Source organism: Emydura macquarii, unplaced genomic scaffold (assembly GCF_026122565.2).
Source record: "Emydura macquarii macquarii isolate MOO-44397 ecotype Brisbane River unplaced genomic scaffold, CSIRO-AGI_Emac_v2 contig_1253, whole genome shotgun sequence".
NCBI classification, from domain to species: Eukaryota; Metazoa; Chordata; order Testudines; family Chelidae; genus Emydura; species Emydura macquarii.
The window spans coordinates 84,559,856-84,776,303 of record NW_027131390.1 but is presented as its reverse complement, the minus strand read 5'-3'; the positions used below and the strand labels follow the sequence as shown (position 1 = coordinate 84,776,303).

At 39.6% G+C, this 216,448-nt stretch overlaps 1 protein-coding gene across 3 annotated transcripts; it reads left to right on the top strand.

The window, feature by feature from the left end:
- The first annotated feature begins 12,090 nt into the window (after window positions 1-12,090).
- Window positions 12,091-172,152, top strand: KCNJ3 (potassium inwardly rectifying channel subfamily J member 3). 3 transcript variants are annotated; one of them, XM_067549427.1, is made up of 3 exons: window positions 12,091-13,105; window positions 26,531-26,747; window positions 163,580-172,152. In XM_067549427.1, exons 1-3 carry the CDS (start codon window positions 12,419-12,421, stop codon window positions 164,164-164,166), a joined length of 1,491 nt encoding a protein of 496 aa, XP_067405528.1. In that variant the 5' UTR covers window positions 12,091-12,418; the 3' UTR covers window positions 164,167-172,152. The 3 variants fall into 3 exon arrangements, with proteins under 3 accessions (XP_067405528.1, XP_067405530.1, XP_067405529.1); XM_067549429.1 differs by lacking the exon at window positions 163,580-172,152 and adding an exon at window positions 49,380-51,638; XM_067549428.1 differs by lacking the exon at window positions 163,580-172,152 and adding an exon at window positions 27,559-31,634.
- Window positions 172,153-216,448: the final 44,296 nt, after the last annotated feature.

Below are 216,448 nucleotides of genomic sequence, written 5' to 3'. Positions count from 1 at the left end.
TACCGCTATTTATCACGGCTTTCCATTTAATCTAGAAGAAATTATATGCAAAGTAGTGTGTCTGATTTGTAAAGAAACTACTTTGAAATGTATTCATGGAGTTTTTAAGGTAATGGTTTGCATGTGCATGTGCTATTTTTACACTTGGCCTATCACAGGCCTAAAAAGCACCTCAAAATGTTATTTCTAGTTGTTCTTTATATTAGCACGTCATCTGGAAGGATGGCACTCGATCTTTGGGACTTGCCATAATGATGATTTATGTTCACTCTAATATCTTTTTAAATACTAACATTATTAAATTTATTATCCTGTATTTTGTGTCATGTTTGCATCTATGAGGTGACATCCTGGTCCCACTGAAGTCAGTGGGAATTTTGCCATTTACTTCAATAGGAGCTGGATTTCACCAATGGTGTTCTATGCTCTCATATTCTTCCTCATAGACATAAGAAATTCAGTTAAAAAAACATGATTTAGAGCCAAAGCCAAACCAAAGTGATGATTATACAGGTAACTTGTACAATATTATAAATATATTTAGAAGACTATTTTGAGTTGCTACTAGATTTTATAAATTACACTGACAAAATACTGTGAATGTTTTATTATGTATTACAGTGGTATCACATGTCTTTTCCTGTCTAGGGACCTCATCCAAACCCTACTGAGTAAATAGAAAGACTCTCATTTACCTCTGTGTGCTTTGTATCAGGCCCAAAATCCTGATCTGTCATTGGATATGTGAAGACAGGCCCTTGTGTCCAAGTAGAACCCATTGAAATCAATAGGACTCTGCTTGCATGGACCTGATTACAGGTTTGAGGTCCCAATTTTGTATTATATTTGTCTGCATTACCAAGGAATATTCCAAGAGGTGCTCACATAGAGAACTATGGACAAAAACAAAATATTTCTGATTTTGGTGATTTTAAGGCGAGACAGGACCATTGTGATAATCTAGTCTGACCTCCTGCATAACAAATATCATTGGATATTACCCAGTAACTCCTGCATCTAGTCTAACCATTTGTTGTTGAACTAGAATATACCTTTTAGAAAGACATCCAGGCTTAATTAGCAGAAGCTCTAACTCAGGCAACTCAAAGTTTCAGGGCTCTTTTATGGGTTTTTGTGTATGAAATTGTTATAAAGACTTTTTGATAGTTCATGGTGGTTCCTGTTGTGGAATAGTCTGCCCTGCATCCTAAGATGTTAGTTTTTGGAATATTCTACAGCCTCAATTTTAATTCAAATGAGAAAACCACTTCATGCATCATGAGTGACTGCATGACAATGGGATTACTTTACACTGCCAGAATGCAACACTATGCTCCCAATTCCCTAGTACAATGGGTCTGCTTGTGCCACTGCCAAATAGGGATTTCCATGGTGTAGGTTTTGGTTTTGTGGCAGGTGGTTAGTCATCTGTCTCCTGAAATCTGAATTTCATTCATTTATATGCAGGAACTGTGTACAGCATCAGCAGAATTTAAGAGCTCAAGAATAAGGATATGTCTAAACTAGGAACGTGTGGACTCTTACTACAACTAAAGGGTATTTTCTGTCACTGTAGTAAAGCCATTTCCTCCAATTCTTCCTTCGATCTAGGTGTATCTAGAGTGGGAAGTGAGGTCAACCTAACTACATTGCACAGGATATGAAATTTTTTACAGACCTGAGTGGTGTAGCTAGATCAACCTACTTTTTAGGTATAGACCAGGCCTAAGATCCCAAGTAAGTGGACTCCAAAGTAGTGTTCTGTCTCTCAGTTTATAGCATCATAGACTTCCCAGGAACTTCCACGAATTGCAGAGTTCCTGGCTGGAAAAAGAGAATTCTTTTGCAGGGTATTGCTAATAGCAAAATATTCCTTTTTATTGAGCTTATCTGAATGCTAATGGAAGTTCTTCTACATTTATGGGTTTAAATCACAGCTCTCATTCTTATGATATGCTTGCCTTTCTGCATGTAGTAGAATAGATACACACTTTCATCAAACCATTTATTGCCACCTGGAACAATGGAAAGGAGCTCAAAAAAATGAAGGAATACTGTTATAGGTGAGAAAATTGCTATGGTACCTCTTTCAGCACTTTTAATCCTGCTAAGTAGGCTCTCCTTAGTATAAATGCAGTTGATATAATAATCAAAAGCAGAATGGCAATGAAATAAATTTATTTCCAAAGACATATGACATGAGAGGTTGGAGTGAGCAGCATAGGGAATGAGGGAATGTTGAAAAGAGGGACAAGAAATATCAGGACCTGAGTGAAGACTGGACAGGAGAGAGGAACAGTGACCAAAGGATGAACTGTCCAAAGATCTGATTCTGGCTTCTGTCCACAAATAGGCCCACTGATTTGGGCCCTAGAAGGAGCAAATGTAATTGTCTTCCTCAAGAATTTAGGCAAATGATGGTACCATCGATTGCCCTGGCTGCAACATTTCCTTGACAAAAGTAATCAACAAGTTGGTTCTGAACAGACTCCAGGTGTAACTGACATCTTTCAGTACACCAGATCCTTCGCATTCAGGCTTCAGGCTGTGATATAAATGTGGATATGGCACCATTGGATAAACTCATAGCAACTTAAAGAAAACATCAATGATGATTCTGATATACATATTGTCTTTGACACAACCAATGATGAGATCTGCTGTTGACACAGATAGGAGACTTGGCAGAGTTGCATGGAATTGCATATAATTCATTCATTCTTCTCAGACAGATCTCCAAGGAGTGCAATGGGCACTCACAACTCAGTCTTGTCCCACTTCTGGTTTATTGTATGTCTTATACCATTAGTGAGCTCACGAGAAGCAACAGGCTTTGATGTTGGCAATATGTTAATGACATGCAACTTTACATCTCTTTCACATCTAGTGCAAATAGGATAATTAGCTGTCCCAATGTTTGGGAGGTATAAAAGCATGGATGAAAAGCAGTTGGATCAAATTCAACTGGAAAAAGAAAGCTATGATGCTGACTGGAAGAAAAAAGCACTTTGAGGAAGTTGCTGAAGCTATGACCTCACCTCCTCCTGATGGTTTTTTGTACTCCAGTTGCAAGGTGGCATGTGATCTCTGGATTCTCTTGGAATCCTAGATGTCCAAACGAGAGCAGTGGCATCAAATGCCATTTTCTATCTCTGGCTAACTGGAAAACTATGCCCTTTCCTATTGGAAGCCCTAGCAAAAGTAACTCTTGCTTTCTTCACCCCCAAATTAGACTTCTGCAATGCTCTCTACCTGTTAAATACACAAAAGCCTGCCTTCTAGACAAGTGTGCTGAGATCATATTATGTCCTGCCCTGGATCCTGATCCAAATCTTTAAAGCCCTAAGGGACTGCCTTTCACTCCATTACACACTGCAACAGCTACCTTCCACAGTGACAGTAGAGCTGCTAGAACCCAGTGTGAAATTGGCAGGGTCCGGGGCAGGGAATGTTGATGTAGGAGGGACCCTGTCTTCAGAATTCCCTGCTGCTGCTGATCAGAATAAGTGGAAGCCTCTCTGTGCAGGCCTTCAGATGGACAATTAAATTAAGTACATAGATTATAGAAGAGTAAATAGAGTATATAGAAGAAAATGGAATAATGAGGGAGAGGTGGATAGGTGGAGTATAATCATTTTGCTTTCCAGGGACTGAATGTAATAAGTTGGAGGACACTGCCAAGATCTGTGTCAAGCTAAGTCTTATCAAACATCTTTATTAATCATCTGAGAGGGAGTAAACAGCATGTTAAGGAAATCTGCAGATGATACTGTGACCCTAGGACAGCCACCTGAGAATGCCAAGGTCAGGGCAGGCTGTAAAAGGAGAGCAGATTCTCCCAGCACTGGTGGGTGGCACTGAAGCCAGACTTCCCAACTAGCCACAAACTGTGCTTCTGCTTCGCCCAAACAGGTTATCAAGAAGCCAGTCCACTAATATGCCCAGCCCCCTTTACTGCATTCCAGTACTCTACTTTACTGCGTTCTGGCTCCCGATCAGCCACTAGGTCCAGTAAAGAGACCAGTTATTTAAACTCTATGCTCTTTACTAAAAAGGTTCCTCTTGACCCCAAAGGGTCAGCCACAGTACCAGATCAATATAAGTTTGCATCTTACCCAAAATACCACACTGCCAGCCAATCCTTTAGTAACTAAAACTAAAGGTTTATTATAAAACAAAGGAAACAAACTATGAGAAATGTTAAAGGATCAAAGCAAATCAGATACATACAAATAATTGAAAGTCCATATACATCAAGTCTCTGGGAGAACTGTGGAGTTGCAGGCTTGTAAAGTTCCTCTGGTATACATCCAGTATCTGGCTGGGTCTTAGTCCTTCGGTTCAGTTGCAAGTGAATTGATTCAGAGGTAGGTATGTGTCTGTAGCTGAACAGGAACAAAAGACAAAATGGTTTCCCAGGCCACCACCTTATATACCGCCTGGCCCTGGCCATGCTGTCTTGTGGAATTTTACAGGCACCAAAATGGAGTTCAGAGTCACATGAGCAAGTCCTGGTGACTCCTCACGTATGTCACTAGTTCCTTCCCTGGGCCCCTTGCATCTGTGAAAGTTTCGATGGGCCATTAAGCGGGCTATTGTTCTGCCGCCATCCTGTCTGGGGTGTATCTTATGCAGCACAGTCTGAAACACAGATACATCAAATATGTCCATAGCTTCCATTACATATATAACACATGAACACAAGTATTACCATTTTACTTAGCCCTTTACAGCCTTTGTGACAGTACCTGACATGGCATGTCTTACATGAATTATTACGATTTTTGACACACTGATGTTAACCAATATGACAAATGCCGCCCCCCCCTCTCCCCCCCCCAATCCAGCCAGCATGACAGATACTAAATTGGGAGGCACTGCAAATTCTACTGAGGATAGAAGAAAAAAATACAAAAGACCCTAACATTATGTCTACACTGCAATAAAGCACCAGCGGTTTGTCTGGTTTGGGCTGTGAGGCTATAAAATTTGCAGGGTAGATGTCTGGGCTTGAGCTGAAGCCCAGGCTCTGGGACCCTCACCCATCATGAGATCCCAGAGCCTGGGGTCCAGCCTGAGCCTGAACATCTACACCGCAATTTTATAGCCCAAGCCCCATGAGCCCAAGTCAGCTGACACAGGCCAGTCATAGGCATTTTATTGCAGTGCGGACGTACCCTCTGAAATTAAAAATGTGGGTAGAAAATGACCCAGTACAATTCATTTTGAAAAATGCGAATTAATATTAAATCAAGGGAAATAATCCAAAACACACAGACTCAGCAGCAGGGAGACTTCTATGAAACAATAATGCTAAAAGCGATCTATGAATGATAGCAGAGAGAAAATTAGGTATTAATGTGCATTATGACAGGGCAGCAAAAAGATCACTGAAATTTTGTGCTGCACCCCCAGTAGTCATTATGTTATGGAGCAGATAGACTTTCTCCATAAAGCTCTGCTATTACATTCACTTGTCGGTGCCTTATTCCCAGAATATTGGAGGGAGAATAGAGAAGGGACAAATTAAATTGGTCCAGAGGATCTTTAGAGGTATACAATTATTATTTTTTTCTTTTTTAACCATTGGGAGGTCATGTGATTGGCCAGTAGGGAGTCATGTCCTTTGATACCTGTGAGGAGCAGTGGGTAGTTGTCAGGGGCTCTCTGCTCAGACTCTTCTTCTGATCAATTGCTTTTTGCCCTATGACTTTCACTCCCATCCCTGGTTTCTCATTTGTTTTTCCTGAGAATCAATTGTAGGCCTCCTCTACTTGCCTTACCTCTGGCTCAAGGGGGAGGGGACTTAGCTATGGTTGGGTTTAAGACCACTGTTTTTCTCCAGTCCTACAATAGGTACACAGATCTCTTCTCCTCACCCCACCAATCACATGACCCCCTACTGGCCAATCCCATGCCCCTTCACTAATGGCCAGCTTAAAAGAGATGAATATTTATAGCTTATCTAAGAAGCAAATAAAGGCGGTGAGGGAGGGATATGATAGTGCAAATATTTTAAAAGTCCAAATACCAAGAAGAAAAGACAACTGTATATGGTGGCAAAAGTTGTTAGGAATAATGAGAGAAATATATTTCTTAAAGAGAGAATGTAGGCTGGATATTAGAAAAGATATCCTAACAGTGAACTGAATTAGGTTTGGAACAGTTTCCCAAGAGTAGTGGAAAATCCATCACTTGGGATATTTACAACTAGACTACACCAAACATTGAAAAAAAATACCATAAAAACAATCTGCAGTGGCTAGAGCTGGATGGCCTAATAGATCGCTGCCTGATGGACTTTCATGAGGGCTATATGCTGTCTTCACAGAACCTTGTCATGACTGCATTGTAAATTGCTTCACAGACCTCCCACAAAAAAGACTGATTAGCTGTTACAATATTTGCCTACTTATTTTATTCCTCACTTAGGATGATAAAATTCTTTGTAGCCTTTACTGTGACCACTTATTCATTAAAAGACAAAATGATTTTAGTCTGTATGCAATAGCTATACCATAGTTTAGACAATAGACAATAAAATACTTTAAAATTCACTTATCTTTGTTGTTGTTAGTAGGAAACAACAACAAACATATATTTAACATTGTTACCAAAACTATTTTACAAAACAATCTCAAAATGAAATAGTAAAAATTTTAAGAAAAATATTTTAAATCTCTACACAAGTACATTGAATGTATAGAATTTTCTCAACAATATACAATAACATTATATATCAATGCATAATGTTTGCTTTTTTTAATATAATAGCCTTAACCTATGTAACATTATCTTTCAAGCCGTGCTTATAAGGAACCTGAAAACAATACTTTTAGCATCCAAGATGAGTGTCTTTAAAAATATAGATAAATATGATTATATCATATAACTTCTTGGAATCTTGATTGAAAATAAATATGTACTTCAAATGAGTAATTCTGTAAATATAAAGACTCAATTTGTTATTGACTTTCTTCATTTTTGAGCACCTTTATCTGTAACTTAATGTAGTTTTTGTTAATAATTTCCTGTAGTGTTTTGATGGAGTTTTTTTAATTTAATATCTCTGTAATTGATGTGTAATAATATTCTGAGTACATAGAAATCAAGCTCAAATTTATTCATGTGAAAATATTTAAACAAAAGAAGGCCTCCATGTTCCTCCTCTGCATGCTCCATGGGGAGGCGGGACAATTTACCCAGAGGCTCTCTGCACAGGTGATTGGGGGAAGGGAAGGAAGGATATTCCACAGAAGGCTGCTGCTGTTATTTATTTGTACTTTGGTAGCACTAAGAAGTCCCAGTCATGTACCCATTGTGATAGGTGCTGCACAAACACAGGACAAAAAGATGGCCTCTGCCCAGAAGAGCTTACAAAGACCTGGGTGTGGTGGCTCAGTGCCAGGAAACAGAGTGTGACTCTACACCAGCTGCATCTGCCTGTGCCTGAGCCTGCCTCCTTCCTTCTTTGCACAGTAGGAATAGGCAGGGACAGAGCGGGGGTGAAGGTTAAATGAAGGGTTTGGGTGGGCCAAGCATGGGGGCAGTGGGGGTGGCTTTTCTGCCCCTAGAGGACACCTGTCTCACAGCCCGGGTGTGGGCAAACTGCCACATGGGGCAAGAGAAAAGCTGGGGGTTGGGGTAGCGGACGAGCATTGTTAGGCTCCAGGGCAGGCTGCTGCTACTGCAGACTCAGGATGCCAGGCTCTCCGGTTACAGCTGCTGTGTATGCTGCTGTATTTTTTCTGCCACCTGCCTGGCCACGTGGCCTGCTGCTATAGGAGAGCTTCCCTGGACCATTGGCATCCCGGACACAGGTGGAGCTCCATCAGCAGATGGCGTGGAAAAGCAGCTGCAAATCCCAGCAATGGCGGCTGCTGCAGCTGCGAAACGTCGATGGGTCCGGATCCCCACCCACCTGTCAACCACAGAGCCTAAAGGACTTTTCAATGGGGGCACTTCTGGGCAGCTTCCCATGTTTCCCCCTGGATCTGTTCCCTTCTGTGGTGGCATCTCCCTCTGCCAGGGGGTTCTCCCCTCCGTTCCCTACCTGCCTATGCTTCAGCTTTGTGTAGCACAGAGCTGTCCCTGCTCCCCAGGACAGACCCCAAATTGGCCTGTTTGTGGCTGGAGGGGTGAGCTACAGCCTGAGCTGTGTCAGGAGCCCAGCTAGTAGCTGCACTGCAGCTCCCCAAACAGAGTCACCCCTTCTGTGCTACTCCCCTCTCCCCATGGCCTCCCGCTCCCCCATCACCTGCCCTGCTGCTCGGCCTGCCCCCTGGGCTCTGCAGCAGCATGCTGATGACAGCAGCAGGCAGGAAAGCAGGCTCACAGCCTGGAAGACCAGCAGCAGCCAGCGCATGCCTGGCTCTCCCTCAGCCTCCTGTTGTTAAAGAAATGTGTTATAGCGAATACGGGGGGAAGCCAAAGAGAGAAAGTAAATGGCAAAGGGCAGTAGTAGGTGCAAGAACTAAAGGATAACTGTGTAAAATGTGGGGGGTTAATGGGACTCTCTCAAAAAATTATGGAAGTCAAAAAATACTGACCCACCCGGGGTAAAAAAGCTTCATCAATAGAAGATTTTATTAATGTTTTCTTAAACACGAAGAGGATGTTTTTTAAAAGGCAAGAACCCAGGAAATTATTTTATTGCCTCCTCCACACATGTTTAAAATTTAGGCAACCAACTATTAAGTTTTAAAAATAAAAATGTCAGAGCAAACTGCTGCTTTGTTTCTTTCAATGCAACCCTTAACCACGCAGTGGCTACCCATGCCTCTCTGACAGTAGTTGGCTCTCAAGTAGAAAAGGTTCAACAGTACTGGACCAGATGGGTCCCTAGTAGAGCAAGTGTCTGATCAGTTCAATCCCAAACCATAGTGTTATCTCTAGGGCCCAACATCAGCTTTTTATTAGAAAAGTAAAAAAGCTCTATTTTGTCCTTTGTAGTCAGCTGGCCAACATACCCACAGACATGAGCATAATGTTGAGGGGGGATGCATTGCTCTCCTTCCCCTGACCTTTCATCCTGGGGGGCAGGGGAAACAATGATGGGGGCAGCAGGAGTGTTTGTTGCCCATCAGCTGTTGGGCTCAGTGCTGTGCATCCTCCTCATAGACTTTAAGGTCAGAAGGGACCATTATGATAATCTAGTCTGACCTCCTGCACAATGCAGACCACAGAACCTCACCCACCCACTCTTGTAATAGACCCCTAACCTATGACTGAGTTATTGAAGTCCTCAAATCATGGTTTAAAGTCTTCAAGGTACAGAGAATCCACCAGCAAGTGAACCGTGCCCCATGCTGCAGAGGAAGGTGAAAAACCCCCACGGCCTCCGCCAATCTGCCCTTTGGGAAAATTCCTTCCCGACCCCAGATAAACCCTGAGCATGTGAGCAAGACTCACCAGCCAGATACCTGGGAAAGAATTCTCTGTAGTAACTCAAAACCCACCCCATCAAACGTCCCATCACAAGCCATTGGGCATATTTACTGCTAGTAGTCAAAGATCAGTTAATTGTCAAATTAGGCTGTCCCATCATACCGTCCCCTCCATAAACTTATCAAGCTCAGTCTAGAAGGCAGCTAGGTTTCTTGCCCCCACTGTTCTCCTTGTAAGGTTGTTCCAGACCTTCATTCCTCTGATGGTTAGAAACCTTTGTCTAATTTCAAGTCTAAACTTCCTGATGGCCAGTTTATATCCATTTGTTCTTGTGTCCATATCAGCACTGAACTTAAATAATTCCTCTCCCTCCCTGGTATTTATCTCTCTGATGTATTTATAGAGAGCCTCTAGGGCACTGATACTCAGACCTCCATGGTTCAGGAGCCAAATTAGCAATCAACGTTATCCGAAACAGCCAGGGTAGTGTGAATTCATTCTCTTTATTATAGTACTATATATTTCATCACACAGTGTTTTAATATCACATGCTGCTAAGAGCTGTAGGAGACACACTAAAGAGCCATTTGCCATTCCAGAGCCTCAGTCTGAGTATCCCTGCCCTTGGGGCTTTTTGGCCCCCTTGCCCGGCAGGATGGAGCCCTGCAGCTGAAAGTCCTACTGAAAACCTCCCTTTCTCCCCAGTGACTCCTGATAGATCAGAGCAGAGAAGCCATCCAAGCTGCTACAAGGAGACTGATCCAGCCCCGTGCTCCCCTGTACACCCTGCCAGGAGGGAAAGAAGGGGAGCTGGCCCATCCACAGGCACTGTGGGTGTGAACAGAAGGCCCGTGGGTGGGCTACATGACCGATAGGAGAGGGAAGCTGAAACCTGGGAAAGGAGAGGTTGGAGGGTGAGGCACAAAGGGGAACTGGAGGGATGCATGCTGGTTGGGGGTTGTCATGGCTGAGGGAGGGGTGCTCAGGAGACGGGATCCGGGAGGAGGGGTGTTAGAGAGACAGGGGTATTTAGATGGAAAGGAGAATGGGAGCTGGCGAGGGTTGAGGCTAGAAGGAGGAGTGCAGGGAGATCGAGATGGGAGAACAAGGGGTAGGCAGGTGAGGGGCAAGAACCCAGAGGCTGGGGGGCAGTGCACACCAAGGGGTGTTTGAGGATAGGGGGCTGAGCTGGAGGGAGGGGTTTGAGGAGAAGGGAGAGGCTTGGGGCAAAGGGGTGAAGTTGGGGATGAGGAGGGAGAAGTGAGACTGACCAAGGTGTGGGGGGCAAGGAGGGGAGGGGTGTGAGGCAGAGAAGACGGGACTGGGAGCTGGATGCTAGACGGGAGCTTTGGAAGAAGGAAGACAGCGAGGGAATATTTGGAGGGGAGGAGGAAGGCATATGGGAGGGAACATAATATCTTGCTGGGGAGCTTGGTGCACTACTGCGGTATTGTGAGGGTCTTCGTGTCCTCCACCCGTGGGCAAAGTCACGGGGTGAGGTGACTCTCTTCGGTGCAGAACAACTCATTGCCACCGACAGCTGCCTCTGCTGTCGGCGACGTGCCACAAGCGCAGCAGCTTGTCAGCTCCCAAGCAAGCCAGCGCGGGAGAAGCAAGGCAGAAGACGCAGCCCACTTGCCTCCCCCGTGGCAGTTGTTGCTCTACACGGGAAGGAGCCGGAGGCGCAGGGAGGTGGGTCTGTGAGCAGCGCGGGGGTGGCTCCGCGCCGGCGGGTGGCGGCGCTGGCCGGCCTTGCAGAGCCAAGAGCGGAGCGGCCGAGGTGCAAATCAGGCGGGAGGGGGCGGGGCTAGAGCAGCAGCAGCTCTGCCGCTGAGCGCGCGCCCCGTCCGCCGCCACGCTCACACCCCCCAGCCCTGGGCTGCTGCCGCGCCGCACCGCGCACCCCCGCGGCTCGCGCTGCCCGCTACCATGAGGAGGAAAAAAAACCCGGCGGCATAAATAACGTTCCGGCAGCAGACCCGAGCGGGGGAGCAGCCGCCCAGCTGTAAATCCCCCTCCAGCCCCCCACGCCCTGCAGAGGAAGGAGAGGCGCTGCCGGCCCCACAAGGGTCCTGCCCGCTGAGCTAACCGAGCGGGGCTCCCTCCTGGATGCCAGCCGCCGCCGCCAAGGGATGAGGGGGGACCGGTGCCTCCACCCCTGCCGGCAGGCGCAGAACTGGGGCTGAGAACCGAGAACAGCAGCAGCAGCAGCAACCGCCCGCCCCCGAGGCACAGCGCGCGAGCTGCCTCCTCCCGGGGACTGGGTGCGCGGCGCTCGCCGACCGCCCCTCCTCCGCCCATGTGCTTGCCGGGGGCCAGCTGAACAGCCGCGGCGGGCGGCTCCGAGCGAGAGCCCGGCTGGGAAGAGACTTTCTTGCTGCCGCTGGGAATTAGGAAGGGACGGAGCGCTGCCGTTCCCGTTCCCCGCCGTTCAAGGGGTGCACGGAGCCTGGGGGAAGATGCCTTTGTGCCCGGTCCTCGCTAAAGGATAGCGCCGGGGAGGAGCGGGGCGATCATCTGCCCTTCTCGGGGCGGGCTTTGCAGCTAGTTCGCTCGTCGGAACCCGTCCGCGTCTCGCCCTCCGACATGCAGGTGCAGCGGAGGGACGTGCCCTAGGGCGCCGAGAGCTGCCCAGAGGGAAAAGTGACTGGGCTGCCGGGCTGTGCGTGGCTCCTGGTTTTAAGTGGGTGGGGGGGCGGGCGGGGGGTAGGAAGGGCAGGTTCTGCCTGTTCGCCAGGGAGAGATCGGAAAGTAAGCGGTTGCCAAAAGAAAAGGAGGAAGCGTCTGAAAAAAAGGAGGGGAGTGAGAAAAAGGAGTGAGGCGAGAAGCAGGAAGGGAAAGAAAAGGAGAGACAATAGGAAAGGAAGGGGGACAGAAGGGTGCGGACGGGCAGAGACACGGAAGGAAAGAGGCAGGGAGAGAGAAGAGTAGGAAAGTAGAGAGTGAGGGGGAGAGGCAGATCCTCCCCCCTTGTGCCGTGCCAGCCCAGTGGTGCCTCCTCTCTGGTGACTCTGGCTAGCACCTCCGTATTATGTCTGCACTCCGAAGGAAATTTGGGGACGACTACCAGGTAGTGACCACCTCTTCCAGTGGTTCAGGCTTCCACCAGCAGCAGGCGGCAGCAGCAGCCCCTAGGAGAAAGAGGCAGCGATTTGTGGACAAGAATGGTCGGTGCAATGTGCAGCATGGCAACTTGGGCAGCGAGACCAGCCGCTACCTGTCGGACCTGTTCACTACCCTGGTGGACCTCAAGTGGCGCTGGAATCTCTTTATCTTCATCCTCACTTACACTGTGGCCTGGCTCTTCATGGCCTCCATGTGGTGGCTCATTGCCTACCTGCGGGGTGATCTGAACAAAGCCCATGATGATAACTACACTCCTTGCGTGGCCAACGTCTACAATTTCCCCTCCGCCTTCTTGTTCTTTATTGAAACCGAGGCTACCATTGGCTATGGCTACCGCTACATCACTGACAAATGCCCGGAGGGCATCATCCTCTTCCTCTTCCAGTCCATCCTGGGCTCTATCGTGGATGCCTTCCTCATTGGCTGCATGTTCATCAAGATGTCCCAGCCTAAGAAGCGGGCAGAGACACTGATGTTCAGTGAGCACGCTGTCATCTCCATGCGTGACGGCAAACTTACCCTTATGTTCAGAGTGGGCAACCTTCGCAACAGCCACATGGTCTCCGCACAGATTCGCTGCAAGCTACTTAAAGTAAGTGCACTGTCCTGTTCCTGTCCCCTCCTTGGCGCTCACACATCCTTCTGCACCCTTCATCTCTCCACATAGCTCTTGTACTTGTTTCCTTCATAGAGCACATGCTACTCCTCCTTCACTTTTCACTTCTTCGCAAAACCGTCACACCATCTCTTCCTCCTTTGTGGAACATTCACACCTCCTGCACATTCCACTGCTTCCTGTTGTCCTCATGATGCCTCTTCCTCCACAGAGCACTCACATTTCATCCTTCACTTTCCACTCTCTGCCGCATTCTCACACCTCTTCCTGCACCTTTCCCCCTTCCCTTTCAGCACTCACATCTTCTTTCCCTTTCACCCTCCTCCTTCTCCCCAGCACTCACAGCTCCCCTTCTACTTTCCCACCTCTTCCAGAGAGCAGTCAAGATGATTTCTCTATCTTTCCACTTCTGTCTTGAATACCTTCCTCCTTTTCTCTACAAAGCATTCACTTGTCCATTTTCTTCTTTCTGCTCCTCCTCCTCTATAGCACCAGTTTCGCCTTCCTTTCTTTTCCTCTACAGCACTCGCATCTCCATCACTTTCCTTCTGAGCACTCAGATTTCTGCCTTTCTTTCTCCAGAGCACTCACGTTCCCATCCCATCCCATCTGGAATTCATCTTCATTCATTCATCTTTGCTTTCAAAGCATTAAATTTCCAAATCAGAGTTAATTCTTAAACTCCCCTCCCTCCAGTTCAGTTTTTAAATGAACATTTTTCTTTGTTTGCTTTGTCTGTCACTCTTTGGAGTATCTTATGAGCACAAGAGTATTTTCTGCAGTTGGCCTTCAATTTTTTTGGTCTTTGCATCCTTCACACTATAATTTACTTTCAACACATTTTCAGTTTGGTTACTATGTCTGTTCAACACCATAATACGTGTGCATTTTGTAGGGACATAAAATAGGTAGGTTCCTTCCCTTACAAGTATGCAGCCTGTATTTTGAGATGCTAAATAAACAATGTATATTTTTAAAGAAAGCAAAAGAAAGAGTCTCTTGTTATAGTTTAACCTTTTGTTATTGTTTTGTCAATTTTCTGTTGTATCTTTTTTTGAATAATATTGAGTGTAGGTCACAGAGACCCTTATTTGTGCAGATAGTTCATTGACTTCATGGGAGGCCTACTCTCAAGATAGTGGGTATGAACATTGTATAGATGATTTGTACACTTGTAAGGAAAGGTGACATTTAAGATATCAATTAAATGAATTTAACATTCTTACATAACTACAATAAACTTAGTTAAATTTGGTCCAAAATCTAAAAACTATTTAATTTTTTTTGGTGTTCTACAAGAAAAGTTCTGTGGTAAAGTATATATATTTTAAAATATCCATTTGAAATATCTATTTGCAACTCAGACATTTCAGTATTTTTATAAGGCTTGATTTAAAGCTTATTGAAATCATTGGACAGACTCCCACTGACTTCAGTGGACTTTGGATCAAGCCCCTAGATCATAGCAGTCTGCAAATGAAATTGACTAGAACCTGACTATAAATACTCATTGACTAGTGAAAGTCCATTTTCTACACTTAAATATTAAAAACTAAAAACAAATTTTTATTTTAATATTCTTGAGGATTATTGGTAACAAAGATTCGGATAGTCCTCCTCCCCCTCCTGCTAAATCCTGCCCTCAGTTACACCTGTGCAAGTCCTTTTAAAATCATGGAACCTCCATGATTGTAACTAACAAAGACCCTGATCCTGCAATTTGAAAAGTGTTGTCAGAGTCCTATTGATTTCCATGGGAGTCTGCATTGAGGTGGATGTGAAACAATGAGGCATATACAGTATGTCACAGTATGGTTAAATGTGGGAGGCTGCAACTTTGTTAAAACTATTAACCAATGGGACCATTCCGTAAATTACCTGGCATGGCTGTTCTAGTGCACGTTTCAACTGGTCATCAATGGCTCCAGTTTGGCAGATATGAGGGTGAAAATAAGGGCAGTGCCCTCTCAGGTCTCCCCAGGAGTCCTGACTGGATGCCAGATTCCCAACCTGTTCCCCCTTCTCCATGCAGGAAGTGGAAGTGATGAGATGAGGGGATCCCATGGTGTGTGACACATGGAGACATATCCCCTTAACATGCAATGCTGTGCTTGGGGTCCTTGCCCAAGCAGCCCATTGGGTTACATGGATCTCACCTTCAGCCCTTTTTAACCCACCATCCACACTGGAACCTGCTAAAGTTATGACAGATGTTATTTAAATCCAAAATCTGAACCTCCAGGACGCTGGCTGGAAGGTGGCATTTGGGGCTGAACAAACATTTTCAAATAAGATTATTTGCTGTTTTCAGTAGTATTTTGAGAACCAGTCCATAGTTACATACTAATTCATGGTAAATTATAACCTCCAAATACAGTGCTAGCCCACACATTGTCCTCAACTTCAGTGAATTTTTCATAAGCACCATAGAATAGAAGAATTTAAAGAAATTATAGAAATTAACTTGCTTCTTTATTACCTTTCCAGGATGATTTCCATAGATCAAAATTGAAATTCTTTGAGGAGGTACTCTAACTTTTTCCCCATGGCAGATATTTCAGATATTTTTGATAATGAAATCAGACTTTAGTTGCTTATTTTCAATATCTTATTAATGGGGATTGTTTTCTATTATCAGTAATTTAAATTACTAACATAAATTACATGTGAAATAGCCTGGTTAATGTTCATCTAGTCTTTAGAGGGCACTGAAATAAACCATAGACTTGCTTTGTATTATTAGGCTGTATCATTCAATTAGAGGTCAGACTACTGATTTTAACATAACCTTATATTTAAATTAATTATTTTGAGGAGTTCAGACCTGAAGTACGTTTCAATAACAATGCTGCTTTGTGAATTAAAAAGGCATACATTTGTGTAATTTTGGCATGCTTCTACAAAGGATTATAAAAGCTGAAACTGCTTTTAGAATTTGCCATGATTCCACAAAATTTAGCAGATTGGAGTGTATGACTCTATAATCACCTTTTATGCTTGGCTTGGAAGAGTCACCCTGTCTATGAGGAAGGCTTATTATGCAAGCTTGTTGAATATAAATATTTCTGTGAAGAAAACTTTGCTTAGTATCAAATTTAAATAAAAAAGCACCAATGCATCATGATATGTAGAAATAACATCACATAAACCAGCCTACTATTAAAGGCATTGTAGTAAAAATTGTACTGCAGAATGTTCATACATACTGTGTCACACAAAGAGTAACTGGATGCAGTGTTTGTGCATTATGGTAATTTTGGACTGGATTGTGTCCCTTAGATGACATGCATAGAGGACTCTCTCCACACACACATCTCCCCCTGACCGTGGAAGGGTGAGGTTTCTTTGTGGAAATGTCCCTCCCTCCTTAATTTTTCAGACCATGGGGAGCGCTCTCTGTGAGGATGGGGACATGCGTGTGGAGGGAGTTAAAGGAGAAGGGTAGGTGAAGGGCTAGAAGATAGTTACGTTATACACAGTGACCCCAACCAGCTCGGCAGGGTAGGTACTGAAAGTTAGTGAATCTCTCTGCCCCATGGATCCTCCAACATGCACAGATTCTGGGAACTGAGCCCAGAGTATGTTGGACAAAACTTGGCTCCTAGATAGAATTATCTGGCAAAAAATTTCTGTGGTGGGAATGATCCCATGGGCAAAGAAAAACTCTTCAACAAAGAGCACTGAAATGTGTATATAGTCTTTTAAAAAAGTTTTCCATTCCAGTATAGTACTTGAAGGATATCACAATATTTCAATATAGAAAACATTTTCCACTGATCTGTCTGGCCTATGTGCAATTTTTTCTTTGTTGGAAGAACACAGGAGAACAGGAGACTTATTTTAGATGTTAATGAAACTTCATTTTATTCCAAGACTAAATAATAAGATTGGAAACTCACAGTTATCTCTTTAGCTGGTTAAAATATCTTCTGTCAAGATGCTTATTTGATGGAAAATGTTTTTTTCAACAAATTAGAATCTTTCACAAAAATGTAAGTTGTTGAAATATTTTTTATTTTTGCTGAAAAACCAAAAAACTCAAAAACTGAAACTAAAAAACTAGAAATTCTGGAAAACTTTTGGTTTTGAGGTTTTTTGACAAAACTCCAAAGATTTTTGAAGAATTTTGATAGAAGTGAAAACTCTGTCATTTTTATTGACTCCTTTTCTTCTTCCTTTCCTCCGCCTCATATATTTAGTTCACAACCTGCTCTGGTTAATTTTGCCAATCGTCATTAATGTTCATTTGAGATCACTTGCTGCAAACTATAATCCTATTGGTTAAAATAATGTAGGGGCCAGATTCTTATACTTTTGCTCAGGTTGAGTAGCACCTTGACTTTGATAGGACCTCTTCTGGAATATGTAATACCTGATTATATCACAGTTGTGAAATATCTTTTTTTTTTTTTCATCCATACTAAGTGACAGTGAGATTTTTGATACATATGACAGAGATAACGTATCAAAAGCTAGGTTATGAGATGGAGGAGAATAAAGATTTGCCCTTTCTGTAACGCAACATGGGGATATGCTGACCCAAGTTCAGGATACCAGGGGGAGCACAGTGATGAACATCAGATGCAGAGTAGAGTGATTTCAAATCATGATTTGGACACCCAAAGCACCTTTTGCAATTTTGGACTTTGGAAACTCAGAGAATATTCAGTTTTGACTGGACTTTCTCTGCCATGTACTGATTGGCTGTTTGCTCCAACCCTCTCCCTTCCCCCCCTCACAATCGCTTCACCTCAACTTCGCTCCACATCTGTCCTTCTTACCTTCTCTGTCCCTCTCATTCTTTTGAATGTTCCCTTCATTTTTCTTTCCATTTAGCTCCTCATAACTAAACCCAACTCCCCCATCTCCTCTCCTCCCCGCAAAAAAACTGTGGAGCTAACATGTTTGCCACCATCACATTGTTCACTTTGTTTGTGTGTTACACCCCTTTCCCCACCCTGTGTCTGTCTGGTCTATTTACACTGTAAGCTCTTTGGAATAGGGACTGTCTGCTACTCTGTTTGTACAGTGTCTAGCCCAATGGGACTCTATTCTTATTTCCTTCTTAGGCAATACTAGAGAAAACATTAATAATAAAATTCAGACTCAGACATTGTTAAGCAAATTTGAAAATCTGTTATTGCAATGTTATATTAAAATTTATAATGAACTAGATTATATATAAATGTTGGGTTTTTTAAAAATGCAAATTAAGGCATACTGGAAACATGTAAGCAGATATGTAACTTTATTCATATGAATTCTTCTGTTGACTTCAGTGGGTCTACCAGTGTGCTTAAAGTTTGAGCATGTGCAAAAATATTTTCAGGAGAAGCAGTTAAAATTGCATTTTTATTAAAACTAGTCTCTATGGCATAAAATATTGTCATGTCAAAACAAAATAGTTTCAGCATTAACAATGAAAAGTTATTTAGACTTTCAATACATGAGCAAGTTAGTGGTGAATTTCTTTTATACACATAGGCCAACATTTTAAAAAATGGAGCCTACAATTAGGATCCTAGACCATATTTAGGGACCTGTGGATAGGACTTTCCAAAGCACCTAAGTGATTTAGGAGCACAAGTCCCATTGACTTCAAAGTGCAAATAGAGAAATATAGCGAGGTCTAAGTATTTCAGCTTTCCTTATTTGTGGAAGTTTAATATATCAGAAGGTGGCAGAAATAACATGGGACTGTTTGTTTTATCAATAGAGCTCTGTGTGGTTACAAAAATTGTATCCGCATCCAATCCGCTATCTGCAAAAATGGTCCGCGGATACCCGCATCTGTGGATGTGGATATCTGCGGATATAAAGCGGATATCTGCATATTTGCAGGGCTTTATTTATCAGTTTTGTTTCTGAATTTGGTTTACTCATAATAAAAGTGACATTGAGACCTTGATTTTTTCGTTTTCAGCATAGATGAGAACTGGAAGTGTGGAACTTATTAGTAAAAAAACCCCCCAAAACTCCATGTAAAATCTGAAATTCTACTAACACTACAAACAGTTAGGGAACTAATTAAAGAAACATCTACAAAACATCTACACTAGCAGTTTAGGGTTATAAAGTGGTAAAGAATTGGAAACATAAACAAAAAAGATCTGATTTAAATACAATTAATTTAAATAAAAGTCATTATGTAAAATGTTTAAAATGTCAAGTTTTAAATTATTTTTTAAAAATCATGATTTTTTCTATGCTGACCAGATACTTATCCCTTAGCATCAAGTGGCTGAGGAGGTGCAGGGAGTGAATGGAGCCATGGCTTTTGCTCCTCCATGCCTACTGAGTTGGTTGACCACTTGGGAGTAGGGAGCATGCTACATATTGAAAGGCCACAGCAAACTACTCTTCACTTCTAGCACAAACCGGATGCTCCTGGCTCTATTTATGGGTTGGTGCTGTTATGCACCATTCCTTATTTGGGTTGTGCATATAATGCAGTCAAGCATCAAAAGGTTTGCAAGGCTATTAAGTATCATGCATCTTCCATAATACACTCTCAATATTGTCAACCTTAAGAAATCAAAAACCATGAGTTGAGATAAAAAATCATGAATCAGAGCCCCAAAACTCATGAGATTGGCCACTCTAATCATGACATTTTAGAAACACCATCAAACCATGTTTTTTAGTCTTATCTTTTGACTTTTTAACTCCCCTCTAGTCTGCTAGGTACAGTGTGAATTAATTTCAGGATGAAAAGTCAACCTTTAATGCACACAAAAATGCATGCCTTTTCCTGGCTGCTCAGATGGAGACTCCACTTAACTTCTCCTCACCCCTAAGCTTTGGCAACTTCCATACATTTCCTGTTAATGTCTTGACTCCCTCTTGCCTTGATGCCCCCTGGAACTATTCTTCTTTCCAGGACCTAGCAGCTTTCTGCCCCCTGCCTTGTTGCCTCTCCCCTTCCAGGGGTTCTCCTCTGTCTGGATCACAAGCAGAGGGGAAGTCCCAAGGCAGCAAGAGGCAGGGAAGTGTTGCTATCAGGTCCCAGGCATAGGAGCTTTTTCTTGACTCCCCTCTCCACTGCCTCTGTTGCCCCAGGATCCTCTCACTACTATAGGACATATGTTGAAGGCAGGGCTCAGTGGTAGGGCAGGTCTGTGTCCTTAGCCCCAAGCCTCTCCCACACAGCTCTGCCCAGCCATGAAAATTGTGGGAAAGGAGGAACCTTTCCCATCATCACAACACCTTCTCCTGCAGGTGTCAAAATCTCATGAGTTGCAGTCAGTTTGCAAGAGTTGGCAACACTGCTGCATTCCCCTGGCTGCTTGGGGAGGACTCCCCTTTTCCACCCCTACCACCAGGCTGGGGTTGCAGCCGTCTGATACCTCCATTTCCCTTCCCATCACTGTTCTTTGCACCCCCTTCAACCTCCCTTCTGTCCCCTTCAATTCCTAAATTTGCCTTCTGCTTCCCCTAGTACCCTGCTCCCATTTATTTTCCCCATTCACATTCCACAGTGTTTCTGCTGCTCTGCCAATCCCTATGTCCTTTCTAGCCCCTTGAACCATAGGGTGGCAACCGTTTTGTCTGTTGGCATGGGCTCAGTTTCACTGAAAACAGTGGGAGGTGTCAGCCAACTTTATGAAGGACAGCCTCACTTCCACTTGCAGCTGGACTGAAAGGAAGTGGTGGCCATCTTGTCTCATCGGCAGCAATAGGAGATGGTGGCTGTTTTGAATATTTAAGAAAATTAATGAGTTGTCAGCCTTTCATTGTATTTTCATGAGACAGGTAAGTAAACACCCCAGAATTGCTAGTCATGATAAAATAGAGAGAGGTGGCAATACTGCACTTGTGCTGGTGCCCTTCTGAGATCTCCTGTGTCCAACAGGGTTACAGGAATTGCTTGCAATTGCTGCCGCTGGCCACCAGGGGTTTGTGTAACCTGCTGAGCAGGCAGCCAGGAGGCCTTTATGTCTACTTTCTTCCTGGCTTCCCCTACTGGATCCAGGAGGAGAGGCTGCTGGGAGGGTTTAGACAGTGGCTTGAAGGGCAGAAGGTGAGGGGGAAAAGCGCAGCTTTACCTCAGACAGCTCCCAGGCAGCAACCAGCTACCCCTTACACTCTTCAGCAATCATCTCAGCTACCTTAGCATCTCCCACTTTCTGCACGATGCAACCCCCACTTCATATTTTGTGTAGCCTCCATGCCCTACCTCTCCCAGTGCTTAAGGCAGGTTGTTTTCCTATAAACTGAAGATTATGGTTGTATTCAAATTATTTTCAGATATTCAAAGTATCTCATTAAATAATTTGCATACAAAACTCAGTGGAGTGGCACCAAACTTGGCAGCTATTGATTTAGAGGCCATCATGTTGTAACCATGTCACTAAGTTAAGTGCTAAACCTTATTCAGTTTGATTGTGTTTTATATTATTTAAGTGACCAGAAGACTGCTAACAAAAACAATTCCCTTCCAAAAATTTTCAGTGGCCCACCTGTACGTTTTTGGCAAAAATACTGTTTCTTTGAGAAGCAAAGCCAAGGATATTTATGCAGATGTATTTTAAATGTTTAATTTGATTTTATATATTTACATAAAGCTCATTGTTTTGTGGTAGGATGTGATATCAGAGGCAACTCAGTCACTCCAATCTACGATGGATTTGAATTCCTTGTTGTATGGGAATCCTCTTGTAATAAAATGCAATAAAAATCTCTTATGCTCCCCCCCATATTTCACAGCTAAGACCTCAGGACTATAAAATATAACTGTGATTACACTATCAATCTGAAATATGATTTTCTTAGAGACTGGCTGTGGGATTTTGGTATAGCTTTAAAATGTATAGGACCAAATCCTGAGAAAGGACCATAAAATAAATAACAGGCAATTTCATCACAAAACAAACATTTTATTGAGGGGTTCTGATGATGTTATAAACTATTATGTTAAAACATGAGGATTTTGAGTAGTTGCTCCAATCTCAAAATGGAATTATAGCACTATCATTTAAAAATTATACCGGATGCTTCAGCGTGCTGGACCTGTGGCTTGCATGGGTTTTGCTCTTTCACTGCTCCTGTTTTGGTTTACTCTGAAATTTAAGAGGATTCCTCATTTGTCTCTCCCTCTCTTTCCCTTTACTGACCACTGCTCCACTGCCTGTATGCAAGGGTCCTTCAGTTCCAGAGGCTTTAAATATCCAGTTGCCAGAGCAGATTCCTCTGCTGCTTAAAAAGTGGATCTTACTTTTAGGGCAGCTGATATGACTTCTCTGGTGCCATAATTGGTTGGATTATGTAATTCACTGCTATGCTGACTAGTATACATTCAACACTGCAATCCAAGGGCATATGTGTATAGATATATATCTATATATATACACACAATCACTTTAAATATAGGCAGATATAGTATTATCTTTGTGAATGTTTACAGTCATAGTATAATTAATTACTGATGCATTCTGAATTATAACAAAAGACATAACTAGAGGAAAATAATACAAGCTGGATCCTGCCAACATTTAAGAATGTAGCTTTACCAGTGGGTGTAATCCCCTTGATTTAAAAAAGACTATCCATGAAAGTAAAGTTACATACAGGATCAGGGTCTACATCAGTAATGAATAGTTTTTTAAAGTATTAAAAATATTAGTTTAAAACAGAAACTTCCTTTGGGTCACATATATCTAAATTTCTGATTGGCAGACAGGCCGGTTTTTTATTTATTTTTCTCTAAATAAAAGTGAACTAACTTCTCTGTTTTAGAAAGTAAAGTCAACAACAAACACTAGTTACCAGCAAGAGCAACAGTGATCTGTGCTAACCAGCATCTTCAGAATGCTAAGAAAGGGAAATAAAGAATCAGAGCAACAGCAGGAGGTGGGGGAGAAGAAGGGAGAAATATGGCAAAGCAGCAGGAAAGGAGGTGTATTGAGTCAATAGGAAGAGAAGAAGGAGGATGATATATGGTAACAGAATTGCAAAGTGTCCTTTGTTACTATACATCATGTATAAATTAGTAATCCAAAAATTATATAAAGCTTTAATTTCTTCTCAAGATCATGATTATGTTAACATGTCAGTTTTTGCCCGAGCCACTTGATAGAATTAAGTACATCAAGTTACATTTAGTTCTCGAAGGTAGGATAATTTTCACTTTATAACCTGATAATTTATGAGGTTAAAACTAATTGGAAATAAAATGGAAGATTCCTTCATATATTATAAGGTTAGAAGGGACCACTGTGATCATCTAGCCTGACCTCTTCTATGACACTAGTGTTAGGACTTCCCTGAATTATTCCTCTTTGAACTAGACCGTATCTCTTAGAAAAACATTTTGATTTTAAAATGTTTAGTGATGAAAAATCAACACAGCCTTTGGTAAATTGTTCCATGGTTAATTTGTGCACCATATTTCTAATCTGAAAATGTTCTGGTCTTGCTTAAATTTAAACTTTATACATGTAAGTAATCACGTGCTCAGCTGAGTAGTTCTTACTCATGCAAGTAAGGCCACTGCAGTCTCTGGGACTACTGTACTTGTGTGCATAAGGACGCATCACCTGGAAAAAAAGGTTTTCCAGAACAAACCTTAAATAAGAACTTAAAATCTAGTAAAATTTTAAAAAATGTGTTAAAAGTAATTTCTGGTTCTACACCTACCCTTGAATCCTTCTGCCAATTTTTGTGGTTTTACCATGACATTTTCCTTGTTTCTTTATTTAAAAAAAAAAAAAAAAAAAAAAAAAAAAAAAAAAAAAAATTTCCCTCCCATCCTCTGTTGCAGAGTGAACAATTTTCACAAACAGAAAGAAAACTGACAAGCTAAGACTCCAAACATGCATCACAAAAGGACTGCTGTGTCCATGGAGATCCCATTGTAGGACTAGGGCCTGATTATAGTCAGTTTTACTGTCACATGTATACACAAAGTGCGCTCAAATGGACAAAGTAAACAAACTGGAAAAAATGAAATTTTTTTTCAGTTACAGTTAGATTAGGTAATATTGTAGCAATAATTGGTTAAAATGCTGCAGATCAAAGTGTGATTTAAAAAAAAATTAACAATGTCCCCTAAATATTGAAATATATACATTGGAATAATAGACACAAAATGTAGCCTATAAAGCAAAAGTTCAAATTAAATAAGATTTAAAAGTGCCTTTCACACCACTAGGACTATATTTCTCATCTTTATGGTTATAGCCAGGCCTCATTTTAAAGTGTAAAACAAACTTGGAAGGTTTATTTTTTTAACCAATGTCATTGCCTTATGTGGATAGATTAGGGTGATCAAAAATGCAAAAAAGTGGCAGTTTGTCATCAACATTTTGAAATCTGTGAATTTTTTCAAACTGCTTTAAAATAGATTCCATTTGAATCTTGATTTGCAGACTTGCCTTTGATATTCCAATTCAGCTACCTACCAAATAGCTTTCATAATGACTTGACATTAAACCTAGAAAGCTGGCATCCTGTTTTCCCTTGTTCACTAACAAACAGAAGTATGCAAAAGAATAACATGAAGGAGGATGTCTGACCTGCTTTTGATAAAAGGCAGTTTCAGCTGTTTTTGTTAGTCTTGTGGTATCCTTTAAATATAAAACAAAGCATAGAAAAAAATTGAAGGGCTTGTCTATACTGCCCTGCAGTTTGAATGATGGGGGTGTGAATAGTAATGGGTACCAATTGCTGCATTGTAACTCCCCTGTGTGGATGCTGTGGGCACAAGGTAAGAGGTTCTTAGTTCTTATTAATATAATCCTCTTTAAATAGCATTACATTAATCTGAACTAGGAACCTTTTCGTTCTCACCTGCAACGTCCACATGAGGGAGTTTGAGTGCAGCACTTTAGTGCGCACTGCTATTCAGGTCGCTGTAGTCTGAACTTCTGGGCAGTGTAGAAGTGCCCGAAGAATCTATACATATAATAATAATTTTAAAACCCTCAAGCTTTATTTGTGACTTATAATTACTAGTGTACATTTAGGTATGGTGAAATTTACCCAGCTTCTTAAGAGACACAAAAATTCCCAGTGCTGCTGAACTGCCATGATTATGCTGCATGAAGCAAGTAAAAGGACTTCACGCTTCGTGTTGCAAAGGGCAGTGTGGGAATGGTGTTTTGGTGGCAGGCATAGTTAGTGCATTTGAGATTACACAGATGCTAGTTCAGGTGCTGGAATAATAATGAACCACAAAGTTTAATTTAAATATTCAGATTTTTTTAAAACCATGTTCACTTGAGCTGAGACCTTGAACTTCAGATTCAGTTCTGATACTGTTTTAACAGGTTTGTTATGAGGTTCTTCAAATTCAGCTTCTAGCGAAGAAGTTGACAACCATTAACTACAGCAACAAACAGCAGTCTGTACTCTGTGATTATGCAGTTATGCACACTGATTATATTATAGAATAAAAACTTTTAAGGGAATACTTTAAAATGCGTTTTCTACTCACTTTTACACTACCATTAATCATTGCTAATCAACTTCCATATACCTGCATTTCACTGAGCAGCCCATTAATACATTTAAATGCTGTTGATTTATGTAATACGTTTATTATAATAAAAGCCTATACATGGCTTTGTGACTCTTTGGTCTTCTGGATACATTCTGTATCATGCAGTGATTTTATATTAAATGTTAACATACATACTCCAGTGGCAATAGGTTAAACTTGTAGGTGGGCAGTGTAACCCTCTCTGGCTGCACAGATGCTCTTTAATGGCCTGAATCTTCCACCCTGACTCTCAGGGAGTACTCATGTGAATAGTGCCAGGGACTTTATTACAACCACTTGCCTAATAGTAGCAGGGCCCTAATTAAGGGTACTTTTAAAATTTCCTCTCAGCTGTTTTTTGTGTTTTTTCAATGAGCTCTTGCTGTTTTTCTCTGGAGCCCCTTTGTCAAATATGCATTTACACTATGTAGTCTGAACTATGGGAGGAGCTGCCTCTGCATGGATACTTCATTTGGCTGAGCTGTTCTGTAAAATTAAGGCTGTGAATAAGAAGCAGAATTGGCTTAAAAGCACATTTCTTTTACTTCCATTTTATTTTCTAACTTTTCAGTGTGGCAGTGCCCCAGGTGCCCTGGTGGCAGAACTACCACTGATGTACACTCACTTCTGTAATTTGTGTTAACAGACATTTTGGGGCCAGGCGTTTTTCCAAGGCTCATGAGTTAGTGAGCTGTGATTATAGTAAGATGTATATGATAAATAATTCATGCATGTTCTGTATGAACAACATTGGGTTTCTGCCTGTTTTTCTATAACATAGCTGCATAATGATTTGTTTGGATTTTGTCTCAGATGATTGATAGTGCAAAGTGTTGGCAATGATGTGAATTGCTGTCAGGCTGTCTTGAAAATTCCTGTACTAGCAGTGATTTCTTCTCTTTTTTTTCTGCATACTTGTCTAGTCTCGGCAGACACCTGAGGGTGAGTTCCTTCCCCTCGATCAACTTGAACTGGATGTAGGTTTTAGCACAGGGGCAGATCAACTTTTTCTTGTTTCCCCACTGACAATCTGCCATGTGATTGATACCAAAAGCCCCTTCTATGACCTCTCTCAGCGAAGCATGCAAACTGAACAGTTTGAGATTGTCGTCATCCTAGAGGGCATTGTGGAAACAACTGGTGAGTAAAAAACCCCCCCCCGCAAAACATATGTTTGTATGCAGTTTATAATTTTGTTGCTTTTTCCAAAAGTGAAATAGATTTTTGCAATGGCTTTTACTCTGTTGTTGTAAAATATCATTAATGAGTACAAGGTTATTGTATGCTTATTTTCCTGAGAACTACATATTATTTAAGTGATTGTTTTGAAAACGAAAACATATGTGTTACAAATATGGCACCCATCTGCATGCCCACGAGGGGTGGTAAGCTAATAAAATAACAGTAAATGTCTAGAAATTTACTCAGCTGCTCAGATGTGCCTGAATTGGGCCTTTTGAAATATAGAAAATAAATGACAGTTGCATGCAGGTCTGTTCTTATTGCAGTCTTTACTGTAGAATAAAGTATTTTATGTTTGTTGCAAGGTAAATGTGTGATTGTGTTGGTGATTCTGTCCACTAGTAACTCCAACAGGCTTGTGTGCATACTAATAAGTATGATCTTAGTGGGAAAATATTTAGCGATAATACATTAAGGAAAATATTCCATTTACTATTTTTTTTTAGTTCATATTTTTGTTTTAAAATATTTCTGTACTACCCAAATATAATAGGGGGAAATGTTTAAATTAAAGAGAAACTTTAGGAATAAGATTCCTTCTAAAGGAGAAAAATACACTGTGTGCATAAACAAGAGAGTATATTTTATGAAGAATTTATGCCATGAACTGTATTTTTAATTCAAACATACTGTTCTAATTCTGAGCATTGTCAGCACTAATGTAATTTGAATACAAAGAATATCAGTTGCAATATTTTTAATGATACAGGTCATGAGAATGTGCACAGGAGGCTACACGCACAGAGCTCATGGCAGAATAGGAACCAGAGGGCCGAAGCGTGCAGTCCTTGCATTCAGTCCAGCTACCACTGAAGTCAGTGAGAGCAGAATTAGGTCCTCAGTTCTTACTCAAGTAAAATTCCTAACATCAGTGAGTGTTTTCCTTGTGTAAAATCTTCAGGACTGAGACTCAGAATGTTTATATAAACAGAACACTTATGCATATGCTATTTATTAGAGATATAGGTGATCCTGGGAAAAGAATTCTGCAAATAAGCATTGGAATTTTTAAACAAATATACTTTCACTGTGTTTTCACCCCTTTTCTAATTCACTTTTGTGATTATTCTAGGCTTAATATGCTCTTTGTGTTACCAAAAATAAACTGCTGGGAGTAGGATTTTATTCTGCAAACCCTAATTCACATGAATTTGCAAGATCAGGAGCTAGATTTATAGAAATAAATGAAAGTGGGATAAATTAAATGAAAAATAATATATTTGGATAAAACATGGAAAAAATGAAAGAGTCTAAAGTACAATAGGCAGAATATGAATAGAAGATAGAAGAGAAGAAGCTCAGAGAAAGCAACCCAATTCTTGACTTAACTGGTAAGAGATGAGGCAGAATTAGATTATTAGAGTGTGAGAATGGAGAAGAAATGGTGGAGTGCAGAAGGGAAAGCTGACTGTGAGAAATTAAATGGGAAAAGGATGGTACTGTAAGTGGACTAAGAAATAAAAAGGGAGAGACTGATTTCATACAAAATACATTTGGCATCTGCACTGTGGGCAGTTTTTACTGTGAATCTGGTCTAGAGAGAAGAAAAATGACAAATGATGCAAATAAAGCACTGAACTAAAAAGGCAGTCTAGTCAAGTATCTGGTGCCAAACATATTACTTATGTTATATTATCCACGTGTTCCTGGATTAAATAATAAATTGTTTTTCCACTAGAGTAAGTGAAAATTAGAAAGTTCCTATTTTCCCTTTTACTTTTTTTTTAAAAAAACTTCCATTTTTCCTTCCTTTCCTTCCTATTATCCCCTTCCAAAATATACTATAATTTAAAATGAAACCTTGTTTCATTTTTATTAGGTGCCCTTTCACCTTTTTAAACCTACCAGTTCTGATCTTCGCTTCCTTCTTCTCTAAGGGCCAAACTGTTACCTGCTTGGGAAAAACTGTCCTCTGAGTTTTTGTTGTGGGGGTGCAAGGGGACAGGATTTGCCCACATACAGACCTTGAAGGAGGCTTACTCCCCTAAATTTCTGGGAACCACATGGTTCTTAGGATACCTGACAGAAGTCAAGGCTGTGCATATGGGCATCCTGTCCTGTGCACTGGTTGCTAGGCTCACCTGTCTTGTGATTACTCCTGAATCTTTCCTGAGGAAGAAGGTCAGTTCTTACAGTGGAAGGCGCTACCTGTGTAAGGTAACACTAACTGGTTCAGTATTATTTTATGTGGATTTCTGGGCTGATGATGATGTGGAGAAGTTGTCACTCTCTATATCCATGGAACCCTGTTCACATGTTTTTCACATCGAGGTTTCTGTGATCTCTGAGACAGGAAACAACACTCAGTCCTTGGGGGGCAGGCGGGCTTCTCCACACCATTTGGATTCCCCTCATAATATATGGCTCTAAATACCACAAGTTGACCTTTTTACTTATTGGATCCATTTACCGGCCTTTTTTCAATGGTGTGTTCATTATAAGTTTAACTGAGATCCTTGGATCATTTTTCACTAGTGTGAGCTCTTCCTAGCTCCAAGGAAGTTACCAACATAATATTTTCAAAAAGGGGAATAGACGTGGCAACACCCCGACCCTCCCACCTTCATATTGTAAATTGAGGCTAATGAGGGACTCTCCTTTCTGCTTTGATTTGGGGCAGCATCAGCCCACACATTTGGCCTTAAGAGCGTAGTTTTAAGGGCTGGGATTGTCGTTTTGAAAATGTAATACTATGTAATAATGTAATACTATGACTTGTATTCATATAGATGTCACTTTTGCAATATCATCTAATGCTCATAGTTGAATCATTACAAAGACACAGGAAACTGTAGTATCCAAATTCCTTTGGAAGAGTGACTGGATTTCCTCAACACAAAAATGTACCAAAGCGGTTCTAGAGAAACAAAATGGGTTTGGATAAAAGGGGACAGATTTCTCTCTATTAACAGTATGTGCTTTCATGAGGCTTCCTAACAGATGTGGTCTGAAGCAGGATTTTTTTCTTCTGAATTCGGACAGCAGGTGCTGTTTGATGTATATTTACCATAATCAGTGTATCTTAAATTGAAGAGCATCTCCGTTATTTCAGTGGTAATCCTAATTAATATGAGGTAAATGATGATGACTGTAGTTCCAAAGTGCCATGCTACTCACCTTCTGTTATTGTGAGAAGTTGGAATATCTATTTGAAGAACCAAGTAAGGGTTATATAAAAACTTTCTTTAAAGTTCAGTTGAGAAACAAATGATCAAAAACAAAGAAACAAACCCTCCTGTTTCAACCCTACAAAATACCCCTTCGACCTATGGTAAAAGTGATCTGCTAATTTATAGATCAAACAAACATTAAAACTCCTGGCCCCCCTGAAATCAATGACAAAATTCCCATTGACTTCAATAGGGCAGGATTTCAGTCATGAATGGTGCAGCTAGATTTCTGCTTGCTCCTTTATATTTCTAGCAGTTGCTTAAGCTCTTCCCTTAGCTGTTCAACTCAATCCTCTTGATGATTCTGAGCAAAGGGGGTTGCAGTTGTATACCATCTACCTGGATCAGTTCATATAGAAGAGAAGAACCATAATCCCCACCCAGAAGAGTTAAAATCTTTTTGCCAAACAACCCCCTGAATCAGAAAAAGTATAAACGACAAACATCACCACTGTATATTACAAACATTCCTATAGTAAAACTATATTCTGTGATGTGTTCTGTATATTCGCATAAGTGCAACAAAATGTCACTCAGTTACTAACCTACATTTCCCCAGAGGCCATGTTTTAAGTCAACATTCCCATTACTCAGCTTTTAGATGTGCCTGTATCACATGGAGCCCCAACGTGGAACTAGAACATCAAAGGAAAATAGCAGTTTCCTGTGTCAGTGACCACCTTGTTAGTAATGGTCTTATAGTAGGAAGAGGAGAATGTACTTCTGTATAGGTTAGTGCTGACAATATAGCAGTGAATGTATGAGGTGGCCTTGAAAAAATACCATTACCACTAATACACATGCCTGCTAAATTCTGCTGAATGTAATGTAACAGGAGAAAGGAGGAGATGGGTGAAAGGTAGCAGCCTTCACATAACATGCTCCACTGCCAGCAATATTAGTGGCTGTAATACCACTAGTAATGCAAGAAAACAGACATGGAAGTGGGTGGGGACTGTGTAGGAACTTTTCTTCACAGGACTCAGCCTGCTGGAGCTTTTTTCTGCTGTGGGTTTTGGGCAGCTTTCTTTGCCAGCAATGTACCATCTGTGGTTTTAGTCTACTTACTTCTCTCATGTGGTGTGGAAGCAGTGCATACAGGCAAGCCGTGGCTTTCCAGCAGACAACACTCTTGGGTGAACTGGTCCCTGAGCCTCAGCCTAATATACTCACCTACAGCAAACTGACATTTTGTGCCTTGCTGAACAGTGATGGCCCTAAGAGAGTGTAGGAAGACGAACAGTGGTAGTGTAAGTGAGTATATTGGAATGTCTGGGACAGTTCCCTTTATAGTCCTGGTTTAAACATTGCTGTTTTTGGTGCCTTCTGTAGGATAGACAGACACAGATTTTACTCCTATCTCTCAATGACATGCATGTTCCCAAAACGTGATTCCACTGGAATCCCTCTCAACCGTTCAGAACCTTGCCTCAATTTAAAGCCCACTAGATTTCTTGACCTGCATCTTGGTGGGTTTTCCTGGTAACCTAATGATGCACATCCTTTAGGATTATACCTATAAATTGTAGGTATGTCATAACATAAAGTGATACCAATATCTCTGATTAAAAGAAAACTGCATCCTAGACTGTTGCTTGCCCATTTGTTGAATTGTAGTATCTAGAATTATTTTTATCATTGCAGGAGGGTCTGTAATGTTAGAAATAACTCCATTTGTTAACAAATTAATCCTTTCTTGTAAAAAAAAAAAAAAAAAAAAAGGTTTTACATAATTTATTCACCATTTGGTGTGTCTCAGATTTTCCTTTGGATTTCTGTATTCTCTTGAGAGTTCATTAGTATTATGGAGAAATCTGAATAATTTCATACAGACTGGGCTGATTACCTCAGGAATCAGAGGAAAAAGAATAAGTTATATAAGTTGTTTCCTAAGGAATTTAATCTGACAGTTTGGCAAGACTGAACATTTAGGTCAGGCGCACTAGATTCAAGGGGCATGAGTAACCACACCACACAGGTCTCTTTGAAATACTGTATTAGTACCTACTTAGTCTCATTTTCTCTTTTAGTAGTAAATATTATGCTAAATAGATTCATTTTATTTATATTTGTAGAAAGAGTATAGTATAAAAAACTTTTGTTTTACTTTGGTGTGGTAAAAGTACCTATCAAGCACTTTACTGGCTTTTAAACATATACATTATTGTACATATTGGTAACTAGAGCCAGAAAATTCTTCTAAATGCCTGCAGGTCTTTCAGAGCCGAAACGCTAATTATAATGGAGATTACTGCTCAAATTTATATATTTTGCAACCCTCCCTGAAAGATTTTTCAGGGAAAGGACTTTTAGAAAACCCAGTCTTCTATGTTGTCAGGCTATTCAGAACTAATGCAATATTGGAAAATAGCTTGTGATATGCCTCATGAGACTTATCCTAATTAATCCTTGTCAGACTCTACATATAGCATAGAACAACCTCAGTGGTTGTGAATATTTAGATGGGGGAAAAACTTGCAATGTGTCTTGATGAAGATTGGATGAACTTCAGGAGTGTCTGCAAATGAAGGTGGAATTTGAACCATGGTGCACGCGCACTCTTTTTTTTGTGTGAGCATTTAAAGTTTGAACTGAATCTCTCACAGAGCTTACTTCAGAAAGAGGGGTTTTCTTTGGTTTTGTGTAGGCTTTGGCTCAGTTTATCTAATTTTAACTTTCACTGCTGTCTATCTTTGTCATATAATGTGTGCCTCTTCTTAATCTGAAGTTTTTGCTGTGTCAGACATACAATTTAACCATTACAAATGTCTCCTCTCAAAAAACACCCTTCAATAAAAATTAAACTTCCAGGCTTCCAAGATCTGGTGCATCAAGTTTTTGAAGAGTAGCCTTTCATGCTTAATACTTTCGTCTGTGCTTTCACAGAAGTCATTAGTTGGCTGGGTAAGAAGCTTATTGATTGTCCAGTAAAGAAAGGTGGAAAGTATACAATATGCCAAGTGTTCTTCTTAAAAAGAACATACAAAGCATTACTTTTTAAAAATATACTTTTATGAGATATCACTAATTTTAATTGGTTAGCATCAAGAAAATTTCACTCCAAGTCTGCATTTATTATAAAATTCAAGCCCTTTTTTTTTGATGTTGATCATGTGTCATATTTATAGTAAGCCCATGAATTCTATTGCTATTCTTCAGTGATAATAAATATGAGGTGAAGGTTACTAGTTTGTTTCATTTTAGATGTGATGAAGAACAGAAGATTTTTGCAATGTCAAATGAACACATGAGAAGCAGTGATTCAGTGATAATCCCAATGGTCCCAATCCTGGCCCCATTAAATTCAGTAAAAAAGACTTATTGACAGAAGTGGAATCAGGAATATGCCCCGTATCTCAAAATGTACATGTAGAAGGGGCTGCTTTTTACTGCATGTTAATTACTACAGTGATTGCATAATTGATAATATGGAAGGGTATATAATCTTATTTCCTAAGCATTTGAATTCGCTGTGTTGCTACTCTGGCCATTACTTTCCCCTTTTTAGTTCCCCACCAGTGTGGGAAGTGTTCACAAAGAACAGTTGCCTTAAAAGTGAGCTATGGTTTTTCTGAAGGAGTTGCAAACAAGGGGTTGGGTTCGTGGTGTTTGAAACTGCATTTAGGTGTGGGTGTCAGCCTGTGATGCGGTGAACTAGGTCAGGAGGTCCCCTGCTGGAGGCCTTGTGGCCCTGTCTCAGAAAAGAGCAGAAGAGAAGATTTCCAGACAACCTACAGTGGTTACAGGAGGAGCAGCCAATCAGGGGCCAGGAGGGCCATATAAAAGAAGTGACAGAGACAGAGCAGTCAGTTGCTGTCTGGAGCTAGAACTGAGGGAGGACCAATTCCTGGCTGGCTAGAAGAACAGCAGGACCATGGACAGCTCAGTGTGGGCAGGGAGCGGGGAGCTAAGAGGGAGCTCCTGGCTGGCTTCCGGAATTGAGCAAGGACTGAACCCAGAACCTAGTCAGACTAAGCGAGGGTATCGTGATGGGCCCTGTTGGACTGGTTAAAGACTGAGTGAGGGAGGGCTGCAGAAAAGGACACACTAACTGAGGGTACTGCGATGGGCCGTGTTGGACTATTATGGAAGGCAGTGTCTCCAGGGAGGAAGCTGTGGGGGTACAGCCTCATACTGTGGCTGGGAGAAAGACTGTATACCCCAGAAGGGATTTGTTTGTTCTACTACCGACAGTGTGAGTTGGCCAGAGGGCTGAGTCACTGAAGACCTGCCGAAGAAAGCATTGACCAAAGGGGGTGCTTGTAAGAGATGGGTGCCACCCCATTCCAAGAACTAAGAAACAGCAGGCTCACACCCAACCAGAAGGGGGCGCTTGTGAGAGGTGGTTGCTGACCCTATTACACAGCCACTTAGGAAGGTAGCCCTCCATCCCACTTCCAGATAGCAGGTCTCCCACAGAATTTTATTCCCATGCAAGATCTTCCGTGGGATTGCAGGAAGAAAGCAAGGTATGGTCTTAACCATAGAGTCCAAACCCTCCCATCCTTCTCTGTCCAAGCAGCATCCTGTCTGACAGATGATGGAATGATAGGAGCCATTATCTTTTTGCTGTAATGGAGAAACCATTTTGTTAAAATATTTAACATATTTTTTAAAAATCTGATTTGAAATTTAATTTTTAGTGTTCAAATTACTGTGCATTCCAATATTATAACATAATGTGAATGTGTTGAATTTTGTCGCCATGTAATTATCTATCCTGGCATATGGTTGGTTACTCATTCCTAAGGCATTATAGCTGAAAGTCAAATTTAAGGCATACGCAACAATGTACTGTATGCACCTGTTCACGTTACATAATGCCTTTTTATTATTCTGGTTTCTTTTTGTAGACAAAAATCTTCTCTGTAGTCATTAAATAAACTGTTTGCCTAGAGAACTGCTTTTTTAAAACTTAAAATCTGTCTTTAGCTTCACAGTATCAAAACACATTATTTTTAGTTCAGATGTCTTAGATCAATAGGGGTGAACCTCCTCACTCTCTGCAGAAGATCAGCACAGAGGTGAATTTCATCCGAGATGAATTTATGTTTAGAATAATATGTGATCTTTCCTCTGTTTTTGCATCCTCTATATTTTTTTTATTCCCAAACTGACTTTGTGTCAGCATAGAGGATATGATAACGTAATATAGCTGAATTTAAAAACATTAAGCAGCCCTATAACACAGTCAGTTTTCTGATGCTGCTATCCTTTTTTATAAAATGGCTTATAATAGTCATAACAATGGAGAAGAGATCAGTTTAGAAATAATAAAAATACCACCTGGGGAGTTGTGTTTTTCCCCGTCAGTTGTGAAGAGCTTACCCTTGCTGGCTCATATTAAACTCTAAGTCCAGTGCATTTATTAATATTAACATGACAGAATGAACAGAAAAGGCTGTGCTTGGTGCTTATTGCTTCTGTAGCTTGCATTGAAATGGAAATCCAGTACTTATCAGTCTACACTCAAGTTTTTGTTTTTTTCTGATAAATTATTCTCAATATGCTCCTGAAAGGTACTGTGAACGTAGGGCCCAATCCTGCAGTCTCCCTGAATAAAGAAGTCATTCTGAATTGTATAAATGGGCTCTACAGAACAAGGCCTGTGGAAGACTTCTACCTATTAAACCCATCCCATTTTAATAATCTAATTATAATGAATAAAGTAAAAAAAAAAAAAACAAAAAAACCACACCTTTAATTGAGAGAGTGCATGTATGTGTATAAATGACTAAATGTACCGTGCTGTTTTTAAAGTCAAGAATTCCAATGAACCATTTGAACCAATTCCTGTAAACCATTTCAAGAATCTTCATTTCAATTATATTTTCTGCATTCTCTGTCATCACTGATATGCCAGATATTACATCATATAAAATCTAATGTATGAGGTTGAAAGGAAGAACTTATTTCCTTTTTGCTTTTTTCAAAAAAAAACCAAACCTGTGTGAAGGAAAATATAGAATTCTAATTATATTAAGAAAAAATATGAGATAGTTGGACTCATGAGAAAAGTATCATGAGAAACAATATAGCACTGCAGATTTTCTTTAACATTGTGTTTTATATTTTGAGACTTTCCCTTTTATAATTCTTACAGACATTTATTTTAAAAGATCTTTAAAAAATGAAAAGTTTTTCTTTAATATACAGATATAAGCATAGTTGGAAATAAAACTTTTAAATGTGAAAATAAATAATAGAAGCACATTTGGTTGCCTTTTGAGTGATTCTGCTGCAGCATAGCTAACAGCATCATGATTAGATCATTGGGTTGGGCACTGCTTTGGGAATAATCTTTGATAGACAATGAGTACACACATTTTGCCTGGAATCAGTTCTTTCAAAGGATCACTTGAGTACTCTTCACTCACTTTTTTTCCTTTTTGGGTTTTATTTGTGTAGGTGTAAACCTGATAGGAGGCATCTGAGGAAAAGCTTTATAATCTTCCTTGGAATGCAAAAAGAATCTGTAGAAAATAAATTAAGGGATATGATAAGTGGGGAAAGTTGATGGTCGAAATTAGATACCCTCTAAAATTAGTCTTTTCCCATGTTGGAAGAGGAGCTTAAGGAGGAAAATTTGGTAATACTGGTATAGGCAGTTAACATATGCTGTTATTGGGCATCTCTCTCTGTAGAGAAGATGGTTCTTTGATTGTCCACATGTATTGCCCTTCTGGTTTGCATTTGCCTCTCATGCACGAGAGACCAGAATTTTTTTTGAGTAGCAGTGTCTAATGGGGCTGCACCTGCACACCCTTTGACACTCCATAGCTGAGGGCATAGAGGTTGGGGCAGCTGCAACAACTCTTTAATTCCTTTTGTCTGTGGCTGCAAGTCAGAACACCTGTAGTGTCTGTGTCTCTGCAGACTGTGTAATAGCTATATTTAGTTTTGATATGTTAGTTAAATAGTATGTTTTAACCTGTTGACTAAATAGCTTTTAAATTGATAGATGAGGTCTTTGACTCCATGTGTTGCCTCTCCATGCCACACTGCCCTGGACATGGTGGAGTCTATGTCTCTGGGATTCAAGACCTTCCCCTCTTGTGAAGGAGCCATTCCAGTCAAGACCTAGGCACAGAGCCATCATTGCAAGACTTGTGCTCAGCCTCTGGATGCCACTAAGAAACCTGGTACCAGCAACTAAGGTGCTTGGCATCGAGAGTTCTGATGCTGCAGCAGTTGGCACTGAAGTTCTCAGCACTGGGGCCCCTGGTGCACAAATGTACTGTTCTATCACTGACCCTGAAAATCCCAGTGCCAAAAGACTAACCCCATAAGGAGCCATCCATGGTACCAAAGGCACCAGCACAAGCTACAAGCACTCAGTGTTCTCCAATACTAACTTTTCTATTTGGAGACCACCTTATCTGAGCCTCTGCTTGCAGTACCTGTCTGATTCACAGTATCGGGAGCCCCAGCAGTATGTGACCAACCTGAGTCCCCTGCTCTCTCATCCCAGGAAGCTACTTACTTCAGTACCAGTCTCAGCACTGCTACTGGCTGTTGACCTACCAGTGCCTACCTGGATACCTCAGAGGGCTGTTCCACTGATGAAGGAAGCCTATTACTACACTTTAGGTTTAGAGAGTCCAGGCAATGGGTCACCTCATTACCTACCTCTCTCTCCCGATCCCCACAACTTGGAGTGAAGTTAGAGAGGCCATCCCCCCATAGGGGAATACAGGACCTTCATGAACAACACCCTGCCTGGTAGCTCCTTGGCATGCACAACCTTTTCAGAACCCCATGCAAGCCTGGCCTTTTTGGATCCCATGGAGAATGCAACCACATCACAAGATTCCATCTGCTCAATCATCCACACAAGGGTTTCTCTCCTGCCATGCACACTCGGAAGGTCAGTTGACTCAGTGGGCATCTCAAGTGGCTGACTCAGAGAGAAAACATGAGGGCTTGCAAGAACTTGAAGTCCTTTTCAGGCTGATGACATTGGCATCAGTTCCTACGCTGGATCCACAGCACTTGACTTATAAGACGTGTATTTTCATATCTCAGTGCACCTGGCCCACAGGAGATACTTCAGGTTTCTCACAGAAAACTCCCATTATAGGTAGAGTGTTGCCCTTCAGCCACACTGCAGCCCCAAGAGCCTGTTGCCTGTGGCTGCACACTTGAGAAGGCAACTGTAGGAACTGTGGATTCTCAGTTCTTTGAAGGATCAGAAGAAGGGACAACCCAACAGTTATTCCTGGGGTCCTCAACTCTCTGTTGCCACATGGGGAACATAAGAGAGGAAGCTGTCCTTTGTAGCATTACAAAAGTGTTTTCTCCAGGCCTCTCCCTGTAGGTTTACAGTAGAATAGGTTGTATGCTTTTTGAAGCAGAAACAGTGTCTCTCTGTGTTTGCACAATACGTATCACAATGGCACCCTGATCTGACTGGGGCCTGGGTGCAACTATTACAAATAAATGTTGGAATATACCCTACGTTTCTTACTCTAACATAGGCCTTTATATGTTGTAGATGACGACAACCAAGGAGACACAGTAGCGACATCTTTCCAATAATCATGAAGCCATTTATAGCCACTGGTGTTTATTATACAACTGTTTCACTCTCTGTGTCGTTTTGCTTTAGTCAGTAAACTTTAATGTAGAATCTTATCAAATGGTTTTTGAGACTTGGAGAACATATTATAGTATAAACTTGATTTCACTTGTTTGCTATGATAGTAAATATTTTTTAAGAACTTGAATAAGTTGGTTAAGCAAGACCTTCGCTCTTGTAAATCCTCTGACTGATTAAATCATGCTTTTAAATGTCTTCTTTTACTAAATCCTGTCAAATTGTTTCTGTTGGGTGCTTCAAAATTGACTGAAACTAAGCCACTATCTAGTTCTCATACGTCTTACCTGAACTCTGCAAACCTCTGGAAATGTATATTAAGATTTTATTACCACCATCTTACAATTTAGTTATTATCTGAACAAACTAAGGGCTGTGTTATTTAGCATATTTTTAAAATTTCCATACTTTTCATAAAGATGTAAAATATTATCACTTTAAAAGTATGGGGGTCTAGGAGTTTCTCAGTATAGTTACCTTAAAAGCCATAATTCTTTAAAAGACCGGATTTTGCTTATAACAGCTTTAACTTAAGTAGTATTTTACCTACTTAAACATATATTGAGTAACAACTATAGCCAAATGCACACATCAGAGAATGGCTTTATGATCCAAAAAGTAGAGAATACAAACAAAACAAAACACATAATGCTCTCAACATTGTGCCGAAAGCAACTGTGTTATAGGAGGCTACACTAGGCTAGTGTTTGAGAAGAGGTGATGAGAAAGCTGGCCCACTGAAAGAGGAAGGGATAGAAAAATTAGAGGCATTTTCTCTGTTGGGAAGGAAGGCGGGACTCCAATTATAGGGGTAAGAGAGCATATGAGGGGTTAGATATAAAGTACAAATATATTTATCTTTTGTACCTCTGTGCAGATTAATACATATCAGCATATCTTTTCTGGTCTAAAGGCTATAACTAGAATGGATAAAACACTAGAAGATGCACAGAAAAATGGACTTAGATGACCTTATTTATGCCTCTCCCATCTGTAATTTTTAAGTTATGAATTCTTAGGAGAAAATTCAAGTTGGTGGTCCAACAACACTATAGCTAACAGCACTATAATTCCTTCCTGTTATGCAAGGAAATATAAGCCCTGTGTCAGGTACTTTTCCATCCACCCACTCGTCTATGAGACAGAAACAAAATAAATTAGGCAGATCTTCATTTCTTTATTCCCATCTGCTAAATCCTAGTCTGTCACTTTTTGAAGAGGGTCTATTTCTGTTACCTTCTGTCTAATGTTAATACATTTGGAAAGTGCTGAACTGTAATTGCCTTTACTGAAAGGACTAATAGAGTCTACGGATATGTGATCATATCAGGCACATCACAATAATATTGGGTGGTCTCCTGATGCGACGCTCATACTGCAGAGGATGTAATCCTTTCTGTCCTTGAAATACTTCTGTGTAATTTTTACACACCTCCCAATTCTGTTCCTTACCTCACATTTTGTGACAGTACATATTTAAATTGTGGAATAAATATGTTAGGAAATGATTTGGGAACATGAAAAAGTAGGTTGCCAATATTCTTGAATTATTCAAAGAAAGCTGCAAAGCAATTCCATGTGGCTCTACAAATATCCTCAACACTATTCAGATGTCTACTTCTGTGATGTTTGGGGCCAAATTTTGGTCATACTAATGTAAATCTGGAGTAGCTCCATTGAAGGAGTGGAGTTACTCTAGATTTACATTCATGTAACTGAATGCTTAATACGGCCTTCAATTTTTTTTTTCTGTTCTTGTCATCTTTTTTGTATTTGAAGATCAGCTTAGCATTACCCTTGCTTGTCTAAGTTTGTGCAAAACTAAAAAAAAGTGGAACAGCTAAGGAGCTCAAAAATGTTCATGACTCAAGAGGCTAATTTCTAATAGTTAAGGACCTGATGATAACCATTTGATATGCATCTAGTCCCTAAAGTATTAAGATACTATTAGAGATGATGATGTACAAGTTTTTGAAGTGTCCCCAAAGCATTTATTTTCAAAATTGATTTACGTACTGTCTAATTTTTGTGAAACATTGTAATAAAGATTTTTTTTTAAAATCTGCTGTTAACTTAGGAATAGTGAAACACCAAGAAATTGTTGTTAGAGAGAAATAACGTTTGAATCTTATACTGGATTTCCATCAGAGGCCTCAACAGCTACATATACTTAGTAGCCCATATGCTTTATAAATTGCAATATTATCCTGCAATTTACTGATAAGCTACTGAAACTGTTACAAAGTGAGCAGTTAATCAGAATCTGAAGGTTGTAGGCACTTGTAGGAAATTGGTTCATGAATTTATTCTTAAAGCTTATTAAATGTTATTTTGAAAACCTTTAAACAGTATCTTTTTAATAAAAAAGTTAGAGTATCAATATAGCATAGAAGGCATATTTTTCATTGTGTGTGTGTGTATATACTATACATTTTCATTGTGTGTGTGTATGTGTGTGTGTATAAACTTATGTTTTATATATATATATATATATATATATATATATATATATCCCCTCAAAGAGCTTTCTCAAATATAAATACTTATCCAATGAAAAAAATGCTTAAATGACCAGTGAAATGTAATAGAAATTTGAAAGCTTCAGGTAATTTATTTAAGTGCTAGAGTCATTTTAAAAAGTAGTGTCCTCAAGGTTACTGTATTAATTTTGTGGTTTAAGAGGAACTTAGAAAACCCCCAGACTGATGATAGGCAATTAAAAACATAAATTATATTTCCCTTTGTTTCTATTTTATAATCCAAATTGTCATCTCCAGCACAGACTCAGGCACGATGGCGGGGAGAAAGTTTGTAAAGCACTTGGAGATTCGCAGAAAATAAATGCTAAATATTATGTTGAATTCATGGTAAAGAGACATGTATACTGTTATCAACTTCATAAATCCTAAGTAGGGTTCTGAACCTTCCAGGTGCTGAGTATCTTTTGAGAAGTGCTCAGAACGTTGTTAATTTGGGGGATAAATAAGGAAGTATAGTAAGTAACGAGTATAGTAAGAATTGTGCTACCAGCTGTCTCAAAGACTTGATAAAGTCCTCTTTGTCCCTGTACTCTAATACAGTGGGCACTAACATACATATAAATACAAAAGTATCTTTTTACATCAGTATATCTCAGAGAGTTTTATAAAGGAAGTAACTATCATTATTTCCATTTTATAGATGGGGAAATTCAGGCACAGCAGTGAAGTGATTTACCTAAGGTCATCCAGCACACCATTGGCAGAGCAAGGATAAAACCCAGGCATGTCTGTTGCTTGCAGTGATATTATTCATGTGATCCTGGCAGCAGAAAATTGCAAAAAGTTGGGGTACAGTAGGCAACTCAAGCTACCTGCAACCTCACTTCAGCAGAGAGACTGGAGCTGGCTAGTGAAGTCTCAAAAGTTGGCGGAATTGGCTTGGGAGGAGGTGAAACCAGGCCCACTCAAAGGTGTGCTGATTTTAGCAATTTCCCTGAATCCCTGAAATAATTCAAAGCTGCTGTTTTCCACAGGCTGATCCCTAGTAGCAGTAGAGATGGTGGTATTGCCACCTGCCTTGTCTCTAGTCTGTCCTTTTTGTGGGCCAGGTTATGGAGATAGTTGTAAGGAACAAGATCTGACATAATTTGGAAGTCTTGAATGTCACCGATTTTTGTCAGTTTGGTTTCAGGCCTAAGATATGGGACAGAGAGTGAACTGGTTCTTGTGGTTGATGATCTCACAAAGGCAATGACTGGATATACTTTATTATTTTATGTCGGTCAGTAGTATCTGATACCATTTTTGTTCGAATGAGGATTGTGATGGGGTGGATCAGACCACCTTTGATTGTTTTCATTCTACCTTTCAAAAACAGTGCTGATGAAAGTGATGCTTCTTGCTATGTAGGATTTATAGTATGGGTTCTTCTGGATTTCTTCTGTCTCCTGTCTTATTCGATGTTATGTGAGGCTGTTTGGGAGATGGTGAAGTCGCTTGGTCTGTGATACTATTGGCATGCTGATGCACAGCTGTACATTTTTTATTGAATATAGACATTGCAATGCTTGCACCATTTTTCTTAGTAGGGCTGTACTTGGACTTTCAGACAAAATCCCTCACCAAAGGCTCTTAAGCAAAGTAAGCAGTCATAGGATAAGAGGGAAGTTCCTCTCCTGGTTCAGTAGCTGAATTAAAGACAGGAAACAGAGTATGAATAAGTGGTCCATTTCAGAACGCAGAAAGGTAGATACAAGGATCTCCCAAGGATCTGTACTGGGACCAGTGCTGTTCAACATATTCATAAATGATGTGGAAAAAGGGGTAATCAGTGAGGTGGCAAAATTTGCAGCTGATACAAAATTACTCAAAATGGTTAAGTCCAAAGTTGACTGTGAAGAATTACAAAGGAATCCCACTGACTGGGCAACAAAAGGGCAGCTGAAATTCAGTGTAGATAAATGCAAAGTAATGGACATTGGAAAACATAATCCCAAATAAACATACAAAATCATGGGGTCTAATTTAGCTGGTATCACTCAAGAGACATGCCTCGGAGTCATTATGGATAATTCCCTGAAAACATTCACTCAATGTATGCATGGTAGGTCAAAAAAGCTAATAATGCTAGGAAACAGTTAGGAAAGGGATAGATAATAAGATAGTAAATATCATAATGCCACTATAGAAATCCATGGTATGTCCACATCTTGAATATTGCAGTTCTGGTCACCTTATCTCAAAAAAGATATATTAGAAATAGAAACGGTACAGAGAAGGTCAGAAGAAATGATTGGGGTAGGGAACAGGTTCCATATGAGGAGAGATTTAAAAAGTTGGACCTGTTCAGTTTGGAAAAAGAGATGATGAAGGGGGGATATGATAGAGGCCTATAAAATCATGAATGATATGGAGAAAGTTCATAAGGAAGTATTATTTACCCCCCTTCAATAGCACAAGAACCAGAGGTCACCCAATAAAATTAAGAGGCAGCAGGTTTAAAACAAACACAAGGCACACTTAATGTATTTCACTTGTTGCCAGGGATGTTGTGAAGGCCAAAAATATAACTGAGATAAAAAAAGAATGTAGATAAGTAATTAAGTAATTAATTGAATTGAATTGAATTAATTGAAGTGGATTCTCCATCAATGACCATTTTAAAATCAAGATTAGATGTTTTTCTCCAAAATAAACTGTGGGGATTATTTTGGGGAAGTTCTATGGTCTGTGGTATACAGGAGGTCAGACTAGTTGATCACAGTGGTTCCTTTTGGCCTTGGAATCTATGAATTATTAAAATTTAGCCTTAATGATAATTTAAGTCCCTGTTCCAGGCCTTTGAAGATTTCTGCAGCATTCATGTGTAATCTCTCCATCTTCAATACCCTAAAACTGGTAAGGGCAATTCGGCGATTATTCCATAAAAACTACAGAAAGGCAAAGATCTGACCTTGATAAGAATGCTAATATAATTGAAACTTTGAAGGCAAAGAATGAGCAATCTAAAGAAAAGTTTGGCACACTTTGCCTCCATATAATCTGTCTGGAAGGGTTATATTCACAAATCTGCGACTAGGTGATGCAAGTGAAGTGATGAAGAATTAAAGGAAGAACTCTAAGAATCAGTGTTGCCATTTTAATGCAATAGCTGGGTCATGGGAAATAACTCAACTCAATAATGTCTACAAATATCCTGAAAAGGAAAAATGCATTCCTAATCAATGTTATTGTTTCCAAATCTGTTGGATTTGGACAGTTGAATTCAGAATTTTGAGGTTTTAAAATGACTTTCACACCTGTCAAGCCAGTTCAGCATTAATTAAGTGTGTGTTTTGCACATTCTGTTGTTTTGATAAAAAATATACAATGCTGAAAAGGCAAATAATTTGGCCATAGTATATTGTCATCTAGAGGCAGATGCAAAAACAGTGGTATCTAGTAGGCAGACTAGGGACTTTATTGTTTTCTTGTATTTTGCTTACAGAATTGAAAGCTTTTCATTTTGGATAATGCTTGCATTTTAATGTTTGAGGTATAAATAAGCTAACAAGGTGAATTATATAACGTTTTGCATTTCACTTAATAAAAGCTTCATGTATGGGTTTTTCCTTTCCTTTTCTCCCCTATCAGAAAAGACTGATGTTTTGATTTGTTTTTCTAGGTAGGAAATAGTCACAACAATCCTGGCAAGACACTGGACAGAAATGATAGCATTTTTCTTCTACCTTATATAACCTGAATGTGTGCTAATCAGTCATGTTGTTTAAAAACATTTTTGTGTATCCTTTTAATCCAGTGGTATTTAATCCTGTGGGACCAGCTTTTGTATACTGATTCAGAGGCATACATAAAATTGACCATACATGGTCTATCTCTACATCTATTTAAGTGTTTTCATGAATAAGTATTGGAGTGATAGGCATGAGTTAGTAATCACTGAGGGACTGACTTGTGCAATGATCCAGAAAATTTAGGAGCACTAAACTGTGATCTCTGATTGTATCATAAATCTGAGCAATGCTTCCAGCAAGTAGAACATATCTAACAGGAAAAATATTAATACCCAGCTCCCTAAGCACATCCGATTTATATCCCTTGTGCCAGTGAAGCATTTGTATTTTCTTTTAAAAATATTGTATCTTAAATAAAACTTGGAATGAGTGAGTGCAAGTTAACCTTAAAGTAACTGTAGTAAAATGAAAGCACAACAATGTTAGGCACAGATTCATTGTATCATGCAAAATCTTGAACATTGTTTAGACATTTGTATAGAGGGGAAAATTACTTCCTTTTTCCCACAAAGTGATTTTAATGCTATTCTGGCTATTTTTATCTCCTTTGTGCTGCAACGCTCATGTCACTATTCTGTGTGAGATGCATTTTTATCATGTTAACATTCTGAATAGTCTTGAAGGTGTGGATTATACTCTGCAAATAAAGTACTGATTTGCTCTCTTCAACTGAACAGAGAACTCCATAAGGAGATTCTGCTGCTTTTCACTACTGTGAACTGTATATTTCCTGGCCAAAAAATACAGAAAATGTATTTTGGTGAAATGTCAACCTATTGCAAACCCAATGAAAACCCTCATAGATATTGTAATATGTATATGAAAAGAATAGATTGTACATAGGCATGGAAATATTCGATTTAAATTGTTAGTCAGCAGTAAATGACTATAAGCCGCCAATGTGACATGTCTGTGAAAAAAGCTAATGCAGTCCTAGGATGTATCAGACGAGTTATTTCCAGTAGAGATAGGGAGTTGTTAATACCATATACAAGGTACTGGTGAGACCTCATCTGGAATACTGTGTGCAGTTCTGGTCTCCCATGTTTAAGAAAGATGAAATCAAACTGGAACAGGTGCAGAGAAGGGCTACTAGGATATTCCGAGGAATGGAAGACCTGCCTTATGAGAGGAGACTCAAAGAGCTTGGCTTGTTTAGCCTATGCAAAAGAAGGCTGAGGGGAGATATGATTGTCCTCTATAAAGACATCTGAGGGATAAATACCAGAGAGGAAGAGGAATTATTTAAGTTCAGCACCAATGTGGACAAAAGAACAAATGGATATAAACTGTCCATCAGGAAGTTTATATTTGAAATTAGATGAAAGTTTCTAACCATGACAGGAGTGAAGGTCTGGAACAGCCTTCTAAGAGGAGCTATGAGGGCAAAAAACCTAGATGGCTTCAAGACTGAGCTTAATAAGTTTTTTGGGGGGATGGTATGATGGGACAGCCTAATTTGGCAATTAACTGATCTTTGATTACTAGCGGTAAATATACTCAATGGCCTGTGATGGGATGTTAATGAGGGTGCATTCTGAGTTACTACAGAGAATTCTTTTCCAGGTTTCTGGCTGGTGAGTCTTGCCCACATGCTCAGGGTTTAGCTGATCACCATATTTGGGGTCGGGAAAGAATTTCCCCCCAGGGCAGATTGGCAGAGGCTCTGGGGGTTATTCGCCTTACTCTGTAGCATGGGGCCTTGGTTGCTTGCTGGTGGATTCTGGCAAAGAAATGGGGAAAACCATCTTGACTAGATAGATGATTTCTGGTATTTGATCTTTATTACATTAGTTTCTCCATTTCCGCATAGAAGTAGCCTTGCTTTCACCACTCCTTTTTAGCAATGTGGTTGTGATTTCTGTTGTCTAATTAGATATCTAGCTGTTGAAATTACAATGCTTACTATGCTGTTCATTTCTAAACAAAAAGTAGTCACATGACTAAGGTGCATGCAAGAAGCTGTAGGTATAGTGTTATGACTTCTTGTATAGACAAGCCAGGTTGAATTTCTTAAGTTATGTACCTCTATATATGGTAGCACAGTAAGTGGTGTCCATTGACAAGTCTTTGATTAGAACAGATGCTCATATTCAGTATGTTGCAGAGCATGCCAGGTTTATCGTTAACAAACCTGATTTATGTGACAGCAGGAAACAGTAAATCTTTTATTATATGTTGATCTATATCCTAGCAAAAACTTTGCATTAGATGCTGATAAGGAGCTGGTGTTTTCAGTAGTTAAGTTCTCTGGTGTCTGTCATCTATCAAACAGAAGCAGTAGCTTGAAAACTGATAATGCTATGCTCCAGTAAAACTGTTTGAAGAACTGTCAACCTTCAGTCCCTTTTTAACAGGATGGTGATGCCAAGTCCTAAGGCTATTGTGGGAAACTTCAAAAGTTGGGTTTCACAAGCTGTGCATGGTAGAGGGCCAAAAAGAATTATTTGTATATTGTTGAGCAGTAATCGCAGTATCATCCTTTCTGTGTCCTTTGTTCTGGTGTGATGCAGCATACAGAATTTCACACCATAGCTTGCTCTGCTGGTGCATACGGTGTGTTACTACTCCACATAGACTACAGTGTGTAGTCAGGAGTCTTCTGTAATAGTCTTTCCCAAATGGTGGGCCCTCGAAGTTCTAGAAGGGTCACCAGATCCAGGGTGAGATTAATTCATCAATGAGAGTGAGCCTGCCCCACACTCATCCAACAGCAGTGGCTCTTGTCCAACAGGGGTTGGCCTGTCTTCCTGCTTTGGGCATTATGACCTGGTACGCAGGGGGTTGCAGCACCACTCAGGTTGGAAAGCTCATCTGTATCATTACAAATGCCCTTTTGCTTTGGTTCTTCCTGAAACAGGTCAACATGCTGTTGCAAAGAGCATCAGTGAGTTGATCATAGTACAGCCACTGCAACCTCAAAGATGCGAGTGCTTTGTCTGGACTGGCAGGGAAAAGAGGTAATGGCTCCTTTAAGTGTCCCCCCTTCTCTTGGGAGTTGGGAGGCAGAGTGGCTGAGATTGGGGGATGGGGAAAGTCATCACCTGAGCTTGTGGTTGGGCCAGTGGGACAGAACCCCCTTTCATGCCCCTATTATTAGCTCCTACCTGAGGGATTATTGTAAGAGCAGGTTCTTGGTCTGTGGTGGGCATTGCACTAGTTGCCTTTTTGGGGACTGGGTAGGAATTTTTCCCTCAACACCATATTGGCTGAGGCGAGAGAGGAAGGTGGCTTTTTGCCTTCACCATAGACCTCAGGGACCCAGTGGGGTAGGTCAGAAAGTAAGGTTCAAGTTGCTGCAACTTAGCAGATGGTAGGTGTCCTGTGCAAGTACTTGTCTGGTTTCCTGATAAACCAGAACTGGAAGTGGATTTAGGGACAAGCATTCCCTAAAAAGCTGTGGAACAGAGATTGGGGTTACTAGGGGAGACAACCCTCTTTCCCCGGACCCTTAACTCTCATAGGAGGAAAGTGTGGCGAAGTCCTAACAGGCTGGGGACCAGCTGTGGAGAGGTGGGGGGTTGACAGCAGCCCTCCAGCTGGTGGAAACAATTCAGGAAGGAATCATGACCTAGACAAGTTATTGTTGGATAGTTTCCAGATTTGTTAAGTGAGCTGCAGCCTAACTAAACCACATTTCTTGCATCTTGTCTTTCTTCCTGTATTTCTAGGGCAAACATTAGTGCTATCCAGAGATTCCAACTGAAGTCAGTGAAGGGAGTGTTGTATTAATTTAGATGGAATAAATGGTTCCACACAGTCAAAGCTGTTAACATAACCCAGTCACTGTCCAACATTTAAACAAGGTTTGAGGTTTGGTAACAGAGGTCTCAGCCTGCTTAGGACATGGCAAACACATCATTACAAATCCATTTAGCCTTTTATTAAAGACACAGAAGAAAAAAGAACAGTTGAAGCATTTGAAATGTTAAGTATTAAATAAGGCTTTAATTTTAACATCCCTTTAGCTGGAGAGACGTTTTTAGAAGGAAAAAATCCCTCTTTGTTTGATGGTCATTTAGATGATATTAAAGATGATAATAACTGTCCTTTTGGAGAAAAAGAGAATAAATTTAGTTGAGATGGACTGGAACAATTGCTGTTAAAGTTTGAATCTGTTTCCTAGAAGAGAAAACGAGACAAACCCACACGCACAAAGGGAGAGAAAAGTATAGCAAAGATAGAAAATGCTGTGTCTCTTGTAGACTCTCATTTGTATCCTAGCTGCTGGAAAGACACAGGCACAGCACATGGTCTTATCAGCCACTCCAAGACTTGGCAAACTTGTATCCACATTGGACTGTTTAGGTTATTGCCTCCCTCCCTTCTTGTCCCAAACAAACAGACAAACACCTTTTGGCGCCATTTTTCAAAACCCTCCAATCTCTGCCATGCACGCCATTGCCTGAGAGGAATAGAACCTGCTCAGGTCTGCACTATCATTGTGAGCATCACAAATACCTCATGACTTATTGTGTGGTATTTTCCAGGCCAAGACAGGAGCCGCAGTGCTGAAAATTGCGATCTTACTGAAGCCGACTTGCTACAAGCCATAGAATGAAACAATTCCCATTTGTTGCAGGCTGTCACGCACCATCTGCAGTCAGTGGAGTGCTGCATCTGGTCCTGGGAAACAAGCAATGACTGGTGGGATTGGATAGTTATGAAGGTGTGGGACGATGAGCAGTGGCTGCAGAACTTTCGCATGCAAAAAGCCACTTTCCTGGAACTTTGCTCAGAGCTGTCCCCTGCCCTGAAACACATGAATACTCGCTTGAGACCAGCTCTGACAGTGGAGAAGAGACTGTCCATTGCTCTGTGGAAGCTAGCAATGCCAGACTGCTACTGGTTACTTGAGAATCAATTTGGAGTCAGTAAATCTCCCGTGGGAGCTGCTGTGATGCAAGTGTGCTGGGCCGTTAATACATTTCTGCTAAGAAGGATAATGATTTTGGGAAACATGCAGGACATAGTGGACGGGTTTTCTGCAATGGGGTTCCCAAATTGAGGGCGGGAGGGGGGGGGGGGCGATAGGTAGCATGCATATCTCTATTTTAGCACTGGACCACCTTGCCATAGAGTACATAAACCAAAAGGGATACTTCTTGATGGTGTTGCAGGCCCTTGTGGATCACAGGGGGCGCTTCACCGACATCAGTGTGGGGTGGTCTGGAAAGGTGAATGATGCGCGCATCTTTAGGAACTCAGGTCTGTTAAAAAAGACACAGGTGGGCACTTTCTTCCCTGACCATAAAATAACTATTGGCGATGTTGAAATGCCAATAGTCATCCTGGGGGACCCTGCCTACCACATGCTCACCTGGCTAATGAAGCCCTACACCAGGCACCTAGACAGGAAGAAAGAGCGTTTCAACAATAGGCTCATTATAATAATTCAGCAAGTGCAGAATGGTGGTGGAATGTGCATTTGGATGTTTAAAGGCACACTGGCGCAGTTTGCTCACTAGGTTAGACCTCAGTGAAAGAAACATCTCCATAGTTATCTCTGTCTGCTGTGTGCTCCATAATGTCTGTGAGACAAAGGGGGAGAAATTCCCAATGGGTTGGAATGTGGAGGCAGATAGACTGGCTGCAAATTTTGAGCAGCCAGATGACACTGCAACTCTGAGAGCCAACCGCAGAGCACTGTGCCTTAGGGAAGCATTGAAAACTTGTTTTTGCAATGAGACATTGTAGTGTGCGCCACTTATCTGTATTATGCTTTCCCTTCCCATCCCCTACCCATCCTCTACCCATGCAGTTGTGTGGGCTCCCCTCACCCCCTTTGTTCTCAAGAAATAAACAGCAATGAATTGTAAAGTACAACTTCCTTATTGTTGATTCTTAACAGTGGAGGGAAAGGAAGATAATTTAACATTTTGCATGCATTGTCCGGAGACTGAGAAGGGATACAGATCCAAGTTTCACTGTGCAAACAGCAAAAAATACACATTCCCAGTCCCTAAAGAGGCCGTCGTCTCTTTCTGTTCCCCTCAACCGACCACGAGTGGAACACGTACTGCACCCTGCTCAACCTCCTTGAGGGTGGGGGCTAGGAAAGGGTGTGTTAGCTCAGAGTTTTGCAGGGGCTGCAGAGGAGTCTCTCCTGTGGCTGAACTTCCTGAAGCTCAACCAAATGCCTCAACATGTCTGACTGATTCTTCATTATACACAGCATATCATCCTGCGTTGCACCCTCATACTCCTGGGCTGCCTTCCTGTCGTCCATCTCCATGTTCAGTTTGTCTGATAATGAAATCCTCCATGCTCTTAGCTCTGTGTCAGCAGTTGCGGAGGCGTTCATTATTTCATTGAACATATCAACCCGAGTTTGGTTTTTTTTCACCTTCTTATCTGTGACAGGTGCTCAGCAGGGGTAGTAGAGGCTGTGTTGAAGGCCACGCTGTCCATTGAAAGGCAAGCGAAGCACAAGGTATCCATTATTAGCTGGTCCCATGGATGAAAAGCAATGTTACAATGTAAAAATAACTCCCCTTTTGTTCTCAAGAGAAGGGTGGACCCCCATACCAGTCTCTAACTATTGCACCAGTCAGACTGCTGTTCTAGCCATAGTAAGTAAGGTGCTGGTGCATCTATTGTAGGGAAATCTCCATTGCACATGCAGCACAAGTGAATGCCTCCACCCGCAGAAGGGTGCTGGACTTCCCTTATTCCTCCCAAAAAACATTTTTGAAGCAGTGGCCCAAAGGGTGTGGGGTGGGTAGGGGTAAAGTGTTTCTGGGGAAAAATATGGGCACCTCTTTGCAGATCCCTGAGACTCATAGCAAAAAGTTTCTGTCTAGGAACTTGTGTTTCACTGACTCAAGAAATCATCAATGGCTGTGGAATAACAGACACTTAAAAGAACTGTATTGGGTGGGTACTGTAAATGTGTGCCATCTTTCCTAGGAGACCATGAATGATATCAGTTTGTTGAAGATCACACAGGCAGAAAGGGAGGATTTGCTGCAAACATCTTGGTACAGACCTGGCCCTTATGCTGCTGTGCTGTGTTCCCGATGATCACTGCAGAATTAATAACAGTGCCAGGGGAAAGTGTCCTATCGCAGTTGAAGAAATAAGTCTGCCCTCCCAAGAAACCTTCTGCAAAGGATTGCAGAGTACCTACATGAAAGTTTCCTGGAGATATCTAGGGAGAATTCTCGGAGCATCCTTGTGGACATAAATAATCTTTTCCTGGTTGAACCCTATGCTTAAGTGCACCAACTACATGGAAGCCCATCCCCACAACCACAAACACTATTTTTGTCGCTGTTACAAGAAGCTGGAGTGGGGATATAAGCACAGAAATGAAATTTGCAGTACATACTCATCAGATGTACCTTCTCCGGCATCTCGGTCAGTCACACTTTCCTGAGTCCAGCTAGGCTGCTCCTGTGTAGCTCCTTGCTTTCAGAGAGAAGGTGTACCCCACTCGCCTGCCTCCTATTCTCCTCCTCCTCGTCCACAGAGTCATCCTCATTCATCCTGGCCTCGAATTCCCCTGAGGTTTCTACGCTGCCTGATGGTATCATGGTGAGGTCACTGCTGAGAATCGCATGCAGCTCCTCGTAAAAGCGGCATGTCTTTGGTGACAAGCCAGAACGATTATTAGCCTCCCTAGTTTTCCGATACGCCTGCCTCAGTTCTTTGATGTGCATGCATATTGTGTCCCTTCTCCAACATGCCATGCAATCTCTTCTCGTAGATATCCAAATTTCTTTTGCTGGCTTGGAGCTGAGCCAGAAGAGACTCTTCGCCCCACAGACTGATGAGATCCAAGACCTCAGGTCCACTCCAGGCTGGAGTGTGTTTCGGGCATGCAGTCGCCATGATCGGTTCTGCTTGCAAGCTCTCTCCATGTTGAGCAAACAGGAAATGGGAATTCAAAATTTCCGGGGGCTTGAGGGAAGGGGCTGTTTCCTGTTTACATGGCCACGATGCAATGGAATGTGAATGCCCAGAGCGGTCACAGCAAAACATTATGGTATATCTCTCAAAGGCCAATGACATTGATTTACGTTGTGCTCTACCTGCACTGTTGCTCAATCAACCCATACAATTCGACTTCAGTGGTACGCCTCTTGCGGAGGTGGTTTTATTAAGTCGAATTTTCCCACTAATTAGGTCAGCAGAACTGACCTGCCAGTGGAGATGCATACATTATGTGGTCGATGGAAGCAGCATTCCGTTGACCTACCTTATCAGTGTAGACCAGGCCACAGTTTGAGTTTATTTCTATGCCCTGTTGTTGAACTTTCCTATTAAGTAGGATAGATACTGTTATAACTTGTAAAATATATTTTTCTCCTTGTCATCAGATGTTTCGTTAGTATTAAAGTACAGTTGTGACGTTGGGCCAGGAAGGGTTGAGTCTAGGAGGCTGAAATCACTCAAAATCAATCTTTGAGGACATTTTTAAAGTTATTAAAATGGTAATTGGAGCCATTGATTGTAAATAGCTAAGACTTTGAGGTTAAATCTTGCATTGTTAAGAGTTTGGAAGTAAGTAATGGCTATGTATATCTATGGTCTTATTAGTAATCCTCCGGGTAACCAAACAATTCCTCTCTGTCACTATATTCTGTTAATCAAAAATCAAAGGAGGATATTAACATTTAGATGGAACTGGAAAGTAATACGTACTATTGTTTTTATTTCTTTGTGAAGTTTACGTAATAAATACCTGTGAATGGCTATAAATTTCTGATTGCCTTATGCTAATGTAGCTAGTTACCGATGTGTGTAGAAAATAGAGGATGTTACTTCAAAGCTACAGGTAATTACCCATGATGCACTTAAGGATTACCTGCTGTGATATCTGCTCTCAAGAAGATACCAATAAACCTGAATGGATCTGTAAAAGGCACTAGGATCTTGATCCTTGTTATCTCAAATTTCTCCTATCTTTGTCAGGGAAAGTTTGGATCGCAAGATTGGGATCCCAGCACCAGCCTGGAATCACCCTGCTAATTCTCATGGAAGAAATTATACAGATTCTGTGCAGGGACTATTTAGTCTTCACTTCTCTGGTCTGGGCTTCTAACAAAAAAAGCTCTAAACAAGGACTAATGAACCCCAAGCTGTTTGGGTGATTTGCAGAGACTTCACAATTTAAGAACTTTGCAATTCAGTTATCTTCTCTATTTTGATACAGACATAAATCTTCATGTTTGGATTTCTTTTAAATTTAATTTTAATTCTGAACTTCCTGAGTTTTTATTGCTTGGTTGGGGGTAATCTTTGAAAATACTTGGGAAACATTAAAATTGTCTTCCCCTGAGGCTCTGCCCTCGCTTTGTGGAAGGGAAAGGAGTGGAGAGTAGCAGGTGGGCGGGGAGGGGAGGGGGCAGGGCCTGGGGCAGAACGTGGGCTTCCAGTGGTTTACCCTTTAGATGATCATTTCCCTTACCATAAGGTTTTAAATAATATTTTTCAATTAAAGTCTTAACTTTCATTCTTTATTTTAAGAATTTGAGGGTGTATCAGAGCCTTTGCAATGGTCTGAGCTGTTTATCAAATCTTCATAGATTTAATTAAACACATACAAGCAGATTTCTCTCACACATTGCTCCAACAAGCATGTGGAAGTATCCTCCTAGCTGTCATGAATCTGTCTTTAGAATAGATTCTAAGTTAGTGTAATGAACAGATCATTAAGTATTTAATTTTTCCTTCTCTACATTGATTCACTAACTGCTTATTGCAATTCAATATGTGAGTCTTGATTTATTTAGTGTAGACTGTAGAAATATAAATCAAGTGAGCTTGCTGTCTTCATGTACAATTTACAGACCTTTATTCTGCAAAGCACTTAAGCACAAGCTTAATCTTAAACATGTGCTTCAGCCCATCCCAGGGTGGATTGATTTAAATCGAAGTGATATAATTGATCTTTATCATGGTTTAAGTCAGCAAGCAGAAAACTCATTTACTTGAATCGTCATATATCTTAATTTACCTATTCAAATTATTTATTTGTATATGTTTTATTCTGTTAAAAATGGTGAATGATGCATTTCTTATGTACAAGATGACTAATTTTTTAGTTATGATGGGTGTCAATCTCTATTTGGATGGAAATTCAAATTAAATTAAAATGCCCCAGAACAGAATTTTAATTTTTATGATTATTATTATTATTATTAATCTATTTTAAATGTGCTGGAAACATAAAGAAGGAAAAGTTTATCTAATAATTTATCAAATATGTTTTCCATTTAAAATTAACCGGTTAATTTAAGCAATGGAAGTATTATCTGTAATTAGTGTATAGAACTGTTAGTTTCTGGTCAGTGTATCCTTCAGGGTTTTAGAAATAGTAGATCTCATGATTTCACACTTAGTTTTCATTCATAAACTGAAAGAGGAAAACAAGCTTTCCTGTTTGTTCAGCTTCCAATTGGTTTCTTAACTTTGAATAAACATTGAACTGAATTGGTTGAATAAACTGAAATAAAGAAAATATTCTCTCTGCACCTGTAGAAGAGACTACTGCTGTCAAAATCTGTTTAGCACATCCGAAACTCAGGTGCTCAGCCAGTGATTTCCACCAGGTCAGTGGTTTGCTTTTTTTAAAACTTGGCAGCAAACATGTACCACTTAATATTATTTTTTTTATTTTATTTAAAAGATTGTAATAGCTTAAAAGTAGTTTAGGCCTTAATAGAGGTTGTCAATTTCTAATTTAATTTTAAATAGATTTATTTTTAAATAAGAAATCTTTATTTAATTTAAATAAAATCTGATTATAAAAATGAAACACTTTTTTTCAGTAATCACTTTTTATCTACTATGATCCATCCTTATTCAGCGGTGCATTTAAGCATGTGGTTAACTGCTTGGTTGAATCGGGACCATGTTGTGTATCATTTAGGGAAAAAATACTGTCCTTTCACATTATTTACTAAACTTGCTATGGGTAGAATATGTAAGTATACAAATTATAGTACTGGATTGTAGTAATTGTTTGTTTTAATTGCCCATTTAAAAATGCTACACCTCTTGTATTTCATCTGGTTAGTATTCTTCTAAATATTGTATTTAGTAAACCATAATAGAGAATCGTTTGCCCCAAAGTCCCAAGAAATATATATTATATGGATGGGACATGTCTATCTGAATTGCTCTGACTTCCCTTGCTGTTTACCTGGATTGTTATTGGCAATGGCTGGCAATGATGATTTCCATCCAACTATACGTGAGAACCACTGAAAGATAGTTGAGTTAGAAGAGAGAGTTAGAAGAGTCTTCTAAGAGATCTGTGTTTGCCTGAGATGTTAATCATATACTGGGGGCTTACCTGAATTGTTATTGACTAGAATGATAGTGGCAATTTCATTTGAATGTGAAAGGGGAAACCCATGTAAAAATCTTACAGGTGTTTCCATGCTTTTTGAATTGTTATGGATTTTTGTGTTACTGAAAAGAAGACCTTTTTCCCCATATGCTTTCAGTATTAATTTTAGCTATTTAATTAGTGTTTACCATTTTCAGATTAACATGCACTGGCGTCTTTTGCTTATTAAAAAGCTTTAGTATATTTTTGTTGGGGATTTTTTGGGAGAATTTTTCAGAAAATACTTTAATATCCATATTGAAATGACCAAATTCACACAGTGTTTTACACATTGGTGCAATAAATCTGTGATCACTTACAAGGTGCTTAGAGACAGGAGTGTACTGAGGTTGTTGGGGAGCCTATTTCAGAGCTGAAATATTGGTCTGAAAGGGTTGTTCTTGGTCCAGAGGTGGACTGTCAGGAATAAAATAGTTTTTGTGGAATTTCATTCCAGTAATCCTTATTCATGGGAAATGCATGTGAAAACTGGTTTTGTAAGCCTTATTGAGTGAGGCTAAAGAAAGCAAAGAGTATTGGAGGACAGTACTCACAGAACGTTGTCTCCAGCATTTATTTGTGCCATTGTGTGTCAGTGGGACCTATAAGAGGAGCAAGGTAGGTCATGGAGGAGAAGGGTAAGATAACAGAATATGACAGGATTTCTAATTTTCTTTAGGCTTGTGTCCACTGTATGGGGCTGATGTGCTGAGATTTTTCTTAAGGCTTGTGTTAGAGTTTTATCTGGTGTCTAAGATAGATGCTACATCTTCTGCTTTCAGAAGAGACTGTTGGGGAAAGTTTAGTTTTCTGTTTCAAAAGAAGAAACTCTCATTGCTCTGTTACTTTGACCACGATCTGCCTGATATTGTGAGCACTTCTTTGCTTCCACTCAAAACTAAAACTGCTGGGTTTTTTTCACTTTCCTCAGAGCAGGTTTGGGACACAGTGGCTGGAAGTAGCAGGATTAGGTTGTGATGTTGCAGTTTAATACATAAAACGTGGCAGATATCCAGTACAGATAGTTGGTATGGAAGAGATATGGGTCTTGGATAAAATGGATGGAAAAAGGATTTCAAAGAAAGCATCCCTTAAGGGAATTGAGAAAGGGCATTGGGGTTCTTATGTCTGGACCAGCGGGGAGCCAACCCCCTCCTCTTATAGCACACCCTTTCACCTCAGGCAAGGGAAGGGCAGCAGGCTCCCAGCAGCAGGATAGCTGGGACCTGGCTGCGGATTATTAGGAAATGTTTAAGGAAATGATGGTGGCCTTCACTGTGCAATTTGTTGCTGGTGTCATGCTGTCTGGAATGGTTCATGGCCATGAGGCATGTTCTATAATTAGATTTCACCAACCCAGGAACAAATGTGGACTCCTGGATCTCTTAACAGTCTTACTGTGGAGTCACAGACAGTCCCCTTAGGCTCTCCAATCTGTCTTGCCACCCAGGCAAGCTGGACTTTGTGATAAATGGTCACTTACACCAAAAAACACAAAATATTCCAGGTTGCTCCCAGTCCTGAGAGACCACTCAGTTACCCCAGATCACTGCATGCCTTTTGATCTAACACCAAAGAAAACACTGGTAGCCAATCCTATAATAAAATAATTAAGAAAAAATGAGAGAGTTCTTTACAGATTAAAGCCAGCAACATTTATGCACAAATGAATTTAGTCTAAGGTTCCAAAAGGTGACAGATATAAAAGTACTCTGTCAGCATTGAATGCCCAAGTCTACCCATGGACCTCTACTTTTTGTTTCTTGGCTCCTGTCCTTGTAAGAGTCCAAACAGCAAAGAGATGAAAAATCTTCATGTCAACAATCTATATTTCCCTCTTCCAGCATTCAAACTGATGGGTCAAGGAGTCCTGCATGTAATTCTCTATGGGTGGATGGGGCAGTCTACAAAGCTTTTGTCCTACAATGGTCCAGTTAATTTTGCTAGTTCTTCTAGATAGGCAGGGAAGCCATTCTTCCCATCTGAGTTCACAAGTGGAGAGCAGGCATTTCTACAATTATAAAACAAAGTTATATTTTACTCTCTAGCATCGAATACAGACATTACAAATAAGATTAATGCATGCAGCAACGTATTAGCATTTTATGGAGTCTAAACACATCCTTACAAGTCTAACTCCTATCTTAAACAATAATTACATATAGGTGAGCTAGTCTGGTTTCTAGCTATGAATATCAGTGCTTAGCTGATGCCTACAGACTTGGCAAGAGCTGACATCCGGTTTATCAACGTCACGGCTGGGTTCTCCTAGACATTTTAAGTGAATAAAGTTGCAGCCAAATTAAACCACATCCATTGTCTCCTGTCCTTTTTTTCAGTGTGGTTGGACAATCTGTTATTACTTTTGCTAATTCATCACAGCTGTTTAGCTGTACGATGTCTTTGTAGTACTCCACAGTGATGATGCTTGTTTATTTACATCTGGGAATTTGAGTTGAAACTAAAGCTTCCAAAAACTCCATTTGACATGCAGAGAAAGTGCTTGTTTTATGTTTCTGAAGATTCTCTAATCCACTACTGCAGTTGAAGACTGTACAGGTCTAACCTTTTGACAAATGCAGAAATGTCTTTACCATCTTAAATTGCATCACCATGATCAAATCCCTCAATTCATTCTGTTAGACGCTTTCCTGATGAGAACTCCGTATGAGAGGTATATTGGTAAACTAGTACAATATAAGAGACAGAAAACCTATATCATGAGGTGATCTTCCACCTATATCTCAACCATATTCTGTGTATGTCAGACTGGTATGTAAGTGCAAGGTGGGAACTATCTGTATAACATTTAGTCTAAACTTTCTGGGGAAGGGGCTGCTTTTTTCTTCCACATCTGTATTCCTCCAAGCAAATCTGGCATTCTGTAAATAATGACAACAACAATCTAAATTAGGCTAATTCATAAGTAACAGTTGGCGAGAGACAATGGGAGTGCACTGATGCATTTTAAAAGATCTTACTGTAGATACACATTAACTTTCTTTGCTTAGTATTATTGTTTCAGCTGTTGTAAAATAAAAATTTCAAGCACTTTGATAAAGAAATTAAATATTTGTCTACTTTCACTTCAGTGGTACTTACAAAAGCTGTGTCCTTAAAATGTGCTGTGGGTGGGCAAAGGTAAATTTTTAATTGTTGAACGCCAAGTAATTTTATTGTAAAAAGGGCTAGAGGAAAAAAAAATGTTTGGCCAGTTCTAATGGTTTCTCCTACTGCCCGCTCAAAGATGTTATTCCCACTATTTTAGTCATGGGGGTTCTTTTACATACCTTAGGGACACTGATTAAAGAAAAGCAAAATAATCCCAATTATTAACCACGGCTATTTTAGTATTAAAGAAAAAGAAAACATTAAACAAAACAACACAAATGATAAAGTGGTTACTTCCATTAAAATCTCTTGTATGTCTCTGTGGAGAACTTTTAACAGAGATTATACCTTTTGAGAATGGGCCTGCCATTGGTGAGGCACTTTTCTTTTGCTACATTGAGACCAAGGTCTTATTAACCAAAATTACTGATTCCAAGTTGAGAGTACCATAAGAAAACAAAGACTGTTTATAAATTAGTAAACAAATTAGGCTTGGTCTACACTTAGCTGGTGATTCGGCGGCAGTTGATGGGAGTTACACAAGCTACACAGAGTAGCTTGCGTAACTCCCGTCGACTGCTGTCCTTCTATTCTGTGCGGTGTCTTCACTGCACTGCGCCACTTGAGGAGGTGGTTTTAGTACATCGACTTCCTGATCGATTGAGCGGGTCTACACTGACTGCTCAGTCGATCCAGATAAGTCAATCTGATGGCAGTGACTTTACTGCCGTCAGTGTAGCCATACCCTTAGTTTAAAGGTAGGTGAGCTCTGTCTGCTTATTGTTAATCACCAGATAGATGATCAAGGTAAGCAATCTTAACTACATCCTATGACATCGAAAGCTATTTTAATCAGTTACTTAGGAGAAGCCATTTAAGGAGCTGTCTTATGACAGACCAATTAATAAATACTAAGAGTCTTAAATCCAATTAAATACTACTATTTCTCTGTTAACCAGTGATTTGTAGCCCATGCCTCCTCTCCATGAATATATGATCTAACCTTGAGGTGATTAATAAGAGAAATTGTTAGTGTCTTAAATTACAATAGCATCTCAATATTCTAATAAAATCATTACAAGGGTTATTGAATTTAAGTCCTTGGCAGTGTCTTAGTTTAACATCAGCACAGATTGGTGAAATAAAGCTTTAGGGAGACATCACCCAGACAAACCACACTCCTGTGATAAATGATTATTAAAACCAAGAATCACATATATTCAGGTCTTCCAGTTCTAAAGAACCAGACACACACCCCAGGTCAAAATATACTTCAGATCTTACCCCAAAACCACCCTGGTAGCCAATCTTTTAGTTCAGAGGTTTTCAACCTATGGAGCATGCCCCCCCAAGGTATGTGGAGGAATGTTCGGAGGGGGTGTGGGAGCCCTGGTTGCCAGCTGCCAGAGGCTGATGGTGAAAGCCCCCCTCCAATCCTTGCCAGGCACCCTGTTGCTGACAGCGGGAGCCCTCCCACTGGGTGCCCTGAGGCTGACAGCGGGAGCCCCCACTGCCAGCCCATCATTTCTATAGCAAAAACTAACTTTCCCGCCTTCCATTTTAGTATCATATCCTGTCCTTACCACAAGCAGTTATGCAGTGCTTATTCTGCTGGTGAGTTTGATATTTTTGCATATCATTTTGTGGTGAAAAATGGATTGAATGTTCCAAAATGAAAGGCTGAAGCTGAAATGGCTAAAGTCGCTACAGAGAAAAAATGTGCAAAACCAAGAAAATATGATGATGCTTATTTGTATTTTAGTTTCACTTCTATTGTAGTTAATGGAGAAATTAGGCCTCAATATGTAATGTGTGCAGCAACTTTAGCAAATGATAGCTTGAAGCCAACAAAATTAAGACACTATTTAAAAATAAAACATGGTGATGTGGTAGGAAAGAACAGAGATTTTTTTTTAAATGAAAGCTATAAGAAATTAATAAACAGAAAAACATAATGAAAAATATGGTATTGACCCCTGCAAGTGCTTTAAAAGCATTATATTACGTTTTTTATATTTCATCTTTTATATTACCAAACTAGGGAAAAATTGATTCTCTCAGCTGCAATTGACATTTGCAGGATGATGCTTGGTGACAGTGCGGCAGAGAAATTAAAAATGATCTCGCTGTCAGACAACAAGGTCAGCCACTGAATCTCTGACGTCAGAAAATATTAAGGCATAGCTGATCTCTCGATTACAATCCAGTTTATTTGCAATCCAATTGGAAGAACAATGGATATATCAAAAGAAGCTCATTTAATAGCTTACATTCAGTACTTTCTTGAAATATCTATAGTGAAAGATATTTTGTTCTGCAAACCAATTAAGATGCGTGCAACTGGATCTGAACTGTTTAAATTTTAAACAACTTCCTAACTTCTCACAGGTTGAAATGGAAGTCTGAGTTGGAATCTGTATGGATGGAGCCTCTTCTATGTCTGGACTAATTGTATGATACACTGTGAAGTCCTTGAAACTCGAAACGTGGATTGGGAACTTACTGATGTTCTGAGTTCTGCTATTAAAATCTTAAACTTTATCAAGACACAGCTCACAAAGGCACATCTCTTTGCAATTCTTTGTGCAGAAAGGGGAGTGGAGCGCAATGCTTTGTTGTTTCACATTGAAGTCGGGTGGCTGTCCAGTGAACTGAGAAAGGAAGTTCAACTTTTTCTAGTGTATTTGAATTTCAGCAACACAGAGACACTGTGTGATTCCCTGCTTGCTTGTGATTTTGGCTTACCTTGCTGATGTTTCTGACAAACTGAATTCTCTAAATGTCTCATTGCAAGGAGGGGAAAGTATTATTTTTTGACCTGCACAACAAGATATCAGCATTCAAGAGAGAGCTAGATCTCTGGAAAAGGATTGAAACTGATTTAAGCATTCCATTCCCGTTAACTGACGCTATTGACTAAACAGAATCTCAACTATTGAGCATTGTTGAGCCAATCAAGAATCACTTAGCTTCTCTCAGAATCAGTTTGAATAACTATTTTTCCAAACGGAAATGTGCCCCTGAATGACTGGATTATCCAATCTTTTGCAGCTGAGCCAGTGTCCCATCTCTTAAATGACATTCAGGAGAATCTGATTTAACTTCAGAGTAATAGGACATTGGAAATTCAATTTAAAAAACAGTCTGGGTGGGGGAGGGGCGATTTTTGGTTGAAAGTTGGCTTAGAATATCCAGCTTTGTCAAAATGTGAAATCAAAGCTCTTTTACCATTTGGTTCATCTTTTTTGTGTGAGATCGGATTCTCTGCACTGGCTGTGCTAAAGACAAAGTACCCATTTGAGACTGGAAGTGGAGGACAATCTCAGAGTGTTGATTTAAAAATCTCCCCACAAATTGATAAACTTTCCTCAGAGAAACAGGCATACCCTTCACATTAAATATATGTGTATTTGAAACTGACAGATGTAGGTAATTTAATTAAAAGTTCTGTTAAGGTCTCTGTTAGGTTTATGAGTAGGGTATCAAACATTTTTGCATGTGTCTATTTTTGTCTGGATTGGCTGGGTAGAGGGGGAGCAACCAAAAATTGTTATTCAAAGTGGGAGCTCAGTGCAGAAAATTTGAAAACCACTGATTTCGTAACTAAAAAGTAAAGGTTTATTAATATAAAAAAAGAATAGAGTTATTAAGAGGTTAAAATGAATCATATACATTAGTTGATTTCAGAGTCTGTAGATCAGGATAATAGCAGTGATGTTAAATCTGACAGTTTCTAACTAGTCTCTCTAGTCTAGTTCCTCCCAAATATTGGGGTCCTTGGTCAATTGTTCAAACTCTTCTTTGTTAGATATAATAATCCAGAGATGTGGAGCCTGAAAGAGTAAAAGAAGTGATGTCACAGTCTCCAGTTTTTATATCCTCAGCCCATGTGCCTAGAAAGCTACTGGCACAAACATTGAGTCTTGGATCACATGTCCTTATATGCCATTGCTGAGTCCTGGAGCATCCATTGTCTCCATGTCTTCTAAGGCATCCTCAGGAGGGGCCAACTGGAAGAGTTGATTCTCCTTAATGGCCCGTCAACTCTGACTGGCTGGCCTGGATGTAAATTCCTCTAGTGGATGATACCCAGGAATACAACATGTTTGAGATACAAACATATAGCAATGATTCGTAACTTCATACATGATGATATATGCATATAAACAAGATAACATTGTTCAACAGATCACAGCTTTTTCCAGTGATACCTTGCAAGGCATACTTTGCAGAACATTTATCACAATTGTGCAACAGTAGTGATTTATCAGTGGTGATACCTTAGTGTACACATGGTCATTTTTCTTTCTATGCAGCGTTACAGAGATCAAGCATGGCAAATGTTAACCTCAGAGACTGTACTTGAGAACATCATGATCTGCTGAAATAATGGGCTTAAAATGGAAGGTGAAATTCCAACGCAGAGGATTCTGATATATTGAGTCTGAGCTGGCATAGCTCCATTGACTTCTGTGGGGAATGGAGCTGAGAATACGTGTTACTCATGGGGTAGTTTCCAGAATGTGAGATTGGAAAAGAGAAACTGGCCTCAAGCCAAATAAAGAAACTGGATTTCTGCTGGGATCAGCAAATGTTCCACTCTGCATCCTCTCCCCTACAAAGGGACTGGAAGACATGTGGAAAAGAGTAGGAACCTCTTTGGGTCCAGAGAAGGGAAAAGGCCTCTAAAAATTTAGACTAATATCTGAACATGGGAGTATCTACTCAAACCAAAAAGTCAGATTATCTGAGGTTCATATTCTGACTTTTAGGTGGGAAAATGATAGTTAATATTTCCCCCCAAATTTTAATGGGTTTAATGCTTTTTATTTTCAAAAGTGACATTGTTTAAATTATCTAATCACCTCCCACATGGCTGTGGGCTCTTACCATATTTTCTTCTATAATAGGTGAAACGTGCACCAAGAGCTGCACAAGAATAAAACTGAAAAACATAAATCCCTACTTTTTTGACAAGTAGGACCTGCAAGTAAGCAATACAATCTATCCAACCCTCCATGCTGTTCAGTGATAGTTCATGTTGTTAATGAGAGAGCCATAGCTCTGTGGTTAGCACTCAGAGTAGAAGAATGTACTTTGTCTGTGAGTTATATAATTTGAAAGGACTAGGAAATTGTGTTTTCTGTTTCACTGATATAAACCAATTTATATCTGCTCTTCACATTCTATTAAATAAGGAGCAGTTTAAAATGAGACTTCTGAAGAGAAGTATAATTTGTACGTGTCTTACAAAAATCATACTTTTTTAGTTGGTATCACAGTTTTGATACATTTATTAGTGTGACTAGGGCTTTGCTCTCATTTCTAGAAAGCTTTTGAATAAGTGGAAGATTTTCCTGTAACTGAGAGAGGGAAATAGAGGTGAAAACTTTTAACTGAATCTTAGTGAAAAAAGTAAGACTAACTCATTTAAATTACATGTATAGTTAGAATTGTATTGTTGCTCTTCACTTCCTATCTTAAACTTTTTTGTTTGGTATTGCTCTGTACATGTTCCATTCCATAGTAAGAGAAATGATTCTACTTCAAGTGATTGCTCATGTCCATTCCAATATAGCTGAGTGCACGCCACCGTGCACGTGTTCCCGGAAACTTTTTTCCCCTCAACAGATCCTGTAGGGTCGGCTCTAGTGCCCCCTGAAGCCCTGCACACATGCCACGGTATATGAGGCACTGCCGACCCTACGGCACCTCAGTTCCTTCTTTCCACCCGTGACAGTTGCTGGAATGTCTCTTGTTTCTCATAAGTACCATTCCTCTTGTTGAACTTCGTTGTTGTTGCATAGTTAATTAAGTGTTATGTACTGTTAAGGAGAGTAGTGTAGTAATAGAATAGAAGCCCTCAAGGGCTTAGGGTGGCCGGGCCATGCCCGGGTCACTTGGCTTTAAGCTTTGCGCCTCTTGTGGCAAGGCTTTTCCACTTAGTGACCCTCACGATCGCTGCCTCAAGTGCCTGGGAGAGCAGCACCGGAGGGAAAAATGCAAAATTTGTAAGGTTTTCAAGCTAAGGACCCAGAAAGATCAGGACATTAGACTGAAAGCCATCCTGATGGAAGCGGCGCTTCTCCCGGCCTCCGAGCCACCTCGATGCATCTCAACGCGAAGCGTTTCCTCGGTGCAGAGTGCACCACTGGCACCGGAGTCTACCCGGCGCAGAGAAGCATCTCTGGTGCCGAAGAAAAAGAAGAGGCAGCGCATGGAGCGCACACACTCCCCTGCGCCATTGGTACTGGCGGGGTCAAGTGCGGAGGTGCACCAGCCATGGCCCGTAGAGCTTGCTCTGGCGCCTGCATCTCCGAGCAGGGAGCCTCCCCCTACTCCTGGGAGTGGGGGAGTGCCCCTGCAGGTGCCTCGACACCGGAGGCTTGTCACGCGGCAAGAGCCCTGATGGCCTTGCCTACGCCTGTCAGTCCTAGCCTCCCTGAACGGGTAATCAGTCTGTTGAATCAGTTTACTGAATCTGTGAAGGACCCCCGGGGGAATGTTGAGGGGCATACCCTTCAGGAATCTGACCCTGTCGGTCACCCTGATCTCCAATGCCTTGGATGTGGGGTGGGGAGCCCACATCAGCACCAACCTGGGCACTGAGGGGCTCTGGACAGAGGAGGAGGGGCTCCTGCACATCAATGTAAAAGAGCTCAGGGCCGTCAGACTGGCATGCAAGGTGTTCCTCAGGTTCCTGACGGGCAGGGTGGTACAGGTGCTGACGGACAATACCGCAGCCATGTTTTATATCAACAGGCAAGGGGGGGGGGGCGCGCTCCTCGGCCCTCTGCCAGGAAGCCATCAATCTGTGGGACTTTGCACTGAGGCACGACTTTCACTTGTCTACCTCTCACCTCCTGGGGGTGAGGAATGACGAGGTGGATTGCCTCAGCAGGTCATTTCTACCCCACCATGACTGGTTGTTGCACCTGGAGGTAATGACTTCTATCTTCCGCAAGTGGGGTGTTCCCCCACTGGACCTGTTTGCGTCGTCCTGGAACAAGAAGTGCCCGAGGTTTTGCTTGCTTCGGGGTCGCAAGCCAGGCTCTATATCCGATGCATTCCTCATTGAGTGGAAGGTCACCCTCATGTACGCGTTCCTCCCCATTCTGCTCCTGCCCAAGGTCTTCTTGAAAATCAAGAGCGACAGGGCAGACATGATACTCATTGCCCGGGCCTGGGTGAGACAGCATTGGTTCAGTATGCTGATGGACCTGTCGATCACCCCGTCCGTGGAGCTCCGTAGGCGGCACGACCTGCTTTCCCAAGACCATGGTTGCCTGCTCCACTCCGATCTGGACACCCTGCACCTCATGGCCTGGACGCTCTGTGATTGACGGAGGGGGAGAGAGCCTGCTCGGCGCAGGTCCAACAAGTTCTGTTGGGCAGCAGAAAACCTTCAACACAGGTTGTGTATCGGGCTAAGTGGAGGCAGTTTACATGCTGGGCAGAGTCCCGGGGTATTCCGCCAAGTCTCTCTCCTATCCAGGTGACTGGAGTATTTGCTCCAGCTGAAACTCTGGCGCTGGCCTCCCTGAAGATCCATCTGGCGGCCATCTCGGCCTTCCATCAGCTGATGGAGGGGAGATCCCTGTTCTCCCACCCTATGTCAGTCAGGTTCCTTAAAGGGGTGGAGAGGCTCTATCCGCAGGTCCATGACCTTGTGCCTCCCTGGGATCTCAACCTGGTCCTCTCTAGACTTACGGGGCCCCCCTTTGAGCTTCATGCCCTCTGCTTATCCTTTCATGGAAGGTGGCCTTCCTGGTGGCTATTACCTCATCTCTGAGATTAGGGCCTTGACCTCGTAGCCCCCCTACACCGTATTCTATAAGAATAACGTGCAGTTGAGACCTCACCCAGCCTTTCTGCCCAAGGTGGTCTCCCAATTTCATTATAACCAAGATATTTTCCTCCCAGTGTTTTTTCCCAAATTACACGGTTCGGAGGAGGAGAGGAGATGGCACTCACTGGACGTGAGACGAGCCCTGGCCTGCTACATCGACAGGACAAAGCCGTTCCGGAAATTGATGCAGCTGTTCGTGGCAGTGGCGGACCAGATGAAGGGATCACCTGTCTCCACCCAGGAAATCTCCGCATGGATCACCTCCTGCATCAAGTGCTGCTATGAGCAGGCGAAGGTGCCACTTCTGTGTGTCATCACAGTGCACTCAACCAGAGCTCAGGCCTCCTCTGCGGCCTTCCTGCAGAGGGTGCCCCTGCAGGACATCTAAAAAGCCACCACCTGGTCGTCGGTGCACACCTTCACGTCCCACTACGCCATCGTTCAGCAGGCAAGAAAGGACGCGAGTTTCGACAAAGCTGTGCTCAGGGCAGCTCACCGGTAACACCTACCCACCTCCAAGGTATTGCTTTTTTATCACCTGTATTGGAATGGACATGAGCAATCACTCGAAGCAGAAAACGGGGTTACTTACCAGTAACTGTTGTTCTTTGAGATGTGTTGCTCATGTCCATTCCACACCCACCCTCCGTCCTCTCTGTCGGAGATGGCAGAAAGAAGGGACTGAGGGGCCATAGGATCGGCAGTGCCTCATATACCGCGGCATGTGCGCAGGGCTCCAGTGGCTGACCCTACGGGGTCTGCTGAGGGGGAAAAATGTTCTGAACACCCGTGCACAGCAGCGTGCAGTCACCTATATTGGAATGAACATGAGCAACACGTCTCGAAGAACAACAGTTACTGGTAAGTAACCCTGTTTTTCTGTGTAGGTGTGTGAATAAATTTGGCTCCTTTAGATTTATAAAAGAACATGGAGGACCTGATGTAAAATTACAAATAGCCAATTAGTTTCTCACCCTTCAATGTTTATAATAAACTCCCTGTTTATAGTAATCATCTGAAGCACACAAGGCATGTATTCTTATAGCTTAATGTTGAGGGAGCAATATTATACATAAACTTACTCGTTGTTCTGAGTTTTCTGTAATATCCAGACACTCAGCTGGTCAATCAAAGAAGGAAGTTTCAATTTTAACGATGAATCTTTTGCTTTGAATCTGATTCTTAAAGTTATTAGAATAATTTGTTGGTTACAGTATGTAATCAAATGTCAGTAAATTTTTGTTGTATGTAAATTGATTCATCCCACTGGAGAACAGCCACAAGAGCAACTGTTCCTAGTTGAAACTTAGAAAAATTAGGTTTATAGGGGATGGAAAATGATTATATTGAGATGATAGAATGAATTTTTATGTGTTTGGTTTTGTTTCAGAGAATTGTACATTCTAAACTCTACACAAGTTGTTCCACAAACCATAGCAACACCAGACAGAGTTACAGGTTGCTTTTGAAAGCCTAAAGATAACAAAACATGAGCCAAATTCTTTCTTGGTGTAATTCCGTTGATTTAACATCAAAGGTAATTTAGCTCTAGATTTTCATACAGCTCAGTTATAGACACTGTTCCATATTGGGAACAGTGCAGAGCTCCCCAGTCCACCTGTTGATACGCTCTGTCAGGGATGCAGCATATTTCCTACTGTGTAGCCCACCAATTTTTCTCTTATGCACCTATGGAGAAGCTGGGCACATTCTGGTCCATAATGGTTTTGTATGTGGAAAATGTGGAAAATACTAGAAAGCAAGTAAAAATACCTGAAGCGCAGGAAAATGAAGCCCCACAAAAATCAAAATACAGTAACTAAAAATAAAACTGATGTTATGACACTACAAAATTTACCTATATATATATATATATATATATATATATATAGGTAAATACAGCACATATATAGCAGATTATGTAAAATTGTTTTCTGCAGTTACATGAAATAGCACAGATGATAATGAAAGTGAATTCCTCCAAGAATAAATGAATTGTTCAGTAAAGTAACATGTAATATTCTGCTTTAGTAACACACCTTTACTATTGATTTGAAACTATCTGTAATCAGTCTGTTGAGTAAGTTTATTGAATTTGTGTTAATGCTTTACAGCATTAGCCAGTGCCCATTGCTTTCTTGAATGCTGTAACCCAGTCAGAGCTGGTCCAAAAGTCTCCCACCCATGCACACTTTTTTAGTACAGTTTCACTCCAGTTTTTAGAACAGATTCATAATGGTCTAGTCCTTTGCTCAATGGTCTGATCTTCTTTCTTCTAACATTTAGTGTGGAATATTGGTACCGAATATCAATGACCCAGCATGATTCTTACAAAACATTAATGCAAGTCAACTTTCAGGACATAAGATGGAGAGGAGAACTATTAACATTTATAGTGGTTCCATATTTATACAAGTTGGAATTTGTTGAAGAGATAAGAAATTAAATTCAATAGGATTAAAAAAACATCATAAAGTGATGAAGCTTCCAGAGTGTGACTGAGAAATTATAGTATTTTCTGGATAAAGCTGCACTGGTTACTGTACATATGAAAAAAATTACTGTTATTTTTGAACCCATGGTCAGAATATTCTGTGCTTGTTTAGGTTGAATGGTAATTGTTGGTTATGGACAGTTACATGGCATACGTTTCACTTGATATATATTTATAATCAAGTTATTAAATTTACATAAGGTCTTTAGTGTCATTTCATTTCATTCCATTCCATTTCATTTTATGTTGGGGAAAGCCATAGGCTTGGTAACCTTCTCCAGAACTGAGACATCCACTTCAAGGAGTGACCTTTGTTGTGGTGTCAAGTCTCTTTAGGGGCTGTCCAAAATCCATATACCCCACTCCACCAAATTCCTATCTTTTGCAGACAAATGGGTAAACCATTCTGGTGCAATAAGCCTCAGTAAATAAAATTCCCATTGACTTCTTCTGGTGGGATTTACTCACCCTTGGAGCACTTGCTTGCATCCAGATGTAATATTGCTGGTATCCTCAGCAGCAGTGCCTCCTGCTGGCTGTCTGCCTTTTGCTCCAGTTCCCACAAAGTTCATACCCTTCTGGGGTATCATGAACAAGTCCAAACAAATATAATAATAATATTATATTATTAATAATTCTACTGCCGTTTTGGGTTACTGAACTCTACTACTTGCTCCTATAGTGTGCTTTCCCCTTTTGTAAAACCTTGGTTTTGGGATCCTCTCTCCTAGAGAGAGATGTCTCCTCTGTAGTCTCTCCCTCAACTGAGATCCTTCATTCTATTTATTCTGGCTTAGCTCTGCCCCTCTGGCTGGGAGCCAATTAGCTACTCACTTCCCCGGGTGCATTTGCTAGCTCTGCAGGTGATGGGGGTTAAGCCCCATCACACTTCAGTTAGGGTGAGATTGGACCCTGTACACACATTCATTTCAGATGTCACTATAATGAAATAAAAAATGTTGAAGTATCAAAGTAAGTGGAGAATGCGTGCTCTTGTAACTAAAGCTCAGTACAAGTTAGCAGGAGATATGGAATAGTTCTTCCTTCACTGATTGCCACATATAGTCCACTATTCATGGTGCACATATGATTGGATTCTTTGTGAAAAGCAGTGTCCATTCACTATGGACTGCACTCTGGATAGCTCCTCAATCTCCATAGCCGAAGGCATAATGGGAGGAGCAGCTGTAACTTCCCTCCAGTTCCTTCTTTCTCCCATGACAGTGAGACATCTCTGTGCACCATGTGATTGTTTCTTCTCAGATTCCTAGTTTAGTGTTTCCATCATACAGATAAGTCTGTAGGGAGGAGGTGTGAAGAAAGTTTGGGGGGAAGAGAGAGAGAGTGAGAGAGAGAGAAGATCTTCAACTTTGGGAGTGTTGAACCCCTTGAGCATGGTGGTAGAGTCAAAATTCCTGGATTCAAATCCTGTCCCTCCTGTGAGGCAGCTATTCCCAGTTATGATGGATGCTCAGAGTGCCTTTTCTGCCTCAGTGAAGTTCACTTACCAGATAGGTGCTTGATAGGTCACTCTTGTTCAAAGAGGATACAACAAGTGAGAGAATCATGCGTTGCAGCGATCCATGAGGGAATCCTCCAAGCCAGAAGGAAAGAAGACTGCCAAACCAGACCAGACCATCTCTTTGAGTGCGTCAATACGCTGCAAGTCTGCCATGAGCTGCCAGGGCTCACTCATCATCAAGGAAGCTCTATCTTTTGACTACTGAGTCCACTAAAGCTTCAAACGCTCCTCAGCACAATCTTCCGAGGTGAGGATGAAAAAGCTCCATGCCCAAGGTGACTGAAAGCTCAGATTACAGATATAAACTAGTTGGACGTTCAAGGCCCATATTGGTCCCGCTGATGCCTTGGCACTGGCAGATCACCAGATGGCTCTGGCACCACTTATAGAGTGGGCTCGTGTCCCTGCTGGTACTAATGTATCAGCTCTAAAACACTCTGTGTCAGAGTGCCCAGCACCAACTTCCAAGTTCTCTGAATCAGCACCAACTTTGGAGCACTCCACTTTGCCAACTGTACTACCTATCACACTACAAGCTATGCTATGGAGGACAAACTTCTGAAATAACATTCTTGGGCCCATCAGATGATTGAGTCTGACCTTCTGTAGATCATGGGCCATTACATTTCACCCAGGTACCCTTATACTAATCCCAAAGACTTGTTAGACTAAATCATTTCAGTCTACCAGAGGCTTTGTTGTATGCGCGGACAGAGAACAGGAGAGATCAAGGTGCCACCGATGCCTGAGGCCCCTGCAATGGCAAGGAATTGAGATTTGCTCAGATGAGACCAGTAGGTGAACCATACCCCATGCTAAAGAAGAAGGTGAATCTTCCCTCCCCCAGCCCTCAGGTCCTGGCCAAGCACTATGACTCTTGAGTGTGTTAGCAAGACGTACCAGACAGGCATCTAGAAAGCGGATTCTCTGTACCACCTCAAAGCATTGTTTCACCTTGTCTAGTGTCCCATCTCCAGTTGTGGCCAATCTGTAGTGCTTTAGGGGAAGATGGAAAAATCCCAGGATACATTTAGCCAATTGTGCATTGGGGGAAGAAAACCTTCCTGCCCCTGCAGGTGACTTCCTGAAGCATGCAATTTAATTGCAGTCACTATCTTCATGCAGAGCTGCAAGAGTTATGAACGTATAGAGGATAATGCAGGTAATCCCATTCTCCCCCGACCCATAAAGGGAAGGGGTTGAACACGGGATTCTCAAACCTACGGACTCGAAGGCCCAAAAGGACCACCCTGATGGTGCAGCCCACCATCCCATCCCCTGTGCACATAGCTCACGGAATCTCTCCCAGAAACTAGTTTAAATCATGTCTTTTAAAAAGATGTCTAATCTCATTTTAAAGACTCCAAGTGATGGTGAGCCCACCACTGCCCCTGGTGTGCTGTTTCAATGTTTAATTACATTCACAGCTAGGAAATTGCATCTCAATGAATGTCAAATGGTGCAATTCCAAGCTAAAAGGAGAGTTCATTTTAAATTTCCCCCCAAAATTTCAGTATTGTAAAAACAATTTTGAAAAACCTAAGATCTATGGATTTGTGAAAAAAACATTTCCTGTGAAAATGTTTTTTAAAAGCAAACCAGCTTTCCTCATGCAGTGTATCGAACACAAAGATTGCACCATTATGCCAGTGTGACACTGAAAGTAAGCAAAAGGGGAAGGTGAGTTGTCTATTTTCATTTTCCAATCTGAGAAATGGGGGAAAAACAAGCCGAGGGAAAATTAGATTACAATGTTAGTTATTTCAGTTTCAGTGACCTGTGATAGTACAGTTTAATATTTGTATAACACTCACTGTCTTCTAGGTGACTTATAGGCAAATATGAAGACAAGGGCCTTGCTCCAAAGAATCTTAATACAGTCCTGTAACCTTAAAACTCTATTTGTTTCCCAGTGATTTCTTACCTGTTAATGTGAATTTTATTAAAAAACACTGAGGGCCTGATTTTCCTTTACACTCAAGCTTCTTTACAGTGATCTCGCACAGGAAAGAGGTGTTAGCCGTGGAGCAAATGAAATTTAGGCCCTCAGTGTTATCCAGTGGAATTCACCCAGCTGTAGAAGAAACCATCAGCAGGACAAAGAGCAGTGTGAAGGGGCTTTTGGGTAAATGAAAATGTAGCCCTGCATTCCTGTAAAAGACACTCCCTTTGTGTAGGACAGATAGAATATTAACTCTCCAGGACTGCACCTATCCATAATGTAAGATGATTTATTGAACAATATGATTTTTTTTAACCTGCCAACGTAGCTTTTATGTGGTTCTTTATGATTAGTGAACAAATGAGTAGGGAGGGAGGGGAGGAATGAAGGGGAGACCTGAAGTCTTTGCAGATTGTGGTACCCTTTTGGATTCAAAAGTGAGCTCAGTCCTAGGAGCCAGCTGAGTATGGTCTATTGAGTTATTGGTTATTGGTCTGAGCTCTTGGTTAAATGCCTAGTATGTGAGAAAAGGGAGGGTTGGGCATGTAGCACCTCTTTCTAGTATGAAGTTAATAAATGGCCTAGTACTTAAATCCATCCCTGTCTCTATCTTCAATTGCCTTCATGTCATGATCGATGCATTTAATGGACAAAGTGTGTATGTCTAAGTTTAGATTCAAATAGACCCTTTAATTATATTAAAATAGTCATCATATCTAGCAGAATTATGGATCTGGAATCTCTCCCCTCTATCCATCAAAATCTCCACACAGTAATAATTGTAATATTAAATACCAGAATCTGATAGCAGATCTACTGATATTTTGATGTCCTTGCATAGATTTTCACAAGTACCAATTTGACTCCAAAATAGCACTCTGGTCCTAAGAGTCCAAGGTTTACGTTTCTAAACATTAATCTAAGCACTTGCAAATTTGTTGTTTTAAGCATGAAAGCATATTTTTAAACATTCGGCAGAATGGTCATTTTTTGTAATTTCTATCTGTATTCACAAATTACAAGTCAGTAGGTACCTTAGGGATATTTGTAGGTTTCTGCTTTGGAAAAAAATAAATATTTAGAATGTGTTCTAAATAAATATATAGAATTTAGTGAAGTAGCAACAAATTTCATCAGCAAAAAGTGTAGTGAAAAGTTAAAATGTTACTACCAGCAATCTTTATTTCTTTTATGATTTGGGGGGAGAAGAGTTTCTTTTGAATTCAGTAGGAAATGGATGTTCTGTTTTGGGGGGGATTCCTGATTTTTTTAAAGTGTTTTGTATGGAGCAACCTGTAGCTTTTAGGGGATTTTTTTAAATTGCCTTCTCTCCCAGTAAGTCTCAGTTGGTAACACTAATTCTTGGTGTGGAAGAGGAACAGTTGTCCCATCACGTCTCTCACCAGGATTTGAGCTGTTTGCCAAGGCTCATGCTGCAAAGTTGAGGGGTGGAGGAGGTCACACTGCATCTGACAAAATATTAAATTGAGGTTCCTTCTGTCTGTCATGTGTTGTCCAGGTAAAAAACAATGAGATGATTGCAAGGGCCGGAGCTGAACTTACCCTTTGAACCTTGCTCTACTAATCAATCATTATGCCGAGCTATGTTTCCTGGGTGCCCTATCAAGTTCAGCTTCCCTGTGGTACACCTTGTCTTTGTTGGGGAGCTTGCCAGCAACAATCTTCTTCCAGAGAGGATTCATCAGTGTGGAATGCTTTTTATCCCCAGGCAGGGGAGGCCAACAGCAACTCCTTTTCTTACCCTGCAACAAGATAGGTATAATGTTAGCGGCAGCTTCTCTCTTATTGCTGTCAAGAACAGGAAGACAAGTAGCAGGGGTCCTTGAGTTACTCAGTTTCTCTTAATTCATTCCAGTCAGGAGTTTAACATGGGGATGTGACTTTTGCAATTGCTGCTTGCTGCAGCCATCTAGATCTCTTTTGAGCTTGTGTAACCCACTAAACTTTGGTATATGTATAATCACTATAATTCCATTTTACAGCAGGAATAGTGAGGGGTTCAGACTGTTTTGACAGCAGAACTCCTGCCTGTAGGTAATAACAGGTAAGCTAAATATGCAAATTTGGACATTCATGGATGCTAATACCCAGAGTTGCTTCAGTTTAGAATAAAGACACCACAATGTAGTAAAGCTGCTAAGACTAAAAATCTTTGTGTATAAAAGGACAATTTACAAATACTATGCAAATAAAAAAATAATAGTATCATACATACAGATTTCTTCAGTACCAAAAGATACACAGGCAACAAATTCCATGCATTTAAAACATGCACCACTGATTTGACATTAATGTTATCACACTGTCCTGAGCTGAACAAGCAGCAAGCACCCAGTTATTTGAATATGCTGGTTTCCTCCTTGTGGCTATCTTCTTCCTGCAATTAGTAAAAGCAGGCCTGTCTGCTCCCAGATTCAGCAGATTTTACAGAGTGAAGGAACAAAGGAGCTGGTAAGCAGCAAATGCTCTGAATGGGTGTCAGATGGTCACCTGGCAGCTAGTGAAGAGCACCCTCAGCCTGGAGCTCTGAGCTTTGGACTGGGGGTTTGCACTGAAGGAAAAGGAAAATAATGAGCATAGCTCTTTAGTCCATGCCTCTCTTCGCCACTATCACAAAACCTCTCCTTGCTGAAGTTATATGATGAGTTCGCCAAACGGCAAATTAGCATTGACCCTATCTGACTGCAGATTATTTTGAAGAGTGTTCAGGAAAACTGGTATTTTGACTAACAGTGTCTCTCCTATTAATATAGTCTAATGTCAAACAGTGTATGAGCTATTGCCGAGCTCATGGCTGTCTGTATGTCTACACATAAACTTCAGCTCCAGAATTTGTAAGTCATTACTTTATATAGAATTTAGAGATACCGTGAGTGCAAATGCACTATATAAAATGAAATTCTATTCTGTTCTGTAACTGAATACTATTGAAGTAGATGTCATCATGGTCAATAAGACTTTTGGAGAAAACAAATGTGCCTTCAAGCAGCCTTAAAACTTGGAGCTAGTTAGAGAGATTCAGGTCAAACAGTATAGAGTGATATGGCTAGGCCTTTCCAGCTTATGTGAATAAAAATATAGGTTTACCTCACTTAGCAGGACTAAAAGTGCTGTAGGGAAAGATAAGCTTCTATTTGCTTTTTTTTTTTTAAGAGTTAGTTTCATTCGTGTTCCATAGTAACAACATTTCATCTTGTGGATATCAGCAAAAGCCAGCCAATCCAAATAGAGACTGAACATAAGGGAAATGCAGACAGTATTTGATTTCCTTTTGAAGACTCTTATGCATATAAACTTGTGCAAGCAACTTTGGTCTATAATATAGAGTTTCTGCAAACTAAAATATCTACTTCTATGGTTTAATCAAACATTGTTGTTCTTGTTTGAAAGAACACTGAGAAAGAACTATGAGTATTAGGAAATAGGTAGAATTTTGTATAGGCAGCATATGCTGCAAGGGCTTTGACATTTCTATTTGTGTTTCCAGGACAGGTATTTCTTGAGCATAACACAGCTTCTCTTTTTTTTTTTTTTGGTCTTCAAACACGGAACTAGAACAAGCCAGAGAGGGAGACAACTTAAAATAAAGGTGAAAGAAATAAAGGAGATGAGAAACGATACAAAATCAGAACAGCAATAAATCTTTAAAAGAAACCTATTAGTATCCGTTAAAGGAAAGATAGGAAGGTGCACAGGGAGGGGGGGAATAAATGAGGGAATAAGAGAGGGAAAAAAGTAAAGGTAAAGAAGACTCGATATAGTATTTAGTTATATTTATTTTATGTTTGACAGTATGGCTTCAATTAGCTAGCAGTTTAAGAGAGTAACTAAAACCTTCAGGTAGTCAGGGTGCCAGCTCTGCAAACTGAATTCAGTCTGCTTATTCTGCATAGCTGACAATTTCTAATGTAGACCACTGGACAACTTCCCCAAAAAGAAAACGTTGGGCTGAAGCCCTTAGATACTTAATGGCTCTAGTCTAAGCTATGAAGGCTGTCATTTAACAACCCTAAGGGTACAGTTGCAGTAGGGCACATCGAAGTGCCCTAATCCAAACTGTGCCCTTAACCACCAGCTTTGGAAAGTGTCCGGCAATCTTTATAAATATCTGAACCTACTTTACCTTAAACTCCATTATCTCCAACACTTATGGGACATGACTCTGTTTTGGGCAACAGAGGATTTCAGATAAAACCAGCTTAGCTTTGCTTAGCTAAGCATTCCAAAACCAGCTTAGCATTCCTCACTATTTATTTTATTATATCCCTCTAGAAAATGGCTCTCAGTGAGGTATAAGTGAGGTATAGTGCTGCTGTTGGTGGGACTGTCAAATTGGTGATTAGTGTTTGTTCCTAGGATAAGTTATTAGGCAGGTCTTTTTAAAAATTACTGCCGGGGTGAGTAGTAGCTTTTTATCTAAATTTCCAACCTTGTGTTAAGAACCGTGTCTGATCCCTGCAATTGTTTCACTTTTATAAGCCTATTATTTTAAAGATTTGTTTGGTTTAGTGCTTTAATGTTCTATTCTATTAATTTAACTTTTTAAAACTCAGTTTAAAATGTCACTAAAGATGAACTAATAATTTCTTCAGATTGGAAAGAGTTAAATACCTTACATAAAGAGCCTGAATCCATATTAGCAATTTCTAATCTAATCTAAAAGTATCATTGTAACTTGCAAATATTGCAGTTGCAATATCTGAGTTATTTTAATTTTACATCTAGGATTTATTAAAAAACACATTTTCACCTTCAGATGCACAGATCAGGATGAATACAGATGGGCAATTCAACCTTTTACTTTCAATGGAAGACACATGTTCACAGCCTAATCTAAATGTAGAATTTGTGCTTGACTGAGATTAGAACCTGTCGGTAGTATTAACATTTTTTTTAAACTTTAAGTTTAAAAAGAACAGGTGCCTCTCTTTTTTTCACCTGATCTTAAACTGTCATAATATGTGAAATTTGTCACTCTTACACTGCTGAAAAAGGTGAGTGCATTTATTTATCCTTTCCACAAACTGCTCTACATTTTTAATTCACAAAGTGGAAGAATATATGTACTAATGGAGTTCACACATCCCTTATTTTATATGCCTGTTGTACTGAGGCCAAGTTCTGTGTTTGAATGCATAGAGACGGATCCCAGGGATATCAGCAGGAGCTTTACATGCCAAGGAGAGAATTTGTCTCCTGATCTCACTTTTTAATAACATTGTTTATTTCTAAATGTCTTGTAAAGCAAGAATAATTATAAAATTACAACAACGTGTTCTTATGGTATTTCTACAATGCCTGAATCAGTAAGATATTTTCTGTTGCAAAAAGCTGTAAAGTTAACATTTTCATGTACAGTTTTAGGGTATTTTGGTTATGGTTCTTGAATATTGACAGCAGACCACATTCTTTTTTGTTTATCCATGAAAGAATCCTTTGTATATGATTTCTGTATTTCTTACTATTGATAGTCCTTCTTAAATGAGCTAGTATTTTATTAGCCAACCCCTTGGCCATTATTGTTATGTGCTGGCATAATAGGTCAATAGGATGGGTATAAAGTAACATCTTACTGTGGTAAGGATTATTTTCAAGTAACTATCACTAATGCTGCAGGCTTGTCCCCCCATTAGTATAATATTTACAAACCTCTGTAAATGGGCCTCTTAACACTTCTTCAAAAGTTTTATGAAATACAGCAGGCTAGCTCAGGCAGAAGCTGTATGTGGTTTTATAGCCAAGTTGGAGGATCATACATCACCTCCTATCATAAGTTATTGCAATATTTTTATTGGGGTCACATTTTTCTTGCAAAACTTTTTAACTTCCAAACCAAAAGTCTGCCTCTTTTTCTTTTTTGATATTTGTTTTATATATCTAAATTCTTTTTCAGTTTGATCTGTTATTTAATTTCATCCTTGTATTTTGTAATTGTTGAAAAATGTTCTTTGAACCATTTTATATATATAACTGTTCCAGATTAAGTACATTCTTATTAAGTTACTTTGTCTTTTGTGTCTTTTTTAATTGGGAGTGCCTGCTAATTAACTGACTTCTCTGATTCTAGTGAACAGGCCCCCTTTAATGTTATCTTTATGTTCAAAGTACTGAAGGATCTCTGTTTTTTTGGTAGCTTCTTTCCTCTGAGGAAAAGATGCCAGCTTAATCACCATGAATTAATGTGTGTCCACCAAGGCAGTTTCTTAGGTCGAGTTAGACTGGGCCATTGATCTTACTTATGACTTTCCAATTGTGCTGCATTCAACTAATTTCAACAGAATGTATGAAGATATGTTGTATCTGGAATGGTAAAGAATATCTGGCTAAACCCATGCCTGTGCTGCTCCAGGTGTCTGAAAATTCATTCGTATTTGTACACTGTGCTGTCTAACCTATTAATATTAGTGCACACACTGTAATTGATTCCTAGTTCAGGTGGGCAGGGTGGGCTTCCCAAGAGCTCCTATGGTGGACTAAATCTTGGGAGCTTGGGAATGCTGGCCAATCAGCATTCCTCTCCTCCAGCTGGCCAATAGGTGCCAGAGACTCCCAGTGGGAGGAGCTCTATTGTTCCTTGGCAAGTGTCTCCCTCCCTTGCTACTGGGACTGTCCACCTTTCAATGCTGCCACTCTTAAAGTTTCTCCACCTGGTGATGCGGGTGGGTGGCATGTAGCCAAGGTTTCAAAAGGAATTGTGCAACTGTTAATCTAATACCAAAATGCTTTAGCTGTCAAAAATAAAGATACTAAGGGTCAAGTTTTAGCCATCTGAACTAAGGCAGCATACTGGTTTTCCTATTGACTTGAATGGGAGCAGGATGAAGCCCTTAACAAGCAGGAAAGAGATAAATTGGGTCTAATGTTACTGCTGTATTTGCCTTGCAGTAAAAACCGACACCACCTTGTTGACTAGAGATTGTGCAGAAAATGTGTTCAGATTAAAATTACATCATCACCACGCTCCAGTCCTGTTTATGTGATAGCATCATTTGTTGCTTTTTGTCTTAAATTTGGAATGTAAGCTGTTTGGAGCATGGACTTCCTCTTATTGTAGTTTCTTGCTCTGTACAGCACATACGCATAAAGAGGCCCTGATCTTATTATCAAAATGGTGGTATAAAGCTTTATTATTATTAAAAAGTCTCCCTGTTTTCCTTCATGGAATGAGTCAAAACAATTTTACATGACTTTGCTGAATTTCTTGAAAAGAGGTAGGTAGAATAAATCTACTGTTTGTGTTTCTTGATGTGGAAAGGTTGTTGAATTCCAACTTACATTATGTTTTCAGAATGGTTCATAGGATTTTAAATCCTCATTTGCAGATAAATGCATGTCTCAGTGCCAGCACTTCATGTACCATTTTGAAATACCTCATGTACCATTTTGAGTTACAAATAATCCAAATTTCTCACTTTAGAGCATTTTTGTTTCTTCTCTCTTTTATTTCTTATTTTCATGTATATTTTTTTAATCATCAACATAAGATGAAAATTGTAGTCAATATTTATGGTCATTAAAGCTTACAGTTATACGCTTTGGGAGTACAGTAAAATCTTCTTGAATAGGGGATATAGCAGATGTAATATAACAACTGCATTAGCAATTGTTTGCTTTTAAAACGTTACTGCAGCGCAGATAGGCTTCCAGCACAGTGAACTTTCAGTGCTGAGCTTGTGCTCATGCATTGATTGCACCCGTCCTTTTGATGTTTTGCTTTTCAAGAAAAGTAGTATCTGCTAAAGGTTAAAACCATATTTAACAACTAGCTCATTTGTGAACAGTATGCTATAATTTTCTGTTGCAAAGGCTATCTCTCTAATGGCCTTTTAAATATAATTGTTTAGCATGGAACCAGGGCTTCTATAACTCATTTTTATTATTGACTGCGTTTTTTTCCTAACCACATTCTGCAATAAATGTCTAAACTGCCACCTCATCCACACTGTTTAAAAGCTGAAAAGCATGTTCCCGAAAGTATTTGACCTGTAGCTTACCTAATACAATAATTTATAAATTACTGTGCAGAAATGTCTAAGAATTTACAGAGCAAGCATTATTCACTTATCTGATCATTTTAAACAGAATTATTTTTAGTAAATTAATTTTCATAGATGAATGAAATAAAAATTTGTCTGCTGTTCTTAATGTTTTATTTATTATGATGAATATTTATGTAATCCACTCAATTTAGTCAAGCACAGTCCTACTGAAGATATGTCAGACTGTCTGTACTTAATGCAAAGCCAAACAAAAAACGTGAAGCAAAAGCGGGGCAGGAGATCCTCAGCTGGTGTGAATTGTCATACACTGACTTGAATTGAATTATAACAATTTATGCCATCTGAGGATCTGCCTGCCCCGCTTTTGCATCACGTTTTATATATATATATATATATATATATATATATATATTAAGCTGATGCATTGAGGGACATAGTCTGATATAAGACTAATAAAGCTAATGGTGATGATTTCCATGAAGTTACAGTATATTGACCTTTAGGCTCTGGTCTGAAAGTTACTCATGTGTATAAAGTTATTGTTGTGCTTGTCACCTGCACAGAATTCCTCATGAGCGTTTGCAGGGTTGGATTCTTAGCCATACACTATTACATAAATTATGACTAAGGATATGATTGAGTCACAGAGGTCATGGTACTCATGGATTCCATGCCTTTCCCAGACCTCTGTGACTTCTCTGGCTTCAGCTGTCAGCGGCTGAAGCTTGGGCCAGAGCCTGGGCTGGAAGCAGGGCTGTGTTCCCCTGCCCCGCAGCTGGGACTGTACACACACATCCTCCCTGTGGCTTCAGCTGGGGCTGCGTGCCTATTGCCCCCCCAGGTGGCTATGACTGGGGCTAGAGCTGGGGCTGTGCGTTGGAGTTGGGATTGTGGACCCTGTGGCCTGGGCTGGGCTGGAGCAGCTCTGTGGTGGTGGGGCTTCCCCTCATTGGGCTCCAGCTGTCATTCCTCCCTCCCCTCAGGTCTGTCCCCTCTCTGGTTATTTTTAGTAAAAGTCACAGACAGGTCATGGGCTCCCTGAATTTTAATGTATTGCCCATGACTTGTCCGTGACTTTTACTAAAAATAACTGTGGCAAAATCTTAACCTTAATTATAATACTCAGAAATCATGAAGGCCCTGTGATGGGGTGTATAACTCCTCTCCTGGGCTGGAAGGGGTTACCTTGCAGCCAGAGGCTCAATTAATCCCTTCCCAAGTGCACCTGTGCTGGCTATTAGATCTGAGTGAAGGACTTAAAAAAGGAGGAAGCACAGCAGCTGGGAGGAAGAAAAGGGGGGAGAAGAGCTGACAGGCTTTTGCAGCCAGGGGCAAGCTAGAAGCGATAAGTCTGCAGCCTCCCTCAACCTCTGAGTAAGGGGAAGACTGTGCTAGCTTCTGGACCATGGGGTTGATTAAAGGACAGTCTGTAGCAGTGGAGGTATGCTGTAATGGGGTAGCAACTAGCTGAGCCCAGCTAGGCTGAAGGTTCAGTTGTTTATACGTTTCTGTGGGACTTTAGTAAAAAAAACTCTGTTGCCCTGGAAAGGGCTGGACTCTGTAAAGTGGTCTGGCTGGTGGGCCATATTGTTCCTATGGCCAGAGTAGGCCAAAGTCAGTGGGGGAAACTGAGGTAGTGTTGCTACAATACTGTGTGTGGCCAGAATGGGGTGTACTTGAATGTGAACTTTGCTACAGGCTCCAATTCAGGTAAGCATTCTTATTCAGGCACATATACGCTTAAATGCTTTTCCAGATTGAAGCATTTGTCTTTTAGTGTGAGCCAACATGAAGTATTTGAAACATGCTGAGTGTCTTTTCTGAGGTTATCAGCTCTTTGTTCATTTATAGTGCTACCATGTTTGAGTAAAGCAGTACTGTATATCAAAATCATGACCATTAAAAGCATGAGCATTATTGCCACTTAAATATAATTTTATGTTTGACTGTGAATGGCAGGTATTTTCTTTTGGATGTACACACAAGTTCCAATAACACTGGAGGTTCTACGTACTTATTTAGAGGAAAAGTAGATGCAGCAAAAAAGATGGCAGACTTTTCAGTAACTAGATAGTTACCATTTAGCCTTATTCTACAAGTAAAGGTGAAACCAGCATTAAATCATAATACTCACTGTGGACTTGATCCTGCCCCCTGTTAAGCCTCTGAGAGTGCATTATCATTGGCTTCAGCTAGTCAAATACTAGGCTGTAGGAGTGAAAGAAATTGGGCCACTAGATTATTCTAATTTTGTAATACATGTAGGTAGAGAATAGAGACTGGTTCTGATCTGCTCCTATTTTGTGTGTGTGTGTGTGTGTGTGTGTGTGTAAATGTTTTCAGACTTCATTCATATTTTGTGTGTATGTTTGAACAGTGCAACACAGCAATACTGCACATGTGTGTGTAATATATGTGGAAATCATGAGGAGCTTTGTGTAGCTTGAAAGCTTGTCTTTTCCACCAATAGACATTGATCCAATAAAAGATATTATCTCACCTACCTTCTCTTATATTTTATATAAGATTAAAAAAACTCTTTTAATAGTAAATTTCTTTACTATTCATGGACTTTTTTTTTTTTTTTTTGCCTCAAAGTTGCAGTATCAGTGAAAAAATGAGACTGTTTTGGAACAGTTTAACAATTATTGAAGTCCAAACAGTAGTTTTAATTAAGCAACACGTGTAGCATCCACAGTTCCTGTCTAGAAGAAGGAATGTGTGAATCCTACTATTTATAAAGGTATATAAAAAGAAGAACCTGTTACATGATTAAAAATGTAAACATTTGGTACCTAACTTCATAATTCTTATTCAGTCTTTGAACTGAAAATTGCAGGTTTTGGACCCTAATATGTGAACAAATGAGAGAGGACTTCCACTGTTCCTGTAACCTCCATTGGTGATTTTATTTATTTATTAATGGTGATGGTTATTAAATATAAGACACTTGTAAGAGAGTAAGCATTTTACTAGTTTAAGACCAAATGCTCATTCTGTATGCAAAGCCTATGTTAAAGGGGCTCTGTGTAGCCTATGGGAATCCTCTATACCCATTCTGCCCCAACCAAGTTCAGGGTTTGGAGCAGCTGTGCGTTCCTGTGGCTAATATGCAGTCTTCAGGCTGCAACCATGACGTTAGCATGTTATCTGCCCTCCCCGCACCCGATGGATATTTTTGTCCTAGGATCTGTATAGTGTATTGACCCTCTGGCTGTTGTTGGGGAGTAAAAGTGGGAAACTGAGCCACAGGTCCACCTAATTTAGGTTCATTTATAATAATTTTTTGCCTTTATTTACACAATTTTAGAATTGTTGTCACTTATGTCTGGAAATATGTTTATTCCAGACAAATAATAGATAAGATGGAATTGGTAAATAGGTCCAGGTTAGTCCAGGTTAGTCAGGTTAGTCATCTGATCCCTTTGTCTGGTCCTTCAGTCCCATCCTTCAGTTTCTGGTCTGGTGTTTCTCCAGTTTGGCCCATTTTCACAAAAGCCTTTTATCTACATTACAGATTATGTCATTGTTATCCAGTTGGCTTTTAACACATCTTAACCCTTAGGGTTTTAGGCAACCTGTACATTCTGCATGTGCAAGCTTCAGTTACCCAACTTCTGTATTTTTCCTGCTGGCTTTGCAGTTTCTGGATCATGTCATTTTTTGTCACCCTGCCTTTTTCCCAGGAAAAGGTCTTTTTTGTTGTTACAGGTTTTTGTGGCTTTTTCATCTCAAAACCTCCAGCACAAAGTTACTTTTGTTTTGTCAGCAATAGTATCATTTTAAGCAATACAGCAGTTCTATGTAAATAGGCGAAACAATACTTATGCCAGCAAGGCCTAGGCCGAAGTGTTACCTCATCTATACTCATTCACTAGGGTGACCAGATAGCAAGTGTGAAAAATCGGGAGAAGGGGTGGAGGGTAATAGGAGCCTATATAAAACAAAGCCCTGAATATCAGGACTGCCCTATAAACTCAGGACATCTGGTCACCCTATTCACTACCCCTAATTACAAATCCTTAAATATAACTAACAAAGCTTTTAATTTCACCATTGAGGAATCCTTCATTTTTATATTTCAATATTATAAATCAGTATATGTTATTCCCTTAAGCTATGGGGGGAGGGGGGAGTTTATGGAGCATGCTATGATTGATTCTTTAATGTCAACAGTTTGTATCTTCTTTAAACATGTGTTTTTCATTCAAAGTCCAGTTTTGTTTGTGAATCCTGACAAAAACTTCATTAGAAATTTTTCTTCGAGTGCACTTTGATACAGTTCTCAATTTTAGGCCTTGATATTTAGTTGCTTTTAATGGTACCCCCAACACTGTTTCTCTTCTGACCTTCTCTCAACACTCTTTCATGGACAGAGCTCCTGCAGAGAGCTGTGCTCAGCAGGGTGCACTACTATCATGCATTACTTTTCTGAACCTGTTATGTGGTTAAGAATGTGAACACTTGACACCAAATTTTGTAATCCGTATTCTTTGAAGTCTGCCCTCTGCTTGGCTGCTATTTGATGGTTCTGCTGCTTTTGGGGCCTTAAATGCCTACTCTGTGGAAGGCAGAGAGAATTTATCCCTAAATCTGAAATCGGGCAGGTGTTGTAGATTATGTAGCTAGAAAAAAATTAAAGGGTGCAGTAAAATGATCTGTTTTCTGTTCATAGACCAGTTTGCTTTTCCAAGCTCAAGCATTTGAGGAAAACATTGCATGAAGTCCTGTTGATGCAGCAGTTGCCCCAGGGAAAAATGACAATTTAAAACCCAAGTACAGGCGCACACAGACACATGTGAGGGGCATTGACTTTGATAGAACAGACCAATTCCACCATTAAATAATACATTTTAACTATTGCTGTTGATGAAGCAGTTTAATGGTTTCTGAGCTGTTAATGATTGACTGTCACTTTGTTGGAAGGTATAGTCTTTGTTCAACACATTGAGCTTTAGCTTTTCTTCTCCAGTTTACACTAATGAGAGTTTTGCATCAAATGTGAGAGCTGGTAATATGTATTTGTCTTAAAAACTAAAAAAAGACACGTGACAATGTTCAGAAAATGGGGACTGAGAAGCAGTATTTTAAATCCATACATTTATACGGAGCATACAACATGGCTGCATGTCCATGCACACATGGAGATCTACACCCACAAAATGCTGGAAACAGACATTTTTGGTGGTGTAAACATGGCATAGCCAGCTTTACACCTCCCTTGCCCCTTCAGGCAAAGGGGGCAAATGGCAGGAAAGAACAGGATTGGAGTGTACATTGGTCAGACTGATCTTTGGCCAGCAGCACAGGTATAGGACTGCTCCAACTGGCATAATTTAGAGCTACCAGCTGCCAGTGGCCTCGGATTTGGAAGAATAAAAATGTGTTTTAGAGCCGCCTTCTTCCTTCCATTTCTATCCCCCTGAGCTGTACCAAGTGAAACCTTGGTTCAGTTGAGGATCTAGTCTGTTGTTTTCACTGAGAGGTACCACATTTGATTTGTATTCATAACTATTGAGTGACCTCTCAGAATGAAGTAAATAAAAGCTGTGAAGTGTAATAACCCTAATTGCTGCTTATTAGGAAGAGTCCTTGAAACTCTATTTTTTTTATGTAATGAAGCTTTTGGAAAATGACCCCTCCCCCCCTTTTTTTTCTCCATGTAACTATAACGCTCCATACTAGAATACAGAAAAATTACCAAATACATGCTGAACCAATTATAGCATTTAATTGTCTTCTCCGCCCCCCCATTTCCCACCTTGCATGATTCTACTTGCATAGCCTGTGTCATTTTCATTTGCAATGCTTCCAGGAGGACTAAACATTTCTTCTAGTGTGCAGAGTCAGATAGGAAAAAAGAATTTAATTAGTACCAGTGACTATAACCAACATAGACTAGATATGTAATCACAAGCTAAAGCTAAAGAAACAGTAGAAAATTCCATTGGATGTTAGAGCTCTGCTTCATCTTATCTTGCTGGTTAATTTTATGAAACTGAAATTACTAAAACAGCCTAAGAAAAGTAAGTATACTGAAAAATCCACTTCTAAGCAGAACACCCTTAGGGATTTTCACATGAAACTTTCATGCGTTGTGGTTTACAAGGATTCATACCTTGTGGGTTTCATTTGGAAATGCCTCGTTTGTTTGTTTGGCATTGGCCCACATACCCATGACTGACATAACTTTTAATAGAAGGTAATGAGAGGTGAATTTTGCCCATGTGATCAATTAATTCCTCTCCTCCCAAATGATCATGGATGATGACCAAGGACATCTTATAGTTTTCTTTGGATTGAATTTTCCTCTGGGGTCTGTTCTTACGGCAGTGTACGTGAGAAACTGGATCTACCTGACAGTATGCAGATAGTATACATCAAAGTGGCATGAATTGTGCTTAAAAATATCTGCAGGCACCATAAAGGGAAAATCAGGCTATTGTTAATGTAATTATTATTTTTTTTTTGTATTTGGCTCTGTCATGCTGTCCTGCTCCATAGCTGTAGAGGATGCCTAATGGGATGAAGAGCTTGGTGGAGGGAGGAATAGATAAAGTGCTGCCTTTGCATTATGACTCCCCTTTCTCCAAATCTGCAGGGATTACAATGGGACTGTTAATGGTTACTTGTTTTCCTCTGCCATAGTGCAGGAGATACTAGGGAAAATGGCCAACTAGGGTAGGTGAAAGCCCTGGAAGATTTAAATAAGACTACTCAAGTACTTAAAACAAGCAGGATTTCACACACAATTTTAGAAAGGCACCTACAAAATTCATTTTCTGATTTTGAATATCTCTTTTTCTATCATTACCAATTCTGCAAATTCAACTTTCCAGTCTGTAGTTTAGAGTTATGGTTATTTTTTTTTCCATTTGAGCAGAATTAGTGTGCTGGGCTCAGAAGATCACACCTTAATCAATTTCCTACAATTGCTAAAGATCTAGGAGTAATTTATATACTTCTGAGAATAAATACCCAAAGACCACATGGGACTGAAAACTCTAAAATTATTCTGGTCCTAGCATCGCTCCATTCACGGGATGGATTTACTGTACAGTGCCACCAGACTTTACTAGCGGCAACATAATCAGCGTGTATATGAATAAGATATTCTCTTGGATCAAACATGCTTGAATGTACAGCAGAATACAGTGAAATTTTCTTATACTTTGATAGAAATATTATTTATCTGAGATTTAATTTGGTAATCTTGTTCCATACTTTAATCACTGGTTTACCTTTCTAAGAATAAACAGTCATCTGATGAATCATTACATTTTTACTGAGTGAAGTTTAAAATGTTTGACTAAACTATGTTTTAGTTAAAGATTATGCCAAAATGAAAACAGATAGATTAAATTATTCTCTTAACTTGATTAATAAGATTATTTGGAAATAATTGATCGGGGGGAGGGAGGAATCCCTCCTTATCCAAGAGGTATATAAAATTGGAGTTTTAATAAACTTCAGAATACAGATTTACCCTACTGTTACTTTGTAGTGAAATCCTGGTTTAGATTTAAAATATTGTGGTAGAATATACCAAGGTTTTCATTTAGGTTGAACGGTAAAGCATTAAGGATATATTGCCCTAGCTGTTTCTGTGTGGGCAAAATGATAGATTGCTCTTCAGTTTTGGGAAAGATTTGATTTACTCCTTGCCCCTTACATCTTGCCAAAGGTATGGTAATAGGGAAGCAATCTATCACAGGGATGATGATAGAAACACATATGGTCTTCTCCCCCATGTGTTCTTCGAGGTCGGAAAAGAGAAAGGAGACAGTTCTTTGTTTCCACCTGTAGTGGGAAGAGCTGGTTGGTGAAATTAAATAGGCTTCTTCAAGTGACATCTGTATATTCCAATTTATGGGATCTGGTGCCTCAGTCATCAATCTGTAAAACTTTTCTAGTGAGCAGTGTTTCTTGGTGCCAGTTGCCCCTCTATATCCCTCATAAAGGATTCCAAGGGTATGAAAGGGAGGGTGATTCCTGTGGGAGGCCCAATACAATTTGAGTTGCTTGACCACTGTCCTGCCAGCCTAGCATAGCTTCAGTTGCTTGCTTGGCTATTCTGACCCCTGTAGCATGACATCTTCCAGTTGGCAGAGATGAATAGGACTACTGAGTAACCTTGCAGATATCTCAGTTTCTGCATACCACAGCACATAGCAAGACAACATACACAACATGTATGCTTGCACCTGCAAGTAGATAAGTGATGGGAACAACAAGTTATCCTTGAATGTCTGGGAGTACACTGTTTCATTGCCAAGGGGCATACTTTTACACCATTCTTCCTATCACCAGATGTTGTTTTGATGACCCCAATTATCATGGTGAGAATGGAATGTAGTTCAGGGTGAAAACCCAATGTAGATAATTAGCATATATGATAATGAGAAGAGAGAGAATTAAGTGAAGGCTGTTTATGGAAGGGTATAAGAAGTCACTATTTAGACAAAGGGGCGTGCTCCATCAACACCTGACTCCGCGGGAGGTGCTGCCGGATGGACCATTGACTCCCTGGCGGGCCCCTGAAGAAAGCCATTCCTGTATACAGCCTTCTGAGTAACTGCTTAGCTCTCCAGGCTTAATGAGTATGATATATTGTAGTTAATTTTAGGGTTTGTATTCAACTAGTATATCTATAGAAAACCTTGCACATTAAACCTTATTGATCTGCAAATTGGACATATTGTGTCTCGCTGGTATTCACACTGATCACTAAGTGTCCAGTATCAACAGTTCTAATTGCTCTCAAGTTCTTTAACCACTGAAGGGGGGCAGTAAGTCTCTCAAATGTCTATCTTAAATCTCAGCCTGGCACTATGTATTGTAAAGCAAGCAAGTCTGGACTAGGCTTCTTCATTATCAAGCACAATATCCATGGTCTTCAGCTCTGCTTTGGGGTCACAAAACCCAGTGTTGCTGGCAAACTCCCTTTTTCTTGAACTAGAATCAGGCATTTCTCCACATGTTCCTTCTGATTTTGTTGGTATAGGAGGTCAGCTGAGATGTTGCCATAGTTGTAACAGTCTTGGCAGTTTGGTTCAAATATCCCAGGTCTAATGTTAGCACCACTTTCAGACTACTGAACCTGTGTCTTCAGGCTGAGGTAAAAATCTGCACCTGATTGTGGATTGTCTTGGGTTAACTCCCTAACTTCTAGATTTTTGGATATTCAGGATCATGTTATGAGTTCTTCCATAGGGAAAGGATGGTCGTGAAGAGGAATTGTGATTCAGCTTTCACCCTCACGTGCTCAGTCATTGCAATACCCTAGTTTATGAAACCATTTCTGCATATATTACTAGGATTACTTGTGTCTTCATGACTTCATTGATAGTGTGAATTTCTCTATAGCAGTATACTCAGTTGTACCACAGCATGAACAGATGAATTTTGCTGCTCAGAGAATATTTCCTCTAGTGCATGTGTCTCTTATGGATTGGGATTGGAGTCTTGTTTTTCAAAGCTCTTTGGACCTCTGTCTGCTATTTGTAAGACTATCGTCTCTGCCACACACCTGAGAAGAGGATACCTCTCATAGCAGTATTTACTGCCTGCTGAGCTGCAGGCCAAATGGTGTTCCATATGGGAAATGTGACTTGATTGGTGCCTTTAATCCCCATTTCCAGCCTTAAGTCACTTCTATTTTCATCTCAAAAGAGAGCACTAACTTGTCATCCATTACTATTTGGGTATGAAGAGAAGAAATAAATGGAGCCCACTGACTGTCTCCTCCTGCACCCTGACACTGCAGAGGGGATTTTGAGCTGATGTATCAGCACTGTGAATGGACTTATCCACCACTATTATGGCTTGAATACTTTTTCTTGTCTACCACCACTCTTTTGTGATGAGTAGCACACAACTGCCATGGGTACGGGCTGTGTACGGGAGTGTGTAGGTAAAGGTGCCCCTATGTAGACCGCCTGCAGTATTGTTTCCCACACAGCAGAAATGTTTACTTTGCATTTTGACCTTTGCTTTGCTATGTGAAGGGAAGGAGGCAGGATTTCAACAGAGTACATCTTAAGACTGTAAAATCTTACCTTTTCTCATGACTTCATTTAAACAAAAAACAAAATATATAACAAACATTCAAGTGAACTAAATGTTGAAGAAAAATATTAGGAGTCTTTACAAACAATATAAACATTACTTAAAGTCTAAGCAAGACAATGCACTTTATAGAGAAGATCCATTGAGGGGCTGACCTTGATCTGATTAAAAGCACTGGAAAACTCCCATTCATCTCACTGAGAAGTGGATCAAGTCCTGAATAAAAAACTCCATTAAGGGTTTGATCTGCAAAGTGCTGAGCATCTTTTACAAAGTGTTTGAGCATTCTCACTTTCTGTTGAAATCTTTGGATGTTGAGGACATTCAGGAAATTGCAGGATCTAGCTTTAAAAACTTTTGAAAACCGTGTAGGCTCAGAACCTAAACAAGGCAGCTAATGTGTGCATTTTGTAAATTTTGCCATACTTTTTTCTTTTACATTAAATATCACTCTTATCTAACAATTGCATAATTAAATTGTTTGGCAAGGGAGGAAAAAAACCTTCTTAATCTGGCAAAATTATGACATTTTTGGGAAGAGTTATATAGGCTACATCAATTTAGATATAATTTTATGGGGGGGAGAAATGTATTTGTGCTGAGAGCCTTCCCCACAAGTTCTAGCCCAAAGTGAATTAAAAATGTGTTATGCAATTGGAATGCAGAAACATCTTAACTGTAGAGGAATCTGCAGAGTGTAAGAGAATCAGTTACAAGCTTTTGTAACTTTAACTTATTGTAGTTGCATACATTATTCATGCTTATGTTATGAACTTGAAACGTAAGCAATAAAAATAAATGATGAAAAATGCTGCTCATGTACTTTAGCAACAATATAGATCAAGCACACATGGGTTTAAATGTGACTGAATACACTCTCCCTGCAGAGACTTTAATAGCATTTTTAACGTGATGGTGCTGACTGGGCTCTTCAGTTGCATATCTGTAACTTTCAGCTAAAATACTGTTGGAATAAAGCAACTGGTCTGCTGTATGCTTTGAATTGTCCTGTACCTTACAATGAGCACAGTTTGAGCTAGTTGAGTTTAAAAATTTGTTTATTTTCAGAAGTCTCTTGAAGCAAGTAAACAAGTTCTTTGTTAATATTAGTTGTTATACTAAATTACATTTGTAGTTAAACAAAGTAAGGAAAATAATTTGAGTCTAAACACTGCTGTGCTCAAACATTAATATTTTTAGAAATGAGGCCTTAGAAATGTGTTATAAGGAGATAATTATAAATCTTACTATCTCCAGTCCACAACTGATATGATGTAAGGATTAGTTAGATGTTGGTTAGTATTCCTCACTGTTAGTGCTGAAATTTTAGGGATACTTGCTCAAGATCTAAGCTTTACATTCTTAACTACACATGTTCTATTTTTATTACTTAAACATTCAGGGAATCTTAAAAAAAAAAAAAAAGTACCAGTTTTAACCTTTATCTTATCTGATGGGCAACGTGAAACTGAACAGAAATGTTCAAATGAGCCAATAATTTGTGGGTAGGTGCAAAATGCAGCAATAGGCCTCAGCTTCTGTCTATAGCATTGTTATATAGAACCTTCTTATGAATGTGTTTAATATGGGATTATTGCTTTCATAAAGGTGTAAAGTATAACAGAAGGATAATCAGTCAACAGTAAATCCATTGTTCAGAATAATTTCTAAATACTCCTCTGACAGCTGCATGGTAATATTAATTGTTACGTCATTACTCATGGGGATTGCACAGATGTTACATGATGCTATTGGCATCAGAAAGCGTTGTATATGCTAAATTACATCCATATTCTAATACTAATTTTTGTTGTAGGAAGTGTTCTGCCCAGTTTGGATAGAACTGTTCTGTATTATGGACACAGTTAGGGTATCAGGGCCATAAGGCTTGAGTGTCAGTGTAGGGTGCAAGATTGCGTCGAGGCAAGCAGGTTAGTGGGGAGCAGCAGATGTTAGGTGACAAAGGGTATCCTGAAAATTGACTGATTATTTCTATATTTGATCACTATATCTGTGCAGATCATCCTAGGGGAGAGGCATATCATTTATGCACAATGGCTGAGGTGGGTGGGATTATAAAGAGGTAAAATATGGAGAAGAGGAAGAGGGAAAAGAGAGGTCATGTATTGGGAGAAGCTGCAGGGCGGGCTCAGCGAAAAGAAAAGCTTGCATTATGGTAGAACTGAAAGCTTTTGATCTGACCTGTTCCTGACACGCCACTTTACATTGAGACTAGATGGTTAAGAATTTGGGGACATATTGGGTTGAACCAGCCTGGATTGTGTTAAGAATTTTCTTTATACTGTGTTTTCTTTATCATATTAAATTATATGATGATTCTATAGAGGGGACTGAGTCCTGATTTCAACAGGCCCCTGATTCTGTTTATGTTGGGCATTATGCCTCACTATTTTCCCTAAGCTATTAATTGTCCGTAGGCCTTCAGGTTATTTGTGAAGTAGTTCAATAAATTGTAATGCTCATGGAATAACAAACTCAGTAATATATCAGGTGCGCAAGTGTGTCTGGGGATGAATAATTATAGGATTCATAGAGTTACTGTTGAAGAGAGAATAAATAGCTGGGGTGGGGGCAGGATTAAGAGTGTTGCTGTGCTGTTCTGAATAGGCTTTTAAGCCACCTTTGGGTCCAGATAATTCTTTGATAGGAGTCCTCCATATAAAAAGGAGTCTCGGAGCACTTTTATCCTTTGGTGTTCCTGACTTTTGGTTCCGGGCCTCAAAATAGAATTAATACTAAGAGGGAAAAGTGAATTCTTCTTCTTTAGTTCAGTAGGTCACCTAACTGCTTTTGGTTGTTTATATCTTTGGTCACCCTTGTGTTCAGCATTTTTCTACACCAGACTTTGCAACTTTTATTATTCTTCCTAGAATGTTTACTCATTTCCTACTTTTCCTTATAGTGGTTCTGGCTGAAATTACACTTTAAATCACTGTAAATAGGGGATTAGAATTCTACTTTTCAATAAATTTACTTTTTATTCTGAAATTTCTCATGCGTGTTCCCAACCTAGAAGAAAATATATACTTTTTTTGGGAAAGTTGGTAGCAAATTCACTCAGCTGCTTTTAAAGATCACACATTCAGATAAACAAGCACATTATGACTGACTAAATTATTTTTTGTACTACTTAATAGCCAGAGAAAGTAAATACAGAGAAAGTAGCTACACAAAGGTTGAAATTTACTTGCAGAAAGTAAGGAAAATTCAGTTATGTTTCTCTTAGCAATGTTACTTCTAACCTCTTCACAGTGGTCTCTCAATTACCTGATCATCACACAATACTGAGCATTATTACATATGAGTAGACCTAATTTCCATTATATTGAAATGGAAAGGTCGTGCACTTTTTTCTATACTATTCCACCAATAAAGATTCTGGCCCTGATTCTGTAAAGGTTTAGGCACGTAAGTAACTTTACTCATGTGACTAAGCCATTGAACTTGGTGAAACTGCTCACATACTTACGTGTTTGCAGTATATGTGTAAGTATATTACATGTAAAAATGTGATCAGATTTTTCACATACCAAACACAATAAAATACATGCAAAACACTGGCAGGATTGACATGATTGGCATAAGGGAGCCATCTTCATAGTTTCTGGGAATGTCTCAAATTGAAAGAATTCTGATCTGATGTCAGAAAAATCATTTCAGGAGTTAGTAGTCCAAATCTGTGTTGTTTTAGAGCAATGTCCTGATCTAATGAAATTAAACAGTCACAGACACCTCATTAAAATCCTTTCGACTGCACAGCAGTAAATGTTTTATTACTATGGTGGAATACAAATATCTATTATGTGCTGCACATAAACAAACATGAAATATGTATTAATTCTATTCATTTAACTGCTGACGTATTTGAGAAGTCAGAACAAGATTAACTGCTTTAAAAAAATTTGAGTAGATTTAATCCATAATGTAAACTACCTCAACTCTTGCTGTATTACTTATACTTACCTGGTATATTGGGCTCTGTCTCTGTTTAATAATTTAAGATTCCAACAATTCAATTTAATTTTAATAATTAATGCAGCATTATGTATTACAGTATAATTTTACTAAGACTGTGATGCAAACCCCAGTTTGAAATGTATACAAAAGGAAACATCGTTACAGATGCTGTGGTAATATGCATTTATTTTCTAAACCCTAACACTGAATTAGCATATCCAAATTCTGCACTCATCTTTGCAGCCACATGAAACTCAGCATGGAGGCAAAGGTATAACTCATGTTAGAATTTTGCTCCTACATTTCTAGGTTTCTATTACAAGATTAAGGGAACGATGCAGCACTTAAAAATAAATTGGATAATGTCCAAAACTCTCAATCCTTAGTCTTTAGCGCTCTGTTGAAACACTATACTAGTGATAGAATCAACATTCTGCTCAACTCAAGACTGAACATATTGCTATTAGCCAGTAATGTGCTGTCAAAATGTTAATGAGGGACTTTCAAAAATATATACTCATGTAGTCTTTGATTAAACCCCCACAGCAAGACAAGTATGCAACATTTGGGGCACTAAGGAGTCTCACCTCCCACAGGTTACCCATCATCTAGCAGATAATACTGTAGCTTCCGAGATGTACCATCTACATATAAATAAAGGATATGCTGAGACATAGCTTCCTTTAAAGAAGGGTCACTTTACCAAACCAAGCTGCAGCCACTAGTTGAATTTCTCTCTGCCTGAAAACATGAGGCAGCTATCAAAGAACCAGTGATTTGCTGTGTATGTGGTATCATTCATGGCCCATGATACACACTTGATCAACTGGTTTTTCGTATTGAATAACCAGGAGTATGTAGACTATAGTGCTTCAGCAGATTCTCTGAGGAACAGAGACTCTAGAGTATCACAACTTCTGCTGTGCTCAGAGCAATGATAGGTATAGCAAGGGAGTAAATTTGCATAATGCAAATATGCATCACATGGGTTTTCTGTCTAAGAAAAACTGGATGTATTACAACTAGCCCTCATTATCCACTATCCATTGCTCACATGAAAATTAACAAGCTGGAAAAACTATCTAAATCTCAAAGTATTAAACAAAAGCCTCCCTCTGAACATTGTAATTCACCTACTTACTGCTTCTGTTCTTCAGGCCAATTTTGTTAATGAGCAATTGAATCTGAACCTCGTTACCACCTACAGCATCGCACCTAAACACCAATTCTGCTGCGAACAAAACAATCAGGTGAAATTATTAATCGATTTATAGTCATAATGTATGGCTGTTCTACCGTATCTCTTGTTTTGTTAACCAAAGGTGATTTAGTGCCTATCCAATAAGGAAATGGATATTGGCACCCTGCCACAGTCATAAAAGCGGTATCCAATGGCAGATACTGCTCCCAGGCTGTGCTGATGGATGTGAACTTCACAAGTACCATAGGCACCTACTTAAATTCCTTAAGTAATATGTCTATGATAAGTTTGGTAGATATGTTAATTCATAATTGACAGATGCTTTCATTTCAACCACATCTCCTGCAGTAATCATGATTACTTTGTCTTCAGCTATGCGTACACTGGTAGTTGTCACTGTTGAATGGTCTTGTTTCCTAAGTATGATGCAGTTAAATTGGATCCCAACTGAAGCCCGGAAAGATTTCAAGTGGCCTTGGGGAAGGTTTGGCTTTATTGCCTGACAATGGTGTAGGTAGATCACTTCCCTGGAGTCAAGTATTACCCTTCAAATGATATTATTTATTACTCTGACCCACCAAATTGTTCTTGAAACTCATTGTTACTTATTGACTGAAATCAAAATTAAGGATCAGAACTCACATTATTACACTGGGGAAATCTGGAATTCGGTCTGGATTGAATTTTCATGTTTTAGACCCACCTGTACCGATCATGGTTTGTTACATAAAATTAAATGTCACCAGTGTGCTCTTTCAGTTATGTTCTGTACATATTTTTATTATATTACGTATTTGTATATATAAAACATGTATATACAAATACGTATATGTAGGTACATATGTATATACATGTATGTATTATATTTTTTCTTTGTTATGTTCTGTACAGTGTGCTTTCACTTATATTCTGTACATTTTTTTAAAAAAAGGATGTAACTGTTTGAAAATGAAGAATGCAGATTTCTCCAAGTTCTTATTATACTTATCTCTCCCGTGTGTGTGCGCCTCAGAACAGAAATTTTCAGAAAAATAAGAAGGAAAATATGTATTTTTATGGACCAATATTGTATGTGACAGATCCAGGGGATAAGTCAAGAAGGCTAATTATTGTTCAGAACTGCTGGTTATGAATGGTGTAGGCTTGACTAGGAAAAGCAGGGAAATGACTGACAGGCATGCAGGATGGGTATAGATTATGGACTGCCACTCTAATTGTATCCTGGGGAGGGGTACTACATTGCCTGCCCCAGCTGTTTTGTACTAGTTAACTTTGACTAGTTATGAGGCTTTTACCATAAACCACAGAATAACTTGATATGGATCCACCCCGGTCTATCCCATGGACTAAATTCAGTTTGAAACTCACTTCTGCATCGACATGTAATGGTGGTGGAATAACTTTGGACATGAGGCTGGTTGGGAGAATCTCAGTCCAATAAGACTTGAAGATCCTCCCCCTTATGAGTTGCAAGGTCCAACTGTGCAATCCTGGGAAGCTGGCCTTTTTAGCCTTTACCCTTCCTGGACACCAGCCGCAAGTTGCAATTAGTCAATAACAGCATTATCTGAACCTCAAATCCTATTGTTTGTTTTTAAGACACCTGTGCTAACAAGAGTGTGAGGAAGGTGGAAAGAAACCCCAGGCTACATGCTGACTTGGCCCAGTGGGAAAAATTCCTTTTTGATTCCTAAAAACAGGTGATCATTTAGATCTGCAGCATCATAATGGGCACACCTTCTAATCTACAGTTTAATTGCAGGAAGGGTGCAGCAGTGAACCAGAGTAAAAGGCATTTGCAAAGCCAGAGCTTAGTTTAAATAGGTAAGGAGGGCATCCCTCTTTACCTAGCCAATGGCTAAGCAGAGAAACAAAGGGGAGGAGCATGTGTCATGCACGTGTTTGGACTTCCATTATTCCTCTGCTGTCCAGTCAAAGGCCCCCTCTGCTAAAGCAGTAAGAGGGTTTTTAGTGCCAGTTGCTTGGTTACTGTCTTACATAAAACCAGCAAATGATCTCTATGAATACCCTGCTGCTTCCTTTTGTAAATCAATTAAGATGTATGGAATAACATCAGAATGAAACATGGCCTGATACATTATGGTGCTACACACAAAAGATTTTGGGTATTTATTTTACAAATCTTACAAAATATGTGAATATTTTGTAGCGGATTACATTGTAAGTCTATAACCTCCATGTGTTCAAAAGTTGTAATCAGGCCCCAAATAATCAGGAGATTGACTTAAAATAATACACTTTAGATCTTTTTATTAGTCTTCTGGGCTTTGAGACTTTAGGGTTAACATTTCCAGGCTTTTCTCTGCAACCATGAGTGCTAGAAACTTCATTTTAAAAAATGAAAGTTGATATTTCACATGACTCCAGGAGCTGGGGCTTTAATAAACAGCACATATCACAAGAGTTGGCAAATGCATTATATTGTATTAATATATTGTACCATGATACTCAGGTGTTTTAGGTACCAGTTACAGAATAGGGCTTTATCTTAATTGTTTTTTACTAATCCTAAAGGAAAAACTATTGGGGCTAATCTGAATGTTCTAACTGTTGATTGAATTTGTCTGTTTCTTTTTCCATTTCAAACAAAAGGCATCTTTACTTCCCCTTTGATTGACCCACTGATAGAGTGCTGTATTTGCAGTACAGTGAACTCGTATCTGAAATCTACTGTTGTGCCTGGGAGCCAAAAGTGGCTGTTGCAAAGGATGCTTAGGTTTCTGAGACATATATTTAAATGGAATGAATCTCTTGAATAGTTGATGTTTTAAACTCCTTTGCTTTTTAATGATAATGCAGAAATGTTGCAGAGTCTAGTTAGTAATACCCTGTCACTCAAGGATAATTCATTTTGAATTTTTAAGATATCAGACTTCCTAGATCAACTGTATGCTTGGATACCTTTTATTTTTTTGTTTTACTTTGGTTTTTTCCCCCCCTTGGGGAAAAGCTTTCATGAATAACTCCCCTTGCACAGAGGAGAGAATAGAATAAAACTTTTTATACCTCTTTTGGTTTCTTTCTTACATGGAGATGACTGAGTCTGATAGTTGAGGTGTGCTTGATGTCTGTCTTATGAGAAATATCATGGAGTGATGATAATGGAACAAATTGCCAAACTTCCCAGACAAATCTTCAAATTGAACCTTGTTTCTTATTTGTCTTGACAAAACTGACCAAACGCAAATGGAAAATGCAACATACATTTCTTAAGCGAAGAAACAAGATGAGCAAACATGGATAATAGTTCTTGGTTTCTGATGTGAAACCACTGTATTATTGTCTTAAAGTAAAATAAATTCTGTTTGTCCTCATAGCCACCATATTCTGTACCTAAGCATTTGGCTCAAAGTGATAAACAGAATAGGGAGAGAACTGAATCCTGCATTAATGACAGCAGGGGCTACAGGGCAGCCAATTTATTCTTCCTTTGTCCAGTAATAAGCCTTATAAAAAAAGCATGTAGCTAAGTGCCTTTTTGGCTTAAGAAGTTGTTTATGATTATATATCTCTTTCAGGCCTATTCCTTGCCCACTCCTCACCCTTTTTTAAAATAACACTGAGCACTTGAGAGTGAGCATGCCAGGGAGACTCACTGCTGCTACTGGTCTCACTTGCAGCAATGCATTTGCTGCCATTCACACTTGAGCTGGAGTGTATAAAACTGCTGCTCACCTCTCAAGGCCTTAGGGATTTAGTCTCCTTTAAGGATGAACTTTATTTCCATCCTCACAATGGGAGTTATGCACATGCACTGCAGAGAGACTAAATCCCAGAGAAAAGAATGAATCTTGATTATTTGTGGTTTTTTCTTAAAGTAAATTGATTACCATAGCTACATTGCAAGGAGCCTTGTGCTACTTACTGCAGGGGTTTAGCACATTTGGATATTGTAAAAAGGATGTATTAATAAAACCACCCATAAAGTCTGTCTATCCAGTGCTTTATTCAGTGAAGGCTAGTTCATTGTGGGATTTTCCATATTGTGCAAAATGCATTGCAGCCTTGAACTGAAAAAGAATACTTTATTTAATATGAGTGGGAAAAGCAGACTTTGTGTTTATTCAGCTGCAGTTTTTTCTTCTGTGCTTGCCCTGACAGTTATGCTAAAATGCCCTGTATTATTGACATTTTATTCTATATTTCGTCACAAAAATAATCCTGATCTGTCATTTTTTGTAAGTAGTAAAAATATTTACAAATTACTTTTACAAAAACTGTAAGAATCTCTCCTTTAAAAATGTATTCTAGTTAGTATTTTGTGTGTTGGTGTTTTTTTTACAAATAACACTTGAGAACAAGCTACAGAAGTAAGGAGCTTTTAACTGATTATTATAGTCTGGTTATTTTGTCTGCATACAAAATAACCAGATACTTTTACATACAGCAGAAAGCACTCTTATGGTTGTAATAATCTCTCACACGTTCTTATGACCATAGAATGATGCTTAGCCCTTCTGACATACTAACAATATGCAAAGAGACACTCTTATGGCCATGAGAGTGCTTCTAGCTGATCTAATAATCAAATTATAACTCCTTATTTTAATAACACTGTTTTTTAAACATGCTAAAACGAGGCTGTCAATTGTCAACCGGGTTTTCCCTTTGTTTATCCTCTGTGGAAACACTGAGGCTTCCCCCTTACCCTTTAGTCCTTCAGGGCTTGTATCTGAACCTCCTGGTTAAAATTAGAGCTCCATAGTCTGTCAATGCTAGTCCATAACTGGGCAGAGGGGTCACAGGTGAACAGTGTGATGACACTCCACACATAAGGGCTCAGCTCATTGCCTATGCAGCACTCCCAGCCTTTGATTTTCAGGAAGCAAGAGGCTGGGACATAGGCACAACCACATGAGGCTAACAGTTCTCATAAGTTTGTCTGTCATCTTGATTTTATTGATCTGTAACGTGATAAATTTGGATCTCAATATCCAATAAATTCCAAAAATTCAGGTAATGTTATGGGCATCAGTGAGCACAATCCTACTGATTTTGGTGCAAATCAGAATGCTGGACCTGTCTGGTTCACAAGAAAATCAGGGCCTCTATGATGACTGGTGCCACAGGCAAAGGAATCTCAGAGGCAGCAGCTTAATTTGCCATGTAGGAAGACTGTCTGTAGCCTGGCCTCTACCAAAAATAAGGGAGCCTTCCAGAGAGCATTTGGAGGAGGGAAGTGGGAACCAAGTTGTGGGGGAGAGCAGAATGAGGGGTGAAAGTAGGCGGGGTTGGGGGAAAGCAGCAGGAACTGGAGGAATGGGGTAGGGGAAGTGGTGGTAGGGGAAGCAGGGACCTGGGGGTTAAAACAGGGACTCATAAGGGAATGGGAGGGGTGAGAAGTGGTTGTGATGGAGGAAACGGGGGCCCAGCAGTGGAGGGAAACTCTGAGTGGGGATGAAACTACAGACCTGGAAGTGAAGAGGGCCATGTCAGGGATCCAGATGGATGGGGAGATGAGAAGGGGAAAATGGGGATCTCTGTGTGTGAGAGAGAGAGAGAGAGTGGAGATTGGATGGGAAAACATGGACCCAGGGGGTGAGAAGAGGGAACGGGGCAAAAATGACCCTGTCATAGGGTGGAATGAGGAAGACCCACACTCCAAGTATCTGGGGGAGACAGTGCAGGACCAAGGTATGAAGGGGGCACACAGAGCCTCCTGTCATGGAAGGAAGAGGAAACTGGTGGAGGCATGGGGGGGAAGGGAGTGAGGGCACACTCCTGGCATGGGAGGTGAGGGGAAATGGGGAAAGTGGGAGGAGGGGCACATGAGAGACAAACAGAGCCCCTGGCATGTGGCTGAGGGGAGTTGCAGGGAGTCCCTGCAATAGAAGTTTATGAGAGGGTGGCACCCAGGGAGCTTGCAGGAGGAATGGAGTAATGCAAAGGGAGGCTGGTGTGTTTAATAAGCCTCAGCCTACAGAAGCTACAAAGTGCATGCCCCCTCCCCCACCAGATCTACTGTTAATATAATATGTCTTCCACAGTCATGGGCTACTTTTGTCCTTTTCAGTTAGGTAAACATAATTTTCTTTTTCTGTAGGACAAGAAGAGCCTTGATGTAAGTGGCCATAACTGTTAAGTCAAGAGTCAAAACCCAACAGCTGAATTTCTTCTGTGAGTTCTTGTTGTTAGAGTATCTGTTCACATGGATCTCACTTATGGTGTACTTGTGCCTTTTGCATGCAAGATTAGGATCTTTTAGCCAGCCGTGACCAGTGGGGCATTGCATGTACCCTTTGCGTCTTCATGCTCCTCTATGGAAGGTCATAAAGGGGGGAGCAGCCCCAACCATCACTCAGTGCCTTCTGATCACCCATCGCAGTGAGATGGAACAATCTCAGTGTACCTCTAGTTCACTTTTAGTATTTGTTACATTGTAGTTAGATTAGTTAGTGTAGCTGATCAACTTTGTTTTGTTTTTTATAGCTCATTGACCAAGAAAAAAAAAGTCGTTTAGTGCTTCAACACTGGGGCTCCAGCCTCAATAAAAGTCTCTGGGCTTTAAGAGCTGCCCCTCCTGTGATGTGGCTATACTATAAAATAATTGACATAGTACCTGCCTTTTTTGTGAGGGCAGAGTCATATCCCTGTGAAACATTCTCCAAATGCATCCCTAGCTCCAAAGATGCATTTTGCTATTTTTTTTATGAGGTCAATGCAAGTTCTTCCAAGAAGCGAATTTGCTTTTTCCTCCTCTAAACTGCAGACTGCTAGTGCTCCAGTTACTAGCGAAGTTACCCTAGGCTCTTAGGGATCAAACTGACAACATATGGCTTCAAGAGTCTTTAACAGTATGTCTACACTGGAATAAAAGACCTGTGATATGGCTATAGCTGGTCCAGATCAACTGACTCAGTATCTGCCACCAGGCATTTAGCAATTCCTATTTAATGAGGAGATTCTAGACCCAGAGAAGGATTTGTGGCAGACTCAGGCCTTGAGCTCCACTTTGATGAAAGAAGCCGACCGTAGATATCAAGTGGCACTGAAAGGATTTGATTATCTTTTATTTTTACACACACTCTCTCTCATCCTGCCCCAGGAGGGCAGGTGGTGACAGTTGCAAATGAAAAATCAAGATAACCTGGTCACAAAAGTCCACCCCAAAGAACAAGAAATTGAAAAGAGTTTTCTTCCCCAAAGAACTACTGTGTCTTCAGCTGGTTTATAAATTGATAAGCCAAAATAGCTAACTATCAGATCTTACTATCCAATTATGATTACCTACAGTGGTACACGTTTCCTGGTTTTTTGATAGACTCCCTCTGGAGTCAGAAATTTAAGCCTCTGTGTACAGAGACAACTAATTACTAACACAACTTTGCAGGCAGCGCTGGATACTGCTAACCTAACTGCAAGGTCAGTGCCATGATGCAGAGAGCCTTTTGGTGGTTGTTTCTCGTATTCCAAAAGAAGTCCAGACAACAATAGAGGATTTATGATTTGTTTAGCTCAAAAACTAATGAGGTGTTACTAACTGAAGGATAGAAAATCAACCCATCATTGTTTAGGGCTTTCTGTCCATCACACAGGAGGTAACAATTCAAATCTCAGATGTCTTTGAGGCAAAGACCAGTTCTTAATCGTTTTACTACCAGAAACGCATCAATTCTTCTAAGAGACCATGTTATCAAAAAAGAAAGGAGTTTGCTTCTTCGTCTATGACATCTGAGCCTGGACCTAATTAGAGTCAGCAAATCTAATGATGTGGTTGGGAGTCCTGGACTAAACTGCAAGGATTTTCACCCCTTCTTACTTCCTTTTGGTACCCATCTTTCACTTTTCAAAGATGCTTGGACTGGAATAACATTGGACCAGTGGGTCCTCAAGGACATTCAGGAAGGCTATATGATCCAGTGTCAGTCTTTGCCTCCTCACTATCACCCAACTCTATCTACCCTCAGGCACCATTTTCACGAGCATCTGCTTCAACAGGAGGTGTAATAGAGAGTGTAACCTGAGTGTAATAGAGAGAATGCCTCTTGAATTCTGCAGCAAAGGTTTCTCTTCTCCATTCTTCCTGATTCCAAAGAAACAAGGAGGCATCAGCCTATCCTGGACCTCAGGCACCTGAACAAGTTCATCCATCACATCAAGTTCCAGATAGTGACTCTGACTCTGTAATTTCTTCCTTAGATCTCAAGGATTGGTTCATAACTCTCAACTTGCAAGGCGCGTACTTCCAGGTGTCTGTCCATCCAGCTCACAGAAAGTATCTGTTTCATGGAAGCAGGCATTATTAATTCAGAGGCTTACTCCATTTTGGCTTGTGTTCTCTCTTGAGAGCATTCCCCTAATGCCTGTTAGTGGTAGCTGCTCATTTAAGGAAAGGAGGTTTCTATAATAGTTCTCACATTGAAGATCAGTCAATTCAAGGAAAATCATCTCCACAGACACCAAGGCTCTACACTTTGTTCTCCAACTCTGTTCCATGCTGGGTCACAAGGTCAACCATGGCAAGTCTGTTTTCATCTTTAGCCAGTCAGCTGACTTCATAGGAAGGCTCTTGTTGGATTGCTCCTATCTCATGACAAATTTTGCTCCATTCAAAGCATTATAGCAGATCTTCACTCTCACCCAATGACTTCAGTAAGAGTCTGTCTCAGGTTGTGGGAGCACATGGCCTTGTTACAACGTGAAGAATGATTAGTTACATTACAGTACAGTAAGGTTCTTGAACTGAGGGTGCATGCCAATGGCACTGTGTAATTAACCTGGTAATTTCTTCTGCATGTAAATGGGCATCTTTGAGACCAACGTAGTTCTAGGGATAGTACTGATTCAATAACCTCTCTTTAAGAGCCAGCAAAAAGAGCTGAATAGTTTTTTTTCTTATGAGTCCTGCAAAAAGGGACAGTGTCAAGTAATTGTATATGGATTTTATTTTATTGTTTTCATCAGTTACTTATTGTCTGTAGTGCTTGGAAATACCACTTTCCATTAATAATCCTGTCCTTTTCCACTTGATAGTGCTCAAGGTTTTCCCTCTGTTTCAAATAGAGCTGAAATTGACACTGCTGTCTTTTTTTAACAAAAAAACCCAGGACCATCAAATTACATAACACATTCTCCTGCCAAAACACTTTTGTTTTTTGAACCAGTGTCAACAATTGATCTGAACACAGCGCTGGGAATGGATAATGGCAGCTGCCCAGCTAGGAGAGGGAGCAGGAACTATAGTCTGTGTGGCTGTCAGAAATGGTGGCTCCCTATTTTTAAACTTAATTATTTAGTGATTTTGTTTTTTCAGTAGCTGTGGAATGCAGTGGTTGCATCCTTCCCATATATGGAAAATGGGTAGTTCAGAATGCTTTCTAGTGGGAACTTTCTGAGCATGTCCTAATGTTCCACCACAATGCCCAAACTGTCTGACATGTCAATTCTTGAGGTTAGTCAGAGAGGGGTTGCTTGGAGTATAGGACACAGAGACATGGAAATGGAGGGAGGTCCTGTAAGAATGAGGTAATGTCTTCTGGCCACTGATATTTTTTTCTTTGTTTTTTTTCATTTTTTTCTTGAGGTAGGCTCCCTGCTTTCCTTGTCAATCTTGTAGGAAAGTAGACATTTTTATATTCATATTTCAGAAAAAAGGAATCCCTCAGCTGCAGCTGGGTGATTTAGGAGAAGATGATGAAAGTTCCTCATTCCTAGGTAATTAAACACAAACAAAATTGGTCAGGCTGTGCGTGGGACTGGGGCTTATCTGTCTCTCCATGTGGGATTGGCATGTGTTTGTGCTGAAGCTCATGAGTCTTTGTTGCGTCAACTGATTTTAGCAGTTCTAGAGTCTTTGCAGCATGAGGTACTGCTTCTCTGGGGAAAATATACTTGAATTTGCAAGTAACCTAGAGTTTATTTTTGTGTTCTTCTGGTAATTCTGTAGCATAACCATTTTTCCTGATGAGTTACGGAGCCAACAGCCACTGCCTACCAAATTTTACCCTCAAAAGCCTGTAAATATATTGAGTCTGGCTGTGCTTTGACCTTCAGACAGGGCAACATAAATGAGCTGTTAAGCCAGCATATCTGATCACAAAATAGCCTGGGTATGGACTGATTTTCCCTGGGATTGGTATACAGCAGGCAAAATGGCTCAATGGGCCTCTTACCATTGGCATGCAGGACTTGTAACTGGTGTGGCTCCTTTCCTGTTATTCTTAGCTGCCAGTGGCTCTTGGGACCATGGCAGCTCACTGTAAATTAAAGCAGCTCTATGGCTTTTACAGCAAATATGAGCAGCTTATCCCAAAATACAGAGAAGCACGAAGGGGGCATAAAGTGCAGCCCGGGCAGAATTGAAATATAATTTTCATATGTTGCTTGGTCCCTTAAATATATCTGAGATGTCTAGAAAACCTGTTCTCCAACTGCTGTAAAATTATCTATAATAGATTCATCAATTAGAGAATGTTTCTCTGACTGCTCCCGAAGACATTAATCTCTTATAAGTGCCTGCTTTCTACATAAAATATTTGAGAAGATGTGAAGATGAGGATAAAGGAAATGAATAAATATCAACATTATTTTCTCTTGTTAAATTTATTTTTCTTTTGTATACCAAGATAACTTAACAGATATTTTTCATTCTTAGTGATGTGCTCAGTCCTCACAGGGTGAAGCATATTTTCTCATATTTAAGGCATTTTTACAAAGCTAAGACGTTATTACAGCCATCAGGTTTGTCAAGAGAAATGTGTACCCTGGAACATCATATTTACTGAGGCCCCATCCTTTCCCATTTCACTTTATTTTTACAGATTTTTTGGGGTGTACCCGGAGCTCAGGGCCCAGGTACAACTGTCTCCCCATTCTTGTCAGCCATGTCATGGACTTGGTACACCCAATATTTTAAGTGGATCTATTCCTATTATTTTTTGAGAAGTAAAGTAAAAAGGAGCAAGTTATGCTGTGATACCAGCTGAGCTGGAGCTCCAGATTGAATAGAAGTTGAAATCTTAAATTGTGCACCTGTTTTTAATATTGTAAATATATCATAGATCACAGACACATGCCATATCTTGTTAATAACAAATAAAACTAGACATAAATCTTCATAATTACTATTGTGATGGCTGCTCCTGGAAACAGAAAGATAGATCATCCATCAACCAACCAGACAGGAGCTTAGTTATTAAGTAAGATGTTGCATTGATATATTCAGGATACTGACTGTTGATATAAATAACTTTTTTGTTTACTAAAAACCTAACTAAATATCAGTAATTCTTTCTAGAACACTTTTTTAATATTTTGGATATTAAAATACATATTTTAAATATTATAAAATATAAATAAATAAAATATAAACAATATTTTAATATTTTTGTAAAACATTTAGAAAAAAATAAATGCTTCTGTTTTTAACACTTCACACTGAAAAACTTCAAAATTATGTTTTTTTAATAAGTTTTATTTTAAATTTATTTTATTTTTCAACAATTTCTGTGGATAGGATGATATCAGCTGACTATCGGGCTCTGAGAAATTATGCAAAATTTGCAAAAGAAACCTTCAAGAATCCATTTTGGAAAATACATTGATTCACCTGCTTAGTTTGAAGTTAGGTCCTGTTTCTCCATTGTCTTGCATCTTTTATACTTATTGACTCCTCCGCAGAGTGCTACTGTTATAACTTAGTGTGTGCTTGGTGCAAGTGACTACACAAAGTGCAAGGCAATGGAGAATCAGGCCTATAGAGTTTAAAAATTATATCAAGTGGGAGATTAAAGGGGGTAAATTCAGGCTATGCTTTATTAGATAAAATAACAAGAAATAAGAGTGATAATATACAACTTATTGAGAAGAGTGTATTGATTTAAATTAATTAATTTAATCATAATTTAAAACAGCAAGCAGGAAACCTTAATTTAAGTTGTCAATTTTAATCTTGTTCTTCATTTTTAATTTTTAGTTACCATCCTAAAGGAAAGTTTGTTTTAATTGCTTCGTATAGCCATTAAAACATGTTAATTTGCAGCTAAGTAGTTTTACACTAAATTTGGTACAGTGTGTGTCTTTGCTCATCTAAGCATGTACACTGCTATTTTTACCCATTGTGGGGGAGGGGTGTGTAGTATGTACTTTACATGCTGCTGGAAGGTTTGCAGTGTAGACATACCTTTGAGGTATGTCCACGCTGAGGCTGGAGGTATAATTTCTAGTTTGGCTAGACGTACCTTCATTAGCTGTGATCGAGATAGTATGTTAAAAAATAGCAGTACAGCACAGATGGTTGAGTTGTGGGATGGGCCAGCCACTTCAAATTTGTATCTAGGGTCTCTCTCCTTGAAAAGAAATATCATAGATCTATATTTAATATTTCATCATGCAACATGAAGTCAGTGTTTCACTGTGGGGAAATGTAATCCTTTTCATGGAGACCCCAAAATCAGAACTTTTGGTTTTTAAGAAATAGTCAGTTTACAGTAAAAACTTTCAATGTAGTCATGAAAGTGACTAATACACTGAATGGCAAAAGTGTCAACTGGTTCTAATCCTATTGTAATTAAAACGTAAAGTGCATTTCTTCCTACTTCGTTTCGCAAAGCTACTACTATTTGCTTGGGTTATTATTCAGTTAGGTCCTTTCTGCATATGCGCCTCCCATTGGCCAGTTTGTCTGGAGCTGGGAGGAATTTGTGAAATTTACACGTGCTAGCAGTATCTCTATGCTTTCTTCTCCCATTCCACAGCTAATCACTGGGACCAGAAGGAGAGTGAAAAGTGCTACTTGAATAGATGCAGTTGTACTGCATGGGGCCTCTACGGAGATTTTTTTGGAGCTGAGGGCAAAAGGAAAGCTTGCAGATTAGGGCTGCCTGGTTTGGTTAGGTCTGGGACAGATTAACTGGTGCTGCTGATTACCTAATCTTGTTAGGTCTTCCTAGAATCCTGTAAAGTTCTCTAGTTTTGAGTAACAAAAATAATGATGTGCATACTGTCCTGCTGCCTAGAATGAGTACCACGAATGTGAATACCAACCAGTTAGCCAGTGAGGACCAGTCATTTAGCCAATGTGCTTTCTGTATCTGGCATTGGCTTTTTTGAGAGGAATTCATTCAGTCAACCCAGGGAAGTCTGAAACAAGACACCCTCCCAGTGACATGGATTTTTTTAATTGTTTCCTGTTCTTCTGCAATAACTGCATCATCACTATCAATGCTGTTGTCCAATTATCTGAACATTAGCAACTGTGTTTCATTGTCCTCCCTGTGCCCTAGCAGGAGGTCTGCCAGCAGGAGTGGCTGGCACACTTCCTGCTGCTAGGTGCTTTTCCCAGGGCCTGTTCGGAGACAGCTTTGGTGAAATCTGGCTCTCCATAGTTACATGTAAATTGCTATTCTAGATTGATTAGTATGGCTTTTGTGTTATGGTTACTTAGAATTTACTCTGAAATTTTAACATATGCTGTTCTTGCTATTAGACACCCAGCTGGACTGAGGTAGATTTGTAGCAACTGGATAGTCACCAACTAAAAGCTTGATGGTCTTTTTTTTTTTTTTTTTTTTTTTTTTTTTTATTATTATTATTTTTTTAAACTACCTCTTCTACAAAGATTTTTCTAGATAACTGAGCAGGAGGTTTGTCAGCCACTTAGTCTTAAGTTCTCACTTGTACTAGTATGCAGCTTATAGTTTAAGGTCTGGTTGCACATTTTGCACTTTGCAGAAAGGATTTTTCCCTTCAAAACCCCAGACGAGAACATTATTGACAGTGTTTTGTGACCTTTATACCAGGATTTCAGCCTCTTCTGCAATGAATCTCCTTTCTCTTGCACATTTTTGCTATACAAAATCCTAGCCAGTGACTCTAAAACTGTCATGCTGCTTTGAAATGCAACATAAGTAACAGGGGACATGTAAAGCTTCTATTTCCCTCAAGCACGAGAAGCAACTGCAAAAGAAAGAGCAGACAAATTAGCACAACTGTGGACTATATAGTATCTTGTTCACTTTCTGCTTGTCATTGAGTGCCTATTGAGGCTTCTTAAAAAAAGAAAATGCTACCACAAACAGGTACAGTAATTAGAGGTCAGTGAATAAGACTAAGGTAAAACTTTAGATGAGAAATATTGGAAGGTTTTAAAAACAATCTTCCCAATTGTAGATTATTTTGGTTTAAAACTTACTTAAAGCTCCCTGTCCACAAATTAATAACCGCCTTAAGTTTTTTTTTCTTCTTAAAAGGAATACATCGTTGGTAATGTGACCTCTATGTAAAGACTGTGTGGAAACTTTGGAACGCTGCCACATTTTATTGAATCCTTTCAGTATGTGAAAGGCAAGAATTTGCTGTATGTGCTATCAAATGCTGTTTTTCTGTTGTCAGTGAAGGATTTCCTTTTTTTTGTCAAGACATGTTTAATATCTTTTTTGTTTTTAAGACACCGATGACAATAGACTTTTTAATAGCAAACTTATGCAAAACTGTATATATCAGAAGTTGCAAAACATCAGTGTCTTAAGTTATTTTTCATTTAAAACTAGTTTGGCTTATGAGAAATTTTTCTGCGTTGTTGAATCGTTCACTTTATAATACAACAGTTTTGTAATTTCTTTGATATTTGTCACATCACACAGACTGATCCTTACTTGTTGTAACTAGATGATGGTCAATACAATTGGTTCCCAGTACTCTGTAAATTTAATATAATTAATTTAGAGGTGGGTGGCTGTACCTCTTATTTGATCTACTTCCTAGTTTTTCCTCTAGTGATAAACCATTATAGCAGCTAATTAGTAATTACACTCATCTCATTCTGGTCTTTACCCAGACTGTGATGACACTCCATGCCCACTGTTATCATTAGATCTTGATGCATGTCTAAGAGATTGTGTAAATGTTTAAGTATGTTTACTATGTACAGCAGACTTTATTTATTCTGTCTCATGAACACACAGCTTCAGAGACCTGCAGAGAAGCTTACTGAAAGGAGCAGTTGTCAGAGAACATAGAGAGGATCAGAGTAGTGACTACATATACAAAGTCAGTGGAGGGTCCTAGCTCACTTGACAGCAGATTATGAAGAAATGCCAGGACTGCAAAGATGAGTGGAAGGCTGTGGAGCTGCAAAATTTCCTTTTATGTAGTATTTTAAAGGAGGTCCTGGTTGTCAAAAATCAAATTTTTGCCCTGTTAGGACCACACCAGTGGTAGATTGATCCAGATACAGCAATCAAGTAGTAGCAATAATAGATTCTAAAAACAATTGATCTCATTGGTAAAATGTTTTAATCTATTTTCAGCAAAGTATCATAATGTACTGTGACTTACAATGTTTGTACTCTGTTAGAATTGGGTCTCCTGATAAAATCCATGGAAGAAAAAAAAATAGATGTTAGAATTTGTGAAACAAAAGATACTATAACAATTAGGACATGAAAATGCAAATATTAATTATATAATACTATGATGCGTATAGATATTAATACTGATATTAAGTCTTAGATGTGCAAAGGCAAAAATATTGTCTAATGTGCTCAGAACTCTTGCAGTTGAGTACACGGATGAAAGTTAGGTGTCTTTTTTTTTTAAGCACTGAGAGATCCCAGGTTTTATTCAAAATCATTGTCATATATAGCAGCACTTGCACATGCAGATTTTGTGCATGCATTTATGTACATATTTGCAGGAAATGTGTGAAGTTGTAGGGAGTCAGGGAGACTTAATCACCCAGTGTAAAATTTTCAAATGTAAACAAATGAGTTGATTTCAATGGGAGTTAAGCACCTAACTTGTTGAGGTGCTTTGAAAAGTCTGGTAAGTATCTATCCGCATCTTTGGGTGCCTAAATTACTTCTGAAAATGGGATTTAGGCTCCTAAGTCACTTGTGGCCCTAGTTTCAGAGATCTTTAGGTACCTAAAGGTGCAGATTGATTTCATCTATCAGCATTAATGCCTAACCTACCATTTGAAAATCCCACTGGTCACCTATCTATATCTTAAGCATCTAAATTTCTTTAAAAATCTGGCCTTAGGCACTTCTAAGATTTACCCCCAATTCAGATCAGTTGAATAATTTCCCATTGCTCCTAATTTCTCCCTAAATCCCTATTTTATTCAGGACCCTCAGAGAACAGATTATGTGGATCCAGTAAAGTGAGCGATTAAAATCAAATATTCATTGGAAGAATTAAACGTACTAATAGGCAAGACTGAATGTTTGTAAAGAATCCCTGTCCTTTTGTGTTCTGGCCATTTTTCAAAGACGTGGCCTGTGACTAATAATGGATATGGGTTGTAGAGATATAGCATTTTCTAGACAGGTGTGAGGTGTGTCACCCCACTGTGTGGCTCTAGAAGGAGACAGATGAATGTGAATCAAACCCAGATGGGAACAAAGTAACCTTTTAAATTCTACTTTTGTTTCCAATATTATGTCTTTTTTCAATGTATTTCTACTGATTGAGGCCAAATTCAGCCTTCCAATAACTTTGGCCCACTGTTCATAAGTTTCTGTATATTTTCTCTGCTGAGTTAATATGTATATTTTGTCTAATCTAGATTCAAATAATTATTTATTTCATCTAATCTCACTGTTTTATCTGTGGAAACATAATAAACTGTGGAGTTGTTGGTCTCACAAAAGAAACCCAATCTGCACAGAAACTGACCTGGTACAGGCTAGTGATAGGATGAGCAACACAAGACAAGATGAAGAGGAAAGAGCAGTTATACTCTTACCAAAACACATTTAGTTTTTACAGACACTTTGTGAAACTTAGTTAAATTATTTCAGTTGTAAGGTGCTTTGAAATACTCAGCGGCAAGATGCAATGTAAGTGCAAAAAAAAAAAAAGATCTTGGGCCAAATTCTCTGCTGCTGCAAAGTTGCCCAAATCCATATTGATCTTGTTCCTTTCCTTTAGCTGTTGCATATATAGTATGGCCCTGGTTTTTTCTCTCCTTTACACTGGAAAGCAGTAGTCACTCCATGGAACTCACTGACACTCGACCATGTAGTTGAGACAAGAATCCTGTTCTGTGCCTTCAATATCTTTGGTACCACCGTCTAATTCAATGTATTTTAACAGTGTAGGAAAGAGACATCCTCTTGGGTGTGGGGAGAGCTGCAAAATATGCTAATGTCAAATAATAACCAACAGAGGAGGATTTCTTCCTTTTGATAATTCCCTGTAACTCCCTTGTCTGTTTCTTTGCACAATAAAGTTCCTGATTTTTTTTGTTAAATTCTGCTGGTTTTTTTGGTCGATCTCCAAGTTAACTTCTGAGGTTTTGCCCCAACAATATGCCGATGAATCGATTTCCATTCATGATTTTGTCATTGGATGTAAATGTCTCTGGGTTTTTTATTTTTGTTTTTTGTCTTTTACGTTCTTTAGAAAATTAGTCATTTAAAATAATAATTAAAAATAACACTGCATGTTTACTTATAAAAAGTCATACTTCCCTAACAATAATATAGCTATAATAAGAATTTCAAAAAATCATCCTGCCCCTGTAATACATGATACAGTATTTGAACTAGCATAAACATTTTCCAATAATTTCCTACTCAACAGTGGATAACTTTCCAATTAACTATGTCCATGAGGAAAATAGAGAATTGTATTTTGGGCTACATTTATGTCATGTACTATTTATAAAGCTTAGCCTGCTCCACTCTAGCTACCACACATAAACTCTACTAGATGGACAATATTTCTTTTTTTTTTTTAAAGTAAATTCTTCATTGCTGGCCTGTGGAAATGATGAACTTCCCTTTAGCTAACCTAGTCTGGGTTCCAATCAGTGTAGGCATTGGGCTTTCTTTCCTAATGAATTTTAAACTTGTCTCTGATGTCCTTAACCTCTTCAGACTTAGTCTGGAATCTTACACCAACCTTTTCCAGTCTGAGGCTGATTTTTTGCAGTAGCATTGAGCCAGAAGTACATTTACTGTCTTAAAAACTCATAATGTTAGGCCAGCAAAGGAACACGTCTTCTCATTGTTCAGTTAGCCTTAGATACTCTGTCAGAGTATCTACAATTATTAATTTCTCTAAAACTTTTGTTTCCTTAAAAGGAAAAAATCAGTGTATTCTATAAAAACATAAGAACAGCCATACTGGGTCAGACCAATGGTCCATCTGGCCCAGTATCCTGTCTTCCAACAGTGGCCAAAACCAGGTTCTTCATTAGGAATGAATAGAAAAAGTAATCATCAAGTGATCCATAAAAATATACTAAAAATATTTCAACTATGTTGTGTTCACTGCTGAGCTGGAGATAAGAATTAAGGACAAGCTGTGGTGCTTCATTAAGGGAAGGAGTTTAGGCATAATCTAATATACATGTATGACAAGGATTATCAGAAAGTGTCTTAGTTGTAGGTCCTTTGAGGCTCCAGGTCTCTGCAAGAGTAATGCCTACTAGAGCCCTTGCTCTTGTGCTACACCAGCTCCCCATGTCAAGCTCTAAGAACTATACCAGAGCCCTTAATTTTCTTGTAACCTTATTTCTTTTCTGACATGCATCCAGAATGCTGAAATCTTCTCTTTAATGTAATGCCTCTGTTGAAACATAATTCACTTCAATATAGTAATTCCTATTGCTGCTGTGAAGGATTTGACTTGGAGGCTGATGTGCACTTCAGAACCCTATTTATTAAACTGGCTGTAATGAAAGTTTATTGTATTTAGAAGCATTTGGAAATACTTCTTGTAATCTGATTCTATATTTCTTTGAAGATGACCAGAGATCTTGAAGTGCTTGCCCTGATCTTGGAATAAAGTTCTGACTCCCATTTTCACAATACAGTTTAAATCAATGCATCAGTGATTTAGGTCCAACTGCAGAGCACGGAGTGTATATCTACTGGTGAGTTTTTTTTGTATTTTTCAAAGGGTAAATCATCTGGCTTGGCAGAGAGAAGTATGGAATCCCATGCGGGGATTTCCTACCTGCTGTGCTTAAATTCAGAATTCAATGCTATCATTAAAGTTATTATTTGGTGGGGAAGGGAACTTATTTGCTCTTCCGTCTGTGTGCCTCACTGCACCATTTTTTCTCAAAACACACATTTTCTCAGAGTGCTCGCCCTCAGGCACCTCAAGAATTTTGGATCTTTGGTTAATGCTGTAAATTGACTATTTATTCCTGATGTGAAATATGTAATTTTTTCCCCTGCAGGATAGGGGAGCACTCAGTTTCTCTGTCAAGACCTCTAAAGATTCCAATTTTGCCAATAAGCCTATCCTCTGCCATGAATTGTAGCACCTCTTCTTCTGGCAGAGGGGGACTGAACAGAAACAAGAGGAGTTCTGTTTGTTTTTGTGTTTGTTTTTGTTTGTTTGTTTTCTAGTCAGTCAAGGCTGCTTTTTAATTAGCTCTTGGGTAGTGGGATTTTTGCTGAGCAGTTCATGAGACTCTCTGCACACAGGCCAACTGAACAGCATTCCCAAGAAATTATTTTGTGTGTTTCATTTAAGTGCTGCGCAGTATGATTTAGAAAACATGGTTTTATCATAATAAGATTTTTTGGGGACCATAGCCTATAGAGGTGAACTGTAACGTTGTATTTTGGGGGGTACCTGTGATAATCCTTGAAATGGTTTCTTAACATGTAAATAAAGGCTTTGCACATTTTCATAGAGATCAGTAAATATTATAGTCACTATTTTCATACCTGGATGCCTAAGGCTACGTCTACACTGACGACGACAAATTTGCCGCCATCAGATTGATTTCTCTGGATCGACCGAGTGGGTCTTCACTGATCGCTCGGTCAATCCAGAAATTGATGTACTAAGACCAGGTACACAAGTAGCACAGTGCAGTGAAGACGGAGCACAGAAGAGAAGCTCAGCAGTCAATGGGAGTTATGCAAGTTTTTTGCGTACTTTGCGTAACTCCCGTTGACTGCCGCCGAATCTCGCAGGTAAGTGTAGACAGGGTCTTAGTTAGGGCACGTGTTCACATTTGGATGCTGACATTGGGACCTGTGTGCTCAAAGAATCATATTAGACACAGTGCGAAATTCTGTTGTTACACTGGTATATCCAGAATAACTATTGAAATCTTGGAAGCTGAAATCAAATTTATACCTATATAATGGTGAGCAGAAAATAGCTTCTACATGCTAATTTAAGAATCAAAAGGTAGAATTAACCGTTCTAACTTAAGTGTCAGAATTGAAAAACTGGGATTCTGGTACTACAGTAATACATTTCTATTGACGTAAAAATGGATTACTTATTGTTAACTATTCTAATTTATCATCATACATTACTATCAGTGCTTCCAACTTTTGCTTAAGATTGTATCAGCATATCTGATATGATAGGCAATTCTTTTTCCTATAGTTTTATATTTTACTGGTTTTATTTAAATCTGAAATTGAACCTGTTACAGTCTATTGGGTACACAATATATTGTGCAGAAATAAGAATATGTATGTATTCACTCAACGGATAAAAAAAGCAGAAAAGGGTAAAAGGCATTTGTTTTTAGACATAACTATAAATATGTATTTAGCAGAACTCATTGAATATTCTTCTTCAGATTCATTATTTGATTATTTTTCTATGGTGTTCATCAAATAATAATGTTTAGCCAATTTAATTAAGCCAGCTCTAGTATTTAGTTGAGAACAAAAAAAAAAAAAAATACACTGGCTCTCAAGAAATTCAGTGAATGCGTCACTAAAACATAGGAGGTAAGACAGACAGTCAGGACCAACCTAAGTGTCCTTTCATGTCATATTTGTACTGAAGGGTCATGTAGGTATATCCAGGGACAACATTTGACTCAATATAAACATAGGGAAATATATTTTGTTGACAACTATTGTCCTATCGCCAGGATTTCGGTTGGGCATCCCTGCATTTAATATGTAAGTTTATAAAATGTTATCTAAAATGAGCGAAGTCATACTTCTGCTACTGTGTTTTATTAACACTAATAAATGTCCCTTCTCCAAATGCTTATAACATTTGCTGCTGTAGGTCAACACCCTTTTCTTACTATCTTCTTTGGTACTGCCACTATTAAATTTTACTCATGTTCTTCATTAATGTATGTAATATAATTCTCCTATGTAATTCTCCATCTGTTCCTCATGAATATCTTTTCATACTGTTTTGGAGCCTAACATTTCACTTGTTCTGCATGTGGTTTCTTGATATGCAAGGTGAATTTCATTGATTTAATGCTAAGTCCCTGTTTGAAAAATACTAACTTTTCCCGTCTCCAGGGCAGGGTGAAATTTTAAAGTTCTGAGACTTGTATGTGTTGAGACTTTCTATAATATCTCATGGCACTCAGAGGCTTCAGAACCTTGTAACTATCTCCGATGGGTTTGAGCTACTTACAAGAAATGTTTGGTGTTCTTTTATATTAGAATTTCAGACTTTAAAGAAGTAAAGTTTAGCTTCCCTTTCTTGACAACAATAGCTTGAGATTAGGCTTTGTGGTAACATTGCACCTTAAGTGGCATGAGCAAGAGTAAAGAAGATGGAAGGCAGTCTAGTAGCAAGAGTGAGATGATCAGCCAGAACAAATTTCTTTCTTTATATCATCATTTGAGAAGAAAAGAAAGAAGAGAAATTTAACAACTGCTTTGAAACAAGATCTCCTTTTCCCACTTTGCACCCATTGCGGTGTTTGGATAGGAGCTGGAGGTCCTCTTCTCCTGCAAAAAAAGATCATTATGCTGAAAGGCAAGTAAACAGGTTGTGCTTTTACACGTGCTATTTTTAGCAAGTCACTAGGATCAGGATTGGTATTTAGATTTGAGAATTGCATTAGATTTTTCTTCCATCTTCCATCTTGAAAACATAATTTTTTAAAGGTATTACAAAGCTTGATATTGCCACAGGCTTGCCAGGACTGATTGCGTTTGTTGTTGCTCTGCTCAGCCTCAGATCAAGTCAGTTATATGAATTTCACTTGTAATCGCTCACTTTGTTATGCCTGTGAAGGAAAACTTGTGTGTTTTTTTTAATGTCTCCTCTCTGGGGAGAAAAATGGGCATATTGTCTTTCATCACAGACCTAAACACGTACTGCTGATCTATTAATGTGTTTAGATTCTTTCTCCACCTCAGGTGATATGCTGTTCCTTAAAATACACTGCAGCAACTTAGGATAGATATTTTTATAGTGTCATCTTTATTATCAATTAGCAATATCACTGGCTGATTTACAGTACACTGGCTCTATATTAGTTTTCATTTACAGATTAAATGGGAAATAAGATATGGTTGAGGCCATGAGCCTTGTTCATTTAAGTGGCCTCAAAGTCTCAGGATAGTTTGAAACGATTCCATAATTATCCATACAGCATCCCAATCAGCCTTCCACAGTCTTTAATGGTAAAGAGCAAGCATGCTCAGAGTTGTTGACAGGTGGACTTGCTCTCTGTACTTGCAGCTTCTGAATTTTTGTGTTCATGTAAATTATCAAATTAACCTGTAATTGTATATTAGCAGTTAGATTCTGCCACCCTTACTGATGATGATTAGGATCTGACTTACAAGGAGCCTCATTGACTACATGTGGAGAAAGGCATTAATAAGTGTGACAGAGTTAAAACCTAAATGAATAGATTTCACTGATGTCATAAAACACATTTGCCTGATCATTAGAACCAACGGACCTAATTCTAATCTTACACTGGTGTAAATCAGAAGCCAAAGAAATGTATGAAATAGTGTAAATGAGTTCATAGGCAGGCTCAATGAAGCATAGGCAGGAGAGAGAGATCAAGGACTGAAACACTAGAAGTCTTACCAAGCAACTTCTACAACATATTGAGTGTAGCATGGGATTATTCATGCCTAACCATGCAGAATGTCACTTACGTTTGAGCATGAGTTGATGAGTAATAAATATTTTGCATTTCTGTAGTGATCTTCACCTAAGCATCTAAAAACATTTCACAAATATTAATTAAGCCTCATAACATCTGTAGGAAAATACAGCCTACTTAAATATCACTTCACCCCTAAGGGTAATAAAGGTGCTGTTTAACAGCACAGAATAACAGCACTCAACATTTTAAGATTGGAAATGAAGAATAGGAGAAAAATGTAGGTAAGTAGAATACAGTCACTTGATTTAGAATTTGGCTAGAATACTAATCTTTTCAAAACTGCCATAGGATCTGTAGGACAACATTTTCATAGAGACTTTAACTTGATCTTTAAAGTGCACCTAAACTTGGGATGTACAATTAATTAGATTCTGTCATTTGGGTATACAAATACAGGTTTTTTCAAGAACTGGTACACGTAGAGTTAGAAGCCACTTAGTTAATGTGGCCCTTTGTTACCAATTGACCGGATGTTGGCATTGTGATTAATCAGAAACATGGTGCAGCCTTTCCTAGTATTCAGTAAACCAAGTATTGACCTGGCCTGACCCTGTTTAACTTGTGAGATCCGATCAGACCATAGCCCAAGGTGGTTTGGCTTCAGGCCCTATGTAAAATTGATCTCCCTAGTGTTTAGGTAGATTCACAACAATGAAAAATATATGTAGCGAGTAGTCACTGAGGTTACACTAGTCTGCTTGCTCAGGTACCTTAACTATCTTTTAGCCTTGTGGTTTTCCTGCAATGTGTGTTTACCAGAATTTCTCAGTCTCAGGTGTTTTCAATTATGTCACATTGACAAATTTACAGAATTAAAAATAAAATATTAGTAAAATGCTCCATTTAATAGGAAGTCTTTGTGAAGCAGAAATCAGCTCTTCAAATTTGCGCCACAAGCAGGTATTCTTTAGAACATTGAATTGTGTTCAGGAAGGGGGGAAAAGGGACTCTTGTCTTAGGGCTTTATCCAACTCCCACAGAAATCAATGGGAATTCTTTTCCATTTATTTCACTGGGAGCCGCATCAGTCCCATGGTAAGCTTACCCATCTTTGCATGGTTTTGTCTAATAAGAAATAACTCAGTTACTTTGCAGTGGGAGTGAGTCATGGATTTGGTTTTAAATTAAACCAGCATTTGTCCTAATTTGAAAAGTACAAAATCAGTCTGCTTCTAGCAATTATTTCTTTACCAGACAGAGCCCATTTTAAATCCACTATTTTTTTTTTTAATGCTAGTCTGGGGATGAAAACACTGAGCAGCAATACAAATTGTCGCTGACTTGAAATCATCAAGTCATTTCTTTTAGAAGAAATTACTGTCATATTGTTTTAAATGATTTCAGAAAGGCCTCAATCTGTCCAAAAGGGTAGATTTACTGTAAAACCTTTTACTTGTTAATGCTACTTGGGTTATATACAGTATACAAACATACAGATATTTTTCTGAAAAAATGTGATGGAAATATCTGATTTTGTACTGAGGAAGTGTTAAATGAAATAAATGTTACTGTAATGTTGTCTTAATGATCATAACATACCTTGATCAATGTATAGAATATATACTGAAAAATCCTATGTTTTGCTCAGAATATACAATGATGTGTAACTTGAGTTGCTGCTAATATATGTGTATTAATGTGTTTTCCTGTTGGGCTGAAAACAAGTACTCACTTAAATGATTTGTTGAGAATCTTATAAAGAGAGGCAGATTTTATATTAGAACAACATTTCTTGATGCAAGTAACTTTAAGCATTGTAAAGTACAATATATTTGCAAATACTTTTAGACTACAGTTTGATTTATAGTAAGAGGAAAGACAGTGACTGGATAAAATGTATAAGAAATTAATTTTGAGATATTGCAACATACACATATGTAGATGCATTCTGAGCAGTGGAATGGGATATGCTAGTGGAGTTAGTATTAGTGACTTGTTTAATTGAAAACATGAACCAATAAAATCAGTCATGCTGGGTCAGACCACTAGTCCATCTAGCCCAATATCCTGTATTCTGACAATGGCTGATTCCAGATGCTTCAGAGGGAATGAACAGAACATGGCAATTTTGAGTGATCCATCCCATGTCATCCCATCCCAGTTTCTGGCAGTTGGAGATTTAGGGAAACCCAGAGCTCTGGTTTGCGTCCTGGACCATCTTGGCTCATAGCCATTGGTGGACCTATCCTCCATGAACTAATTCTATTTTGAATCCAGTTATACTTCTGCCCTTCACAACATACCATGGCAATGAGTTGCACAAGTTGACTGTGCATTGTATGAAGTACTTCCTTGTTCGTTTTGTTTAAACCTGCTGCTTGTTAATTTAATCAGGTGTCCTCTAGTTCTTGTGTTATGTAAAGGGGTAAATAACACTTCCCTATTCACTTTCTCTATACCATTCATAATTTCATACACTTCTTCTGTTATATCCCCCCTTAGTCATCTCTTTTCTAAGATGAACAATCCTAGTCTTTTTAATCTGTCTCCATATGGGAACTGTTCCATACCCTTAATCATTTTCAGTGTCCTTCTCAGCATCTTTTCCAATTTTTTTTTTTTTTTTTGAGATGAGGTCACCATAACTGCACACAGTATTCAAGATGTGGGCCTACCATGGATGTATATAATCGTGGTGTCCTTCAAGTGCTTGCTCAAGTCCATTCCATGCTAGTTGTGTGCGTGCCGCATGAATGGTTGCTGGAGACTTTTCCCTCAGTGGTATCTGTAGGACTGGCTCTAGCGCCCTCTGGAGCTGCACACGTATGCACCGGTATAAGGGGCCCCACAGGCCCGCACCGTCTCAGTTCCTTCTTACCTCCCAGGACAGTTGCTGGAACGAGCCTTCTTGCTGCAACAAGGCTTCTTTACCCAGTGGTATGGACTTTCTATCTGTTCATATCTGTATCATTATCATAATTAGTGTGTATAGTAGTGTGAGTAATTGTCCTGGTCATCAAGGAACTTTTCACCTCAGGCGGTGGGCATGCTCCAGTCCCTGGGCTTCAAACCATTGCCTCGTGCAATAAGCAGATGCCAGTGAGTGACCTGCACTCTAGCTGCCTAAAGTTCCTGGGGGAGTGTCACATTAAGGAGAATTGCCAGATCTTCAGGGACTTCTGACTTTGCATGAGAAAAGAGAGAGATATTTGGCTGAAGGCCATTCTCATGGAGGCGGGCCTCAGACCAGCCTCAGAGCCAAGCCTCTCCGAATCAGCATTAAGTACCTTGACATTCGTGTGGAGCGCTCCCCAGGCACCGTGCTTTTTCTGGCACCGCTCTCCATCCCCAGTGCCAAGGAAAACGCATAAAAAATAACTCCAAAAAGAGGGCATTCTCTGGTGCAGAGGAGGGACAAGGTCAGATGACTAGGGAGGAGTATAAAAATACTGCTTGAGCGTGCAGGAATGAAATCAGGAAGGCCAAAGCGCAATTGTAGTTGCAGCTAGCAAAGGACATGAAGGGGAACAAGAAGGGTTTCTACAGGTATGTTACCAACAAGAGGAAGATTAGGGAAAGTGTGGGCCCCTTACAGAATGGGGGAGGCAACCTAGTGACAGAGGATGTGGAGAAAGCTTGAGGTACTCAATGCCTTTTTTGCCTTTGTCTTCACAGGCAAGGTCAGCTCCCATATTACTGTACTGGGCAGCACAGAATGGGGAGGAGGTGAACATCCCTCAGTGCTGAAGGAACAGGTTCAGGACTATTTAGAAAGATTGGACATACACAAGTTCATGGGGACAGATGCAATGCATCTGAGGGTGCTGAGGGAGTTCAGAGCCATTGGCTGTTATCTTTGAAAGCTTGTGGCAATTGGAGGTGGTCCCTGATGATTGGAAAAAGGCAAATATAGTGCCCATCTTCAAGAAAGGGAAGAAAGAGGATCCAGGGAACTAGAGACCGGTCAGCCTCACCTCAATCCCTGGAAAAATCATGGAGCCAGGTCCTCAAAGAATCCATTTTAAGGCACTTGGAAGAAAGGAAGGTGATCGGGATCAGTCAACATGGATTCACCAAGGGCAAGTCATGCCTGACCAACCTGATTGCTTTCTATGAAGAGGTGACGGGCTCTGTGGATGTGGGGAAAGTGGTGGATGTGATTACCTTGACTTTAGCAAAGCTTTTGATAGTCTCTCACAGTATTCTTATCAGCAAGTTAAAGAAGTATGGGTTGGATGAATGGACTATAAAATGGATAGAGAACTGGCTAGAGCTTTGGCTCAATGAGTAGTGATCAATGACTCCATGTCTAGCTGGCAGCCGGTAACAAGCGGAGTGCCCCAGGAGTTGGTCCTGGGGCTGGTTTTGTTCAACATCTTCATTAATAATGTGGAGGATGGGGTAGATTGGACCCTCAGCAAGTTTGTCAGTTGCGGATGACACTAAGCTAGGGGAAGTGGTAGATACCCTGGAAGATAGGGATAGGATACAGAGTGACCTAGACAAATTGGAGGATTGGACCAAAAGAAATCTGATGTTCCACAAGGACAAGTGCAGAGTCCTGCACTTAGGACGGAAGAATCCCATAGACAGCTACAGACTGGGGACCGATGGGCTAGGCAGCAGTTCTGCAGAAAAGGACCTGGGGGTTACAGTGGATAAGAAGCTGGATATGAGTCAGCAGTGTGCCCTGGTTGTCAAGAAGGCTAATAGCATATTGAGCTGCATTAGTGGGAGCATTGCCAGCAGATTGAGGGATATGATTATTCCCCTCTATTCGGCATTGGTGAGGCTACATTTGGAGTATTGTGTCCAGTTTTGGGCCCCCCACTACACAAAGGATATGGACAAGTTGGAGAAAGTCCAGCAGAGGGCAACAAAAATGATTAGGAGGCTGGTTCACAAGATTTATGAGGAGAGGCTGAGGGACCTAGGTTTGTTTAGTCTCCAGAAGAGAAGAATGAGGGGGGATTTGTTAGCAGCCTTTAACTACCTGAAAGGGGGTTCCAGGGAAGATGGAGCTAGGCTGTTCTCAGTGGTGGCAGATGACAGAACAAGGAGCAACAGTCTCAAGTTGCAGTGGGGGAAGTCTAGGTTGGATATTAGGAAAAAGTTTTTCACTAGGAGGGTGGTGAAGCACTGGAATGGGTTACCTAGGGAGATGGTGGAATCTCCATCTTTGGAGGTTTTTAAGCTGCGGCTTGACAAAGCCCTTGCTGGGATGATTTAGCTGAGATTAGTCCTGCTTTGAGCAGGGGGCTGGACTAGATGACCTCCTGAGGTCCCTTCCAACTCTAATCTTTTATGATTCTATGATTTTTCTGGCATAAGACATTAAGCCAGGTTAGCTGCTTAGGTAGCCCATGCTTCAGCAGATGAAACCCAGAATTTCCTTATGAAAAACAAGAGACACCCTCCATTCCCCATTATAGCCAGTAGCCCGGGAACTCACCTAAGTGGTAAACCTGGGTTTGAGTCCTTGCTCCAAATCAGGCGGAGCAGGGATTTGAACTTAGCCACATACAAATACCCTACTTGACCTGCTCACGCTGGCTGTCTTTTGTGACAGGTTTTAGGCATGCAGAGCATATCTACGGGATCAGGCCAAGATGGAAAGATAAGCAGGGGGATGCATCATTTGTGAATCCCACTTTGGAGCCGCCAGGTCTTTAGTAGCTTTGTACTGCCTCCTGAGGAAACGTAGGCATCTAGTCAGTTTGGTGGTGATTTTGAATGCCAGTGGCACTGGAAAAGGCAGTTAGGAGTGTAAATACCTTGGTGGATTTGGCCCTGATCACTTTTGGCCCCAATATGGACACACCGCTATGATTGACTTGCTGCCAGAAGTGTCAGTCTTTGCAAACTACTTGCTTAAGCGAGTGAGAGGTGTTGTTTTTCTGAGGTTTTGTTGTTGGTTTTTTTCGTGGGTCAGAGGGGTTGCCTGTAGTTCCGCTTTAACGTTCTTATTGTGATTGGTACACGTGCACCATTTCAAATAGGCATGCCCAAGGATCCAAATCTCATCTTACCTATTGACTTTTAAAGTAATCTAGCATGATTTGGTAAAGAAAATTTAAAGCCCTCATCAAAGAGGAGCAAAGCTGATTCAACTCAAGTTACACGAAGTGTGTGGTGTAGCATGTAAAGCAGGCGTCTATGAGCAAATGTTCATGATTATCATGAATTAAAATAATTTAAACAGATTTTTATAAGCATGGTGCAGTCATCCATGATGTGGAAATTAAACACCACTAAAATTACTGATTTAAAGATAAGAAAATTCTGTTCAAGATCTCGTATTAAAATCAAATTGTTGACTTTTAGTTTCATTTTAGAAATATTAAATATAGTTCTTTCTCACAAAATTGTATCTATTTTGGAAATTAAATGGAATTTGTTTATTATATTACAATTGGATATACAGACTCCAATCAAATAATGTATATATCTAAACATGGTACAGCAAATAAGGGGATGAAACACAGAATGAATGAATACTATAAATGTAAGAACAATGTGTTGACTTTAAAATTACTCAGTGTAACCTACTGGTTTGTGGCAAAAACTGTTTTAAAACTAATTTCACTAATAACAGTGCTAGTGTTGCCTTGTTGCTGCTTTTAATCCATTCATATGTATATATCATTCTCCTACATACCCATCAGCTCCCACTGGCTTGATCATGGTATGGATCACTTTTAAAAACCTATTACTTTCATGTAGGTGTCAAAAATGGGAGCTGGCCTCTTCTGAAAATCTGGCCACTTATCTAGGTGTCTAAATCAGAGCTTTAGGATACTGAACACTTTTGAAAAGCTGAACCAATAACAGGAGTAGTATGCATTTGGTATAATTTTAGTGTGTTTGTAAGCATTAACAAACAATATGCTAATGGGACATTTGTATTAAATGCAACTATCCATTATAATCTGTGAGCCAGATTGTGACCCCCTAACTCACAACATGGAGCATTTACTAACACAAGTAGTCAGTGGAATTGCTTATGTAAGTAACTGCTCACAAATGTGAGTGACAGGTTCAAAATCTGGCCCTATTGTTTTAATGACAACCTTTCTCTTCCACGATACCCCACTCAAAATAAAAAAAGTGGATCCTAATGTGCAGATATTCAAATGTGAGTGGAAAGTAAATAGTAAGCCATAGGACAGGCACCCACACTTGAATGGCTGGGGGCAGGCAGTAAGGCAGCAGCACCAATACAGGGACTCTTCTTTAAAGTAGTAAAGGGGATTACCAGTCCCAAAAGTCTGAGTCACCAGCCCAGGCTTTTGCGTTTGTGCTTGGGAAATGCTGTATTACAATTTAGTATAAATTAGCTGGACTGCTGTTTTTCAAAAATTACTAGTAATCTTACTACTTCACATCTAGCAGTTTATAGTCTCTGGCTTATGAAAGCGTGGCAAATCAAATTAGCCCCCCCTGGGTTAAGTACATCTCCATTTTGTCTGGAAGCTATTTATTTCTGGTAATGCGCATCATGTGCTAGGCATCATACATATATAAAGGGGGGGGGGGGCACGGTTACTTCCTCAAACATCTTACAATCTGGAAATGGTATTTTATTTTCCGATACCCAGCATGACCAGAATTGACAGAACCTGAGCTACTTTCGTCATTATGAGCATTAATTTCTTAGAAAATATTGTGTGCCTGACAGTATTTTCAAGAAGTTTTGTCAATTAATATCAGAGTACTGAATACCATGCAGCAAAGTCTGTGTTCAGTTCAAAGGATCCCCTGTGAAGTACTGTGAAGGAAGTCTAAAAACATGACACAAGTTGTACTGTATTTGGAGATGCTTATTATGATAGAACTGGTAGTTAAAAATGCCATTTAAGTAGAAAAAGCATCCTATCATATGGTAGCTGCAGATGAAATAGTTGCAGATGAAAAGCTAGCGGAAACACTAGATCAGACATTGTCTATCTCTTGTCGCATGAGATAATAGAATATTCCCTTCAAGATGTAAATTACTGTTTTGAGATCCGTAGGGACTCTAACTCACTAGTTAAATTGTGAAGGTGAACTTGATATCCTTGAAGTTCTGCATGAACACTAATATTTCTAAGTAATGTTTATTATCTTAAGGAAGGAGGAAAAACATGCAGGTCCAAATTCAGTCTTCAGTTACTTTGAAGTCAGTGAGATATTGGACATGGTTCTATAGTCTGCAAGCCATAGAATTAGATTAGAAAAACTGACCTATGTTTTCTAAGTAGACTGAGGTTATTGTACAATACTTCAAGTTCTATATTTGGGGTTCAGGATTTCAAATTTTGAACTCTATTTTCTTGGGCTGAAATCCATGTTATGATTTTGGAGAGCTAAAAGGTTGCCTTGTACTAAATACCTGTAGTTCAATAGCAGCATTTGAAGCAATACAAAACAGAAGTTTAAATCTTATGGCTTTTGTTTAAATAATTAAATGCCATGTTTGTTAAAGGAGCTATTATAATTCTCTTGGTATGTGATTACTGTATTTTATTGAGTTCATGAACTTCTTTAAAATATCTAATTTTATCCCTTAAAATACACTTGTGAAGATAGTTTTTTGGCTTTTTTGGACTCCAATTCACAAAGCACAATACATTGTGATCAGCTATTCTCTTCTCACATAGAATTCTGTGGAGATTATTAGTGCGATTTTTATGTCACCCAGAATTTTAAACCTCCTCAGGTTCTAATTGTTTATGATAATACTCAGTGTTTTAAAGCTTTATTCTGCTCAGAATTTCATAGAATATACTGTAAAATGATAAAAACAGCAGTGCATGAAATATTACTTTTGCATTCAATGATGAGTTTGAAGATTGATTTGCACAGTTGCTTCATATTGCTGTATTCTCGAGCGAGTGAATATTAATATAATATTTAATGATGTGGGCACAATGTCAAAATTAATAGTACCAAACTTTAGTTATGGTTACATGTCTTTGCTGTTATGCAGAAGTTATTTTGCACTGGAATAATAAGTGACAAATTTTCAGAACTAATTAACGGCCAATGAAGATGTTAAACTCATTAAACAATATTTAGCCACTGTAAATAAGCTTCCTTACAACATTTGGATACCGCTGGAAAAATAAATGTACTGTGTAGATTTCTGTTATGAAGAGTAAGTTTAAAGAAAAATGTGGAGTCATCATAAGTGCATGTTTAATTGCTTTTTCGTTCCATACTATTTTAATGATTAGCCAAATTCATCTCTAGTGTAAGTTCATTGACTTGAATAATCGTTGAACATTAAACTCAGTGGGCTCCCTTCAGGGAAAAATTCAACCAGTTATACACTCTCTTGAGGAGATATGCTTCCACAGAGTCTGCATCAGGGTGAAGAGAATTGTCAAAACATAATACAAGATGCTACCTTCCCCTTGAGCGTGTACTTATGTGCATATATGTTCAGAACACTGTACAAATATATGCATTTTTCGTATCCTGAATCGATTTGCTATTCAAGGTCTATCTGTTGAAATTTCAGTTTCTTTAGCTTCATTGATTATAATTGATCTTGTGTGTGGAAAGTGTATATCATATCCCTAAAATACTAATTTAAAAAATACTACTTCTATAACTAGAAAAGTTAGTCATTTTCACAACTTTACAGAACAAGGATCAAATAATAAGCAAGGTTCAGATTTAAAAAAGGTAATCTTCAGTTTAGTACAAAAATCATTTTTTCTTGATCTCTAAAATAATATAATCGATGCTGAAAATTGTTTATAGTGTAACTTCCTTTTGCTGCATTCAGGCTCTCTATCGTTACTCGCTCAATGTTGTTGTTTAATTAAAAATGTCAGTTTAAAATAACTATGATAACTCAGTCATAATAATATTTAATAATCAGAAATATCTTCTTGTAAGTAAACTGTAATTCAAATATTTAAATCCGTGTTACATCTTTGACTCCTGAATATCAACAATATGTTGTGATGACTTTTGTGTTCCTTTAACATGTTTTCAGAGGTGATTTTTTCATGCCAAGAACTGCAAAATTGCACTAGCATGGAAAAATGCTATATGAGAGAAACTCAATATTTTTAGTACATTTAACTATCTTTATGGTATTCAGTTTTATGGTCTCTTCTTTCATTTTATATGAAATGTATACACTCCTATTATACACTTTCGTGACTGGGAATATGTGGTATGTAGCAGTCACAAGAGTGCCTCAGGTGAGTAAAATTGTGTGTAAAGTCTTGGGGGATTGGACCCTATAATCTTTACATCACATGATGCCCTTCTGTGTTTAATATAAGAAAAACAGACAAAATATGCACAACAGACAGACAAAACAGCAGTGCAACTTCTGCACCATGCTATTAGATAAATTTGAAAAGGAGATGGTAAAAATTCTTCACAATTTTTCAACACTATTTTCAGCGTTTCCTTGCAAATTACACTTTATTTAAAACAGGGCCCACTAGTGGTTCACAATTTTCTTTTCACATGCATGTGAGGTCATGATGTAGCAAAATGTTTTTTGTCTTTCTACATCTGCTACTTTTTTTAACCAAGAATGGCATCATGTGACACAAATATTACAGGGTCTGATCCTACAAACAATTTAACTTGTAATTAATTTTACTCAGATATTCCTGTTGAATTCCGTACTATGGGATCAGAGCTATGATGACCAATTCTTCAATGGTAATTTAGAAAAATAGATCGACTTTTACGCTCCCACTCTCCAAAAAACAAAAGAGAATCTCTACATCTCTGCGTTGCCATGTCTGTGTGGGATGTCATGGCTTGACTAAAGATAGGTGAAAATAGTAAAATAATTTAATAATAATTTTGTATTATCCAAAATGAGATGTTGGTTTCAAATTTCAGTATAAGGTTCTGCCCATTTTAGGTGTGGTAACTTGCAGTCTTAATCTTCCTTGTAGGGTAGCAGCCCTGCAACCTTTGATTTAATCAAATTTATGCAGGTTGAGAGGGCAGGGAAGAAAAAAGTACTTTTATCTTCCACTGTTAACTGAAGTGAAATTATTAAAGATTAAGAAAATGTGTACCAATTTTACAGACCTTCACCCCAACCCTACAGAAAATAGGTGCAAACTCAAAAGGCCTATACTTATGGCTGTTTAATTTGTATTTAGTTTCATAGACTCTTTAGAAATGTTTTAAGTGGATAGACTCTAGAAATTAGATAAATTGATATATTTCCACCTTCAGCTGCTCTCAGCTAGAAGAGCTACCGTTTTTTCTAGGCCCAGGTGAAACAGATATTCTGGATCCTTGGGGGCGTCAGGGGAGACTAGTAATATGGTGGGCCCGATGTTCTGTGCAGATGAGGAAGAGAGTTGGAGGGCCAAATTTAGCCCTCACATGTGGTGGAGTGTCTCTTAGAGCAGACTGGGGGTCATAGCAATATGATGTGAGAAGACATTAGCTAGCCATGCCAAAAGAAAAACAGGAGCCAATGGATGTGGTGTAATTAGGCTGCAACTTTATTCACTTTAAAATGTCAGAGTACTACTGGTGGAACCAATACGTGAGAACCTCCTGAGCAGCCTTTCAGGTATACAAGAGGCACCTTCCAGTAAGGCCTGGAGAGCAACACTCCGCCCCCCCAATATCCAGAGAAACACCTCCCCCCCCAATCCTGGAAGGCTGGGGCTGGCTCCCCACTCAGATGGCTAAGGAGGCTGTAAAAGGGTGGGGAATTGGCTCCCTGCTGAACTAGATGTAGGAGTCCTGAACTCCACTTCCTCACTTTCTTAAGGGAAGCTTTGCTCTAAATCCCTATCCAATCACTGTATTTCTTCCAACCTACTAAGGTCATCTGTGCCCCAGGAGGCACAAGAAATTTAGCCTGGTTATGTCTCCCAGATGTTTACTGATTCCTTCCTTAATACTGGACAAAATATATCCACTTCTTAGTCAGATAGGTTTACTCATCCTCAGGTACCCAATAAAATATATCCAGATGAGTGACTGCTAATCCCTCTTGGTCTCATGCATTTAGCTATCTCTTTGTTCACATCCTCCTCTGCCTTATTAGCCCATAGAGACTTCACAGTTCACCATCACAGTCTCTGTTGCAACATTTTAGACCAAATAACTCTCTCCACAGGGGAAAAAAATCCTGCATCTGCCCCAAATCCTTCTTAGCTCTGATAATCAAGTCAGCCCCCTTGCACGTGCCTGAAACATTGACACCCCAATGAAAAAATAGTCACATCCAATGCCTGCTCCTTGGTTGCCAATGAGTGTACAAGGAGCAGCAGCTGGTCCCAAAGCCTACCCCTCCTTGACCCAGTCTGTGCTCTCTGTAGACTGCCCTTCCATCTCTGCTGACACAGATCTGCCTCCCTAATGAGGCCCAGCAGTGAACCTGTGGGCTAAAGGCACAATAGTTTAACCACACATCCAGTCACTAGTGCATGTGCCTGTTCACGTGATCCTGAAGGAAGGTATAAATATGAAGCATTTAGCACACAAAGCACTGAATTATCCCCCTTAATAGAGTGGGCTGCAAGGCTGTATTAATTTGGATGCCACTACTGATAGGCTTGATTTGTTGGGCTCCCACTCCAAGTTGTGTTGTGGATGTAACCAATGCAGTACTGGATGAATTGCCAAGGGAACCTCAACAACATGCTCTTTGACGAGTGCCATAAACTGAAGTGACCTTTTCCAAGGTAACTTGCTTCCCCCTGAAGAAAGAATGACACCTACCCTTAGCAAGCCTGCATCACTTTCACTGGGCAAATCCCAGCCTCCCACATGCTCTTCTACTGTATGACACTTCATGCTATCCCTTAATTCATTTGCTGACACTCTGTGAATCAAGGTAGCAGGTTTCTCTCCCCATTGCAGATCCCTGAATTCCAGAGACCTGTGTGAATCCTTCCTTGCTGGACCCCTTATTTATCCTGATAATTAGGCTTGGGAGAATTCTTTTTTTAATATAATTTTAATGGATAAGAGCTGCTATTTTGAGGCATTTTTTGAATTTTTATCAATTTTAAATTTTCACTGTTGTAGGAAGTTATAGGGGATTCTGACAATGGGGGTGGGAGTCTGATGATGATTATTTAATAACAGGAGATGTTGAGATTTAAAAAGTTAAAACTTTATAGCCATTAAAACACACATTGTCAACATCACGTCAAAATATACAAAGATGAAATCCTTAAATCAAAGCTCTCAAACAGCGATTTTCTTTCTTTGCCTATCTGTAAATTTTGATAATTATCGATCAAAATATTTTTCATCAGTGTGTGTGTGTGTGTGTGTGTGTGGGAGGAGGGAGTGAAATCATTGTCTACCACTAAAAAGCTAATTCCTCCAAGGTGATAGTGAAGGGGAGTAAATTTACCCACCTGCTCTGTGTACAACTGAATGTTCCGTGTACTAGATGTATTTGCATTAAGGAAAAATAAGTTAACAAAGAACAAGGCTTCCTGAGATCTCACTGTGCCTAAATGGATTCCTTGCTGGTTCCCTGCATCAACTCTCAAATTCCACCCACCTCATAGTCGGAGTGACTTGAAGAACTGGCCGTTACCAATGTCTCGCCCTGCCTGACTTGCCAACTTGCCCCTGACTTCACTCTTGCATGTAGTCACTGCGGCTCAGACAGGAAATAGCTCCCATAGGATTAGAGAGATCTTTTCACGGATTCGATGAGTACCACTCAATTTTCAATCTGAGTCAGGCACACCATCCTACCTACAAGGAAACACTATTGCACTGACTGAAGGATAGCCCAGCACTCAATAAAACCTCCATCTCTTAATTTTTCCTCAGTAAATTGGGTCTGGCTATGACTGAGGAGGCAGGCAACTGCCAAGTGTAAAACACTCATCCCAAGGATGTGAAACTGACATGCCCAAGCTCTTAGTTCATGCAAAATAATTTTGGATGCCTCAGTCCGCCTAGCCAACTCTTGCAAGTTTGCCAGTTTATTAACAGGGAATGGAGAAAGCAGCCTTAACTCCACCTTTGCTGCAAACAAACGTGTATCCAGGTGGCCCACCGCATGCAAAGCTGGTCATAAGTAAGCTGTTACCTCTGGCTTTCAATTTCCCAGTGTCAGGTGGGGAAGGGATTCATGCCCTATCCCCTCCCAGTGGTATGCCTCCCTGGGGGTTTGGCTTTACACCTGCACTCTGTAGACGAGGAAACCATCTCCCCTCTTTTTGGTATCTTGGATGTTGTGCCTCAGTTTACCCAGTTTTGGCTGAGAGTTTAGCTGTGCCTCAGTCTCCTTCTAAAAGATGCTATATCCCCCCTCCCTGCACATGGGGAAACAAAATAGTGAAGGCGGAGTGAACAGAATATAAATCAAATTTGACAGGTTTTATTTTATAGAAAGCTTGCTGCCAAAACACACACACAATGAACAGTACGTACAATAAATATTCTTTCTTAGCATTGTATCTGTGGCATCCAGCTGCCTTTTTTTTCTTCATATTTTATAGCTATTTAAAAAATGGAAAAGAGCTCGCTCTTTGACACAAATACAGGGGGTTTTGGTCTGCTAGTTATGTACATTTATGATTGTAAAATTTTTCTTAGGTTGTTATGGTAAACTGTGAATTGCACCTATCATTAGGATAGAGGTGTTCTTGTCATGTTGTTTTGAAGTGCAGGCTGAAAATGACTCAAAGTATATTAAATCTTTGAAATTATTTACTGTCAGAAACTACAGAAATTTTATCACTGTGCAGCCCCCTTTCATAGCACAATTGTGCCACCATCCCATCCCACACAGGATAGAGGCTTGCATGCTTGTTTATAATGAATTTTCAACCTGGAATGATTGCATCCAAATTAGGTTGGGAGTTAACAAAGCTACACCAAAACATCTACAGTTTTTTTTTAAAGCAAATCCCATTATTTTTGGAAGGCGTAACTCATGTTTTGAACACTAAGTGTAGGCAATACTGTAGAGAAATTTGACTAACTAAGATTTAAATAATTATTCCATCTTCACCAGATAAGGGAAGCTTATTGTAGGGCATAAGTATGTAGTAAGGAAAAAAACTTTACACACACAATTTACTATACCAAGTGATAGATTATTTTCTAGCAATACATACTACTTTCATAGTGTGTTTCATGTTCAGGGTTTTTACAAAAACATTATCTAATTAAATCCGAACAACAATCCATTGAGGAAGTGTATCAGACCTCTTTTTGCAGGTAGCTTCTCTTTCTCAGTTTCCCTAACTTGTTCAAGCTCACTAGGAGTCCATGTCAGAGCCAGGAATAGACCTCAGATTGTTTTTATTCCTGTGTTTAAAACTTTTTCTGAAATGAAGCAATTAAGAAACAAACTTATAATTTTCTCTGGCCTGAAAAAAACATTGTGGCAATACTATATACTAGCAAATCACAATTTTCAACATATAGGTAAATAGAGAGAATCTGTCATTCCCAGAAAGGTGATCGCTACCGTGAAATACTTAAAATTAGATTTTTTAAATCCACCAGAGAGCTGCATATTAAAATGAATGTATTTGTGTCCCAGCAACATATGGTTCAATGAGTGGTTAGAAAGCTATAGAACCACTAAAGAATTCATTTGTTCAAACATAAAGGACTGTTTTTCAATTTTGTTTTTCTTGCCTCAGAATTAAAACATTCTATTTTTTTTAGCGCATGATTTTTTTAAAACTTGTGTCTAATTTCCCCTTCTGAACCTATGATTACTGTTAAGTGTTTATCTGGCTCAATGCTCTTGATAAATTTACTGACTTGAAACAGCATCTTCTGATCAAAAACTCTTCCAGATGGAAAATCTGGAAAAGCACAGAAAAAAGTACTGCACTTTTCATTGCCCTGCTAATCTGTAAAGGGTCATATTCTGTTCTCAGCTTCACTGGTGCAAATTCGAAGTAACGCTATTAACTGCAGCGCACAATTTGGCCAACTAAATGGTCCAATACAAACTGTGGTTGCGGGGTACAGAGAAGTGCAGCATAGAACTGCATACTCCCTTAACTTCCTTATAAGGAGTCAAAGAAAACAAGTGATTTATGAGGCTTCAATTTTAAAGGGAGTTCACTTCCAATATTAAATTAAGATGGTAATTTAGGATATTCCCTCCAGATATTTTGATATTGATCAAGGATAATTCAGAATTGCTCACTACTAAAATCAAAACTTGCTACTGGTATATATTGATGAGCTTTAATAGCCAATGTATATTATGCATCATTCAAGAGCAGCTGCACATTTTTTTTTAAGAAGTTGAAATACATTTGCAGTATTTTGCTATCACAAGGAAGTATGTCCCTCTATTATAACAGCTTCTCATAAGTCTGGAAGCATTTTGAATCCTGCAAGCATTTTCTACCATAGTGTACATTACAGTAACTAGTCCATTCATCAGGCAGAGCTTTATCCAGCATGTTTTACTACAGTGGCTTTTCATAACCAGGTAAACCATACATGATATGATAATCCTTTTTAGAATGGTAAAAAATGTAGTCCAAACCTGGGTTTAGAGAGGCAATGGAGCAGGCCTTAATGTTGACTTGAGACCCAGTGAATAGGTCATCTGCATGTAAAATATTTAAATAATTATTTTGCACAATGACAGCCAAAGCAGTCAAAGCTTCAGAATCAAATCCTTATTTCAAACTAATTCATATTTTTTCTTACAACCTTTTCTCTGAATAACATCATTTTTTTCAGTAACTTTTCTTTGAAGATTTGCATTCATTTCCCCAAGAGTTTCTTAGGTTGAAAAGGAAGTGTTTCCATTGAGACAGTGACTCAGTACAATCCACAGAGAAATCCTGTTTGAAAAACCTGAAGCCTAAAGCTTTTAGGGTCTTCTCAGCAAAAACAAGTGTGGAATATAATGCAATCTCCTTCTCCTCTTTTCTGAAAAAACTAAATACAGGAAGTTTTAGTCAGGTGGTGGGGAGAGGGGAAGACTAAAAGGCAAGAGAAGAAAAATGTTTTGTCACATCATAAAGATTTTTGCCTTTTCTATGATGACAGAGGTGGAGCTATTGTCAAACTCTCTGCTGGTGCTATATATATGTGACTTTCTATATTCTGTTCTTCCTATGTGAATGTTATTTAAATCTATTATTTTTTCTTTAATTATTTTTATTCACATCGTTTTTGGGGGGGATTACGTGGGCTCATTTCAAAGCAAGACACACTACTCTAATGACAAGAAGCTGCATCTCTCTCAGAGGAGAAAAATCCAGAACTGATATTGATATCTCCCTGATTTCTTCTCAGAATCTGGGTTTCTGCTGTAGTGGACATGGAGGAGGAAGACTGTGAAATACCGCTCCTTCCCTTCTTCCCTTTAGTGTGTTAGAGTCAATTGGGAGAGGATATTTCTGTCCTTGTTCTTTTCAAGAAGGGTGGTGAGAAATATTAGGCTGTAAAAAATGAACTATTTTTTTGTTCTCCTTTCCAGTGTGTTATGGGGGAGAAAAGAGAGGTCAGGTCAAGGGGGTTCTCCCTCTTTCCCCCATCCTAATACTCTACAAGGAAAGCGATCACCCTGGGAGAATCTCACACTTTTCATTAGATGTGTGTGAGTGGGGTGGGATGAGGTGAAGAGAAGTGGGCCATGGAAGACGATTAATTGAAAGGAGCCACTGTCCATGTCTCACTGGGAAAAGGAGGACACAAGTTGTTATACAGGAGGACTGGGAGAAATCATGTGTTGGGACTGCTGAATGCTTCTTGATGGAGCTGTTGTGTTTCTCCCTGGGTGCAGCTATGAGGCAGTTGAGTATCTTTGTTGAATGGATATAAAGGAGGAGCAGAGCACTCAGAGAGGCCACTCTTCTTTACTATGAGAGAATGTTTGGTGGCTGTGCAAGGAGGATATGTATATACAAGGGGAAACGGCCACTCCACCATCTCTGAAGAGGTCAGGGAAGCAAATGATGGTCCTGTTGGTAGATGCCAATCTAAATGCATCTAACCATGTCAGAATTTACATTTTGCATGCCTGTTTGCCTCATTCATGAGCACTGCCAAGAGATTTTCAATAACAGCTATGCTGAGACTTGTGTGTACTAGAGCTAGGCAAATAATGGATTTTAAGTTTGCTGGCAATTCAGGAGGGGGGAAAAATTACTTTCAGCTCAAACCAAACATGAATTTTTTTTTGACAAATCAAAAAGTTGGAAAATACTTGTTTCAGGTCGAATGAACATTTTGTTTAAATTTTGAGCGTTTTTTACCTTTTAAAATTAAAGGAGATTTTTAAATGAAAAGTTGTTTTGAATAAAAAAATGGAAATATTTAGTTTTGAAAAAGTTAAAACTAAAATATTTTGATTTTTTTTTTTTTTCTAATTTTTTGGTTTTGTTTTGGGGTTTTTTTAAGGAAAGAATCTGGCGAAATTGACACGAATTCATGAAATGTTTTGGTGTTGCTGAATCTGCATTGCTTTGCTAAAAAAATGTTTTTGGCAAAAAATTGCCCCATGTACCCATACCAAGCTTTCCTGTTGTTTGGGAAAGTTTGAAACTTTTAAACTCTCCCTGGCAGTGAGTCTCAAGAGCCCAGATCAACTGACTCTCAGTACTCATGCTGCAAGGTTAAAAATAGCAATGTAGATGTTCCCACTCAGGCTGGAGCCCAGGCTTTCTGACCTGGAGCCTGAGCCGGACCATAGATATAGGTACATGTATATATGTAATCTATATAGATATATCCTTGGATACTTACCCAAAAAGGGTGTGTGTGTTAGCGAGTTACCATGTGCAGCTTAAGGGATGGATTTTGCTTAGTGACACCCCAGATCTGCCAGTCCAACTGTGACTAGTGCAATATAGAGAGAGCCAAGGCTCTGTTCTTCTACACTCCCTTTAGGCTGGCATCCCCAAGGTCACATGGGTAAGCAGGGCCCCCTCACACACTGGTGTCTGTCACAATCTGCTGTGATTTGACATAAGACCTGATTGTACCTTTGATGCCATCTGAAAAAAAGTCAAAATGTATCTTAGAAGTACCATGGATACAGTGATTGCCATGGAACAGCAAATACCCATTTTCAAAATAGCAAACCAATAAGCAGAACAACTAAGAATAGTGTGTACTGAAGATCACATTGTTTGTGGGGTGACAAGGTGGTAAGGAATCACGAAACTGTTGCTTGGTCCCTTCAGGTTGTGTGCATGCCTTTCTCCTTTGCCTTAATTCTGTTTTCCTTCCTGGCAGTGCTTTGTTCCAGTGCCTACCACCTTCCTTTTGTACAAAACAAAACAATTATTTGTTCCAGCTGAGATTAGTTGAAGTATCTTATTTTCATGACCCTGCAAAACTAAATAGCTCTGCCTAGAGCCATGCACACCATAGTTCAGGCGGCTGTTGCATTTTTCACCATACCGCCTTGCCAGTATTCCACAGTCTTGAATTGTGACATTCTTTCTCTGCCATTCTTGTTCTGTGCCACCTCTGAGTAGAGACTACCAGTAATGATAAACTATGTGGTATTTTTTGTTGTTGTGTACAGGCTAGATTAAAATGGTCAAATTTACTTGTTAATGAGTCCTGGATTTGATCTCAGTTCTCCAAATTTGAAACACTAATGTTCAGGCCTGGTCTACACCTAAAACTTAGGTCAACCTAGCTATGTTGCTTAGGGGTGTGGAAATTTAACACTCCCAAGAGATGTAGTGAAGCTAACCTAAGCCTTGGTGTAGACACCACTAAGTCAATGAAAGGGGTGAATTAGCTACAGCAATGGAAAAAGCCCTTCTGTCGCTGTAGCAAGAATCTACACTATAGATCTACGGTGGCACAGTGACAGCACCATAGCTGTGCCTCTGCAACATCTGTAATGTAGACAAACCCACAGTTATTTCCTCCTGAACCCATCTTTTCATCACAAACAAGATTTCATATTTTAAGACTTTTGTGTTTCTAAAATTCCTCAGGCAATTTTATCTTTTAAGATCCCCAAACTTTCTTTCCGAAGTGTTGCGGGCATTTTTTATGATCAGTGTGAAGTTACCTGTGAGATACGCTACACCCAATTTGCAGATTAGTAAGGTTTTTTTTAGATAGTTAGCTCAATACAAAGCCAAAAATTAACTACAACATATCATACTCATTAGATCCAACAAGTGATGTGTTCACTCAAGGCTATATACAGGAATGGCTTGCTTCGGGAGCCCTGCCAGGGGATCAGGCCAACAGCATCTCCTGCGGAATCAGGCAGCGATGAAGCGTGCCCTCTTGCCTGGGTGGTGGCTTTTTGTACTTTTTAATGCACATTGGTCTTTCATTCGCTTATCTTGGTTGATGTTCTTATGTTCTTTACTTTCTTTATTGTTAATACTAACAACATATTTATGTTTTTACCACGATAATTGGAGCAAAATAACATCTGGTAGTGGAAAGTGTAGTGGGAAAGAGCGCGCCTTGATGTTAAATGTGTAAACTCTCTTCTTGTTCATCTTTATCTATATGGAACTCTAAACTAACAGACTATTTGCTGTGATGTGCAAAACCCACACTATTTACTATCTGCTTTGCTGTGCAGAAACTGAGATACCAGAAGGTTACTCAGCACTCTATTGGTCTCTGCCAATTGTAAAAAGCAGTCAGGCTGCTGAGGCTAGGCCTCAAACAGTAGTTAAACAACTTACTAGTGGTCAGGCAATTCGGTCAAGTAACTCAGGCCAAGCTATGCTTCCAACATGAAGTAGGTGGACAATGCTTTGATAGCTGCTATTAGATAACAATCCTGCATTGTGTAGCGTACACATTAGTTTGTCTGTTCATAACTCAGTTGAATAGAATGTGAGGAAGGCTGGTCCGGTGGTTAGGGTACTAGCCTGGGATTTTAATAGATTCATAGACTTCAAGGCCAGAAGGGCCCATGTGATCATCTATTCTGATCTCCTGTATAACTCAGGCCACGTTCTCTGTTCTGCTATGAACTTCCTGTGTGAACTTGGGAAAGCCCCTTAGGGTACGTTTACATGGGGATAAAAGCCTTGTGGTACGGCCGTGTCTGACCCAGGTCAACTGACTCAGGCTCACAGGGCTCAGGTTCCAGGCCTGAAAAATTGCTGTGTAGATGCTCAGCCTGAAGCATGAGCTCTGGGACCCTGCGAGGGTGGAGAATCCCAGAGCTCCAGCCCAAGCCCAAATGTCCACACAGCAATTTTTCAGCTCTGCAAGCCTGAGTTAGCTGACCTGGGCCATCAGTGAATTTTTTATCCCTGTCTAGACATACCCTGAGTCTCTGTAAGCCTTAATTTTTCATGTGTGAAGTGGGGATTAATAGAGGATACATCTTCCTCCTGGGCTCTCCCAACTCCGTGCTGTCCCTCTCTCACATATATTAAGAGGATAAATATAGCAGAGATTGTGAAATGCTGAGATATTGTGGTAACGGGAGAATTATAAGTATGAGAGACAGACACTCAGTTGCTTCACTGTCTTTTCTATGGGCCAGGCATTATATAGTTATAAAACCTACGGCCACTGCAGTTAATGGAGAGTCATCTTTTTTCAGCAACTAAGGCCTGTGATTTTTTTTGAGTGGAAGGAGAAAGTCATCTGTTCATGTATCCCAAATGATTACACTGTGGCCACAGTGTGCGCTATAAATAACTGTGGAGCCATGGAGTCATTGCAGTTGACAAGGGAATATATCAGATAATCTAATCTTTTCTAGCTTTATTTTCCATTAATTGTCTTAAATAATTATTTTTGGGTTTGGCATTAGTGTCAATGCAATCCCTTAGATCATAGGTGCGATGCTTTTTAAAAAATTAAATAAATAATGCATTAATCCTTACTACAACAAAAACAATGCAATACATAATATAAACTTATGCATTGGGGTTTGTTATTGAGCTGTCACGGTAACTATTTTCCTAAGTGACGTAAATGAACACAACCTACTCAAGTTTGAAAGATGTATTTTTATCCCTTTTTCTTTCACTTCTGGATTTCTTATATGATTGAGCATGCAACAGCTTAAAGAGAAGAAACCTTATTATATGTATGTAACACTGTTCAAAAGTTACCGTATCATTAATTTTGTTCTGTATATATGATGGACACTTTGTTGGCAGTTCTAGTTCCATTATAAATAAATAGAAATTGGATGTGTGGAAAGTGGGGGGGAAGGGGAGGTTATTGCTTCAATAACTTATTCAGTCTTCTTTTTGATATTTTTTAAATGGGACGTACTATATACAGTATATTTTATCTTTTAGATCAGTGAAATCCCTCTTTTTGAGGAATTCTGTCCTTTTGAAATAACACACTCCTTTGGTGTATAGCTGAGTGGCCCTTCCTTGAGAGAAAATATTATGCTATGTAATATAACTGCACTGTAGAAATAAATAATTTATAACTCACATTACTCTATATACAATAATTCCTAATGATAGCGCCATTAAATGATTGGAAAATAACAAAGGGATGAATGCTGCTGGTAATCTGTCGGGAAACTGATTTTATTTTTTTAATGTCTAAGCTCTGCAAAGTATCAATATGCTGCATGTTAAAATATGCAGATTTGTTAGCTTTTTAAATACTGTAGCATGTGTTTGTCAGTCAAAGAAAGGACTGTGAAGTTCAGATCTCACAAATTACATCATGCTGGTGCAATGGATGTGTCAGATTATTATTATTTGTACAGTGCCATATGTCATTATCACTTAAAATATGATGATCTTAAAATGTATTGAAAGTATGAGAATAGGTATTTTCAGAGATCTTATCAGAGTGGTATGTGAAAAATAAAGATCCACTCTTAACACCTCTGGATATCATTATTATTTGGGTGAGTGTGATTCAAGATACAAAATTAAATGTTTCATTTCACTCCATAGTTGACTACATTCCATATCAGAGAACAGCACTTTCACAGTATCAACAACAATTCATCCATTAAAATAAAAATCATTTATTGGTTGTCGCTCCTGCTTGTTATCTGGCATATGGATATATCTGATAGTGCTTTTTTCCTGATCTCTGGCATATGGCTACATTTTCTCCCTGTTCTCTCTTCACTCCATGTTCCTTTTTTTTTTCTCCCTTTCCCTCCATTGGCTTTTGCATTACTTGCCTACTGTCTTTTTACACTGAGTCTACTGTTGGTGCTAACACAAAGTAACTAAGATCCCTTTCTGAGTAGTTCCATAATGAAGACCTTTATGGATCAAGATATTAGCTACTTTCATTATGGCGCTGCCACTCATTTTAGTAACTTACCGGTTGAAGGGAAATAATGCAAAAATTGGAGTGTGGCCTTTAGACGTATCTGCTCAAGTATATGAATGAAGGAGTCTTTAACCTCAATTTACACTTACACATAGAAGGTGAAGGATAAACTAGAAAAGTCACTAGCCCATAAAACAACATTTGTGTTTCTTAATACATTCTATGTAAGAGGAATGATGGGATAGGTGCTCAGCTGGTATAAATTGGTGTAGCTCCGTTGAAGCCAATGAAGTTGAGAGTCTGGTCCTGTGTTCTTATAAGTGAGGAAACTACTACTGAAAAGTGCCAGTTCTGAAAATGGAGTGTTCTTTAATAGGCGATCATTATGTGGGAGGTGAGGGTAACTCTGATAGTAGTAACCAATCCTAGGGTTTTTTTTCGTAGGAACAGTGCTAAAATATGTACTGGGGCTTTCTGACTATTACTAATATTGTGTGCATATGTTAAAAACTTATTATAATGGGTGCTAATAATAACTAGTTACTTTCCTAATAAGGATCAAGACCAGCTATCTTTAAGGCCCCACAAAATGATCACTATATTTAGAGAGTGATTAAAAATTATCCTAAAAAGAAGCTAATGTATTTGATCTAAAATATCATGGCTGTCACCACTTTTTCTTTTTTAAGAACTGAGATAACTCCTGGGAGAACACTGCGATCTGAACAAGCCAGGAATGTATTCATAGTACTAGAGCATAAACAAAGTATCTAAATTGAGCAGCAAATTAAAAAGGTTCAGTTTGCTATGTAGTATGATGGGAAATAAAGTTTAGCAGCAGATTGTGATGTTTAAATGTTGGTAATCTGAATGTATGTATTTTATTTCCTGATGGTCTGTATTATGTCTCTTCCTTTTTTATACTTTAGTCACTTAATTTAATTTCCTACCACCTTTTATTAGAGCATCTTATAGATTTCATTAATAAAAAGTGATTAGTGTAGGGCTTTCTGTGAGCAGCATGCTGAAGATTTAAATTCCAAAAGAAACTAATAAGGTATTTGCTCTCAAACAGTAAGCCATTTTACCCTGAGACATTGTGCCACATAAGCGCCATGCCTAAGACATGATAAACTGATTCATGGGAGGAGGCAGAATTAAAATATGATCTGCTCACTGAAGTTAAAAATCAACATTTTTTCCTGATACTTTGAAAATTGCCAGTTTCCCATGTTTTAGGTTTAGCTTTTTTCCTTTTCCGTCCTAAAGATTCATAAGCCATTCAGTAGCCCTAATATTATAATTAATCACAAATCAATTTATCTCACTGCAGAGTTGAATTTAGATTTAAATTTCAATACAGTACAGCTATATTAGCAGTGACTTAGAATTTCATTGACAGAGGGATCTTACTGACACTGAATTCTGAAGAACAAGGTTGCTACTCTGTTTTGTAAATTTGCAATGAACAATAAATTTAAAATCTTTCTACTGAGCTACTAATCAGTTACAGAATTTCACAGAATCTTTCTTACAATTATGCTGTAGACCCAAACCTTGTAACTCAACTGAGGATTACGGAAGATTGGTAACGCAGTAGAACCAATGTGGTTCTGTTGCAAGCTGTGTGGAGAGTACACAGTATATGGGCCCTCTGTGCACAGCAGAACGAAGTGTTGCAGCAGCTCTTTGCACCCTAATGGAGAGAAGTTTGGTATATGGTCAGGACCAGTGGATCTGCTTCCTTGTGGCTTCATCTGTGTACTTCCACGATGGAGACTTGGTCATCTGTGAGGGAGGATTTTTTTTATCCCTTCTCCTGCAGACTTCCCTAGCAAACAGTACATTTACTGAGTCCTGTGAAGAGGACTTGCCTCAAAGAATTAGAGAGCAAAATGAGCTATATGTTAGGTCATCTACTCTTTCGTCTGTGTACTATCTAGGATAGTTCTCAATATTAGTCAGCCCTTTGGCCATTAATGTTTTAAGTGACTCAAGCAGTTGTGTTTCTACCACTTCCTTTGAAAATTATTTGACAGCCTAATAGATCTGATATTCATGCAAAATATCCTGTGTTTAAGTTCATCCTATTTTTCTTAATTTTTCATCCCATAAAATTTCATCTTAATTTTTCTATGGGCCACTTGTGAGCTGTAATTCACTTCCATGTATTACATGGAACAATAAATGAAGCAATGAAGGACATAGAAGGTGGATGAGTAGTGGTAAGGAGAGAAAGAGGATGATGGATGGAAGGAAATAGGGAGGAAATTTGTCCACTAGCCAACTGTGGCAATGATCTCTTTGTAAAGTACTCAAATATGATAATAAAGTAGGCACAGTGCAGAAACCTAGACAAATTGCTAATACTTTATCCAGTCCTGTCCCATATATCTTAATATCTATACTCCGTGGTCATTCTGATTCCCAAATTGCTGCATGCCACTCCATACAAACACAGCTGTCAAGCACATCTATCACCCTAAACATATCAACTCTGCCATTGAATTCTTTGGGCTTTGTTTTCCATTATAGCATAGCATATATAGCTTTATGTCTTTATAGATTCATGTCCTCAGTTGTCAGCTCTGCTTTTGTCTGTCTCTCTCACCTAGTCTTGTCTCATAATGCCTTGCCTTTATGCCACCAGTCACCAATGAGGCCAGATTTGGTCACCTGTTTGTCAGCGTCTCATAAAACGAGTTTTCTTTTGCTGCCTTTTACACACAGAGTGCCCTCCTTGAACTGAGCCATCGGGTCACTACCCCTGTCCTTCAGATCTCTTCTCAAGACCTACTTCTGCCCTTATAAGAAATCAGCCAAGCTGTGATGTCTAGGTTGAATGACAATTGGGATAGCTGCCTTATTTATTTATTGAAGTGGGGGAGGAGGGTATTCAAATGATTTGAACCATCAAGTTGTGAAATAGCATCTTCTTGTTACCATTACCCTGCCCTCCCTCATTTTGTTTGTTACACTTGCATGTTGCATCTTACTTCAGATTAACCAGTAAGGTCTTCAGGGCAAGGAACCTGACATTGTGTTTGAACTGTACATAGAGCATTTAGTTTTTAATTGATGCCATTCTGTGATGTAGACAGATCTATTTAATGTTTTTCTTACACACTGTGCGAGCCTTTCCATTACCACGCCCCTTTCACTGCATGTAAAACACCGGCTGGTCACTAAGTGGGTCTTTCCAAGTTCCCATACCTTTCACTTAAATCACTTAAATTATGTCTTATTCATCATGGTAATTTTATTTTGCATCTCTCCCTGAGAGTGAGGACTGAGTATGCCTGTATCTTATATATAAACCTTCTTGTATATAAAACAAAGAAATCATTGACTGATTTTATAAAATGTATACCCCCCTGGAGTGAGACAACAAAACAAAGCTTTGTTGTGTTATTTTCTTGTTTATAGACTCAGAGTATCACAATATATAATTTCACCCTTTGCTATATGGCAAATTGATGGCTATGACTTTAATAAAAATAGCAGTAGATGGAAACAAGGCAAAAGAAAAAGGAAATACTGCAGTGTTTTCATCTCCTTCTCTAAATGCTGTATGAGTATCTGGAGCCATATGGGGATTAGAACGACTTTGTATATCACATGATATAATTTAAATTATATTTAGTACTGGCAAAAAACTGCAGCATACTAGCGAATGCAGCTAATGCTCTGTGTTTTATAACAAAGAGATGAATACTCTGCCTTAATGAAGGTTAGTTCATCTAGTAACAGCAAAACATGATGGCTGGTTTATTAAGCTGGGGTGGCAGCCTTGACCTCTTTGCCTGTGAGCCCTAGACTGTGCCTGCCAGAGGGCCTGGGCTTATAGACTTCAGAGGGGCTGCCTGGTTACAGCCAGCCCCCTAACTGTTGGTTGTCTCACCCTGCCTGAAGGGCTGGGCACCTAGACTGATGTGAACCCCCCTGCCTTTGTCTTAGTGACCCACCGATGCTGAGGGATGACCCCAATCTGTTACAGATCTCAAATGAAAATCTAGTGCATAAATGTGTGCAGGTCTTTCCTTAGGCAAGAGTTAGTTTAATCAGTGAATTGCAGACAATTATAATATGATTTGGTGAGCTACATGTATACAAGTTCTACACTGGATGTTTGTTCTCCATCTCCTCCTAGTGAGAGGAACATAACACAAACTATCCAATAACTGTATCTAGGTATCTGTTATCTTTAAAATTATTTTTGTCTCTTACATTCAGTAAACTTCTTACATCTCCATTTATAAAAGTCTGTGTTGTAAATACATTGAAAATGTATTCCAATAGTAATCAGTAGATTCATGCACTGTCCATCAGTGCATACAGTAGGTATCCATCAGCGTGTGGGTGGACTACCTATCTCACTCCTGATGAAAAGAATAAAGTTGCAAAAATGAAAGCACAGCAAGATGATACATTTTAGATACTAACTGACTAGCACCTTAAAATTCCTTGGGTAGGTGGATAGATTGCATAGTAACCCCTTTTATGGGTTGCCATCCTAAATTTAATTTCAAGGGTTTTCATGGTTAAAATAAAAGTGTGAGCCTCTTTGAAGACAGAACTCTTGGAAAAGTTTTTGACCTAATAAAGCATTCTCTTGGTTATGGAAAATTCTTTCATAGTCACCTGAGTAATCAGGGATTTTCAACTTACATAATGTTTCCCTTTATTTACGTTTCCATTTTCTGTGGCCAACAACAACACATATCACAAAACAAAAAAAATATATATATATAAAGTGAACACTGTCATAGCTATGGGAGGTAAAGGGCATAGCTCACCATGGAGTCCACCAAGGACATCTGTCTCTGTGAGAACCTTATTTGCTGTTGATGGTATTCTGGTATTTAAGTGTAGAGGAGAGAGAGTTCTGATTTTGGGTCAAGATTCTTTGTTTGAATTTCAAATACTTGGTTAACACAGAATCCAGTCTGTTAATTGCAGTATAGTATTTGGTTTACAAATAAAGAACTAGATTGTTCAAGCTCTTACGTGGCAATGCAGGACTTTGATCCTTACTGCCCTGCTCAGCCCAGTCCAGTTTATGACATGTGCTCACCTAATACTCCCCTGCAAATGAGTGAATAGGAAGGGATTCTGGCCTCTCTCCTTCCCAATGCCACATCTACTCCAGAGGAGTTGGCTGGATGTTCTGGGGGAAATAAATAGCGCTAGAATATGGGGGTGAAGCAGCACACTCTCCTCTACACATCAAGGGAGGTAACCATTTGTTCACCACTCTGCTGCTGGATGCAGCTATGCTTACTCAGCACAGATGGTAAAGTTACCATATAGCCCAAATAAGTCACCTGCCCTTTTACAGTTTTTGTGATAATATGCTTATTATCTAGTTTTATAATATTGTTTTCTAAATCCATTATTTCCCTTTATACATGTGTGTATTTATGACGGGTCATGGTAGGGTTTTTATGTTTTCTTAGGAGTGTATTATATGTCATTTTATGACGTTCGAAGCAGTGGGGATTCACACCCCAAATTTTAAAAGAATGAATCAACTGCATGCATTTTCCTGGCTTATTGCACAATTCAATCATCACTGCCTAAACTCTGTCTGCTTTAATTAATTAAAAATGTATAAGAATGTGAGAGTGGTCAGATAATTTTGGTTGTCGGGTTTAGTGTGTAAAAAGGGACCCTGGTACTACATGCATTTCAATCTTCTTACTTGGCTGAAGCAAAGCAATTGCTGAGTCTGAAGATATGCTGAGAAATAGAGGCCGCGTTAATAAATGAAACACCAAAAATAGAAATAGAAATTTGAAATGAAATTTCTGTGGCACCACGCTGGAGGAGGGCTGGGGAGAGAAGCAAAACAGGCATAGTTGAAAGTGGTAATTTGGGCGTGGGGAGAGAATATATCATGGGCGTAAAGTATGGTACAAAGCGTTGGAGTTGGAACTGCTGGTTTCCATTCCAGATTTCATCACTAACATGCAATTTTGCCTTGCTCAAGTCCCTTAATATCTCTGAGCATTGGTATACTCATCTGTGAAATGAGCATACCTACTTTATAGGAGTATTCTTATGCTTAAATAATATCTGTAAAGTAAACATAGTAAAATATTTTGAGATACTCTGATGAAAGGTAGTGCATGTTAATAAAAAGAAAATGGCAGGTAATGAATGATTGGCTATTGGCCAAATTCAGTAATAATGGGATATACATATACCATCTTTAAAATAATATATGATGAGTTTTAGAGATTGATTGAATAGATTCAGCTTCGTATGGATACTTCAGAATTCAGGAATATTTTAAAGCTCATAGTAAAACAAACATTTTGACTAAACTTACCTACAAATATTGGTGTAATCCTGCCCCCCTTCGTAGTTAATGACTAAATTCCCAGAGATTCCATTCAAGCTTTTGGGATGTTGTTTTTTTATTCTTTCACCACTGCAAGCAAGTACTGAATCTGAAAATGGGTATTAGCCGAATGAGAGCACAATGACTAAAACTGTGCTATCATTTGCAGAAATGATTTCCATGGGAAAGCATTAAGATTTTTTTCAACCACCTCTTGGTTTTTAGTACTTATCCCTGAATATTTTAATCTGGGATCATATTTAATTAGTTCACATGAAGTACTCGTCACAGTAGCAAATCCACCTAGTATGCCATTTAGCATAACTGCACTAACTAGAGTTAGCACAAGTTACTGAGCCAAAAATCAGACCTCAGGTGAGTGGGTGCAACTCCCTCACTGAAGTTAGATCTACCTACAGACAATTTAAAACTTTCCAGATTTGCTCATTTAAAATAATGACTCATGGTCATAGTAACTCATATAAACTCAATGGATCTTAGGTTATTTTCCTAGCAGTCACTTTTACTTTAGTCATTTTAAAACCTAATAATGATTATTAAATTTCCAAATAATTTTGAAACTCTTGTTTATCTATTAGTCACTTAGTTCATATTCCACTTAGGATAGATGTACTGTAAAGACCTTAGTTAAAGTTTACCTCTTCTATTCTTATTTAATTATTTGAGTAGTGTCATGTGAAATCCAATTCTAAAGTGCTATGCTGGAATATTTGCTAATCCAACTTGTTTTCTGCTCATCTGTGCCCCTGGGAAACAAGATACTGCTCCGTGGTGCCAAAATGTCATGAAATCTTAACTAGCTGTGCAAGAAGATAAAGGTTTAGACCATCTACTGCCTGGCTGAGGTTGAAGTAATTATATCCAGATTTTCAGTCATGACTAGACTCATAGATCTTCTGTTCTGAAGCTAAAGAGTTCTACTTCATTAGATGTAATAATTTATAATTAATCATTTATAATTTGGCAAATAGATGCATTATTCAATAATGAAATTGTTTCTTACAAATAAAGCACATAACAGCAAAAAACATAAATGTTACTGGAGGTGTTAATAATGTAATCATCTATGAAGCAAAAAACACTAGTCTAAACCCCAAATGTGTCAGAATTGTTTTTATTTTCTTAAATTAAAACAATGAATATAAATTCTGTTCGATATGAATTATGACATTTTTTCCTGTGTGCCCTCCCTGTTACTAACCACTGTGTTATTTGCCAATCTATCCAGAGGGACAACAGATCAATATGATTGGACACAATGGACCAAATTTAATCTGTAGTGAATTTACATTTAATTAAATGGAGTTACACCAATGATAAATTTGAACCAAGGTTTTAAAAACCAGATCCTGGCTCTCTACTGTCAAAGTAAGGATAACAGATATAGAAAGGGAGGTACATTTTGGCAAAAACTTTACCTATGCCTAAAATTAGGAAATTGAAAGAGTATTTATAGTTTAAGCAGCATTTTTAACATTTCTCAAAAGACTACAGTGAATAAATACTTTAGCTGAGGTAATACATATCATTTACATGAATAATACCCAGGATCCCGGTTCTAGACCTGGCCACAGTCTGTAATATTTGTTACTTTAGATTTTCCACTTAGATTGCCTCCTTTTTTACTCCTTTTCCACTTTTTCCCTCCTTTTCCACTTAGATTTCCTCCATTCTCCCTATCTGTGTCTTCTATCCATAATTATGGTATTCATTCTCCCTTCCAACAGCTGGCATCATACCACTTCCACAGCATGCTCAATGCCCATTGACCTAGTTCTGGTAGCTTGGATTTACTTCTAAGTGAACATGACTGCTCTTTTTATGTTATGTAGTACACGACAAAGGACTTCTAGGAGTTGATGTGTTAGGAAAGATTAAGGGAAGTGAATATGTATAGCTTGGAAATAAACAGATTAAAATGTGACATGATAAATCTGTAAATATTAGAGGTGTCAACATCAAAGGTGAAAAAAACTCTTTAAAATAGTGCCAGACTAGTAGGAATATTTATGGTTTGAAAAAGCATGAAGGAAAATTTAGGTACTGCGGCCCTGATCTCGAGAGGTGATGAGCACCTACAGTTTATTGACTTCTGGGCTTCAGGAACATTGTTCTTGCGTAAGAAGAGTGAAAATAAAGAACTGGCTACTGAATTCAGTTGAAGAAACTCCACCATTGGAGATATTAAAAAGTAATCTAGATGAAGCACTTCTCAAATATCCGAAATGACAGTCCTGCATACTAGAATGTACAAAGGCAAGATACCCAACTACTCCTTTGCTTTTCTTGTTTTCTTCTAAAACTTGTAAATGCTGCTTCTGCAGTGTATGCATGTGCACATCATGGAGAGATTTCTGTGGGCAGTTAAAATGTAGCCTCTAAAATAGAATGAGGGTGCCGTAGCAATTTGTCAGCTCAGTATTACAGTTTGTATTAAGTGCAGACCATTGTTAATGCACATTCACATCATGGAATGTAGCCCTGACCCTGCTATGTGACTCAGACCTTGGCACCCCCACAATGTCTCATTCATGTCCATTGGACTCTGCAGGGATATAAAGGTCTGCACTTGTGGTTCATGCTGCCAGATCTAGGCATAAGATGGTATCTTTCTCATAAAGCACTTAAAATATAAATTATTCACATTAAACTGGTTTCTTTATCAAAAATTGACTGATCTTAAGAATCAGGCTTAGACTATTCTTTTGTTTTGGGGTAGGGAGTTGTCTCCTTTTAAGGGGAGATGGGCCCCAATCCACCTATGAGAAATTTACCTTATCTCCACAAGTGAAGAAAATGAGTAGTAATGAGTGATGTCATGTGGCTAAAATCAGGGCTCTGGCTATGGATAAGAGGAGAAGTCTGGGGAAGCATTGGGGGAAACGGCTCTAATAGTGAAACTAGCTCCTATAGAGGGTCCTGGATCAAGGACCAGAAAGGCAACCGTGGTCCAGTGTTCCTGGAAAGGAATGAGGAACTGACAAGGAGGATTTCAAGAGAGATGGAAGGCTCAAGCCCTGTGTGGGCAGAGGAGATTTCAGTAGTGTCTGGTTTGTTTGCAGTATTGAGTTCTACTGAGAGACTAAAGAGAGAAACACTGGGACCAGCTACTCTGCAAATCAAATCTTCTTTCATTAAAGAAGAGCCCAATGGGAGGCAAAGGTATGGCCAAAGAGGACTTTTGTTTTGAGATCCTGTTTAACGTGGAAGGACTTTGCTGCTGACCAAGGTGGAACTGGGTGAGGGGAATCTGAAGAGGCTAGCTGTAAGAAGCCAGTTTAGGGCCTAGGCAGTTACAACTAGATTTCAATATCCCAAAAGAGGATTGAATTCAGAGAGTGAGCCAACCAGAGGGCTGGGGCATGGGACTCCCTGGAACAGACAGGAACCCTGGGGCAGGACACTGCAGAGCTATCCCTAGGCAATAGGGGAAGTTCAGGAGGCAGCGATCTGGTTACAGTCTCAATGAAGTGTTCTGTTTTAAGAAAGGTTGTTAGATTTTAGCAGAGATGGGCAGGACAATTTACATTTGGACCAAGGCTTAGTCTAGGATTTTAGGTTCAGGTTGAAGGCCAATCATGGTTAGAGTTTGAATCCTAGGTCAGATTTGATAGCATGGAAATATTGGTAGCTGTTCTTGTAATATTTCAACCCAAAAGAGGGGTAAGAATTTTAGATCGTGTGGGTTTTGGACAGATTTGGATATGGACATTGGTTATGGATTTTATTTAACTTTGTACATGTGGTGAGGTAGGTAGTGTTGCCTATTTGACCTGAGTGATTAACTAATATTTATGGCTTTGCAGAGTTATTTCTGTCAGGGTGAGATATTGGGGAAAAGGAATCAGGTAAATTGTTGATGTAATCGTAGTTGTATGTGTTTTTCCCTGAACCTAGTAGAAACATATAAACAGCAGGCTCTTTGCTCAGACATCACTCAGTCTGCCATTCCAGTGAGCTCTGTGCCCAAGGAGCTCTGTCTCTCTCTGCTTCCTGGAAGTGTCATGTTCACAACTACTTCTCTTGGCATTGTGCCTGTAATTAGTATCCTAGCCCCTGTTAATCTAATCAGCCTGGGTTTGCCCCACTCAAACCCTGCAGTTTAGGCCCTTAGATAATAGCCTCCACTGTCTGAAGCTGTTTAACTAAAGAGACTTAATTGCTCCTTCAATTGAGTTTCGGAGAACCTGGCACACCCACTTTTTAACAAGGTTTGTGATAGTCTTTGTTTCAGCATAACACGAATATTTTAAGTAAATAAAAATATGAAAACATAGACTGTTCTTTACATATTTTGTTGTTGCCTGTGAAAAGCAAAGAAAAATTCTGAAGCAGTGTAGAAAATTGCCTGATAGTTTATTTGCAGCTTAAATTATATAAGTAACAAAACAGTGAAATAATATACTTACTCACCATGACTTTAGAAAGGAAAAGGTCTATTCTGAACAACTCTTGAGTTGCAAATGTTATTTAATCTCTTCTGAATCTGTAGACATACAAAAAGAATATCTGAATTTCTGTCTGTGGCAGAGGATAGAAGAAAGCTTTGACAGTGATGAAAAATAATAATTACAATATATTTAAATATAATGACAATTTGAAAACAAAGTAACCTTTGCTTTGCAGTGTTGTCAACTCTTGTGATTTCTTCTCCAGTGATGTGATTTTTTGGGGGGGCTGGAGAGATGACCCTAAAAGCGTCATCCCTCTAGAAAATTTGAGCCCTCTCATTGGCTGCCCATCCCGCTTGCCTGCCTTTTGGGGCAGAATAACCAATCAACAGATCTCTGTCTCCTTCTCCCCCTCCCCATAGCAACCCAAAGTCATTCTTACAAGAGTGGAGAAGGCAGGAGGGAACTAAAAAGTCCAACAGCTCAGGGAAGCTCCCCTCCTGTGAGCAATGGGGGCAGGACAGCACCACCGCTCCTTCCCCCTCTCTCCCTGCAGCACCCAGCCTGAGAAGGGGTGAAGTGCCCCTAGAGTTGCCCCCCCCCCCAGCGTAGAAGGGGGGAAGAGGACCCAGCTGCAGCCCCCGCCCAGGTTCAGGAGAGGGGTTGCTGGTGGAGTTGGAAATTGAATCTAGAACTCCTGACTTCCAGTCCAGTATCCTATCAACTGCACCTTACTGCCTCCCAATAATAATAATAATTGTTATAAATAATTGTGTTCACTCCAGTGGACAAAATTTTGATAGTCTGCTGAGTCAATTAAGCATACTCTCTTAAACTAAATGGTTTATTAATCTGAATCCCTTCAGTGCATGCTGTCCATGCTGGTGATTGAGTAGTACAACAGAGTAACCCAAGCTGAACTTGTTTCTTCAACGGGCAGAAGCACTGAAAAATGATCAGAACTTGATTATGTTCTCCAGTAACTTACTGGAAAAGTGCACATACTGTAGGATGTAACATATTTAAGGGAGGTTAGCAGTTAGGTGTGTACAGAGCAGTTCTGCACTCACTCACTTGAATTGGAACAAATTAGCACCATTCATGTTTTCTGCCACTGCTAGCACAGCAAACCCTTATTCCCTATAATGCCAAAAATGTTGTCTGGAAGTTTGCACCCTGACATGCTCTCAGAGAATTTCTAGCATGGCTTCTTCACGGGTTGATTTGATGAGAAATGGACAATTACAAATAATATACCCGTGAGTGCAGACCTCAAATTGATTGTAAAAGGTTAATGAAGTTTTTTTTCCCAACATGTCAGCTAATATAATTTTTTTATAGTAAGCAAGTTTAAAATGGTGTTTTAGAGGAGGAAGGAGCTTTGGTAGATGGCAGAATGCACTGGGCCATACAATCTTCACCATTCGACTGTTGACTGTCATAGAAGAAGTTTTTAAAAGACTGTAAATAATGTGACATGGCTGTTTCACATTGAATAGTTTGGCCAGCATGCAGACTACTTTACTGAGCCATTTGTTTTGATTATTTTTGGGGAAGATAAAGAGAACACAGGTATATGCAAATTTTCTGGCACAACAGTTATCTATTTGTTATGTACTGATAAATTTAAACTATACATTCTAGAGTAATTTATGCAAGATTGATGACTGATTGCAATCTTCATGCTATATTTCTTCACACATACGATTTGAAGAAAATATGTAGGGCATATTGCAACAAACATTAACAGACATAGAACGTTTTAGGTCAAATTCTCCTTAATAATTCTTGTGTGTGCTACTTCCATGGAATTCATCTTAAACAGTTGGAAAATGCTGACAGTTGGAGTCTACAGGAAGCATTCATTGGCTTGTCTACCTGGAGTGGGGAAAGAAAAGATTATCAAGAATGAATTAGTGATACTGGACTTTGATGGGTATTTTATCCATCTTATAATTTAATTGGAATAATTTTGGTACACTGGAAAAAATTACATTTATACTATTCCCTTAGGTAACAATTAAAAAAGTTAACCAATCTATAACTATAAAAAATGTCTTCAAACATGATTAAACCAAGACCACTTAAAACTGTTCTGTTTTATTACAGGCTAGATTTTCATAAACAGATTTTTCCTTGTGATGTTAGTTATCTGTCCTCATGGTAACCTGATTGCACATTATTAATAACACTCTGCCTTGCAATAGGTATTAACCAAGTTTTATCCTAGTTTAGAAAGCAGCAAAACTGAATTCAGATAAATAATTTAGCTGGGCTTTTTCATTACACTACATGTAAAGATAAAGCTGTATATGATAGAGAATTAATGCCAATAAATATTCAAACAGTGTAATAAGATAATCAAATATTAACACTGTAAAACTGTTTAAAACTCAAGGTAATAGCATTTTGCAATGTTCCCTTTTGGTTACAAATGCATGAGAAATATGTTTTATGTTTCAAGTACCTGTTATCTTTAAAACTGTGAGCCACAGAATACTGTATTCCCAGGATACTGTATTCCTGTTATCATGTTGTCCGCAAACTATTAGAGCCTTTTCTTGTTATGCGTGAAATTCACCCCCTGTGCAGTGGACCAGCACAAGGCCTATACACTACATTAGTCCCATGTAAGAGGAACTTAAATGATACATAGGGCATGTGCTGGCTCTCAGCACAGGGGTGATTTTCACCCTCTCAGTAGAAAACGACTTCAGGACTAGAGATCTGTTATGACACAAAGAACCTTCATACATTTACAGGAACCAGTAATGCATGATTTCTTTAGCCAAGATTTCTGTACACTGGTGACACTGTTAACACTTCGCATAAGGGAACAGAATCAAACATTTTGTACTATTAAACAAGATGGCTATTAAGGCTATTTTACAAAATGTATTATTTTACCATCTTTTCACATTTGAATATCAGTTGCCTTTGATTTTCTATTATATTTGATAATTGCTTTCCTTGTCCTGTCAAATGGTATCTAACAAAATCAGTACAATACACTCCCATCTATCTGAATGGCATGGGGGCCATGAAAAAGTTTCAGATATTCAGGCATTTGGATGAACAGTACTGATTAATTAACATAGGCCTAATAAGGGGGACACTGATGGATTCACATAACTGGGATTTTCAGATAAAAGGAATTGGAATAACTGGAATTATACTATATTTACCTAAGTTACATCTTGCCACTTTATGTACTGGTATAAGACTCTGTCACACCATGTAAGCAACTGTACACTGTGTGAAATAACACAATTATATAATATCATCATGGCACAAAAGAAACCATTGAAAAGAACCCTTATGGCATCTCACCACAACTTTAATGCCATCTCACCACAAAGGAAAAATGTAGCTCCAGGAAATTCTGAAAAACAATGCATTTGATTATATTTGGGTCACTTAAATATTTCAGTTAAAATGTTCCTTTTAGTTGTTACTGAGTTACAGTCCTGAGTGATTGCAGCTGCAGATACTTAAGAAGGGGAAATTCATTAATGAATTCTTAGCCCTTAATTCTTCAGCATCCATCAGTAGCTATAGTCCAATCAAGTTGGAAAACTTTTTCCATAGTCATAGGCAATAAACATTTCTTAATTGTTGCCTAAAGCAATGACATAAATGTCATTTTTTTCAAGTGTAGCAAAACAGATTACATTAAGTGATTAGATTAAATGCATGCTTGCCAACAAACCCATCAGATGACAGTCTTACCCATTTTTTTTTATTATCGTCTTTCTGCCAGTACAAACCAGTGAATATTGCACGTAGATTTTTAGCTCACTGCTTATCTGAAACTCAGTTCTCTACCTGTGAATTCTCTTATGAGAGAAGATAGAAATCCTTCATTGTTATGTGTCTTACTGTCATGCAGGAACTTTTACTCAGCATTTCTATTAAAAATGACTAAATTAAACAAGCCAAAAAACAATTTCAGAACCACAAGTATCCGTTGATTTCTCTGTCCTTTAAGATTTAGGGCATTGTCTACACTGAACTGCTTTATATGTAGGTTCAGTTTCTCTCACATTCAAATCCCTAATTTGTTTTCAGTGTTTCACGTTTTTTAAAAAAAACCTTTAATGACAAGTTGTTGAGAGTTTTTCTGCTCTTCTGTTGGTGTTTATGAAGTTATTTTCAACAGGAGAGAAACTGCCTATCTACCCCTAAACCAGGGTAATAGGGTTCAACAAATTCCTCATGCTCCTGGCAGGCCAGTTCCAAAAGGGGACAGGATCATTGTCCTACCTTCTCCTCATCCTCTTTGGAATGGTGCACCCTGAGAGTGTGATCAGGCAGGGACTACAATTGTGGATGGGTCCACAAACCGGAGTATGGCTCCTTGTACCATTCCACTTCACAATCTGACCATAGGTGCCATTCATTTATCCTTGTGTAGTGCTGTTGATGGCAGTGGAGTGGCACAGGTGTAACTCAGAGCCTGTAGAATCATTATTACTGGTGGTGATATGTAAGATGGAAAGCATTCTGTTTAACTTAGAGTTCAGCTTGAGTTTGCAGGGATGACAGTGGGGAAAAAAAACAACCTTTGTACTTGTACACTAAATGCACTTAGCTATATCTATCTGTGATAACAAACCTGTAATCTGTGGTACCATGTTTGCAAAAGCATTTTTAAAGAAGAACCAGATTTTAAGGTTTAGCTGAGTTTAATCTTTTGTTAAGCACTGTGGGATGTTTGAATGAATGGTGCAATGACAGTGAAAAGCTTTATGGCATTTGCTCGATAATGCGATAGCTGTGGTTAGTTAAGCAAAAAATCCACACCAATTAAAACTCTTTGTTTTAACTTGCTCATAACTTTCAAGGGGCCACTGTTGCTATATCTTGATTGAGGGAAATATGTCTCTCTCTGAAAAATTACCATGATGCAATCTCCTTCAGCGTCCTACCTCCTGAGTAGGACTGGGCGATAACACACCCACTCAGCCCAGCCCTACTGCATCTAGCTCCTGAATCTCTCTCACTGTCAGGGAGCAGTGGGTAAAAAATAAACTGAACCCCTAAATGCCCCATTCAGCGCTCTTGGCTCCCAGGAAGGACTGGGTAATAATACACCCAACCAAACATTCCTCCTAATCGCCTGATGTCCATCTTCCCCCCTTCCTCCTATTGAGTAAGTATGTACTACATTAGAGAGGCTCAGCTGTGTCCAGTGGCAGCTGTCTCTTCAGTAGTTTCTAGAGACATATGTATTGCTGACTTGCATTACTTCAGCATGTCACGTAGGACTTGTCTTCACTGAAGCACTACAGTGGCAAAGCTGCAGTCTTCTCAGTGTAGACATTACTTACGCCAAGAGAAGGGCTTCTGTCCGTGGCACAGGTAATCAGACTTGCTGAGAGGCGGTAGCTATGTTGACAGAAGAAGCCCTCCCCTTGCATGGTGCAGTCTACACAGGAGTTAGAGGTTTAACTACTAATTCAAAGGTGTGGATTTTTCCACACCCCAGAGCGATGTAGTTATACTAATTAAGTTGGTAGTGTAGGCTAAGCCTGTGTTAGATGACACTGTCATTTTAGATGACATACCAGCTCCTGAATTACAAACATACAAGTTTTTAAACTTCATTATAAAAGGTAACTCACAAAAGCTCTCTGCAAGTCATCTTATAAAATAATTAATGCTGTAATATTTTGTGCTGGTCATCCATGTACACTAGACAATAACCCTTGAGCTGCTCCTACTTTGCATATATATCACTAAGGTGCCTCTTTCATAATGAATTAGATATAACTTTAACCTCATCATCAAACACCACAGTTTGGGTGTGTTGTCAGTTATCTCTTTTGTAAAGACAGCTGTGCATTTTATGTAATTTGTTAATTACACTAAACAAAGGTCAACAAAGCTAAACAATCATGTTGTTTACATTATTCATAGATCTAATTTCCAGTGCTGCTGTATTCATTTTCCATATATTGCTTATGAAAGCTCATCTACTAATAAGTTCCCAAGCTGAAGTTGAAGGTCCTGTTGTTGGGATTGTTCTTTGGCTGTGCTTCTATAGATAATGAACAACTGCTGAATAAATGACACAGCTGGGCCAAGTACTCAACATAATTAACAATCTTCTAAAATTTATTTCACAATGACCTCTTGTGTGATGTGATTCTTTCCCACAATAATTTTGTAAACAGAATTGAAATGCCCTGGGACAAAAAGAAAACAGCCATCAATCTAATTCATATACATGAGAGACATAATTAGAAAGAAGTTCACTGACATATAAATAATCTACCTTACCTGAATGGAAGTCTATGGTTAAAGATTTGTTGTGCAGCAGGACTTTTCAATATTGTGCTTTCTTTGTCCTCATGAGCACCTCCAAAATAAAAGCTGAATTGGATATGAAAAGAACTAAAACAAAACTGGCAAAATATGAATAGCATGATCCAAGAAAGCGTATCTCTTTATATTATTATAATTAATTAATTTGAAAATGGAAGATGTTTCCCGAAAAGACTGTTCATCAGCAAAACGGTGGGTTCAGAATAAGACTTTGTCAAAGATTACTCTTACAATGATACTCCAGCAATAGTTTTTAGACCTTTCAAAGGCTTCATTTAACTTTGTTTCAAGTATCGTCCTTTGCTGCTGTCTAAAACAAGGATGTATACTCATATATATGTGTTTCCCCCCGCCAAAAAAACAGTCGTTCCTACCACTTGTAATAATGAATGGTGTAAAATTGCAATTAACAGAGTTGCAACACGTTAGTAGATTTAGAATGTAATTATGTTCACAGATTACCACAAGTAAAAAAAGTTGAATCAAACCACAATGGGAATCAGTTACAATGACTGACATGAAAATGTAGCTGTTGAAAACAGAGCCTTTTCAGTTCTCCTAAATTGCCTGATTACAAAGTGTATTCTGGTGCAAAACTTAATTATTTCAAATTTTCAGGTATCTGAATTGGGATGTTAGGGGTTGGGTTGACATTAGCAGCAAAAGATATTAAAAATGGGGTTCTTCCTCTTTAACACTTGATTTGTAATTTATAATAGGAACCAATTCAAACATTTTGAGATTAACAAAAGCTCAATAGTGAATTATCATATAGTATTGTACAGTGCATCAAAGTGAATATTAGACAACCAATTTTAGCCATGCTTGAACAGACAACTATTTTTGTCCACCTTTCTGGGTGTGGGATAAGTCTCTGCCTTACATATCAAATGTTTATTTGTAAGTATGGGCTGACTGAATTGTGGCTAGTTTTCTTCCCTGAGCATATAAGAGTGACCATGCCTCAAGAGTCAATTTTGCATCTTTTAGTTTTTGCCATGACTTGTGCTTCCCCTTGTATTCTTCCTCTAGCTAGTTTTCCATGCTTGGGATCTCTTTTGGCTCATATTTGTTCTCTGTTATAAAACATGCACTAATAATAATTCTCTACTCCTGTGCAAAAGTAAGTGGAGCGGAACAAATTAATGCTAACTGAGCTCTGAGCATTCTCATGCTCCAGGTACAGGGGACCAGAGGAGATACAGAATGGACAGTAGTAACCCAGAAAAGGGAATGGAAAACCAATTCCAGGAGTGACTCCCCCCCATTGTTGCCTTATAGCAACATGGAGACATGACAGGACCACAGCCCATGCTCCTATTTGCTCACTACTGCACACTTCTCTCTGTGGCCCCATAGGGGAAAATTGCAGAATGAATAGTGAGGATTAATGTTTTCTCAGAGTAAAGTAGGGAAGTTGAAACACAATAATCTGTTAATAAGGGTAGTTTGGAATTTGCAGTTGCATGAGTAGGGCAGGTGCATCAAGTACTCAGTGATAGCAGTGTTTGAAATTAAATGAATATTAGAGCAAATTCTGCAAAATAACAAATTATTTTTATTAATATTTTTGGCCAAAGATGCATTTCAAATGTGTGCAGGTATTTCTGTAAGTTCCTACCATTTTTCATGTGTGTGTGCATGGTTTAATATAAACTAAGTGGAAGAAGACTAAGAATTTGCCAATTTGGGTGGTTGTTTAACATTTTTTAATGAATTTCAAAGTCTAACAACATTATATATCATGCTGGATATGCCAAAATATGTTAAAAAACATTACAGATATAAAACTTCTTTAAAGAAAAATATCATTTGTGTATACAGGTGATAGAATTTACCTGTAGTAAAACCCACTACCTGTGTAGGCATATGATCATGCTGACGTACTCTCACAAGTGACACACAAAGGGGAACAAGGCTGAGGTGTCTTAAAAATATGGCCTGTAAAATGCTTCAGAGAAATAGTAACAATACTTAGCATTTATTTAGCATATTATATCTTCAAGATGCTTTACAAATGTTAACTAACTAATCCTCACATCTAGTGGTTAATGTAAGTATTTTTAGGCAGTGTGTTACCTTAGTTTACCAGTGGGGATTGTATGACAAAGGGCAGTTATATGACCTGGCCAAGGCCACATTCTGTCAGTGGGAAAACCTGGAATAGAACTTGGGAGTTCTTGGCTCCCAATCAGGGTTGTGTTCCTTGGATGACAAGATGACTGATCTGTTTCTACTTCTGCACTGCAGATGGTCTGCTCCCTAAAAAATATAAATAGAACCTCTTTTATGCTGAGATGGGAATAAACAAGAACTTTTAAGCCCTCAAGATTTGGTACTATTCATTTAAACCCTGAAGACGCAGCTAAACACTAATGTAGCGATATTAGTCATTCTCTAATTTAGAATCTAAATAATTGGTCACTAAACTACATTACTGTTAATTACAAATTTGGGTGCAGAACAACACCACATAAACAATCATTCTAACTGAAGTACGCTGCTCTGAGGTCAATATAAAAGGAATAATGTAGGAATGATTGACAGCATGAGTGATAGGCATCCCTGGATATGGGATTTTTTTCTCATGCCATGCTGTTGAACCTTTGAAATCCATATATCCACTAATAACTGGGACTGACACTCGGAGTGCTACCTGCTCCTCTGGTAACTGGTATTTGTGGGACAATGACAAGGTTTAGTGCAGCTTGTTTTTTTGTTGAGTGTTCACTGCTATGACCGCTAAGTACTTCAGTTACAGCGATCAAAACAAAAATGAGCAAAAACAACTCCAAACAAAAACTTAGTCAAATGCTAAACAAAATTAATGGGTCTTATATTGTGCCTGAATGGCCTGCTAGATGGATTGCCAAACTTATATACCTAACATAATTGGAAGAGAGATAAGGAGCTATCTGCTCCTTCCACACTGCTATGCCCATTCCTGAAGGAACTATGCAGTCGCTGCATGTTTGTGTATGTGTAGCCCTGTTCACCTGTACTTAACTCCTGATAAATGACCAAATTTACAGATATAAAGTCCAGCTAATAATGGTCTATACAGGGCAGGATTATGGGTTGGGTACTATTGGCCCACACCTATATCAAGGAGACGTGATAATATCAGAATCTCAGCTTTATGGGGTCTTTTTTTGTTTTGTTTTGTTTTTTGAAGGGCCTTATGGTTGCAAAGAAAACTTAAAAATGTAAACCAAGTTTAATTGATGAAGAGACTTCTGGCTGAATCTGTAGGCAGCCAGAAAAAATAGCTCTGATAGGTGTGAACTGTCTCGATGGGATGTTAATTCCAGAACCCACCTTGCTGGGATGCCCTGCCAACACCATTTCAGTGGACAGAAGTCTGCATGGAGGAGGAGCATACCATCAGAAACAAAAAATTGCATATCTCAACTATCACGTTGTTATGGAGAAAAATCAATAGTTATTCCGTGAGCTCTCAGACAGCAATTTCTAGGTTTCAGAACTCTGTCTAATCTATATGTCATTTTGGTGTACCCGTCACAGTGGTACATATATGTGCCAGTACCAAGTTAGGTTCTGATCTGCAATTCTTTTGTGCACATGAGTCTCATTGGAGAAGAGCAGGCTGTAAAATTTTGACAAAATATAATTGATTTTTTCAAAAATGCTTGTGAAATTTTTGTTTTCTGTTTAGTGATCAATTATAGATTTAAATTTAATAAATGACAAAAGTAAAAAATTTTAAAAAAAATGAAAAACAGAATTGAAGTGGTTCAGATATTTTGTGACTCCCCCCAACCCCACTTTTTGACCAGCTCTATAATGGAGACAACAGTAATTTTGATTCAAGAGAATTATTGGATTGGGGAATATCGCAAAATGTGCAAGAGCACCTGGGAGCTAAGTGTAAACAAAGGGCCTGTGTAGCAATTTTTCTCCTCCTGCCTTCTACAGGAACAGATCTCTGAAATAGTCAGTGATGTCAGAGGTTAATTAGCACTGGTGTGTTAATTGCATGAAAAAAGCATAAAATATGATGCTTAAATGAAATATTAAAAATCAAATGAAATATTCAAAATAAAGATTTTATACATCCAAAATCAAATTAGATTTGATTCGTGCAATTTTATTCCTTAATTATTTATGAAGGCTTTTGTTTCCTTTTTTGTTTCAGGGATGACATGTCAAGCTCGAACTTCATATACCGAAGATGAAGTTCTCTGGGGTCACCGTTTTTTTCCTGTGATTTCCTTAGAGGACGGATTCTTTAAAGTAGACTATTCCCAGTTCCATGCAACATTTGAAGTCCCTACTCCACCCTACAGTGTGAAAGAACAGGAAGAAATGCTTCTTATGTCCTCCCCTTTAATAGCACCAGCTGTAAGTAACAGTAAAGAAAGGAATAATTCTGTAGAATGTCTAGATGCTCTAGATGACATTAGTACAAAGATACCCTCAAAACTGCAGAAAATGACCGGAAGGGAAGACTTTCCCAGGAAACTATTACGGATGAGTTCTACAACCTCTGAAAAGGCCTACAGCTTTGGGGATTTACCTATGAAACTTCAGCGAATAAGCTCAGTTCCTGGCAACTCAGAAGAGAAACTGGTTTCTAAAACTACAAAGATGATGTCAGATCCTATGAGTCAGTCTGTGGCTGATTTGCCACCAAAGCTTCAAAAATTGTCAGGAGGAGGAGCTAGAATGGAGGGGAAACTTCCACCCAAATTGAGGAAAATGAATTCTGATCGATTTACATAACAAGAACAGACACTTAGATATTATTTAAAGTTTGAATTACTAGTCAATCCAAACCCTCTGAAAAGAGTATCATTTCTAAAAGGTGAAAGTTTCTGGAGCACTACATGCAAACGGGGACAGCAGTGCTCTTCCCAGATAATGATGCACTGTAAGTATAATGTTATGGAAAAAGACCTGAAGTTCTGTCTGGGGTCATAGGAGAGCTAATATTAATTGGCATGTAGTAACACAACAAGCATGCAATAATAGTGTGCAATTTTTGCATATAGTTTTCTGGCATGATTCTTACTATATTTATATTGTATATTCTGAAAATATGTAAAGGGGGGTGTTACTCCCTCCTCTATTTCTTAAGGGTAAGTAGTAGGTAAAATATGAGTCAATAACTTTCAGGGCAAGTTATAATTTAATTTAAAATATGTTTATTTTTTCTGATGTGGATTGTGATGTTTTGTTCAAACAAAGTAGTTACAGTGCATGTTTTCTTTCTTAAAATAAGGCTATAAACATTATTCAATTCCAAACACCAAATCTCTTAGCCTTAAATTATTTGCCATTTTATAATTTGCTTTAATATTTTCTTTGTTTTTTTTCTGCCATTAGGATGCTGGGAGAATTTAAAGTGTACTTCATAAAAGGTGTTGGCAAAAATTGTACTATTTAGGGCTGGGCAAAATAATATCTATAACAGTTTACATTTTAAGTACAAAACATATAATTCAAATAAAATCATGAGAACATTTTGTTTCATGATTATTAATATATGTGAAACAAAACATTCACAATGGTCACATTTGCTTGATTTCTGATGCAAGTAGTATCAGTGTAATAGAGAAATGATTTATTTGCTCTGTGAAATCAAGTACTTAAACTTTATGGGTGAAATCTTGTCCCAATGACATCAAAGGCAAGATACCCATAACTTCAATGGGGCTGAGATTTCACTTTCCACATTTAGGACCCAATCATGCAAACTATTACTTGTACATCAGTGGTCCTACTTGCATGAATAGGGCCTACTCACCCGAGTAAGAGTTTGCAGGATCTTTTGCCTTAGTTTTCCAACCAAACTGGAATCTTACAATCAGAACTATTTTTCTGAATTTTCAAAAATTGCTGAAACATTTACTGAAACTCCAAAAATGTTAATGCTCTTATTGCACACAAAGTCCTTATAGGCAACGTTCCTCCCCGTTTTAGGGGAAATTTTCCCCTCTTGCTTCTAAATGGTGATAAAAATATTTTAAACTGATAAAATACTCTTAATGTGTTTTAAAATGCAAAGGTCAACTCCTCATACATGTATTTTTTCAAACTTGTTTTATTTTTCATTTCACTTCATTCTAAATTCTCTTTGCAGAGATGAGCCAGGCTGGTATGGCATAGTGTAGGTACCTCCAAATAACCATGGGTAGACAGCATTTGGGCACCTATCCAAAAGTTGAACTTCTAGGTACCATACATTACAGCATCTGAAAATGCTCATTAGTTGATGCTAGAACATCATTACTAGAAATGGTGTTTTGGCACGGTTTCTGAATCTGATTTGGAGTTTCAGGAATTGGTCTGGCTTTCAGGGTATCTTGAAGTGGGGGTATTTCTATGTTGGCTCATCTCTGTTCTGTTCATAAAAGAGTCTGTGTGATTAATTTGACCATAAATATGTAGTGGGTGCACTTGTGGAAACAGGGTAATTAAATAAGTCAACAACAGAAAAAATAATAATCCTTTTTTAATCCAACAATTAGTTGGAGAACATACATTGATCAGGATGTGTGGAGTTAACTGATTTCAGTGAGGTGTAGGCAGTTCTGACTCAAAGGGCTTTGGACCATTTTAAATGAGAGTGCGCACATTTAGTGTATAAAGAAGTAATAACAATAATGATTAATAGCAGATCTATCACTATCTGGAGAATTCATTTTTCTTTTTTTATTATTTTGTAATTGGTTGCAAGGAATAAAAAATAGGGAATCCACATTGTTGGAAGTGTTTATTCAAATATAACGATTGATACGCAGCACTATTCCTGGGAGTTACACCCCCACCATCTGCCAGTTGTGTATTTATGGACTTCACATTTATTTAGAGTTTTTCAGAGTTTATAATGATCTGTGATCTGCATTCCATGCTTGTTTGACCTTTGGCTAAACTGTCAGCCCTTTGCACGTTGTTCTGTGTGTGTACTGGTACCATGCTGTAAATGCGGGGCAACCAAAATTCTGGTATGTTAAGAGATGAATTCTGAGAACTTGTAAACTACTTTGTCCCTTTGTTGACACTTTGACAGGCTTTATTACAAAATACATTTGACATCTGTGCCATGCAAGTCTGAAAAATTCCCATCAAAGCAGTTTTTGGCACCTCTTTTTCCATTCTGCAGCATGAAAGCTGGACTTCTTAAAAAAAATCTTACTGTTATGATATTAATGTTAGCATTTCTTTTTGGGAAACTTTTGAGTAAAATTGTGCAAGAACATCAAATATATAGAAAAAAGTAAATAAATTGTTAGTGGAATCTGAATACAAATGGTATGAGAATTAGAGCTGTCAATTCAGTGCAGGTGAACCACAGGTTACTTAGGTTATGTCTACATGACAAAGTCTGGCTGATGTGCAGCTGCATACTTTTTTGGCTATCACTTGGGCACGCCATACATCTGAGTGCTTGTGTTGGCGCTGTGCATACTCACCACAAGTGGTTGATCAATGTAAACTGTGGTGCACCACGGATCGGTATCCAGTATGCCTCATGTTGCCATCTGGTGCAGTGCCTTGTGGGATATTTTTACAGGGCTGTGCAGAATACTGGTGATTTGCCTAGAGATTTCTTGGAACTAGGGGTCAATTTTCCACCATGCTGCTTTTTTCATCATATAGTGCTTGTCCTAGTCCCATAATTTTCTCACCATTTTTAAAAACTTCCATAGTCCTGCAAACTGCTTTCCGGTCTCTGCCATCTCTTTGGCAGAAGCATGAACCCTGCATAGCTCAGCGCAATTCTCATGAGCGTTGCTTATACAAGACGAACAAGTCTCCTGTATTTGCAGAACTTGAATGAGTACTACAACTGGTGGGGCAGTGAGGAAGATGCAGAGATGTTCAAGCACAATAACTGGATGCTGATACATAGTGGGGGAAAAAACCCAGAGCAGCTCCATATGGTGAATCTCTGCTTCTGAGCCTGAGAAACAAACACTGATTGGTGGGATTGCATCATCATGCAAGTTTAGGATGATGAGCAGTGTCTGCAGAACTTTCTGATGCAAAAGGCCACATTCCTGGATCTGTGTGCCAAGCTCACTTCAGCCCTCCAGTGCAGACAGACTAAAATGAGAGCTGCATTGACAGTAGAAAAGCAAGTGGCAATTGCACTGTGGAAACTTTCAATGCTGGATTGCTTTCAATCACTGGCCAATCAGGTTGGAGTTGGAAAATCCACAGTGGTGGGCCACTGTCATCCAAATGTGTAAGGCCATTAAGCGTGTCCTCCTGCACAGGACTGTCACTCTTGGCAATGTGCAGGAAATACTGGCTGGACTTTCAGCAATGGGGTTTCCAAGCAGCACGCATATCCCCACCTTACCAGTAAATACATCAACAGAAAGGTATTCTTTTCCATGGTTATGCAAGTGCTAGTGGCTCACCAGGACACCACTGATATCAGTGGGGGCTGGTCAGGGAAGATACATGATGCTCACATCTTTAAGAACACAGGATGTTTCAAAAAGCTGCATACAGCAACATTCTTCCCTGACACGTTACAATTAGTGAGGTTAAATTGCCAGTAGTGATTCTGGGGGACCCCAGCCTACCCCTTGCTCCCTTGTTCGTGAAGCTGTTCACTGGCCACCTCAACAGCACCAAAGAAACTATCAGCCACTGGCTCAGCAGGTGCAGGATGAGAGTTGGATATGCTTTTGATAGATTGAAAGGTTGCTGGTGCTGTTTACTCACTAGATTGGATCTCAGCAAGGCAAATATCCCCATTGTTATAACAATGTGCTGTGTACTGCATGATATCTGTGAGACAATGAAGAAAAAGCGACCATCAAGGAAGAAGGGTGACATGAATCAGCTGTCTGCTGATTTTGAACAGACAGATACAAGGGCTATTAGAAAAGCCAACCATGGAACTGTATAGCTGAGGGAGGCCTTAAAAGGCCATTTTAACAGTAAGCGTCAGGAGTGTTTTCTGACGCTTTTATGAAATAGTGTGTCTCATATGAATGGAACTTGAATATGAGTGGGTTATTGCCTCCCCCTCTGAATTATGTAATGGCAGAAACAGTGTGCCTCATGTGAACAAAGCTTAAATATGGATGAGTTAGTGCCCCTCATGAATATTGTATTGTAGCTATAATGTTTGGTTTCACCTAAGAAAGATACTCTGAGTTTTCAAAAATAAAAATTCCATTATTTGCAGAGAAACATGCAACTCAACAAACGTGCAAAGAATCATATCCAGCAAAAAACTTTTAGTAGTTCTTTAACAGGGTGAACCAAGTGAAAACAGAAGTAAACAGTGAACATTTATGTTCATTATGTAACACTTACACTGACTTGTGAAAATCACAGGATCAGCCACACTTACTACACTAGTATGTGTAGCAGTTGTTCTTGTTTTCCCCAAAAGATGTACCCCATGCTGCCACTTGTTATGCTGGGGTAGGCAGGTATCAGGAGCACCAACCACAGTGTTTTCCAAGGACTGACAAAGCAACTGAGTCTGAGATCTCTGGGCATATAGGTCAATAATGCTCTGCAATATCTAAGTTTGTTGGCAGAGCAAACCCATGTTGTTCTGATACAATACCCAGTATGCCTTTTAGTCCTTTTCCCTCTCCTGCAGCAACCACTTTCTCCATCTCTCCATGGTCATATGGTCCCTCCAAGCCCTGTGTTTACGGTCTGAGATTGTAGAGGATTGGAGGATCTCACAGAACATATCCTTCCTAGTCTACTTCTTTCTGTTAATCTGGATCAGACGTTCAGCAGATCTGGAAGAGGCATCTCTCAAGACCACCATGCCAGAGGTTGCTGATTAAAACAGACCAATACTGCGTTAGATTTACATTCAGAATGGAAAGAGAATGATAAATCTAAAAACTGCCATACATTATTCCCATTAATCTATGTAATAAGAAATGCTAGTTGCATTTCAGTTTTGGAGCATCTCACTACGGCACCACTCTGCAGCTCAACCCATGGGCGTAGAGAATGTTCTTTTGCATGGAAGGTTTAAATGCTGGGTGCTCCTGAGTACGGGTATAGGGAAAGTGCAGTGAATACTGGCAATATTTTCAAAGGCATTGATAACTTTGGCTGATATGTCACTCCTGAGGCACAGAGAACCCAGCTGCTACTGGCATCCCCAAAGCTGCCTGGGTCCGTATACTGCTAACCTATTTACTGCAATGGTGCCAGCCAAATGCATCACAGAGTTTCATGGGAAAATGTCCTATCGGGAGTGAAGAAACAAGGCTATCATCCCTAGAAAGTTTGGAAGAGGATCGCAGAGTTTGTCCGTGGAAGTTTCATCAAGATTGTTCAAGAGAATAAGAGGGATATCCCTCTTCAAAGTTCTCTGCATGGCCCCCTGCCTAGCCCAACAAACCAAAGAATAGAAAAGGAAAGCGGACATTGATTCTACCTCTGTTTGTTCTACCTCTGCCTGAGCACAGGACAATGATCTGATGTGAATTGTGTAATCAGACTGCCATACTACTCTTTCTGCATTTATTCTCTAACATGTTTTCTAATACTATACCTGTAAGGTAGATGAGCAGAACAAATACCTGTGTTCTCTAAACTTACAGATGAAATGAGCACCATTTTTTAAAAGGGGAAGAAGGGCAAGGTGGGATAGGGAGATGAGATTACTGGGAACAAAAAGAGAAAAAATTATTATAAAGAATAGTGTATGTACGCAATTACCCAAGCTCCCTTCCTAGCTCATCTGCGCTTGCATGGTGGGACTGGCTTGACTGGAGTTTCAAACTGCTTCTGGCTCACGGCATGGTTTATGTCCCCTCCTCCTTACTATTCACAGGACAGGTCTGTAATTCAGGCTCCTGTGAAGTGTCCCCAGTAAAATGCAGGGTGCTGTCAGGGTCACTGCCAAGTATGGCATGCAGTTCATTCTAAAAGTGGCAGGTCTGCAGGGCAGCATCAGATTTCTTGTTGCCGTCCCTCATCTTCTGGTATCCCTGGAAAGTTCCTTCATTTTCACACAGCACTGCTGGTCATCTCTGTTATGTCACAGTTTCAGCATCCCCTGTGCAATTTTCACATAGATGTCTATATTTCCACAGCTATTTCATAGCTGTGCTTTCACAGTCTCCTCTGCCCCAGGCTGAGGAGATCCAAGACTTCTTTTTTGCTCCAAGCAGGGGCTTGTCTAGCAGCTCTCTGTGCGCAGAGCAAACATGGTCAGATGCACACAACAAAGATGAGCTGGTAGGTGTGCCTGCAAGGTAGGCAATCAGGGAGAGTCCATTCAAAATCACATGGGAGGTGTTAGTGAGGAAGTGGGATGATTAAGGGATTCTGGTCTCTTGGCCAGACCTCTTGGCAGTGGAGTTCAAAATTGTGGCTGGAGCAGCCACTGTTGCAAGGACATGGGTATTGTGGTACAGTTGCTGGAGGATGGTTAGGGTTAACAGAGGTAATTCAGTACTTACACTTGCACTGCGTCTACCTAAGTAGGTTAACCGTGGCTCTCTGTCACTCAGGAAGGATGGTGGTATCGCACCACTGTGATGGGCACCTAGTTGGTGGGAGACAGACTTTGGTTTGGACATGTGCACAAGTAGGTCAGCACAAGTCGACTTAAGTCGTTCCAAAGTTTATGGTGTAGGCCAGGGTGTAATAATCTGAATAATCATGCTTTGAAATTGGAAAGTACTGTTCTTTTTATGTTGTTTTTGATGCTGCAAAATAATTTTGATAAATATTCGGTTACAATTAATTCAAAATACCTGATTTTTTAAATAAATCATTCACCCTTCTCTACCGGGAACAAGGCTGCTGAGCATGTGACATGTACGGGAATATAATATATGTTGAGACTAAAACATTGATAAGTGCAAACACCAACATGAATGATACATTAGTTTTGAATCTGTTTTTAAAGAAACCGAAGTTATTTCGCATTAACATTTCATTTCTGTTGGCATAGCCACATTGCCACTTCTCTCATTTTATCATGTACATTTTTGCCCAGCCCTAGTGCTTAAGCTAAAAAAAGTATTTCTGTTTGACTGCACAGCAGGTCTGTGTTCTCTACTGCTGAATTTATGCTTGAATTATATTGTAAATTGTATATATTCAAATTAGAATCAACTAATTGCATTTTCTGGCATGCAATCTATAATTGTATACATGTACAAGTTTATTTGGATTATACAAAATTACAAACTCTTGTATTCGTTAATACTGCAAGCTCAGTTTTATCTAAAGCTATATTAAACTTTCAAAAATTGTTGGGTTTAAATGTCACAGTGTACTTGTCATTTATCAAATGTACCCTGCATATTTTTTTAACAAATGAATAAATATTAAGGGGTTTTTTTTTTGGTAAAATTGTTTAAATGATGATTTAGCAAATATTCTACAAAAATGACTGGTCCACTTCAAATCAACAAACAAGAACAGGACTTCAGATGATTCCATTTTTAAGCAACGGTGATCACAGCAAAGGACATTTCTGGAAATCCCTGCCCCCAGTCACTGTCAATTAAATTGTCATTAGTGAAGCTTTCATCCAAACCTCTTTATAAATAATATTTGGCTGTCTATATAAAATGGGAATTGGATAACAAGGAGTTTATGTTGGGAAGCTGATCTGAAGGATTTGCTTGATTCACAATGTAAGTGATTGGGTTCATGAAGACATGCCCAACTTAGTGATACTATGCCAGGTTTCAAGGGGAAAACATTTTCTATGTTCTTATTGTTAATTTTTGCCCTTGTGGTTTACTAAAAAATTGTCCTCCCAGATTCCGAATTTTTCTTATTATTTCTTACTTGTATTAATTTAGAGTCCATCTTCCTCAATCAGGATTGGGGATCTAGTGTGCTGGTCTCTACCAATATATTGGAAGAAACAGTTCCAATTCTGAAGATCTCACAATAGACAAGAGACGACAAGAGGGTGTGACAAACAAACCAAAGATGATGGTAACCGAGGTGGGAAGATGCAGTTACATAGATTAGTTATGTGCACAACACACAAATTGGACACTATGCTTTTCTTGCATCTCTTTTAAAAGATAAAGAAACTCAGAGTTCACACTTTGTCAATTCCTAGGCAACCATTGAGCCATAACAATACAATAGTTATGGGTACAACAAATTTAAAGATCCCAGTCGTTAGGCATTATGGGTAAAATCATGGTCCTGTTAAAACCAATGGCAAAACTTCCATTAACTTAGCGTGAAACCTTGGTCCAGGTGAACAACATGTATGCTATGGTCTATGCCTTCCTGAGGTAGATCAACTTTATTAAGCAGGGCATACCAGGAATGGAAAGTACTGTACCCCTTTCACTATTTTATTTACTAGTGTTGTTTCCCAGTACAAAATCAATTAAAACTAATTTGTATCATCATGATAATATCTGATATTCAGTGTGTTGTGGAGCTTCTTTGTAGTGTCTCATAGGTATCTGCCTGGTTATACTTCAGGAAAAAGTATTAGAGCTAAGGGTTCTAATGCAAACATGTGGAACTGGAAAACAGTCTTTGAGGTAACTTTATAAATGGAAAAACTTGTTGCATGCGAGTATCAAGATTACTTTTGTAGCAAAAGAAGTTGTTGAAATGGGCAGATGTCTGACAAAAAGATATCATGATGACACAGAATGATGTCAGTTATTTTGTGTCATAAGACATGGTGGAATCTATTTCCTCAGCCATGTTCATAACTAAGTGAACTGGCGACATTTATTCAGATTAAAAAACGAACTGAAAATTCTTATGGATTAAAAATATTTATCTCAGAAGAGTACAGCCTGAGAGAAATGGTGAATGAGAAGGAAACTGGAGTGAAAGTAAACCACAAAATCTGGTAAAATAGCAAATCAAAACCTAGATTACGGGCCTAATTCTGCTCCATTAGTTTCAGTTGGAACAGGACTAGGTTCGTAATTTTTAAAGTTGTTTAATTATCCTAGAAAATACGTTTGACCTTAGATCTAATATTGATTTAATTGAGAACTCTACATAAGATGATATCATCTTATGGATGTTGATAAAATATATTTTAAAAAATACTTCTAGGATCCAATAGTTGTTTTGGTTTTGTTTTATTTTAAGAATAAATCTTTATGATCACCCATATTTGATCTTAAAATGGAATGACACAGAAAGCGTTGAAAGAGAAGAAAAGAATTCTAGGCTATGAAGGGGTGATTGAACCCCAAGTGAGGCCAGTGGCATATCAACATAGCAGTGACAGAATACCATTTTTCCCAAGCAGTGCCTATATTTAAAGACCAATTATTCAGGGAAAGAGAGATATAGTCAGATGCTTTTAAAAGTATTAAATCATGAGTTGTCATTCTAGCATGTGCTTACTACTCAGACCTAGCAAATACTGTGCACTGTATGAATGTTGTCACGTTTGTAAGGAGAAGAATGAGTAGGTAATTCATTATTTGTTTATGATAAATAGATTTACTATTTTCGTAGATTCAAGGTAATTTACATTTATGCATCTCACATATCCACTTCACAAGAAGAGGAGAGAAAGAGAGAGAGAAAACTGTGATCCTTTTATGACAACCTAATTTTTGTATGATTAAAAATCCTATTTAACATGAGTGCAGTGCTGGTTTTGTTAATCTGTTTATAACAGTTCCCAAGTACTCTGATTGTTATGAAAATGCACTTGAATTATTATTCCAAAGAATAATCATCTCCTATTAAGACACGAAAGGCCCAAGCTACTGAATTATGGTATGGTTTTATAACCCTGAGGATGGCTCCATATAAATAAATCTAATGCTGCTTACATTTAATTATTGGGATCCCAGGACAGCCTTCTCATTGATGGGAATGAGCAGTTTACTTTCATTAGAAACACAGCTTAAAACTTATGTTTTAATCAAAGGTTTATATTCAATAGATATTTTTCTGTTAAATGTACATATATTATTTGTAGGTGGTAGGAAAAGAGACAAGTATTACATTCTGTAATCATACAGCAGTAAATGTGAAGTTAAATTTTAAAAAACGCTGAAATACTAAGAAAATGGTGTACAATAATTATTCACATACAGACAAAACAAAAGATGTATCTAAACACCATAAATTGTTCATAGAGATCATAGGGCAATAGAGTTTGAAGCTTATATATTATATTTAGCAAGATAATCAGTTATGCCCTGCTGTGAAGAACGTGGGAGTTATGTCTTAGATTTATAACATTCATAAAATTATCTCTGTGGGTTTGCTGGCTGAATTGTAACTGAGAGTTAAATCAGGCTTAGTTAGGTTTGCAGGAACCAAATATCAATTCCTGTAAATTGTCCCAATGACTTGTACTCAAACATGGATGTTATAATTCCTTTGAGGTTTACCTCCACTGATGTGGTATCAGCATTTGGTTAGTCCAATCAAGGTGTGTGGAACTTGAAAGCACTTAGTTAAAAAGCTGATTTTATGAGGAGACAAGGTCTGCAACTTGATAGCAAAGAGAATGGGTACCAAGGCTAAATTGAGGCTATCTAACTGCATTAGATAAATGTTAAGATTAGATATGACAATATTAATCATATGTATTTAAGAATTTTCTTGTTTTAAGCCTTTTCTCTCTGTTTATGTTCCTATTGATAAATATTTTGTTTTGAAAAACTGTTCTCCCTCACTGCATTTTCAAACTCCTGGGTATGGCTCCTGGAGAGAAGTATATTTCTGGGACCAAAGGCAGTTGGATCTGCTGAGATTACACAATTGGTAAGCAAGGAATGCTGAAGCCTGGGGATTCATTCTAAAAGTGGGGTGAATCTTAGGATTCCACTGTGAGAGAAGTGCAGGTGAAGGCCTGGCACTTGGAAAGGATGCCCAGAGAGCAACTGAGGGGGAACTCAAAAGTACAGCTAGCCCTGGAACCATGATACCAAGTAGCAAGATAACAATTTTTAAAAATTCCTTAAGCTTCCCCATTGTAAAGATGTTTTATGCACAATGAATATTCAGTGTGAGAGCCTTGGGTCTGACTGAGATGTGCTGGGTGCAATAGTTGTGGGGAGTGGATTAATGGTTTCCACCCTCAATTAATTTAGTCTCAGGAGAGATTAAAGCCACCTAGAATGTGTTCTAAACTGTGTCTCCTGCTATCAATCTTGAGGAGCCATTCTGGCAGCAGGACCTGATGTCCTGCCCACATTTCCTTCCCTGGACCACAACCCTGGCAATGGAGGATCTGTTGATTTTAAGGCAGATTTGCATCAAACTGGCAAAAGCTGCCTTGACAGACTAGTGAAACTGTCACTCAGACTTTCATAACTATTCTAGTAATGATTATTTTCCTCTTGTGGTGGAGTGCTTCAAGCAGCACCTGGGGGTTTACATTTAAATAGGGAACTTGCTAAGTTAACTTCTTAAAAGACTAAAGATGAGTAATTTGATCCAACAACCATTAAAGGAAAGTATAACTCTGGATGTTTCTGAAATAAAAAAGATGTTAATTTTTCCAAGAAGCACTTGCAGGTTATTCCTGGAAGCCATCAGTGGATTGAGTATAGGGGTGAGATGCTGACTTCTCTTCCCACCTCTACCACTGACTGCCCAGCATACTATGATCCCTTAAAGCACTTTACAAAGATGATATAGTTTTGCCTTGCACCACCCGACTGAGGTAAGTAAATATAATTATCCTATTTTATAGATGTGTTTATATTTAAATCTATACAAATGAAATAGCCATCTATCCACTGCTCTAGACTCCTTGACACATTAAAAAAATAATCTTCTTTCAAAGATCCACATCTTAAACAAACACTCAAATTTCTTGGCATTACAGAAGAAGTTGTCTTGGTCAGTGCTGATCATCCAGCAGCAGCTGGGGACTTAACAAGACCCTTCCAATTTTGCACAAGGACAAAAGATCTCGGGGGGGACACAGGTGGAATTCACCATATCTTTCAATTGCTCCCTCCAACACACCATCAGTATCTTATCTGTAATCAGTATCTTATTTGCATTGAGCAACCCATCTTGTCTTATCTTCACCTGAACCCAATCAATGACCCAATCTATCAGATAGTGGATGAGCATGATTCAGCAGAAACAAAGAGAGAGATCATCAGCATATTGTAGTTACCACAGCCTGTCCATGTTTCTTAATTAATGCTCTTAATAGTGCAATGTGTACATTGAACAAGAAAAGAGAGTGAATAGAAGCTGGTGGTACTCTACATGTGGGCATGCTCTAGAAGGAAAAGCAATTGCCCCAAAAAACACTCTGGAAATGCTTGGAAAGAAAGGAGCAGAGCCACCTAAGAGCAGTTCCATTCACTCTTGCTAAAGCCAACATGTCAATACTTCATGGTCAACAGTATCAAAGGCAGCCCAGCATATGCTTTTTCAGGCAGGAACTGTCTTCCTGTGTATTTGGAATGCATCTAGCTCGTTTTGGTGTTACCAAAAGCTAATGAATAACAAATAAAAAATACCTGATCTTCACCCATCACAAGGGTGAGATCATCTGCTAACCCAACTAGAGTAGTCTCCAAAGCAAATATAGACTGGAACCTAGGCTGAAAAGAGATGAAGAGGTGGACCCTAGGTGAAGAGAGACAGCTGGACATCTGAAAAAATGTGACAAGTATCTTCCAATGTAACTAAAACTGGAAGATTAGAAATAAGATGATTGGCCACCTTGTAAATATAATAGATTCATAGAAATGAAGGGCTAGCAGGAGTCCCGAGAGGTCATCTAGTTCAGTGTTTCCCAAATGGTGGAACACAGGAAGTTTGCAGATGTGTTGAGGACCTGCTGCGGAGGGGAGGTTGTCTGAGAATGAACTTGCCCTGCACTCACACTGCAGTGGTGGCTTGACTTCCAGCTCTGAGCATTGTAATCTGGTACCATTCAAATTTGGCCCAGCTGTGCAGGAGTGGTGTTGCTGGTGATCATTGCCTCACCTGTGGGATGAGGAGGTGGTGGCAGCAGAGGTGGAGTAGGGTGCTGGCCTATGATTTGTATGCCTCCCTTTCACACACACACACTAAATTGGCACTCTGGGTGGGTCACTAAAAACAAAATGCATTTGGTGGGTTGTCTTATTAAAAAGTATGGGATCTAGTTCATCCTCCCATGCTGAGTCAGAAACAAGTATACCTGGAGAACCCTGATAGGTGTATGTCTAATCATTTCTTAAAAACTTCTAATGACAAGGATTTCACAAATTCTCTTACTAACCTATTCCAGTATTTAACTACCCTTATAGTTAGAATCACTCTTGCTGCCGATTAAGTCCATTACTTCTTGTCTACCTTCAGTGGACATTGAAAACAATTGATCACGGTCCTGTTTATAACAGCTCTTAACATATTTGAAGACTGTTATCAGGTCCCCCATCACTCTTCTTTTCTCAAGACTAAACAAGCTCAGTTTTTTAACCTTTCCTCATAGGTCAGGGTTTTTAAACCTTTCATCATTTGTGTTGCTCTCCTCTGGACTCTCTCCAGTTTGTCCACATCTTTCTTAAAATGTGGTGCCCAGAACTGGCCACAGTACTCCTGCTGAGACCTCACCAGTGTTGTAGAGAATAACAATTACCTCCCGTGTTTTAGATGTGACATTCCTGTTAATACAACCCAGAATGGCATTAGACTTTTTTGCAGCTCATCACCTTGTTGGTTCATATTCGATTTGTGACCCACTAGAAACCCCACATCCTTCTTCCCATACACTAGGACAGTAATCCAATCAAAGGAGGATAGGATTTGGCATGATTTGTTCTTGACAAATCATGCAGGCTATTATATAACACCCTGTTATCCTCCAGGTGATTACAAATTAGTTGTTTAATAATTAGTTCCATTGTCTTTCTAGATGTTGAAATTAGGCTGGCTAGTCTAACTCCCCAGGTCCTTCTCGTTCCCATTTTTTAAAGATAGATATTATGTTTGCCCTTCTCCAGACCTCTGGGACCTTGCCAATCATCCATGTGTTTTCAAAAATAATCTCTACTGGTTCTAAGATTGCTATAGTTAGTTTCTTAAGTACCCTAGGGTGAATTTTGTCAATCCCTACTGACTTGAGTACACCTTACTTACTTAAATATTCTCTAATGTGTTCTTTCTGGGTTGTACTCTGGTCTCCTCCTCACAAATGAGCAACAGTTCAGATTAAAGCACACAGAAGGAGGAAGTGAGCAGTGTTTAAACTGGGTCACAGTAACAATTCACCATCTATTTGGGAAGTGGATAAGGGTTTTGAATGTATGCTGGAACATGCAATCTGTGCTGCAGCTGAGAAAGTAGCCAACACTATCTCCCCTGCAGTTTGAAGCTGGCAGAGCTTCAATAATTTTCAATCCCTCATTCAGGTTCCTCTGGGATTTGAACGCAGCACTTCAGGGCAAAGCCATACCACAAAGCCATGGCAAGGTTCTGAACTGCTGTCCATCTAGCAGTGGGAAAACCAAGTACTGTCAGCCTTATATCACTGCAGACATAGCTTCTGCAGAATGTGCTCCGGATCTGAGACAGAAAGTATGTGATTTATGGATATCTGGAGTTTTTAGGCATTTTTAATTTAATCAACATTTCAATTAATTTTAGTATCTTCTGCCCTTTGACCACCATAGCTAAAACTGAGTTTCAATAAACTTCTAATAGTTTATGGTGAAAAATAAGCTTTACGTTTTTCTACGCATGTTTCTGTGACAAGATGTGACTATTTGGGGAATCTGCCCATAGAATATGTGAATTTGGTGTGAGATTATGAACTCTGGGTATGCATCTGTTTCAGTGACTGTAAGGCTGATCTTTACTTTCCTACTGTCTGTTAACTTCCATCTTGAACTAGAATTCCAGAGTGGTGCTGGCACAGGGCTGACTGTTAAACTTTGAGGACTGACAATCCAAATTACAAAGAGATGGCTGCTACACAGGACAAACCAGTTTTTCAAGTCTGTACTCAGTGGGGGAGAGAGGTCACCTTGGCAACAAAGTCACTTACACGGGATTTCAATTCACCTGACAAGGAAATGGCATGACAGAGGGACTGGCAGATTATAAAAAGGGAGGTGCTCATCTATTCAGGGCAGGTTTTTTCCAGCTCAAGATGAGGAAGAAGCAATCCAGCGTATAGCAGCCTGATGAGGCAGGATACTCTGCCTACATTCCTAAACAAAGATTCCCAATGCATGGGTGAGCTAGTGAGGGCCATTCCATTTCAGATAAGTTGTTTTCTAAGGGTATGTCGTCTTCACTGATGGCAGCAAATTTGCCCCTGCAGATCGATTCTTCAGGATCGATTGAGCCGAAGTGAAGATCCGCTCCATCAATCCGGAAGTTGATTTAATAAATCCATCTCTGGAAAAAGAGTAAAACTGAGCCGATGGGAGTGAATGTACCATTGGTGCAGTGAAGTGATGACACCGCAGTACGTAGAAGTTAGGAAGTTGACAGGAGATACACAAGCCACTCTACATAGCTTGCGTATCTCCCGTCGACTGCCGCTGAATTTCCTGATCAGTGTAGACCAGCTCTAAGTGATCTGTACTCTCTTGCTCTTTCTCAAGTAAAAGAATCTCTGTGTGTTATATTCTTCACAACAAGCATATGTCTCCTGAGAGAGTTAACCTGTAACCCACAAGGCTCACACCTTTGGGTGAATTTCTGGGGGAAGGCATATTTAATTTGTGGGGGTGACTGAAGAGTCAGCACGAAGATGAGGGGCTAGGCAGCTGGGCAATGGGTTCCAGCTCTCCTAGTGTGAGGCATGCTAGACACAGGGTCTGCACCCTGAGAGCGTGTCTAGGGACTCTAAGGTAGGGTAGTAGCTGAGCTCCGTTTAGGCTCCAGAGGCTTAAAGGACCCAGCAGTTGGATTCCTTCATACCAGTTTGGTGAGTATCCAAGAAGGGCACTTGACTGGGACTGAACTGTCTTCATGTTCCACACCAATGGCAGTACTACATATTTATCACATGAAGAACCATAGGTAAAATGCCCAGTTTTAAAGCCTGTTTATGACATAAAATGACCTCCTTTTCTTAGTTCCGCTCCTCACACTGTTTTTGCCTTGTACTTTGCTTTACCAAGCCACGTTGCTTGTCACAAAATATTTATCAAATAATTCCATATACACATGACTTGTCATATAGCTGCCAATGAGGGAATTGATGGCAAAACCCTCTAAGAGCAAGGGGAGCCAAAGATGTTCTACTGAATTAGGTTGGACAAAAAATTGCACCCTTAGCTCACAGATGCGGGTAAGTCATGTCAAAGTGAACTACTGCCATGCTCCCTAATTTGGGGTGAACCTGAAGGCCACTTGGAAAGTGAAGTTGGTCCAACTCTTAGGAGCCTACCTGATAAGTGGGACCATTCACATAATTCAATATGCTGCTCAATGCACTGGCCTATTTTCTAGTACGATGTCCATTTTAAGACCATAGTCCATTATCTGTTTAGACACTAAGTGAGCCCGTACATAGCTGTCAAAAAAACTCATCGTACCTTGGCTGCTGCTTAAATTAAGAAAATGAGGCTGATAGGATCCTTAAGGCTGATGAGGCAGGGCATTCTTACCACTGTGTGTAGTAAGTTCCACTGACTGAGACCAGGCTGAAATTTGAGTCATGTCACTTTCAGAGTATGATGTCACTTTCATCAGAGAGATTTGACCCTCACCATTCACAGACATTTGTAGAAAACAATGTGTCATTGTTCCCCATATAAGTAGAGTGACCTTTTCTTAATATTATACTGCAGGCAACCTGTTTTATCACTTGATACTTTATAAATATCACAGGAATATGCTAATAACAAAAGAACAAAGATAATGAATTCTGCATTCTGCATGTTTTATTTGACCAAAATTTAAGATTTATAAAAACTGTATATTTTATATCTGACTGTCTCCAATGAGAATGAGACCTATACTCATGGCTGCCTACTCATCAGTGCTAACGGCTGACAATTTCTCTGTTCCTAATAGTTTTATCGTCTTCAGACCTGATCAGCTGCGTGCAACTCGGTAGGAAAGTTGAAAAGAGCAGCCATTTCAGAATTAAGGATTTTTTTTAAATGTGAAGAATTCTAGTTAAGAAAATTTTAATTTCTGCATACGTGAAAAAGTATTGTAAAACCTGCAGCACGCAAAAGTGAAAGTTGTCTGGATGATCTCTTGTTATATTGTATTAAGTTATTACAAAGGTATAAAAAATGGAGCCTCAGTGGAGGCAATCTGTTTTTTACAGGTTTCACTGTATTCTACTGGATAATAAATCTTGTACTTCAATCATGTGTAAGTTCATACCATCTGTATCCTTTTAATTTGCCCTAGATAATGTTGATCATCCTGAATTACATATATTCCTTTTACAAAGGAAAATTTTCCTCAACTTTTTACTATTATTGTTAAATATATAGCATTTTAAAGGTGTATGCTGCTGAATAAATGTGCAGTGTTTAATATCCCCTCTAGACTGGGCTTTCAGTATTCATCAGTACTTGATCCTTTTCTGATTTATAGTCTAGTATCCATACATTTCTACATGGCTATTCCTGGAACCAATTCATGAGAAGAATTTTACTCAGGTCCTAGTTATTTACTGGCACGTGTTTCTCCCTCTGTTTTACTTACAATACATTTGTTTTTCTGATCAGTTATCAGTCACTTAACTGTTATCTGCTTCATTTATCCCAGATCAAAGTGACCCACCCCCAATTGTTTAAACCCAAGGATGCAATAGGACAGGAAGAGTAAAATCTCAACTGATGGGGTCTTGACCCCATCTTGGGATGAATCTATCGTTTTATAAAATCACCTCTAGAATTTTCTGTATTGAAATGATTCCATTATTACATTTGTGAAATGATAAATAATCCCAAACTCCGTTTGCTGCTTTGCTTAGACTAGAGTGTGGCAAGCCTTCTTATTGCCATGCAGTAGAATAGATCCTATGTCCATTACTGTGATATCTGGAATATTCATTTGAAGCAACAACAAAAAAAGCCATATCTGCAACCTGTTCTCCTTTTTGCTCTCTGTTAATTTTCTATGGGGAGAATAACCTAACTGTCTGAGGGTTTTGGACAAGATCCTGAATCCATCCAAGATCCTCCGGTAGACTCTCGAACTCATCGTCTGGATTTTCAGATTTATTTTCATGACCAGACTCAGAGGACTGGATTAGATCTGATATCATAGTTTCAATCTCATCTTGCTGAGGAATATAGACACAATAAAGATAAATCTGAAGCTTTGGAATGTTCTTGCAGTATAATTGAGCATTGTTATTATTAAATCATTTATAAATCACTATAAATGTAAGCAGTGCTTTACCAGCATTAACTAGATATGTCACATTATTAGTGACTTATTCTTTATACTGTGCTAGTAGTGTGTATAGCACTTTACACACATGCAAGATGATAACATCCGTAAACTGAACAGAAGAAGTGTTTGGATAAGGAGAATGAGTGACATTGCTTAGTGCATAGGAAGTGAGAGAATTTTCCACATGTACTGACTAGCACAAAAGAAACACATGACTGGGAAGTGGCAAAAGGAGCATTAAGCAATGGAGATCTGCCAAAGGAAAAGCCATGGGTGGTTGAGGGGGATTAGGATAGGTGTACTAAGATATAGATGGGAGTGGAGCTTAGCAGAGCCTTGGAGATAAGGTCAAAGACCTTGTGTTTCATTAAATCTCTTCTATTGCTAGAGGTAAAAACTAGTAAAGGAAGTTGAGGACGGTCAAAGTGCTTGGAGAGAGGCATATGTATGTAGCAGCTGCATTTTGGCTAGTTTTCCACATCTGCACTCTCTAGTCTGAGACCAGAAAGGAGGAGGCTGCAGTAGTCCAGGTGAGACATATTCCAAGCATAAACAGGGTTTTAGCAGTCAGTGTGTTACCAACTCATGTGATTTTATCATGTCTCATGATATTCAGTGTTTTACTTTATAGCTCCAGCTCCTGGAGACAGGTGAATTGTGTGTGACTCTCAACTCATATTTAAAAAAAAAGTTTCTAGCCTCTTGTATGTTTGTAGAGATGAGCTTGAAAACATAACCCAACTGCACCCTAAAGGCTCTAAACCAAACTAAAAATCAAGCATTAAACCCAACCAACTGGAACCTGCAGTTGTCATCTCTGAGCTTCAGGATGAACATCACTTGTCAATTAGCACGCCTCCATATCCCACTCAGGGCATGAACCACATCTATAAGCTTTCAATCAACTCATACTATGTACAAAAAATCCACTTATTTAAAAGCTAACTTTATTTTAATGTAAATTAACATTTAAAAAGAAAGGCTCACTTAACTTAGCATTTTCTGCTTTTAAGTTGTACAGTGTTAGTGTTTCATCTCCGAGAGAGAGGAGCAAGTGTTTCAACGTTTTTTCAACAAACAGAAAACGAAGATTAGATTAATTTATCAATTATTTGAGGCAAATTTTCCTTTCAGCTCCAAACCCCTGAATGGGCTGATAAGGTGTGCAATGGGCCTCTGTTTCCTCTCTCGATTCAGTACTGGCTATAAAAAAATCCCTAGGACTTGTAAATTGAGGCATTTTGACTGGGAGTAAATGTGGAGTGCTAGGATGTAAATTTAAGAGTTGTTTTTTTTCGAACTATCATTACATTTTATTTTCATTATCAGAGCAGGTGAGCTACCTTGCATGAACAGTACAATATAAAAGCTCAGTGTTTTGTTGCCTGTATTGTAAGATGGATACAGCAATCTTCTGAACTCTTGAGAAAAGTCTCTGGGCAGCATGTACTGACTGAGTTGCACCGCTCTGAGGATATTTAAATATGATGCTTATGCCACCTGCATGACATATTTGGGAGTAAAAAGTGAAGCAACACCACATAAGACAAAAGCCTGGAAACACATATGCCAAAAGAAGCACAAGGATCTGTTTCAGAAAACACAATTTTCTAAAAATAGAAGGCTTGCCCCGCAATCTAAAAAGTGAGAGATCAGGCACATCTGGAATAAATTTCTAAGATCTAAACACACCTCCAAAAAGCACCAGGACTGATTCGCCATTGCTGTTCACCTTATGAATGCATGTACATCTGGAAAAGAGTTCTAAAACACTCCCATTGGTGTAAATGAGTGGAGAATTCTAAGTTGGTAGCTTTTAAGACTCTTTTATAACTGACTACACATGATGCAGGGTAGAGGAGAATTAGGAAGGCTGGATGTATAATTTTTCTAGCAATTAACCAGACACAGTGAGTTGCTGTCTTGTCCTGCTGCTACCATGCTATCCTATTGAAACTTACTTACAACTTTTTTTAAAAAGTCATGTTTTTTCCAGCAACTGTCAAAAACTAGCAGCAGGCTTTCAGAGCTTTCACTTAAGCTAAAGGCCATGTCCTATTCTTAATGTTGTGTGCGATAGCTGGACAACTTACAAGCTACTGCACCTGCAGAACTAAAAAATGACAGTATTCTCAACTTCAAAGAGTTTAAAACATGTGGAAAGTTACATCTAATGTATCTAGGATTAGCTCTGCTGTAAGCTTTGGAAAATCTGCTGGTTTAAAAAAAGCACACATTGAAGATAAATGTTCTAAGCTTACCAAGGTTATGAGCCTTGAGTGACTTGGAGTGGTCTGCAGCCAGGACAATTTAGTCTTCAATAGTGCAACGGGATTGGCTGGGACAGACCCCCTATGTCTGTGGGGCACTCTGCAGGTCTGTGATCTCCTGAGCTATGCCGTCAAGCAGGCCTCATTAGTAAGTGGGTAAGAGACTTCCCTATAAATCCCATTATGTTGTAGGGAGTAATATACAGGTGATAGCCACGTGATACATTGCACAGGCACATATGATAAATAAAAGTGACTCCTCCCTTAATCCATCTCTGAAAGACACATTCTAACATTCCCAAAACACTACTGGTATTTAAAAAAACAATCCACCATTTAAAAAATAAACCAACCTGCTAGGAAAATGTTTCCTCCTTTTACCAGCAAACATGGAATTTCCCCACCTCCAAATTACCTCTGCTGAACACATACGTTGGGCAATTTTCAGTCCTGGGCCAACATCAGCTTCCTTTGATATAAAAATGTCATTGCTTTAAGGTCTAATTGTTCATGACCTACAAGGCTACAAATGAGCGCTCCGTATCTCCAGGATATGGCAGATTCTCATCTTTCCAATGGGAGCTCTCACTTACCTCTAGCCTGAGAATGTTTTTATGTATAGAAAGGCAATCTATAAGTATTTGTTCACTTTTAATCTGTTGCTGAGCCTCATTCAGCTAGATCATGGTCACTAAAGAACATTGCGTTACAGCTGGTGGGATCTAAGAAAGTACTTCCAAATAGAGCTAGTCACAATGTTTAACAACATTGTATAGGAATTTCGAATTTCAGCAAATAAATATAAAAAAGAAAATGGTCATTGACCAGCCCTATTTAAAAACACTTGGAAGCATAATGTGACAGGTAGCATGGATAGGTTACATGAGACTTTGGTGTGGTTTAAAGCTTTTTAATCAATTCTCATTTGGTATTACCTACATAACTCATTCCTGACCTCACTACTCTCTCTAAATCAATGCCAATACAATCTTTTATTTTATACCACACTGAGACTCTTGTGTGCCTATGGTTAATTCATAAAACCTTTAGAATGCCAGTGTGAAGGAAATGACACACTATAAAAATGTAAGCTGCTTATAATGCTTAAGATTGAAGTTAACGGAGCAGAAAGTTAAAATTAAGCATTTAAAAGTAGTCTGATAAGCCAGAACAAATCAAAATTAGAAGAAATATTTTAAAAGGATGTTTATGGGTTTAGGTTGTGTGATAATTATGTAATTTGTTGCCACATTACGTCAACACACCAATCTCAGTCCAGCACTTTGTTCCGTAGATGTACAAAAAATAGTACTGCTTTAGCTGTCAATCTGTGTCTCTCTTTTCTTGTTGCTTTGCTCTTTCAAACAGCAACTGACTTTGAAGTGATTTCTCTCTCTTTCTTTTGCTCCCGCTATGTGATACACATCATTCTGCCTTGGGCCTTTAAAAAAAAACCCCAACACAATGAGACTAAGATTCTGAGGCAGTGATTTTGTTCTGCTGATGAACTTTTACTTCAGCAGTACCAGTGAATCCTGTTTTAATGTGGATGGATAAAAAGAGTGACAGTCATCTGCAGTTGTGAAGCTTATTATTTCTCAATAGCCTAATGACAGCTTTATGATGAAAATGCTGAATAAATGGCAGCCAGCACAAAGAATTTGAGAGGTTGGTTCAAGCAGGTGATATACATATAATCTCATACAGGCATTTGGAGTCAAGTTAGGTGAATTTACTTCAATGCCCTACTACAGCGGTGCCCAACCTGTGGACAACAGACCCCTGGTGGTCTGCAAGGCTACTACAGGGGGTCCGTGGAAAAGAAAAATAACAACACTCACCAAGGAAATTATTACTGAGTGCATATTACGTTAGCTTTCCATAAAAAACAGAGTGTAAAAAACAACTAGTAGCATGTGATGGTCCACGAAATGTTTGGAGAGTGAAAAGGGGTCCCCAGACTCAAAAAGATTGGACTCACTGCCCTATTAGATAAGCTCCAATGCTGCTGAATTTGAGGCACTGCTCTCACAATACTGCTCACTGAAATTTAATTTTTTTTGTGAACAAAGCTCATCGGCATTATATCAGAAATGAATTTAGTTCAAGTGTTTGGAATAGTCCTTGTTTGCTGAACAGCCCATAGGAAAAATATTTAATAAATGCTCTAGCAGTATCATGACAGAAAAAAATTCTCTCTCCAGCTTTTTGCACTTTTTTCATTAAAGATGCAAATCCCACTACAAAGCAGTCAGAGTCATCAGATTTGAATGTATATAGATCATTGTATGAGATATTATTTATTCCATTGTGTAAATATTCATTCAGAAGTGCCCAGAGGTCCCATTGATGATGAGCTGACATCTACCAAGTAAGAGAAAACAGACGTCTCCCTTAACTTGCTAATCTGTTCAATATAGCTTTGGCCGGCATTTAAGCCAAAGGGGGTCTGGGTCAATGTAAATGTAGTGTTAGAATTGAAAATGGTAATACAATCTGTCACACTACTACTTACTTTGAAATCATGCTGAGATGTGGGAAGATTTTGCGCATTTGGAATAAGTGCCAACTAGTTAGATTCTTGTGTGCGCCTTCACAGCCCCATGCCTACACATTTGGAGACAGGAGGGATAATCTTGTGCAGTGATATTCAGATCTCAGTAGTTCAGGAGCCAAATTAGCGATCAACATTACTCAAAAGAGCTACAGTAGTGTGAATTCATTGTTTCATTTACTATTCATATTTAAACAGTATGACAGAGGCAATATTTAGTGTGTGTGTGTGTGTGTGTATATATATATATTACACTCACAGCCAATAAGTTAATAACTTAATTGGATAATAACATAGTAAAAGCATCCTGATTGGTTAATAACAGACTGTTAATAATTAAATCACACAGTATTTTAATACCATGTGCTGCAAAGAGCCACTTGCGGCTCACAAGCTGCAGTCTGAATATCACTGATCTTGTGATTAAAGTACACTGCTGAGACACAATAGATCTTCCTTTCTGTTCCTTGCCTTTCCATAGGCTTCAGCATAACCCCGGGCAAGTCATTAATCTCTCTGTGCTCCCATTCCCGTGAAATGGGAATAACAATACTTCCCCACCTCACAGAGGTGTTGTGAGGATAAATTAATTCATGTATGTGTGAGGGGCTTAGATACCATGGTGATGGCAGCCATAGAAATGCCAATTAATAAAATAAATAAGACCTACGCTCCAGAGTTTAGTTTAGACCTACAGCCTTGAGATTCCATCTCATCGGCAGAAAGAAGGCGTCTTTAAAAAAAAAAAAAGAATTAGAAGTTATTTAATAGCACTAATCCTACAAGACAGGAAATCCTTTGCCAGATTGGAGGGGGGAGGGGATTTTGAGGTTCCGAAACATTATATTTCTATATATTCATATACATTATATATACATGCAATGTTACATAAACACACTATTTTTATTATGTAACTAACAGCAAGGAATGGCTAGTAGTGTGCAGTTCTTTGGCATGAAAGCTCAATTTTAGGTGGAAATATCTAGAAATGTTCTTATTTTTCATCCGTATGAAATTGTGTGTGAGGACAAGAGGCACAGTGGGTTTCTCAATTTAAAGCTGACTTTGTATTTTTCAGTAATAGTAGGTAAGTTTTATCTTATGGCTAAGGAAACAGTACAATGATCAAGCCATAAAGTATTTGTATCTTTCTGCAAGGCACATCTTTGAAAAATATTTTTTAAATGCATAGGAATAATGGTTTCTGTAACTGTCATTAACTAGTGAGAAATCAAAGCTACAGTTTACAATATATAGCTAAATAAAATCCTTTTTAATATACCGTGCTGAAATGCTTCTTTGTTATGGTTTCACAGTCCTACTACTCCCCCTCAAAAATTGTGGGCCAGAATCTTAGCTGCTATAAGTCTGCCTTGCTCTATTGAAATTACTGGGCACTATGCCAATTTACATCAGCTGAGGATCTGCCCCTGTATGTTGATTATCTCTTCTTCTCCAAAGGCTCAGGGGATAAGCATCTGCACTAGAAGACTGAGATGGACAGGGAAACTTCTCTCCAAAACTCTATGCTAGCAAATGTACTAGGCAGACCTAAAGCAGGCCTGCCTACCTTTGTTTAACAGTATTGAAACTAAAGCCTTGTCTACACTACAAAATTAAGTTGACTTAAGTTAAGTCAACATTCAGCCACCACAGCAATTAAAGTGGTAGTTCACTTACACACTAGGCTCCTTCAGTCAACAGTGCACTCGCTCACCTGGAGCACTTTCATTGACTGAACTGGGGCATTGGGGATTAAACTGGGGCACTAGCAGCTGGAACCCCAGGGCCTGGGTGGAAGTGGGGTAGAGGCTCCAGGTGTGAGCCCCAGGCTGGACTGACAGCCAACCGGCAATGTAAGTAATGCAGTGTCTACATAGACACTATGGCGCCCTAACTACATTGACCTCAGCGCTACACCTCTCGCAGAGGTGGAATTATTAAGTCGATGCAGTGGGTGACTTACATAGGCGGAAGCACCATTGTAGTGTAGACCAGGCCTAAGTTTAGCTTCAAATTCAGCTAAAGGAACTAACTTTCTCCGATGGAACATAATCATGTTGGTGGAGATCCTGGCTCCAAAGAAATCAGTGGGAGTTTTGCCACTGACTTTAATGGAGCCAGGATTTTACCCTGTGATATTATTTAGATTGCAGTAGTGCATGTTATGTGGTAGGCTCCACAAACAAATGAAGGCACAATCTCCCTGAAGAGTGCGTAACCAAAGGGTGGGGGAAATGAATGCTCCATCCAATCATGGTCATCAGGGTGCTGATACCCATATATCTTACAAGTTACAGGGCTTCCATTTATTTATTATTATTTTGATTCTAAAGTAAATATTCACTTTACCTCCTCTCAGCCTTTCTCTGCAATTCAAGCCCCTCATTTTCCCCTCATACTCATTCTCAGCTTCTTTTCCATTGTCCATACGTCTCTCCTGATATTTGATCCTTTCCCTCAACAAAATGAACTGGTCACTCTCAAAGTAAATTGATGAAACAGGCTTGGCCAACTGTGTATAGACATCGTGGAAAAAAATGGATCTTTAGGAGGGATATAAATGACTGACACCTTACCTCTTCTAGAAAAAAGTAATAATTATTAATCAAACTCATGGCTCACCTAACCTCGAAAAACACTCCTAAACTTAGACATGGACTGAAAACCCTTTTTTTTTTTTTTTTTTTTTAAATGAGAAAATCCTTTTGTTGGAGGATAGGAAAAAAATGTTTCAAGATCTAGGATCCTTCAAGATCCTTAACCAAGGCCAAGAAGATTGAAAAGCCACTATGGGCTATATATTTTTTTAGTCCCAAAGAAAAAGTAAAATTATGAAGAAAAAAAAGGTTAATGACAGAATGAGAGATTGGTGGAGTCTCAGAGCAACTGCTGTAGGAGAACAAAATAAGGGCAACCCTCTGGCCAATTTTAATCCTCTCATTAACTTCAGGAAAAGCTGAAGCAGGCTGTTTATAAGAATTGTGCAAAATGTGTGTGTGGAGTTGAATCCTGAACAAGATTATAAGACCATTTCCTGAGGTATCATATTCTAGTAATGCTGGAGTTATTCTAGGCGGGTTTTTGCAGCCAGAGGGCTGGTTGCCGGCTGCTTGTCTAAAGTATAACTAGAAGTGCAATGATCTCCATGCAACACTCCCTTGGTAAATAATTTAAAATGATGAAATATTGAGCACTGAGCAGCTCTTAATGAGTTCAGCTGATGGTGACCTAAGTGTCCTTTTGTTGTTTTGGTTTGTTTTTGTTTGTCAAACGCTCTGATCTTGGTTTTATGAGCTCTCTGTTTGCAAGTGTCTCCTAAGTGAGGTGGTTAATTGCAATATTAATAAATATTTTCATTTCAAGAGAACACAGTTCTTCTACTTACATTTTAGAAGTGACAGGTTTGGTTACTGGTTTAACTCTGCTTCTACGGAGTCAGCTTGGCTTTGACTTCAGTAGGAGCAGAGACAGGTTAACGCTGAGCACTTTTGCAAATCCTAGCTAACGTGTCTAAAACACAGATTCCACAGTGAGGAAAGTAGTAGAGTGAATTTAAATCTGACAATGTATTTAATGGAGGAAACACCAATAAACCTGGGATGAAGACTGATTGGTTAATATTATGGGTGAATCTTTCCATTAACTTCAGTGGGGCCAGGATTTCATCCCATTTATATATCCTTTTTGTGTTATACTCGGTATATTTCAGTCCAACTCAAATCTGATTGATAATTATGGAGCTTAAACTCTGTGAGAGAAACTGTGCACCAGAAGAGCTTTCTAATGGCAAATTATTGCTCTGGTTAATTGCAACTCTGTAGTTAAGAGTGAGCTGCAAATTCCATTCTAGCATTCAGCTGTAAAAACTTGGTAATACACATGCCATTTATACTACCCAACCGGGAACACATTTTCTAAAACGTGGCTTAAAATGATGTTAAATTCACCTAGTTTTTAGTGCAGACTATTGCAAAAATCTATCCTTTAAATGTTCCTTGAACAGCTACTCCATATAAATAACTAGATTTCTGAAATGATATCAAATCAAGAGCAAAATCTTATTTGTTCTATTCCAAATAGTGTGTGTCAGGGACACATACTGTTACAAAATCATTAATTGGTAACTGCTTCCTCTTACACTAGGACTGTCAGACTTTCACGGGGATTTTAACAGCTTACATTCAGAGACTAATATTTCAGAACAAGAAAGATCCTTAAGTTTGAACCTGAGCACAATCATATCCGCATTTCACTGCTGCATACATTTCACAGTTAGCGAGATACATTCTGATTTCCTTACTGAAGCAAGAAGTCCCCATGGAATGAGTGAAAAATCAGTTGAAGGCATTGAACTGAAACTGTTTCTGCAACAGGTTCTGATGCAACAAACCTCCTGACTGGAAAATAACATTGAAACAATTTCAAAATGGTCAAAACATTTTGTTTCAAAATGTAAGCTAATTAGACTTCAGCCATTCTTTATTTTTAAGTCTCTGAAATCAAAACTAAACATTTTTAAATGATCTACTTGAAATGTTGTGATTGGTCCAAACTGAAAAAAATTTTGGGTTGTGAATATTTTTGAGTATTTGGCTTTTTTTGTCCTGATTTGAGCCCGGATAATATCCAAAGGAATAGAAAAATCTTTTCTACACTGCTTTAATTGGGACTACTTGAATGAGTGAGGAAAGGCCTGTGCAATTTGGCTTTGCTTTGGGCATGATAATTCACTTCATTTCTTCACTACCTTGACTTTAGAAGACATATCTCTGTTCGGATGGGTTAGCTACTTATCCATCACTGAAAATCAGACTTGACCCAAAAAAGAATTAACCACTCTGTGATGGCAAAATGCTCCAATTATAACTCCACAAACTTTATCGCGCTCCTTAATTCAAATCTCACATTAGCTCCTAATGTCAACTAGTGATGTTTAATCTAAATTTTGCTCTACCTAGCCTATAGTCAGCTCTGAAACATCATCTGTCTTCAACTCCTCTGCTTGAAACTGTATTCATATTATCTTCTTTCATCTTGATAATTATAATTAACTGACACCTTTGTGCTATATTCTGCTTTGTCCTATCCCCAGTGTAATTTCATGAATGTTATTGTTGTTGCCAAAGTTTCAGGGAGGAATATTGCTCTTTATCACTAAATCCCTATTCTATAAATGTAAATATGGTGACCTCAAAGTGCAAACACCATCGATCCGAGAATTCTTCACTGGCTCATTCTCTGTTTCCCCTCTGTTCTTTAAAACCATAGAGTCCCACCCTTCCTGTCTCATCCAATCTCCAGCCCACTCCCTGTTCTCCTCAAATATCAGAAGTTTTTGTCTCATCTCCTTTTTGTTTCCAACATGGGTGAAAGAATCTCTCCTCCCTTTAAAATGGTCTCTTCACTTAACTGACTCCAGAACTCTTAAAATCCCATTTCTCTGAAATAAGACAATTGTCACAAAACAGGGGAAGCACTCATCACAATGATGAATCGTTTTCCATGGTTCTAAGAACTATTCCCAGGCAAAGGTTTTTAATGCTAGACACTGTCAAATGCACAAAAAAATATGTCTACCTCCAATTTTACAATTTTATTGTCTATAAAGAGAGCCAAGAATAATGCAAAAAAATAAAAATCTCCAATTCAGGCTTTGTTAAACTTATTTTATAGTTAAATCTCCTCTGTTTCACAGTGCATTTCATATTGTATATAGCTGAAACAACACATTTATACAGAGTCCAACAAAAGTCACATTTAGAAACATCTTAACTTGAAATAATTAACACACATTAGTTATGTTAACAATATTTATTGCGTATTTTGAAAATAGAATGACTTGTAATACACATCTTCAAAAACGGTAGAAATATCATACCCTATATCCACTTTAACAAGAATTGATGGTAGTTTTTCAGTTCCATCAACAGATGTCACTAGCAATTTCTATGTTCATTACACAGTCAAGACATACTCCACAAGCCTTTCAGTTTTTCCATGCTTGAAAGTATTCTCTACGACACTTGGTCTTGGTATCTCTTTCCCCACCCTATTAAGCCTTGTAGGAAGCCGCTGTGGCCTCCCACAGAGTCAGAGCCTGAGGAAGGACACGAGTGCTCTGATTGGTCCAACTCACGCCCTGCCCCGGAGTCTGCCTGGCAACAAGGGACCCGGGCCGTGATAGGACCACCCAGCCAGGCCAATTGGCAGCCGCGGGGCAGAGCCCCAACAGGAAGGGGAAGTACAAAAGCCTGGCCCCTGAGCTCAGTAGGGCCCAGACTGCTGCCAGAGGCAGACGTGCTGCCCTGCCAGCAGAGGCCTAGGCCAGAGCCTCGCCGCCGCCGAATCCCAGCCCCACCTGGGCCCGGGGATTGGATAGGGCCCTCAAGAAGCTGGACTAGGCAACCCGGCCAGGACGACTGGGCCGAGTTACCCCGACCCCGAGCCCGGGACCATGCTCTGGAACCACCAGACTGGGCCGAGACCCCAGAGCAGCCCGAGTGGCGGGCACCCCCAGAGGCCGGGCCGGATTTGGAGGAACTGCCGGCAGCCGAGCCCCTCCCTGCAGCGGGGCAGGACTTGGAGGAGCTGCCCGAGGCCGAGCCGCTCCCATCATACAACGACCTTGAGGAGCTGCCCCCTGAAGAGGAGCTTCCTGCCTTACCCCCGGTTGATGAGGAAGGACTAACGGCGCTACCCCAGGTGGACTATCCTTGCGGCACGGAGGAGGCAGGTACTAGGGTCAGTGGGGAGGAAGTAGCCCAGGGACAGACACAGCCTGTGGCTGAAGCCGCATTATAGTCAGTGTGTTGCGGCGGGAGCCCTGCCGATACAATGGCAGCCGCTTCTGCCACTGCTAGGGCCCTGGGCTGGGACGCAGTGGAGACGGGTGGGCCTGCGTCCCCCTCCCCTTCCCCTTTTCCTTAGCCACCCCAGGAGAATTGCTCTCCTGATCCCGCCTGAAGCCGTTGCCACCTCTGCTCACCCTGCCTAGGGGTTGGAGCAATAGACTCCTTGTTCGCTCGCCCTGCCTGAGGGCCTGAGCGATCCGCTTCTGCTCCCCCTGCCTAGCGGTTGGAGCAATAGACTCCTTGTTCGCTCGCCCTGCCTGAGGGCCTGAGCGATCCGCCTCTGCTCACCCTACCTAGGGGTTGGAGCAATAGACTCCTTGTTCGCTCGCCCTGCCTGAGCGGTAGACTGAGTGGTTACCCTGCACACGGGTGACTTGCTAAGACTGCTCACTCGCCAAATGTGAGCTGTTCCCCTGTCCGTAGGAAGCCGCTGTGGCCTCCCACGGAGCCAGAACGCCTACAAGCCTACAGATTCTTCTTATATTTTGTATTTTGATTTCCATAGTTTATATGTATTTGCATATAGAACTTTTCTGATGTTAGCTATGCTATACAGAAAAAAAATTATTCTATGTTAACATATCATACTTAAATTTAGTGAGCTTGCTAATTTCCTTTTAAACTTTCCATTGTTTATTTAGTTTTAACACCTTAAAATTAGCTAATATGTAGAAAGAGATAATTGAAAATTTCAGGCTGCAAGGAAAGTTAGTTTATAAAATAGAAAAATTGCCATTTGATGAGTAAGCCCATCGCAACTGTAGCGGTACTGGAACAGTGTAGTGCTCTTTCATAAGTAGGCTAAATCCTAAAGCCCTTAGCGCAGACTGAATGCAAGCTTATATTGGGACAAATCCTGAAATCCACTGAGAACAAGCAACTCCCATTGGGCCAAATCTTGAATACTTTACGCAGCTGTTACTTAGTGGGTAGGTGCTACTGTAGTTAGAAATGTCAAGTCTCCATTTCTCAATGCTACCAGTTAAGGGGAGAATGATACCTGTGTCCCTGTCTGTAGGAGTGACATTACCATTTGTGACTCAGGTTCATGATCCTGGAGTTCTATGAGTCTCATAGCTGCTCTTGGAAATTGAAATGGCACATGCAGCCAGATAAGTAGGGCCCTACCAAATTCATGGTCCATTCTGATCGATTTCATGGTCATAGGATTTAAAAAACTGTAAATTTCAGTTTCAGATATTTAAATCTGAAATGTCACAATGTTGTAACCGTGGGGGTCCCAATCCAAAAGGGGGTGGGAGGGGTCACAAGGCTATTGTAGAGGAGGTCCTGGTATTGCCACCCTTCTGTGCTGCAACCTTGACAGCCGGAAGGCAGCTCCTGGCTGGGCACTCAGCTCTGAAGGAGAAGTTAGGGTGGCTATACCATACCATGCCACTCTGACTTCTATGCTGCTGCAGGTAGCTGTGCTGCCTTCAGAACTGGGCTCCCAGACAGCAGCCATGGAGCCTCCTATGCCTGGGGTTGGGCCCCAGGAGTGGCCTCTGCAGAAGAAGGGGAAGTTCCGTCCCTCCCAGACTGTCCAGGACCAGCAACTGGAGCCCGGCACATATTAGGAGCCCATGGCTGGGAAGCCCCCAACTCTGCCCTTCCCTGGCTCCAGGCCCAGCGCTTGGGAGTTAAAGGGGTCTTGGGCTGCCTGGGGGAGGGAGGGAGGTCACCCACTCACCCACCCATAAGGCCAGTCCTGCCCCCCGCCCACCCTGCAAAAAAAAAAGTGATGACTCCCCTCATACCATGCCACCCTCACTTCTGCACTGCTGCTGGCAGTGGTGCTGCCTTCAGAACTGGGCTTCTGGCCAGCAGCCTCTGCTCTCTGGCCGCCCAGTTCTGTGAAAGTTGGTCTCCCATACAATAGCCAGATTTCACAGGGGAGATCATATTTCGTGGTCCGTGATTCATTTTTCATGGCCGTGAATTTGGTATGGCCCTACAGATAAGCAAATTTTTGTCATCTGCATCTAATTTGAATGTTTCTCTCCTGTGTGGATCTTGCTACTATTGTCCATGCCTTTGCCATTGCTAGACAAGATTGCTGTAAAGTTCTCTGCACAAGGTGGTAATTTGACACCACTTGGAAACAAGGCAGTGCAGAAAGCTGCCAGATGCCTATGTAGCAGTGTGTCATGCAGGGAACATGTAACATCCATACTTTGAGAGTTGTAATGGCTCTTGATACATTTCTGAGTGGAGTTCAAGAGGCAGGTTTTAATCTCTGAAGACCTGATTTGGGAACCTGTTTCCTGAAATCCTGCCTCGCTTTTTGGCCCATTCTGCCATGACTGTGATCAATGGAAGTGCTTGAATTGAAACACCTTAAATGTAATAGAAGGCAGTTGGCAGGGTGCATGAGGGGTCTTTGAGTCTGAAGTTCTCTTCCTTTGTTGGTTTGAGTATTATTTATACCCATTTTACAAATGTGTAAACAGAGACACAGGGAAATTAAACTGAAAGCTTTTCTCACTCTTTTAGACACACATACACAAGTATCAATGGACTAGCCAGCAATAGAATTCCATTTTCTAATGCTAGAAAACAATAACTTCAAATAAAAAAACCAAAATGCATGCAGAGACATGGATACGATCCCAAATTGCCTTCTGCAGTGCAAAACCCAGTCAATTTTTCTTTACAATTTGTTGACAACTACTATTTTTCTGCCCTTTGCAAAGTGTGGAAGGATTCATATGATTTATATAACCACTGTTAATACTATTCAGTCACTTTCCTCAATAGTCATCTTAGTATGAATATTTGAATGGAAAAGTCATGATGACTTTGTTCAAATAAGAGAGAGATATAATGCATATTTTTCTTACAAACCCAGAGGTACTTTTATATTCACCTGATGCTCCTTAGGATTGTATCCAGTATGAATGTCAGTGGAAATGAAATCAGAAGACCAAATACAATGTCTCTACTTCTTGTGCATACTAACCATTTAGCCAAAATATTTAGAAAAGAAGAGTTTCTCATTCATTTTGAAAACATCTATCAAAGATTTCTTATGACTCTCTTACATTTTAGTAATATCAGCAGGCTAAGAAGAAATACGTTTGCTAAACATTAATGAAACTTGGAAAGAATGTTTTTTCTTTGATGAATTATTGATGGTGTCTTCTCTTCAACTATATTTGATACATTTCTTGTTCACTCTTTTTATTCTCTCTCCCGATACCTACCCCAAATAAATTTATCAACCATAAACTGACCTGAAAATGACCCTTACACCTTTTGCAAACCATGGCTCTTAACCTGCAAAGATTATGCACATGCTGAACTTTATGAATAATCCCATTGATATAAGCAAGACTACTCACAGATGGTTAAACTTAAGCATTGTTTTTAAATATTTTCAGGATCTGACTCTTATCGGACAGAAGAAGTTTTTGGTCCTCTAATATATCTATGTGCTTTGGGCCTGATTCAGAGCCCCCGAATACAGTAGAATTACTCATTTAGAATCATCTCTATTAAAGAGTCAGTATTTTCCAAGAATTATCACACAGTGCTGCCACAGCTCAGGGCAACTGCACATGTATTCCCCCCTCTGTGGTCCACTGAGGGCACCCACTGTAGGCTCCCAGCTCCTTGGATGTCTATTCTCTTGGGTAGAGTTCTACATCTCTCTCCCTCCTGACCAGTATTTTTCCATGTTGCACAGTTCCATGTCTGCGGTATTCCTAGCAAACCAAACAGCCTCTGTGCTCTGCTTTCTCTTTAATGGCATAATGCCCCACGCTCAAAAGTCACCACAAAGCTTTCTAAGTAAGCACATTTATTCTGAATCTGGAAGTATTACAGAAAAAAAGTATTAGAAACAATAAAAGAATCTACACACATGCTAAAAAGCTTACCAGAGGTCACACAAATGCCAACCTCTGTCAGCCCTTCAAAACCTACAACTGGGTTTTTCCCAGTTCATAACTGTCTCAGATTCAGAACCACAACCACCATGAATAGTTCAGTCTTTCCTTTATACAGCTTGGGCCTTTATCTTGGCCTCATGTAATAGGTGATCAGTAGACAAAGGCCCACTCCTCAGAGCATAGTTTGCATAACCGGAGGTGGGGAATTTGCATTCACCTTCCACTAGATATTCCCCAGGAAAACCACTTAATACTTTTTGTTCTAAAGTCCATTCTTGTCTGGCAAGAATATATAGTCCTTTGAACCTCCAGGTCTCACATCCATCATATCTCTCTCTTTGAGAGGTTAAATACAATGCCAGCCCATGATAATATATAAATCATTCATTTATCATAGAAATGGACACCAAAGATACTTAATTCAATAAGGTTTCCAAAGGATATGGCATTTACTGTCAGAAGTGCTAACCGAGATTGCCATGGATAAGGATCTCCTATTGTGTGGGAATGGCTGACAAGTGCTGACTTTTTATACTGTAGTTTCTTCATTTTCTGTGTTTGCCATTGGCTTTGATGGAACCAACCCTGAACTAATACATGGCTTTGGTACAGAAAAGAGAAATGGGAGGCGGGGGGAATCTTCTGTTACTAAATTCTTTTTATTAACAAGCTTCTTCACTGGGAGAAAAACATTTACTGTTTGACTTGATTTCATAGTTCCTATATGAAATACAACATTTAACAGCCCACAGTTAAATGACTTACTTTCTAAGCGTCCTTTGCAAGAGTAACATTCCTTTTGGATAAGCACTTACCAAAGAAATTCTGAACTACAATATAGAACAACAACAAGGAAATCCCGCCCTGCTACCAGCCTGCTCCTCTCTGAAGGAGATGACTATCACTCCAGAGCAGGAGCTCAGTCCAGCCCAAATGGGGACAGGGGATTTGCTGTAGGCCGCCTGGTTGGCTGAGAGTCAACTGCTTGGCAGAGGGGTGGGGCTGGAGAGACAACACACACAGGTGAGGCCTGAACATATGTAGTTGTGCTGCTCCTCTCGGGAGCAAGATTAAGGGCAGTCTAAACATGGACATAAGGGCCCAAGGAAAAAGTCAGGGGCATGGGCCTGAAGGAGCAGCCTAAACCTAGCAGAGGACTCCTGACCAGTAGGGGATGAACATCACACAATGCTGCAGGGACTGAAAGTCACTCCAACACTCTCTCCTCACACCCGACCACTAGCAACCACTGCAAGGGGCAAAAGATAACCTGTTTGGGATTAAAAGACTGGGTTGGGGGCCCACTTGAAATCTTAATTGGATTAAAGAGGATTCTTCTGTATAGCTAGATATTAGGGACTTTTACAATTGCTCAGTGGGTGCAGAGGCCTGTGTGTATATTTTGTAAACAACTAAGTGACGCTGGAAAATACCCCCATCCCTGTCATCAATCTTCCTTCCAGGAGGAAGCTGAGCCCCCTGCAAAGTCCTAGATCCACTACTGCTTGGCAAAGGGGCAACTGCAGCCTGCCGTACACTGCCTCCCCTGTAGCCTTGATGAACTGCAGGTAGGGTTGAGAGGACAGCTTCATACCCAATCAGCCCAAGTCTTGTCTGCTGAAACTATTATACAGGGTGCAGGCAAGGGCAGTGGTTCATGTAACCGAACAGCTATTAGAAATGGACTGGAGAGCACGGACCCATTTCACTTTGCCTAATGCACAGCTATGGATTAATAATGACTTCAGTCATCACTAACTGGAGCTACATGAAATATTCCACTCTTACAAATCAGGGGGAGGGTTTCCACACATCGGAATATCATTTGCAAATGTTACTGCTCCCAGATTTATAATTCTAATAACAATTTCATAAATCTTTCAGCAAATTTACAAACTGTGGCAATAGCTCTCACACAAGCTCTTTTGTTTTAGAAGTCTTAACACGTCCTCATGGTGACTGACTTACACATTGAAGCCCAGCCATCATAAGCTGTTTTATGAATTCTGCTTATCACCCTTTAACTCAGGATTTCTCATGTGTAAACCCCACACGTGTGTCCTATATTTGGCTCTTCATAATAAATGATGTGCAAAGTTATGTGATTTGGATGCTTCAGTTCTTTTGCCACAGCAATAACCACAACAGGGTGGTCAGTAATGCTGTGAGACTTGAGGATTCACATTGTGGCCCCATCAGTGAACCTGTTCATGAGGGAGCAGCCCCCTGGAAAGCCCAACATGCACCAGGAATGAATGCTCACTCCTCTCAGCAAGGCCAGTACTTTCAAACACTTGTGCAAAGCTATGCATTGCTATGCTTCCATTCTTGCGACTGCTTGCACGTCCAGCATTGAATTGCCAGCTTGCACTGGGAAATTTACATTGCATGCACACAGAAGTGTGTGTATTCTTTTGATAATCTGGGTGTGGAGGCCTGAAGGGAGATGTATGGGGATGGCAAGCCCTGGCGTTTCCCAGAAGTAACCTCCAAGAAAGTGAACCACATTTATTGGTTTATTGTCAATCCCTGGGGAATCCCATTTTCTTATGAGGATGTGTACTTAACAAGTGTCAACCTGCCTCTGGGAACAGTTCTAACACACTTCAAATCTTCCACAGTGGTCTAAGTTTTCAATTAAGCACTCAGAATATAAACAATAAGAGTGTCTACTGCAATGCACTTGAGGGAGAAATTTATTAACGAAAAGCTAATGCTTTGTAAATGGAACAGAAACCCAGTCAGCATCTCCCACATCCCTGGCCAACTATTCCCCCCAGATCCAAGGAGCCTCAGAATGTGACCTTAGAAATCTTGCTGACAAAAGCATTCAGAGTTAATCTTTCTAAGAGGTTTTTCTAAAGGAGGATACGGAATGCAATGCTCCAGCTGCAGTACATCATAGAGGGTATAGCATGGGACCAGATATTAATTTAAATAAAGCAACCTTAAAAGTATACATCATGTAACATGCATGTAAGGTGCAAATTACAATTTAAAGCAAAAATCTTGGACCCATTCCCAATTTACAGTTCTGGAGCCCAACTGTGCAGCAAAACAGAACATTTGTTACTGAATCTGCTCCACTGTGCAAGGCCCCATCTAATTCATAATAGATGTTTTATGTTCAGTCAAACCAGTAATCTAGTTGGTTGAACATCCCAATATGTTTTATATTGTACGACAACCAATAAATACTTAGGGATAAATTCATTGCGGGTGTAACCCCACTGAGTCCAATGGAAATACACCAGGACTGGAATTTGACCATTATAGTTCACTCAACACAGCACAAAAGGCCACTACACTCAGAGGTGTGATTTTTAGATTTCCTTCCTTCTTTTGTTCTCCATTCACCAACCTCAGTTACCCCACTTACTCCTTCAGACAGTCAATAGCTCTAACTTGAACATTTAGAGACAGCTGTTCCCTCAACACCCACCACAAAATATTAAAAGCACTTCAACAAAGAAATGGTCATTCACAAGAACTGTGTCTTAAAAAAAAAAAAAAAAACCACCACCACCTCTTAGTCTTAAGTCCCACTGCTGCTTGCCTCAGTGTCAGAGATACACTGGAACAGTTTCTGGTATGCTACTGAGAATTTAAATAGCCTGGAAGTAATGGGAGTATTTTATCACAGGAGAAAATCTTGTCTTGGGCTGAATCCTCTGTGGTCAGTTCATATTGGCAGGTTGTGCACAGCCCTGCAATTATTCAAACTCCCTGCAGCCTTCCAAATAACCCTATTTTTGAGTCTGTCGAAGCATTTTAAATTAGGGCTTTAGTCTATCTCTAGCCATGAAGATCTCTCATCTCTACAAGCACACATCTTGCTTTCAGATGCTGCTGGGAATGATATGCATATACGGAGGAGAGAATAAACTTCTATCATTTAATTATGTTGCAATGAAACTATGATATACTCTTTAAAAAAACTATTTGAATTGAAAAATAAAGACACAATTGACCTGGACTAAATCTTAAGCAGAGATTCAAACAAACAGGTAAGAAGGCCTTGCTCTGTGTATTGAGTTCCAGAATTATTTTCAGGTAGTTAAACTTTACTCTGCTTAATACATTTCGCCATAGTTAAGTTCTTCTGCACATCTCAGTTTGAAGGTTCTATTCCCTACTGACACAACCACCTGGCGTGGAACTCCCTGGCTGACACTGAGCTAGCCGTGCAATGTTCATGTGTCAAGTGAAGGCATACGCTAAATTCCAGGAATGTTTGATTTGGAAGATGTATACAAATGTGGATGAACATTCCCTTGGCTCTCTTGCTGGCAAGGCACCTATTGGTTCCACTCTAGCTGAATAGGAGACTATTTCTATGGTGCCCTAATTCTGTCTAAAATTTTCGTTCATTTATCCCCTCCCTTTTTTAGGACAGATTCTCCAGAAATTTGCTTACGCAGCAGAGAAGAAGCTCATTGCACATTAGAGCTGCCTATCTGGTCCTGACCATCCGCTGGTGAGCACACTCCAGCCATGCCCCCTATGCTGGGGGTGCAGAGAGTGGGGTATACAAGCCAGCCATTCTGGGTTTACCTAGTGTAAGCCTGCTGGGGTGGTCCCTAGCTGGGACAGTCGGGCAGTTTCCACATTTTGTACAAGCAGATTGGCCTAAAATGGAGTGGAACAGGGCCGTGAAGCCGGCCTGTAATATTTAAAACACCGTAGGTATTTGTCCCCTCCCCCCATCCTTTCTTTGTATATTTTAAATCCCAATAAGAAAATTATACATCTCTTCTGGGAGTCTGAAGGTATTGGAGGTGGAACTTGTTACACATTCCATAAGGAATCAAACCTCACGGCACGTTGCAGCACCTTCCTCACAGTAGATTTTTCCACAGATGGAGGCAATGTGGCCCTCAGTTCTTGTTCAGGCAAACTTTGGCATAAAGAATCCCAAAGAAGAGCCTCTAGGTCCCAGGGAAGACAAACAGAACACACTTTGAAGTGGACTTACACTGCAGACCTAATGTACATGTGCAGAGTCTAAATACCACAGCAATGGACACCATAGAACAGTGTTCCCCAAACTGTGGGTCTCAAATCACCAGTGGGCTGTGGGAAGGTTCTAGATGGCTCAGAGTTTGCTGTGGAGGGGAGGCTGCAGAGTGAGCTTGTCCTGCACTCACTCCACAGTGGCAGTTCTTGTTCCATAGGGCTGGGTCAAGCTCCCCAATTCGGGCTTTGTGACCTGGTGCATGGGACTGCAGCACCACTCAGGTTTGGCCTGGCTGCCTTTTCATTATGACAGAAGGGCAGCCACACCAAATCTGAGTGAGTGGTATTGTGACCTGGTGTACACAGTCTCAGTGCCACTAAATTTGGCCCAGCCACCCTTCTGTCATGAGGAAGGGGGGGAAGGCTGGGCCAAATCTGAGTGGCACTGTGATACCACACGCCAGGTCTCAACACCCGGAGCGAGGAGCTGGGTCTAGTCCCACAGAATCAGGGCTGCGGTGTCAGGGTGGAAGGTAGTGCTGTGGGTGGTTGATGCCCTATTGGCAGTTGTGAGGAAGCAGAGGAAAAGGACACTGGCCTATAATTTTCCCCCCTCTTCCCCTTCCTCCTCCCCCCATGAATTTTGACCCTGGGTGGGTTGCAAAGAAAAAAAATGCAAAATGCAGTTTGGTGGGTCAACTAAGTAAAAAGTTTGGGATCCACTGCCACAGAAAAAACAGTGATTGTACAGAGAAAAAAAAACAACACAAAACAAAATACTGCTTGACATGCAATACTATTTCACAGCCACTCAGAGCAAACTTTTCAGGGATTTGGGCATAATTCCTGCTAGAATCCATTTTAAAACATAAAATTAGAAAGGAATCTAATTTCTTAATTGTCCATGGCAGCTAGTGTTCTGCATTGCCTTAACAGTCTATGTTCCCAGCCTACAAACAGACAACTTAGATAAAAACATGAGAAACACTGTTGCTAGAAGGTTGCAATGCTGTACTATTTTATTTCTTAAACTCCAGACTGCTCAGCCACAAGAACCAAAAACAGAGAGAGAGGGCTGCTCTCTAAGGCGGAAAGACACAACTCATTCTACCTTGTTTTAGGCTGGCTTTTTGCACACTGGCTCCAACTGCAGGCTTACCCACAGCCACCTAGCCTGCCAGCAGGACTGGAACCGGGTCCCCTCCCAACACACATTCTCTCTCTCTCTCAGCATGGTCGCTTGCAACTCCAACACAGTTCTCAGTTTACCACACCATGTACTGCTTAGACAATCACATGTAGATGTTTTAGCAGCTGCCTGTCTTAATGGGGTCTATAGTCATCAACAAATGATTATCATCAATAAAGTACTTGTTGTTTGTCACACTGGAGGAGAAGCAGGTTGTATACCCAGCATCCAATCTTCAGCTCCTAAGGGCATCTGTCATTATTAGTAATGTGTGGCAAGAGTTTTCCAAAATAACTTTATTTCTCTGTATGCAGCACATGATATAATGTCCCTGCTTCTTCTCTTCCTGCTTTTGGTTGGGACATGTTTATTAACCGCATGTAATTTTTCATGGGATATGTAGGCATGAAACACTATTTTAAATAGCGTTTGATGTAGCCCAGAAGACACCTCCAAGATTGAATCCAAGCTGATGGAAAAAACTTTGTTTTACAATTCCTTTCTAATGTAATATTGCCCTTATCTGTGGTCTTAAATTTGAAATCCAATTGATTTTTCTTCTCATTTCCTTCCAGTGTGTATTTTATAGCAGAAATACATTTCACGAGCTGCAGTGGTATCAATGCAGAGTCCATCTGTACTACAATCTTTAGCTAGAGCTGAAGTGGGAGCACCACATTTTCTACATACTCATGAAAAAGAAAGTTAAAAATTACCTGCTGGATGCTTTACTTCTCTCCAATTGTATTTCCAACAGAGAATGAAATAATACACTGGGAGCTGCATGACCAACATCTAGCAAGTTTAAATAAAAGTCAAGAGGATGACTCCTTTTTTGGCTAGACATATATTTGCCTGGTCTCTGCCACAGTTGCTTGCATGGATGTGCCATCTGTGGGTTTCATTGCACTACAGCCTAGAGTAAGCCATCTTCAACCCTCTTACAAGACATAAGTGGAAAGGGCTCTAAAATAAAAATTGTCCAATAGCTGAATCATTTTGTAAACTATTTTATAAAATTGCACCATTTGTGGAATCTTATCTGTTTCTATGGTGACAGATAAGAACAAATTAGATATGGCCCTGGCTGTCTCCAACTTTGTTTTCAACAAGGCATCCAGTATTATTACTGAAAATACAGCATATTATTTCCCAAGTATCATAAGCTGAAAGTAACTAATGAGATCACAACAAGCCTTAGCATGTGAAGAATCACAGTAACAGAACTGCATATGGGAGCAGTAGCCTGTTTCATTAGAGCTAACAGCAATTACAGCCTTGCTCTTAGGAATTTAGGAAATAAATAGAACATGAATTTATGTTTCTGAGATGGGTCCTTGCGAATCACTTGGGATAAATATTTAGGATTGGGGACAGAAACATCCAATGATCACTCACAAACCTGTGAATTGAAAAAGCCACATCTGCCCTCAGTGCGTGTGCTCATGCATGGGGAAGTTGTTTGGTTTTTCATTATAGATGTGTGAATTTTCAAGATTTTTCTAAGTTTGCTCTACTGCAGGTCAGCTCATTTAAATGCCCTGTTACATGTGCTATTATAAGGCTGGCAGAGTGCGTTCGTTGTCAGCTGGGGTCAAACCTCGGATCACTAGAGCTTAACGCATGAACCTCTACTGCATAAGCTAAACATCATCTCTTTTAGCCAAGGCTGCAGCACACTCATCAATCTCTAACTGCCACTAAAGGGGGACAGAGTGCCACACCAAGCAGGCATTGGTTGCACTGTATGCAATAAGGACTTAATCCCCCTCTCATCATCAAAAGGGATTTTTCCCATTGTTGCTGAGTTTTTTAAAACATCTGAAGGTTATATTAGCGGGATGATTTAGTTAGTCTTGTCTCGGGACTCACAAATTGTGTGGTAGCACTAAAAAGATATTGATGTGAGTGAACTTTTCCTACATCTGACCCTGGAAGGAAACATACTGGCTACCTGGCTTCTAGATTTGTCCTCCCTGATTTTGGGTCTGAGACATACAAGATATCTGGGAAGAAGGTATAGAATGAGGTACGCCAATGCTGAACCCTCAGTTAGATTTCTGTATTTCAGACCACAATGGAAGATTTGGAATCACAGACAGTAAGTAGTTTCTTGACCACAGATCTTGCACTGAAGAGCATGGGCTTCAGACTTGCCTGTTTTAGGCCTCTATGAAGTAGTTGATTTCTGACTGTGGAAGACTGGATAAATTGATTTAAGAGTGTCAAACTATCACAAACTCCTGTGTGAACTAAATTCATTTTAATATGGGTAACTTGTAACATAGACACAGATGAAGCTTTCCCGGAACATACCCAGACCTACAACACACAACCAAACAAAAGCCCTGTAAACTAATCCAGCCAGTTCTGCTACAGATTGGGATTTGGGGGGGGGGGGGGGAGGTGGCTGTATAGTGTGAGGTTAAGGGGAAGGGGAAGGAGAAAGAGAGAGAAGGAAGGAAGAAAAAAAACATTATTTTTATTTTTAAATACTTGGGATTCATTCAGATATTTCAATGCCTTAAATAACTAGATAAATGTCACTGTGAGCTGAAAGGGTAGGGGAAGGGGAAGGTTAGGAGTCATGTTTATGCACATATATGAAAGGAAGAATCTCCTTGGGGAGGTGGAGGGAAGGAGAGCTTTGCAGAACATCTGATCAGAAGGACAGCGGTTCTTTGTATGATTTTCTTTTTAATGGAGAAATAAGGATCAGTTCACTCATATTCTTAATCTACCCCTGAAAGACTCACTACCTACAAATTCTGCCTCCACATACATACAGAGCTCCCAGTGATGTCCATGGGAGTTGTGTGCACACACACATACACATATAAGTTGTATGTGCTGTTCTTGGATTTCATATGGAAATACTTTTTATCTCAATAGACAATTGTAAACACTATACTTGACTACAAACTTCTGGATCTGGCATATGATATTTTCATTATTATATAACCTAGGTGCAGACATAGTGCCCTGTATAAAACATCATTACTTAAAATATTAGATTCCATGCCTCTTTTCTAATGTGGAAAATCTCAACACAGCACTCAGATTTCTCAGGAAAATTGCCCTTTGCAACAGGGTATAATTTAAACATTTGAATCTGCTAAATTTTTGAATGTACAAATTACCAACTGTCTCACTTGTGCTTTCAAAGGAAACAGAATGATTGTTCAGTCTCACAGCACAGGAGTCTGGGAATGTATGGAAAGCTATATTTTTACTGAGCAAGGGAATTTAATACCCTAAAAATAGCATCACAAAAAATTTGAAAAAGTTTAGAACCATCAGTTTCAAGTACAGTTTATCCTGGGGTGTCTTTGCATGGACAGTAAGACATCCTGCAAAAGGGTGCCTGTAAAACTGTCCTGTACATATAAGCTCTATATCATTGTATCATACCTGCAAATAATCTGATCATCTTTAAGAGGTAAACTCTAAGATTCTGACCCTACAAAGGTTTTTGGATGTGCTTAACTCAGTGGGACTACTCAAATGTGCAAAATTAAGCATGGGTGTAAACTGTTCTAGTTTGGGGTTTAGGTGTGCTCTTTAGCTAGAAAATCAAGGTTCAAAGTATCTGACCATCACAGGAGAAAAAAGAATGCCCCAGCATCAGCAAGAGGGTGGTAGTGGGGGAGCAGAACGTATGATTGGACTAAAAGGAACAATGCCTAATGTCCGAAGGGAGGGCAGGGACAAAGGGGCTCCTGCTCTGAGGACTATGCATGGGAGAAGAGGATTTTTGCCTTCCATTGACAAGCGAGGTAAGGGAGCTAATTGGCTATTATTCCCCCATCCCTCAACTTTAAAAACTGCCCAGCCTTGCAGAAGCCATCTCACTTTTATGGTTGCCCTGCCCTCCCTGCATTCCAGTAATTGTAGTAGATTGATCTGTGCTTCCAGGGTGCTGTTGGCCTGGCTGATCACCTCTTCTGGGGTTCAGGAAGGAATTGTTCCCCCTTACATCAAATTGGCCAAAATTAGGTGGGTTTTTCCGCTTTCCTTGCAGCATCACAGAGGATCAGTTGTGTTGCAGGAGTAAGGTGAAGTATTCTTAGGAGATAATATAGACATTTTTACTTCATTGCAACTCCACCTAGTGTCCAGGGCACATAAAGGCCAAAAAAAAAAAAAAAAGGGGGGGGGGGGGGCAGTTCCCAGAGGTAAAGGGGATGACTGCTGGACTTTGTTCTTGTAAGGTAAGAAGGAGGAGGAGTGACCTGCAGTCTTCACCAATGAACTCCATCTTGGTACCATGTATCTCCTTCATGAGGCGATTCTGAAGTAAGCTGAGATGTAAAGCTAGGCTGAGGGGGTCTCCTGTGAGTTATTGGTGTGTAACCTATATAGATGGTGTTTGCTTATGTTATATAGAAATGTGTACAAATGTAAGTAGGCCCAAAAATCAATTTCTAAACACAGGCTTGACAGTAGTTAAGCAGGGCCTGGTAAAATATGAGTAAAGTGAAGTGAGACAACTCAGAGACAAGTTAGGGCATAACTCCAGGTCAGGTCGTAAACAAGTGTTTTAGATAAAATGTGAATGCTTTGGAAAATGCTATCTGTATTGATAGTTATTAGTATGATGTTTACACAGGTGTTAATTAAGACCATGATTAATGTTAAATAGCCAATGAGAAAGTAGGAAATATTTAATTATGACCCCACCGCCGCCAGGGCCACCATCAGGCCCTTCACAGAAAAAAGGTTCCCAACCCCTGAATTAGGGGATGTTATTATAATTGATTATAAAAAGGGCAGTATGTTGATTTCAGATAGGCGTACCCACCCACCATCAGGGTACCATTAGAGACAGGATTATAACCATGTGAAGCTAGCAGACCAGGTCCCAGCTCTTGCCAAGGCTTTAGGCTTCAGCCAAGCACTGACAAATGTATTACTGGAAACCAATATCTGTTTCACCTGCGTGTTAGTATGGTTAAGAGAAATATTGGACTTATAATAATGCATTTAGTGTTTAGACTTTATGAAATGCTTGTAAATTGCTATTTGATTAATCGCACTTATATTACCCTTATCACAGTCAACAAGGTAATATTTAAGTTTCTGCTTTGTAACTGTAAAATATGTTTGCTCTGAAAGTATGAACCCAGTCAGGAAGGATTGTCTCCCATCCATCAAGAAAGCCTATTCAAAACCAAAGGGGCCATTGTGAGACATCACAATACAAAGACTTTGTTAATTGCCCCTTCACACCCGTGAAGAGACTGTGCAAAAGGGCTCATCCCATCAGGTTGAATTCTAGAAGAAGGAAATAAAAATAGCTGATGAGAAAATTTTCCATCATTTGCTGTTTGCACTTTCACAGGGCTGGAGCTACAGAACAGAACCAGGGATCCCCAGGGTTAACCTGGCTTAACCCTAAAAGACATTCAGAGCTGACAACTCTGTCACCTTTTGAAACCAAAGACTAACTCCTTTGCCTATTTTAATCTTGTAATAACTCTCTCATGTCTGTTCTTCGTTAATAATACCTTAGTTAGGTTACTATAGGATTGGCTACAAGCATAGTCTTTAGTGTGAGATCTAAGATACAAATTGACCTGGGGTAAGTGACTGGTCTCTTGGGAATTGTCTCTTCGGACTGGGAACAACCTGAATACTTGGTGATCTTTGGTATATAGCAACCAACTGTCACATAGTCCAGCTTGCCTGGGTGGCAAGACAGACTGGCATGCCCAAAGGGACTGTGCTTTAGGAGTTTCACACTTGTTACTGGATTGGTGAAATCTAATTACAGAACGTAAAACCAATTTGGGGTGTTTGCCCTACTTCTTGACAGTCTGCCCTGAAGCAGCACTCATGGTTGTGAGCCACTCCGGACAACATGACAACTCATTCGTTTCATCCAGGGACCTATCAGCCTGCATGCATCATTTTATCTTAGAATGTGAGCATTGTTGTAGTGTATGGTCACATTGTAAAGCCTGTTTGCTTAACTATTTTATATGAAGTCTTTAGTTTTATCACTCACTGTGTCATTTGCAGTCCTCTATTAAATTAAATGGTCTGTAGCTGCCCTGGTGGCTCAAAACTTAAAGAATTAAGATTGGTTTTATTTCTTGTAATTAAACTACTAATCAGAACATATAAATCAAAGGTTACAGGTGAGAGTACCAAAACCTCACACTGGGACCCAGTTAAATGCCTGATGTGTGAGAGGTGATGGGCGTTGTGATGATTTCAGGATGCTATCAGTACAATTTATTAATTCTATGCGAGATTATGAACACACTATATACATCTTTACCAAGCTACAAATCCCATTTTCATTGCGCAGCACTTTTCTTTTGCCTCTCTACCTCCATGTCGGAGTGCAATTCCAAAGGCAAAGGGCCAACAAAAGAGCACTGCTGATGTAGGTGTCTGACCACTGAATGTAATCACTCTAGACAAAACACAGGCTCCCAAGCAGGAGAATTAGTTTATTGGGGGAGAGGTCAACCAGCACAGATTCATTTGGTAAGGGTCTGGGATCCGCTGGGGAGGATGACCCAGGTGTCACTTAACAGAAATATCGGAAGGTTATAAAGGACAGAAGCTGATGTATTTCCTTTCTCTTTGGACATTTTTCATCAGCATAAGACGAGGGAAGCTACTGCAGGAGCCAGACGAACCAGGGAGACACTGTCTACCTGGACACAAATGTTCTCCCGAGGACTCCCATTGGAAGGGTGAACTAGAGTGAAGGGAAATGCCTGTAAGGTTTATTATTTTTGCATCGATCTGTATTTTTCATGTGATTCAGTAAAGAGCAACAGCATGGTAGAACTCCAGGCAAAGTACGTGTGTATTGTATGCTACAAGTATCACAAGTATTATATGCTACAAGTATCACATGTCTCCTGAGAGTGTTAAACTGTAACCCAGATGGCTCACACCTTTGACAGTATTTTGGAAAATGATGTGTTTAAGCTGCCAGCATATCTTGGCTATCTGTGGTGGATCTGGGGGCCTAAACAGGCGGGTTGAGGAGCTTTGTTTCCATGAAGGATTAACGTACTGAAAGTATGTGCCCAGGAAATGGGCTAGAGAGCCCAAGGGAGCACACAGTGCTGCAGCCTACTCACACCTACAGAAGCTTAAAAAAAACCTGGGGAAACAGGCTTGCAATCTAGTGAGGGGCCACAAGGGGGCACTTGACTGGAGTTGTGACAGGTTATTAAAGTTGTGTCCTGCTGCATGTGAAAAGGACATCATTCTTACCTTCTGAGTCTGTATGGAGGAAGCCAAAACATAAGAATACCAAGCTACATAATCTGCTACCCCGACCTGTCATATTTTGGGCTGTTGTATACATCCATGTTCTGTGCCCTTAGAGAATGTGATTGAGTACAGTAAATTGTTTACATGTGCTGTGGTGGCAGGACAGAAAGGGAATCTTTCATTTGTACCAGTGGAAAACAAAAATGTAATGGCTACTTCTGAAAGTGAAATATGATTTATAGACATTATAAAGTACATTTCAAACTCAGTCCTGTGACAACAGTAGATAGAGATCAGGCATTCCAAGCTCTATTATCAGTAAATGTGAGAGATACTCGTCTAAGAAAACAACTGGAAAGTTGATTAGAAGGCAAGGTTCCATGTCACAGATTATTGGCTACAGGGGAGGAAAAACTTGTTGCACAGAAGTATCTCAAACACAGGAAAAGGGATAGGTCAAGACCAGCAAATAAATTGATGAAATTAAGCAGCCTGGGTCCAGTTAACAAGATATAGAGCATACATTAAGACAAATAATATCTAATGCGTAGGTTTCAAATCACTTTGCAAGCATTAGCTAAATAATCTTTATAACACCATTTAAAACTTGAGTAATTATTATTCCTCAAATGGGAAAATAGAGACAGTGAAGTGAAAGGATTTGCCCAAGGTAAGTGAGCTTTAGGCCCAGCTGGGAATAAAGTTTAGCCGTTCCAATCTTCTAGGCCCTTGATCAATCCATTTGACTACACTGTCACCATGAGAGAACAAAGATCCAATACCCTGATGTGGAAAAACAGTTACTGTTTAAGGTGGGAAACCATTAGGCAAATAATAAAGTGGGGTGTTAAAACAAAGAATAGTATACAAATGAAGAGTGGTGTATCTTAAAAGAAAAGTGTATGAAACATATGGATTAGACTTTACTTAGGATAATGGGTTATCTTTTCCTAGGGAGGATGTAATGTTAGAGGAATTACAATACTGGAAAATGCAAAACGCTTTTGTTATGATGGATCCATATTTGAGAAACTTCGTGGGTGTGAGAAGACATTGAATAAAAGCAGTCAAGGTTATGAGAAGGTTTGATAATGATGAACCACGTTTAAACACAAGTATCAAAGATCACAGTCTATAGAGGGGTTAATTAATAGCAAACAGAGAAATCAGGTTGAAATGTTTCCTACAAAGGTAATGGATTATCTGTCAGATAATGTATGTAAATCAAATTATACACATTAGTTTAAGAAATGACTGACTTGTGGCTTTGCCACAAATCTCAGGAAGGGGCAGCAGCAGGTTGTTGCCCTGCCCCTGGAGCAGACAAGGAAGAAATGTGTGTCTAGGAGAATCATAACCTGCTTCCAGTTCTGTCTGGATTTTAGGGAGAAGAACCCAGTGCCAGGCCTATAATAGGCACAGTATACTTCACCCCGGTACATTGGCATGCCTATTCTAGCCCATGCTTTTTTTTGGGGGGGGGAGGTGGGGGAAGGCGGAAGAAGCTAAGGCTTCATTCTACTCCCAACCCGTTTGTGTGTGTGTGTGTGTGTGAGAGAGAGAGATATGCAGTGGGTCCATGGAGCCTGTTCTCCTCCCCGTGCTGCACGGTATGATTAGCCATCACAGGATAGCAAGGGAGCATCTTAACACACTTACAGCTTGGAGCTGCTGTGGAAGCTGGACCTCAAGATGGTGCAGTGAAAATGGGTATTAACACTGGGGCATAATAAGCAATGCAGCTTAGGCGTGTTAGCATGAGAAGGATGTGGTATGATGGGGTATCATTGTGATTGAAAGAGAAATGAATGGGTAGGGCCACAGATCCTATCTTCTCCTCAGGGCAAAGCTGGCCCATGTGTCTATGGGGGCCTTATAGGAACATTGCCCTTGGACTCCTGGCAGCATTGTGCCTTCCTACCCTTAGGCACTCCAGCTCTACCGGGCTCCCTGTCAAGCACTATACATTAAACCACAACTCAATCCAAATGTTAGTGTTTGTAACCCTACTAAGCCAATAGTATTCTGCAACAGAGGGACTGATAGATTGCTGAAATAAACAGCCAATGGACATGCCTGGTAGTTCAAATGGCATTTCCTCCCTTCCCCCCCAATCCAGCAGCTTTTCTATCCATGTCCTGTTACTAGCTTAAACACCCCCCCCTACATTTTAAAATTACGAAGAGGACTGTTATCTGATGTAAGTACATGTTTCACCCTTGCATAGCCCCAAAGGTAAACATGAGAGTCTGAAAGGAAATTTGAAGGTGGGCAATGATAGATAACATGCTGGCACCTAAACAAAGCCACAACACAAAGACAATTACAGGAAAATTTCTGTTGAAACATGAGGAAGAAAAAAAAATCACAGTGCATGTTAAAAATAAAGGTGATACTACCAGGGAGATGGTGAAGGTAGACTGAAATAGGCAAATTGAGCTGAAGAATGGGAAGAGACACTGTGCTGACAGGGTCAGTGTTTTTCCTCAGTTTTCAAGATTTTTCTCAAAACCTTTTTATATAGAATTTTTCTTCTCGCTCTGTTTTTGTTTTGAAGACGGACATTTTCACAGCTTACTTAGCCCATAGTGGCTTAGTAGATGCCAGAGATGACTCTTGAATGTAGAGATATACAGTTTCCAAACAATAGGACTGTATGAATAGTGTTAGGGTATATGTTCACTAGGAGCAAAAATAGCACATCCCATACAGTGACTCCTGAGTTTTAAAGAGATTAGGAAGCAATTCCTTAAACTGGTGTTCCATTTAGCACCAGGTTCACTCAGCTTCTAGTTGAAGGTGCATGCAGTTTTCAGACTTATATTCAGCTTTAGCTGCATGAGTTTGTGTATGAACCTCAAAACCTGAGTAGGAGTACAAGATCTGTTCTGTGATGCCTGTTGCTAAGGAAACCACTTCCTTTGTCTGCTTTGTTCAGAATGGTTGTTTTATTTAGTGATTTTAAATGATGCTAACCACACTGTGGCATCTGGAAAAAACAGTGTAAGGCCTTTATATAAAAATATTGTATTATGAATAATGCTGTAAGTACATAAATGAATATTTCACTGTATACCAGCATTACATTCTGGGAGACTTGAGGTGAGGACTAATTTATGAAAAAGCTGTTAGGGTGCATTGGAATGTGCTTGCTTGCTCATTTGAAAAAGAAACCAAAGAAGCAAAACAAAGATTTCTTTATGATTAAAAACTTATACAAAAACTGTGGTGCAAAATTCCTTCAGGGTTTGTGTGTGGAGCTTGATTATGCTTTGTTACACAAATTTGAATCATGAGTGACTTCGTGGGTATGTTTACACAGCAAAGAAAAAACCCACGCCTGGCCCATGCCAACTGACTCAGGCTCATGGGGCTTGGGCTGCAGGGCTATTTCATCTCTGTGGACTTCTGGGTTCCGGCTGGAGTCTGAGTTCTGTGACCCTCCCACCCCGACCAAGAAGGGGAAGAGCATTTTTCATACACCGACTTGCTAACTTAGTGAGAGGAGCTTTAAACTAGGTTCAAAGGGGGAACGTGTCAAAAGTGCACATGTAAGCATTAAAAAAAGGGATTGAAGAGAGCTAGATGTTGGGAGGGATGTGAAAAACTACAGTATGGCTATTTGAGTAATAAGAGTGAAATTAGTGAGGGAATCCACTCAACATGCTAAATGTGTATTTCCCATATTCCTTGCATTTGTCTATAAAACAGGAAGACCTGGAAGTATTAGTACGTAAGCAAAATTATGGCTTAATGGCATCACAGAGACCTGGTGGGAAAAATCCCATGACTGGAATACTGGTATAAAAGTACATAGCTTATTCAGGAAGGATAGGCAGAGAAAACAGGTAGGAGGAGTTGCATTATATAGCAAGTATATATGCACATTTGTTCTGAGGTCCAGGAAACAAGACTAGTTGAAAATCTCTGGGTAAAGAGGAACGGGGTGACATCATGGTTGGAGTCTATTACTGACCAAATCTGGAAGTGGAAGGGGATGAGACATTTCTAGAACAAATAACAAATGTCCAAGACACACCTCATGGTACTGGGGGAGTACCCAAACATCTGTTGGAAAAGTAATATGAGAAAAAAATTAATTATTGGAATGTATAAAGGAGAACTTTTGTTTCAGAAAGTGAAGGAAGTAACCAGGGGACAACCTCTCTAATACACAGACTGGCTGAGAGCTCTCTACTACTGTAATAATGGAAAAAGTAAGAGAAACTTGAGGAAAGCAATACAAGGATGTCTGGTCACACATGAAGCTATTGCATATCTTTGCAGTTTAGTATATATTAGGCCCTGAAACTTGTAGATTATGTTCTCACTTGTTTGTCTATTTAGTCATTTTAATAATTAATGTCCTGCATGACCTTTTACAGATTCAAGTTTCCCTCCCTGCCCCTCAGGTTTTGCAAATAACGAACACTAAACTTTATTATTTATATGCTATTTCCACTTTATGATTTATACATGTTTTGTTTCAATGTACACTTATATTTTATATAAAAATAATAAAATTGAAGTTTAAAAAAGTGGAGGAAGTAATTATGGGGGATAACGATTTTAGACTTGATTCTGATCAACAAGGAGGAATTGAAGGCACTATAGGTGAAAATTTCTAGAAAGGTAGCCGTGTTAGTCTGTATACAGCAAAAACAATGAGAGTCCTGTAGCACCTTAAAGACTAACACATTTCTGCAGGCATAAGCTTTCATCTGACGAAGTGGGTTGCAGCCCACGAAAGCTTATGTCTGCAGAAATGTGTTAGTCTTTAAGGTGCTACAGGACTCTTGTTGTTA

Coding starts and splice junctions, on each gene's coding strand:
- KCNJ3 (XM_067549427.1), top strand. CDS start 12,419: ATGTCTGCACTCCGAAGGAAATTTGGGGACGACTACCAGGTAGTGACC. Junction 13,106..26,530: donor TTCGCTGCAAGCTACTTAAA/GTAAGTGCACTG, acceptor ATACTTGTCTAG/TCTCGGCAGACACCTGAGGG. Junction 26,748..163,579: donor GGGCATTGTGGAAACAACTG/GTGAGTAAAAAA, acceptor TTTTTGTTTCAG/GGATGACATGTCAAGCTCGA.